Source organism: Canis aureus, chromosome 35 (genome assembly GCF_053574225.1).
Source record: "Canis aureus isolate CA01 chromosome 35, VMU_Caureus_v.1.0, whole genome shotgun sequence".
Classification (NCBI taxonomy): domain Eukaryota; kingdom Metazoa; phylum Chordata; class Mammalia; order Carnivora; family Canidae; genus Canis; species Canis aureus.
In genome coordinates, this window is record NC_135645.1 from 1,424,145 (window position 1) to 1,690,846 (window position 266,702).

Sequence of the window (266,702 nt, forward strand, 5' to 3'; positions counted from 1 at the left end):
TAACGCTGACGTCGCAGAAAGACCCACTCCTGTGTATGCCTCCACGAGTGCCCAAGACAAGACAGCTTCCTCAAAAGGTAAAAACGCCGTACAACCAAGGCCTCCTACCCACTTCCAGGTATTTTACCCAAGAGAAATGGAAACACAGGTCCACAGAAAGACTTTTTTAAAAAATATTTATTTATTTATCTATTTAAGAATGAGAGAGAGAGAGAACACAAGCAGGGAGGAGGGGCTGAGGGAGAGGGAAAAGCAGATTCTACCCACTGAGCCCGATGCAGGCCTCGATCCCAGGACACTGAGCCAAAAGCAGAGGCTTAGCCAGTGGAGCCACTCAGGTACCCCAAAGACTTTTTAAAAGGGATTTATCTGTTTGAGAGAGAGAGAGCACGCATGAGCAGGAAGAGGGGCAGAGGGAGAGGCAGAGAAGCTGAGTCCCCAGGGGCCAAGCCCAATGCGGGCCGATCTCACAACCCTAAGATCATGACCCTGAGATCATGAGCTGATCTGAAATCGAGAGTCGGATGCCCAACTGTGCCACCAGGTGCCCCCACACAAAGACTTTTATAGGAATATTCAAGGCAGTTTTATTCACTAAATCTCAAAACCAGAAACAGCTCAGATGTCCCACAAGAACCCAAGTGTCCTTTGGGATCCTCGGAGGATACCTCCCACCGGCCAGCTGGGCCTCCCAACCTACCCACCAGTGTCCAAGAGGATAAACAGCTTATGGTGTATGGGTACAAACTTATACTACTCCTCAATGGGAGGAGGCAACCACTGGTACACGCAGCCACGGGGAGGACTCTCAAAAGCAGTGTGCAAAGCGGAAAGACGCCGGGCACGAAAGACCACGACCTGTATGGTTTTATTTATGTGAAATTCCTGGTAAAACAAAGAACCGTGATAGAAATCAGATGAGTGGCTACCTGAGCCCAGGGAAGAAAGGGTAAAGGATCGCCTGCGAGGGGCTGGAGGGAACTTTCTGGGTTCTTGGAGCCGTGCTGTAGCTTGAGCTGGGACAGGGGCAGCCTGGGGTTTTCATCATGTCAACAGCTGTAGAACCGTATGCAGTATGTGAAGTTTCTGGTATTTACTGTATGTGCATCAAATCCCAATCAAGCAGGGGTTTTGTTCTGTTTTGTGTTTAATGCGAGGGCTGCTGTGGGCCTGAAGGAGACCCCAGGTGAGGGGCCTCCGCTAGAGGCCTTTCCCGCGGGCACCGGCTTTGGAAAAGGAGGGAGGGTCTCCTGCTCTCCTGGGCGCCAGGGCAGCCCTGACCCCGGGCTGAGGGGAGCCTCCTCCCCAACCCGGGCAGCGCCGCAGCCACCGCGCCCCCCACCGGGCCCACCGCGGAGGCCACCAGGGCAGCCCGCGGTGGGGCGCGCTCCCCGGTGGCCGGCAGGTGGTGCTCGCGCTCCCGCACCGGCTCCTGCACGCGCACCGGCTCCTGCACGTGCACCGGTTCCTGCACGCGCACCGGCTCCTGCACACGCACCCGCTCCTGCACATGCACCCACTGCTGCACGCGCACCCGCTCCTGCACGCGCTCCCGCACCCACTGCTGCACACGCACCCGCTCCTGCACATGCACCCACTCCTGCACGCGCTCCCGCACCCGTTCCTGCACATGCACCCACTGCTGCACGCGCACCCGCTCCTGCACGCGCTCCCGCACCCACTGCTGCACGCGCACCCGCTCCTGCACATGCACCCACTCCTGCACGCGCACCCGCTCCTGCACGCGCTCCCGCACCCACTGCTGCACGCGCACCCGCTCCTGCACATGCACCCGCTCCTGCACGCGCTCCCGCACCCGTTCCTGCACATGCACCCACTGCTGCACGCGCACCCGCTCCTGCACATGCACCCACTCCTGCACGCGCACCCGCTCCTGCACATGCACCCACTCCTGCACGCGCACCCGCTCCTGCACGCGCTCCCGCACCCACTGCTGCACGCGCACCCGCTCCTGCACATGCACCCGCTCCTGCACGCGCTCCCGCACCCACTGCTGCACGCGCACCCGCTCCTGCACGCGCTCCCGCACCCGCTCTGCACATGCACCCGCCCCCGCCGCCGCCCCCACCGAGGACCCGGTGTCCCAGCAGGCTCCCGGGCCCAAGATGCCCTCGGCCGGGGCGGCGGAACGCGGGAGGTGAGCGGCGCCCGCCGCGGAGTGCGTGCAGGGGGCGGGGGCGGGGGCGGCTGCGCCCGGGTTGGGGGGGTCCCGGCCTCCGCTCGCTGCTGCGGCAGGGCCGGCGGAGAGACGCGCGGCGCCCCTTCCTGCGAGCCGGCCTCGGGCTCAGCCGCTCCCCGCCCGCAGGGACCCGAGGGCTCGCTGTGAAGGACGCAGCGGGCCGGCCTGGAGCGACCTCCGCGCAGCGCGGCGCCGGGCGGGGCTGCCGTGCCAAGGCCCGGGGGCCCCCGCCGCCGCAGCCCCCGCGGGGACCCAGGGCGCGCCCCGGCCCGCCCTCCCCGCCCGGCGCCCTGCGCGGAGCCGAGGCCCGGCCCCCAGAGCGGCTGCGCGGAGGGCCCGCCGCACCCCTGCCCCCCCGGGTCCGCCGGCCGGGCGCACCCCAAGCGCGGGCCTCGCGGGGGCGACGCCGTCAGCGCCGCAGGTGCAGCCCGAGGCCGCCGCCGGTGAGTGGGTCCGGGCGGCTCGGGGGGCCTGGCGGGGGGCGGGGCGCGGGCTGCCGAGGCGGCGGGACCTCCGGAGGGGAGAGGCTGGGGGGCTGGGCGCCCGGATGCAGGCCCGGGCCTCCCGCGGGCCTCCTGGGCTCCTGGGCCTCGGCCCGGCCCCCTCCGCTCCGCTCCCGAACGACGGAATCAAATGCCGCGGCCCCGGCCCCGGCCCCAGCGCGGAGCAGGGCGTCCGGGGGGGCGCGGCCGGCGGTGGACTCCGCGCACAGTGCTCGCCGGGGCCGCTGCTGCGGGGGGGGGGGGGGCAGGGACGAGGCTGCCGGTGCGGGAGGGCGGGGCGCGGACGCCGACCGCGGGGCGGGGGGACTGCAGGCGGCCCCGGCCCGAAGGAGGGGAGGCGCCGCCGCCGCGGCAGGTGCGCTCAGGGGAGCCCCCGGGCCGGGGCCGGGGTTCGCGGCGGGACGTGGCCCGAGAGGAGAGCGCCCCGCGTCCTAGCGGAGATGCCTCCGGCCCCTGCCCCTGCCCCTGCCCCTGCCCCTGCCCCTGCCCCTGGCCCTGGCCCTGCCCCTGCGCGGCTCCGCTCCAGCAGCCCCCGCCCTGCGCCCTCGGCACCTGCTCCATCCCCGGAGGCGGAGGCGCAGAAGGGCCAACCCTGGGGCCGCCTCCCTCCCCGTCAGGACGGAGTTTAAGTTTGAAGGGACAGACATTCCTTGGAGGAAGCCCCCGCACCAGGCGCCCCGGCCGTGACCCCAGGCCCACCCCACCCCCATCTCCGCCATCTCCCCATGCTCCCATCTCCCCATCACCCATCTACCCATCCCTCCATCTACTCTATCCCCCATCTACCCCATCCCCCACCCCCATCTACCCAATCTCCCCACCCCCATCTCCCCACCCCCATCTACCCCATCCACCATCTACCCCATCCACCATCTACCCATCACCCCATCCCCCATCTCCCCATCCCCCATCTCCCCATCCCACATCTACCCCATCCCCCACCCCCATCCCCCATCTACCCATCACCCCATCCCCGTCTCCCCCATCCCCATCTCCCATCTTCCCCATCCCCCATCTCCCCCATCACCCCATCCCACATCTACCCCATCCCCCACCCCCATCTCCCCATCCCCCATCCCCACCCTGGGGCGGGCTGCCCAGCCGTGGCCGTGGGGCTGGGCCTCCACGCAGGTGGCCCCTCCCCCTCACACACCTGGACTGGAGGTCCAGCCCTGCGCCGGCCTGCCCTTGGGTCTTTCTTGAGAACCTCCTGTGAGGTCCAATGCCCTGTTAGGTTGTCACCTCCTCTGGGGAACCTCCGACTCTGTCGTTGACCCTGGACTCAGAGTAGCCCCAACAGGTGACCTAGAGGGGCTGAGATAGATAGGAACGGATCCCAGACAGAGTTGGGGTGGGGGTGCGGGTGCGGATCTCAACGGGACCAGGCTGAGAAGCTCTCAGGAGGCGCCAGGGGTGGGTGCGCACGAAGCCCAGGGTTCTGTAGAAGTGAGACTGCTGAGGACTTCTAGGGGCTCTCAGCGGCTGAAGCACAAAAAATAACGAGAGAAGCCGTTAGGTTTGTTTTTCACGTTGTCTTCACAACAGCTAACTTCATCTTACAGATCGAGTACTCTTTTGCCACGAGCAAGTGACAGCAAGGATTTGAAGCGGCCTACGGCGGCGCCAGAGAGGGTTTCAACCCTTATGCGAGAAGCATATCCAGCAAAGGAAGCAGCATGAGCAAAGACGCTGTGGTGAGAAGAGGGTGAGAAAAGAGTAATGTGTCTGCAGGCCAAGTTCTACAGGCACAGAGGTGAGGGTGGGGCAGGGGAGGACCGGCGGGCCTCAGGGTGGACGTGGTCCTCAGGGTGGGAGGGTGGGAGAGGGGCTGACCCCCACCCCCACCCCAGAGAAATGAATGCTGGGCTCTGGCTGCAGCAGGAGGGCGGATGCAGTTAGGGGAGGGAAAGGACAGCTGGGTGCCATCTACTCTAGATCTTGTCTCCATATTTTCCTTATTATGCATTCACAGAAAATGATTCCTTTCTGTATGACACATGGGGGTAAAATGGGAAGAGGCTGTTTGTAGCTAAAGGCAACCAACCCTGGGGTTCCAGCCACCTGCGGTCCCTGCACAGCCACCCCTGGGGCCGAGGAATCTCAGGTAGCATATACCCCAGTCACAACGGACCCAGCTTGGGACAGGAGAGGACCAAGCACAAGAGGTGGATTTAAGAAATGCTTAGAGGGGTACCTGACTGGCTCCTTTGGCTCAGCATGCGACTCTTCATTGTGGGCTCATGGATTTAGTGAGTTCAAGCCCCACCTTGGGTGTAGAGATTACTTTTTTTTAAAAAAAAGGGAAAGAAAGAAAAAAAATGATTAGAAAGCAAAGTTAGTATCATTTAGTGAAGGGGTGAAGAAGGAAGATGACTCCTAGATTTCTGGACCGAATAATCAGACAAACCGTCATTCGCCCACTGCTGCAGGGGATGTGGGGGGCAGGGCTGGTTCATGGGAAAGTGAGGAGTTCTGTTTGGCTGCCCTGTGTTTGAGGTGGGTGCAAAAGCCCCCACAGACAGTGGCTCAGGGCTCTGGAGTCAAACAGACTGGGTCCGACTCCTACATTCATCAACCTACTAGTTCTATCACCTTGGGCAAAAAGCTTGACCTCTTTAAACCTGTTAGTTCATCTATCAAGTAGGAATAGGAATAGAATTTTAGGGTTGTTATAAAATGAGACAATGTGCAGTGTCTGGAACACAATAAGTCTCTAAAAATGGCAACCCTATTATTGTTGTTATTATCTATTATCAGTAAATCTGCAGCTCAGAGAAAAAGCAATGTCAGAAAGTCACCAAATGGAAACTGAATCCATGAGAATAAATGAGATGACCCAGGAAGAGTGTAGATGCTGAGCAGGGTGAAAGTTGAAGACCAGGAGCACCGACATTTCAGAAGTAGGCAGCGGAAGAGGTACCTAAAAGTAAATGGTTAGAGAAGAAGGAAGGAAGCCACCAGAAGCTGGTGTCATGGAAGCCACAAGCAGGAGCCACACAGCTCACCCTGTCTTACTTCCTCCTTCCTAGCAGAACCTCATGTTGTTAGGGGTAAACAGCCTCTGGATTCTGTGCATCTCATAGGAGGCAGCCCGCAGCCCCAGCCCCAAACCAGGAGGTCAGTGGCCACTGATAATCCCAGTGCCCTTGCCAGTGACTGCGGGTGTATGAAGGCGTATTTGATCCCTTTCTGGCCAACAGGACTTGATGGAAAGTCTATTGAGGGACTTCTGGAAAAGATTTCTTTGATTAAAAAAAAGAAAAAAGATGCCCGTGAAAATCAAAGCCACAGTGGGATACCACTTCACACTCACTAGGATGACTAGAATCAAAAAGCCAGATAACATCAAAGGTCGGCCAGGATGTGGAGAATTCAGAACCCTTATACACTGCTAGTGGGATCGTAAAAAGGAACAGCTACTTGGGAAACAATCTTGCAGTTCCTCAAACGATTAAATGTAGAGTTACAATATGACCCAGCAATTCTACTCCTAGGTCTACGCCCAGGAAAATGAAAAAATTATGTCCCACAGAAACTTAGACACAAATGTTTGTGGTAGCACTATGCGAAATAGCCAAAAGGAGGAAACATCTCGAATGTTCATCAGCAGATGAATGGATACACAAAATGTGGTACATCCATGCAATGGACTTGTATTTGGCCATAATAACTAATAAGAACTGATACAGTCTATAACATGAATGAACTTTGAAAACTTTTTTTTTAAGATTTTATTTATTTTATTCATGAGACACACAGAGAGAGGCAGAGACATAGGCAGGGGGAGAAGCAGGCTCCATGCAGGGAGCCTGATGCGGGACTCGATCCCTGGACTCCAAGGTCATGCCCGGAGCCGAAGGCAGGCGCTCAACCCACTGAGCCACCCAGGTGCCCCAGAAAACATTATTTTAAGCAATATAAGCTAACTACAAAAGGCCTCATGCTGGATGATTCTATTCATATGAAAGTCCGCAACAGAAAAATCTACACAGAGAAAGTAGACTAGTGGTTGCTTAGGGCTGCGATGGTGGCAGGAGGATGGGAGATGATGAAGTAAGGGGTATGTGTTTCGTTCTTGAGGGATCAAAATGATCTAGAATTGACAGGGGTGATGGTTGCATATATCTGCGAATATACTAAAAACTATTGAACACTTTTCTTTTTAAGATTTTATTTATTTGAGAGAGAGAGAGAGGAGAGAGACAAGCAGACTCTGTGCTGAGCAGATGCGGGGCGCGATCCCATGACCCTAAGATCATGACCTGAGTCAAAGGCTTAACTGACCGAGCCACCCAGGCAGCCCCGAATTGAATACTGTAAATGAATGAGTTCTTTGTTAATTATGTCTCATTAAAACTGTTTAAAAAGGAACAACCAAAAAGGTGAGTGACCTAGAAATAAACTCTTCCATCCCCAGAGGACTGCAAGGAATCCTGAAGCTGATGGAATCTGGGTGCTGGTGAGGGAATCTCCCCTGAGAATGTATAACCACGGGCCTGCCCTCGTAGAGATTTTCAGCCTGAATTCACATGGCGACGCACCACCTCCCCTAAAAACAAAAACACGAGCCCCAGACTTTTGATGCCCCCAGGCCCCTGACAGAAGCAAGTGTGAATCCCTGTCAGTGGAATTCAGAAAGTTGCCTTCATCACTGGCCCCAAATCATTCACACAGGTTATGTCCAAGGAATACATAAAATAATTTGGTAAATATAGAAGTAAACAAGGCACCATGAGTGAGAACCAGCAGAAGCAAGACAGCAGATTCAAACCTAAAAACACTTTAGATGTTGGAATGACCAGATCTCCAATACCAAATAAGTGTGCTTAATGTAATATAATGAAAGGGGCTTGAGAATATGACACAAGAGCAACAACTGTGGAAAAATCGAACAACTCATAGGAAAGAAAAACATAAAATTGAAATGTAAAATTCAATAGAAAGGTTTAAAAAAGAACAAAAAGATTTTGGGACGTCTGGGGGGGCTCAGTGGTTGGGCATCTACCTTTGGCTCAGGTTGTGATCCTGGAGACCCGGGATCGAGTCCCGCATCGGCCTCCCCACAGGGAGCCCACTTCTCCCTCTGCCTGTGTCTCTGCTTCTCTTTCCCTCTCTCTCTCTCTCTCTGTCTCTCATGGATAAATGAATAAAACCCTTAAAAAAGAGAGAAGAGATAATATTTGGAAAAAATGATGGAAGATTATTTTCTAGTTGGAAAAGGACCGTTGTCCACGTAGTCAGGAAGCCAAAAAAGTTTCCAAATGGGCTAAAAAGAAATGCCACCCAGAATCCTAACATAATGAAACCACAGAACATAGCGTATTAAATATTATGGTAGTGGCCCCTGCTGGCAGCCCTGGGGTGCCCCAGCCCCAGAGGAGCTGCTATGGAAAGGCAACGCCAAGGAGACTGAGAAGGAGCGAGAGAAGGAAGATGACAAGGAGCTGGATGAGGCCATCAGAGAGACTGTGGGGACCTACAGATGTTCTCAGAGAGGGGCCCGTCTACAGCTGGAGCCACTTTTAATCTGTCATCGTGGCCCAACGATTGTACAGATTTTCTAGGGTAGCCTTGTGGGTTGGGACCACTTCCTGCACGATCCCAGTTCTCCCTGTTGTCCTGGAGCCTGAGAAGTCTCAAGTGGAGTAGCAGCAGCTACAGCAGTGGCCGATACTTTGTAGTCCTGACCTAGGGTTCCCAGGAGGCAGGCCGGGGCCTCTACCTTCACTTCCTGGAAAGATCTAGATTGTTACTGCTCTATGACTTGTCTTGGTGGGACAAGTCTGAAAATTCAACAGCATTTGAACTTCTCATTATTTGGATTTTTTTTCAACTTCGGCACGTTGATCTATCTATACCTGGGGGGGATAATTCTCCCCAGTGTCCCACAGAGCCCCCCCGACTTGCAGCTGTGCCCTCCATGCTGTCCCGTTTCTTCTGTCCTCACTTTGATACCAGAGTGCAGCAATGCAGACGGTTACTCCACCGCTGGCCATCCCGCCTCCTTCCCTAAGTAACTCGGTGACGGGAAGATCTAACTATCCCAGGGTGGCACAGGAACTGATGCCATTGGGAAGGGTGTCCCTCTGGCCACTTTTGTTTTTAGGCATGGAGACGTTGGGAAGGGACACGCACACAATATGAAATATGTAATGTGGGCAGCCCGGGTGGCTCGGCGGTTTGGCGTGGCCTTCGGCCCAGGGCCTGATCCTGGGGTCCCGGGATCGAGTCCCACGTCGGGCTCCCCGCATGGAGCCTGCTTCTCCCTCTGCCTGTGTCTCTGCCTCTCTCTCTGTGTCTCTCATGAATAAATAAAAAAAAGTCTTTTTTAAAAATAAATTTTAAAAATAAAAATTTTAAAAAATAAAAATGTATAACCTTAAATATTTCTCATAGAAAATGGGCTCAAAAAATTAATGAGCTCAAAAATAAAGGCTCAAAATTAATGAACTAAGTGTCCATATGAAAAAGTTTGAAATAAAACAGCAAAATAATTTTTCCAAGAAAATAAACAGAAGGAAAAAAAATAAAGGTAAGAAAAATTAATTAAAAGGAGATGAAACAGAAAAAAGATGAACAAAGCCAGAAGTCAATTTTTCAATATAGATTCATAAAATTGACAAAATGCTGGTGGAAAGGATCAAGAAACAAAAAGAAAGCATAAGAAACCAACATTATAGGAATAGAAATGAGTTGAGAATGCAAACCACAAGTTGGAAAAGGATTTTGCCATGTAGGAATATAGAAAGAATTCCTACACAGAGTAAGAAAAAATGATCAGAAGAAGTTCCACAGAAGAAACAAAACTGTTCCACCAACATCTGCAAAGGTGTTCGGCTACATCAGTGATCAGAGAAACACATGTAAAAAACCCACAAGATTCACAAAATCAAAATGGTAGAGTGTCCCAAGCATAAACGAGTGCATGGAGCCGTGGGCACTGAGCCATCTGCTGGCTGCCAGGACCTTTGCAGAACAGCTGGACATTGTGTAATGAGGTTAGAGGGATGCACACCCAAGACCCAGGGATTCCATTTCTAGGAATGTACTTCAGGGACCTGTTGTGTAAGAATGTTTGTAGCAGCATTCGCAGGAAAGGAAGGATTTGTCGACACCTGGAGATGCCCTGGCAGATAAACAACAGTAAGAAGGACGCCTAGATTGCGGTGTAGTCATCCAGTGCCGACCACAGAGCACCGAAGAGGGCCTGCAGCTACGGGACCAGCAGGAAAGCCATTAACAGACTCTTGAGTAAAAGAAACAAGCCACGGGTAAGTTACATGAAGAATCATCCCATCGAGCTAAAATTCAAACACAGAGGGGCGCCTGGGTGGCACAGGCGGTTAAGTGTCCGACTCTTGGTTGAAGCTCAGGTCCTGATCTCGGGTCTTGAGATCAAGCCCCGAGTCGGGCTCCACACTCAGCGTGGAAGTCTGCTTGAGACTCCCTCTCCCTCTGCCCCTCCCCGTACTCTCTCTCCCTCTCTCAAATAAATCTTTTTTTTTTTTAAGATTTTATTTATTTATTCATGAGAGAGACAGAGGCAGAGACACAGGCAGAGGGAGAAGCAGGCTCCATGCAGGGAGCCTGACATGGGACTCGATCCCAGGACCCCAGGATCACACCCTGGGCCGAAGGCAGGCTCCAAACCACTGAGCCACCCAGGGATCCCCTCAAATAAATCTTTCTAAAGTGTACATTTAATTTTTTTAAAGATTTTATTCTTAAATAAATAAATACAGATTTTATTCTTAAGTAATCTCTACACCCAGTGTAGGGCTCAAACTCACAACCCTGAGATCAAGAGTCACATGCTCTATCAACTGAGCCAGCCAGGAGCCCCTCGAAATCTCTTTTAAAAAAATCATAAATAAAATTGAAATACAGCCATAAACCCTGAATTATTTAGGGCATGTTGGTCAGTTTTGTTTTTTTTTTAATTTTTATTTATTTATGATAGTCACAGAGAGAGAGAGAGAGAGAGGCAGAGACACAGGCAGAGGGAGAAGCAGGCTCCATGCACCGGGAGCCCGATGTGGGATTCGATCCCGGGTCTCCAGGATCGCGCCCTAGGCCGAAGGCAGGCGCCAAACCGCTGCGCCACCCAGGGATCCCTGTTGGTCAGTTTTTTTGTGTCAACTTGCCTAAGCGATGATCCCCAGCTGATCAAACACTAAGCTGAATGTTGCCGTGAAGGTATTTTGTAGAAAGTGCACAATCAGGTGACTTTAAATACAGGAGGTTATTCCAGATAATCTATGTAGGCCTGATGGGATCGGTTGAAGGGACTTTAGAATGAACCAAGGTGTTCCTGAATTAGAAACTGCCCTCTGTGGAGGCCGCCTCCCATCCTGCCCCAGCCCTTCCTAAATGCCCTTTAGGTTTCAGATTTGCCTAGCCAGCCCCCCAAATGCATAAGCCAATTCTTTTTTTTTTTTAATTTTTTATTTATTTATGATAGTCATACAGAGAGAAAGAGAGAGAGGCAGAGACACAGGCAGAGGGAGAAGCAGGCTCCATGCACCGGGAGCGCGACGTGGGATTCGATCCCGGGTCTCCAGGATCGCGCCCTGGGCCAAAGGCAGGCGCCAAACCGCTGCGCCACCCAGGGATCCCCATAAGCCAATTCTTAACAAATCTTAGTGCATATCTCCTACTGGTTCTCTTCCTCTGGCTGAACCCTGACTCATACAGATTTTGTTCCTGCAAATGGTTCTAGAGGAACAGGATCTCATGGGTTTTCTGAATAGGGGTTCTGGGTTTTATGGAACTGGTTCCCTAGACGGATTAGATCTGAAGGCACTAATGACTATTTCAAGTGGGAAGGGGGGCACTGGGAGTGCATGGTGTGCTGTGGCATTAGAGGGCCCCCAGGCAAGGCTCTGGGTGACCATGTACATGGTACCTTTGCTGGGCTTCAAATCCCCAGCTCAAGGTCCTCATAAAATGACCTCTGTGTGCCCTCAAAGAGACCCTTATCTCCTCTTACTTGCAGGGCTGAAATTGCTGAAAACCAAACCCACACTCTCATCCTGTGAACTGCTAAATTACAATGCACTTTGAATTCCAGCCTGGAAGGAAAATTAAAGTGAGGGCATGTAACCAGGCTGAGGGGTGCAAGCGCCCCTGGCTCCAGGGCTCCCAACAGACCGGTTCAGCCACTCACTGCTGACAAAATCCAAAGAATCCAAAGACAGAGAGACAATTGGTGGTGAAACAGGAAAGGAATTTATTTCACGGAGGCCAGCAGCGGGAAGACACTGGACTGACGCTGTGGGTACGTGCAGGTGGGCAGGAAAAGTCAGGTCGATCATTGTTTCGGGGACAGTCACTAAGGGTCTTGCTGGCTCAGGGCAGTCCTTATTGCTTGAAGGGGTAGGAAGGTTTGATTCCCATTAAGGGACGCTTTGCCCACAGGGCCTTTTGCCTGAGTTAAGAGATAAGCTGGAAAGAAGAATTAATTAGTTATGGAGTACAGACTAAGGTCAAAATGGAGGAGATTGAAGTTCTCTTTTAGGCATTGCTTGGGAAGGAACGGGTCCTTGTTTGACCTCATCTTACCTCGATTTTTTTTCTAAAGATTTTATTTATTTATTCATGAGGGACAGAGAGGGAAGCAGAGACCCAGGCAGTGGGAGAAGCAGGCTCCCTGCAGGGAACTTGATGGGGGACTCGATCCCAGGACCCCAGGGTCAAGCCCTGAGCCCAAGGCAGACGCTCAACTGCTGAGCCACCCGGGTGTCCCAAACTCATCTTACATCTAAAAGTCAGGATATTCATTCACTGGCTCTGGAAAAAGAATCTGTACAATTCAGTCCGAAAGCTCAAGCAGAGACTGCAAAAGCTATCTTCAAACTCCTTGATGTGTTTAGTTTTTTGTTTGTTTTTGTTTAACAGATTATTTATTCATGAGAGACACAGGGAGAGAGAGAGGCAGAGGCACAGGCAGAGGGAGAAGTAGGCTCCATGCAGGGAGCCCGACATGGGACTCGATCCCGGGACCCAGGGGTCACCCCTGAGCCCAAGGCAGGCACTCATCCGCTGAGGACCCCCCACTCCTGACCCGGCGTCCCTCGAGGTGTTTACTAAGTATCAGGAGGCTCCTTGTCCGCATCTGCTGGAATCCTATTCTGTTGCTTTACGCTCTCATCCCCTCGGCTACGATCTATTCCACTGGAGGACAATAGCTGTTAAGATCAGGTTTTAAGGGCCGCCGGGGGCAGGGGAGCTCAGTGGTTTAGCGCCTGCCTTCGGCCCAGGGCATGATCCTGGAGTCCCAGGATCGAGTCCCACGAGTCCCATGTCGGGCTCCCTGCATGGAGCCTGCTTCTCCCTCTGCCTGGGTCTCTGCCTCTCTCTCTCTCTCTCTATTTCTCTCATGAATAAATAAATAAAATCTTGATATCAGGCTTTAAAATAGCAAAGTCAGGAGCAAACAGTCACCGTCTGTGTTCTTGGGGGAGAGTCGGACTGTTCCTGTTCACCGGAGATGATAGGGAAGTCCTGATGTCTGGCACCTAGGTCCTCTTGGGCAGCGGGCTCTGATTCCTACAGATCTTAGGTCGGGGGCGTAAGAATCCCCACCAGGGGAAAGTATCTCGTGTGCTCAGGCTTCTATAACAAAATACCACAGACTGGGGGAGGGAGGGCTCATAAACAAGAGACATTGATTTCTCACAGTTCTGAAGGCTGAGAAGTCCAAAGTCAAGGTGCCGGCATGGTGAGGGCCCTCTTCCTCCTACTGTGTCCTCACGTGGTGGAAGGGGTGAGGGACTTCTATGGGGTCTCTTTTATAAAAGCACTAATCCCATTCAGAGGGCTCCACCCATGAGGACTCCCTCCCAGAAGCCTCCCCTTTCTGACTCCATCACATTGGTCATTAGTATTTCAGCCGATGAATGGGGTAGGGCACAAACCTTCCGACCATAGCACTCAGTTCTCAGGACCTTCCAAAGGGAAATTTCAGGGTGTGTGAAGGTTGGAGGGAGCGACTGGCGACAATGGGGTCAAACATAGTTTATTTTTGCAGGGAAGTGGGTGGAATGCGTTGAGGATCCAAAGTTCTCAGAAGGGCAAGAGACAGGCTACTGTGCTTGCCCGTGGGCAGGAACTGGTGAGCAGGATGGGGCTGTGAGACCCGTATTTCGAGGCCACCCTAAACCCTATGTGCAGATGTCATATTTAGACACTTAGCAAATATGGTTAGCAGTAACCAGGTCACTCAACAGAGGCCTCAGTTTCCCTATATGTAAAATGGAGATAGGAAGACCCACTGCCCCAGACTGTAGAAAGGATGAAATGAGATATGCACGGGACGCTCCTGCTGCCTCGTGGGCCCATTTTGTGTTTGTATAGACAACTGGACATATTATAATTTACCTATAACAACTAACCGGGATGCCTGGGTGGCTCAGTAGATGAGCATCTGGCTTTGGCTCAGGGTCCTGGGATCGAGTTCTGCATTGGGCTCCCTGCAGGGAGCCTGCTTCTTCCTCTGCCTGTGTTTCTGCTTCTCTCTCTGTGTTTCTCGTGAATAAGTAAATAAAATCTTAAAAAAGCAAAAACAAACGCAACTAAGCAATGCTATTCTCAGCAGATGCAGGTCTGTGGAACCAGAACAGCATCTGAGGCGACCGAGAAGCCATTGGAGGCGCCTGGCACAGGGTCTTGGCCACAGCTGGATCTGAAGATGGCCCTCAGGGTGCTGTGGGGCAGCCTGGGCCTGCTCCGCCTGGTGTGGTGTCTCCTTCCACAGACGGGCTACGTGCACCCGGATGAGTTCTTCCAGTCACCTGAGGTCATGGCAGGTAAGGCCCCTGTGTGCCGTTGGGATAAGTTGCAGCAAAGTCTGGGTGGTTGCCGTTTGGAGAGTCAGTGGGAAGCGGGGAACCACGCCTGTGTGGCTGAGCAGTAAATCCGTGAGCCTCTCCGGAATGAGAACTCGCCCGTGGGGATTTCACATCTCCTTCCTGACCCTGTGACATTGACCCTCTGGATGGGACGAATGAAATGCCGGCCTCTTTGGTGTTTTGCTGCTTGGACCAACAGTGCTGGCTGTTCAGAGTGGATGCTGTTTTGTACTTCTCAGCAAAGAGATTTTAGAGTCGGGCCTCCTGAGTGCTTGGGGACACATACACACGGCTGTGGCCTGAGGTACTGAAATTTGTCTTCTCTAGGTTTGTCTGAGAGCTGAGGGCATCCAGGCCTGGAATGCTCACTGGTTAGAATTTATCTGCCGAAGGGCGTAGGATACAGCCTGAGGGTGGTTGCCAGGGACTGTGAGGCTTTTCAGATGCTGTGGGCACTTGGCTTCCTCCTCATGGTTCAAGATGGCTGCGTTAGCTCCAGCCATCAAGTGTAAAACCAAGTCTTTCCAGCCACTGGAGAGGTGATGGGCGTGAGCCCTACACCCAGCACAGGGCTCAAACTTACAACCCCAAGATCAAGAGTCACATGCTCCTCCAACTGAGCCAGCCGGATGCCCCTTTAAGGGCATATTTTGAATGTCATATACTTTTTGCTCGTTTCCATCCAGTTGGTCAGAATGTATTACATGGACACACCAGCTGCAAAGGAAGCTGAGAAATAGTCTTTATGGCTGACCAAAGGCCCAACTAAATAAATGAAGGAAGGAAGGAAGTGATGGATACTGGGGAGACAGACACGCAGCTGTCTCTGCCATAGGGCTCACAGCTGGGTTTGTTTCTTCAGGTGAAAGTTTGTTTTTTTTTTAAAGATTTATTTTTATTTATTTATGATAGACATAGAGAGAGAGAGAGAGGCAGAGACACAGGCAGAGGGAGAAGCAGGCTCCATGCAGGGAGCCCGACACGGAACTCGATCCCGGGACTCCAGGATCACGCCCTGGGCCAAAGGCAGGCACGAAACCGCTGAGCCACCCAGGGATCCCCCTGCCCTTTTTTTTTTTTTTTTTTAGGTGAAAGGTTTTTAACCTGAGCCAGTAAAAAAAAAAAAAAAAAGCAGCCAGATTGATCTGACCTTGATTTTGTTTCCCTTTCACCTTATTTTTTTAGATTTATTTATTTATTTATTCATTCAATCAATCAATCAGTTATTCATTCATTTCAGAGATAGAGGGTTGAGGGGGAGGGGCAGAGGGAGAGGGAGCCCCAATCTCAAGCAGACTCCCCACTGAAGGCAGAGCCAGAGCTGGGCTCCATCCCAGGACCCTGAGATCATGACCTGAGCCGAAGTCAAGAGTCGGGTGCTTAACTGACTGAGCCACCAGGCGTCCCTCCCTTTCACCTTCTGACATAGAGAAAATGGCCAAGAGGGCGTGGGGATACACAGGAGAAGTAAAGAGCCCCAGGCAGCGGGCAGGGCTCCAAGCCTGAGGTGTGGGGCCTGGAGCTGAGATGCAGATGCCCGATGTCCGCCCCCTGCACACCCTGCCCCCGCCTGCCCCTCAGAGCTCTGAGACACCGCAGCACGCAGGCACAGGCCGGCCCCAGGCTTTTCATTGCGTGACTACCGCCTGAATGCATCCTTCTAAACATCCCACGTGCCACAGACGACACCACAGCCGCTTCTGATCGTAACCGCCATCGCTCGTTCCCTTCCCTGGTCTCACATGCGTGTCCTGGACGACAGCCACCGTCACAGGGATGGGTTTTCGACCCTGACTGTGACTCTGCCTCTGCTCTTGCACCCCAAGGAGAGGACTGGAGCCTCCCCCTGCCGCTCCCCACACCTGGCCCAGGGCACACTGTCCCCTGACTTCCCGGGCGCCGTCCCTCCTGGCCTTGGAAGGCCTGAGCTTCCCTACACTCGCCCATCGCTGCCTAACCAAGCACGTCCGTAATCCAGAAGGCAGGTCCGGGCGCTCGCTCAGGCCACATCTCAGGCTCGAACTCGAGGCCTGGGCGGCGCCAAGCACCCGTCGGGAGGCCACGGGGACTGTGCCGCAGAGCCCGGCCTTCCCTGCTGCTGGGGGCCTGGGGGCCACCCGCGTCCCGCCCGGGCCCCTCGCTCTCCGAGCCAGCAGCACGCTCAGGCCCTCGGGGTTGGGGTCCCGGGTGTCCTCCCTGCCACCAGCTGGGCTCGGGCGGCGGCATCGGGCCCTGGGTCCCTCCCGAGGCGCAGCTCACCGAGCAGGAGGGCCCATCGCCCTCGGGCCCAGGGACCGCCGGGCAGGCCGGGGGGACGCGGCCGCTGCGGCCCGGCTCACTGCGCTTCTCCGTCCACAGAGGACATCCTGGGTGTGGAGGCGGCGCGGCCCTGGGAGTTCCAGGCCGCCAGCTCCTGCCGCTCGCCGCTGCTCCCGCTGCTGACCTCGGGCTGCGCCTTCTGGCTGCTCCGGCTCTGGGGCCGCTGGGGGCTGGGGCCCGGCGCGGCCAGCGGCTACGCGCTGCTGGTGGGCCCGCGGCTCCTGCTCACCGGCCTCTCCTTCGGCCTGGACCTGGCCGTGTACCACCTGGCCCCGCGCTGGGGGGCGGAGCGCTGGCGCGCCCTGGTCCTGCTGGCCGGGTCCTACGTCACCCTGGTCTTCTACACAAGGACCTTCTCCAACGCCATCGAGGGACTGCTCTTTGCGGGGCTGCTGGTCCTGGTGTCCCCCCGCGTGGCTTGGAGCCCCGCACCCCGGAAGCCTGCCCCGGGCCCGCGGTGGTGCAGCTGGCTTCTCGGGGGTGTCGTGGCTGCTGGCTTCTTCAACCGGCCCACGTTTCTGGCCTTTGCTCTGGTCCCGCTCTTCCTCTGGAGCATTTGTACCGCCACCAGGCCTGGCTTCAAGTCGCCGATGAAGGAAGCCCTGGTGCTGCTCCCAGGGGCCACCCTCGTGGCAGCCGTGTTTGTGGCCGTGGACAGCTGGTACTTCTCCAGTCCATCCAGAGCCAGCGCCCTCGTTCTTACACCTGCCAACTTCCTGTACTACAACCTGGATCCTCAAAACCTGGCGAGGCATGGCACACACATGCGGCTCACTCACCTGGCAGTCAATGGTTTCCTGCTCTTCGGGATGCTGCACGCCTGGGCCCTGCAGGCGGCGTGGCAGCAGCTGCAAGCCGGCCTCCAGGCCTTTGCACAGGCGGGCTTCCTGAGGGCTCCGGGGGGCTGGAGCCTGCTGTCTAGCCCCAGGCCCTGCCTCCTGCTCCTCTACTTCACGCCTCTGGCCCTGCTGTCTGCCTTTAGCCACCAGGAGGCCCGGTTCCTGATCCCCCTCCTGGTCCCCCTGGTCCTACTTTGTAGTCCACAGACCCAACCTGTGCCCTGCAAGGGCACTCTGGTCCTCTTCAATGTCCTGGGTGCCCTTCTCTTTGGCTGCCTGCACCAGGGGGGCCTAGTGCCTGGCCTAGGGCACCTGGAGCAGGTGGTCCATGCACCTGCACTCCCAAGCAGGCCCACCCACTACACACTGCTCTTCACGCACACCTACATGCCCCCCCGGCACCTTCTCCACCTCCCAGGCCTGGGCTCGTCCGTGGAGGTGGTGGACATGGGTGGGACCGAGGACTGGGTCCTGTGCCGTGCCCTGAACAACCTCACCAGACAGCCAGCCTGCCAGGTGGCCGGTGGGCCGTGGCTCTGCCGCCTTTTTGTGGTGACCCCTGGCACCACCAGGCCTGCCACAGAGAAGTGTCACTTCCCTCTCAAGAGTGAGACACTCCTGTTTCCCCACCTGACCCTGGAAGACCCTCCAGCCCTGTCCTCTCTGCTGAGTGGGGCTTGGAGGGACCATCTCAGCCTTCACATCTTGGAACTGGGGGCGAAGCCTGACAATGTGACAGAAAAGCCACTGGCCAAGATTCAGCCGTAGGGGAAGGCGCCACTCCACCGCTGTGGGTAGCTGGGCTGGGACACAGCCCTGACTCTCTTCCTTTCCTTTCCCTTCCAGAATTCCCACTACTGCCTCTCCTGTGCATAGGCTTTGGCTGCTCTGCCTTCTGGGTAAGCTGTCACCCTTTCCCCCTAAAGACCAAAGATCTGAGCAGTCACAACCCTGATGAACCCGTGGCCCATGCCCGGTGGCCATGCCCGGTGGCCAGTCCGTGCCTGCCCCGCCCTTTCCAGCCTCCGTGATGTTCCGAGGTGTAACAGCAGCTGTCATGGAGGCAGATCGCTACTGGCGGTCCCGAATGACCTCCCTCAGTCCCCAGGAGGCCTTACCTCTTGCCGCCCGACAACCCTCTGGCGTTCTGGGTGGCCGGGAGGGCGCGGCCGGCGAGGTGCGGTGAGGAGGCTCCGAGGCCTGGGCCCGGGAGCGGAGGAAGGCCCTTCCCCTCCCGAGCCTCAGTGCCTAAGAGCAGCGGCGAGGGCCCGGCGGCTAGCGCTTGGTCGCCTGTGTCGCCGTGCGGCCGTTACCCGGCCCTCCTGCTCCTGGCCTGGGCGCGGGCCGGTTCTGCACCTCGCCGCTGACCTCGGCCTCCGGGCTCAGGGGCCGCTGGGGCCGGGAGCCCGCCCGGGCCCGGGAGGAGGCAGGAGGCGCTGCGGCGTAGTGGGCGGCCTGGGCCCCGACACCTGCTCCCCCCTCGGGGCGCACGGCCGGTCGCCAGCCTCCCTCCACGGGCTGAGAGCGAACCCGCGCTGCCCCCGGTGGGCACCGGCTCCGGACGGGCTGTGGCCTGACGCTGCCCGCGCTCCTCAGCTTCAAGTGCCCCCGCTCCAGAGATTAAGGGGCCCCCAGGCACTGCAGTCCTGAGCTGGGGACCACAGTCCTGCTCCTGCTGCTTGGGTGGGCCCAGCTCCAAGGCTGGCCCTGCCGCTCCTGCCGCTGCAGCCACGCTCAGCTCGCTGCCTCCTCGCGACTCCAACCCCGAGCAACAGGACAATCAGCAATATGTTGGTAAACGGTTAGCACCCCGCTCTCTGGGGGCAGAAACCCCCATCTGTAGCACTGGCTGATTGCCGCGGCCTAAATGCTCCCGCCCTGGCTGATGTCAAGCGGCCAACATGACGTCACTGACCTCCAAGTTGGGAAGAAATGCCAAGAGCTGCTCCCAGGAGCCAGCAGGGGTTGGCCCAGGGCGCCGGGGAGCTCAGCTGGTTAAGCGCCTGCCTTTGGCTCCGGTCATGATCTCCAGGTCCTGGGATCGAGCCCCACATCAGGCTCTCCGCTCAGCGGGGAGTCTGCTGCTCCTTCTCCCTCTGTCCTTACCCGTGCTTGTGCACGCGCTCTAATTAATAAATAAAATCTTTTAAAAAATTCTATAGCACTCACGTCAATTCATTTCTCTCGTGCTTTGTTTCTATGAACGCTCTAATTTGTCTTCCTGTCCCTAGTGCTTAGCATCATCTCTGGCGTACAGTAAGCACTTACTGTTTTCTGCCGCCAAGTGCCATCTTGCAGATGACACCCCAGACTCTAGAGTTCCGAACTCATTGGGGCCTCTTGCCTCTTCCCTCCTCCGGTTGGATCCACACTCTCAGAATTCCCTGGAGGAACTGTTAGTGTTGCAGTCCATGTAGATTGTTGATGGTCTGACCTCTAATAAACGTGTCTATGGAGTATGTAGGTCTATGTAGGGTCAAGGGGTGAATCCGAATTGCCCTGCAAGACAGCAAGATGAGTTGCTCCCCTGCTTTGCTCTCTGGCAGAACTCAAAAGCTTGACAGGCGTGCTGGCAGATTGCCACTGGGGGTGGTGGGAAGACTTTGATGTTTCTTTAGTGACAGGGTGACTGGTGGGACGGCAAGCCCGTGAGGACAATCCCCGGAGGCGTCTCCAATGAAGCAGGAGGCATGCGCGTCACCTGTAGCTGGAGCACAAAGGACCCAGTCTTCTCTCTGCTCTGAGTCCCTCTGCAAAAATGGAGGGAGCTTAGTTCTTGCACACTTCTTCCACGAGACATGAACAACTGCCCCCTTTTCTTGCTTTCTCTCCTTTCTTACCAAAATGACCAGTTTAGGGACGCCCAGGGGGCTCAGTGGTTGAGCGTCTGCCTGCAGCCCAGGGCGTGACCTTGGAGACCCGGGATCAAGTCCCACGTCGGGCTCCCTGCATGGAGCCTGCTTCTCCCTCTGCCTGTGTCTCTGCCTCTTTCATGAATAAATAAAATATTAAAAAAAAAAAAAAAAAAAAAAACGACCAGGTTGTCCAGGAGCTTCATTGCTCCCTATGCCGCTTCCCTTCTTGCCCCTGCCAGTCTGGAAAAAGACCTACAGGTAAGCGTGCTTCCCTGTGTGGAGGGTGGGGAGTCAAGCTGGGGACTGCTGACGCTCTGCAGCTCTGAGCCCCCGAGACCAGCGGGTGGGATGGAGACCAGGGCGGCAGGAAGGCCGGGATGGGCCAGGGGCCTCTGGCTCCTCACTGGCTGCCCCCAAGGAGAATCCAGAGTTGCCTCTGGTCTGGGAGGAGTGTCTGGCCTTTGCCAGAGCAGGGAGGGGGCAGGATGCCAAACCCGGCCTTTGGTCATTAGAAACGGTGGGGCTTCCGGCCTTGCAGGCTGATGCGGCATCAGAGCATAAGAATGAACGTTAGGAAGGTTTTTTTTTGTTTTGTTTTGTTTTGAAGGCTTTATTTATTTATGCATGAGAGACACAGGCAGAGGGAGGAGCAGGCTCCATGCAGGGGGCCCGACGTGGGGCTTGATCCTGGGTCTCCAAGGTCACGCGCTGGGCTGCAGGGGACGCTGAACCGCTGAGCCACCCGGGCTGTCATTTTCTTTCATTTTTTAAGATTGTATTGATCTGCTCATGAGACACAGAGAGGGGCAGCGACGCAGGCCAGGGGGAAGCGGGCTGCACGCAGGGCCCCGACGCGGGGCTCGATCCCGGGTCCCGGATGCACGAGCCGAGCGAAGGCGGGCGTCCGGGTCCGCGGGCTCCACGGTGTCCTCGACGGTGCCCTCGACGATGCCCTCGACGGTGCACGCAGGCGGGGGTCGGAGGCCTCGCGGGCGGTCCTGGCGGGGTCGGAGCCTAGGCCGGGGCCGGGGCCGGGGCGCAGGCGCAGCGCTGTCCGCGGAGGGCGCACGTGCCGCGGCCGGGCAGGTGCGCGGCGTCCTTCGCGCGAGCCCCGGGGGCGGCTCAGGGCGGGGCGCCCGGGCCCCTGCGGCTCCGCGGCGGCGACCCCGGGCGCTCCCGCAGGCCGCGGCGCAGCTCCTGGGTGAAGGCGTCTCGGAAGCGGGCGGCGCGGCGGCCGAGGGAGCCCGCGGGCCCGGCCGCCAGGGCTCGGAGGCGCCGGGCCGCGTCCTGGCCGCGCAGCTGGGCCCGCAGGAGCGCGAAGGCCGTGAGCTGCGCCGCGCGCCGGATGGGCCTCGACTCCGACAGGCGCTCCACCAGCCGCGGGCTGTGCAGCAGGGCGGCCAGCAGCCGCCGCAGGACCATGGCGGGGCGGCCCGGACCCCGCAGCGCGCCGCTCTCGCTTCCGGCCGGCGACGCACGCCGCCGGACCGCGCCCCCCGCGTGACGGCGCTGCTGCTCCGGGATTGGGCCGCGCGGGCCGCCCGCCCTCCGCGCTCCCGCCGCTTCCGCTTCCGGCCTCCGCGCGCTTCCGCTTCCGCCACGGCCGCGGCGGCCTCGGCGTTCCGGGAGCGGCGGCGTCTGCGGGCGGCCCTCCGCACGATGTCCGGCGGCCTTCTGAAGGCGCTGCGCAGCGACTCCTACGTGGAGCTGAGCCAGTACCGGGACCAGCACTTCCGGGTGAGGGAGGCCGAGCGTCGGCTTCTCTGGTCTCGTTCTCCGGCCTCAGGAGACGCGAGGCGGGGCCGCGGCTGACGGGGCGTCGGGCTTGGGGGGGCGGCCCGACGGACGGCGGCCAGGCCTGGCTGCTGGGGCCCCGCGGACGGCCTGCGCCTGCGGCGTGTGGGCGGCGGCGAGGACGCCTGGGAGATGCTTGCACTGGGAAAGGAGGCGCGCGCGGACGGTGGCTGTGAGGGGCGTTCGCGGCCGGCGGGGCGGGCGAAAGGACGTGGGGACGCCGCACTGAGGCCTACAATTTATGGGGCTGACTAGGGGCCCCGCGGTTAGCGCCGCCTGCAGCCCGGGGCGTGACCCCGGGGTCACGGATCTAGTCCCACGTCGGGCCCCCCCGCAGGGAGCCTGCTTCTCCCTCTGCCTGGGGCTCTGCCTCTCTGTCTCTCAGGAATAAGTAAATAAATCTTTAAAAATATATATACGTAGTTTATTAAGGTAGCTTTTTTTTTTTAACTTATTTATGATAGAGAGAGAGCGAGGCAGAGACACAGGCAGAGGGAGAAGCAGGCTCCATGCAGGGAGCCCGATGTGGGATTCGATCCCGGGTCCCCAGGATCGCGCCCTGGGCCAAAGGCAGGCGCCAAACCGCTGCGCCACCCAGGGATCCCTTAAGGTAGCTTTTTTGTGAAGATTTTGTTTATTTGGGAAACAGAGCACAAGAGGGGGAGGGTAGAGGGAGAGCGAGAAGCAGGCTCCCCGCTGAGCAGGGGCCCCAAGAGACCCCGGATTGTGACCTGAGGGCGCCCCGTCCCCCAAGGCCGCCGTTTTCCAAACGCGTACGTATGCCCAGCGGGGGTTTCACTTGGATCACTTTTTGCAGTTGTCACCACTTTAGGAAGTTACACATCACGACCATGTTGAGTTTCAGGCATCTTAGCAGAGTGAAACCGAAGGGTTTCAGCTTTCTGTTATTCACCTGCGCAGTCCAAGGCCCGTAGCGGTATTTAGATGGGAGTAAACCACCCCCCAGAGGGACGCCGAGTTCCCGGGAGACGCCCCCAGGCACCTGGGCCACAGTTGTCTTCAGCGATGGGCTGTCTGTCTGGATTACTCACATGTGTGGGAAAAGTGGAAGGAAAGAGAAGAGGCCTCCTGGTAACTCTAGTAAATCGTTAGCAGCAGTGAGAGAAATAAGGTGAATCTACTTTATGCGTTGTCTCATTGCAAAGTCGTGAAAACTTGTTTTTAATGTAGAGTGACTCTTGCCCGTGGACCTGTTAAGGAACTACGGGATTGAGCATAAGGCTGGCTTGGGGGTGGAGGGGTGGGGTGAGACCGAGTTGGGCTTCCAGCTGCAACAACTGAGTAGCTGTATGACCTTGAACAAGCTGCTTAATTGTCCTAGGTGTAAAATAAGGTCAGTAAATTAGGACCCACCTCATTCACTTTTTTTTTTTTTTTTTAAGATTTTATCTATTTATTCATGAGAGACACACAGGCAGAGGGAGAAGCAGGCTTTCCTGCAGGGAGCCCGATATGGGACGTGATCCCAGGACTCCAGGATCATGCCCTGGGCGGAAGACAGGAGCTAAACCGCTGAGCCCCCCAGGGATCTCCAAATGCAATTTCATACATGGAATGTGGCTCCTTGATTCTCCTTAGAGGAAGACCTGTCTATTTCTTGTGTATGAGATCTTTTATACTCATACTTTTAAACATATTGAGAAGCAGGCTCCCCACTGAGCAGGGAGCCTGACATGGGGCCGTATCCCAGAACCCTGAGATCACAACCTGAGTCAGAGGCAGACGCTTAACCATCTGAGCCACCCAGGCGCCCGTGTATACATACTTTAAAAAAATAACTTGGAGCATACCTTTCACGTTGTTCTGTACCTTTTTTACTACGCTATCTCAGAGATGTTCCTTAGCACGTGAATGTACACTTTTCTTGGTGCTGCATAGTTTTGTATTTATTGACATACTATAATTTATTTCATCATTTTCCTTTTGATGTGAGTTTAGATGGTTTTCTCTATCCCTCCATTCTGCCGCTGAATGAGATCCATTAATCTGAGCCGTGTGCAACAAAGCTTTCAGAGACGAGTAATGCAAAGTCTTGTTCTAAGAATGAAGATTATATACAGAGCAGTAAATGAAGAAGCGAGGCCTCTTGGGAAAGTGCTCTAGGGGCCTGCGTGGATCTATTCAGCTACTTTCCAAACTGGAATATACTGTATGGTTGATGTTAGAGCCTTAACCTGAGAGCATGTCAGTGGGTAGGCCTTCTATTTAGTTAGCATCTGTTCTCCCAATGTGGAGGCTAGAAGTGAAGGTCTGAGGATTACCAACTGGTTTCTGTGCATGTGTGTAAAATACCATACCTAGCCCATGATGAGCCCCGGGGGATTGTCAGTTGTATTCCTGTCTGTAGCTTCATCTTGTCTTCCAAATTAGGAAGCCTGTCAATGTAAGCTCTAGTTTTTAGTGATCACTACATTTTCTCCTAAATTCACAAAAATATATGAGCATCTAAACCATCTAAGCAGTTATTGTGAACATCCTCTATGAAAATATTATAAGGGATACTGTATCTCTGAAAATACATTTATTTTTCACTTTAAAAAAAGTCCTTTCTTAGTATATTGGTTCAAGGTTCAGAAGTTAAACTCGAGCACAAGAGGAGGTTCTGGTGCTGAGGATACCGAATGTGCGGAGAAAAGGCATGCCCTTTTGCATGGCAGTATGGCACGGGAGGGGACCTACACGCAACATGACTCTTAAGCAGTGGCTTTCTCCTGAAAGCAGTCTGGACATGCATCTGGACATGCAGAAGTGCTTCATAGAATGTGACTACCTTTTTCTTTTTGGTAAAGGATTTGCGGTAGATTGGGATGATGAGAGAAGCTGATTCCCAAATCAGAATTAATTATACTTTTAGTCATCCTTGGGAATACTATTTAAGCAGGATTCTTCTTAGATTGTGTTGCTTAATTTTTTCTCTATTTGACATTCCAGGGTGACAATGAAGAACAGGAAAAATTACTGAAGAAGAGCTGTACATTGTATGTTGGAAATCTTTCCTTTTACACAACTGAGGAACAAATCTATGAACTCTTCAGCAAAAGTGGTGACATAAAGAAAATTATTATGGGCTTGGATAAGATGAAGAAAACAGCATGTGGGTTCTGCTTTGTGGAGTATCCTTCCTGTGTGTCTGGCTTAGCCATTGTATGAGGGTGGGGCCAGAAGTGGCTAGTCACCTGTTTAAAAAAATGAGTGAGGCCATCTAATCAGTGTCCCTATCCTCTCCCTCTCCTTCCTTCATCTGTCTCTTACCTTCTGCCCCATGTGTCTACACTCTTGTGTTGTGAAAGCTAATATTTATATTCTGTTCTGAACTCCATGCTTGGTTTATTATTGATTCTTTAAGAAACGGTGTTTTGAAAATGTATGTTCATGATATTTATAGAAGTACAAAAGGGTTTAGTGAAAACAAAATCTCTGTACCTTTCTAAACCTAGATAGTTACCAGTCTCGGTATCTTTCCAGAAGTGATCCTATGGATGCGTGGTGGCATAGTACATGCACGGTTTTTTCCCCCATCTTGGAGATTGTTTTATGTTAGCATGTGTAGGTCTACCTATTTTTTTAAATGGCTGTATGGTATTTCATTACGTAGATGTATACAGCTTGATTTTTTTTTTTTTTTTTTTTACAGCTTGATTTTATATAAGGTCAAAACCAAACTATTCTCTTCCTGGAAATTCTGTAAATATTAGACCTGGATTTTTTGTTTGGGGCTTTTTTCTCCTGATATTTTTTTTGGCCATATTGTTTTATATTTTGAGAGATTTCCCAGACCTCATCTGACATGTTTAAAAATTGGGGGGGGTGCCCAAATTACCTGGATATTTGGGGGGGAGAAGGTTGTATTTGTGCTGTAAATTTTCCTTTAATGTCTGGATTTCCTATCGTAGTTAGGGAAAAGAAAACTAATTTGAGGGCCCTGGGCAGATCTCTCAAGTTGCTGCCTTGCCTTTGGGATATGTGGTTTTCCCAGATGCCAGAATGAAAAAGAGATTCTATTTTGACTTATTAACATTGAAGACACTGCTATATGGGGTTCCTCTAGACTTCTCAAAACTCTGTCATTTATTTTTATTTGCTTGGGTCTAAGTGCATTTTTGCTAGCAGGTTGTCTTCCCACATACAGACCTTTAATTTAACCCTATTTGCTGGGACGCCTGGTGGCTCAGCGGCTGTCTGCCTTCGGCTCAGGGTGTGACCCCGGGGTCCCAGGATCGAGTCCCACATCAGACTCCCTGCATGCAGCCTGCTTCTCCCTCTGCCTGTGTCTCTGCCTCTCTCTGTTTCTCATGAATAAATAAATAAGGTCTTTAAACAAAAACAAACAAATCCTATTTGCTGTCTCACACCTTCGTCATCAATTTTGAATTAAAAGCCTCATCTCATGCACTTGCTTTCTTCTTCTTTAAGCACCTTGAAGAATATTTCAAACTGACTTTGTGTTATAAAACGGTTGACACTCTGACATGGCGTTTCTTGAATCTCTAGTTTGCTGATGGCCTCTTTTATTCTTTGGGTATTTGTACCTATTCTGTCATTTTACTGGGGTCTGGAAAAGGAAACCAGAAATGTGTTTGCTCTGTCAGCTTGAACTGGAAGCCCTACTTTCGAACCTATTCCAGACTTTGGATTTTGATGTGTGATTTCTGGGCTCTGCAAGCTTCTTCCATTTTCCCTTCAGACACAGGGAACAAGAGTGCCCAGATTTTACCTTTGCCTCAGGTGGCAATAAGATAAACTTTCACAGGGTACAGAGAGAACGGTGAGAATACAAAAAGCAAAGGAAATCTGCCTTTTAGGTAATAGTCTCTGAGAACTGGAATGCTTGCTTTTGCATTTGTCTTGTGTGTCAGAGATCCACAATCATAATAGCAAATGGTTGCCAAAAGAAAGGCTGCCATTGCTAGTGTTTTTTTCTTTGCCTTTTTATCGTGTCATTCATCCAGCAAAAAATTATTAAATGCCTACTGCGTGCTACGTATTGTGTAGGTGTTGGGGCACTGGAATTTCAGCAAGTGCTTCCCTACCTGTGTAATTGAAGACATAGGGGAAAAAATCTAGATCCGCATTTCCCTGAACCCAGCTAATGATCACAATTGCTTATGGAGTTTTTTTTTTCTTAATATCACCCCAAAGAAAGATGGAGCGGATCTAGTTAAATGGGTTTGAGAACAATTAACCTGAGTGACATGATACTGAGTCTTTCCTTTTAATGAACTGCAATGGCAATTCCATATGCACTGTAACTTTCTTTTTTTATTAAGGTTATTGAATATACAGTTCAAATTTGGATGCTTTTGTTTCCTTGGATAAGAAGTTTGCAGTTTGTGCTCTAAACATATTTATATTTTACAAGATTGCTGAGGAAAATCACAGTCAGCAGCCATGGATAAATCATAGTTGACTCCGTCAGTGCCTCCAGACCAACCTCAAACAGGCTTGTGCAAACCCGAGTTACTGTCCTTGAAATCCATCTGGTTGGGTTCTTTTTTGTACTCTTTCTTATTGCAGCTTCATTGAGATGTTGCTTCCTGTATTTCCAACAATGTTTGGAGAAATGCTATATAGTGTTCCTTAATACCTACACTTAAGATACTACTCGAGAGCAGATGCAGAAAATGCCATGAGGTACATAAATGGAACTCGTCTGGATGACCGGATCATTCGCACAGACTGGGACGCAGGCTTTAAGGAGGGCAGGCAGTATGGCCGTGGGCGATCTGGGGGCCAGGTATGCAGGAAGGTTCTCTTGGCTCAGTCTTTGCCTGGTGTTTCAGTCCTAGTGACTAGGACTTTGTCAATGTGTGTTTGCTCTTTTAGAAAATAATTTTGTGCCTGTAACCCTGGCTTGAGGTGAATCTGAAAACTACCCATTAGGATTGGTAAATTATAGATTCTGTACATTTTCATAAGCAACCATTATTGGACTTCTGCTAGAGGCTTTGCACCTGCAAGTGCCTAAAACTAAAGGAAAATGCACTGAAATTGAAATAAGTTTTAAGTTTCTATTTTAAAATAGCCCAACTTAAGTACTTATTTTTTGGAATATGCTACTTTTGAATGCTGGTATGAGCATGATGTATGGTAAAAACAAACAAAAAACCCCACTAGTAGGGGCACCTGGCTGCCTCAGGTGGTAGACCATGTGACTCTTGACCTCAGGGGTCACGAGTTCAAACCCCATGTAGTTTTATTATTAAGTAAGCAAAAGCATTAGGTCGTCTTAGATAATTCTGTAAAGTAGTTGAGCTTTATGTCCATTGCTCAAAAAAATGTTATGTCCTGCTTGCATGTTTTCATTATGACATCTGAAAAGGCTAAACAGTTTGCCTGCTGGTGTGTTTGTGGGAGGCATGTCCATTACACCAGTCATCTCTATAATGTAACTTATGTTCTTTTCAATTAAGGTACGAGATGAGTATCGGCAGGACTATGACGCTGGGAGAGGCGGCTATGGAAAACTGGCCCAAAACCAGTGAGTGGTGAGAGCCCCATCATGAAAACTCACTTCTTTGGCCTGTTGAATTTGCCATGCATTACCCAAGGTCTGCGAGCCTGCCCATTTCTGCCACGCTTTGATCAAGGTCTCTATTGAGCTGGAAGCCTTTTCATGGTTTTCCTTTGAAAACTATTAAAGGACAGAATTCAAAAGAATGCCTTTATTCTGTAGTCTTAGAATCTTGGCTGTAGGTCAGATTACTAGAATGATTTTATGTTACCAGGTCAGAATTTGTGCATCATGGCAACAGATTCGATCTATTGGCCCAAAACCCTATGCTTCTTTTAGGAAGATAGGAAATTTTAAAAATTGATAGTTGGTTCATGGTCTTAATTGGGACCTTAAAATTTGTGTTTGCAGGAGATAAAATATAAGTGAGGTTTTGCTATGTTGTATAGCTTTGCTCTAAATTAGATGTTTGACAACTATTTGTTTTCTGTGTTGAGTTCTAATCTCTGATGGCAAACTTATGAGTCAAGGGAACTTCCTAAATTGTTGGTGCAAAAGTAAGCCTTAGACTGTGCCAGGAGGTACCACCAGTTTATGTGTTTTATGTATTAGGACTTGGATTTACTCTATACATTTTTCAAAAGATGTGTTGTACCTAAAAATTCATTGTCGGAGTGATCTTAGGAATGGACTAGGTTTAAAAAGAGCTTGAAGATCAGAATACTTAACGAGAACAATCAGAATTGCTTCCCGCAGGAAAGGTGTCTTAGCCAATTCTCATCTGAACTCTGTCTTGTTTTTTCCCTATTTGTGCTGAGTTTTGGAGCCTGGATAGTGAGCTACTTGTCTTTTCAGAGAAGGTGGTCTACCAAATTTATTATGCATTTGTAAGCAAAAGGTGATTTTTCTAATACTAAACTAATTTAGTCTAATGTAATTTTCTCTTACATAAGTGAGATTTTTTTTCATCTAGCAACAGATTATCTCCTAACTTCCACTAGAATCTCAGTGTGAACATCTTTCACGTTACAGTAAGTATAGGTTCCCTCATTAAGTTCAAGCTGATTATTTGGATTATTAAGAGCTATAACTAGTTTTAAGTGCTTAGGAAAGAACCATTTGCAGATGTTTAATGAGGACAATCATTGTGACATAAAAATTCTTTTACACTAGTTTGAATTAATTTATTTTATAATTTTGTAGTAAAATAGAACTCCAATTTCTGCAGGCCTTAAAACTACAGACAGTGGTTCCTGTTTGAATTGTCAGACCAAATTATTGTCTCTCCTCATTATCTCAACCTATAAGAGACATTAGAACTCTTAATTATTTATTAGTAATAAGGTACAGATTTTGATATGAATGTGGTAGCTACTAGCAGTGCTCAGAAAATTGAGCCATCATTGCAGAAAATGCTGTTGGGTAGTGTTATTTAAGAGTAGGCTGCTTAGCATCCATCTGAGAAACTACTCAACCAAACAGTACATGTTATTCAAGAGAACACACAAGTTTATAAAGGCATTTAGTTTATTTTTCAAAAAAATATTTTTGCTAGAAGGTTTGAGTTATTTTACATGATCACAATCTTTAAATAAATTCTTTTTCTGACCAAAAGGTACCATTTAAGTGAACAGCTTATCTAGGCCTGCCATTGTAACACTCGAATACAATTAGCATTTCTCTGATGGTGTATTCCCTAGGTCTTAAGGCAGAGCCTCGTATATAATAAAAGCAGGTGCTTTACAACTGCTGATTAGTTCGGTTTCTTAAACATAATTAAGCAGAGCAGGTAGTCAGTATATTACCACGCCTGAAGGTTCTGATTCGCCCAGAGCTCTCCCAGTCAGCCCTTCTGACCCAGGGAAGCAGTGAACCAAGACTGCAGAGAAAAAGGGCAGCTCCTAGACTAGTGCTGCTGTGTCCCAGTTAGGGCTGTAGTTTTGTTCCAACTATGAATCCAAGATGACTGGTCTCACGCATATTCCGTAAGTAGAAAATACAATGCAAAACCAAAAAGTGACTTGGGGATTTGGGGCAGTAACTGCTGCTTTTTCCCTTCCTTAAGGGACCTCAACTAAAAGTTGAATTAAATCCACATTGCTATATATGTAACATAAGGACAAATCACTGGAAAGAAGTTTGTTGATGGACAGGACTGGGCACAGCTTGAAGGCACATCATAAGCAGCTTTTAGTTTGTACAAGGCCTGCACTTAACCCCAAAAGCCTAAGGCCTGCCCATCTTGTGGGCACCCAAACAATTCAGTGCCAAGCTAGTGACAAAACAATGCCCACCCTCTTCCACCAGCAGCCCAGACTACATTTCAAAAATGTCTTTGCTGCAAGGAAGCAGATGTTGCAAACATTAGGATAAAGGCCCTTCTGATGTAGGACTTGGGCTAAATAGAAGTTTACACCTAATCACAAGAGTAGGGGGGAAAGCGACTGTGTGCTAAAACCAAGTTTCATGAACAGAAGAAACATTTGAACCAGATGTCTTCAAATATTTGACATGTAGGGAAAAGCATACTAGACAACGCACCTCAAGGTGCCCTATCAAACCAGAAGTGAAAAGGGAAGCTGGACAGTTTAGTTACCTCTGTGCACCCCTGCTTGACTCAGCACTGAGAGGGCGACCATTTCTATTTCTCAGACTGGCGGAAACAGCAAGTCAAGTTTTGGGCATGAAAATTCAGAACACAGTTCTGGTCTTTCCTCCATGCCTGGTTCTGTCAGTGAGGAAGGGAGATGGACCTCTAAAATTAAGACATTGTGAATCCACAGTCTAGTTATACTAGCCACTTGGTGTAACTACTTGCCTCCCCACAAAAGTTAGGCAAATGTCTTACATGTAGATCTGAAAAAAAAAAAAAAATTCATTTGCGTAATCATGTCGGAAAACCTCAAGAATATCTCCCCACTTAAACTGTCATCTTTGCTCATAATGCTGACACAACCCTAACTGTAGCAGCATACAGTGCCTCTGATCTCAGGCCTTTTAGTGACTTGAAGCACAGTAGGAAATACTGACCTGGCTTTACAGTAAGTCCAGAAGACTCTGGAGAGTGCTGGGGCTTTCTACATGTAAACACTGGTATGGGTGCTTGGAATGTCTGGGGATGGGAACCCTGCGTGTAAACATGTTCTGACTCTACCCTCAACCACTGGCAACCTTACCTTATGGCCAAATTAAACTGCACGTTTAGCTTTTTATTTTCAATACCCCACACCTAACCAGGCATACGTCTAAGTATGTTGTCATTTACTGGGTATTCTGTGTAAGCGTCGTGAGATTCTTACATACACCTTTGTACTTTTTTCTACCTCGGTTCAGAAAAGATAATTGGGTAATTTAATATGCATCCTTCCTCATTTCCTTTCTTTTCAAATATCACAAAAGGCTAGAATAAAGATGCAAGGTCCATTACTTCAGTCCTAATGCAGCTAAAAGCATCAGGACAGGGTCACTTCTGCTTTACCCCAGAAGATGAGGTTGATAGAAGTGAAAAAAGGACTCCAGCACTGGAGTCTGAGGGCTGGGCAGGAGAGGCCAAATGAGGAGCCCCACATGCTGCCGAGATCACTAGAGGTAAGAGCAAAAAACCTCGAATAACATCTGCTGTGCGCTCCTATGCTGTCAAGTCTTGTTACTCTTCCTCTTCTCTCCTCCCCCACCCATCTGCAAAAGACCTGGTCAGTCTTCAGGTTTGAAAATTTATATTTTAAACACCCTTGGGGGGAAAATAGGTGTTTGGCAAATCTTAATTTCTTCCAAGGGGAGGCCACACGACGGTAGTGACAACCTGTAAATTATTCTTAGGAAGGCTGAATTCTCAGATGTTCGACCACTAGCTTGATGGATATTAATGTTTTTAATGGGCCAAAGCCAAAAAATCCAGAGAATTCAGTGTTCCAGCAAAAGCCTTTTGTAAGATGATCAAAGTTTCTCATGTGTTCATATAACTAGCCCCAAAGTTGTCTTTTTCTCACACCTTAACTCCTCTCAAAGTAGGCACTGCGCTTATAAGTGTGCCCTCTATAAATGGAACACAGTAGTCAAGTTTTGACCACTATCTTCTCACCCCTCAAAAGGAATGCAACTCATTCTGCAAGACTCACTTGGAGAGGGAAGTCAGTGAAAGGTGCAGCAGGTAAAACAGGACTGGCTTTGTCAAAACCACCACTCCTAGCTACCCTTTATGCCCCAGGGAACAACTATCATTCTCAGAGTTATATTGTATTGAAAACATTCTGCACTTTTAGGTTCTGGGATTAAATTTTAAACCTGTATTCAGTTCATGTCTAACTAAGTTTCAAAAGCCGCACCAAATCTACTAGGCTTTTTTTTGTTTTTTTGTTTTTGTTTTTTAATACTCTGCACTGCATGCTCTGTCTATATGCATGCGTTTGGATAATAAATATTAAATATGGGGGGAAACACAGAATCCATAAAATTAAAAATGAAACCAAACTGAACATTAAAAAATAGTACACGGTAGCTAGAGAAATGAATAGGGCAAAAAAACAAATTTGAGGTAACAATAGTGGCCCAACACCACTGATCTGAAATATCTGTAAAAATTCAAATAAGTGTTTGGAGATTCAAGTAACAAACCATCTGCTTCAACTTGGTCAGACCTCCCAGAGTCCCTGCTGAGTTTCAGTCCATGAGCCGGCACTCACACAGCTCCTTGTAAATCCTCTTCCGCACTCGGGGCATGTCCTCTTGGGAAAACTGGAAAGGCTGCTCTAAGGCGAGGCACTTGCAGTACTGTAAAAGTCCCAGAAACGCTTAAGTGGCATGTGGAGCTATGAAGCAGCCCAGTGTATTTTCCCAGATGCAAACCTAATAGAACAGGCTCTAAGGTAAAGTTTTAAAGTTCGGTTGTAAGACACGTTGCTTTAAAACATTTACCTCCAAATCATAGTCCCCTTTCCAGGTAAGTATACGGCTTGGGGTCTCCCCTCTTTCCCAACACAATACTGAGAAGCAGAAACTGATGAAGAGGCTCCAATTCTAAAGCTGTAACGGCAGCTAGACCTAAGGTCTTTAGGGGAGAACCTCTGTTTGCAAACCCCAGGCATTCCTGAGTCAGAGGAATGAGCCCATCTTTCATGATCTGCAAATCTCTAAGCTCGTGGGTTATATACAATTTCCTTCATAAATATAATGTCTAATAAAATTTTTCACATTAGCCCTTTTTTTGGACCATTAAGAGAACGCACAGCAAGAGCAGTTTTTGAATGTGGCCCTTATTTAAAATGTAATTAGTTTTTACTCTGTAGTTAAAGACCACCTGCCACTTTAAGAAAATATAGTTAGTTCTGCAGTACCAAAGGTCTTCAGTACACAGAGGTTCAGGTCAGTCTCTGGTGTGCCTTACTAACAACCTTTGATAAGACGTGGATACCAGTTGTTCATTGTTGGCTTTAGAATAAAGTACAAAAGCTACAGCTCCCCAGCAGCAAAGGAAGGGAAATAGACTTAATCTGTTTCTAGTGCCAGGTACATACACCACAGGGGGTCCCATCTGTCTAAGCCCACCAAACCTAATCCACACATTCTAAAGTCTGGGAAAACAGGTTTCTCTTTACCTGGAGCACAAAGACTCCACAGTCACTGTCATTTTTCTGTTGTGGAATACACTAAGGAGAAAAACAAAAGGACTGTTAAAATAAGACCCAAGTACTTGTCTTCATGTAATCTGTTTTTATGGAAATATGAGCAAGAGACCAGAAGTCTGTCTCTGTCCACGACAGCTGGTGTACTGGTATATACCTCTGGTACTTAAAGTGGGATTTTATGGAGGCATCTAGCCACATCAAAAGAGCAAGCAACCAACTGTAATTGATAGAACATTTTGCCTAAATGGCAGAAAATAGGCAATCAAAATCCTAATTTAAAACTTCCATTTGGATAACTAGTTTTGATGTCAGATTATAGACCAGAATCAAAATGGAATTGTGAATCAGAAAGCATATGCCTGGACTCTGATTACTTACTAACAATCCTGCTTAGCAGTCTGCTTTTCCTCTCCTACTACACAACTCTTACTCTTTGAAAGAAATCCTAAAGATAAGCAGTATTTTCCAAAAGAACTGGTTATGTATCCTGCCTAAAGTGGGAATATGAATGCTGACTAAATTTAGAATATCTGGGTATTCTAGTTGAGTAAATTTAGAAAATTTACAAGTTCAATTCTGGTTTGAACTAAAAGACAACTGTAGCATTTGGTGTAGTTCAAGGATGAACAGATCTGGTCCTTTTGGGTTTGGGTTAAAGTTTGTTTCAAGACTGCCTCTTTAAGATTTGTGTTCAGTGGTCCAAAAAGACCTGAGTTCAAGGACCTGATTCTAGCAATAGTTTTGGTAGCCTTGGGAGGTCACACCTAGGCTTTGGTTTTCTCATCTATAGAATAAAGATGATGCTCATCCCTAAATGACCTGCCTACCTCACAGATTCTAAGGATGAGATGAGATCACACTTAGAAGCACACTTTGAAAACAATAAAGCAGTGACCATAAAATAGGACCCTGGTAATCTGTGACAGCAGTGAGAAAATGTGCCTGGGCACTCCCCCCCCACATACAGCCTAAGTGTCTACAGGGCAAACATGGTGCTGCTTTCAGACTGAAACACTCGCCCAGTACACTTGCTCCCTTAGTGGATCCAAATGGTCATTTCAGCATTTCTCTGGGTCTTTGTGGTTCATCTGGAAATAAGAGGCAAGAGGCAGGTGCCACCAAAAGAAAAAAAAGTTACATATCTTTTTTCCCCACTGTAACAACCATATCATTAGCAGCTGCCCCAAGGATGAAATGAGTGAATTGGTTTTCCACAAGCACTAGGAAACTAAACAGATGATCGATAACTAAATGGAGGTTTATTCTAAGCCTGCCTGCGGCCTCCAGACACTCACCGGTATCTCCATAACCAGTCTTTGAAGCTTTGAAGCATACTTCTAAATGCTTCTATACACCCACCCCTGAAGTGATTCCATCCCCTTGACATGCCTGAGTTTTCATTTTTATCACATACTTACTTACCTTTGTAACAGCAGTCTGCCAACCCTGAAGAAATTCAGGTCTATTTTTTTCTCTGGCTTCAGTCAGCAAATACTTTCTTATATTCTGGTTAAAAAGAAACCACAACACAGATGCTGTGTTCCATCAGTTGGTGAAAAATGGAACCTGCCCACAGCAGATAGAAGCAAAGGAGGAGGCTGTGGTCCCACCATTGGGCAAAGTCTGCATTAAAGAGTTTAAAGCTGGAACTTTATTTCTGACCTTTTGCTTCATAGTGTTAAGGACTCAGACCTTCTATACTCAGGTATGCACTCAGGCTATGGACAATCCATGTTTTAATTAGAACTTTTTATAAGATGGTCAGGCTTTTCCAGCAGTAAGCCAACTTGCTGAATTTGAAATTTAAATAAATATTGGCAAGACAAAAAGAAAATCTTGATTACTGTCAATGCTCAATACAAAGGAGGAACCCAGATCAGAAATCGGTAACTGGAACTAAATAAAAAACATTCCAGCCTTAGATATACTCTGTATTTTGAGGGCTGTAGGTAAAGGTATCATGCAGTTTCTAGAGAGTTCTACCACGACCCATTCTGGATACTAAATGCAGTCAAGTCCCCTGCTGAAATTTACCGGGATGAAGCCTATCAGACTTTAAGATTTTCCTTTATGCCCTCTACTTCTTTGCCTATCTCTGCATCTCTTCCAAGGGTGAAGTCAGAGGTGATAGGACTTAAACTAACCCCCACTGAAGATGGAGTAGAAGTATGTTTATATATACAACTGTGTGTTTATACACACACCCACACATATTACACTGCATCATTCTGCAACTTGCCTTTTAAAATCCAATGTCTTTGAGATCTTCCATTTTAGGACATGGAAATCTACATCCTTTTTAACTGCTATGGTCAGTTTAATAGTATGAGTATACTATAGTATACTTAGCTATTCTGTTGGTAGAGCTAAATTTAGGTGGTTTTGATTTTTTCCTATCAGGAATACTGCAGCGAGCATCCTGGTGCATGCCCTATCACTTTGCACATACACTTAAAAGTATTTTTATGGAATATATGCCAAGAAATAGAACTGGCATGCAATTTTCTTTTTTTCTTTCTTTTTTTTTTTTTTTTTGAGTAGGCTCCAACATGGGGCTTGAACTCGTGACCCTGAGATTAAGAGTGCATACTCCACCGACTGAGCCAGCCAGGCACACCTAGGACGTACATCTTTTATAAACTTGTAAACTGACCAGAATTAGAACTGACCAGAATTTTAACCACCCCCCCCAATTTACTAACTCCCCCAAGTTACTATGTCACTTCATAAGCTCCATCAGAAAATACAAAAGCTGGTTTCCTTATACCCACATAAACGTGAATACCATACAAAAATGGAGTCCTGATAGTTTCAAATTGCATTTCCCATATTTTTGGTAAGACTGAGCATCTCTCCACATGTTGGAAGGTCACTTGCATTTTCCCTAAAACTTAGTTTAACTTTTATCCATTTCTATTAAATCATTTTTATTCATTGGTAGGAGTTCTTTATATATTCTGGATAGTGATTATTATATGTCACAAACATGTTCTTCAAGTCTACCCTTATCTTTGAACTTTATGGCATACAGAAGTTTTAAATCATGATACGGTCCAATTCAGTCTGTTCCTTTAGGTCTTTTTTTGCCCTTATGGTTCTGTGTAATTAGTCCTTCCCTAATCTAAGAACTTAACATTTTCTGTACTTTATATTTAAGTCATTATTTTATGTGGCATTTGTTCTTATAAACAGTATGAAGGAGCTGTATTTTACTTTTCCAAATGACAGCTGCTTTTCACAATGGCACATATTGAATAGCCTATCTTTTCCCAACTTTATCTTGTATCAGGTTCCCTCATATACATGAGTTATTTCTACATTCTCTGTGCTGTTCCTCCACTCTACTTGTCTATGCTAATAAGTGTACAGTTTTAATTATTAAAACTGTGTGTTACAGTTTGATATCTAGTAGACCCTAAGGATTCCTTCCTTCACTGTTCAACCCGTGAATACTGCAATAGGGATTCTAGGATGAGCTTATCAAGTTTCATTCAAAATCCTCTTGGGAGATTGATTAGGACAAATTGGTATGTATTAGTTTGAGAACTGATCTCTTTCCAATACTGAGTCTATCTTTCCATCTGCTCAGCGTTCCATTTTTAATTAATTAATTAATTTACTTTCAGAGTTCCTTTAAATATAGAGCTTTCATCTTAACTCCACAATTTTTGCTAGGGTATACTCCTGAGCAATTTACATTTTACATCTTTGTTGCTTTTGAAAAGTGAATCCTTTGTTTTCAGTTAAATTTTCTAACTGGTCCTTGCTAGTGAAAGTTGGGAAACCTATTGATAGTTCTTGCTTTGCTTCCCACCATATTGAACTCCCGTTAGTTGAGCTCTCATATCTTGCCAGCTGATTCTCTTGATTAGAATTCATTCTATGTAAGTTATTTTGAAGATACAAGCCAATTTTAGCTCTAAGAAAAACCAAAGACCATGATTTCTATCCACATTCAAACTGTAGCTTTATAGGAAGGCAAGAAAATCTGTGACAAAATCTAAACAGGGCATGTATCTCAGAGGGGGGATCCAGATCACAGAGGGCTGCCTCCCTAACCTGGGGATTCCTCTTCTCTGCCAGCATCTCGGGACATTTTCACGACAGAAACTGATCCTCTAGGAGACTGGCTTCTGCTGTTCTGAGCTAAGATACTGCGTGATCACAAGAGAAGTGAAAAAATACAGGCAGGCTAGTAACTTACCTCTACACAAAACTTAAAATGAATGCCTTGGGAATCATAGAATGAAATAATTCGATTAGAGAGCGTCACAGTAATGAGAGACCAGTGGACTTCCAGGTGAATAGGAATCAACAGAAGACTCTTTTTAAACAAATCCACCTGATCAAAAAAAAAAAAAAAAAAAAAGAGAAAGAAATGCAGCCATCACCATAGACTGTCCAAAACAATGGCAGCAGCTTCCACTTACTGACCTTTGATCTGCCCGTGGTCATAAAAGCAGAAAGTGGTGAAGCCAAAATTTGAACCCAGGTCTGAGTCTAAAGCCCATGCTTGTAACTACTAAGCAATAATAAACAGGAAGAAAGCGGAAGATCTAGGAAGCACCATTTTGCACTTAACCTGACACACCTCTGCATACATCTTTGCAAGTACTTAATGTGACCTGGCCTCATTTTTTTTATTTTGGCCTCTTATTTTTATGCTTAATTATCTTGTGTACAAATTTGACCTTGACTCAATTCTTATTTAGGAAGGAATCATGGGATTAGAAAACATCACAGGTTATAAGCCTTGTATCTTTCTATAGACTCAGTATTATAGTTAAGATCATGGGTTCTGGAAGGGAGTCTGGTCAAGTTCAAATTGTGCTTCTTCCACTTACTAGCAAGAGGACTTTGGCTATTTTGTAGCTTGTTTGTACCTTGATTTCCTCAACTATAAACTATAGATAACAACAGTACCTACCTTATGAAGTTGAGAGTGATAATACATGTAAGATGTGTAAAATTGCTTTCACACATTATATGCAGCCAGTGAATCTTAAACTATAACCATTATTACTACATCAGGTCTCCCAGATGTTGAAATTGAGAATTAAAGATATTTATCTTTAATAATTCTTTACACATGCTTTACAATCTAGAAATAGTACTCTTCCACTCAAAACCCCAGTGTGGATTGGATGACAAAGTAGTAGGTGCTCAACAAACGTCTAAAAATACGAATGAATGAACTTTTTTTAGGTTTTTTTTTTTTTTTTTTAAGTCTTACAGTTTTATTTATCCACGAGAGACACGGAGAAAGACACAGGCAGAGGGAGAAGCAGGCTCCATGCAGGGAGCCCGATATGGGACTTGATCCCAGGTCTCCAGGATCACACCCTGGGCCAAAGGCAGGAGCTAAACCGCTGAGCCACTCAGGGATCCCTTTTCAGGTATTTTTTTGAGGTTTTCTTTTTTTAGTGATTCCTTGGGTTCAAATAATCACAAGGCTGTTTTGAACTACGTCAGATTCTTAGAAGGTATTTTTCAAGCCTTCCTTGCGTTCTGATATTCAGATAATGTCCTGCTCTAGATGTATCTTCCACTGGTCAACATGATCTTGGAGCAGAGCACTTTAGCACTTCTACTTTTCTAGTTTCTACATTCATAAACCGGAGAGGTAGGGTAGATAAAAGAAAATATAAGGACAGTTGGTCCTTTCCAATGCATTAATTCTGAGCATCTAAAACAAGGAACCACACCTAAAATGTGGTATTGAGAGGCGTCTGGGCGGCGCAGGTGGTTAAGCACCTGCCTTCGGCTCAAGTCATGATCCCAGGGTTCTGGGATCAAGCCCTGCATTAAGCTCCCTGCTCAGGAGGAAGTCTGCTTCTCCTCCCTCTGCCTACTGCCCCCCCCACTCCACCCCAGGCTCATTCGAGTGCTCTCTCTCTCTCTCACTGGGTATCTGTCTCAAATGAATAAATAAAATCTTAATTATAAAAAGGTGGCGAGATCCCTGAGTGACGCAGAAGTTTAGCGCCTGCCTTTGGCCCAGGGCGCGATCCTGGAGACCCGGGATCGAATCCCACATCGGGCTCCTGGTGCATGGAGCCTGCTTCTCCCTCTGCCTGTGTCTCTGCCTCTCTCTCTCTCTCTCTGTGACTATCATAAATAAATAAAAATATATTATAAAATAAAATAAAAAATAAAATTAAAAAAGGTGGTATTGAGACCAAATTTATATTCTTTTCAAAAAGAAACTTTCTTAAGAATTTTTAAATAAAAATTAAAACATACAAGGCAGCCCGGGTGGCTCAGTGGTTTGGGGCCGCCTTCGGTCTAGGGTGTGACCCTGAAGACCCGGGATCGAGTCCTGCGTCGGGCTCCCTGCATGGAGCCTGCTTCTCCCTCTGCCTGTGTCTCTGCCCGCACCCCCCCCCCCCCCCATAAATAAATAAAATCTTTAGGGCAGCCTGGGTGGCTCAGCAGTTTAGCACCACCTTCAGCCCAGGGCATGATACTGGAGACCCGGGAGACTGTTGGCCCTGAGACAGGATCGGGTCCCACGTCAGGCTCCCTGCCTGGAGCCTGCTTCTCCCTCTGCCTCTCTCTGTGTGTCTGTCTCTCATGAACGAATAAATAAAATCTTAAAAAAAAAAAAAAGATCAATTTGTAGCAAACATTTAAAAAATTCTGTTTATAGCAGTTTCAGAAATGAAATCCTTAGGGTTATATTTTTTTAAATATGTGCAAGACCTGTATACTAAGAATTATAAAATTTTGCTGAGAAAAATTAAAGCCTCTAAATTAAGGAAACATAAGCCATGTACATGGATTGGAAGACTTAGTATTGCTAAGAGGTCTGTTTTCCCCAAATGAACATACAGACAATCCCAATCATAATCCAGCAGATTTTCTTTAAAAAACATAAACAAGCTAATTCTAAAATTTATATGAAAATGCAAAGGACCTAGAATTCCCAAAACATTCTGGAAAAAGAATAAAGCTGGCCAACTTAACGCTGACTTCAAGACCTAGTATAAAGATTCAGTAATCAAGACAGTGTGGTATTAAGAACAGAGATCAATGGAAGAGAACATAAAGTGCAGAAATATATATAAAGGAAATTAGTTCTGTGACATTAACGGCAATTTTTTTCACCACTGTGTCTTTTTATAGTACCCCTTTTTATGTGTTTTGGTGGGTTTTTTTGAGAGTGTGTGTGTGCATGAACCTGAGCTCAGGGTGGGTGGAGGGGGAGGCGGGACAGAGGGAGAGAGAATCTTAAGCAGGCTCCAAACCCAGTGTAGAGCGTGCACATGGGACTTGATCTCACAACCCTTAGATCATGACCTGAGCCAAAGTCAAGACTGAGATGCTTAACCAACTGAGCTACCCAGGCCCCCTACACTGCTCCTATTATAAATGCAGTTATTCTTCTTTTTATGTAACCAAATTAATTCATTTTTCTTTTATAAACTTTTAAGTTGTATACACAATGGACTTAGCTATCCTGAGATTATTTTTTAAAAGTTCTTTCATGGATTTCCTTAGTACTTTAATTACTTATTTTTGTTACATTCAAAACCTTGATCATTCTGTAATTTATCCTGATGTAATCTGATTTAGTGAGTACTTAATTCTTCTATTTTTCATTTTTTTCTTTAATGATAAAGGCATTTATAGCCATTAACTTTCTTCTCAAACCAGGTTTCATTATGTTCCACAGTGCCTGGTAAGATGTGTTCCCCTTTCTATCCCTTTTTAGATAGTTTGTATATAATTCCTTTTTTTATTTTAGATTCAGGTGTGATATATCCAGTAATATGCATATCTGTAAAATTTTAAGATTGTTAAGGTTTTTTTGGCCTTTTATTTATTTTTTACTGAATTGTGATCAGAGTATAACATAGATAATAATTTTCTATGTGGCCAAATGCATAATCACTTTTTACAAATTCTAGTATATAGCTACTAAACCAAATGTATTATTTTTTATGACTTTATGTCAACCTGATCTGTCCAACTATGAGAGGCCTCCTGCTATCACTATTTTTTCAAGATCTCTTTGCTTCTGCAATTTTGTTACATCTTCTATATACTGGAATTTTATCACATAGTTTACTTTTTACCTTAATATCTATCTCATCTGCTCCTAACACTGCCATTTCTTACCACTCTTTTTTTTTTGGTTTACATTTGCCTAGTACTTCCTTAACTGTCACTTTATTTTAAACCTTTTTTGTTCACTTTGTTTGTTATATGGAGCATATAAAGGCATACCTCAGGGATACTGTGGGTTCAGTTCCAGACCACTGAAATTAAGGGAGTCAAATGAGTTTTTTTGTTCCCCAGTGCATATAAAGCTTGTTTTCACAAACTGTAGTCTATTAAGTGTGCAGCATTAGATCTAAAAAAATATACATACCTTAGTTAAAAAATACTTTACTGCTAAAAATGCCCACCATCATCAGTGCTAACTTGCTTTCATGAGCTGTAATCTTTGCTGGTGGAGGGGTCTTGCCTCAATGTTGATGGCTCCTGACTGATCAAGATGGTAGTGTACTGACGGTTGGGTGGCTGTGGTAATTTCTTAAAATTGGAAAACATTGAAGTTTACGGCATCGATAGCATCTTCCTTTCACAAACAATTCCTCTGTAGCAGGTGATGCTATTTGATAGCATTTACCAACAGACTTTCAGAATTGGAGTCAATTCCCTCAAATCCTGCTGCTTTATCAACTAAGTTTATGTAATAGTCTAAATCCTCTGTTGTCATTTCAGCAGTTTTCACAGCATCCTCACCAAGAGTAGATTCCATCTTAAGAAACCACTTTCTTTGTCCATCCATAAGAATCAACCCCTGGGGGTGCCTGCAAGGCTCAGTCAGTGAAGCGTCTGCCTTTGGCTCAGGTCACGATCTTAGGCCTTTGGGATTGAGCCCTACCTTGGGCTCCCTGTTGAGCAGGAAGTGTGCTGCTCCCTCTGACCCTCCCCCTGCATGTGTGCTCTTCTCTCACTAATAAATAAATACATAAAATCTTTTAAAAATTAAAAAGAAAGCAACTCATCTGTTCCAGTATTATCATGGGATTGGAGCAATTCAGTCATGTCTTCATGCTCTACTTTTTAAAAAGATTGTATTTATTTGAGAGAGAGTAGGGGGTGTGTGTGTGTGCAGAAGCCTCTCAAGCAGACTCTGCACAGAGCCGGATATGGGGCTCCATCAATAGATCATGACCTGGGCTGAAACCAAGAGCTGGATGCTTAACCAACTGCACTGCACCACCCAGGTGCCCCCTTCAGGCTCGACTTCTAAATTCTAGTTCTCTTGCTATTTCCCCCACATCTCTAGTTAGTTCTTCCACTAAAGTCTTGTTTTTGTTCCTATTTTGACCTTCTCCCATGAATCACAAATATTCTTAATGGCATCTAGAATGGTGTTTCCAGAAGATTTCCAATTTACTTTGCCCAGATCCATCTGAAGAGTCTATCTATGGCTGCTACAGCCTTATGAGATGTATTTCTTAAATAATACAACTTGAAAGTTGAAATTTAAAAAATAAAAAATTAAAAAAAAAGAAAGTTGAAATTACTCCTTGATCCAATGGAGGTTATGCAGGCATGAAAACAACAATCTTGCTGGACATCTCCATCAGAGCTTTTAGGTAACCAGGTGTGTTATCACTGAGCAGTCTTATTTTAAAGGAATCTTTCTGAGCAGTAGGTCTCAAGAGTGAGCTTAAAATATTTATAGTAAACCATGTTGTAAACAGATGTGCTGTCACCCAGACTTTGTTGTTCCATTTACAGACACAGGAAGTAGATTTAGCATAATTCTTAAGGGGCCTAGGATTTTCAGAAGGTAAATGAGCACTGGCTTCAACTTAAGTCACCAGCTGCATTAGCCTCTAACAAGAGAGCCAGCCTATCCTTTGAAGCCAAGTATTTCTGACTTCTCTCCTTTTACCATGAAGGTCCTAGAGGGCATCTTCTGCCAATAGATGGCTGTTTCATCTGCATTGAAAGTCTGCTGCTGAGCATAGCCACCTTCATGAATTATCTGAGCTGGGTCTTCTGGATAACCTGCTGCGCCTTCTGTCACAGCACCTGCCGCTTCCCCTTGCACTTTCATGTTACAGAGATGACTTCTTTCCTTAAACCTCATAAACCAACCTCTGCTTGCTTCTAACTTTTCTTCTGCAGCTTCCTCACCTGTCAGCCTTCATAAAATTGCAGAGTTAGGGTCTTGCACTAGATTAGGCTTCGGCTTAAAGGAGTGGTGTTTCTGGTTTGATCTTCTATCCAGACCACTAAAGCTTTTGTTAAAGCAACAATAAGGCTATTTTCACCTTCTTGTCATTCATGGGTTCACTGGAGGAGCACTTTTCATTTCCTTCAAGAACTTTTCTTCTTTCTTCACGCTTGGCTATTTGGCACAAGCAGCCTAGCTTTCAGCCTATCTTGGGTTTTGACAAGCTTTCTTCACTAAGCTTAATCATTTGTAGCTTTTGATTTGAAGTGAGATATCTGACTCTTCCTTTCACTTGAACACTTAGAGGGTTAATTTCACTTGAACACACTGTGGTGTTACTGGCTTAATTTCAATATTGCTGTGTCTAGGGAATAGGGAGGCCCAAGGAGAGGGGAGACGGAGGAAAAGCCGCTGAGTATGACAGTCCGAACAGACATAATATTTATTAAGTTCACCATCCTACATGGGTACAGTTCATGGCACCCGAAGACAATTATAACAGGAACAAAGATCCCTGATCACAGATCACACTATAAGGAATAAAAAAGTTTGAAATACTGCAATTACCAAAATGTGACAGAAAGACGCGTGTGAATGAATGCTGTTGGAAACACAGCGCCAACATACTTGATACGGGGTTGCCACAAACCAATTTGTAAAAAAATGTATCTGTGAACTGAAGTGCAATAAAAGAAGGTATGCCTGTATGTGGCTTGTACCACTGGACAGGCTGTGCTGGTGTTTATACAAGAAAAATTAAGGATAACTATTAAGGGATTGGTCAAATTAAAAATAGGTACCCATATAGTGGGATCCTACTTAACCAAAGAAGAGTGATGTAGATGAGGAAAGAAGATGATCATATCCTGTACTTGAAAGTCCTTTCACATTTCCTTCTCCATCCCCATAATCAATCTGTCACCCAAGTTAATTTCCTAGATCATATTCATACTTATGTACATATCCCATCTGTCCTACCATTCTAATCTAAAGTACCATCAACGGTACAACGGCCTCCTATATATCCACATCAGCTCTGCTCCCATACTCACCCATCATCTTCACAGTGCTGCTACATCAAAGACTACAAACTGGATGATGAAACCCTTCAATGGATTACTATACATTTAGGGTAAAATTCAAAACCCAAACCTCTAGATCAGGTCTACTTCATGCCACGCTCTTCTTTGCTCTCTGGCTTCCAGCTACACTAGCTGCCTCACATGCTTCTACCATCATAATGATTATCACTGTGTGTTTACCATGCACTTAAGGGTTTATAAGCATTATTTCATTTAATCCTCTCAATAAGGTAAGTAGTCATGATACTACCATTTGACAGACGAGGAACTGAAGCTTAGAAGAATTCAGCAATCTGCCCAAGGTCCTACTACTAGTTAAGTGGCTGGACTAGTTAAGTGGATAGACTAGGATCTGAATCCAGCTCTGAGTCCTGAATTCATTCTGACTATTCCCCTAGATTTGCACTGTTCAACGACATTTCATTTATTTGGACATTACTGATGATGCTTTGCACATATTACTTAAATAGCAATGTTCAATCAGGTGTTTCTATGTAGCAAAAAATTACTCAGCTACTCAAGACAAGACTTACTTTTAATTTCTATAACCCACCCAGTATAAAAAAGTGAAATGCTACAGTATTTCTAGAATTATGACTGTGGAATTTGAACTCACTGGCAATTTTGTTAAAATATCAGAAATAGAATGTAAACAGGCTTTTAAAATAATATTTCTGGCATCAGTCAATGACTAGAGAGAGAAATTAAGGTCGGAAGGAGACTTCGGAATTATTGACTTAGCATTTTGTTTTATAAATAGCATTCTAAAGCCCAAATCATCTTGTCCAAGCTGTACAGCAAGCTAACAGCAATGCTGGAACCATAAACTTTCAGCTTAGTGTTTTCAGTTAGAGAATATTTCAATCAACTGGATAGACTGAGAATTGTACTAGTATCCTATGTTTCAAACAATAAGATGTAAAAAACAGGTAATATTAAAGAGGTTTTTTTTTTAAGAGTCTGTTTCTAATTAATACGCTATTGACTTTAAAGTTATCCTTCTATTTGCATTTGACTTATTTGCATTTAAAATTTAGAATAAAAAGAAATAAAGGAATACCTTTTTAGTCCATCTTTTTACTCCATTATATCCTTTGGTTACCAGCTGTCTGTGAAAAAAGCTGTTGAAGAAGTGAACCTAGAAGAGACATTAAATACAAGCACCCAGATTATATTAAGCTATCCCCAGATTTAACTTCAAAAAGAAAATGGAAATTTAAAATCCCTTGTATGTAAGGCAGACCAAAAGGTGAGGAAAAATTTCTTCTATAGAAAATGCATTACATGATTCACAAGATTCTGTCCCAAATTTTCTTAGAATAGCACTGTGGTCTATAGCCAGAACTGGAATGGGACAGTAAGGAAATAGATCACCTGAATTCAATCAAGTAGAGAAGCAACCTGACAAATCTCTCCAAATTAGGTGATAAAACTGAAAAAGGCTGAGAAAGAATAAGGTAACAGTACCTTGAACTCAAGGGGTATGGATTACAAAACTAACCTCCTCTGAAGGATGTGGATTTGCAGACTCTTTTTATATAAAAACTGTAATAAGGCCTTAACATGATCACTTCTAGCACTGAAAGAATTACCCAGTCACATGGAACTTCATGTCCTGGCTTCGAATTTCTGGCTTATAAATTACGATCAGCTCATCTGAAATAGTAAACATCTTGGGTCTTAAACTGTTCACTCAGTAACTCTGATCTTCTTGAGATGAAAAAACATTCCTAGTGCTGAGATTATCAGGGTGTGGTTACCAGATCAGCAGTTTCAGCATCACTTGGAAACTTGCTAAAATGCAAATTTTCAGGCCCCACCCCAGACCTCCTAATGCAGAAACTAAGGGTGGAGCCCTGGAGCCTGGTATGATAAACCTTCCAGAAGATCTGAATGCATATTTGTTTTTAGAGCTCTGCAGCTTTGGGGTGCCTAGGTGGCTCAGTAAGTTGACCTCTGCCTTCAGCTCAAATCATGATCCAAGAGTCCTGGAATCCAGCCCCAAGTTAAGGCTCTCTACTCAGTGGAGTCTGCTTCTCCCTCTCCCCACTGCTCATGCTCTCTCTCTCAAATGATATCTCTAATTAAAAAAAAAAAAAAACTGCAGCTTAAGATATCAATAAAAAGAGCTTGTAGTAGCTATTTCTAGAGCAGTGATTCTCAAACTTTGTGTGCATCAGAAACCTAAGGGCTGGGCAGCCCCAGTGGCTCAGCAGTTTAGCATCACCTTCAGCCCAGGCCTGATCCTGGGGTCCCGGGATCCAGTCCCACATCGGGCTCCCACGTCAGGCTCCCTGCATGGAGCCTGCTTCTCACTCTCCCTGTGTCTCTGCCTCTCTCTCTCTTTCTCTCTCTCATGAATAAATAAATAAAATCTTAAAAAAAAAAAAAAAAAGAATCCTGAGGGCTTGTTAAAACAGATTGCTAGCTTTTGATTCAGTATAGGTGGGCTAGAGTTCAAAATTTTGCATCTCTAGTAAATTTCTAGGTAACACTGATGCTGCTGGTCTGGGGACTACACTTTGAGGACCACTGCCTTAGTAAGTGTCCTTTTAATCCAGTTAAAGGTTCAGAATTAAATGTAGAAGTAATGAAGGTAAATTATACCCTTGAAATTAATACTTTTATGTTAAAAATCATGTGTGTTTAGGTTTAAACTTTCTGGTGATTAAGAGAATTTCACATAAGTGAGAAGTTATAAGACATTTTGTATATTCATAAAGTGTTGAAATCTCAGCTGCATTTTATTTACCTGTTTAAATGATTAGATTTATAAAAGTTTATAAAGTACTTGGAAAGGTTTTGTATGTTGAAATCAAAGGCTGCCCATCAGGCAATCTGGATACTCTGAAAAATTAACACATTAAATTAAAAAAATATTTTTAATAGTAAGTAAGCTCTTATGGGAATTGAGAGGCTAAGGGAGGGTTGGTTTGTATCTGAACACAGTATCAAAGATTAATCCACAAAAAAAGTGATATTTACTACATCTTTAAAGAGAATTAAGACTAAGTTAAATTTAAAAGCCTGACACAGGGCAGCCCCGGTGGCCCAGCGGTTTAGCGCCGCCTTCAGCCCAGGGTGTGATCCTGGAGACCCGGGATCGAGTCCCACGTCGGGCTCCCTGCATGGAGCCTGCTTCTCCCTCTGCCTGTGTCTCTGCCCCTCTCTCTCCCTCTGTGTCTCTCATGAATAAATAGATGGAATCTTAAAAAAAAAATAAAATAAAAAAATAAAAATAAATAAAAGCCTGACACAAGTAATACATCCCTTTTGTGCATCTCCCCACTATTAAAAAAGAGAAAACAAGCTCAAAATGGAATCTTAGTGGACTTACGCTTAGCCCATGTCACCAAACCCAAAATACCTAACCTAATTACAACTTCAGCCTCTCCCAGAAACATAGTCTTAATAGAATTACCTGATCAGACTAAAGAGATAATCTGCCCATCAGACCCCCCGTCTTCCCCTAAAGGAAGGTAACTTTGCTGCAATCTACTCTTTGCTAGTAACTTCTTGTCCTGCTCCCTTCTTCCGTACAAGTCTTGCACTTCATACAGCTCTTCAAAGCTCCATTTTACTTGTTAGTGAGATGCTGTCCAATTCATGAATCATTTTAATAAAGCCAGTAAGGTTTTTAAATATACTCAATTGACTTTTGTTTCATAAGACCATTTATTTAGAAAAATGGGGCGCCTGGCTAGCTCAGTCAGTGGAGCATACAACTCTTGATCTTGGGGTTGTGAGTTTGAGCCCCATGCTAGGTACAGAAATTACTTAATGCTGGCATCTGACGTTCTTATGCAGAAATATTTTGTAGAACTTCTGCCCAGCCCTAGCACCTGAACAAGACAAAATCGAACCCTTTTAAAAATCTAAGGAATACCAAATAATTACATAAAGTTAAAAAAAAAAAAAAACATTTCAATACACAAGGAAGGATTCCCTCTCCTGAAGAAGAGTAACTTTTCACTTACTTTGTCTGGGACTGCATCCATTATCAGCTCACCATACATATTAATGACCTATAAAAAGTCAACATAAAACCAGCTTACTACAATTCTGAACATCCCACACAGAGTGAACAACACTGACAACATTAACATTTGGATACTGGGGTTGGTGAATGAGTCACTTTACTAAAGGGTAAAGAATCCTACATTCCAAAAGATAACTGTGAGGCCAACCCAAAGGTTAATTATATTTTATTGTCCAACATCCTCCACAACTTTTCCACACCGAGAACCTACAATATACTAACCTGGTCATTCAACCAATTCTGACCATCCAGAGTTGCCAGATCATCCATATCCAGCATGTGCTTGTTGTAGAAGATGCGGAAGTTGCATTTTTGATGTCTGGCCCGATAGTTTGTTATTTCTCTATTGATAAATGGTTTTCTGAAAAAGATTTTGAAAGAAAAGAAACATGAGTTCCACTTCATTTATTGCTAAGTATCTTATTTTTTTAATTAAGAGTAAAGTCATATATGCCAACAATTTTATTTTCAAGAGCTTAACTTAAACGTCATTGACAAACCTATTAGAAAAGTCTTCGTTAAAGACATCTTTTAGTCTTCCAAGGACATCTTTTTCACTGAGTGGGACCAAACTGCCATACTTCTTCATAACCTCATCTAGGAATCCTTAAACAAAGGAAGAAAATTTACAATGGAAAAACCATTTTCAGAAAAAGTCATTCTCCCAATACTTAACCTATATATTATGCTACAAAGAAATCTTTTATTTTTTTATTTGTTTAAAATATTTTCATTTATTTATTCATGAGAGACACACAGAGAGAGAGAGAGAGAGAGAGGCAGAGACACAGGCAGAAGGAGAAGCAGGCTCCATGCAGGGAGCCCGACGCAGGACTCGATCCCGGGTCTCCAGGATCACACCCTGGGCTGCAGGCGGCGCCAAACAGCTGCGCCACCGGGGCTGTCCCAAAGAAATCTTTTAAAAGTTATGTCTTATAGAGGATAAAATAAATCAGGCCCTTACCATTCCAATCTAAAGAGAAGTTCCCTAAGGTATCATTTTACATTGGCTTTTTTTTTAAGACTTTATTTATTCAGGGAACCCTGGGTGGCGCAGCAGTTTAGTGCCTGCCTTTGGCCCAGGGTGCAATCCTGGAGACTCGGGATCAAATCCCACGTCAGGCTCCCGGTGCATGGAGCCTGCTTCTCCCTCTGCCTATGTCTCTGCGCCGCCCCCCCCCCCCCGCCTCTCTCTCTCTGTGACTATCATAAATAAATAAAAAATTAAAAAAAAAAGAACTTCCTTTAAAAAAAAAAGACTTTATTTATTCATCAGAGACACAGAGAGAGAGAGAGAGAGAGAGAGAGAGAGAGAGGCAGAGACACAGGCAGAGGGAGAAGCAGGCTCCATGCAGGGAGCCCAACGTGGGACTCGATCCAGGGACTACAGGATCACACCCTGGGCCGCCGAAGGCAGGCACCAAACTGCTGAGCCACCCAGGGGTCCCTTCACATTGGCTTTTTAAGCTACTGATGCACTGTTAGAGAAGGAATGGCTAGCTCAAATGAAAGACTGACATCTTTCAATAGCTTAACCTTGAATGAAAACAAATCTTACCTCCTGAAGAGTGCAATCTAAAGAGTTTAATCACTTGGTTAAATGTGTATCACATTTGGTAAGTGAAGGAGTTATCTTTTTAAAAATCATAATTGTTGAGATTGCTGTCACTGTATTATTTGTTAAATGTGTGTAAATTTCACATTTCATAGCAAGGGATAAATTCTAAGGTATTTCTAGTATCATATTATTTGGTGGATTATAGTTCTGATACTTAATAACCCCATCAGGTGAACTGAGTAACATCTGGTTAGGCACATTTTAAGAGGGGAAACAAAGGGTGTGACCTCTTGGCCAGAACATAGGATAGTCTTCAGGTGGCTTCCAAGAGGATCCACTGAAGAAACATACCTAAAAAGGTCCTAGGAAATAAAACCAATACAAAAGAAACGGAGGAAAGGCTGAGAGGCTCACAAAAGTGCTGACTTAGGGTACCGATGATGCTGAATGGGGAGAGCAACAACTTAGTTAACCATCAGTCTGACAAGTCTCCAGAATTCAGATGGGAAGAATGAAGAGTTAGCCACTTATTTTACCCGGCTCCCTTTCTAACTTCGAGAATGGCCTCTGGTACACATGGATACAAAATGGACAGAAAAGAGAACAAAGTGATTGTCCCGGGAACGGAGTGGTGTATTCTGCTGTTATTTTGAGGCGGGGGGGGGGGGGGGGGGGGGGGGGGCAGAAAAAGGGTGTGAAAAACCTATCTTCCTTCTGTTAGTCTCCCAATTTGAAAGACTTAAGAGCAAAGGTCAAGGGCAGCCCCAGTGGCACAGGGGTTTAGCGCCGCCTGCAGCCTATGGTGTGATCCTGGAGACCCGGGATGGACTTCCACGTCAGGCTCCCTGCATGGAGCCTGCTTCTCCCTCTGCCTGTGTCTCTGCCTCTCTCTCTCTGCATCTCTATGAATAAATAAAATCTTTAAAAAAAAAAAAAAAAAAAAAGAGCAAAGGTCAGGATATAGTGGACAGAAAGGGACCCTTGTTGTAGCTTGATAAGAGTAGGAATAAAAGATTTAGGGCTTCTAAACTAGAAACAGAGCATGTATTTGCCAAGAGTGTTTATAAGATACTGTAGTTCCCTAAGAACAGCCATGTGTCTACTGGGGAGAACTGAACAAAGATATGGAATCCCAACATCTGAGATACTGCGTTTGAGGAAATTTCATAGAAAATACTGCCACTAATAACAAAAGATTAAACTGTAGGCCCAGCAACCTTAACTGAGATTCCTCAAGTAAGAAAGCAGTCTCTATCAAAGGGATACGGACCCCAATTCTAAACCAGTAAAATGGAAAAGAGGTGTTAACAACAGTATTTTTATCTATGGATATTAGTGTTTGGGGATATTATTGTTTTCTTCCTCTTATCTGCATTTTTGTTTTCACCTTCAGATGACAAACATGGACTTCTAATGCAGTAGAAAGGCCCTACCTGGATCTTCAAGAACCCTTCACAGAGATACACATCTTCACTGGGACCAGAAGTAAAATGGCAGTCAAATAGTACGATCATAAACCAAGCATTAATACATCTCATTTCCCCCTTTTATCTACCCTGTGTTAGAATAGCATCCCTGTTTTCCAAATGGAGATAGGAAGCTTAGGGAGGTTAAGGAACTTTCCCAAGGACCCTTAACTAGAATATGGCAGAGTGAAGATTCTGATTGTGGTTATGTGGGTTTTTTTTTTTTTTTTTAAGATTTTATTTATTTATTCATGATAGAGAGAGAGAGAGAGGCGCAGAGACACAGGCAGAGAGGGAGAAGCAGGCTCCACGCCGGGAGCCCGACACGGGACTCGATCCTGGGACTCCAGGACCGCGCCCTGGGCCAAAGGCAGGCGCCAAACCACTGAGCCACCCAGGGATCCCCTGGTTATGTGGTTTTAACCACGGAAAGTGAACCATTAACTATTATGCTGTACTATATCCAAAGCAGGAAAGACGTATTAGCTTTTCTCTATAAAAGCAGCTTGTTCTTTATCTTTCCCTTTAACACCTATTGGCCAAGAAGTACCCAGAAAACTTCGTAAAATGAGAATTAAATCCATTATTCTTTACCCACTTGCATTCACCAAATAAGCCAAAAAGGAAAAATGCATCTGGAATACATAATTTCTCTTACTCTCAAAGTGCTAAAACTTCAATGTGACCAAGAACCAAAGGACAAAATGTTAGCGGGGGGGGGGGAACTAGAATTCAAATTAGAGTCCATCCTGCAAGTACAAAAGGTAATGATATTGCTCTTTTCTTCACTGGCTGATTGAAGCTTGGCCTTGGCCGCCATCATGAATGATACAGTAACTACTGGGACCAGAAAGTTCATAACCAATGGACTACTTCAGCTGAAACAAAATGGTCACTGATGTTCTTCATCCCAGAAAGGCAAGAGTACCTTAGACAGAAATTTGGTAAACACTAGCCAAAATGTACAAGACCACAACAGAGGTCATTTTGCATTTGAATTCACAACCCATTTTGCTGGTGGCAAGACAACTTTTGGTAAGATTTATGATGCCTTAGATTATGCAAAGAAAAGTGAACCCAAACAGACTTACAAGAAATGACCTATAGGAGAAGGAAAAAAACCACTCAAGCAGACAGCAAAAGGAACACAAGAACAGAATGAAGAAAGTCAGGGGGACTGCAAAAGCAAATGCTGGTGCTGGCAAAACGGAGTAAAGATTCTGCAGTGACTTTATCTGTGCTGACTGTGCAGATTTTTCATGAGAGGATTAATAAACTAAGAACTTAAAAACAAAACAAAAAACCCCCACAAAAGGTAATAATATGAAAAACAAAACCTAAAGTGTCATTTCAGAAGTTAAATTGTTCATGTTTGGGAACCCTGGATGGCTCAGTCGTAGACAGTCTGCCTTCGGCCCAGGGCATGATTCTGGAATCCCGGGATCGAGTCCCGCATCAGGTTCCCTGCATGGAGCCTGCTTCTCCCTCTGCCTGTGTCTCTGCCTCTCTCTCTCTCTCTGTGTCTCTCGTGAATAAATAAAATCTTTAAAAAATAAAAATAAAAAAAATTGTTCATGTTAAACCAACTGTATCGGACAGTTTTTTGTTGAGGCAAATGCCAGATCACATCCCACCATGAATGTGGAATGGGATTCACTGTGTTGTGCATACAAGAAATGTCCTATCAAAAACAAGGAAGGTGGGGGGTGCCTGGCTGGCTCAGTTGGTAGAGCTTGCAACTCTTCATCTTGAGGTTATAGGTTCAAGCCCCACATTGGGTGTAGCGAGAGATTACTTAAAAACAAAATCTTAAAGTAAAATAAAAAAGGCATGAAATATCTAAGACTAAACTTAAGGAACATGCAAACCTAAATGAAAAGCACAAAATTCTAGTAAAGGACATTGGTCAAAAATGCAGTAATTCTTTGTTTTCAGACCAGAAAACTCAGTATTGTAATGACTGCAATTTTCCCTAAATTAGCCTATAAATGTAATGCAATACCAATCAAAAGCCATTATTTTTGTTTATTTAATTGAAAAAACAAATCTTGGGGGGACCTGGGTGGCTCAATAGGTTAAAAGCACCTGCCTTCGGCTCAGGTCATGATCCCAGAGTCCTGGGATCAAGTCTCACATGGAGCTCCCTGCTTGGGGCGGGGGGGGGGGGGGGGGGGGGGGGGGGGATGCTTACCCTTCTCTTTCTGCCCCTCCTCCCTGCTTATGCTCCCTTCCTCTCTCTTGCTCTCAAAATAAGTAAATCTTTTTTAAAAATGTGAAAGGAGGGATCCCTGGGTGGCGCAGCGGTTTGGCGCCTGCCTTTGGCCCAGGGCACGATCCTGGAGACCCGGGATCGAATCCCATGTCAGGCTCCCGGTGCATGGAGCCTGCTTCTCCCTCTGCCTGTGTCTCTGCCTCTCTCTCTCTGTGTGACTATCATAAATAAATAAAAATTAAAAAAAAAAATGTGAAAGGATTTAAAAAAAATGAAAAAACAAATCTTGGGACCAAAATGTGAGAAATTCCTAGAAATTTTTGAAAAGGATCATTAGAAGAGATGAATAAGGGAGGACAAGAGAGAAGGAGAGCCTAGTCCCATCAAATTATAAACCTAACTACTGTAATTAAGGCAGACTAGTGGTAGCACAGAAATAGAAAAACCAAGTCAGAAAGAGACCCAACAACAGGTAACTATTCATAACCACAAGGAAAAGATGAATTATTCAACTATTAACTAAATCTCTTATTTACAATTGGAATTCATTTTGATGTGAAGAATGTGGTAGGGATCCATCTTTACCTTTTTCCATATGGCAAAATGTAAAAATTACACATTAATAGTCTAGAAGAAAACAGGATTGAACATTTTTATAAACTTAAAATAGGAGCAAGCTTTCATTTTAAAATTAAATTTTAAATTTTATGACTTGTTATATGTCCAAGATTTTAAAGTTTATGGAGTCAAACTGGTATACTGCTTCTGAGTTTCCTATCTATACTTTAACATATATTATCAATGTAAGATTATAAAATGGTCTTATATTTCTTTTTAATAGCTTTATTGAGTTGTGATTTACATCCACAAAATCACTCCTAAAGTGCACAGTTGTGTCCCCCCCCTTTTTTTTGTATATTCAGAGCTGTGCAACGGTTACTACCACCTAATTAAAGAACATCTGCATTACTCCACAAAGAAAATGTGTACCCGTTAGTCACTCCTCATTGCTCCCTCTCTCCAGCCCCTGGCAACTATTAACCTACTTTCTCTATCTCTATTTGCCTGGACATTCCATATCAATAGAATCATATAATATGTAGCCTTTTGTGCCTGATTTTTTTCACTTAGCATTTTTTCCCCAAGGTTCATCCACACTGAAACATATAGCAGTACTTCATTTCTTTTTATGTCAGAATATTCCATGTAAAAATGCCGAATTTTACTTATCAGTTGATGGGACATTAAGGTTGTTTCTACTTTTTGGCCTTGATGAACAATGATACTATGAACATCTGTGCACAAGTGTGGCTGTATTTGTTTCTAACTAAATTTTTAATACATCAGGAATATATTGACAGAGGAATCTATTTCTTTTCCTTCCAAAACCAATTCTATGCAAGATTTCATACAATTATAGAAACAATAAGTAAACTGTAGTAAGTATAACTGGCTCATGAGAAATGTATCCATCTACTGCAGTGAGCCTAACTTGCAGTTGTATTAGAGAAGAGCCAGCATTCAGCATACCGTGGACTTACTATTAGCCAACGCTATAGAAGTCCGTTAAAGGAGCATCTACTATACTGCTGGTCCCATATTGATTTCCATTCTAATTGCTCTCTTAATCCTGATTACTCAGGTCCTTTTATTTGTTGAATTAGTCCTTTTCATTGTGCTGCGTTTCCTCAGATGTTTGGTGACAGACTGTGGACTTATCTCTACTTGGATAATTTGCTGATGTGGGGATGGCTGTGATGGACAGTAGCTTATTGCTCTGCCTTTAACTCTTTCCAGCAGGCATGGAAATGCTAATAAGCAAACCCCCAAAATGGTGCTTCTGGTTCTTCTTTTTCTCCTTTAACCTAATAAAATAATGAATTACTTTACAGATCATCATGTGTGCATTCTGTAAAAATTCCTATTTCCTCATGTCATCCTATAGTTTCACGGATGCCACAGCCAATGTATCAATTGGAAGTGCTACATCTCTATAGGTTAACTGTTAATTGGTGTCTGTGCATAAATGCTCACTTTTCCAGGTTCATGTATAACATCATAGTTCTGCTAACTTTATAGTAGGGAAATTTGTCTTTCCCTATTCTAGTACAGTATAAACACCAGAAAGTTTTGTTTTTAAAAGATTTACTAGGACTCTTTTGTGGAGAAAAAATTTTTATACACATTTAAGGGTTAGGAAAACAAAATGTTCAGAAATGTTTAAACTACCAAGAATTAATTATCCTAACTCTCCAGAAAAAGCCCTTTATAACAATTTGATAGGGCCGCCTGGGTGGCTCAGTCAGTTGGGCACCTGACTCTGGGTTTCCACTTAGGTTGTGGGATCAAGCCCCATGTTAGGCTCCAAGCTCAATGGGGGAGAGTCTGGTTCCCCTCTCCCTCTGCCCTTCTGCAGCTCTAAAATAAACAAATCTTTTTAAACATTTAAAAAAGGGGATCCCTGGGTGGCGCAGCGGTTTGGCGCCTGCCTTTGGCCCAGGGTGCGATCCTGGAGACCCGGGATCGAATCCCACATCAGGTTCCCGGTGCATGGAGCCTGCTTCTCCCTCTGCCTATGTCTCTGCCTCTCTTTCTCTCTGTGACTATGATAAATAAATAACAAAAATTTTTAAAAAATAAACATTAAAAAAAAACTTGATATCTTTCCAGCTATGACACATACAAATGCACATGCACACATATACTTATCCTACATGTATGCATCTATCTCTTAACAAAATGGCATCATTCTGTTTTGCAACTTGCTTTTTTCCCCTTTATATAGACAGCTTTCAGTTTCAAAATATAGCCTGAAGTTTTTTCTTTAACAGCTTTGTAGTGTTCTATAGCCTGGATGTGCTCTAACTTATACTTCCAGAGAAACTTTTCTTTTTTGGTTGTCTCCAGTTTTTTACTACCAGGAGAATACTCTAAGCCATACTGTCTTCCAAAAATGTTTACATCAGCTTACTCATGGGGCAGATTTTGACAAGAAAATGTTTTTAAAGTATGATGTAAAAGCTAGAAGCCATAAAGACAGATAAATTTCACAATGAAGAACTGATTTCCTTTAAGCAAAATTCCTCTATACAAAGTCCAGGTACTTTTACCTTTGGGAAAGGAAAAACTTAAAATTCTTATGATATTCATTATAATTAAATTTTAACATTTCAGAATGATGCCAAGATCCAGGAAGGTAGGAATCAGTGCTCACTGCTTAGGACTAGCATTACAATGCCTGGCATATTAAAAATTCCCATAATCAAATAAAATATAAATAACCCAAAAGAAAAACAGGCAAAGGAATTTTATATACAAACAAAAAACGAAAACAAAAACAAAAAATGGCCAATAACACAGAAAAGGATGTTCAAATTTTAAACTTAAAAATGCAAATCAACAAAAACAAAACGCAAATCAAAACAACTCTTGGGGCACACCTGGGTGGCTCAGTCAGTTAAGCATCTGACTCTTGATTTTGGCTCAGGTCATGATCTCAGTGTTGTGAGATGGAGCCCCACATCAGGCCGGAGTCCATGCTCATAGAGGAGTTTGCTTGAGGTACTCGCTCTCACTGTCTTTCTGCCTCTCCCCCGCCCCCCACCTAGCAAATACAGCTCTCGCAAATAAATAAAATCTTTAAAAAACAAACTCTCATGATCTAGAAGATTAATAAAGTTTAACAAGTGTAAACTGGTTCCAACTTTTTGGAGGGCAAGGTCACAATTTTCTTTAAGTGTGTTCTTTCACCATCAATTCCCCTACTACAAATTTACATTAAAAAGTATGCGGAAATAATTTCATTGCACCATCATTTATAGAAGGAAACAAATGGAAGCAACACAAATGTCTATCAACCGGTACTTAAATTATGGAACATCTACATCATACAGCAATATAGAAGGCTTCAGAGAAAGTCTAACTGCTTTAAGGGATATCCATGTGTGGAAGGAAAAAACAGGACTCTTCTAGAAAAGATAATGGACAGCAATTGTGGGCTGGAGGTTGGGGGAGAATAAAGGAAGAGTGCATACCAGAAAGGCAGATTGATAGCTGCTCATCATCCACTGGAGAGGCTTTCTGACTGTTCTTCCCACTTCCTGCTTGATTTTCTAGTTTGAGTCCACTGCATGTCAGAGGAGCCTCCAGTGGACTTTTACAGTAAGGGTGGTCCAGCAACTTAGAACTAAGAATGTTCTGCTTGAGAGATCCATCCTCATCCATCTGGCATGAGCTCTCATTCTGAACAGTCTTTTCAGACACAGGCCCATCTACACTACTCACAGATTGATCTGCCCCACACACTGACAGTTTTACTCTGTCATCACTGACAGTACTTGTCCGATTTTCCTGACCCAGAGTCATGACTTCTCTTTCGGTTTCCGAGATAAACACGTTACTAGAATGATGTTCTGGTAAGGGGATGTCATGAATCAGCTCTGTACACTCCCACTTAGGAGAGGAACAGGGGGAGTGGTCCCAGGTATATGTGGCACTGCCATTCTGTTGGTCAGGGAAGGTTTCATCTAAACTAAGCTCCTTGCCCAAGAAAGGGCTTCCTTTAGTGTGGCCATCAGGCAAATGAGAGTTCTTTCCCTTCACCACAGCATTGCTGTCCATATCTGGAAAGTACGGTTGATGCTGACAAGAAGGGTCTTTAGGTTCTGGGGAAGGGAATGGGCTGCAATTGCCACCCTCACCGTTTTCCCTAAGGGTCTCTTGATGGTCCCCAGTGACCTGCACCCAGCTTCGCTGGGCTTTTTTTAGCTTGCAAACTTTGCTTTTTGTTCTGAAGTGCTGGGATCTGAGAATCCTGTACCGAAATCTAATCATGGATAATTTCTCATACATCATAAAAGGAGATACTTTTATTCTTCTATGTTGGTTAAGTTGAAACTTTTTTGGAATTAGGGGTCCCCCATTCCTGTGGTGCTCCAGACCTTGGTAGCAGCCATAACAAAAGCGCTTTCTCTTATGGTTGCTCAAGGTGACCACAATTGTGCCACTCTCACCTGGACTTTGGCTCTCCCCATTGAACTTCATAGGAAAGTCAGAAGCTTGTGGCTCCGTCCCAGGTCGGTGACCATTGGCCTGACCTAAAACATTATTTGCTGGTAAGTCAGCAACAGCCTTCAAGATACTTTTCTCTCCACAGTATTCATGGTCAGAGTTCTTTGCTGATGGCAGCAGCCTCTCTGCTTGGAGTCTCAGGAGGGTCCTTGAGGACGAAATGAAGTGTTTAGAGTTTTTCCTTTTCACTTTAGTGGACAAAGTACTAACATTTTGAGCAGCCACACTGGACTTTGTCTTAGCAAAAAAAGGTGCATCCTGGATCCACGTGTTCTGGATTTGAAGGGCCTTCTTTCTGCACTGAAAATGCCTCAACTGTCTGCTGCAAGTAATTGGCCTTCCCAATTTGGCTTTCAGAATGCACAAATGTTGGTGAAAGCAGAACTTCTTAAAACCTCCAAACCCTGTATTCCATTTCTCAGAAAAGGCTAAATGGATTCCTTTCCTCCATAGAATTTTCTTCTGCTTTCTCATTTTTCTGATGCATAATGAGATCTTGATGCAGCTGTGAAGAAGAGAAAGAAAAGTTACACTTCTACCCTAATAATACGGTCATAAGGATATAATCATAGCAACAGAAGATGCAGAATTCAAAGAAAAAAAAGGGCATATGAAGTTCAATTTGGACTACCAGACATAATGAAATCCTTATCTGATCAAGGTTTTCCCCATAGTAAAAACTGGAAACATGAATACTCTCACAAGACCCCATTTGGTATAGCTGCCTCTGACAGAAATAAATTTCAAGAATCATTTCCATCAACTTTTGATGGAGTAAATAAAGCAAGGTAGGGAAAGCAGAAGAGAATCTTTAATTATTGGCAGTACTTCTCATTAGCTAAATGACTTTAACTAAGTCACCCAAATTCTGTGTTCTCATTTATAAACTGAAGGATGGGGAAGGGAGGGGGAACCACAAAGCATTTAAGACTGATTCCATATCAAAACACTTTGTTCCATACATCAAATTTTAGAAAGGGCAGGTACTTTTTGCTGTGAATAGACATCCAGAAGCAGATATTCCATAAATGCATGCAGTATCAGTATTTCAAGAGAAGATCAGCCTCCTCTTTGTCAGTTAGTCAAAAACTTTGAGTGACTATGCAGGGATGAGTGTCTATTAGGTGCTTTCACATGGTTAGGGTTCTGGCTCTCAAGTGAATAGAAGTAAAAAAGCACACCTGTGTGTGCGTGCATACACAAACCCTGGGAACACAGTTATTAGGAATGGTAGCTGAAAATGACAATCAAAACCAAACAGAATTTCCCCTACAATTTAATAAGATCTAGTATTACTGGGCAGCCCTGGTGGCCCCAGCGGTTTAGCGCCACCTTCAGCCCAGGGCCTGATCCTGGAGACCCGAGATCGAGTCCCACGTTGGGCTCCCTGCATGGAGTCTGCTCCTTCCTCTGCCGGTGTCTCTGCCTCTCTCCCTCTGTGTTTCTCATAAATAAATAAATAAAATCTTAAAAAAAAAAAAAAAAACATCTAGTATTACTGAAGTCTCTTCAGCATAGAAAGAAAAAATGCCAGCTGCTAAAGGTAGGACAGAAGAAAAACTAGACTATGAATCAAAGAAACAGTACTCTACTTTCAGCTTGCTAATAAGTTATTAAGAAAAGTTGTACTACCTTTCTGTGCATCAGTTTTCTCGGGGGTGGGGGGGGGGGGAGAACTGAGCAACATTTATCCCAGTTCCCTCTCCAAATCTCATTAAGATGACAGAAATGGAATTTTAAGAAAGGCAAAAACTCTCAAAGAATTAAAAAGGAAAAGAAAAAAGAATTAAAAAGGAGACAAGAACAATACAATTTTGAAAGAAAACCTATAACTGAATGATCACAGACTTAGCAGGCCAAGAGAGTGAAAACTCTAAAGCAGCAGGAGGAGAGGCCCAGAAGCAAGTCACAGGACCTCAGAAAAGCTCAGGAACTGAAAGCAACAATACCCATGAAGGGCAAGATTAGAAGGAGCTCAAGAAGGGAAGGAGGGTTTAAAGTTTGGATAAGAAGCAGTTAGGGCATCCCTGGGTGTCTCAGCAGTTTAGCCTTCGGCCCAGGGCATGATCCTGGAGTCCCGGGATCAAGTCCCATGTCAGGCTCCCTGTGTGAAGCCTGATTCTCCCTCTGCCTGTCTCTGAATAAATTCTGAGTCTCTGAATAAATAAATAAAATCTTAAAAAAAAAAAAAAAAAAAAGAAGAAGAAGAAGAAGTTAGACCCCACCATGCACACTCTCTTTATCCTGACAGTTTTACTTTCTGGGGAGGACAAACCAGGATAGTCAGGCACATCATGTACTACGGGGGGCAGGGTTACAACAGGATATAGGACTTTATACAGTGAATTCCTTCCCCAGCCCCTTTCCCCATTTAGCTCCCAGAACAGAGGTTATAAGCCCCAAGGAGATTAACCCTGAGGCACAGATACTGATATTTGGGGATGCTTCAACTAAACAGGCCTCAACAATTACAGTGTACCCCAAAGTTTAAGAAGCAGTGAGACTGCCAAATCCCTCCCCCAACTCCATACAGCAGGAATTTGCCCCTCCACTCCCCAAGTCTGTAAGTTTATTCTTCAAAAAGGGTAAAACTGAAGCTCTGCAGCCACAGGGATCCCAGGCATAATATCAACATAGAATAATACACTGAATATAAGAACCCCAACACTTTCCCACTCATATCTCAGAACCCTGGTAGTTTGCCTTGTGCATTCAAGTAGAAGATTAGAAGATTCTTTTCTGGAGAATGTGATTAGTCCACCAAACAATACATAAATACAGATATCCCCCCTGACTGGCCCACAATGGGCCACAGTACACCACAAAGTTGTGCACCACAGGTCCCATCACATGCTCAGAATTTCCAAGCAACCTCTTAGTGGTTATTCTTTAAAATAATAGGATAACAAAGATTCACCAGACTTCTAAGGCTTGAAAAGTAGACCAGAACAAACAGATTGTAGAAGTTTTAGCATTTTTTAGAGAAGTCATTTTGAAAAAACGAAGGGGAAAGGGGAAGGGGAGTTATTGGTTAATGGCTACTGAGTTTCAGTTTAAGAAGATGAGAAAGGTTCTGAAGATGGATTATGGCCATGGTTGCACAACAATGTAAATGTATTAATGCAACTGTACACAAAAATGATTAAAATGGTAAAAGTTATGCTACGGATATTTTACCACACACACACACACAAAAAAAAAAAAAAAAAAAAAACACAGAGGAAAAAAAAAAGAAACTAACACTATCTACAAAGAAAAATAAACATCAGGATCCCTGGATGGCTCAGTGGTTTAGCTCCTGCCTTCTGCCCAGGGCGTGATCCTGGTATCCCAGGATCGAGTCCTACATTGGGCTCCCTGCATGGAGCCTGCTTCTCCCTCTGCCTGGGTCTCTGCCACTCTCTCTCTCTCTCTGTCTCTTGTGAATAAATAAATAAGATCTTGAAACAAAAACAAAACATCCACTGGGGGAGAGACAAAGAATAAGCTGATATATTTTTTAAGGCACAATCAAAAACAACAAAGTGACCTTGGAAATTTAAAACAGAATTGAGGGGGATCCCTGGGTGGCTCAGCAGTTTAGTGCCTGCCTTCAGCCCAGGGCATGATCTTGGAGCCCCAGGAATGCGTCCCACATCGGGCTCCCTGCATGGAGCCTGCTTCTCTCTCTGCCTCTCTCTCTGTGTCTCTCATGAATAAATAAATAAAATAGAACGGAAAAACTCAATAGAAAGTAAACGGCTGGGACACCTGGATGGCTCAGTCAGCTAAGTGTCCTTTTCAGCTCAGGTCTTTGGATCAAGTCCTGAATCAGGTTTGTCTCTCCCTCTCCCTCTGCTCCTTTCTCTCTCTCTCTCTCTCTCTCTCTCTCTCTCACACACACACACAAACACACAAATAAATAAATACATCGTTAGATAAATAATTTTTTCTTTTTTCTTTTTTTTGGAAAAGGCAGAGGGGTATGCCCAGGTGACCATCAGTTGAGCAACCGACTTGATTTCATCTTAGGTCACAATCTCACAGTGGTGAGATCGAGCCCCACATCAAGCTCTATGCTCAGTGGGGAGTCTGCTTGATTCTTTCTTTCCCTCTCCCTCTGCCCCTGCCCACACCCCTGCTGCATGTGCTCTCTCTAAATCAATCAATCTTAAAAACAAAACCAAAAAAAAAGCCTGATGGAAAAATGGGAAAAAGGCATAAGGAGACAATTCACAAAGATTTTTAAGTAGCCCTTAAACATAAGATGTTAACTTTACTCAAAAAAAAAAAAAAAAAAAAAAAAAGGATCCCTGGGTGGTGCAGCGGTTTGGCGCCTGCCTTTGGGCCAGGGCGCGATCCTGGAGACCTGGGATCGAATCCCATGTCGGGCTCCTGGTGCATGGAGCCTGCTTCTCCTTCTGCCTGTATCTCTGCCTCTCTCTCTCTGTGTATGACTATCATAAATAAATAAAAATTTTAAAAAAATAAATAAAAAAATAAAATTTTTAAAAATTTAAAAAATTTTTAAAAAGGGCAGGAGTGGGGGTGGGGAGATGTACAAAATGGGTAGAGGAGGTCAAAAGGTACAAACTTCCAGTTATAAAGTAAGTCATGGAGATGTACAGCCGGGTAATACTTTGTAATGCTGTACTGTATATTTTAAAGTTGCTAAGAAAGTAAATCTTAAAAATCCTCATCACAAGAAAAAAAACTTTACTACCATGTATGGTGGTGGATATTAACTAGACTTATTACAGTGATGATTTTGCAATGTATATAAATAGCAAATCATGTTTTACAAGTGAAACGGACATAATGCTAGATGTTAGTTATACCTCAATAAAAACACATGCAAAAATTATGCCCATACATTCTGTTGGTGGGAGGAAAGAAACTTCCATACTTTGCTGGTAGGAATACAAACTAATAAAATCCTTTTGGAAGGGAATTTGGTATTACCTAACAAAACCAGATAAGTATTTGCCTTTTATTTTATTTTATTTTTAAAGATTTTTGTTTTATTTATTCATGAGAGACACAGAGAGAGAGAGAGGCAGAGACACAGGCAGAGGGAGAAGCAGATTCCATGCAGGGAGCCCGACGTGGGACTCTATCCAGGGTCTCCAGGATCACGCCCTGGGCTGAAGCTGGCACTAAACGGCTGAGCCACCGGGCTGCCCAAGTATTTGCCTTTTTTTTTTTTTTAATTTTTATTTATTTATGATAGTCACAGAGAGAGACAGAGAGAGAGAGAGAGGCAGAGACACAGGCAGAGGGAGAAGCAGGCTCCATGCACCGGGAGCCCGACGTGGGATTCGATCCCGGGTCTCCAGGATCGCGCCCTGGGCCAAAGGCAGGCGCTAAACCGCTGCGCCACCCAGGGATCCCAGTATTTGCCTTTTAATCCAGCAACCCCACTTTTAGTAATTTATCAAGCTACACCTCCAATAATAGTGAAAAGACATAATACAAGGTTATTCACTGCAACACTGTAATTGCAAAATACTGAAAACCCACAAGAACAGAAGTTCAATAAAGTATGGTTCTTCCACACAATGAGTGAAGCTATAAAAGAGTAAAGATAGGGGCATCTGGCTGGCTCAGTTGGTAGACATGCAACTCTTGATCTTGGGGTTGTGAGTTCAAGCCTCACGTGGGGTGTAAAGATTACTTTAAAAAAAAGAATAAAGATGAACTCTATGAACTAACATGGAATGATTTCCAGGTTAGGTGAAAAAAGTAAAGTTCAAATAAGTACTGATAGTATGCCACCATGATAGTGGCACACAGATACCAACTGCAAGCTCAGAGAGTTCACAAAACCACCCTCAGGTTTGGTAATTTGCCAGGACTCACAGAACTCATCACTATTATATTCACAGTTATGGTTTATTAAAGTTAAAGAACATGGATTAAAATCAGCCAAGTGGAGAACCACACAGGGCAGAGTCCAAGGGAAGTAACAAATGTGGAGCTTCCACTTGTCCTCTCACCATGGAGTCAGGACAGCTTTACCCTCATGACAATAGTGTGTGACAATACTGCCAATCAGGAAGGCTCACCTGAACCTTGGTATCCAGAGTTTTTATTGGAGTTTTTAGGCATAACTGATGGCCCACATGACTGAGCTCAGTCTTTTAGCTACTCTAGAAATCCATTGATACCAAAGTCATTTCCCTAAATCATATCATTGGTCTCTCCAGCATGGACAACCCCCAAACTCAATCATGCTGTCCATTAGACTATTGGTGATCCAGGGCTCCCCGGCAAAATCTGTTAGACTGCTGGTGATCCAAGGCCCTCAAGCAAATATGGACATTCTAATCAGACATGACATTCCAAGGGCTTAGAGACTACCTCCCAGAAGCCAAGGATAAAGGCTTTCTTTTGGGGCAAGGTTAAATTCTTTATCAAGCAACCACCTTTCATAAAGAAAAAATAAGAAAACATTTATCTGCCCTTTTGTGCACCCCCCAAAGACAAAACAAAATAGAAATACAAACATGAAGAGGATAAACCAGAAACTAATAAGACTAGTAACAGAAGGCATGATTGATGTGAATGAGATGAAAAGAATGAGGAAAAGGAAAATGGTAGAGGTATGAGAGAGGAATGGTACTTCTCTATGCCTTTTTGTAAAGTTCTGACTTTAACAACCACATTAATGCTTCATATACTTAAAAAATATACAAATAAGATCAACCAGAAGGCAAAAGGGAATCTAAATTGAAATACAAACAAATTAACCTAACTATATGACAAATACATAACTACATTGAAAAAACAGGAAAAAATTAGCCAAATTTTAGAAATATTTTGACTGTACAGGACCAGAATCAAAAGAACTGTATACAAACACTGTCCTTTAGTCAGCAATTTATCTTCACAGAGCAATGAGTTAATTTTGAAACTACTTTGTTGGGATCCCTGGGTGCCTGCCTTCAGCTCAGGCTGTGGTCCTGGAGTCCCGGGATCAAGTCCCGCATTGGGCCCCCTGTATGGGGCCTGCTTCTTCCTCTGCTGGTCTCTGCCTCTCTCTCCCCCCGCCCCTCCCTGTGTCTCTCATAAATGAATAAATAAAATCTTCAGAAGGGAAGGAAGGGAAAGAAGGGAAAGAAAGAAAAGAAGGAAAGAAAGACTACTTTGTAAATACTCTATTTTTTAAAATTTATTTTTAATTAAGTAGGCTCCATACCCTATGGGGCTTGAATTCATAACCCTGAGATCAAGGGTCGCACAGTTTACCACCTGAGCCAACCAGGTGCCCCAACTTTGTAACTATCCTAAAGTTGAGTAAATAGGTAAATACGTTATAGATAATTAGAGTTTGATTTCTCTCCATTGGGCAGCCTAGGTGGCTCAACGGTTTATGGCCCGCCTTCAGCCCAGGGCATGATCCTGGAGACCTGGGATTGAGTCCCGTGGTGGGCTCCCTGAATGGAGACTGCTTCTCCCTCTGCCTGTTGTCTCTCTCTGCCTCTCTCTGTGTCTCTCATGAATAAATACATAAAAAACCTTTAAAAAAAAAAAAAAAAAGATTTCTCACCATTGATGAAAGGTGTTACAAATAATGAACAGAGTGAGACAGGTTTGAATCTATAATGACAGAATGAAATCAGAAGTATCGTACAGAAAAATAAAGTATCGTACGGACTCAAGGTTTTATATACACATATACACATGTGTATTTATTTCCTAGCTCTGTCCACTTAGCCTAGAAGCAATAACATCCCAGTAGGAATGGGCACCCCTAGCACTCAGATCTTGCTTTCTAAATATTATTCTCCACTTTAAAGAATGGCTAGTTCCAGAGCTGGGACAGAGAAAATAGATGAGCCTGGAGTATCATTATAATGCCAGAAAGTAAAAAAAGTGTTAAAGAAATAATGACGTATCAAAAGGACATAGGAGCCAACTTGAAGAGACTCATAATGGCCAAAAACTGAGCAACTGTATCTATAAGAACAGTAAAAGACTATAACTCAAGAATAAAAGAAATAGGGATCCCTGGGTGGCGCAGCGGTTTAGCGCCTGCCTTTGGCCCAGGGCGCAATCCTGGAGACCCGGGATCGAATCCCACGTCGGGCTCCCGGTGCATGGAGCCTGCTTCTTCCTCTGCCTGTGTCTCTGCCTCTCTCTCTCTCTCTCTCTCTGTGTGTGACTATCATAAATAAATAAAAATTTTTTAAAAAATTTAAAAAAAAGAATAAAAGAAATACCCTAAGTTTGTAATAATATAACTGACTAAATAAATGAGAAGGGACAGCTCTTCCTTACACAGAATTTCAACTTAATAAAGGAAGAATGGAATCAGAAAAGTTACAATGTTAAAATTTGCAGCTCAGAAACAACTGACTCAGGCAAAAAATCAGATGCAAAAATACAGTGACAAGATACACACACAGTCTCAAAATATCTTCCACAAGATACTTAAAATAACAAAGGAAAAATTGCATCTTTCAATGGAAAGGCCTGGCAAACATCACCTTAACCCAGTGATTGAAGTTAACATCACTACTAATAATAAGACAGGACATCCATATGCCTCCTGATGTGCACAATGTCACTGGTAGGACATATAAACTGTAAGATATAATAAATGTATAACCTGAATTTAATTATAAGGAAACAGATAAACCTACGTTTTAGGGGTGGATACTCTTTAGGATAATTGGCCAATACTCTTCAAATGTGTCAAATAAGGTCACGAAAGACAAAAAGACTGAGGACCTATACCATATCAAAGACCTAAGACTAAGAAGACTGGGCAACTAAGGCCTGAATTGGATTCTAGGCCAGAAAAAGGAGCTTTGTAGGACAACTGACAATCTGAGTAAAGCTTTTAATTAAGTTATAATTAACAATATTATTATCCAATGTTAATTTCCCAGTTTTAATCCACTGAAATTACATAGTAACACCGGGAAAAAGCTGGGTGAAGTGTATATAAATTTTTTTTAATTTTTTGAAAATTTAAAGTTATTTCAAAGTGAAAGTTAAATTTTTTTCTTAAACATTTAAAATTGTGAGGAAATCTCCCAGAAAGCACAAAATGAGAGATAAAATAACAGAGAAAGGAAAAATTAAAGGATCAGGCCAGGAGATCAAAATACAAATGAAAGTTCCAGAAAGATAAACTAAGAAAGCACAGAAGGAGGGAGGTGTCAACTACCTAATTCAAAATAATTCTCATAATTAAAGGACATGATTTCATACATGGAAATAACCTATTAATAAATGAAACAGACCTATACCAAGGCATATCAACTATGAAATTTCAGAACACTGGAGGCAAAAATAACCTCCTACAAGCTTTTGTGGGGGATGGGGAGTGATGAGTTGGAAGTAATGACATATATATGTGTACACTGTGTACACATACACTATATATAAAATAGAAATATATAGATTCTGGTCCAAGATGGTGACCAAGTAAGATCCTGAACTCACCTTCTCCAGAGACAAACGAAATCTGCACTGATTTATAGAGCAACATCTCCTCAATAAGAACTAAAGGCTGACTGAGGAGCTTTTGCACAACAAAAGGAGAACGTAAGACAAATGGAGACCAGGTAACAAGGAGAACCCCCTACTCCAACAGGGTGGGAAGAGATAGTATGAGAGACCAGGAGCAGATTCAGCTGCCCAGGGGCAGGGGGAAAAAAAAAGAAAAAAAAAGAAAAAAAAAAAACAACACCACCACAGTTTAAAAGAGAAACCAATAAATAAAAGATCAAGCCCTAGAACCGTGGCAAACATTGGGGAAGCTGCTGGAACTCTCGGAGGCTAGCAAGTCCCATGGTTTACACTTCCCCCCTCCACCTTGATTGCACAGACAGGAGCAGGGTCTGGGTGCACAGCCAGCCTGCTGTCTCAGCGAGCCTAAGCCCTTAGCCCACACCAACCCCAGATGCCCTGAGGCACAAACTCTGTTTAAAAGAGCAACTATAAAAAAAGAGCAACTATAATATAAAAGGAACTAGCCCAGAACACTGTGAAAGGTGGGGGAGCTGCTGGGACTCTGAGATGAGGGGACTAGCTCCTGCCAGTTTACAATCCCCCCGCCCCCGTGACAGCATGGATGGGGTCAGGGTCTGGGTGTCCAAAAATATTCTACCTGGCAAGATTACAATTCAGAATTGAAAGAGAAAGTTTCCCAAACAAAAGTTAAAGGAGGGGCAGCCCCGGTGGCACAGCAGTTTAGCGCCGCCTGCGGCCCGGGATCGAGTCCCACTTGGGCTCCCTGCATGGAGCCTGCTTCTCCCTCTGCCTGTGTCTCTGCCTCTCTCTCTGTCTCTGTCTCTATGAATAAATAAATAAAATCTTAAAAAAAAAAAAAAGTTAAAGGAGTTCGCCACCTGGCCTCACAAGAAACGTTAAAGAGACTTAAGTGGAAAGGAAAAGCAATCATTAAATATAAGAATGAATTAAAAGATGTAAAATATAAAAACATGTACATCAAATGTGGAAGGGGAATACACTTAATCTTAGCCAAAAGGCCAAGAAGTGATGTGGAGGGGGAATAAATCAAGTTCTTTTAGAATGTGTCTCAACTTAAATGACCATACTAATATATGTTGACTGCTATATACTCATGATATACTTATATATAATCTCATGGTAATTACATACTCAAAATCTTTAAGAGACATACAAAAACATAAAGAGAAAGAAAGCCAAATATAACACCACAGAAGTCATCAATCAAAAAGAGCAAGAAACAGTACAAAAATAATCAGAAAACAATTTTTAAAATGGCAATAAACACATACTTACCAATAATAATTTTAAATGTAAATGGTCTAAAATGCTCTGAACAAGACACAAAATGGCAGAATCAAAAAAAAAGACCCATCTATATGCTGCCTACAGCAGACTCATTTCTGACCGAAAGACACATACAGGAGCACCTGGGTGACTCAGTTGGTTAGGTGTCCAACTCTTGATTTCAGCTCCGGTCATGATCTTGGGGTTGAGGGATCAAGACCCAGGTAGGGCTCAGCACTCAGTGAGGAATCTGGTTGAGATTCTTTCCCCCTCACTCTGCTCCTCCCCCCATTCTGTCTCTCAAATAAATAATAAAATCTTCTATTTAAAAAAAATACAGGGCACTTGGGTGGTTCCCTGGGAACGAGTCCCGAGTCCCACGTCAGGCTACCTGCTTGGTGGGGAGTCTGCTTCTCCCTCTGCCCCTCCCCCCACTCTTGCTTTCTAAAATAAATAAAATCTTAAAAAAAAAAAAAAAAGACATATACAGGGGTGCCTGGGTGGCTCAGTGAGTTAAGCAACTGACTCTTGATTTCAGTACAAGTCATAATCTCAGGGTTGACAGATCAAGCCCCACATCGGGCTCTGTGCTCAGAGCAGAGTCTGCTTGAGATTCTCTCTCTCTTCCTCTCTTTCACCTTCTGCTGCTCCTATTCATGCTTTCTCTCAAATAAATTTTTTTTTTTTTTTTTTTTTTTTTTATTTATGATAGTCACACAGAGAGAGAGAGGCAGAGACACAGGCAGAGGGAGAAGCAGGCTCCATGCACCAGGAGCCCGACGTGGGATTCGATCCCGGGTCTCCAGGATCGCGCCCTGGGCCAAAGGCAGTTGCCAAACCACTGCGCCACCCAGGGATCCCTAAAAATTTCTTAAAAAATAAAATAAGACATATACAGAGTGAGGGATCCCTGGGTGGTGCAGAGGTTTGGCGCCTGCCTTTGGCCCAGGGTGCGATCCTGGAGACCCGGGATCGAATCCCACATCGGGCTCCCGGTGCATGGAGCCTGCTTCTCCCTGTGTCTCTGCCTCTCTCTCTCTCTGTAACTATCATAAATAAATAAAAAAAAAAATTAAAAAAAAAAAAAGACATATACAGAGTGAAAGTGAAGGGATGGAAAAAGATATTCAATGCAAATAAAGTGGGAAGAGAAAAAAAAAAAACAGGGTAGCAACACTTATATCAGACAAAATAGATGTTAAAACAGACTGTAGAGGCGCCTGGGTGGCTTAGTCAGTTAAGCATTTGCCTTTGGCTCAGGTTATGATCCCAGGGTCCTGGGATGGAGCCCTGCATTGGGCTCCCTGCTCAGTGGGGAGCCTGCTTCTGCTCTCTCTGCTGCTCCCCCTGCCTGTGCTCTCTCTCAAATAAATATCTTATAAAAAAAAAAAAAAAAAAACCCTAAAAACAAAGACTGTAACAAGAGACAAAGAAGGGCATCACATAATGATAACCATCAGTTGAAACGAGAATAAAACAATTGTAATTATATGTATCCAATACTGAATGCCCCTAAATACAAAAAGCAAATATTAACAGACATAAAAGGAGAAATGGACAGAAATGTAATAACAGGAGACTTTAATACTCCCTCTTAAAGTTTTTTTTAATTTTTTTTTTATTTATTTATGATAGTCACAGAGAGAGAGAGAGAGAGGCAGAGACACAGGCAGAGGGAGAAGCAGGCTCCATGCACCGGGAGCCCGATGTGGGATTTGATCCCGGGTCTCCAGGATCGCGCCCTGGGCCAAAGGCAGGCGCCAAACCGCTGCGCCACCCAGGGATCCCTAATACTCCCTCTTAACATTAATGGATAGATCATCATTACCCTGATACCAAAACCAGACAAAGACACCTCAAAAAGAAAACTACAGGCCAATAGCCCTGATGATCATAGATGCAAAAATCCTCAACAAAATATTAGCACACTGACTTCAAGAATATGATAAAAGGGGGGTGCCTGGGTGGTTCAGTTGATTAAGTGAATATCCTGAGCTGAAATTAGGTCCTGGTCTCATGGGTTGTGAGATGGAGCCCTGTTCATGGACAGGCTCCATCAGGTTCCTGGACCAGGCTCCATGTTCAGCAGGAATCTGCTGGATATTCTCTCCCTCTGTGCCCTTTCCCCCACTGTGTGCATGTGCACTCTCTCTCAAATAAATAAATAAATAAATAAATAAATAAATATTATTAAAAAATAAGAATATGATAAAAATGTCATTAAGCATGATCAACCAGAACAGGTTCTGGGGAGGCAAGGACGGTTCCCATATTTGTAAATCAATCAATATGCTATACCTCTTTAGCAAAATGAAGGATAAAAATATGATCATCTCAATAAAGAAAGAGTATCTGACAAAATTTAACATCTCTTCATGATAAAAAAAAACTCTACAAAGTGGGTTTAGAGAGACCATACCAGAACACAGTAATAGCCATACATGAAAAACTCAAAGCTAACATCATATTCAATGGTGAAAAACCAAGAGCTTTTCTTCTGACCAGGAACAAGACAAGAATGTCCACTCTCACCACTTTCACTCAACATAGTACTGTTAATTCCCAGTCACAGCAATTACACAAGAGGTAAAAGACATCCTCATTTGTAATGAAGAATTTAAACTGTCACTATTTGCAAGTGACATGATACTACACACAGAAAGTCCTAAGGACTCCACCAAAAAGTTTTCAGAATAAATTAATTCAGTAAAGTAGCAGAATACAAAATTAACACACAGAAGTCAGCTGTATTTCTATTCACTAATAACAAAGTATCAGAAAGATAAATTAAAACATTTACAATTCCACCAAAAAAAGAATACCTTAGAAATAAACTTAACCAAGGAGGTAAAAGACCTTACTGTGAAAACTGTAAGACACTGATGAAAGAAACCAAAGATGACACAAACAGAAAGATATGCCATGCTCATGAATTGAAAGAATATTGTTAAAAACAAAAACAAAAACAAAAAAAAGAAAGAATATTGTTAAAATGTCCATACTACCCAAAGTAAACTACAGATTCAATGCAATCCCTATCAAAATACTAAAAGCATTTTTCACAGACCTAGAACAAATAGTTAAATTTGCGTGTTACTACAAAAAACCTTAAATAGTCAAAGCAATCCTGAAAAAGAAGAACAAAGATGAAGACATCATAATTCCAGATTTCAGGATATACTACAAAGCTACAGTAATCAAAACAGTATGACACCAGCACAAAAATAGATCAATGGGACAGAATCAAAAGCCCAGAAATAAATCTAAGCTTATACGGTCAATTAACCAACAACAAAGGAGATGAGAATATACAAGGGGGTGGGGTCTCTTCAATAAATAGTGTTGGGAAAACTTGACAGCCACATGTAAAATGAAACTGGACTACTTTTTATACCATACACAAAAATACATTCAAAATGGATTAAAGACCTAAATGTGATATCTGAAACCAGAAAACTCCTAGAAGAAAACATAGACAGTAGTTTCTTTGACATCAGCCATAGCAACATTTTTCTAGATGTCTCCTAAGGTAAGGGAAACAAAAGCAAAAATAAACTACTAGAAGTACACCAAAATAAAAAGCCTTTGCACAACAAAGGAAGCCATAAACAAAACATAAAAGCAATCTACTGAATTGGATAAGTATTTACAAATGAAATATCTAAAAAAGCCCAAGATCACTAATCAGCAGGGAGATAGAAATCAAAACCACAAGACCTATCACCTTACACTTGTCAGACTAGCTAGGAAAAAACAAACAAGAAATTACAAGTGTTGGTAAGAATGTGGAGAAAAAGGAACCATAATGCGCACTGTTGGTGGGAATGTAAATTCGTATTGCCACGGTAGAAAATGTATTAAAATTCCTCAAAAAATTAAAAACAGAACCACCATAAGATCCAGTAATTCCATTACTGGATATTTAACCAAAGAAAGTAAAAACACTATATGGAAAGACACAGACATCCCTTTTTACTGTAGCATTATTTACAATAACCAAGATAGGAAGCAACCCAAGTGTCCCACTGGTAGATGGGCAAAGAAGACAGAGTCAGTATACATGTGTACAGACACACAAGAATAGTAATCAGTCATAAAAAGAATGAAGTTTTGCCATTTGTGGCCAGCCCCGGGTGGCTCAGCGGTTTAGCGCCGCCTTAGCCCAGGGCCTGATCCTGGAAACCCAGGATCAATCCCACGTCGGGCTCCCTGCGTGGAGCCTGCTTCTCCCTCTGCCTGTGTCTCTGCCAATCTATCTCTCTCTGTGACTCTCATGAATAAATAAATAAAATATTAAAAAAAAAAAAGTTTTGCCATTTGTGATGATGTGGATGGACCTAGTAGGTATTATGCTACATGAAATAAGTCAAAGAAAGATAAATACCACATGATTTCACTTATATGTGGAACCTAAAAAAAAAACAAAGAACAGAAACAGACCCATAAAAACAGCAAACTGACGGATGCCAGAGGAGAGGAGTCAGGTAATAAGTAGGAGATAGAGGCTTCCAGTTACACAAAGAATCACTCAGGGGAATAAAAATCACAGCATAGGGAGTAGTTCATGGTATTATAATATTATGGGGATAAATGTTAGCTACACTGCTAAGCATAGCATAATATATAAACTTGTTTTATCAGTGTTGTATACTACCTGAAACTAACATTATGTGTCAACTATACTTCAATTAAATTTAAAAATATAAAAATATATATTTATATACATATATAATTTATGCATAAATTAACTTACTCATTAATGTTTATATAACTATTATTATACTATAATTCATATATATTTATGTATTGCATAAACTTATGTAAATTTTTTATTTGTATATAAAATCAAAAATAAGAATGGCAATGAACTTAATAGATTATAAACTAGAAGATAGGGACACCTGGGTGGCTCAGTGGTTCAGTGTCTGCCTTTGGCTCAGGGCATGATCCCGGGGTCCTAGGATCAAGTCTTGCATCGGGCACCTTGTGGGGGAGCCTGCTTCTCCCTCTGCCTATGTCTCTGCCTCTCTGTGTCTCTCATGAATAAATAAAATCTTTTTTAAAATGAATAAACTAGAAGATAAGGTATTAATGCTTTCAAAGGTCTGAGGGAAAATTAGTTTCAACACAAAACTTGCAACTCAAATCATTGATCAAAACAGGGTAAAAGGGGATCCCTGGGTGGCTCAGCGGTTTAGCACCTGCCTTCGGCCTAGGGAGAGATCCTGAGGCCCCAGGATCAAGTCCCACATCGGGCTCCTTGCATGGAGCCTTTCTCCCTCTGCTTGCATCTCTCTCTCTGTGTATCTCTTATGAATAAATAAAATCTTAAAAAAAAAAAAAAAACGGATAAAAAAAATAAGGTTTTAAGAGGTAAATTATCAAAATACAGAACTACCATCCACCTTTTTCTCAGGGAACCACAGAAGAAAGTACTCTGACAAAATGAGTAAATCAAGAAAGACCTGAAACTCAGGAAATGAGATCCAAAACAATATGCAAGCAAGAAAAATACTAAAGAAAATAGTCAAAGATCACGGAGTGACAACTGTGTCTCAGTCCTAGAGAGCCACCAATCCAGAAGAGGTCAAAAGGATTTGGGAGAGAGGTCTCCAAATATGTGAAATTCATAGAATTTCTAAATTATCTGAATGAGGAGCACCTGAGTGACTCAGTGGTTGAGCCTCTGTCTTTGACTCAGGTTGTGATCCCCTGGGTCCTGGGATTGAGCTCTGCATCAGGCTCCCTCTGACTGTGTCTCTGCCTCTGTGTGTCTTTCATGAATAAATCCTTAAAAATTTTTTTAATTTAAAAATTTTTAATTTTTAATTTAAAAAAAATTTAAAGACAAAAATAAAGTAAGGTAATTAGAGACATGCTAGTTATACTAAAAGAACAGCCCAAAGACTTGAAAGAGGCTGCCTCTGGGAAACAGAAAATGGTGGAAAGGGGCAGGATTCGGGGAACTAAGTCAGGAAAGAAGGCCACAGGTCCTCTTTCAGAATGTATTTTTCTACTTAGTCCCTTTATATAGTACTCTATACCTCATTCTCAACTAGGCATGGTTCTCCCAGTCCAGAGACTGTTTTACCCTCTCCACACAACTAATCTTCAGTTATCCTGTTTTTTTGTACAGGGAGAAGAAAATGTCAGATCTGAAAGTATTTTTTTTCTTTTTTTTGGAAGTACTTTTCTTAAAAAGACTTTCAGGGGTGTCAATGTGGCATAGTCTGTTAAGCATCTAACTCTTGGTTTCAGCTCAGGTTGTGACCTCCAGATAGTAAGATTGAGCCCTTCAACAGGCTCCATCGTGTGCACACTCTCACTCTCTAAAATAAATAAATCTTTGGGGGGGCGGGGGACGATGACTTTCAATCCCGTATTTTTTTGTGTCACCTTCACCTCCACTTCCACAGTGTAAGACACAACTAATCCTGAAACTTTTAAAAGGTTCTGAAAACAAACATGACTACTTATTGGCTTTCTCCACTTGTTGCTGTAGGATTCAGCTTTCTCAAGTCGGCTAACCAGTAACCTCCAGTCTTTTCTGCTTTCTAGCTTCCAGAATGTTGTTATTCTCACTGTTCCCATTCTTTGTCATTTGGGTTTAAAATAAAAAAAAAAAAACACTACATTTTTTTAAGTAAGCTCTATACTCAACAAGAAACTTGAACTCACCACCCCAAGAGCAAGTCCCATGTTGCACCAACTGACCCAGCCAGTCACCTCTCACTTTTCCACAACTTTAATGGAGTTTTCAGGCTGGTGAGGAATTAAATGTGTACATTCAACCCAACTTATCATAATATACTGTTGAATGAAAAAAAAAAAGTTGCCAAACAATATATGAGCCCATTTTTTTAAAAGAAAAATAATGTATGTATAATTTAGATATTTACAGAGGGAAAAAATGTCTAAAGAATTTACACCAGGGATACCTGGTGGCTCAGTTAAGCATCTGAATCTTGGTCTCAGCTCAGGTCATAATCTCAGGGTCATGAGATGAAGCCTCATAAGTCTCCTTGAGAGTCTATCCCTCCCATTTGCTATCACCCAAATAAATAAATTAAAAAAATAAAAAGGAATTTACACCAAACTATTAATACTTCAGGCCCACAATTCCTTTTTTTTTTTTTTTTTAAGATTTATTTATTCATGAGAGATACAGAGAGAGGCAGAGACATAGGCAGGGGGAGAAGCAGGCTCCTTGCAGGGAGCGCGATGCAGGACTCGATCCCAGGATCACGCCCCAAGCCAAAGGCAGACGACCAACCACCGAGCCATCCAGGCATCCCAGGCCCACGATTCCTAAACAGTGTGCCAAGGTAACCTGAGGTTCTGCAGTAACTTCACGGGGATGTTATAGGCATTTCTAAATCAAAGGGAAAAAACGATATTCTTTATCTATCATACCTGTCAAGAACCCTACAAATTACCAGTTTAATATAGTTCAGTTTCAAATTAGATCCTGGTATATTCATCTTTGTGACATCATATCTTTGCAAAGCTGAGGTTTTGTTGGTTGCTGTAATGACTAAAAAAAAAAAGTACTATGCAAAAATCTATTTAGAACAGGAAATGTGGGTGGGTAGTGTCTAATGATTCCAAGGTTTGAAGTTCTGTAGTGCCCAACGAGTACATTAATTGTGGTTAAGAATGAACTAAAAACCCAAATTGCCTTTTAATTTATGTGTATTTTTTTAAAGATTTTATTTATTTATTCATAGACACAGAGAGAGAGAGAGAGAGAGAGAGAGAGGCAGAGACACAGGCAGAGGGAGAAGCAGTCTCCTCACAGGGAGCCCGATGTGGGACGGATCCCAGTACCCGGGATCACGTCCTGAGCCAAAGGCAGATGTTCAACCACATAGCCACCCAGAGTCCCCAAATTTATGTGTATTTTTTTAAACAACTATTATTTTGCTAAACATACTAAGTTATTTAGATCTAATTACCTAATGCATTACTTTACTACGCCTAAGGACACCATGAAAAAGACATTAAGGGGACCATGCACAAAAAAAGTTTGGCAACCTCTGGTTTAGGGTACTCTATTTTACTTCTTTATCAATGGAAAAAGAAATTTAAAATAAACTTCTCAATATGAAAGTCAAATACATTCTGTGTACTACCAACATAAAAGGAGATTTGGAATTTATTCTTCATAATACTTAAAGGTAATATAATCACTGGAAAAATCTTATCAGTAAGATATTTATTCTATAAACATAAGCACACAGCACCTGGGTGGCTCAGGTGGTTAAGTACCTGACTTCTGCTCAGGTCATGAGCTCAGGGTCCTGGGATGGAGTCATAGTTGACTCTGAGCTCAGCAAGGAGTCTGTTTCTCTTCTGCCCCTGCCCTGCTCGCTCTCTTTCAAATTAATAAATAAAATCTTTAAAACACACACATAGCTGCATAATTATTAGTCCATAATAAATCTTTTTTTTTTAAGATTTTATTTATTTATTAGAGACAGAGAGAGAGGGGAGGGGGGCAGAGGGAGAAGCAGGCTCCATGCAGGGAGCCCGATGCGGGACTCGATCCCGGGTCTCCACTATCACGCCCTGGGCTGAAGGCAGCGCTAAACTGCTAAGCCACCAGGGCTGCCCCAGTCCATAATAAATCTTGATTGAAGAAAGGGGAAGAGAGCATATAATTAAGATTTTAAAAATCCTACCAAATTTGAGAAACCATCTGGATTGTACCTTAAAAAGTTAACCGCTCTAACTTACTTTTTTTTTTTCTAACTTACTTCTGATGTGGTTACATCACCAATAATGCTGAAATTGTAAAAATGTACACACACCTTTTAAATTTCAATTCAATAAATGAATTTTTATAAACATGATAACATCTGAGCATCCAAAAAAATATTATAGTCTAATGGAAAAGTCATTTGAACAGGTATTCACAAACGTGATGAAGAGAAGGTAACATTCAGAGTTTTTTTTTTTTTTTTTTAAAGATTTATTTATTTATTTATTCATGATAGACATAGAGAGAGAGAGGCAGAGACACAGGAGGAGGGAGAAGCAGGCTCCATGCTGGGAGCCCGACACAGGACTTGATCTGGGGACTCCAGGATCATGCCCTGGGCCAAAGGCAGGCACTAAACCGCTGAGCCATCCAGGGATCCCAACATTCAGAGTATTACGGGAGTATATGGCAAAAGGGTCAAGAAAGACCTTTCTAAAGAATGAGCCAAAGGATGAGAGTTCTTAGTTGAAGAGAACAGATCAACAAAAGCCCAGGAGACGGAATGCAATAGTCAAAGGAACTGAAAGAAACTTAGTATCACTTAAAGGAGAACCTAGAGAGGAACAGAAAAGCTAAATTAATGATACTGCTACTTAATAGAAAGGTAGTGTCAAACTACTAAAAGACAAAAAGGGATACAAGACCAGATTTATATAGGTTCATTCTACTTGCCCTGTACAGAATGGCTAGCAGAAAACCAAAGCAAAGGAAATCTGTTAGGAGGCTGTTACAGGTAAACGTGGGCAAGGTGCAATAGCCACTTAGATTAAGGGAAAATGGAGAGAAACAGCGAGTCAATCTTCAGACTATTTAGAAGACTGTACATGGAAAGTAAGTTTTGCTATGAGCTACTAGGCAGATGGCAGTAAAATTTATATGGAACAAATGGAGAAAGATTAGAGGAAGGTTATACTGGCTGTGCCTTTAGTCTTAGACATGTTAGACTTGAGGGGACTGTAGGAAATCCAAGTGGACACATATGGGTCAGGAAGTCTAAGAGGATACCATAGGAATTCCAGCTTAAGCCATCAGTTTATAGTAACTAAAGCTAAGAAACTGATAAACTCCCTTAGGGAGAATCTGTAAGAGGTAGGAGCAAATGCACCGTAAGGCAGTATTCTGAGGAACTCTAGGATATAAGAGTGAGGTAAAGGAAGAATACTGCTTAGCAAAGGGAAGTGAGAAGAAATGAACAGAGAAAGAGGCAGAAAACTAGGTTAGTGTGGTGTCAGGAAAACTCGAAGTTTCTAGAAGGAGGGAAATGGTCAAAGGCTACTGAGAAGTCAATCAAAATAAGGATTGGGTTCCTGGCTGGATCAGTCAGTGGAGCATGTGACTCTTGATCTCAGAGTTCTGAGTTCGAGCCCAGTGATGAGCAAGGAGATCACTTAAAAAAAAGGCAAAAAAAAAAAAAAAAAAGGCAAGATAAAGATTTAAAAGTCTTCATATGAAAAAATAAAATAAAATAAAAGTCTTCATATGATTCTCATTGACATTTGTAAGAGAAATTTTAATACAATGGAGAGGACAAAACCAAGATGGAGTGAGAGAGACAATATATAAAACTGCTCAAAAAAAAAAAAAAAAAACTGCTCAAGAAGCCTAAGTAAATACGAGATCAGAGTGTTTTTAAAGGGAGACAGTTGTACATATTTAAATGCCGATAGCGTACTTTACTTATGGAAAAAAGATGGCAGACTGAACACATTTTACTCTTCCTCCCTCCTAAATCCCATTAAGATGAAAATAAAGCATCATTTTAACATCATTTTTTAAGATATAATTTATATATAATGAGATGTACAGAACAAAGGGTTTGGGTTTTTTTAAGCTTATGTATATAAAACGAAACAGAAGACAACAAAACCTTTTGGAAGTTGGAATGGGAATTGACTTAAAGACTGAAGAAAGTTAATCTTAAGCTTACAATAAGGAAAGTAATCCATTTTATACAACAGTGCCTCAAAACAGGTCAAAAATTGGCAGCAGCAGGTTCTATAAAAGGGATGTGAACACAGTGCTAAAAACAAGATTGGTGGGATCCCTGGGTGGCGCAGCGGTTTGGCGCCTGCCTTTGGCTCAGGGCGCGATCCTGGAGACCCGGGATCGAATCCCACATCGGGCTCCCGGTGCATGGAGCCTGCTTCTCCCTCTGCCTGTGTCTCTGCCTCTCTCTCTCTCTGTGACTATCATAAATAAATAAAAATTAAAAAAAAAAAAAAAACAAGATTGGTCAAATCATTTACATACCCTCCTACTCCCCACAAAAACCAGCCAACTACCCCTACTCCACCGTTGCAGAAGCATGGAACACTATCTTCTAACTAGAACAGTACTGTCCAATAAAACTTCTGCAATGATAGAAATATTTTATATCTAACCTGTTCGATATGGTAGCCTCTGGACAGATACACATACACATACACATTGACCATTTGAAACGTGTCTAATGCAAATGAGGAACTTATACTTTAATTTCAATTATTAAATTTAAGTTGGTACATGTGGCTACTAGCTACCATATTGGACACTGCAGCTCTAGAGGGTACAGCAATGGACTATAAAACAATCCTGGATTTGGAAAACACCTGGTCCAGTTGAGAATGAAAATATCATATTGAAAATAGTTGAGTTAAATGAACGTAAGGGAGTTTACACACTAAGGGCTAAGACTTCTCTCTCAGACTGCTGGAAGCCAGGTTATAAATAAGCTCCCAGCAGGAGATCTGAAGATTCTTTTTTGAGGAATCAACTCACTTAAGAGAAAAGCCAAAGATACCACTACCAAAGGTTCTCCAATAAGAGTCCATCTAGTATGCCCTAAAATCAACAAACCCCAAGATACATCAGAGCACATATAATTAAAATTAAAAGCAATCTCGGCAGGGGGGCCCTCTACATTTCTACCCCAGTATTCTTGGCACTGCTGTTCTGTGTTCATGTTCACTAAATACCAACATTTGTTCAAATATAAAACACAACAGGAAAAAAAATAAATAAATAAATAAAATAAAATAAAATAAAATAAAATAAAATAAAATAATAAAATAATAAAATAAAATAAATAATAAAATAAAATAAAATAAAATAAAATAAAATAAAATAAAATAAAATAACACAACAGGGGCAGCCCCGGTGGCTCAGCGGTTTAGCATCGCCTTCAGCCCAGGGCCTGATCCCGGAGACCCGGGATCGAGTCCCACGTCAGGCTCCCTGCAATGGAGCCTGCTTCTCTCTCTCTCTCTCAATCTCTCTCTCTCTCTCTCAAATAAAATCTTTAAAAAAGAAAAAACACAACACACAAGGAAAACAAAAACGAGCTTTCAACATTTACGAGATACTAACTCCAAGACAGCCCTAAGTCTGAACAATCCTGAAGGGGTCCAATATTTGGGTAAAACTGCAGTGCAAACACTGTACAGATTAACGCAAGCAGCACTCTGAAAAAGTTCTTTTTAGCAGTTAGTAAGACAGTAATAGCTGTTCTATAGCAAATAAACAGGGGTGGGGTCACTCACCCCAGAAAAATGAGAAAATGAACAGCTTATAGTAGAAAACAAGATTAAAAACAAAATAAAAACAAATAATGCCCACTGGCATCAGGGAATATGAATGAACTATAAAAAAGATCAAGATTGAGAACTAGAGGGCAGCCCCGGTGGCACAGCGGTTTAGCGCCGCCTGCAGCCCGGGGTGTGATCCTGGAGACCCAGGATCGAGTCCCACGTCGGGCTCCCTGCATGGGGCCTGCTTCTCCCTCTGCCTGTGTCTCTGACTCTCTCTCTCTCTCCCCGAATAAATAAGTAAATAAATCTTTAAAAAAAAAAAAAAAAAAAGATTGAGAACTAGAGACTTACACATTTATGGTACCTACTGGTGATATTTTCATCACAGCCACCAGATAAAAAGTAGATTAAGTATCCAGTTTTGGTCTCAAGTCCTCAGACATATAGAAGACTGCCTCAAGGTCCAGCAAATGACTTTCACTGGGTCTTCAAATTGTTACCCTCATCCTGCATCTTTTTCTATGTTACATCTGTAATATCAGTTTAGATTGAATTTGGAACCCTGGGTCCACATTTATCCTTTTTAAGTACCTCCTCTTGAAAAGATCGCTCTATCAGAATCTGAAACACAACAATTTGTAAAACCTCAGAATTAAGGTATTTCAGAAACAAAAATAAATAAAAAGTTTAGAGACTTGGGGTACCTGGGTGGCTCAGCAGTGGAGCGTCTGCCTTTGGCTCAGGTCGTGATCCCTGAGTCCTGGGATCAAGTCCCGCAATTAGGCTCCCTGCATGGAGCCTGCTTCTCCCTCTGCCTGTGTCTCTGCCTGTGTCTCTCATGAATAAATAAATAAAATCTTAAAAAAAAAAAAAAGTTTAGAGACTCAGTGACCTGGCCTTTCATTTCAGACACATACCATAGGTCTCTAGACTCAGATTTATGGACTACGTATTTGTTAACATGGTTTGTCTCATTTATTTATCTAAGTAATTTCTGCACTCAATGTGGGGCTCAAACTCACGACCCCAATTATCACGAGTCACATGCTCTACCAATTAAGCCAGTCAGGCACCCTGTTAACACTTTTTTTTTTTTTAATTTTTTATTTATTTATGATAGTCACACAGAGAGAGAGAGGCAGAGACATAGGCAGAGGGAGAAGCAGGCTCCATGCACTGGGAGCCCGATGTGGGACTCGATCCCGGGTCTCCAGGATCGCGCCCTGGGCCAAAGGCAGACGCTCCACCGCTGAGCCACCCAGGGACCCCCACACGTTTTTTTTTTTTTAATCAGCAAGTTTAGAATACCCTTTGTCATCTGGTTGTAGATAGTTAACATGCTATAAACAGGGTCACTTTTAGAAAATAATTCAGCATCCTCCTCGGGAGGATTTGTGATGTAGGGTCCATTTCTGGCTCTAGTAATAACACAAAATAGGAATACTAAAGCAGTAAGGAGGTTACTGAAGAATAATTTGAGAATAAGTGTATCTCCGTAAAAGAGAATGTCCAACACTTCCTGAATGGCCTAATACCTTAGTCATTCTGAAAATATTACAAAAAAACAAAACAAAACAAAACCCAGTCATGAGGCTTTTCCACTATAAGAAAAATACACATGAAACACTGTTACCACCTAATCAGTTGATCCTTTCCAAGCATCTATCAAATACTTTTTTTTTTTTAAGATTTTATTTATTTATTCATGAGAGACCCAGAGAGAGAGGCAGAGACACAGGCAGAGGAAGAAGCAGGCTCCATGCAGGAAGCCTGATGCGGGACTCCATCCTAGGCCCCCAGGATATGACCTGAGCCAAATGCAGACTCTCAACTGCTGAGCCACCCAGGCGTCACTCTATCAAATTCTTTAAATCAGTGGCACATTATAACTAAACCAAGAAAAGAAAAAGAGACTAAAAATTCAAGGACTAGCTTAAACTGAAAGCCTCCAGTTACATTAAGTGTTTACAGGCAGTTAGAGACCTTCACAGAGCCCAGCTCTCAAACTGCATTCCACTGGAAGCTGACTAGTGATACAAAGTGATCATGCATACCAAGATGGAAGAAAGCGTTTAAAAAAAAAAAAAAAAAAGGGAAAGAAAGGGAGAAAGAAAAAAGCAGCCTGTGTAGAGTGCACTGGGTTTCTGATAAGCCAAAACAATAGCAAATTTTTCTTAAATTGGAATTTTTCCATGGCTTATGAAAGCATGGCATAAAAGCTGATTTACAAAGTGATATAACTTTTATATAATTATGCCAAAAAACATCCAGAGCAACATTTGGTAGGAAATTTTACTGTAAAATCTAATACTTTCATCAAAAAGCTTTAAGAAATTTTAATGCATAGGAAGCCACAAAAACAAAATTATATTGAGCTATGTATGACTTACCGGATTTACCTTCTGGGCTCAAGGCGGTACAAAACCTGAAAGTATTTATTACCTACTGATTCAAGTAAAGTTACTCGTTAAGGGCATTACGCTTCACCTTGGAGCCTGTTCATAAATATGTGAAACCTGCTGTATATCTGGGTCTCCAAAACATGAGTATCACCTGAGAAGCTATTTAAAAAAAAAAAAAAAATACACACAAACACCCAGGTCCTACTTTAGATCTACCGAAGCAGTGCCCAGGCACCTAGAGTTCTGTATTAATTCCACCCCCTCAAATGATTCCGATGCCCAGCCAGGTTTTGGAACCACTAGATTAGAAGGCCCTCGAGTTCCCTTTAGTATCCATGAGTTAAAACTCCCAATTGATAATTCTGTATCAAAGGAACTGGAGAGGGCAGCCTGGGTGGCGCAGCGGCTTAGCGCCGCCTTCAGCCCAGGTCGTGATCCTGGAGACCCAGGATCGAGTCCCACGGCGGCTCCCTGCATGGAGCCTGCTACTCCCTCTGCCTATGTCTTTGCCTCTCTCTCTCAATCCTCTCTGTGTGTTCTCATGAATAAATAAATAAATAAAATCTAAAAAAACAAAAAAACAAAGGAACTGGAGATTGTACTTGGCTAGGATGCGAAACAGCCACCATCATCATGTTCCACTGAGGAAAGGAAAGCATCCTTGGTTTGGCTGACCAAGCATTTGTGAGAACAGGTACTACTCACTCAGATTACTTGACTGCATAACCCCCCCCCATCTTCCCCAACACCCCACTAACTAGGGTCTATTAAACTTCAGAGCGCGGTATGGTTTACTCTCTCCAATGTAGAGAAAGGCAACTCCACAGGTTAACTCAGAACTGTGATGTCCAGCCACCCGGAGTCAAGCTCTTGTATTTACTCTCTGCGCACTTTCAACGAACATGAAGTGTTCATTGAACACCGTTAGAAGCAGAGGGCAGGGGTTCTATAAATATATGCAGGGGATCCCTGGGTGTGGCTCAGCGGTTTGGCGCCTGCCTTAGGCCCAGGGCCTGATTCTGGGGTCCTGGGATCGAGTCCCACATCGGGCTCCCTGCATGGAGCCTGCCTCTCTCTCTCTCTCTCTGTGTCTATCACGAATAAATAAAATCTTTAAATATATATGTGTATATATATATGTGTGTGTATGTGTGCGCGCGCGCGCAAAGAAGCCCTTCTAAAGTGGGCCAAGGGGCAAATGAGGCCCCTCCAGCTTTATTTATTTATTTATTTTTCTTTCTAGATGTGGCCCACTGGACAAAATGATCTTGGGGAAGAAGCAAAACTGATTCAGGTTATTGCTCAGATACCAATAATGTTTTATCAATCAGCACGAGACAGGGGGGGCGGCTAGCAGACCCTGACCTCTCCCTAACGCCGCGCAACCCAAAGCGGGCCCTGCAGTTAGGCTCCAACCACACTCCTCCTTGCCGAGCTTGGTTATTCTCAGTTAAAGACGTAATTAGGGACCTACCATCAGGTGTCCAGGATGTTCTTAAATCCAAAACCTTTAGTGGCGGACGTTCTGCTTTCTTCACTCCCCTTCGTTCTCCCAACTGAAAGGGGCACGAAAAAGCCCCGCTTTACGAGCGGCTAAAAAGGTGGACGGCTCTCGCTCGCGAGGAAAGCCGCTGCGGGCGGGCGGCTAGGATCTCAGCTCCGCTCCGGAGCCTCCGGCGCGGAACCGCATCGCCCCCCCCGTCCGAGGCCTCCCCCGGCGCGGCGGTCCGGCGGAACCGGCTGGCGCGGCCTCGGCGAGACGCAGGCAGAGACCTGCTAGGAGACGAGCCCCCGTTACGGGCGCCGCAGCCGTGCGCCGCGACAGGCCCCAGGAGCGGGGCCCAAGAGGCCGAGGGCAGGAAGGAAGCGCCACGTTCCGAGCGGACCAGCCCCGGCTTCCAGAGCGGCGGGCGCACCTCCGCAGCCTCCGGAAGGGCGGCCAGCTCAGGCCGCAGAGGGAGCGGGAGGACGGCGGGGCCCCGGGCCGAGCGCCCCGCCCGCCCCCGGGAGAGCGCCGCGGGCTCGGGCGTGGGGGGGGGGGGCAGCGCTCGAGGCCTCCAGGCCCGGCTGCTGAGCTGGCGCGCAGGGCGCGGGAACGGCCAGCCCGCCGGGTCCCGACCCGACACCCGGACCCCTGCTCACCTGGGTCCCCGGCTGCCGGCACCTGCCGCACCGCGGGTCCAGACACTGCGGCAGCTCAGCCCGCGGCCCCGCCTCCGCCCGTTCTGGGGAGCCCCGTCAGCGAGGAGGCGCCCGGCCTGCTCCCAGCGGCCACGGCCAGCGAGCCTCCGCGGGGCCGCGACGCCGGCGCCCACTGATCGCGTCACCGCGCCCCGGGCCCTTCCGCCTCGGCCCAGCCCGAGCGGAAGAGCGAGCCTGCGCCGGCGCCGGGGCGTGGCTCCGCCCCCTCCGCCCGCTTCCGCCCCCGCTTCCGCCCCCGCCCCCGCCCGGAGCGTGGAGGCGGTGGGAGCAGAGCCCTCGGCCTCGCGGAGGCTGACAGGACGCGTAGGAGGCCGGGCCGCCGCCCTCTCAGTCTTAAACCCGGAAGGCCGGCGCCGCCCCGAGGCGCTTCCCCCGAGGGCGCAGCCCGCTCTTCCCGGCGGCCCGAGAACTCGCCTCGTGAGACGGGAAGGGGCCTCAGCCTGGCGTGCGGAAGCGGCCGCCCCTCGCGCGGCGTCTCTGAGCGCGGCCGTGAGGCGCCCCTTGTGTCGCGAGGCCTCGGTCCGTGGGCGGGCGGAGCGCGGCGCTGTGGGACCGCGGCTGGACGGAAGCAGCGCCTCCCGGAAGAGGACGCATCCGGTGGGGACGGCCGGGCCGTGAGTGCGGCGGCGCGTGCACCTCGCGCCCCGGGGGGCGGCCCCGGCCCTGGTCTCGTCACGTAGACTTTTTAAAAAGTATATTTTATCGATTCATGAGAGACACACAGAGAGGCGGAGCAGCAGCCTCCACGCAGGGAGCCCGACGCGGGGCTCGATCCCGGGACCCGGGGTCACGCCCTGGGCCGCAGGCGCTAACCGCTGAGCCCCCCGGGCCGCCCGCGTCGACTGTACTTTCGGCTTCATCCTCTCGCCCCTTCCTCCGGGACTCCAGCCACACGTGTGACACCCCTTGACCTTGTTCTTCGTGTGTTTTGATATTTTGTACCGTCTTTGTCTCTTATTCACTGGATGCTTCATTCAGTTCGATGGTTTTCTCTTGGCCTGTCTCTGAACGTCCTGATTGCTCGCTTCCGGGGTCCTCCGCCATCTGTCAGATGTATACACGGAGTTCTTAATTTTTAACTCTGTATGATCAGGTTTTTTATTTTTAAATGAATTTTATTTTTTTTAGTGAATTTCATTTTTTTGTTAAAGATTTTATTTATTCATGAGAGACACAGGGACCCCGAGAGAGGCAGAGGGCACAGGCCGAGGGAGAAGCAGGCTCCACGCAGGGAGCCCGACGAGCCCGCCGCGGGACTCGATCCCAGGACCCGGGGTCACGCCCTGTGCCGAAGGCAGGGATCCCCTTAAATAAATCTTAGATTCCAGTTACCTGTTGAAAGTCTCCATCTGTTCATTTTGTTAATCAATCTTGTTTTCTTTTGTTTCATCACACCTTCACACACACACACACACACACCCCGTCCTTGTTTGCTAGGACATGTGGTCATCTGTTGGTCTGGGTCAGTGGTTCATTAATCTCTCTTGATTATCTGCCACATTTTCCTGCCACTTCACCTGTTCGGTAAGGTTTTCTTAGGAGCGGGACACCGTGAATGAAAGAATTGCAACATTATCCTCCGCCAGTGGGGATTCCCCCTCTTCTGTTAGGTTGTCGCAGGGGCTGATCACTACAGGTCAAGCAGGGATTGACCTCCGTCTTGGCAAGCTTGCCTTCTTTATTTCTTTTTAATTTATGATAGTTCATCACAGATGAGAGGCAGAGGGAGAAGCAGGCTCCATGCAACGGGAGCCCGACGTGGGATTCGATCCCGCGTCTCCAGGATCGCGCTCTGGGCCAAAGGCAGGCGCTAAACGGCTGCGCCACTCAGGGATCCCGCAAGCTTGCGCTTCTTAGACTCGTTCTTCTTGTTCTTCCCTCGGGGACAGCCCAAGCTTTTGGTTTAAAAATCTGCCTCCTGAGCCCTGAGAGACTACAGTGCTTCCAGTTCATTCCTCTGGGGCTTTGGGCCTCTCTTAAGCTTAACTAATTCTGCTTCAAAATAGCAGTCCTGTCGGGGCACCTGGGTGGCTCAGTCAGTCAAGCAACCGACTCTTGATTTCGGCTCAAGTCAGGATCTCAGGGTTAGGGAATGAAGCTCCCTGCTGGACTGGAGCCTGCTTAAGACCCCCCCCCACCCCCACTCATGCGTGCATGCTCGCTCACGCACTCTCTCTCAATAAATCTTGTGAAAAAGATAAATGTCTTTATGGTTTCTGAAGGTTTGTTTTATTTGAGAGAGGGAGAAGCCGACTCGCTGCTGAGCGGAGAGCCTGATGAGGGGCTCTATCCCAGGACCCTGAGTTCATGACCTGAGCTGAAGGCAGAGCTTAGCTGATGGAGCCACCCAGGCACCCCAAGAGATGAGAAATGTCTTGAGGCAGAGATTAGCCATGCGATTGAGGGCCATGTCCCTCTAATGGGGTATAATTTCCTAAGCACTGTGACTTTTTTAAAATTGTGGCCCAGGAGCACCTGGGTAGCCCAGTCGGTGGGCATCCGATTCTTGGTTTCAGCTTTAGTCATGATCTCCGGCTGGTGGGATCAGGCTCTGTGTTGGGCTCCATCCTCAGCATGGAGTCAGCTTGGGATTCTCTCCCTCTCCTCCCCCGCTACCTCTCTCCAGACTTGTGCTCCTCTAAATAAATAAATAAATAAGTAAGTAAATAAATAAATAAATAAATAAATAAATAAAGTTTTGGCTCAGTTCCATAGCTTCCAAGCAGGTCTCAAACTCAGAAAATACCCCACATGGAAAACCAGCCATGCACTGGAGATCATCTGCTTTCCAGTCAGGCCCAGTAGCCGATTAAAAGTTCCTCAGGGGGGATCCTTGGGTGGCACAGTGGTTTAGCGCCTGCCTTTGGCCTGGGGCACGATCCTGGAGACCCAGGATCGAATCCCACGTCAGGCTCCTGGTGCATGGAGCCTGCTTCTCCCTCTGCCTATGTCTCTGCCTCTCTCTCTCTCTGTGTGTGACTATCATAAATTAAAAAAAAAAAAAAAGTTCCTCTGGGTTTTCTTTGCCTGCATAGACTCCCTCCAACTAGGTTGAGACAGATTCCCAGCCTGCCTGGACCTAAAATTAGCAAATGTTTCCAGAAAAATAAAACAACCAACTAGTGATTTTTTTAAATTTTTTATTTATTTATGATAGTCACACAGAGAGAGAGAGGCAGACACAGGCAGAGGGAGAAGCAGGCTCCATGCACCGGGAGCCCGACGTGGGATTTGATCCCGGGTCTCCAGGATCATGCCCCGGGCTAAAGGCAGGTGCTAAACCACTGAGCCACCCAGGGATCCCCCAACTAGTGATTATTAATCCACTTTAGAAGGGCTTTCCCCTCTCTGGAATTTCGTTTACCTAAAATTCAATAAACAAGTCCTCACTTCACAGCTCTCTAATATATTTTAACCTATGATATTTTTAACTCCTGCATTTTTTAGGTTGTAGGAGCAGGAACGTTGTCTTCCTACTACATCCTATTCAGAAGTAAAAGTCCCTTGTAAAACTCCATTATATCATGTCTATAATGCCCAAGGGTATAAATGATACCTTCTGTTTATAACCATAGTTCTCAGATTTCTTTAAGACTTAGACATTTATTTAAATTCATTCCTCACTATAAAAGCTTTTCTCCATAATTTTACTATCCATGGTTTCGTTGACTTAAATTTGTCCTCTAGATTTTTTTAGAGGGTCTAAAAATTTTTTTAATTTAAATTCAATTTAGTTAACATATACTGTATTATTAGTTTCAGGGGTAGAATTTAGTGATTCATCAGTTGTGTATAATGCCCAATACATCAAGTGCCCTCCTTAATGCCCATCACCCAATTATCCCTTCCACCCACCCACTTCCCCTCCAGCAAACCTGTTTGTTTCCTATAGTTAGGAGTCTCTTATGGTTTGCCTCCCTGTTTTCATCTTATTTCGTTTTTTCCTTCCCTTCCCCTATATTCATCTGTTTTGTTTCTTAAATTCCACATATGAGGGGATCCCTGGGTGGCTCAGCGGTTTAGCTCCTGCCTTTGGCCCAGGGCGCGATCCTAGAGACCTGGGATCGAATCCCACGTCGGGCTCCCGGTGCATGGAGCCTGCTTCTCCCTCCTTCTGTGTCTCTGCCTCTCTCTCTCGCTCTCTGACTGTCATAAATAAATAAAAAAATTTTTAAAGTTAAAGTTTAAAAAAATAAATCTTAAAAAAAATTCCACATATGAGTGAAATCATATGGTATTTGTCTTTCTCTGACAGGATTCTTTTAAATAAATAATCATGAGGGGATCCCTGGCTGGCTCAGTGGTTTAGCGCCTGCCTTCAGCCCAGGGCATGATCCTGGAGTCCCGGGATTCAGTCCCACATCCGGCTCCCTGCATGGAGCCTGCTTCTCCCTCTGCCTGTGTCTCTGCCTCTCTATGTGTGTCTGTCATGAATAAATAATTTTTCTTAAATATAAAAAATAAATAACCATTATTGGTGTACCTGGGTGGCTCTGTTGATTAGGCATCTGACTTCGGCTCAGATCATGATCTCAGGGTCCTGGGTTGGAGCCCTGGGTTGGGCTCCTTGCTTAGCAGGAAGTCGGCTTCAACCTCTCTCTGTGCCCTCCCCACTACTTGTGCTCTCTCTCTCTCTCTGATAAATAAATCATTTAAACAAAAAATAAGAAAACATTTTATTGTTTTATGTCTTACATGTCTGTCTATTATCCGCTTGTAATAAATATTTGAATATGGTGTAATGGTGGGGTTCATCTTCATCCTTTCACATGTGGGTACTCCATTGTTTCAGTGCCATATGTTGAAAAGACTATTCTTTCTCTTACTGAATTGTCTTGGCACCTTTGTCAAAAATCAATTGAGCACAAATGTGAAGATTGATTTATGGCCTATATTTTATCCTATTGATCTTATGTCTATTTTTACGCCATTACCACACTTCATTGATTACTGTTCCTTTTTGTATATTGTTCTTGCATCCTGAAACTTTGCTGAACTCTTTTATTCTAATATTTTTCTATTTGTGTGAATTCCTTAGGATTTTCTTTCCTTTTTCAGATTTTATTTATTCATGAGAGACACAGAGAGAGAGGCAGAGACACAGGCAGAGGGAAAAGCAGGCTACCTGCGTGGAGCCTGATGCAGAACTCGATCCCAAGACCTTGGGATCATGACCTGAGCCGAAGGCAGACACTCAACCACTGAGCCACCCAGGTGCCCCTCCTTAGGACTTTCTTCTTATAAGATCATATTATCTGAGAATGGATATAATTTTACTTTCTTCGATAGATGCATTCTGGGATAACTTGGGGGCTCAGTGATTGAGCATCTGCCTTTGGCTCAGGTCATGATCCTGGAATCCTGGGATGAAGTCCCGCATTGGGCTCCTTACAGGGAGCCTGCTTCTTACTCTTCCTATGTCTCTGCCTCTCTCTCAGTGTCTCTCATGAATAAATAAATAAAATCTTTTTAAAAAAATAGATGCATTCTATTTCTTTTTCTTGCATAATAACCCTGGCTAGAACATCTAGTACAAAGTTGAATGGAAGTGGCAAGAATGGACATCTTTGCCTTGGAAAACTTTCAGTGTTTCACCATTAAGTATTGATGTAAGTTGTGGGTTATGTAAATGGTTTTATCAGGTTGAGGAAGTTCCTTTTTCTGTTCCTAGTTTTTTTAGTGTTTTTGTCATGAAGGAATGTTGAATTTTGTCAAACACTTTTTCTGCATCTACTGCAATGATAATCTGGTTTTGTTACTTTGTTCTATTAATATTTACAGACTTGATTTTTATGTTAGACCAACCTGATGTCTTTCTAGGAATTTACCTATTTCACCTAGGTTATCCAATTTGTTGGCATACAATTGTTCATGATATTCCCTTATAATTCTTTTTATTTCTGTAAGGACAGTAGTAGTGTCCCTTCTTTAATTTCTGATTCTATTAATTTGATCTTTTTATTTGTTACTCTACAATAAGATTTGTTTAAATGATTTATTTATCAGAGAGAGAGAGAGCACAAGTAGTGGGGAGGGCACAGAGAGAGGTTGAAGCCGACTTCCTGCTGAGCAGGGAGCCCAACCCAGGGCTCCAACCCAGGACCCTGAGATCATGGGGGGCTCAGCGGTTGCGCATCTGCCTTTGGCTCAGAGCGTGATCCTGGAGTCCTGGGATCGAGTCCTGCATCGGGCTCCCTGCATGGAAACTGCTTCTCCCTCTGCCAGTGTCTCTGCCTCTCTCTCTGTGTGTCTCTCATGAGTAGATAAAATCTTTAAAACCCAAAAAACAAAAGTCGAGAACCTACTTAATCACAAAATATCCTCGTTATGGAAGACCATGGTACTCTGTAATCTGAGCAAGGTCAGTCTTCAAAACTGCCTTTTCCTCTATCTTCCCCTACCCACTAATCCATCCTAATCCAATGCTAACTAGGGTATATTGCAACAGACCCTCAACACATTTAGAGCTACATTATTGAAAATCCTTTTAACTAGAAATAGATTTTTAATATTTATTCATGAGAGACACACAGAGAGGCAGAGACACAGGCAGAGGGAGAAGCAGACTTCCTGCGGGGAGCCTGATGTGGGACTCGATCCCAGGACCCCAGGATCATGACCTGAGCCAAAGGTAGAAGTTCAACCATTGAGTCACTCAGGTGTCTCTGAACTAGAAATATTAAAGCTTTCACTAAATCATCTTGAAAGGCAGAGGGTAGGAGTAAATTACAACATCCTTTCATTTCTACTGGACTCTTCTTTTTCTCTTCCTTTCAGCAATAGCCCGAAATCTCAATTAGAATAGGCTGAAATTGGGCAGCCCGGCTAGCTCAGCAGTTTAGCGCCTGCTTTCGGCCCAGGGTGTGATCCCAGAAACCTAGGATCGAGTCCCACATCAGGCTCCCTGCATAGGAGCCTGCTTCTTCTCCCTCTGCCTCTCTCTCTCTCTGTCTCTCATAAATAAAAATCTGAAAAAAAAAAAAAAAGGCTGAAATTTACAACCTTACAAAGTTGAAAAAAAACTGTTGACATCAAGCCAAGACCCTACCTACCTACTTTGTCAAGTTTGAGAAGACAAAATTTGTCAATGCCCTATCATCTCTTTCAAGAATATTGCTCAATGTTCATCTTCTAATTTACACGCAGTACTGTCAAGGTCCTCCTTATCTTGATGACCTTCATACTCCAAAATTCCTTTCATCCATTCTCTGAGAGATTAATGAAGGCTCAACTAGGATTTAGGTTAATGGATTAATGAAAAGTGGAGAGGGGGAACCCCTGGGTGCCTCAGCAGTTGAACCTCTGCCTTTGGCCCAAGGCGTGATCCTGGAGTCCTGGGATCCAGTCTCGCATCGGGCTCCCTGCATGGAACCTGCTTCTCCCTCTGCCTGTGTCTCTGCCTCTCTCTGTGTCTCTCATGAATAAATAAATAAAATCTTTAAAAAAAAAAGTGGAGGGATCCCTGGGTGGCGCAGCGGGTTAGCGCCTGCCTTTGGCCCAGGGCGCGATCCTGGAGACCCGGGATCGAATCCCACATCGGGCTCTCAGTGCATGGAGCCTGCTTCTCCCTCTGCCTGTGTCTCTGCCTCTCTCTCTCTCTCTCTCTGTGACTATCATAAATTAAAAAAAAAAAAAAAGAAAAGAAAAAATTTAAATTCTATAAAAAAAAAAAAGTGGAGAGGGGAGGTGTCTAAATCCTTTAGGAGATATTTGCAACAAAGAGAAGCTCATAATCCAAATATCTTTTTAAATATTTATTTTAGAGAGAGAGTGTGTGAAATGGGAAGGAGGGGCAGGGGTAGATGGAGAGGAAGAGTCTTAAGCAGACACTGTACTGAGCAGGGAGCCCAAGGTGGGGCTCAATTTTAGGATCCAGAGATCACGACCTGGCCAGAAACCAAGAGTGGGAGGCTTACAGACTGTACTGGGACATAATTTCAACACTCATACACCAGAGGAAAATACCTGAAGTTATTTTTTTATCATTAATCATTACTTCATCTCTTTTTAGCAAAAGACCTCAGAGCCTCCAATAACAAGTGAGAAGAGGCTTCCAGAGTTTAATCAAGTTTCTTGACTGGTGGGATGTTTAGCAGCCAACAAGGTGTGGCTCCGTGGAAATCAGTTTCCCCAAAGAACTGGGGCTGGCAAATGGGTGGGTACATTCCTTTTTTTTTTTTTTAATTTTTATTTATGATAGTCACACACACACACACACACAGAGAAAGAGACAGGCAGAGACACAGGCAGAGGGAGAAGCAGGCTCCATGCACCGGGAGCCCGACGTGGGACTCGATCCCGGGTCTCCAGGATCGCGCCCTGGGCCAAAGGCAGGCACCAAACCGCTGCACCACCCAGCATCCCCGGGTGGGTACATTCCTTTGGCTGAATGGCACATAGAAACCAAAACTACTGTCCAAAGGGGTCAGAGTAGTATACAAGCCATGACTTGGCTTCTAGGAAGTGTCATCTTATACCAAAATTCAGGGGAATATACAGTTCTAACTTTGAATCAATGTTTGATTAATTTGGGTTAAAATGAATCAAATTGTTTCACACTTTTTTCTTTTCAATGGGCACAGTTGAAACTATCTCATCTATAAAGCAATTCCCAATCCCAATTTAAAATCTTTCAATAAAATCTTCACATTCCCTTTATAAAGTTTTTTTTGGGGGGGTATTGCTTATTTCTAGGTACTTTATATCTTTGATCTATTATAAACGGTAGATTTTTAAGATAACTTCAAGAGCTTCTTTCATATAGTATATTCAATGATAAAAATAGAATCCTACTAAAAGCTTACCAAATCTTTATCATATTTTAGACCTTAACCGAAAATAAATGTCATAGCATTTATTATTTTTTTTTTTTTTGGAAATTTTATTCATTTGATAGAAAGGGAGGGAAGGCGCACGCAGAAGCAGGCAGAGCAGCAGGCAGAGGGAGAAGCAGCTGAGCAGGGAGTGGAACGTAGAACTTGATCCCAGGACCCTGGATCATGACCTGAGCTGAAGGCAGATGCTTAACTGACTGTGCCGCCCAGAAGCCCATGATCATAGCTATGACCCTCCCTCAGCCCTCCCCCCCAAGCTCTGTAATAAATAAAATCTTAAAAAAAAAAAAAAAAAAAAAAGCTAGGAATGAAAGTTCTCTATTCTGCAGGAAGACATCTGAGAAGGGTAGAACCTTAGGAATTCTGAAAACCCCCCAGGAAGCACAGTAAGCACCAGCCGAGGGAGTCGTCTTTCTTGATGTTCTTGAGAACTGCCTGGACATTCCGTGTCAGTGGTCATGTTGGTAAGAGTAGTTTCAGTGATGTGCTGAGGGCAGATGCAATATGATAATGAAGAGAAAAACAGTCGCAAAGATAAAAAACTACAACATTCCAGCAGTGGAGCAGAAGAAAGTGTTGGAACGATAGATAAAGGAGTTGAGGGTCATCAGAGTTTAGAGAAAAAAGAAAAAAGATCTAGGACCAAAATGAATAATTGGTGAATGACACCAAAAGCCCAGCTAAGAATTGAGAAAAATCAATGTGTACCTGAGTATGTGTTGGGTGCAGTGCCAGACAGTGCGACACTGGCGGTGTTAGAGACAGCGTTAATCTGCAAGTATGTACCCGACGTGTAAAAAGTCTAAGTGAAAGACGAAATCAAAAGCAAAAAAGAACCCAGAAAAAACACACAATCCAGAGGTAATATGGCGTGAATGTTTTGTGCCCATCCCACCCCCCACCCCCCAATTAGTATGTCGAAATCCTAACTCCCACTGTATTGGTATTTTCAAGACGGAGGCTTTGGGAGGTAATTAGGGTTAAACATTGTGAAGGTGGGGCCTCAGACGTGATTAGTGTCCTTCTAGAAAGAGACACCTGGGACGCCTGGGGGGCTCAGCGGTTGAACGGCTGCCTTCAGTTCAGGTTGTGATCCTGGGATCCTGGGATCGAGTCCTGCATCGGGCTCCCTGCGTGGAGCCTGCTTCTCCCACTTCCTGTGTCTCTGCCTCTCTCTCTCTCTCTGTGTCTCTCATGAATAAATAAAATCTTCACAAAAAAATAAAAGAGACACCAGAAATTGCTCTCTCCTCATGTGCACAAAGGGTTCTGTGAAAACAGCAAGATGATAGCTGCTTATACGCCAAGGCCGCAGAATGAAATCCACTTTGACTAACAACTCAATTTTAAACTTCGGAGCCTCCAGAACTGTGAAAAATAAATTTTTGTTGTTTAAATCGTTCAGACTACTGTATTTTGTTATAGCCCGGACCAAGAAAAAACTCACAATTAATACTTCAGGAAAGATATTAACTTTATTTATTTTTCTTAAAGGTTTTATTTATTCATGAGAGACAGAGAGGCAGAGACACAGGCAGAGGGAGAAGCAGGCTCCATGCCGGGAGCCCGACGTGGGACTTGATCCCAGGACCCAGGGGTCACGCCCTGGGCCAAAGGCAGGCGCTCAACCACTGAGCCACCCAGGAGTCCCAAAGATATTAAATCTGTGAAACAAGGGCAGAAGAGTATAAAAATGAAGATCAGAAAACAAGAATAAGCTTTTGGAGATTAAAAATCTGGTAGTTGAAGGATGCCTAGTGGTACGTATGGTTGTGTCTGACTCTTGGTTTCAGCTCAGGTCATGATCCTTGGTTTCAGCTCAGGTCCTGACACTGAGCCCCTCATCAGGCTCTGCATTTAGCATGGAGTCGGCCTGAGATTCTCTCCTTGCCCTCTGCCCCTCCCACTCCTGCTCTCTCAAATAAATACATAAATATATATATATTTTAAAGATCTTATTTATTTTTTCATGAGAGACACAGAGAGGGGGAGAGAGGCAGAGACACAGGCAGAGGGAGAAGCAGGCTCCATGCAGGGAGCCTGATGTGGGACTCGATCCCGGGTCTCCAGGATCAGGCCCTGGGCTGAAGGCAGCGCTAAACCGCTGAGCCACCCGGGCTGCCCCAATAAATAAATCTTTAAAAAAATCTGATAGTGGGCATATGTTCGAAAAACGGTCAGAGATCAAATCAAGGCAATTCTCCCAGAAAGTTAAAAACAAAAGGCAAAGAGGGGCATCTGGTCAGCTCAGATGGTTTGGTGTCAGACTCTTGATTTCGGCTTGGGTCACGGTCTTGGGGTTGTGGTTCCGTGCTGGGTGTGGAGCCTGCTTAAGATACTGCCCTCCTTCCCTTTCTCTCTCTCTAAAAACAAAACAAAACAACAAAAAGGCAAAGAGATGAAAAAGCAGAAGAGAAAGGTAAGAAAAATAATGATTAATGCTGGAATTCTAGAAAGAAATAATGGGGGGGGAAAGTGGCAATTTTTAAGAAAATACAAGAATTTCCCAGAACCAAAGAAAAAGGAGTCTGTTACCAAGATGGCTTGCCATATATGCCCAAAGTTAATGAAAACATACACACCCTCACCAAGGCACTTACTGATAAAATTCCAGAAGCTGAAAAATGGCTACATATAAACATCAGAAATGGCAGTTCTAAGAAAATGAAGTAGTGACTTTAAAATCCTCAAGATGATTTCCAACCTAATATCCTGTATTAGTAATTAAATGTGAGCGTTTTCAGACACGCAAGTTCTTAAAAACCTTACCTCTGTGTACTCTCTCAGGAAGTTAGTGGAAGAGGTACTTCTTGGAGATGAGGAAGTCAAGCAAGAAGATATGGTGTCCAAGAAACGAAGGATCTAACTCAGAAGAAGAATGAGGTTGACTTTCGGATGCCAGAGGGGCCTGCAGAGCCACAGTCGACAACTGCAGCCCCAGTCAAGTTCCAGGAAAGAAAAAGGAACTGTCATTGTCTGAGACATTTAATTGTACAGAACACAGTCTCCAGAGGGCTTCTGCAATTTTGTGGCGAGTCGGGGATAACTCAGTTAGTGGGGACATAGGAAACTGCCAGAGGAATCAATATGACAAGAAAACTCACAATCGGAGAAGCAGAGTTGTACAAGAAATACGTAATGTAGTAGGCTACTTAGTGAACATTTGCACAGTCCTAAGAGCTGACTACTGGGGCGCTTGGGTGGCTCAGACAAGCCTCTGCCTCGTTTCCGCTCTGGTCACGATCTCAGGGTGGTGGGATCAAATCCAGCGCCCCCGCCGAGGGTTTTGGTCTCAGCACGAGTCTACTTGACTCTCTTTCTCTCCCCCTCTAACCGCCCCGTCCCACCTCTCTCTCTAAAATAAATAAGTCTTAAAAAGAAATAAAAACTGCTACTTGAATGAAAGATTGCTACCGCTTATTCTTTTTAAAGTAGACTCCACGCCCAGTGCAGAGCCCAGGGCAGAGCTGAGATCGAGACCCAAGCGGAGATCAAGAGTCAGGCACTCAACAGAGCCACCCAGGTGCTTCCAAAAATCGTTGCTTCACTTAATGGGAGACCAGACAGAATGAAATGGGGAAATGGGATGCTAGGACAGCATGCAAATTCCCAATGGCCGTAACAAGAAATTACTGAAGTGAAAGATCGAAATGTCAAGAAATACTTAAGTATAGAATTTAGAAATTTGAAGATTAATGCTGCTAAGAACAGCCCAGAGTTAAAAGGAGCATCCTCTGTGGAGTTGGACTTGGCAGTGGGAAGTTTAAAACTGGGGACTGACACTGTTAAACTACTTGAAGATTATTTGAATTTTTAGTCTATGTACATTGCCTTGTTAAAAACTAAAATAACTAGGCCTAAAAAGACATTTCCCTTCATTGTTCTCCTTTTTAGAAAGATAAAACTTAAGTGACTGAGCATAGAAAATAACTCCCTAAAAAAAAAAAAAAGCCACAGGGACCTCTGGGTGGCTCAGCAGTTGAGCGTCTGCCTTCAGCCCCAAAGTGTGATCCTGGAGTTCTGGGATCGAGTCCTGCATTGGGCTCTGTGTGGAGCCTGCTTCTCCCTCTGCCTCTTTGTCTCTCATGAATAAATAAAAAATCATTTTTTAAAAAAAGAGCCACAAATACCAAAGTATTAAAGTAGTAGTAAAGCATGAAGCTCCTAAAAATATCCCAGAAGACTCTAAATATTTGAAGACAACCCCCCCCAAAACCTCCTACTAATAGTGCTTTTCAAGTCATTAAAGCCTTTCAGTGGTTTAGCGCCACCTTTGGCCCAGGGTGCGATCCTGGGGTCCTGGGATCAAGTCCCCATCGGGCTTCCTGCAGGGAGCCTGATTCTCCCTCTGCCTGTGTCTCTGCCTCTCTTTGCAGGTCTCTCATGAATAAATAAAATCTTAAAAAAAAAAAAAAAAGTTCTGAACTTTTCTTGGGCAAATGTTTTAGATGTTTGCTGTAATTAAAAATATACAAATGTCAGAATAGCACAAACAACTTTATAGTTTAATATACTTCAAGTAGTCATTACATATATTCCACTCCTTGCTAAAAAATATGTAATTTTAGGTTTTGCTTTAAAATTTTATCTATTCATGAGAGACACACACACACACAGAGGCAGAGACCCAGGCAGAGGGAGAAGAGGGCTCCATGCAGGGAGCCCAACGTGGGACTCGATTCTGGGACCTCGGGGTCACACCCTGGGCTGCAGGCAGCACTAAACCGCTGAGCCACCAGGGCTGCCTTAAAACTAATTTTAGTTTTTGATAGTAAACTCTTAATGCAGCTGTTCTCCACGTTAGGGTATCCAACATTCCATATGAAATGCATATAATGGGGCGCCTGGGTGGTGCAGTTGGTTAAATGTAGGACTCTTGGTTTTGGCTCAGGTCATGCTCTCAGGGTTGTGAGATGGAGCTCCACATCGGGCTCCGTGCTGGGCATGGAGCCTGCTGTGGATTCCTGCTTTCCCTCTGGGCCGTCCCCTGCTTGTGTGCTCACTCTAAAATAAATAAATCTTTTTTTTTTAAATTTTATTTATTTATTCATGAGAGACACAGAGAGAGGCAGAGACACAGGCAGAAGGAGAAGCAGGCTCCATGCAGGGAGCCCAACTCGGGACTCGATTCTGGGACCCCATTCTGGGACCCCAGTATCACACCCTGGGCTGAAGGCAGGTGCTAAACCGCTGAGCCACCCAGGGATCCCCTAAAATAAATAAATCTTAAAAAAAAAAAAAAAAGGGATCCCTGGGTGGCGCAGCGGTTTGGCGCCTGCCTTTGGCCCAGGGCGCAATCCTGGAGACCCGGGATCGAATCCCACGTCGGGCTCCCAGTGCATGGAGCCTGCTTCTCCCTCTGCCTGTGTCTCTGCCTCTCTCTCTCTCTGTGATTGTCATAAATAAAAAAAAAAAAAAAAAAAAAGAAATGCAAATAATGACATGATGCATTAAAGTGCTTACACTTTTAAAGATCTCTTGGTGTATTTAACACAGAAATGCTGGTAAGATTCTTATCTCAGTGAGGTAAGCATTAGAATTTCAGGCCAAGTTATTGGAGGTATGCAAACAGATCAGAAGTGTTTCCCTGGGTCTGACAGTCAAAACATTTGTAAGAAATGTACCCTAAACCTGACTTAGAAGAGGGAAGGCTCATGCTTACTAGTCATACATTTCTGGAAACTTCTAATTCGGAGCTCTGAAATACATTCAAAATGGTGCCATATTTAACAAATGTTCATCCTTAAAAATACTAGAATGCTTTTTAAGATCCTATAATATTTATTCTTTTTAAAAAATATTCTGATCTAAAGAAAGAACTGAAGTTTAGGAAAAGGAAAAATGAACATTAAAAAAAGTTTATTTCTAGCCCTGAAAGAACAAAATTATTGAACAAAGTCATCAAATACAGCAGTTAATGTCAATGTAACAATTAAATAATTGAATGGGATTAAATTAAAAGTCAATATAAAATTTGAAGACAAAACAGAAAAGACAAACTACTTTCACTTAATTCCACTTCTATCTATCAAAATAAGGGGGACAAAAAAGTAACACATTCCTACCAAAGATGTCCAATTCCAAATATAATTCTTTGCTTTTCTTAATACAGAATGAAAATTTGACAGAATTATACATTTCTTTCTCCCTTTCATTTGGCAACATTCTAGAATGTGAGTGAAAAGGACTTCAGCTCTCTCAAGGCCCGGCCAGTGCTTGATTCCCCCTTGTAATTCCCACAATACCTACCACAGTGTCTTTGCCAAAGTGGTCAATAAATGTGCTGAGTGATTAGAAAAATGTATGTGTATTTTTTCCCCCTTTTTTATACACACACATATACACACACTGTGGAAAAACGATTTTAATTGTTTTCCTCATCTACTGTGGAAGCAATGGAAATAAGGAAGACAATCTTCATTTTATGTAACTACGAAATTCTACTATACAAAACCCAAAAGGAGTATGAATCTGGATTTTTAGCTATAATTCTACAATGATTTTTTTTTGACATTTCACTAGATATGGATCTCATTATATTTAAAATTTTTAGATTAAAACACTGATGCAAATTCTTTAAGCACCCATTTTTTTCTAACTATACCTACAGCCCAATTAGATTTAAAATTGTTCTGGCTAGAATACAGTATATATAAACAGACATGTATTTATGTGAACCCTATAAAGAAATACTCATAGGTAGTTTTAAATTGCTTATTAAAGGCACAGGTTCATTTAGGACTGGTGGTATCTAGATACACTTTAAGCAGCGTAATATTTATGTGTGGAAGGGAAGAGAATTTTACTATGTGCCAGGCACTCAACACATGAAGACAGAGTTGTGTTAGCTTTTGTTTCTTACACTATCACAACTACTCACTTATTTACTATTCTCAGGTAGGACAAAATACTCAATAATTTCATGGTTTCCCAGTTTTAACTGTCCGTAAAAGCAGCAAAAGGAACAAGAGGAAAAGGAAACTTTAAGACCACCAGAGAGTCTGAAATATAATAAATAAGTACTACAGTAATATTATTCTAATAACACAAGAGGACTAAGGTAACTTTTAGATTTAAATGGAAATTTTCATTCTAAAGTGATGACAAAAAGGGTGAATACAAAAGGTAGTTATTAAAAAACATGAATCTTGATTCAGATATAATTTTTCTTTCAACAAGATCTGAACATTTTAATTTAAAATTAACTAATAAATCACAATTCCATATTGCTTTTAGGATTTTGTTTAAAAATGACACATTTCAGAATTAACCAAAGTATACTTCTATTACAAGTTAGTTTATCCAAGTAAGTAAAGAATAAACCACAGTGTAGCTCCCTTAACCTAGGAGTCAGGTTTTAATGACAAAGTCCGTTGCCAGCAATGGACGTGCAGGTAACTCTCAAAGAAGTTTTAAATACAAATCCCAAACTGCTTCTATAAACTGAAAAGACCTCTGTTGAGTCACAGGCATAAAAGTGGGGCATTGGCACTGTATTCAATGAATATGGTCTTTATGACATATGTATGGAAGGGCCTTCTAGAGTGGTCATGATGATCACAGTCTTAACATCTAGTTGTTTTCTATTTCACTGGTAGCATCTTCTTTATCATAATCCATCCAAACTATTTACACAGAATGTTCAAATCTGAAACTCAAGATGCACTGTAGATTTTCATCAGAAATAAACCAGCTTGTTTCTGTAATTTAGTAATACCTGTAGGTGGTTAATATAATCCAGAGAAAAATGAAATCAAGAATAGAACTGGAAACAGAGATCATTAAGTGCTCTAGATACAAGTTTCACTAATTATTTTTCTCAGTTTTGTGAAAACCTTCTTGCATTATCAATTAAAAACATGAAAATGATAGGAAAACTCTATTAGTTCCTCTAAACTAGTCCAATATATCAAAATTATTTTTATTCATTATCTGTACTACTGTAGGATGGCCAGTAGGTATGAAGTTAAATAGGAGTGGTGGTGGGAAACAAAATCCCTAAACCAAATCAATTTTTTTTCTTTTATGTGGCTTGTGGCATGTCAGAAGGGATGACACTACTTCCACAAGCAAAATAATAAAAAATAAGGAGAGACAAGAGAACAGAAGGGGGGTTCGGAGAAGAGAGGGCACTCTCATAATTAATGCTACAGGTCACAGACCTTCTTCAAATTTTTAAAATAAGAAAAAAGTATTCCTATCAATAAGCACATTTCATTTTTCTTCTCCAGTATTTTTTTTTACACGATTCTATTTTTGAAAAACAAACAAAACTAATGTAACTCAACATCTCAAATCATGAATTTACCAAGTACTTTGTCACTTAAGTTTTCAGAGAGTAAAATATTGGTAATGGGTTGGAAACAATGTTTATAACAAATCTCTACAGTTTACTGGTCAGAAGCTGCATCTCTATGTAACCATCATTTCTCTTTCAAGAAAATAATCTAATTATTTAAGAGCTCACCAAAGTTCTAGTCTCTCACTTTGTTTCTGCTAGCTCCAAGTATTTTTCTCCTTTAAATGAAAAAAAAAAATTAACTTCTAAATTCTGAAAATTCAATGGTTATTATATTATTTACCGAAGGGGGAGGGGTAGAGTAAGGTGAGGGAAGGTTAATTAAAAAACAAACTAAGTAAAATTACAACATATACAGAAACTTATTTCCAAAATGAAGGTAAAAGAAGGAGGGGCAAAGTAGCAGTACCAACCAGTCACAAAGCCCAAGTTGGAACAAGAAAGAACTAATCACTTTGGTTCCTGAAGCCCAATCTGAAGAGGATAGAGTCAGAAAAGAAACAAAATTGTAAGGATGTATAACCAAGGGATTCTTTTTCTGTCTCAATGATTTAGTTATAAATATAGATTATTAGTCTCTCTATACATGTAATAAATGCCAAACAACTCACTACTGTGAAATTTCTAAAATTGACTCTTTCACATTTGTTAAAAAAGGTAAAAATCACATATTTTTCTTCCCTTCCTTCAGTTCAAATTATGAACTGAAATACTACATGTAATAATAGCTGGTCCTAACTTCTATACAAAGCTGAGTTTGAGCTCCTCTGCCAATATAAGGAGCTACAAAATTTTTATTACATTTGCCTTGATTAGGCTCAAGAAGAATCTTTCACTTAGCAACTCAAAAGGAGCAAGGCAAGGAAAAAGAAGGCTATGAAGAAGAGAGAAAAGACGACCAGCAGATGAAACAAATAATCTGAAAAACTCGAATCTGCCATTCAAGTATTGAAAATACTCTCCAAAAGGGACAATGAATGGGATTTATTACGATGAAGTCAGCAAAATAAAATGCAAATCTCAAGCATGATAAATGGCCCTGATGGGCTATCTGCTGAAAGAAGTAAGGCTATTGATTCAGTCCACAATTCCTTTTGGACCCTATAAAGAAGGGAGTCAATAGAAAGTTGTCATTCTGTTTTGCAATTTTCTCTTGGTTGTCTTCAGGAAGTAGTAGCTTGCTTTTCCCTCCATGTTATGCAGACCATTTCTTTAAACCCCAAAAGAGTAATAATTTTCATATATTAAAAGATTTCTTTTAGAAAATGGAAGAAAGAATATGAGGCCATGGCAATGATGCTAACGGTTACTCTTCATTGCTTCTTTAGCTGCCATGATCAGTGGTGTCAAGCTGGACAAAGGTTTGGCCAGTTTCAGGAAGGGATGCTGCCAGAGAGAGGGGAAAATATGTATCAATGTCACCAGTTCAGAAGCTAAATACTTCCTTTCAGTTAAGTCCCAAAGACTATTTTATGGATTATAATTTAACAAATACATATTTCAGTATGTGTGTAAATTCAACATAATCAATATATCACTTTTACAGTTGAAAGCAGTCCTTTTAGTTCATCTAAGAATATTATAAAATCTCACCTAAATTGCAGACATACCCACGCCAGCAAATGAACTTGTCTGAGAACTGACAATACGCATAAGCCTCATATACTTGATTTTAGTATTATAGCTACTTTACTCCCAGCAGATAAAATCCTAAACTCTAGCAACTGCGATGCTGCTAGTGATAAATGAAGAGTGAAATGTTATTAACCCAATGTAAACTTTTTGTTGGTTACTCAAAGAATCAACTTTATCCAAAAATAGTACTATTTCTAAATTCACCTGTAATAATTCTTTGGCCGAACCCCTTTTCTCCACATCCATCTCCAAACAACGGTTTAAGAAATCCCGAAATATTGGGGAAAGCTTCTCTGGATTCTGAAGTTCTGGAGTTCCATTAGTTGCTATCAGGTACAAGGCCTAAAAACAGAAGAGTATCTTTGTCATACTTAAGGTAGCACAACAAAATGAGACAGCACTTTATAAACTTTATGGATGTTTCACTTCTTTTTTTTTTTAAACATTTTTTTTAAAAAAGTAATCTCTACATTTAACATTGCGCTAGAACTCACATCCCTAAGATCAAGATTTGCATACTCCACTGCCTGAGCCAGCCAGGTGCCCCTGGATCTTTTACTTCTTTAAAGACAATCACCAGAAAAAATAAATTGAGGTTTAGTATTATTTCTGCCCATTTGTATCAGGTATTTTCCCTTTACTTTTAGATGTTAAATTCCCCTAATTTCTTTTTCAGATATTAGCCTCACCTTTCAGGGAGGGCTTATAAATATAATACATATATAAGGGTATAAAGAAAAATAAGCACAATCCCACTCTCGACCTATAGAATCCATTTACCTTTCTCAAGTTTTCCCAAGTCACATCAGATTTCAAAACAATGGGATTTGTTGGAAACTTTTATTTCGGGCAGCCCACGTGTCTCAGCGGTTTAGCGCCTTCAGCCCAGGGCCTGATCCTGGAGACCTAGGATCGAGTCCCACGTCAGGCTCCCTGCATGGGGCCTGCTTCTCCCTCTGCCTGTGTCTCTGTCTCTCTCTCTCTGTCTCTCATGAATAAATAAATAAATAAAATCTTAAAAAAAAAAAAGAAACTTTTATTTCCCCCCAAGTTTTTGTTTACATTCTAGTTAGTTAACATATACTGTAATATTGGTTTCAGGAGTAGGATTTCGTGATTCAGAACCCCCTCCCCCTGGCCTTTTTGTAAACTAACTATATCTATACAGCTATAGATGAAACAGGCAGCATGAGGATTTTCAGGCCAGTGAAAACACTGTCATAATGGACATATGTTATTCATTATACATTTGACTAAACCCATAGAATCGTACAATACCAGGAGGGAACCCTAATGTAAACCACAGACTCAGTGATAATGATGTACCAATCCAGGTTTTTTTTTTTTTTTTTTTTTAAAGATTTTATTTATTCACGAGAGACACAGAGAGAGAGAGAGAGGCAGAGACACAGGCAGAGGGAGAAGCAGGCTCCATTTAGAGAGCCTGACGTGGAACTCAATCTCAGGTCTCCAGGATATGCCCTGGGCTGAAGGCAGCGCTAAACCGCTGAGCCACCCGGGCTGCCCCAGGTTCTTGAGCTGTAAGAAATGTACCCTTTGGTGAGGGAGGTTGATAATGGGGGAGGCTTCTTAACATTAATATGGTACACTTGCTACAAGGATGAGCCACTACTGATACACTTTTAATTTTTTTTTCGTTTCAAGCTTTTATTTAAATTCTATTTAATTAACATATCATGTACTTCATGATATGGCTTCAGGGACAGAATTTAGTGATTCATCACCTACATATACTATCCGGTGCTCATCCTTAATATCCATCACTCATTTAATCCATCCCCACACCCAAATGACTCCCCTCCAGCAACCCTCAGTTTCTTCTCTATCATTCAGGGTCTCTGATACTCTTTTCTTTTCTTTTCTTTTCTTTTCTTTTCTTTTCTTTTCTTTCTTTTCTTTTCTTTTCTTTTCTTTTCTTTTCTTTTCTTTCTTTCTTTCTTTCCTCTCTCGCTCTCTTTCTTTCCTTTCTTTCTCTTTCTCTCTTTCTTCTTTCTCTTTCTTTTCTTTCTTTCTTTCTTTCTTTCTTTCTTTCTTTCTTTCTCTCTCTCTCTCTCTCTCTTCTTTCTTTTTTTTTTAAAAGATTTTATTTATTTATTCATGAGAGACACACAGAGAGAGAGGCAGAGACACAGGCAGAGGGAGAAGCAGGCTTCATGCAGGGAGCCCGACGTGGGGCTCGATCCAGGGACCCCAGGACCATGCCTTGGGCTGAAGGCAGGCACTAAACCACTGAGCCATCCAGGGATTCCCTCCTTTTTTTTAAAAAAAAGACTTTATTTATTTATTCATGAAAGACACTGAGAGAGAGGCAGAGACATATGCAGAAGGAGAAGCAGGCTCCCTCTGGGGAGCCTATAGGGGACTCAATCCCGGAACCCCAGGATCACGCCCTGAGCCAAAGGCAGACGCTCAACCGCTGAGTCACACAGGCGTCCCTTCACATTCTCTATCAGTTATTATTATCCATCTTTTTTATTACAGTCATTCTTGAAGGTATGAAGCAGTAGCTCGTTGGGGTTTTGATTTGCATTTCTTTAATAACTAATGATCCTGAGTCATATAGTAGACACAGGGGACACCTGGGTGGCTCAGTGGTTGAGCATCTGCCTTCAGCTCAGGGCGTGATCCTAGAATCCCTGATCGAGTTCCACATCAAGCTCCCCGCAGGGAGCCTGCTTCTCCCTCTGCCTATGTCTCTGCCTTTCTCTCTGTATCTCTCATGAATAAATAAATCTTAAAAAATAAATAAATAAAATAAAAGTAGACATAGAAGGGAAAAAGCAAGCAAGCAAGCAAGCAAAAGACAGACAGGGGACACCTGGGTGGCTCAGTTAGTTAGGCATCTGCCTTCGGCTCAAGTCATGATCCCAGGGTTTTGGGATAGAGCCTTGCATTGGGGCTTCTCCCTCTAGCTCTCCCCTCCCCTACTCGTGCTCTCTCTCTCTTAAAAATATCTTAAGAAAAAAAAGACAAAGAAAAAGAAAAGAACAAACTCCTAATCTCTCTACCTCCATTGATGAAATATTTAATTTTGTAGTCTACTAACCCCATCTGTATGTAACTCAGGGCCCTGACTCTTTTGTTTGAATGTGAGCTTTAACATTGCCTTCTACACAGCTTTCTCATAGATGTGATCTTCTTTTCCTCTTCTGTATACCTGACAGTATAGAGGCCAAGGTTCAAAGCTGACAATCTGAAGAATACACTTAGAGATTCTTTGTAGAAAAGTGAGCAAATTCTTGCTTAAGTCTAAAATTTAAAACCATACAGCTTACTAAGATTCTACAAACTTTTTACCTAACACATTCAACTCAATAACCCAGAAGCAAATAATTTTTAGATGTAGAGACCAGGTTATATCAAATTTGTATCCTAAATTTTTGCCCAGTGTCTGGCACAATCAGATTCTAAATAAATGTTCTGGGGCAGCCCTGGTGGCCCAGCGGTTTACCGCCGCCTCCAGCCAGGGGTGTGATCCTGGAGGTCCGGGACTGAGTCCCACGTCAGGCTCCCTGCATGGAGCCTGCTTCTCCCTCTGCCTGTTTCTCTGCCTCTCTCTCTCTGTGTCTATCATGAATAAATACATAAAATCTTTTAAAAAATAGATAAATCAATAAATGTTCTAAAGAAATGAATTTTTCCAAAAATAAGGCTGGTGGTGTTTAATTGGTCTTACCCTCAAGGGATTTTCATTGAGGTATGGCGGCTCTCCTTCTATCATCTCAATAGCCATGATACCCAGAGACCATATGTCCACTTTAGGGCCATAAGCTTTCCGTGTAACCACCTCTGGTGCCATCCAGTATGGCGTTCCAACCATGGTACTTCTCTTGCTCTGCTCAGGGGTGATCTGGGCACAGAACCCAAAGTCAGCTATAAAACAAAACAAAACAAAACAAAACATATCTAGGGTCAATGATGTTCATGGACAGTTTCATTTAAGAATTAATTACATTTGACTACTCAGCCTCTTCTTTTTTAAGATTGTATTAAAAAAGTAAAATAGGGGCACCTGGCTATTGAAGATTCCACAGAGCATGTGACTCTTGATCTCGGGGTTGTGAGTTCAAGCCTCACAACAGGCTTAGAGCTTACATTAAAAAAAAAAAAGTAAACCAGAATGGGTTCACAAATATTTTGATGATGTTACCTACTGACTTATTTACTTTTATTTCCCACAAGCAAAGGACAAATTATGAGAAGGTCTTTTATTCTAAACAATTATCCTAAAAATTTTAATAAAGTTGAAAAGATCTAGAAGAGAAAGTTACCAAAAGGTGAACACCAAAACTAATTTTTGTAAGATAGGTAAAAAGGCCAGGAAGTGGGAACTATTTTTGAAGAAAATAAAAGCTAGAATTACTAAGTATCTGACTTCTTAGAAAAAGAACAGCTTTAACTGCAACTGTAACTGACAAGGTCCTCCGCAACATTACTCTACTCCAACCACCTCATTTTATAACAGGAGCAGAAAGCCTATGTTAGCACTCATTGTTAACCTACCTAGTGGAAATGCTGGGATGAAAATCTTGAATTTTTTCCTCCCTTCTACAGACCCATTCTATTTCAAATGTAACCACTGTTAACATTTAGGTTTTTAAGCTTTGAACTTTTCGTTGTAAATTTATATAGGTACAAATATTACCTGTGAACTGCATGGTTTATTTAACCTAGTTAGGATACTTTGTAAACTGTTTTTTTTTTTTTTTTTTTCCTTAAAGTAAACTCTACTCTCAACCTGGGGCTTGAACTCACCACTGAGATCAAGAGTCACATGCTCAACCAACTGAGCCAGCCAGGTGCTCTAGTAAATTGTCTCTTAAAATTAATTTTTAGAGATTTTTCCACCTTTGTACATTGATCTACCTCATTACTATAACTACACAATATTACAAAATAACAAAATTATAGTTTACCATTCCCATACTGCTAGACATTTAAAGTATTTTTTGTTGTTTACAATATTGAAGAGAACAACTTTGTATTTATTATTGTGCATGTGTTCATTAATTCTACCCCAGAGAATACTAAAAGAACAACTGTTTAGTCAAATCATAATATTTATGGCTAAAATGAGTACTTGTAACAAACCAGGTACTGTTTCAAGTACCTTGTAGGAAGTAAGATAACTAACCCTCACGATGACTCCAACAGGTACATTTATTAGTATTGCTCTCATTTTACAAATTGGGAAACCAAGGCACACACATTGTTAGATAACTTACCCGAGACCATTCATCTAGTATGTATCCTTGCAAGAGCAAGGATAAAATATTATCCAAAGAAGTCTAATTCAGCTTACAGGTGTATCCACCAAAAAGTACGAGAACGTCCATTTCTATTTTGCCTGATTAACATCAGTGATCCTGTGTTTTTGACCATCTAGTAGAGAGCCCCTTCCTGTGGTTGAATAATCCCTGAAGCAAAGATCTTAAAAAAGAGATACTGAAAAAGGAGCCGAACACTTTAGCCAAACAGAAGGAAAAAATTTTGGTCTCTTGTTCCAAGACATGCCTTGAATTTTGCATCGTTGAAGGACTCTCAACAGAAGTTCTTGACTCCCCTAGGGGCCTGGTTTAAACCGACAGATTAGAGCCAGCAGAGGAAAAGAAGTCTAGGACTTTGCCCTCCATGACTCTATCATGTCTGATACAGAAGATAATTAGGAAAAGAGGTTTTGTTCCTTGTCATCTCTTGGTCAGGGCTGTGGAGCCCTCCCCCAATGAGGCCATGCTCTACCAAACCCAAAGAAAGCTGAACAGATCTACCCTAACAGCACAGACAAATTCAAGTTTATCTTTGGAAGACAGCACCAACATTATGACAGTCCCAGGCACTGTTCCTCAGTGCTTTTTACATTTTTAACTCTCAGAAGAGTTCTCTAAGACAGTAACTATTACTTTCCTTATCATCTACTTGAGAAAATAAACACAAAGAGATTAAGTAACTCACCACAAATTATTCAGCAAGTAGCACAGCTGATCTATTCAAACGTAAACTGTCCAATTGACAGTCTATAATCTTTACCATTTTTCTCCCTCTCCCTCCAAATATTGTCATAAACATATTAATAGGTTTCTTTTTACTTAAACAAAAGGCAGAATTATAATAACAAATAAATCTCATTTGTTACTCACTAAGTTTAACTGATCCTTCCATCCCCAAAAGCACGTTGTCACTTTTGATGTCTCTGTGGATCACTTGATTAGCATGTAAAAACTCCAATGCCTGTAAACACTAAACAAGAAAAACACCTATCAATGAAACAGTCCCTGAGAAGTCTAAGGGAAGTTCACATATAGTACTTTTGGCCTGGTAATGCTTCGAAAGTCTAAATTAGCCACTGAAAAGTGGTAAGATCCTGGGAGGTTAGTTCCATCCAGCTGTTCACGGATGTGATGTTAAGATGTTTTCTTCATTTCTTTTACAGTGGATTTTACATAAAGCTTACATCCACAATCTAGACACCACAGATAAAAGAGTAACTTTCCTCTTAGGCCATGTTTCAGAAAGCACAGAGTCAGAAGTGAGGAAAAACAATCCCCCTTCCTTAAACACAAGAACAAGATTAGAGTCTTAAGATCTGCTTGCCCCTATGTTTTTTTAATATAAACTGAGTATAAATTGTAAACTTAGAAAAAAATCTGTATTTTTATTTATTTATTTTTTAAAGATCTTATTTATTTATTCATGAGAGACACAGAGAGAGGCAGAGACATAGGCAGAGGGAGAAGCAGGCTCCTCACAGGGAGCCTGATCTGGGACTCGATCCCCCAACTGGGATCACACCCTGAGCCAAAGGCAGATGCTCAACCACTGAGCCACCCAGGTGTCCCTGTATTTTTTTTACTTCTTAATCCCCAGTAGAAGAGAACAACAAAATTAAGGCTGTACATTATGAATAACAACTAAAAATTTCATTTAAAATATTCTACTATTGGGTGCCTGGGTGGTTCAGCAGTTGAGCGTCTGTCTTTGGCTCAGGGCGTGATCCTGGACTTCCAGGATCGAGTCCCACACTGGGCTCCTTGCGTGAAGGGAGCCTGCTTCTCCCTCTGCCTGTCTCTGCCTCTCTCTCTCTCTCTCATGAATAAATAAATAAAATCTTAAAAAAAAAAATTCTACTATTCATTCAAGGAAAACAGATACACTGTGTATTACTGTACTACATTTACCAAGCATTTAGGCAGATTGTTGAGAAGAACAAATCCTTCCCAAAACACTTGTACAACAGAAACAAATTTATCACAATTTGAGAAACTTCTAAAATAATTTTTAAAAGTTATGAAAATTATGAGAAACAAAATAAGTTATAAACAAATTCTTAAGTTTTTTTTTTTTTTTATGATAGTCACAGAGAGAGAGAGAGAGAGAGAGAGAGAGAGGCAGAGACACAGGCAGAGGGAGAAGCAGGCTCCATGCACTGGGAGCCTGATGTGGGATTCGATCCCGGGTCTCCAGGATCGCGCCCTGGGCCAAAGGCAGGCGCCAAACCGCTGCGCCACCCAGGGATCCCCAAATTCTTAAGTTTTTGTCAGCTCTTAAGTGATCACTCTTTGTTAGAGATATTATTAAAATACCATATTCATAACTATTAAGGAGTTATTTCCTCCCCTCCTAAAATAGCCAAAGGAGAGCAAATTAACCTAGAATTTCATTTTTCAGTTTCAGCTTAAACTTAGGCAATTTGGCAGAATTCTATTGGCTTAAGCAACAGTATGTCTAAAAATTCATTAATGAATATCAAGAAACAACCAGTTTTGATGAGATTAATAAAGCCAGAAGCAGACTTTAATACTTAAGGTGAACAAGTGTCTGGTTTCACCTGAGACACTCCTTGTGTCCACTGTTGAGTGACACTCCTGTTAACTCTTAAAAGTACCCTGTTGGGATGATAAATTTCAATGATCACCTCACTGAAATTTACCTCTGAGTTGGGCTCTTCAAAAATTCATGCTTTATTCAGAAATTATCTTACACATGAAGGAAACGGTTTAAATTCTCATACAGGATAAAACGGTATGGAGACAACTTGAAGAGAATATGTATAGACAAAGTATCTCATGTTGTAAAAATCACCTGTGTACCCATCCGCCCTCCCCTTTTATTTTATTTTATTTCCCGCCCCCCCTTTTAATCTCCTGGTAACTACACATTGCTATAACTTATTGGAAAGGGACTCAACTGACCTCTCTGCATACAGCAGCAATCTGTGCTTCATCCATGCAGGTTTCTGTTACAACATCAGTAAGTGATCCCCCGGCAAGGTACTCCATTACTACAAACAATTCGTCTCCCATCAGGTAACTAAAAACACATTAAAAACACAAAAAATACACTCACATTTTTACTCTCACCTACCCTCTGTGCTGAAGAATTCAAATGTCAGACACTCTAATCAGACACTAGGAAGCTGGCAGCTGTGACGGCCAGGAAGAAAACTGGCAAGCTGTAGTCCAACTGTGCAGAAAAGTAACTGAGGGTCATTAGGATTTTCCTGAGTGACTTCAAAGTTGGCCCACAATGGTAACTTGATTGTTTCAATTAAAATAATACTGTCAGGTAGGAATCCTTTGTCCTGTCTTACAGATCAAGTGATTGAGGCTGGGGGTGACTTATCCAGGTTCACCTAGCTAGTAAGTGACAGAATCAGAATGAGAAGTCAAGTGTAACTGATCCCAAAGCTTTGGCTTATTTTACCCATCATGTGATACTAACTTGACATAGTATTTTCAGAAGTAGGGAAATATACCTGGAAAGTTGATTTTTATGAACATGGCCCCCATTACTAGGGTTAAAATCTAAAAATGTATTATCTTTTCCCCATTCTAAACACATTAAATGTAGAAATAAGAAAGTCACCTATAATCTCTATCTCCAATATAATCACTATTTTAATTTTTCTATTCTTCATTTGCATATATGTAATTGCTTAAAAATCCCCACATAATAGTACAATATATAATTTTCCATTCTGTTCTTTATTTTTATTAAACATCAATTTCTAAATTAAATGAGGTTTTGACATATACACTATTTGCCCATGAAAGACAGCATTTGAAATAAAAACTGATCTAAAAGTTTAAAAACCATGTGGCCAGGCACTGCTGCCAGTCAACACATGAATCACAGCTTGTTTCCTTAATGTTTCTGTTACTAATCATTTATAATTAATATAAGCATCAGCAGCAATGTCCTTCATTTAACTGCTTTCCCTCACTTGGCAGGTGATATATATGCAGAAAAAGGCCTGCTAAACTACAATGTGTTATTTTTTTGGGGGGTGGGGTGTAAAGATTTATTTGAGAGAGCACACGCTAGGGCAGGGGGGTGGGGGGAGAGTGAGTGGGCGAGGCAAGGAGGGAGGAGCAGAAGGAGAGGGAGGAGGAGAGAATACCAAGCAGACACCTGCACTGAGAATGGAGCCCAAGGCTGGGCTTCGCTTGGGCTTGATTCCATGACCCTGAGATCATGACCTCAACCGAAACCAAGAAAGAGTAGGGCCTTTAAACTGACTGGACCACTCAGCTGCCCCTGCAATGTGCTATTTTTATTTTTACCTCTCCTCCTTCAAGCTTACTTTTCAACACTGACATCCTACTCTAGCCTAACTCAAGTGCTTGAGCTAGCCCACAAAACCATGAGACTTAAAATTTCCACATTTTTGCCCACTGTTTAAGAAATATTCACATTTACCTGTCCAAGAAGTTAACTATGTTGGGATTCTTTAATTCTTTCATCACCAGAATCTCATTAATGATTAATTCCTTCTTTGGCTGTTTCTGTAAATTAATCTGCTTGATAGCAACCTATGATGGAAACAGAAAAAAAAAAAATCAGAACAAGTTTCCTAATTCTCTTAGAAAATTACAAACACCAATCAGGTAATAATTTAATTTATTGTGTATCTATTGTATTATATAATGAGATTGTAACTTACTCACAGGTAGTATTCTTATTTCTACACTGCCTATGCACAATGCTTTGTAATAATACATGAAGCCTAATTACTTTTAGATTTCGCCTGAAGCTGATCAACCGACCCAAGGTCATCCCAATGCCAGGAAATAATCCTGTTTGCATTCCAAGCTGAGAAAATAATTTTTTAAATATATGCTTATTTATGAAACTCAATGCATAATTCCTTCTTTTTTTCTCATTAAGAAAGGTATTATAAAATACATAAGAGTATTTCAACAAATTCAACTGAAAAAGAAAAAAAAAAGATTCCTATTGATTATTCACAGGTTTATCTAGTTTCCTCCTATACTAAAAGCTAATGGTAACACCCAGAAGTATGAAAAAGTAGCTACCTCCTGTCCCAATGCCACATCAGTAGCAGTGAAAACTGTACCAGAAGCCCTAGGGGAAAAAAGACATAACCAGATTTAAGGTTTCTAAATCACTATCATTTATATATCTGAAAACTTTATACCTAGAACAACTGGAAAAGAATTAAAGAACATGTAAGACTTAAAGAAAAAGGCAATCCTTGTGGCCAAAGTTTATGTTAGAAATTTGTCATAAATATCATACCTACAGAACTGTAGAAAAAAGATAAAGGGAAGAAAAATGTTATACTCCTGGATCCATTTCCCTGCTTAAGAAACAAAGAGCAACAAATAAATTTGAAGTCCTTGTATGTGCTTTCCCAAGGTATCCATCCCTCTTCTCAAAAGTAACCTGTATTTGGTGTTTATTTTGTAGATGATACATATCCTTTCCATGAATTTGTCTACACTTTAACTATTAAGGACATAGGTGTATATCACTATAAAATATATTCAACATAACTTTTAAACTTCTTATAAACAGTTTCATTTTATGTATTTTTCTGCGATTTGCTTTCTAATTATTTATTTTATTTTATTTTTTGCTATTTGTTTTTTAAATTCAACATTAGATTTGGAATAGGTCTTATGCTTGTTTACTCATAATTATTATTTGTATTATTCAATATATTATAATTTATCCATTATCATGCTCAAGAATATTGATTTTCAATTTTTGTTATTAAACCAGTGATGCAACTAAATTTAGTTTTCTTTTTTTTTAAAGAGAGGTAGAAGTGGGAGGAGGGGCAGAGAGAGAGGGAGATCTTTTTTTAAGGTTTTATTTATTTATTTGAGAGAGAGTGAAAGAGAGCACAATCAGGGTGAGGGGCAGGGGAAGAAGCAGACTTCCTGCTGAGCAGGGAGCCCAACGTGGAGCTCAAGCTGGATCCTAGGACTCCGGGATCATGACCTGAACTGAAGGCAGATACTCAACCGAGCCATTCAGCTGCCCAGAGAAAGACAATCTTGCTTTTTTTTTTTTTTTTTTTTTTAAGATTTATGTATTTATTCATTCAGAGAGAGCAAAGAGAGAGGCAGAGACACAGGCAGAGGGAGAAGCACGCTCCCTGCAGGAAGCCTGACATGGGACTCGATCCTGGGTCTCCAGGATCACATCCCGGGCTGCAGGCGGCGCTAAACCGCTGCGCCACTGGGGCTGCCCGAAAGACAATCTTTTAAGTAGGCTGCATATCCAGCAAGGAGCCTGATGAGGGGCTGATCTCACAACCCTGAGATCATGACCTGAGCGGAAATCAAGAGTCAGATGCTTAAGTGACTGAGTTATCCAGGAGACCCATTAAATTTAGTTTTTAGAAAGAAATTCTTAAGGAGGTGTTCAAAAAAGACTCAAGCTCTCCTTCTAAATGCAGAGAATACTTTCCAGAGATTAATAACATTAAAAATTCAATATGTTCATTTGCTCCCAGGCAACAGAAAGAAAGTGTAGTTTAAAAATACAAATTACTGGATAAAATTAGAAGATCAGTAGACTCAAAAATCAATACTCAATGATGTGATTAAATACATGCTTTTATTACCTATCATCTTGTAGTAAATGTTCTTATTGTCTTTTAAATATATTTGATGGGCAATTTTCCCATCTAATCTCTTAACCACCAATGGGAAATAACATTTAAGAAAGAACAAGAACTGCTCATCAGTAGTTTTTTTTTTTTATAGTATGTAGAAAGGCATCATGTATTTATATAGATCCAAGAATACCACTCATAGAATGCCATAACTGCTCAATGTCAACAGGCAGAAGAGACATCATACTATACTGTACACCCAGGGATTATTATATACTGTGTAGTATAGTCACAAATACTTACCCTTGCCCAATTTTTTCGTATCTTGTGTATTTTTTCTTAGGGTCACCTATGCTCACAATAGTTCCTATTTTAAACAAAAAACAACAAAAAGTTGGAAGCACAGCCAAGCATTTTAAAGCTGTAAACTAATTCTATCATTATTCCTTTTATTTTATTTTTATTTTTTTAAAAAGATTTTATTTATTCATGACAGACACAGAGAGAGAGAGAGGAGAGAAGGAGAGAGAGAGAGAGAGACAGACACAAAGGCAGAGGGAGAAGCAGGCTCCATGCAGGGAGCCCCACGCGGCATTGATCCTGGGTCTCCAGGATCACACCCTGGGCCGAAGGCGGCGCTAAACCACTGGGCCACCAGGGCTGCCCTTATTTTATTGTTTTATTTTTATTATTTTTAAAAGATTTTATATATTTATTCATGAGAGACAAAGAGAGAGAGAGAGAGATTGAGAGAGAGAGGCAAAGACACAGGCAGAGGGAGAAGCAGGCTCCATGCAGGGAGTCCGACATGGGACTCGATCCCGGAACTCCAGGATCATGCCCTGGAGCTGAAGGCGGTGCTAAACCACTGAGCCACTTGGGCTAAGCTCATTCTTCCCTTTTTTTTTTTTTTTTTTTAAGATTTTTATTTATTTATTCATAGAGACACACACACAGAGAGAGAGAGAGAGAGAGAGAGAGAGAGAGGCAGAGACACAGGCAGAGGGAGAAGCAGGCTCCACGCTGGGAGCCCGACGTGGGTCTCGATCCCAGGCCTCCAGGATCACACCCCAGGCTGCAGGCAGCGCTAAACTACTGCGCCACAGGGGCTGCCCTAATTATTCCTTTTTAATAAACTCTACTGATCTTAGAACATTGGTTTTCAAAACCAATGTTAAGTTTCAAAAATCATGTATGTTTCAAACAGAACACTAATGAAACTTAATAAGAAAATATCAGAAGCAAGAAGACATATTATTTCCATGAGGTTAGACCTCCTAACTAATGTCTTAATTATCCTCTCACCTTTTCAAAATAAACACACTTTAAAAATGACCAACTGTAAGTGTGCCTGAGAATAAAGGATGTGGGATGTTTAGTCTTAATTGGGACATTTCTGGGGAAGGATAGATTGGTCATTCTACTTTTCATACTACACTGATTTCAGTATTAAATTAATGGTAAGTTAGGAAACTACTTACTATCAGAAATAATAAATAAATGATATCCAAATGAATAACCCTAAATGGCCTGACTCTTCCCATATACCTTCTATCTTCCAATATATTTTGGAAATCACTTATTTCTATAAAGATTACTTTAGTATGAACTAATCAAACATCTGTTTTAGGAAAGTTCACAGTCATAACTAAGAAGCTGTTTTATAATTAGGATTTGGAATATAAAACTGTAACTTAATATGTTTTTATTACCAGTAAGCCAAAACATGAGAAAACCTCACTAAGTTGTTACTTACTCAAGGTAAAAGGAGATATGATTATATCAAGGAAACTCATACAAATATTCCAATTTTATATAGGTACCCAATTTCTGGCCTACAGCCACTCTAACTGTAATATTTTTCCTTGATCCCTCTATGTCAGTGTTCTTTACAGTTGCTGTAGATTTATAATCAGATATTATTGCTACCCTCTCTCTGGTACCATGTGTTCGTTATTTCCAATGGTTGATTCAGGCCAATGAGAGTTGATGGATGAGAAGAGGGAAAAAAAAAAACACATCATATATCTATACAGGAAGGCCATATTGTTTAGTTATTTGGGGACTTTTTGTATTCTCATATTGAGAAGCTATAAGTATAGTTAAATATATACCAACTTCCTTTGATAAGGTTTCTAACCATGACCCTTAGATTTGGCCGTTTGGAAAAAAGTATTGCTCCAGATGGTACTGACCACTGCAAAAACATTACTCAAGAGTTAAAAATGATGAACAAGCAAATCAGAATATAATCACATAAACAAAGTAAGGAAGACAAGTCAAATATAATAACATATTAAAATAGAACTCTTTTTTAATATACTTAAAAACACGTATTTCTTTAATAGCTTGTTTCAAAATGATAAAATCTCACTGGTTCTAATCTAATCACAACATTAACCAGATTTTAATTGAACCAATTGTTCCTAAAAGGAAACCAGTTATTATTTATGTCTTAAGTCAAAACATAAGGTATAAATTAAAATCCATCTGAGCTAAATGTTTCAAGAGCTATTAACAATTAAGAATAATGTAAATGTAGGCAACATACTTAATTTTTCCATAATCTCTTCATCTGTCATTTTGGTCTTCTTTTTCTGTTTGTCAGAAGACTTGGCACCGCTATCAACATTAGAATCACCAACTGGTGCAGGAATAGGGTCAATTACAGACCGTGTATAAATCTGCAGAGAGATAGTTAATTATTGAGATCTGAGGAAAAATATTTTTAGACATTCTTACTGGCATACTATTCAGTTCTTTGATTTTTAACCAAAACTACTTTTCTCCAATGTTCTAAAGAATGAGCATATTTTCAGACTTCTCTTATAAAAGCCTTGTAACTAAGAAGAATAAGTAAGAAAAGTGTGAAACACTTTTCTTTAACACATGATATATAGATTTTAAAAGTCTGTCTAGCAAAATAGCAGATCTGTGAATGAAATTTAAGTTTAACCAATGATATGCTAGCAATGAAGCAAAAAGTACAAAAAGTAAAAATCATGTTCTTACTACAAAAGAGAAATGAACAAAATTATGGAAACCATAATGTTCATATACAAAAAAAATTGCATATTTTTCAGACCACAATGCTATGAAACTTGAAATCAATCATAAGAACAATTTTGGAAGACCACAAATACATGGAGGTTAAAGAACATCCTACTAAAGAATGAACAGATTAACCAAGAAATGAAAAAAGAAAATAAAAAACACATGGAAACAATGGAAAATGGAAACAGGGCCATCAAAAACCTTTTGGATGCATCAAAAGTGGCCATAAGAAGAAAATGCATAGCAACACAGGCCTACCTCAGGAAGCAAAAAAAAGTCTTAAAAAAAAATCTAAACTTACACCTAAAGGAGTTGAAAAAGGAACATCAAGTAAAGTCTACAACCAGCAGAAGGGAAATAATGAAATTAGAACAAAAATAAATCACATTGATGTGGAAAAAAGCTCAGCAGAACAAACCCATGAAACTAGAAGCTGAATCTCAGACAAAATTAATAAAATTGATAAGCCTCTAGACAGATATATCAGAAAGAAAAGAAAAATATCCAAATAAATAAAATCATGAAAGAGAGAGGATAGACCACAGCCAACATGACAGAAATAAAAGAATTCTAAGAGAAAATTATGAAAAATTCTATGCCAACAAATTGTTCAATCTGGAAAAAATGGATAAAGTCCTAGAACCCTATAAACTATCAAAACTGAGATAGAAAAAAATATTGAAACAAGAAAAATTCAAAATTTGAACAAATACAAAAGCAGCAAAGAAACTGAATCAGTAATAAAAAAAATCTCCCAACAAACAAAAGTTCAGGACCAGATGGCTTCCCAGGGGAATTTTATCAGCTATTTAAAGAAGAGTTAAAACCTATTCTTCTCAAACTATTCCAAAGAATAGAAATGGAAGGAGAACTTACAAACTCATTCTGCAAGAATTAACTATTAATTCCCATAGAAACTTATACGCAAAGATGATTTCTACCATTTCATTGTAAACAGCCACTTCTAGGAGGTAAAAGAGGAAAACAGCCCTTCTCTCTCATTAGATCACGACCTAGCGGCAGGCCTCAGAGCCCTTCCTGCTTACTGTGCCAGCATTCTACCACACAGAACCTTCTCCCCCTTTCCTTGTATTGGCACAGGGTAAGAGACAAGACTCTTCCTGTCTCTATCTAAGGTTATTATATTTTTTAAATTCTCCCCTAGCCAGTTGGGAATTTCACTCTCAGAAGCCTCTTGAATGACACCAGGGCTTTAAGAGAAATGTAATCTGGGAGATTATATACACAATTTGGGTGAGAAGTAAGATTTAAGTTTTATTTTATATTATTTTTTTAAAAAGATTTATTTATTTATTTATGATACACACACACAGAGAGAGAGAGAGAGAGAGAGGGGCAGAGACTCAGGCAGAGGGAGAAGCAGGCTCCATGCAGGGAGCCCAATGTGGGACTCAATCCCGGGACTGCAGGATCGCGCCCTGGGCCAGAGGCAGGTGCCAAACTGCCGAGCCACCCAGGAATCCCAGATTTAAGTTTTAGATATAGTAGTTATCTGCATTGAGATAAACAGAGAAAGCCAAATAGATGAATTCTCTGGAAGAGAAGGTGTAATATAGAAAGAAAAAACAATGAGGTAACCATTTTAACTTTTAAGGAGGTCATTTAACTTTAATTTTCAAAAAAACTAGTTTTTTGATGAATGATTTTTAGGTAAAGATCTTCTCGTCAAATTTCCCCACACTGAAGGATTTTGAAAATTAACTACTGGAAGTTAAATACAGATTGCTGTTTTTAAAAAACTCACGTGCCCAGATACCCACAGCCCAATTACTAAGATACCCACAGCCCAATTACTAATCAGTCACGCACTGATTTTGTATGATCCGGTCGTGGGGCAATAACAGGAGGAGCAGCCTCTTCATCATCATCATCTTCCTCTGCTACTACTGCTGCTGTTTCTGAACCCTTGGCACTCAGCTACATTCATCACATGAACAAAGTAAGGAAGACAAGTCAAATATAATGATACATTAAAATAGGATTCTCTCTTTTTTAACATACTTGAAAAAATGTATTTCTTTAGTAGCTCATTTTAAAACAATAAAATCTCTTTGGTTCTAATCTAATCTTTTAAAAATAAAGGTAATTCTATAACTTATAGAAAAGTTTATAAAATAAATGTTTACAGTAAATATCAATTTTTTAAAAGATTTTATTTATTCATGAGAGACACACAAAGAGAGAGAGGGGCAGAGACACAGGCAGAGGGAGAAGCAGGCTCCATGCAGGGAGCCCAATATGGGACTCGACCCGGGGTCTCCAGGATCACACCCTGGGCTGCAGGCGGCGCTAAACTGCTGTGCCACTGGGGCTGTACAAATATCAAATTTTCTTAAGAGAAAATTTATAACTTTTTTTTTAAAGATTTTATTTATTTATTAGAGACACACAGTGAGAGAGAGAGAGAGGCAGAGACACAGGGAGAGGGAGAAGCAGCCTCCATGCAGGGAGCCTGGGTCTCCAGGATCATGCCCTGGGCTGTAGAAGGCGCTAAACCGCTGAGCTAGCAGGGCTGCCCAATTTATAACTTTTTAAAAAAATTTTTTTAAAATTTTTATTTATTTATTTATTTTAATTTATTTATGATAGTCACACAGAGAGAGAGAGAGAGAGAGGCAGAGACATAGACAGAGGGAGAAGCAGGCTCCATGCACCGGGAGCCTAACGTGGGATCGATCCCGGGTCTCCAGGATCGCGCCCTGGGCCAAACGCAGGCGCCAAACCGCTGCGCCACCCAGGGATCCCCAATTTATAACTTTTATATGAGAATTTTATGCTCCTTAAACAAGCCCTAAAAGGAAGCAATTATTTTATTTGTTAAGACTAAAAACTCAGGATGCCTGGGTGGCTCAGCAGTTGAGTGTCTGCCTTTGGCTCAGGGCGTGATCCTGGAATCCCGGGATCGAGTCCCACGTTGGGCTTCCTGCATGGAGCCTGCTTCTCTCTCTGCCTGTGTCTCTGCCTCTCTCTGTGTCTCTCATGAATGAATGAATGAATGAATGAATGAATAACTAACTAACTAAATAAATAAATAAAATCTTTAAAAAAATTAAATTAAAATAAAAGAAGATGTTAACTTTTACACAGAGCTTATTATATACCAGATGTGTGCTAGGTGGGTACTTTACATATTACCACATTTTGTCTTCATATAACTCAAGGAGATTGTTTCTTCCTAATTGAGGAAATTCTGTTTACTTAACATGGCTTCTCTTATCCGCTTAATCAGGTGGCTAGCTTATAAGCATGACTTATAAGATGACTATAATTAATTTTAGAAAGCAAAATAAAAACTGAGATCTGAGGATGCCTAGGTGGCTCAGCGGTTGAGCATCTGCCTTCAGCTCAGGGCGTGACCCCGGGGTTCCGGGATGAGTCCCACATCAGGCTCCACGCATGGAGCCTGCTTCTCCCTCTGCCTATGTTTCTGCCTCTCTATGTGTCTCTCATGAATAAATAGATAAAATCTTTAAAAAAAGCAAAAGTGAGATTCGTTTTGGGTAACTTAAGTTAGAACAAGAGCTATAAGAAGTAATATATTAACTTACTGCGGGTGTTCCAGAAGGGAAGCCATCTTTCTCTGAATATGAAACAGAAAATAATGCTAAGTCAACAACTCAAAAAATAAAAACAACTTCTATATATTAAGGGGAAGAAAATACAATGCAGAGCAAGTAAATGTTCTTTGCTTTCATTTTAGGATGAAGCAAATCTTGAGAAAAATGATAATATCAGTATTCAAATAAGAATTTATTCAAGATTGTGCTACCAAATCTCAAATCTTAATGGAACTCTAGATTTACCAAAAATCATTGACTTGTATACTTCAAATGAATGAATTTTATAGCATGTGAACTATATTTCAAGGCAACTATTCAGACAATGGTAATTGTGCAAAGGAAAATTCTTAACATAAATTTTGATCAGTAAAAAAGCATATTCCTAAAGGCAAAACATAGTTCATAAAGACTAAATATCAAAATATTCATTCTGGAGTTTAGAAGAGCAAGTTTTGTTTTTTTTTTTACTTTTCAAAAGGCCCAGAGACTTTTACATTTTTATACATATATAATATATGTTAAATAATATTAATATAACTATAACTTATGGCTATATTAATATTATTTAACATGTATATTAAAACAACATAAAACATTACTTATATAATATAAATATATAGGTATTTACACAAATAATATATAGTTTTATTAAAGGTACATATTTAATATAACTAACATATATATTAAGTATGCAATATTTAAATAGGGTGAAAAGAATATACCATTTTCTGGGTCAAACATTGACTTAAAAAAATACTAATTTACACAGACTTACTAACAAACACAAAGGCTTTAGGGATGAGTCTGATCTTTTGCTAAGGATGTAAAGGTCAAGATCTAAGTTAAAAAGTCAAGATCATTTGGCCAAGTGGTCTTTATTTCTTCCTTGAGCAAAGACCTTATTTCTGTGAAAATGCAATCAAATTACGTACAATTTTTTTTTTATTTTTATTTATTTATGATAGTCACACAGAGAGAGAGAGAGAGAGGCAGAGACACAGGCAGAGGGAGAAGCAGGCTCCATGCACCGGGAGCCCGACGTGGGATTTGATCCTGGGCCTCCAGGATCGCGCCCTGGGCCAAAGGCAGGCGCTAAACCGCTGCGCCACCCAGGGATCCCAAATTATGTACAATTAATTAAAACTACACGTATGATTTTAGGGGTCAAAGAAACATATTAAAAGATACCCTGGGGGGATGCCTGGGTGGCTCAGCAGTTGAGTGTCTGCCTTTGGCTCAGGCCGTAGTCCCAGGATCCCAGGATCAAGTCCCACATCGGGCTCCCTGCACGCAGCCTGCTTCTCCCTCTGCCTGTGTCTCTGCCTCTCTCTCTTTCTGTGTCTCTCATGAATAAATACATAAAATCTTTAAAGGATCTGTGTGAGGGAGCCTGAGCATCAAAAGAGATTCAAGAGTACAGCAGTCAACTATCATGTACGGACTTTATTCTGATCCTGATTTGAACACATAAATTATTTTTAAAAAACTACTATACTTCAATTCTTATCTAATGATACCCTAATTCAAAGGTATAAAATCTTTTAGTTCTAATGCTTATTTTATGTTTATATATTTGATAAGTTTCAAGTTTTGAGTGGACTTAAGCATTTTTTTACTTTTAAAGTCTGTGTATTTAATATAGCAAACAATCCTCCTGTCCTACTAAAAATAAATGTATTTCTAATTTGAACATGCCTAAAAATCATGATGTGCCTTTCTCTTCCATTGTTGGGAGTCATTCCAAAGCAGTGACACACACACACACACACAAACCAAACAGAAGGCGAAAACACCCACTTTTGGCAAAACTAAGAGATTAATATACTCCCCAGACTCTGAATTCTACCCCAGTTTACAAAAGGCAGATCTACAAAGGGGCAAGAATAAAGACAAAGACCATAGCTTAGCTTTTTATTTTTCCAGAGACATTCTTTTTATGACAATACTGCAATTCCATTTGAATCAGCCTTTTACCATTGTATGACGTCTTACCAGTAGGAGTAAAGCTCAGGTATTTCTGCTTCACTGTGTTGGAGTCATAGAACTTTAAGACATCCAGCACAGCCTGAGGATTCTTCTTTTGCTCTAGTTTGGTGATATTGGAGGTCTGTAATAATCGAGCCCACTGTTCTGGCATGCCCTAACAAAAAGACAGTCAGAAATTAGTTGTTTTGAGTCGCTCCAATAAAATCAACTTCCAGAGGTAAATGACAAAATACATAAAAATACAAGCCAATCAATTATAGGCTTGACTACATTGTAAAAGGTCTTCTTTTTCTAATGGTCTATTTTGCTAAATCTGTTTTGCATTATTTTAACTAATGGGCTCATCTCCCTAAGACAAAGATATAGCAAACCACAACCCCTTTGTAAGAGAAAAGCACTAAGAATTCACAGTTAACATGTAGACAGAAAAGTTAACTTGAAACAATATTGCAAGGGAAGTTTTGAGTGCTAATACATAAAGGAGTCCCAACTGGGTAAACTTACAGTAAATTCTCCCGTAACCGCATCAAAGCCAACATGGATGGTATGCTCAAAATCAGATGGAGGAGAAATTTCTGGCCGTTCCTTTTCTTTCTTCTTACTTCCTAAAGGGCATGAAAAAAAAAAATCATTCTATTTAAACAAGATTAATAATAAAGTTACTCATAATCATGTTTCTCCAAAATTAATTAGGAAAAAATTATTCTAGAAGAGATTTCCCCGTAAAAGACACTGGCTTATAGGAAACCGATAAAAGTAAAGTAACCTATTCTGTCTTCAAGCAGGGGTGGGGACAACCACAACTGTGTCCTGATTAAAGAGGTACCTGGACTGACCCTGCACCAGGACTGAATAAAAGAGCACAGGACAGAAGAGATAGCCCTTTAGAACACTGGTTCTCATAAACAGAGGCCTATACTTTCCATACTGAGCAATCTGGAAAACAAGGTCTATCAGATTCTATTTCCATTTGGCTATATTCATCCCAAAAGAACAACTTACATTACTATGACCATGTAGATAATATAGACTGTATAGACAAAGTTTACAATGAGCATGCCATCTTTCTTGAACAACTCTAGTCCTTCCTCTTTATATTAAAAATAACTGCTACATCTTAAGCCTTGTTTTTCCATGGTTCTACCAATTATTTTTGCTACATTTCTGACACACATCAATAATATTCTCTGTAATTCAAAAACATTTGTTCCTCTCTGCCCCACTAGATGCTTCAAGTCCCCTGGCCATACCCTCCCACACCTCCGCCTTGCTCTCAGATCCTCCTTGCTCTCAGATCCTCCTGTTCTAATCTGCAGTAGTTTATGCCTAGGCTTCACAGTTGTTCTAGGACATTCCTTCTACCCTTGCTAGAATCTATTTTCTGGATATTTTGTTTTCTTCTTTCTGGTTTACCCCTTGATACTTCTTGACCATATATATACATATTTAGGTTGAAAATGTTTCCCCACCTCAGAACTTCTAACTTCCAGTGCTGCTATTCAGGTCAATGCCATTTTGAACTACTGCTGAAAATCAAAATCAATTGTCCATCTATGCCTGTGTCTATTTCTAGATGCATAACCTTGTTGCAATAATTTATCTTTATGCCAAATACGAGCCTGCCTTGACAGTTGTAGTTTAAAAATAAGCATTGAAACCACATAATATAAGCCTTATAATTTTTTCCTTTTTCAAAGCTGTTTGACTACCCTAGGTCCTTTGCTGAGATTTTGATTGGAATTATATTGAATCTATAGATCAATTTAGGGAGAACTGATTTTTTAACAATAGTGAGCTTTCAGGACTCCTGGGTGGCTCAGTGGTTTAGCACCTGCCTTTGGCCTAGGACGTGATCCTAGAGTCCCAAGATTGAGTCTCATATTGGGCTTCCTGTGTGGAGCCTGCTTCTCCCTCTGCCTGTCTTTGCCCCCTCCCCACTCCTCTCTGTCTCTCATGAATAAATAAATAATAAAAATCTTTTAAAAAATACTGAGCTTTCTAATCCATGAACACAGTGAATGTCTCCATTTATTCAGGTCTTTTAAAACTTCTATCAGCAATATTTTATAGTTACCACTCTACAGATCTGTCACTGCTTTTGTCAAATTTCTGCCTCGGTATTTCAAAATTTCTGTTGCAATTGGTTTTGCATTTGCTTCTTTATTTATTATACAACTTTAGGTATTGGTGGCTTTAATGTCAAAACAGGTAGGGAGTGTTCTAGTTTTTAGAATGCAAAGTACTAGCAATTATTGAACTTTGGAAAGGTTTTCCGGTTAAATATGATATGTTTTACCAGTTAAAAATATTCTATGTAAAAGCACTTGGTCTGGGGGGGGGGGGTCACTTTTTTTTTTTTTTTAAATAAACTCTACCTAAAAGGAGGCTCAAACTCATGACCCCAAAGAGTAATATGCTCTACTGACTGAGCCAGCCAGGTCCCCTGCAAATGGTACCGCTTTTTAAATTTGGTTTTCAACTTTTTCTTTTTTAAGATTTTATTTATTTATTTGACAGAGGGAGAGCACAAGCAGGAGTAGCAACAGACTGAAGGAGTGGGAGAAGCAGGCTCTCTGCTAGGCAGAGAGCCTGATATGGGGCTTGATCCCAGGACCCTGAGATCATGATCTGAGACAAAGGCAGACACTTAACTCACTAGGCCACTCATGTGCCCTGGTTCTCAACTGCCCATTGATGGTATAGAGAAACACAACTGATTCCTGATACCGATATACTGAAATCTTACTTTATCTTTTTTAGCTCCAGCAGCTTCTTTGTAGCTATCACAAGATTTCATATAAAAATTCAATCATATTTTTTTGTGAATAAAGGTTTACTTCTATCTCATTCTGAATTCCCTTCATATCTTTTTCTTGCCTTACTTCACTGGCTACAACCTCTAGCACACTACTGAATAAAAGCAGTGAGAAGAAAAATCTTTGCATTTTTTTGGATCTTAAAGGGAAAAGCCTTTTTTTTTTTTTTTTTTTTTTTACTATTAAATTTGATGCTAGTGGTAAGTTTTTCAAAGATGTTCTTTATCAGGTTAAAGGCTCTTCTTTGTATTTCACGTTTGCTGAATGTTTTTATCAGAAAGGAATACAGATTTTGTTAAATGCTTTTTCTACAACTAATGAGGTGAACATACATTTTATCTTTCTTATATTGTTAATATAATAAATTATACTGATTAACTTCCAAATGTTACACCAACCTTGCATTCCTGAAATGAAAACCACTTGGTCACTGTGTACTATTCCCCCTTTCATATACAGTGAGATTCTAATTGCTAAAATCTTTTTTTTTTTTAATTTCTATTTATTTATGATAGTCACACAGAGAGAGAGAGAGAGAGAGAGGCAGAGACACAGGCAGAGGGAGAAGCAGGCTCCATGCACCGGGAGCCCGACGTGGGACTCGATCCCGGGTCTCCAGGATCGCGCCCTGGGCCAAAGGCAGGCGCCAAACCGCTGCGCCACCCAGGGATCCCTAATTGCTAAAATCTTGCTAAGATTTTACATCTATATTGATGAGAAATATTGGTATCTAGCTTTCTTTTTTGTAATGTCTTTGGTTGTGGTATCAGGGTAACACTGATCTCATAAAGTAAATTGGAAAGTATTCCTTTCCATTCAATTTTCTGGAAGATTATGTAGAACCGTTGATAGTTCTTCCTTAAATGTTTGGTACAACTCACCAATGGAGCTGTATGGGTCTGTTTCTTTGTGGAAGGTTGTTAACTACAAACTAAATTTTCCTAGAGATGTAGTGTTTTTAGGTTATTTCTTCTTGAATGAATTTTGAAAACTTGTCTTTCAAGAAATTTTCCTACTTTATCTAATGTGTTGAATTTGTTACCTTATCATTTTTAATATCTGTAAAAATGCCACTTTTCTTTTCTTTTTTCTTTCTTTGATATAAAGAGAGCATAAGCAGGCAGAGTGGCAGGCAGAGGGAGAGGGAGAAGCAGGATCCCCGCTGAGCAGAGCAACTGATGTGGGGCTTGATCTCAGGACTTCAGGATCATGACCTGAGCTGGAGGCAGATGCTTAATCAACTGAGGCACCCAGGCGCCTTTCATTCTTTTTTTAAAGATTTTAGTTATTTATTTATTCATGAGAGAGAGAGAGAGAGAGAGAGAGAAGCAGAGACACAAGCAGAGGGAGAAGCAGGCTCCATGCAGGGAGCCCGACGCGGGACTCGATCCCAGGACTCCAGGATCACACCCTGGGCCAAAGGCAGGCGCTAAACCGCTGAGCCACCCATGGATTCCCCCCTCTTTCATTCTTAATACTGATAATTTGTGGATTCTCCCCGCCCCCCCCATTTCACTTTGCCTAGGTTTATCCATTTTACTGATATTCTCAATAAATCAGCTTGTGGTTTCACTGATTTTTCTTTTTATTGTATTGATCTTCACTTTGAATTTTGTTCTTTTCTTCCATACATTCAATCTCATTTGCTCTTCCTTTCTAGATTATTAAGATGGCTTTGCTTAAGTCGTTGACTTAAAATCTTTTTCTCTTCTCATACTATAAATTTTCTTCTAAGTACTGCCTTAGCAGCATCATACAGATATTGATGCTGTGAATTTTCATTTTCATTCCATTTAATATACTTCCTAATATCTTTTTGATTTCTTCATTTATTTGGAAGTGTGTTTTTTCCCCTGAATATTTCCAGAGATTTTTCTGTTAATTTTTAATTTAATTACATTGTGGTCATACAATATACTTTGTGTGATTTGAATTCTTCTAAATTTATTAGACTTTTAAAAATCTCCCTAGAATGTGATCTCAGTTAAGTGTTCCATGTTCACTTAAAAAAGTATATTCTCAAGGTGGAATGTGCTATAATGTCAACTGGTCAGAGTTGATTGATAGTTTCAGCAATTTTCTGTCTACTGGCTCTACCAATTACTGAGAGAAGTATACTGGAATCTCCAACTATAATGGGATTTATCTATTTCTCCTTAAAACTGTATCTGTTTTTATTTCATGTATTTTAAAGCTCTAGTATTAAGTGTACAAATGTTTACTTCTATTATTTCCTCTTCATGAACTGACCTTATTACCATTATAAAATAACCTATTCCTTACCTTTATCCCTTAAATATTTAGAGTAATATTTTTTGCTCCAAAATCTATTTTATCTGATTTTAGCCAGTCCAGGTTTCTTTTCACTGTTAGTATGCTTAACAAAAATCCTGTTATTTGACCTATTTCTTGGTTTTATGTTTTTAAAGTGGATTTTTATAAATAGCATATGATTAGTAATCTAATAACCTCTGCTTTTTAATTGGGGTGCCTAGATCAGTTACATTTAATGTGATTATTGACATAGCTGGACTTACTTTTTCTTTTTCCTTCCTTCCTCCTCCCTCCCTCCCTCTCTCTCTCTTTCCTCTCTTTCAGTAGGCTCCACCCTCAGTGTAGAGCCCAATTCAGGGCTTGAACTCACAACCCTGAGATCAAGACCTGAGCTGAGATCAAGAGTCGGACACTCAACCAATTGAGCCACCCAGGAGCCCCTGATGTAGCTGGGTTTAAACTAGCCATTCCATTGTTTTCTAATGGTCTCTATTCTTTGTTTACATTTTCCTCTTTTTTTCCTTTGGATTAAAAGTATTTTTTATAATTCCCCTTTTATCTCCTTTGTCGTTTAAGCAATAATTCTTTATATACCATAAAGTTCATCTGAGTTTTAATATACAGAGAGAGTTGTGTAACCATTACCACAACCTAACTGTGGACATTTTCATCATCCCTAAAAGCAACCTTGTACTCATTAGCAATCGCTCCTCATTGTTTCCTCTCCCCTCCCAAGCTCTGCGTAACCACTAATCTTCCTTCACCACACATTTGTCTATTCTGGCCATTTCATATAAATAGGGCCACACAACACGCAGTCTTTTGTAAATGGCTTAAAAAAAGATTTTATTTATTTATTCATGAGAGACACACAGAGAGGGGCAGAGACACAGGCAGAGGGAGAAGCAGGCTCCATGCAGGGAGCCCAATGTGGGACTGGATCCCGGGACTCCAGGGTCACACCCTGGGCCAAAGGCAGGCACTAAACTGCTGAGCCACCCAGGTATCCCTTTACTTATTTTTGAGGTTCATCTATGTGATAGAACATATCACAGGACTTCACTTCTTAAATAGGGACTTCATTTCTTAAAAACTGGATGTTTTTTAGAGATTTAGATTGGGAAAAACATTTTACCATTTTTAGTGATTTTCATTTCTTTCTTTTTTTTTTTTTAATTTTTATTTATTTATGATAGTTACACACACACAGAGAGAGAGAGAGAGAGGCGCAGAGACACAGGCAGAGGGAGAAGCAGGCTCCACGCACCGGGAGCCTGACGCGGGACCCGATCCCGGGTCTCCAGGATCGCGCCCTGGGCCAAAGGCAGGCGCCAAACCGCTGCGCCACCCAGGGATCCCTGATTTTCATTTCTTTATGCAGATCTACATTTTCCTCTGACAACATTTTCCTTCTGCCTGAAATATTTGGTTTAATATTTCTTATAGGGCAGGTCTGCTGCTGAAAAATTCTTTCAGCCTTTATACATTTAAAAATCTTTGTTTCCCCTTCATTTTTGAGATATGTTCACAAGATACAGAATTCTAAGTTGATAAGAGTCTTCCTTTCAATACTTTAAAAAATTTTTTAAAAGATTTTATTTGTTTATTTGGGAGAGTGAGAGCACAAGCAGGGGGAGGAGCAGAGGGAGGGGGAGGAGCAGACTCCCTGCTGAGCAGGGAGCCCTCCAGCCCAGGGGCTTGAGAGGGGCTCTATCCCAGGACTCTGGGATCATGACCTGAGTGGAAAACAGATGCTTAACTGACCAAGCCATCCAGGTGCCCCTCTTTTAGTACTTTAAAGATATTCCTTCTTCTATGATGCACTGTTACTTCCATGAAGTCCACTGTCATACTTTGTTCCTTTTAGGTAATGTGTCTTTTCTTTCTGGCAGCTTATTTTTGGGCTTACAAAAATAAGCTTTTTTGTTTTTTAATCGATTTTTTAGAGCAGTTTTAGGTTCAAGAAAATTGAGCCAAAGGTCTGAAAGCTTTTAAAATTTTCTCTTTATCGGGATCCCTGGGTGGCGCAGCAGTTTGGCACCTGCCTTTGACCCAGGGCGCAATCCTGGAGACCCGGGATCGAATCTCACATCGGGCTCCCGGTGCATGGAGCCTGCTTCTCCCTCTGCCTATGTCTCTGCCTCTCTCTGTGTGACTATCATAAATAAATAAAAATTTTAAAAAATTTTTTTCTCTTTATCACCTGTTTTAAACAATTTGATTATGTGCTGTGGTTGTAGTTTTCATCACGTTTCTTGTGCTTGGAATTCACTGAACTTCTTGAATCTATGGTTTTACAGCTTTCATTAAATTTGTAAAGTTTTCAGCTTTTTAAAAAAAAAGTTTTTTTTTTAAACATTTCCCCTTCCCATTTTTTGGAAACTTCAATTACAGTTTTATTACGTCTGCATGCAATTTGTCCCATAGCCATTCATTTTTGTTTCTGTTTTTTTCTTCTAAGTTTCATTTTACATGGTTTCTATGGTCTTCAAATTCACTTATCTTTTCTTCTAAAATGCCTAATTTACTGTTAATCTTGTCCATTGTATTTTCGAAATCTAGAATTTTGATTAGTTCTTTTTTCTATCTTCCAGCATTACTTCTAAATATGCTGAATCGTTCCTTTGGGTTCTTCATATGGAATACAATCATTTCACCATTTTAATGTCCTTGCCTACTAATTCTATCAACTGTATCACTTCTGGATTGATTCCAATTGACTGATTTTACTCATTATGGGTCTTTGCATGCCTGGAAAATACTGAATGGATGCCAGACACTGAAAACTGTTCCTTGGTAATTGCTAGATATTTTTGTATTCCTATAAACATTGGTGAGCTTTGTTCTGAGACACAGATAGGTGATTCTTAGCTGTTTACTCATAGAGGGGAGAAACAAATTTAGAAACAGTTGGCGCGTTAGGTATTAAAGTTTTGTTAGGCAATATTGGAGCAACATTTAATCTAGAGCTAATTCTGCCCCAATTCGGAGGAAAGGTCTCTATTCTATGATTCTTATTCTGAATGGTGGGAATAGGAAATATCCTGTGCCCTGTGTGAGCATTGCAGATAGTTTCCTCTCATCATTCCCAGTGGTTCCTTTTCCAGTCTGGGTAGTTATTCTCACATACATGTGCTACTGAACACTCAAGGGAGACCTCTACAGATTTTTCTCTCTGTGTGTATACAAACTAGCTGCCTTGACGTCACCCAAATTCCAGCTCTCTTTCTTAGCTCTAGGAGACGACCTAATTGTCCCTCCCTGTGCTGCAACCTGGCAACTCATTCCAAGCAGTAAGCTAGGTCAATTGTAGGACTCCCCTCAATTGTTTTCCATCTCTTGGGATGGATTTCCTTTATTTCTGATATACAACATCATGAAAACCATTGCTTTATTTTTCCCCAGTGTTTTAGTTCTTTCAATTGGAAGGGCAAAATCTAGTCCCTGTTACTCCATCTTTTTTCTTTTTTTTTTTTTTAAAGATTCTATTTATTTATTCATGAGAGGAGAGAGAGAGAGAGAGAGAGAGAGGCAGGCAGAGACACAGGCAGAGGGAGAAGCAGGCTCCATGCAGGGAGTCTGACGTGTGACTTGATTCCGGGTCTCCAGGATCAGGCCCTGGGCTGAAGGCGGTGCTAAACCGCTGAGCCACCCGGGGTGCCCTCCTGTTACTCCATCTTGACTGGAAATATAATAGGTTTTGCTGTCATATCTGTGGTATTATGAAATTTCAGGATGATATGATTTGATGTGGTCTTTACTCTTTCATTGTGATGAAGATTCAGTGAATCCCTTCCATTTGGAAATCATATTCTTCAGATATGGGAAATTTGTTCTATCATTTCTTAGATTATTTTATTCGTTCATTAAGTTTTATCAGCATATCATATATTTCCTCTCATATTTTCCATCTTTGTAGTTTTGTTTAATAATCTGGGAGAATTTTCTTGATTGTCTTCCAATCTTCCACCTATTGATATCTTTTGTTTTGGTAATATTAAATGTTGACTTCCTAAGAATTATTTCTCATTGCTTCTGATCGTTCTGACAATACTTTCCTTGTTTCATGGATGCCAGTGATCTTCTCTTTGAAGATTACACAGTTTGTGTGTATAGATTGGTTTTCTTCACCCTACATTGTCTGTTCTAATTCCTTTTTTATCCTCTGTTGTTTTGTACTCTCTTCTATTACAGCAAGGGTTTTCTCAAATGTCTGGTAATTCTTTGCTATATATTCATACAGAGGAATATTTGTTTTTTTAAAGATTTTATTTATTTATTTATTCATGACAGAGAGAGAGAGAGGCAGAGATGCAGGCAGAGGGAGAAGCAGGATCCATGCAAGGAGCCCGACGTGGGACTTGATCCCAGGTCTCCAGGATCACGCCCCGGGCCAAAGGCAGCACTAAGTCGCTGAGCCACCTGGGCATCCCCATACAGAGGAATATTAAAAAGTTAACTGAGAGATATATCAGCCTTTTCATTAAAGATGGGTGGGGGGTGGGGTACCTAAAGTATTTTTTTTCAGAGCATTCTGTTTATCCAGAGAAAAATCTTCCAATCTCTAGTCTGAGGGCTTTGAGTCAAGCTACAAGTATTCTGAAAGCAGGTTAGAGGAAACAAATTTAATGTTAACTTGCATTGAATCTGCCCTTCTTTTCTTTTTTCAGTTTCAGAATTCAGTGATTCATTAACCATCCACCACATATAATACTCAGTGCTCATTATATCAAGTGTCCTCCTTAATGTCCATCAACCAGTTATCCCATCCCCCACCTACCTCCCTTCAAATAACCCTCAGTTTGTTTCCTACAGTTAAGGAATCTGCCTTATTCTGGTGACTCCTCTGACAAGAATGAGGGGCTTCTTGGTTTAATTTCTCCTTGAATACAAATAAACATCAGTTTGTTCTTTTTTTCTACCTGAGGATGGGACTTAAAAACATTTTCATTGGCTACATGGGGTAAAGAAGGGGTCCTAAGGGGCTTCTGATTCCTCCTACACAGATTTTCAACTAATTCCTCCCCCTTTTCAGCCTGTGTATTATATATCTCCCCCACTCCACCACACACACACGTGATGTTGTATGTCTCTAAACCCTAAGCCTCTGAGATTTTTACAAGGAAAATTGTTCACTTCTCACAGACATTCCCATTTGCATATGCAAGTGGATAGGTCCTCATCTGTTCAGTCAGTTGCCACTTTTCCACCCTTCTATCTTTCAAGTATGTACTGAAATCTCTTGTATACTATGTCCCTTCTATTTTCTTTGCTCTTATGATATTAAAAGAAAATTTGTTATTTTACTTGGGTCTGAGGAGGGATAGGGATAGCAAATAGAGGCATGTGGTCAGTTTGCTATGCTGTCAATCTGCTTAAATTCTCCTAATATAAAAGCTAAAAGTCATGTTCTTTGATAGGTCTGCATATCTACAGTTGGAATGTTACTGTACACCGCACCACTCTCTGTTTACGAGATGCTACTGACCTAGCACTAGTGGGAAGCATACTATTTTTTTTGACTAGTGAGGATAAATTTGTGACTAATGTCCATCTCCTTTCTAGGTTTCTTCGATACATATTTATTTACAAGAGATCTGACTATGGTAAGTGGGCAGGGTGCATTAGGTGTGGCAAGGAGCAGAGGGAAATGCAACTGTTAAACCTAGTATAAATTTTGCCATCTCTACTGAAATGCACAATTCCATCTATCAAAAATAACTGCTCATTTTCAACTACACTGTGAGTGTTCTGATATCATGCTCTCTACTTCTCTTTTAGAAGATTCTTTAGAAGTCCCTAGACTCATAACTCAGTATCCTGCATAGAGGAAATATTTATTAACCAACTATAAACTAATAGTTTACTTTTTATATGGCTCTGAACTGATGACAGAAAAACAACTTCATGCATTATAAAAGTACTCATTTCCTCTTCTTTAAAAAAAAAAAAAAAAAAAAACCTGCTCAGTATTCCACTTCTGATATACATATGGTTGGCAAAGATACTATTTTATTAAATGACCTTGATTATAGATGACTGGTCCAAGGTAGGCATGAAATTCAAGCCAGGTCAGCCATTGTTCCAATTCCCAGGCAATTAGATTGGTTTAGGAGTGAATACCTAAACTAAGCCAGAATTAACGTCTTGAGAATCAGTCTTTCACTAGTGAATGGAGTTATAAGATATAAACCCCAAGAAGTGAAGTGTTGAGGGTTGTTTCCTAACATACAGAGAAAAAAAAGTCTGAAATTAAAAAAAATAATAATAATAAAGGTAACACAGAAACAGACAAGATATACAGCAAGAGAATTCCTGGTTCCATCTGTGTCTAAGGCCCAGCCACATTTTCAACCTAGGAATGCTGAGTTTAGAAACGTATATTGGGGGATGCCTGGGTAGCTCAGCAGTTGAGCATCTATCTGCCTTTGGCTCAGGGTGTGATCCCAGTCTGAGGATTGAATCCCACATCAGGCTCCTGATGAGGAGCCTGTTTCTCCCTCTGCCTGTATGTCTCTGCCTCTCTCTGTGCCTCTCATGAATAAATAAATAAAATCTTAAAAAAAAAAAAAGATGTATTGAAGAAAGTTTCACATATATTAAGAGTACAGAATAAAAAGTAAAAGAAGTAAAAATGATTAAGCAGAACTTGATACACATTGATATACAACAGTTCACTATAAAGGAAATGACCCAGTATCTGAAAATCTATGTAATCCCATTTGTTTTTATGTAACACACACAGATACATACAAATATTCCTTGTATGTTAGTTGTCTTAGGAAAGGAAAGGGATATTAAAAAAAATACCTAAAACAAAAAGATGGTGAAACATGTCTCAAATCAAACAATGTGCGAGAAGGGAGAAAAAAAGATTCTTGGAACCACTTTCCAACTTCATCAGACAACAAAACAAGCAGGCAGGCAGCAACTTTCAGCTAAGAGGTGAGGCCCTTAAGTCATGTGCTTAAAAAGAATCGTTAGGTATGACACTGCCACATTCTTTAAGGCCACCATCTTTTTGGCTACATTTCAGCTAGAATCTAAGGCTAAAAAACCCCCATCTCTTTAAAAGGAAGACTCTTCTATTTCTACTCTAACAGAATCAGTGATTACTGATTACTCCCTTGTTATTTTGACCCAAAACAGCTTCAAATTAATGAAACTTTTTGTTTCATCACAAAGAAGGGTATTCTCTAAAAAGTAGGAAAAATAGGTATGGGCCACTCTTATTAATCTCAGAATTTGATATTTAGATCAGAAGGGATATTTTCAGTTCTGTCATCTTCATCACTAACCAGAAGTGAAGGTGCGTAACATACTTGGTTAACAAGTACTATACCATTCAATGCTGACTAAATAGAGCTTTTAAAAAATAAGCCAAGACAGTGGCTCACTGCCATTTTTACTGACAAACCTACTGGACTTGTTAAGCCATTTCTCACCTGGACTACTGCAAAATCCTAACTAGTTTCCATTTTTAGTCTTAGGCCTCCAACAATACCTACTTTCTATATAGCTGCTAGTTTCTCTTATTTAAGACAGAAATGTGTCCAGGTCTTTCCCCAATTTAAAGTTCTGAAATGGTTCCCTAGGAAACAGGATAAAATCTGAGCCCTGTAGCATGGAATACAAGGCCCATTATGACCTACTCCCTTCCCTACCTACCTATTTAGCTTCTTCTCCTGTCTGTGGTTTCCTCCACACGCTACACTATTATTCTTTCCCCTTCCCTGCTTTCAAGTCACACTGGACTGTACTCAGCTCCATAAATGTGCTATGATCCCTCCTGGAGCTGGGCCACCGAAACTCTTTTCTAGGCACAGAACACATATTTTTAACTATTAAAATCCTCCTAACTATTTTCATTTATTTATTCTTTAGTCTCCAGCTCTACTGTCACTTCTTTAGGAAGCCTTCCCAGATAGGACAGATGTCTTACACTATCCATATTACCACTTTACATAGTTCGTAATTTTATTGGTTAGTGTCCTGAGAGCAGGGACACCATCTGCTTTGTTTATCCCTATCTTTGATCACTCACAGGGTACAGATGATACATATATATCAAAATGTGAAAAGATTTGCTCAATCAACTTGTCATAAAAAGTATAATTTCTAATTTTCTTTTATTTTTTATTATTTTTTATTATTTTTTTAATTTCTAATTTTCTTAACTCTTCCAGTAACATTGATAAACCAATAATGAATAACTGAAGATGGTCTTTTTTTTTTTTTTTAATGAAAACATTCGCTGTCTGTTAGTAAGGACAGGAATAGGGATGTATATTTCAGTACAATAAAATGAGTATCTCTAGATCAGGTTTTATATTAGAGATGGCAAAAATCTTAGGGTAATTTTTATTTCTTAAAATAAAAATACAATTTTTTCCCTTCTAGACTCATTTTTGAAGATGATAGACTAACCACATACTGTATAGCCCTTTCCTTTTAGGACAAATCTATTTATCATAGAACAGAATCAGTGAGAAATGTCTAAAGATGAAAAGCAATTCAGTTAAGACTAAGGAGAGGAACAGCTGCTCAGGATGGAGGCAGGAGAATGCCAGTTCAGAAATGTTGAGGGTGGTTAAGCAGGTAGATCTCTGTGTTCATTTAAGCATGAATGTGCATACCCACACACAGGGGACCCCTCTCCTACTTCTCAAAGCTTCAGGTTACAGTTACCTCAGAGATGTCAGCTTGCAGGAAGGAACAGTAAGTGTGGGAGGCTGGGTTGGGAAGGGAGGGAAGAGCCCCAGGGAATGAGAGGAATTAAGGAGCACCCATTCCTCCAAACATTCCAGCTCTCTTTCTCTTTCTCTCCCTCCATCTAGGCTATACAAAGTGACTCTGCAGGTGTTCTCTCAACTACAAGGCTGTATATAATTCTAACCAAAATATCAACAGGTTTTTTTTTTTTTTTTAAGATTTTTATTTATTTAGGCAGAGAGAGAGAGAGGTGGGGGGGAGAGGGAGAGACACAGGCAGAGGGAGAAGCAGGCTCCATGCAGGGAGCCCGACATGGGACTTGATCCTGGGTCTCCAGGATCACGCCCTGGGCTGCAGGCAGCGCTAAACCACTGAGCCACCGGGGCTGCCTCATCAACAGGTTTTTTAAAAAAAAAGTACATGAAAAAAAAAAAAAAAGTACATGATAAATTCTCAAATGTATAGAGAAGAGCAAAGGGCCAAAGATCATAAAGAAAAACTTCACAGATTTTCTCTCTTAGGTATTAAGAATTACAGGCTATAGTAATTAAGGCAGTACAGTATTAGCTCAGGGACAAGTCAGCCAATGCAATAAAGTAGAGAACACATAAGTAGATCCTGGCTTATGAGGAAACCTGATAGATAATAGCTAGTATTGCAGGTCAGTGGGGAAATGATCAAAGTTTCAATGAAAGGTATGGGACACTGGTTTTTTGAAAAAAGTGAATATGGATCTCTCTTTACAGAAACATAAAAACCAAATCTAGATAGTTCAAAGATTTAAACTAAACTTTTAGTAAAACATATGAAAGTATCTTTGACCTCTAGTTTGGCAAAGATTTCTTTTCTTCTTTTTTTTTCCCCCTTAAGATTTATTTATTTATTAGAGAGAGGGGAAGAGAAATCTTTTTTTTTTTAATTTTTAAAATTTATTTATGATAGTCACACAGAGAGAGAGAGAGAGAGAGAGAGGCAGAGACACAGGCAGAGGGAGAAGCAGGCTCCATGCACCGGGAGCCCGATGTGGGATTCGATCCCGGGTCTCCAGGATCGCGCCCTGGGCTAAAGGCAGGCGCCAAACCGCTGCACCACCCAGGGATCCCGGGGAAGAGAAATCTTATGCAGACTCTGCACTGAGCGCAGAGTTGAGCCCAGGGCTGGATCTCAAAAGCTCGAGATCACCACCTGAGCAGAAACTAAGGGTCCAATGTTTAATCGACTGCACCACCTAGCTGCTGCCACTATAACAGAATTTTTTTTAAGACAGAAGAAAAAAGGAACTAAGTAAGAAAGGCAAAGTTGTTGTGTCTTTTAAAGAGCCTGTAGGGGTGCCTGGGTGGCTCAGTTGGTTAAGCCTTGGACTCCGGGTTTTGGCTGAGATCATGATCTCAGGATCATGGGGTTGAGCCCCACACGTGGCTCAGTGCTCCCTGCTCAGTGTGGAGTCTGCTTGGGGTTCTCTCCCTCTCAAATAAATAAATATTTTTTTATATAAATAAATATTTAAAAAATAAAGAGCCTGGAAAGTTTTAAGATCAGCTCTGAAAAATTATTAGATCTTGAATGTGATAAACACAAGAAAACAAAAGATTTCGGAAATTACAAAAACAAAATTTAATGGATGTTAAATACAGATCTCAAGGGCTGATAAACTTAAATGCCATCAGAGTTATCCTAAGTACCCTCACCCTCTCTTTGTGAGGGGGGACCTTGAGTTAGTAATAGCTGATGAGTGAGTTAAGAAGCTAAAACTGGAAGAGTCTCAAAATGATCAGAGATGGGTATGCTCTTTTGAATTTATGTAAATGTATATTCAATTTGCTCACAAACCCTACTACCATTACCCATTTCATTTTGTTTGCTTTTTGCCTCTACAAAGCTGTCCCTAAGTACATTTTATCCCAGCTTGAGCATTACCCTACTCTACTTTTTTTTTTTTTTAAGATTTTATTGTTTTAAGTAATCTCTATACCCCATATGGGGCTCCAACTTACAACCTCAAGATCAAGAGTCAACATCCTCTTCCCTTACCCCACTTTGCATTTTGCTCTCCATTGGCAAGTCATTTCAATCCTGTCAGCAATTTCTTCTGGTACTAACCTTCATAAATTTGTTTTCTATCCCCCATAATTATAAATACTGTGTCTACACTTTTAGGTTTTCCTACTTTACATACACCAATTTACTACTATGGAAGATGAGCATTCAGTGCTCTCCAATACACACACTTCCCTGCCCTCTTCCCATATATACTTAAAAAACATACTTCCATGAGGGTTTTCAGTTACAATCACACATGAAATCTTAAAAGCAAAACTATAGTAAGAGATACACAATAAAAGGAACAGGTTTTTATCTGTCTCATGATTACATACTATTAAATTCTCAAAGACTTGATTCTTTATTAATATTAAACATATTACCTCATTCAAATTATCACTGATTATGTATTCTTAAGTTAAATGTGTATTTATTATATACAAAGCACTATTCTCCCATTTGGGTTTACTTCTCAATGTTAACCTACTACGTAAGTGGAAATATATCTTTATCTTCACATAGATCTATTACTATCTATCAGAGACATATTGCCATGCCTAATGTAATTAAATACATTAATTTAATTCTTATTCTGAAATCCATTACCAGTCCATAATCTAATTCTAAAAAACTGTGAAAACCGTAAGTTCTTTCTTTAGGTTTGACACCAAAACAAATTCAGTGACTTCAACTTAGATGACCATTTAGAGTCTTTATCCCACTTTGTGTGATTAGGCTGGTGGTTCTTACCTGGAGGTGATTCTCCCCACAGAGGATATCTGGTAATGTCTAGAGACATTTTTAGTTGTCATAGCTGGGTGGATGGTGCTACTGACACCTAGTGGGTAAAAGCTAAAAAATGGCTTATAGGATGTTCTATAATGCACAAGACAGATCCCTGCACCAAAGCGTTATTTGGCCCCCAAATGTCATTCTTACTGAGGTTGAGAAACTCTGGACTAGATTAATGTTTGTAGAAGACACATTAATATACTGATTAATCAGTGCTGCCACAGAGGCTTCTAAGGGCACAACAGAATACATGACAAAAAGTACTAAGTATTACTACTACTGAAAAATCAGAAACTCTATTAGGCCTTTCTCAAATATCCAAATCTCATTGATGCTGAGAAGCAATAAACTATGGCCCAAGTCTTAGAAAATGAAGATGGTTACAGAAATTCATTGGTTATAACAAGTATATGAGCAATAAATTTAGTTTTATCCTTTTTTATAACAGGTTAAGAGACAATAGCCTTTCTAATAGTGCCTATGTACCACCATCAATAGTTTTCTAGGATCTATACTGTTTTCACCATAAAAATCTCAAATTACTACATACTTCAATTAAAAAGACATAAAAATTGGTAACATAAAATAATAACTGAGACTCTTGAAATGACAGTACCTACTTACCTTTCTCTGTGCCGGAGAATATAGAGATGATTTTATTCCTGGGCTTTTTTTCCTCTGGAACGGAGGGCAAAGGTTTCAAACTGTGATTGGCTGACAAAGGATCTTTGCCTCCAGTGCTAAAAATGGTACTGCTCATTCGCACAGGAGGTGCTGGAGGCTTGTCTTCCAGTTCTCCGTTATCGGACATGATTCAGAATTATGATACTGCCTGAAATAGATAGGCAAAATCATACAGTTAATAACAAGGTAAAAAAATAGTAGAGATAAGCACAAACAGTAATAATTATCCTCTTTCCAGCTCTGAATTAGAAAATATTATCTATTTAGAGTGCTTTGTAAAATTTGTAAAACTCCATGAGTTAAGAGATGAAAGTGGTTATTAATTTAGGTAATCTCCCCTATTAAAGTTGGTAAATAGTTAGCTGAGGGAATGTTTGAAAAGTGAATTCCAGTTAAGTTTTGAGGAAACATGCAGATACTAATATATCATAAGATATTTACCTAATCAATTGATTCTAAGAGGATATATTCCAATGAAAAGACAGACAACATGGAGTCTTTTAAAAAAGAGAATTCTGGGATCCCTGGGTGGCGCAGCGGTTTGACGCCTGCCTTTGGCCCAGGGCGCGATCCTGGAGTCCTGGGATCGAGTCCCACGTCGGGCTCCCGGCATGGAGCCTTGCTTCTCCCTCTGCCTGTGACACACTCTGCCTCTCTCTCTCTCTGTGTGTGTCTATCATGAATAAATAAATAAATCTTTAAAAAAAAAAAAAAGAGAGAATTCTGGGGGATCCCTGGGTGGCTCAGCGGTTTAGCGCCTGCCTTTGGCCCAGGGCGCGATCCTGGAGACCCGGGATCGAGTCCTGCCTCAGGCTCCCGGCATGGATCCTGCTTCTCCCTCTGCCTATGTCTCTGCCTCTCTCTCTCTATGTCTGTCACAAATAAATAAAATCTTTAAAAAAAAAAAAAAAAAAGAATTCTGCAGAGGAAGATAATTGTTCTGACGAATCAATCAAAAGGTCTCTGACAGTCACTTCTCTTTTCTTTCTTTCTTCTTTCTTTCTTTCTTTCTTTCTTTCTTTCTTTCTTTCTTTCTTTCTTTCTTTCTTTCTTTCCTTCCTTCCTTCCTTCCTTCCTTCCTTTCTTTTCTTTCTCCCTTCCTTCCTTCCTTCCTTTTCTTTCTTTTCTTCCTTCCTTCTTTCTTTCCTTTCTTTCTTCTCTCTTTCTTTTTTTTTTAAAGATTTTATTTATTTATTTGACAAAGACAGAGAACAAGCAGGGGAAGCAGCAGGCAGAGGGAGAGGGAGAAGCAGGCTTCCCTCAGAGCAAGGTACCCAAAGCGGAGCTTGATCCTAGGATCCCAGGATCAGGGCCTGAGCTGAAGACAGACGCCCAACCAACTGAGCCACCGAGGTGCCCCTCCGATAGGTCCATTTCTATAGCAGAGATAGAATGTTTGCTATTAAAGACATTAACCAACACCACTCCCCACAAAGCATCTGACTCCATGTTCACTAGCCCTGTGATTACAACTTAGCCTTCATATAAACTTGCCTAACAGATGAGAATGTGCCACCGTTGCAATATTTGGTTTCTCTGAAAATCTGACATTCTAACTACATTTGCTAGTCCCTTGAAAGCTTTGCAGTCTCACAGAACTTGATCTATCCGGGAACACTGACAAAAGTAAATCCAGGGTTTGGCTGAAAACCAGGGTATGGCCAAATCCCAAGACTCTGTCATCCTGTGATGCCCTGACTAGGCAGGTTAAGAAACCCCTTAATCCACATGACTAATTCAGTGGAAACTTCAACTCTGTTTACATATATATTAATGTTATATAAAATATATATATATATATAGTTTTTATTTTATTTTATTTATTTATGATAGGCACACAGTGAGAGAGAGAGAGGCAGAGACACAGGCAGAGGGAGAAGCAGGCTCCATGTACTGGGAGACTGACGTGGGATTCGATCCTGGGTCTCCAGGATCGCACCCTGGGCCAAAGGCAGGCGCTAAACCGCTGCGCCACCCAGGGATCCCATATATATATATATATATAGTTCTGATGCAAAAATATACATTGGAAAACAACACATTTCCTCAGTAAATAAAATTTTGATTAGTAATTAGATGCTGATTACAGTCATTTAATGTAGGTGAACGAAACTTCATATATGTAAAATGAAAAGAATGCCAATTGTATTTAGATAAAATTAAAAAGAAATTTTTTTAATTTAGTTTGAATGTTAGCACCTGAAGAAAAGTAGGTATAATTTGAGAAGAATGGAGGAATGAAGAGATTATTGTACTTAATTCCACTTCAAATCTTACAGCTTCGGTTTTTCCTGATAAAAATATGCGTCACTAGAACCACTGTGTATTTTATCTGCCACAATGAGAATTATTTTAGCCTTCAAATGAGCAAGCAGGAGAGAAGGTTAAGGAGGAAAATAAACTTTTCTGGGGATAACTAGCTGGAGGGGGGCTGGGACAAGAGAGTAAAAGAAAAAAAAAAGATCTCTTATCTGTGTGTGAGAAAGACTGCCTGAAGTGAAATTACTATTGGTGGTCAAAGGAAGAAATGAGGGCAGCCCGGGTGGCTCAGCGGTTTAGCGCCTGCCTTCGGCCCAGGGTGTGATCCTGGAGACCCGGGATCGAGTCCCATTGTCGGGCTCCCTGCATGGAGCTTGCTTCTCCCTCTGTGTCTCTGCCTCTCTCTCTGTCTCTCATTTTTTTTTTTTTTTTAAAGATTTTTTTTTTTTTTATTAATGATAGTCACAGAGAGAGAGAGAGAGAGAGAGAGAGGCAGAGACATAGGCAGAGGGAGAAGCAGGCTCCATGCACCGGGAGCCTGACGTGGGATTCGATCCCGGGTCTCCAGGATCGCGCCCTGGGCCAAAGGCAGGCGCCAAACCGCTGCGCCACCCAGGGATCCCTCTCTCTGTCTCTCATGAATAAATAAATAAAATGAAGAAAGAAGAAGAAAGAAGAAAGAAGAAAGAAGAAGAAGAAGAAGAAATAATAATGAGGTTGGAATCTAGGAATGTGATGCAGATGATATAGTCTGATGATTCTTCCAAACCAAATGGTCACAACATGTGGGGTTTGTTTTGCTTTGGATTGAGAAGCAACTGGTTCTTCTGAAGTGTGGGCTGTCTGGTGTACATCACCAGAGAAGACTTATCTACTGCTACAAATGGAAGAAGGATAAGGTTAATAACAGTATTTGGAGGATTACTTGAGAACTTGATAAATCAAGGCAGATGTTTACTTCTTATGTGACCATAACATCAAGGCAAAACAGATTAACCTTAGAGCAACTCACTTTCATCTTAATCACCAGGTACAACAGACACAGCATGTTCAGATTTTGGTTACACTATGAATGCTCCACATTTATGCATATTAAATTTAAAGATCAGGGTAATATGGGATGTCTGGGTGGCACAGTTAAGCAGCTGGCTTGGGTGGTAATCTCAGGGTCGTGAGATCAAGCCCTGCATCTGGCTCTGCGTTCAGCACGGAGTCTGCTTCAGATTCTGTCTCTTTCTCCCTCCACTCCTCCCATTTGTGCTCATGCACTTACACATGTGCGTGCTCTCTCTCTCTCAAATAAATACATCTTTTAAAAAAATCAGGGTAATATAACAAAATTTCAAAATACATTTGCATGCATTCAAAGAAAGAAATACACCAAAATATTAGCAGTGATTATCTGTGGCTAAAAGTAATTTTAGCTTGATAAGCATCAGACCTGTGGTTAAAATAAAAATCGATATAAAACAGGGCACAATAAGGGCACCTGGGTGGCACAGTCAGTTGAGTATCTGATTTTTGATTTTGGCTCAGGTCATGGGGTCCTTGAAGTCCAGCTGCATGTCTGGCTCCACACTCAGCATGGAGTCTGCTTGGGATTCTCTCTCCCTCCCTCTCCCACTCCTTCCCACTCGTGCTCACACTCTCAGAGCACAATAATTACTTAATGTAAACTGACTACAAATTCTATCCTTAAGGCTGGTTCATAGATGGAACATGACTAGAAACTGCCAGTACACCTTCAGCTGCATGCAGTCCAATGTTGTGATTAAGAGCATGGGTTGTGAAATCAGATTCCCTTGGTTGGAATCCTGGTTCCACCATTTACTTCAATGTGTGACCCTGGGTGAATTACTTAATTGCCCCAAGGGCTCCTTGAATAGCTGGTTCCATCCAGGCCTGGGACAAGAAAAATACAAAATGAGCCTAGAGTATCTTACATTGTCAGAAGATAGGAAGTACTTAAAAAGAATGAGGAACACAGGGAAAAGTTTTCAAAAGCCAATGCTAGAATGATTAGAGCAACAAAATTAATAAAGTAGCATTATATTTAGCCCAATGTATAAAATATATACATTTCATATCAAGACAAGTAAATGAAGGGGCGCCTGCCTGGGTGGCTTAGTCAGTTAAGCATCCGACTCTTGATTTCAGCTCAGGTGATGATCTCAGGGTCATCAGATCAAGCCTCACACTGGGCTCTGCATTGGGCTCTGCATGGGGTTCTGCATGGGGCATGGAGATTCTCTCTTGCACTTTCGCTCTGCATTCCTCAATCAATCAATCAATCAATCAATAAAATGATGGGATGCCAAATCATTTTTACAAAAGAATTCCAAATAATAAATGTAGATAAATCTTCTAGGAGTTGGAATTTAACTTCCCTCCTCACTTGAATATAGGCCAGACCTGGAGACTCATTTCCGAAGAGTAAAGTATGGAAAGGGAAAAATAACTTCATGGCAGGAAAATCTGGCAAATACTGCCTTAACCAATGATCAAGGTTATCATCTCCAGTAGTTATGTTGACACTGACATCACTTACCACCTGCTCTAATGAATAAGAAATATACTTCACCTCTATGGTATTCTTTCCCAAAATCCATAACCACAGTCTAATCATGGTAAAAACATCAGACAAATCCAAATTGAAGGACATTCTACAAAAATTCCTGACTAGGGATCCCTGGGTGGCGCAGCGGTTTGGCGCCTGCCTTTGGCCCAGGGCGCGATCCTGGAGACCCAGGATCGAATCCCACGTCGGGCTCCCGGTGCATGGAGCCTGCTTCTCCCTCTGCCTGTGTCTCTGCCTCTCTCTCTCTGTGTGACTATCATAAAAAAAAAAAAAAAAAAAAAAAAATTCCTGACTAATATGCCTTAAAACTATCAAGGACATGAAAAACAAAGACTGAGAAATTGTCATAGAGCAGAGAGGTCTAAGAAAACATGACAGCGTTATACTCTCGAACAAGAAAAGAACATTAATGGAAAAACTGGTAAAATCAAATACAATCTAGAATTTAGTTAACAGTAATGTACTAAGGTTGGCTTCTTGGATTTGACAGACATTTTAGAGTTTATGTTAATATTAGGTATATGGGAAATCTATGATCTCTGCAACTTCTCTGTAAATACAAAATTATTCCATGATAAAGCCTATTTAAAATGCAATTATGGGGGTGCCCTGGGTGGCTCAGCAGTTGAGTGAATCTGCCTTTGGCTCAGGGCATCATCCAGGAGTTCTGGGACTGAGTCCCACACATCAAGCTCCCTGCATGGAGCCTGCTTCTTTCTCTGCCTCTCTCTGTGTCTCCCCTGAATAAATAAATAAAATCTTAAGAAAAAAAAATTATGTAATAAAATAAGATGAAATCAGAGAGGGATACAAACCATAACAGACTCATAACAGACTCTTATAGTTAAAAACTGAAGAGGGGAGGTAGTGGGGGATGGGGTAACTGGTGATGGGCATTAAGGAGGGCACATGATGTAATGAGTACCAAGTGTTACATATAACTGATGAATCGCTAAACTCTACGTCTGAAACTAAAAAATATAAATAAATAAATAAATAAATAGGAATTGTATAATAAATTCCTCAAAAAACTAATTATAGAATTATCAGGGTGCCTGGGTCTGCCTGTGGCTCAGGTCGTGATCCCAGAGTCCTGGGATTGAGTCCTGCATGAGGCTCCCTGCAGGAAGCCTGCTTCTCCCTCTGCCTATGTCTCTGCCTCTCTCTCTGTGTCTCTCATGAATAAATACTTTAAAAAAAATTATAGAATTAAAAAATTATAGAATTATCTATTATATGACCTAACAAACAATTCCACTCCCAGAATACACCTAAGAGAACTGAAAACATATGTCCAAGGGTGCTTGTGTGGTTCAGATGGTTAGGGGTCTGTGTTTGGCTCAGGTCATGACCCTGGGACCCTCGGACTGAACCCTGCATTGGGCTCTGCTCAGTGGAGAGCATGCTTCTCCCTCTCCCTCTATTACTCCCCCTACTTATGTTCTCTCACTATCAAATAAATAAAATCTTTTTTTAAAAAGATTTTATTTATTTATTCATGGGGGGCGGGGGCAGAGACATAGGCAGAGGAAGAAGCAGGCTCCATGCAGGGAGCCCGACGTGGGACTCGATCCTAGGTCTCCAGGATCATGCCCTGAGCTAAAGGCGGTGCTAAACCACTGAGCCACCCAGGCTGCCCAAAAATAAAATCTTAAAAAAAAAAAAAAAAAAAGAAAACATATGTCCACAAATAAACTGCATATAAATGTTCACAGCAGTATTCATAATAGCCAAAATACAAAAGAACCAAAATATCAACAAAGATATGCAAAATGTGGCATATCCACACAATGGGATATTTGGCCACAAAAAGGAGTAAAGCACTAATAAAGGCTACAATGTGGACGGACCTTGAAAACATAAATGGAAAAAGAAAGACAAAAAGGCCACATACTATAGGATTCCATTTATATGAAATGTCTCAAACATGTAAATCCACAAGGACAGAAGGTAGATTTAGTGGTTGCTAAGAGGGGAGGGGAACGGGATGTAACTAATAATGGGTATGGAGTTTCTTTTTAGGGAATTAAAATGATTGGCATTAGACATTGGTAATGGTTGCACAATCTTTTTAATATCTTAAGACCACTGATACACTTTAAAGTAGTAAGTTTCAGCTATGTAAATTATATCTCAATTTTTAAGAAGGAATAAAGGGGCGCTTGGGTGGTTCAGTCGGTTGAGCAACTGCCATAGGCTCAGGTCATGATCCTGGGGTCCTGGGATTGAGCCCTGCTCTGCATCAGGCTCCCTACTCAGTGGGGAGTCTGCTCCTCTCTCTCCCTCTGCCTCCCTCGCCCGCTCATGCTCACTGTATCTCAAATGAATAAATACAATCTTAAATTTTTTAAAGGTATTAATATTTACTTCATAAAGACTAAGTGAGCTAATAAAGACTGAATACTGCCACTACTATCATGATCCTTAATGTTTATAAAACACTATGCTGTAAGTTTGAGAAGATATAGGAGGATCTAGTTCTTCTCCAAGAGTTCATAAGTTACTGGGAAAGATCAACACAATTAAGGTCATGCATGCCCTTTATCAACAACTCAACACATGCATATTAAAAGTCATTTACCTTTTTTTTTTAAAAAGATTATTTATTTATTCAGAGAGAGAGAGAGGACGAGAGAGGCAGAAACACAGGCAAAGAGAGACGCAGGCTCCACGCAGGGAGCCTGACGCCAGACTCGGTCCCAGGTCTCCAGGATCACACCCCGGGCTGCAGGCGGCGCTAAACTGCTGCGCCACTGGGGCTGCCCACTTACATTCTTCAAAAGGTAGCAGTTCTTAAAACATTTTGACTTCACCCTTTACACTCCTAAAAATTAGGATCCCAAATAATTTTTGTTTATATGTCTATATTTTCTATATGAGAAATTAAAGCAAGTTATTCAAATACTTATTTCATCAAAAAAATACTGAATACAGTTACTATAAATATATATATATATTTAAATGTTTTTAAGACTTTATTTATTCATGAGTGACAGAGAGAGAGACACACACAGAGAGAGGCAGAGACACAGGCAGGGGGAGAAGCAGACTCCATGCAGGGAGCCCCACGTAGGACTCGATCCTGGGACTCCAGGATCACACCCTGGGCCAAAGGTAGCGCTAAACGACTGAGCCACCTGGATGTCCCTATATATATACATACATATATAATTTTTTAATATTTTATTTATTTATTCATGAGAGATACACAGAGAGAAGTGAAGACATAAGCAGAGGGAGAAGCAGGCGCCTCGCAGGGAGCCCGATGTGGGACTCGATCACCAGACCCAGGATTGCACCTTAGCTGAAGGCAAACACTCAACTGCTGAGCCATCCAGGCATCCCAAATATAAATATTTTTATGGAAGATAGTATTTTCCAAACAAAGTATTTAGTGACAGAGTGGCATTATTTTACAGTTCTGATAAATTTTTAAAATGTCTGGGTTAGTAGACATGTAGCTGAAAAAAGGTGTATTTTAACAGCTAAATGTGGATATTCTTTCTTTGATATTACACTAAACTCAACCTTCCTAAAGATTAGTTGTGTAATCTGAAACCCAGCAATAAAGTTTCTACTCTATTAAACTCACTGCATCTCTTATACTTTGAATGGATCTTTTTATCCATGCATGAATTTTATCATGTTATGAATTGATTATTTGGAAAATGTTGGTTCACTGAATCATGAAGATAATCCAAATGTTGATACATTTTATTACACAATAAAAATCAAATTCATTAATATCTGATCTCATCAGAAAACTATTGGGAAATTGTCAAATTCAAGAAAAGTAGATAGAAGTTTTCTAAAATTACTTTCTTTATTTTTTAAGTAGGCTCCACACTCAAGCATGTAGCCCAATGCAGGGCTTAAACTCATGACCCTGAGATCAAGACCTGAGCTGAGATCAAAAGTGGGACACTTAATCGACTGAGTCACCTACGCACCTCTAAGTTTTCTAAAATTCTAACTTTCACTTGAAAGCTTATATTTTATCAATTAATAGCGGGTGTCTGAGTGGCTCAGTTGGTGAAGTGGCCAACTCTTGATTTCAGTTCAGGTCATGATCTCAGAGTCCTGGGATTAAGCCCTGCATCAGCCTCCTTGCTCAGCAGGAAGTCTGCTTGAGGATTCTCTCTCTCTATTCTCCCCTCTGTCCCTCCCCTTGCTCTCTCTAGAGAAATAAATCTTTGAAAAAAAAGTTTTAAAAAAATCAATTACAACAAATCCTATTACTCCATTTTCAAGGAAGGTCTACTAAATACCTAGTCTGAACAACCAGAGTTTGTGGGCCAGTTGTTCTTTCAAATAAAAATGGTATTCCATGGAGCTCAAGTGTAAAACAAGTCAGTTAGAGAAAGACAAATACGGTATGATCTCATTCATATGTGGAATTTTAGAAACAAAACAGATGAACGTAGGGGAAGGAAGGGAAGACAGAGAGGCAAACTATAAGAGACTCTTAACTATAGAGAACTCAGGGTTGCTGGAGAAATGGGAATGGGATGGGCTAAAATGGGTGACGGGTATTTAAGGAGAGTGCTTGTTATGATAAGCACGGGATGTTATATGTAAGTGATGAGTCACTAAATTCTATTCCTGAAACAATATTACACTCTATGTTAATTAAAATTTAAATAAAAACTTGAGACAAAAGTTCTTACATGGTGTTCCATATAAAAGGGGCTAGTTTATTAGCTCAATCACCTAAGTGGTTTTCTGCAACAATTCATATTTTGTAAGTGCTTTATGAATACTTCCCATTTTGCTACAAAAAAATGCCTTAAAAGTGAACTCAGGGTTCTGGGATGCAGCCCCGTGTTGGGCTCCCTGCTCAGTGGGGAGTCTGCTTCTCTCTTTCCCTCTGCCCCTCCCCCTGCTCATTCTAATTCTCTCTCTCTCTCTCTCTCTCTCTCATAAATAAAATCTTTTATTTTTTATTTTTTTTAAATTTTTTAAAAATTTATTTATGATAGTCACAGAGAGAGAGAGAGGCAGAGACATAGGCAGAGGGAGAAGCAGACTCCATGCACCGGGAGCCCGATGTGGGATTCGATCCCGGGTCTCCAGGATCGCTCCCTGGGCCAAAGGCAGGCGCTAAACCGCTGCGCCACCCAGGGATCCCCTAAATAAAATCTTTTAAAAAAACCCAAAACCTGTAAGTGGGGGTGCCTGGGTGGCTCTGTCAGTTAAGTGGGACTCCTGGTATCAGCTCAGGTCATGATCACAGGGTTCTGAGATGGACCTCACATGGGCTCTGCAGTAGACATGGAGCCTGCTTAAGAGTGTCTCTTTCCTACATGGCAATTCTGCTCCTCCGCCCCCAAACAAAGAAACCCCATACAGCAGCACAGCCACTAACTTAATTTCTGTTAAAACACAGTTTTACCTACCACTACTTTTGTACCAACAATGCAAATTTCAGCAGTATGAAGAGCAAAGAATATCTTAGTATTATCATAAAAATAGATTTGATCTCGTAGACCCCAAAAGTACCACAGAGCGCACTTTGGGAACTGCTCCCTTAGAGCATATCCCAGCTCCATACTTCACCCTCATACCCCTGAGTTTAATGTATTATTTGGATGGCAGAAGACCATATTTATTCATCCTATACTCTCCACATTTTAAATATAGGAAATGGTAATAAATGGCTAGATTTCAAGTTAGGGCATATAAACCTAATCAAACCTTTAACTTGGTTAAACAAGGTTGAAAATCTATATACATGAAATGGTATTTACTATATTGTTTTTTTTACAACAAAAATCAGAAAGATCAGTAGGCTATCCTGGGTTAGCCAGAGAGACTAATTGCCATTTGTATGTAAAACAACACAAAATCTAAGCAAAGAACACTACGTGGCAACTTTCAGAACACAGCCTTTCCTTATACTTTGGTTATCCAAAAATTTTCTTTCCTGTTCTATTTTAATATACTGCACAGCAGCTTTTTAATTTGCTCAACAAATTCAGTCCAGTAGAACTAAAGGGGAACACATTTATTTGTTTCAGAACATCCTTCTTGGTGATTGTACACTATAGATAAAGCTAAATTAGCAGTCTCAAGGAAATCCCAATTAACATGATGTACCCTGTAGGCAACACATGTCTATATAAACCCAATTTAACATTAAACATATGGGCCAAAGACATCCTTAATGAAATTACTCAAGATAACAAATATGATAGTGATGATTTTAAGTAATAGGCCTCATAAATTATAGATCTTAGTAATTATAAGCATGATCCTTGATACTCTGACACCAGCTTAGCTGAAGACAACTTCACTTCATCTCAGGATTTCTCTAACTAGCATCTCTATCTTCAGCTGCTGCTCAGAGGAAGAAGACAAAAGTTCTAACTAGCTTCCTAAAGAATTTCATTCCATTCAGGTTTTGCTAGAGCTACCTATGACCAACAGACTGCGGATTACACTCTGATATTTAAGGATATTTATTACTGAATCAATCTGACATATGAATGCACCACATAAATCATATGCCTCATGTTGCCCAAATACACCAAGGAGTTTCCTGGCCGAAATCATCTTTGTGTATGTATTTCTCCATTTTTAAATATTTTTCATCCTTTTCTCTAACCAAATCTTCAATGCTCAGCAATAATTATTTCCTATGTAAGGTCATTCCTGTCTCTCTTCAATATGATCCTTCACTTCCTCTGAAGAAGAATTACCCTTCCAAAAAAAAAAAAAAAAAAAAAATCTGACAACAAATTACACAGGAAAATAAATTCAGGAGGCAGTAACGTTGGATTAGAATTTATCTACTCTATTTTCCTTATTTTATATGAGAAGGACCTGACACTCCAAAGAATAAGCAGTTTGCCTAAAGTCACACAATTCTAATTACTAACAAAACTAAGATCAGAATTCAAGGTCACTTACAACTCTTAATCTCATGCTGTTTTTTTCCTAATCATGTTAATATACTGGCCCACTCTTGGGGGCATCTGGCTGGCTCAGTCAGTAGAGCATGTGACTCTTGATCTCAAAGTTGCAAGTTAAAGCCCTATGTTGGGTATACAGATTACTTAAATATCAAATCTTAAAACAAAACAAAACAAAATCCTCCCCCCTTTTATATATATACACACACATATACATAAGGGACTACTCTGGCAATGAATTTTAACTGTGGATCATTTAATACTTTAGGTGTCTTGCCTACTCAAGATTTCAAGCAAGTGAAAGGTAGGGATTATACCACCACCACCACTATTATTATTATATATTGTACTATCTCCTTTAATGTTTAAACAGAGCCTAGCATCTATTAAGACACTAAGATTTCCTGAATTATGAATTATACACTGTTGCCAGATGAAATATTATTCTTCCTAATTTATTAGTTCTCTGTCAAACATTTCATTAGACAATATATAAACTACACAATATTAACAAAAGTATCTTTGGAAAGATTTATGCTTTTCCTCTAACGTGGATTCATGGCCTTAGTCTTTGATCCTTTGATCCTTTTCCATAAGACAGTTTTTTTGTGTGTGTGTATTGCTTCTACAGATGGTGTCAAATACCTAAAAAGTGCTAAATGAGGATATAAGATTCTTTACATCTTATATTTTAGTCAGAAACAAAGATTATAAAAACAATTGATGATAAAAATCTGATTTAACAGTGTTTTGCTCCATCATTATCCAAAAATGTTTTATTAAATAATGATAAGTAGTGCCTCTCTCTAAATCTGTTGAAACACTTTTGCTACTTTTCAGTGAAAAACAAGTAGGCGAAACAAAAAGCAAGCCCAAAACACGCTGTACTCTTCTAACAGGCCCATTGTTTAATTGTGACACGACTCAAAGACAAACAATTCCTCAATTGTCTACTGAAGGAGACTAGGGGAAGCTAAATATACAACAGAAATGAAAAAAAGAGTGGTGTCTGGAACCAGTCAAACTAGTAAAAATTACTAAATTTTTAATAATCTAACTTGGATCAACTATGGTACTTCAACTACACATCAGTATTACTGAAAAACATGAGGATTTGAAAAAGCAGTTTGCTTTACGTTTTACTTACATTTCATATAAATAACAAATGAACCTTAATTTTTCAGTACCTTATGAATGTAATACAACACTCTTTAAGACTTCTAGCAATCTTTCAAAAAGTTACAAGAGCTCCCAAACCACTGGCCTCTCTTCCCCTCCATTCCAAAAAAGCCTCAAATGCCTTTGAGAGTGAAAGTGTCAATTAAAAATATCCCAAATGGGGTGCCGGAGTGGCTAGGCTGGTTGAATGCCCCACTCTTGGTTTTGGCTCAGGTTATGATCTTGTGGTTGTGGGATCAAGCCCCGTGTAGGGCTCCATGCTCAGTGCAGTCAGCTTCAGATTCTCTCTCCATTTTCTTCTCATTCATTCACTTTCTCTCTCAAATAAATAAAATCTTAAAACAAACAACTTAAATCACCTCAAATGGACAATACACACTATGAAAGGCAAGTTCACAAATTAGAAGTAAAGGATTGTTTATATTTGGTGGCAAAGGCCGTAACATCAGGCCTATTTAATAGTGGCAAAGCCAATAAGGAAAGAAGAAAGAAGGAAAGAAATGTAGAAAACACAACCAGGGCACTGGAAAAGAATAAAGAAGGAAAGTGGAAAAAAACTGCTTCAAACTCAAATAAATAAAGGAGCGGATAACATATCAAATCTATAAAAATGCAAGGATAGGCCAGTTAAGATGAAAAGGACATTTCCATGGAGCCCAGGGCAAAATGAAACCAAGAACAAGATAGTAAGCAATTTACTAATCCAGTTATTCTTTTTTTTTTTTTTAAAGATTTTTATTTATTTATTCAACACACACACACACACACACACAGAGGCAGAGGCAGAGGCAGAGGCAGAGGCAGAGGGAGAAGCAGGTTCCATGCAGGGAGCCTAATGTGGGACTCAATCCCTGATCTCCAGGATCAGGCCCTGGGCTGAAGGCGGTGCTAAACCGCTGAGCCACCCCGGCTGCCCTAATCCAGTTATTCTTTAGAGATTTTTGACTAACCCCTGGAGACCTTAAACTTCCACTATGATGACTGTTAGAGGCGGCAGGTGATAACAAAGTCTGCCTAAATTGAAAAATCTAACAGAAGTCCTTCCACATAAGACCAAGACCTAAAAAGTATAATCTGTGTAAGAGTAAATCAGGGATAAATTCCTCTGGGCCAAAGAGATCAAGAAAACCTTAAATATTTGGAGTCCAGTGATACTGTGGGGGGTGAGGGTGAGGATCTCTGACAAATCCTAACAACAAGATGCGTGTTTTTTGGTCTGAATTCATCCCAACTCAGAGGTCTCCAAAATTTCCAAATATGTTTAACTGAATATAATCACACTGGGGAATGGCAAAATCAAATGAAAAGAACTGTAAAACAGATCTCCAAATAATACTCAAAGATAGGGAATCCCTGGGTGGTGCAGCGGTTTGGCGCCTGCCTTTGGCCCAGGGTGCGATCCTGGAGACCCGGGATCGAGTCCCACGTCGGGCTCCCGGTGCATGGAGCCTGCTTCTCCCTCTGCCTGTGTCTCTGCCTCTCTCTCTCTCTCTGTGTGTGTGACTATCATAAACAAATAAAAATTAAAAAAAAAAAAAAATACTCAAAGATAAAATTCTGAGGAAAAGGAATATCTCATAATGAAAATTCAGAAAACAAAACAAGGCACCAGGATTAAGGCCTAGCCAAAACAGCCTAGTGAAATAGATGTGGAATGATTTAATATAGAATATTTATAAGAAGCTTGAAAAAAGGCAGAAATCCCTGGGTGGCTCAGCGGTTTAGCACCTGCCTTCGGTCCAGGGCATGACCCTGGGGTCCTGGGATCAAGTCCCACATCAGGCGCCCTGCGTGGGGCCTGCTTCTCCCTCTGCCTGCATCTCTGCCTATCTCTGTGTTTCTCATGAATAAATAAATTTTAAAAATTTAAAAACATAATACCTAAAATTGGAACTTGACATTTGAAGTAAAAAGGAGTATAGATGAAGCAGAAGAATTAGAACTGGGAGATGTATGTACCTTTAAAAAGTCACTTTAGAAAGCAGCATAGAGGGGGCACCTGGGTGGCTCAGTGGTTGAGTGTCTGCCTTCCGCCCAGGGAGTGATCCTGGGTACTGGATTGAGTCCCACATCAGGCTCCTCACAGGGAGCCTAGCCTGCTTCTCCCTCTGCCTCTGTCTCTGCCCCTCTTTCTCTGTCTCTCATGAATAAATCTTAAAAACGAAACAAAACAAAACAAAACACAAAAACCCCAGCAGCACAGAGAGGGGTGCCTGGGTGTCTCAGTTGGTTAAGCATCTGCCTTTGGCTCAGGTCATGATCTTGGAATCCTGGGATTGACCCAAGTCAGGCCCCTGCTGGGCGAGGAGTCTGCTTCTCCCTCTCCTTCTGCCTCCTCCCCCCGACTCATGCTCTGTCTCTGTCTTAAATAAATAAATAAATAAATAAATAAATAAACAAACAAACAAACAAATAAATAAAAGGGCAGCACAGAGACAAAGAGAAAATATGAAAGAAAAGGAAGATGAATATGTTGGATGGACTAGGATAGAACTATTTGTGGAGTTTCAGAAGGAGAGGACAGAATGAATTAGGGACTGGTTTACCAGATAAATCAATAGCTGAGAAATTTCTACAACTGATAAAGGACACAAATCCATAAGAAGAAATCTAATAAATCAAAAGCAGGACAAAAAAGTAATCAAAGTAAAGATACATCATAGTGAAATTAAGGTCAAAAGCAAAGAGTTCTTAAAATCAGCCAAAACAGGAAAAAGGGCAACTGGACATTAAGCTGACTCCTTGATACCAACAATGACTGCCAGAAGACATTGGAACATTCTCAATGTTCTGAGAGAAGGTGCCAACATACTACAGATTGAACAAAACTCTCTTTCAATAACAAGGACAAAATAAAAAATACAAGAAAATTGTCAAAAGATTAGAATTACTCTATACTCTTAACCAAAGTCAATCAACTTGGAAATCAATAACAAAAAGATAACTAGAAAAATACTCCTTAAGTTTGGAAATTTTAAAACACCTCTAAAAAACTTACGGTTAAGAAAAGAGATAGTAATGGGATGCCTGGGAGGCTCAGCAGTTGAGCATCTGCGTTTGGCTCAGGGCATGATCCGAGAGTCCTGGGATTGAGTCCCACATCGGGCTCTCTGTGTGGAACCTGCTTCTGTCTCTGCCCCTCTCTCTCTGTGAGCCTCTCTCTCTCACAGAGCCTCTCTGTGTCTCTCATGAATAAATAAACAAAATCTTAAAAAAAGAAAGAAAGAAAAGAGATAGTAATGACAATTAGAAGATACTTAGAATTGAATAAGAATGAAAAAGCTATGTATCAAAACTTACAGAATTGGATAAACAAATACCACTGTAGAGCATATTCATCTTTAAAAAGAAATTAAATTTGATATGTGCTCTAAAAAGAATGAACTTTGAAAACATTAAGCAGAATGAACCAGACATAAAAGGGCAAATACTATATATTTGCACTTCCATGAGGCATCCAAAAAAGTGGTCAAATTCATAGAGATAGAAAGAATAGAGATAACCCAGGCCTGGCGGATAAGTGAAGTGGGGACTTGTTTAATGGGTACAGAGTTTCTGTTTGGGAAAATAAAACAAGTTTTGAAAATGGCAAATTTTATGTTATATATATTTTAACACACACACACACACACACACACACACACACACACACACATTGTAGGATGTGATTAAAACACTTCTAGTTCTAAAGTTTTACTTTAAAAAAAGAACGAGGGATCCCTGGGTGGCGCAGCGGTTTGGCGCCTGCCTTTTGGCCCAGGGCGCGATCCTGGAGACCCGGGATCGAATCCCACGTCGGGCTCCCGGTGCATGGAGCCTGCTTCTCCCTCTACCTATGTCTCTGCCTCTCTCTCTCTCTGACTATCATAAATAAAATATAAAAAAATAAATAAAAAAAAAATAAGGGAGCAAATGTGAATTCTCCCCCACAAATTAAAAAAAAAAAAAAAAAAAGAACTAAAAATGAGTTAAACATTTAGCCTAAGAAGCAAAACAAGGGGATCCCTCGGTGGCTCAGTGGTTTGCTGCCTGCCTTTGGGCCAGGGCACAATCCTGGAGTCGCGGGATCGAGTCCCACGTGGGGCTCCTGGCATGGAGCCTGCTTCTCCCTCTGCTTGTGTCTCTGCCTCTCTCTCTCTATCATAAATCAATCAATCAATCAATCAATCAATCTTAAAAAAAAAAAAAGTAAAACAAAAGCAAAGTAAACCCAAAGAAATAGGAAGAAAATAATTCAGATAAAAACTTGAAATTGCTAAACAGAAGACTATTGTACATACAGTGGAGATCAATAAAGCTGAAAGTTGGATTTCAGACAAAACTAGTACCTCTGACAAATTTAATCAAGAAAACAGAGAAAGGGGATCCCTGGGTGGCGCAGCGGTTTAGCGCCTGCCTTTGGCCCAGGGCGCGATCCTGGAGACCCGGGATCGAATCCCACGTCGGGCTCCCGGTGCATGGAGCCTGCTTCTCCCTCTGCCTATGTCTCTGCCTCTCTCTCTCTCTGTGTGTGACTATCACAAATAAAAAAATAAAAAATAAAATAAAATAAAATAAAAAATCAAAAAAAAAAAAAAAAAAAAAAAGAAAACAGAGAAAGCACAAATAAATACCCAGACGATGAAAAGGGGTTCTAAGGGCACCTGGGTGGTCAGTTAGGTGTCAGCTCTTGATTTTGGCTCAGGTCATGATCTCACAGTAGTGAGATCAGGTTCCTGGGGAGTCTGTTTGGGATTCTCTCTCTCCCTCTGCCTCTGCCCCTGCTTGTGAGCGCTCTCTAAAATAAGTAAATATTTTTAAAGAAGGCTCTACCAGGAGCACCTGGGTGGCTCAGCGGTTGAGCATCTGCCTTTGGCTCAGGGCGTGATCCTGAGGTCCTGGGATCGAGTCTCCCTCTGCCTGTGTCTCTGCCTCTCTCTGTGTCTCTCATGAATACATAAAATCTTAGGGAAAAAAAAAAGAAGAGGGCTCTCTACTGGTATTTAGTGAGCAGATGACATAGATACCATCATTCTGTCATGTGCCAGCTAGTCTTCACAACTCTTTCTATAATTATTTTTATTTATTTTTTAAGTAGGCTCCATACCCAGTGTGGAGCCTAGTGGAGGGCTTGAACTTACAACCGTGAAATCAAGACCTAAGATAAAAAAATCAGATGTTTAATCAACTAAGCCACCCAGGCACCCCATGTCCTCACAACTCTTGAATGTCCCACCATGTACTGATTTATAGTTAAAATATATATATACATAAAATCTGAATATAGAACATAGTTCTAATTTGCATACAATAAAAGATATTTTTTAGTTTCACATTGAATTTTCCAGCTATGCAACTACAATGAAACCAAGAGCTTGGACTTTGTCTTGCTCAGTTCACTTTTACTGAGAAGTTTATTTACCATTTTGAGTATCACATCACTTAAAGCAACATGCTCATGCTGGTGGAGTTATCAATGGCAGTACGTTTGCATGAGACTGTATTAAAGCCAAGCCTATGAATACAGGCACTTCATACTGATTGTTAGAGGATTTATTATCAAAGATTTACATAGAAATACATATTTTATTAAAGTTTTCCCTTTATTTTTTGTTATATGAATTTCCCCCTCAAAACTAAAAAACAAAAAAAAATAAACATATATAAATAACAGGCTATTATGTATAACAGCAAAAGACTAGAAACATCTCAAATGGCAATAGGAGGCTGATTGAATTAGCTGTGATGTATCACCCACTCAAGTACTATGAAAGTGTAAAAAGAAATGAGGAAGTCAATCTACACTATGGAGTGATCTCAAGATATATTACTAATGAAAATGCAAGATAGGAGAAAAATATACGTATGGTATGCTACCAAGGGGAAAGGAAAGGCATGTCAACACACAGACATGCACACATACACACACACAAGTTTATTAGTATTTTTTAATAGAAGGATAAACCATAATTTTTTCAATGGTTACTGAGGGGAAGGGAGGGAACAAAATGGATGGAACTGAATTAAAAGACTTCTCTGGATATATCTTGCTTCATATATTTGATTTTAGAACTTTGGAAGTTATATTTAATCAACAGCAAAAGTAGAATGACTACTACTAGTTGAAATAAATATCACAGATGCCCAATCTAATAATACATGGGCCACTAAAAATATGCTTACACTGGGGTGTCTAGATGGCTTAGCTGGTTGAACACCAACTCTTGGTTTCTGCTCAGATCATTATCTCCAAGTTGGGAGCCTGAGCTCCATGTCCAGACTCAGCAGGAGTCTGCTTCTCCTTTTCCTCCCCTCCCGACTCACTCTCTCTTTGATATAAATCTTAAAAAAAAAAAACAAAAACCTTGCATTTTTCATTTCATAGACAATACATGAACCTTACTTAGTTTAACTATTAAATGAAATGAAGACCACTAAAGAGAACTAAATGTAAATTGGCAATGGTTGAAAATTCCCATTTTCTTTTGCTGTTACATCTTTAGGGACAACAAAATCTACAACGGGAACTTCCTACATTATTGTATGTATCACACATTTATCAAATCTTCATTAATCAGATTATGACACTGCTTCATAATAGCTAAAAAGCTATTATGATGTATCGTATTTCCTCTACTGAACTGTCTTTGTGAGAAGATACTAATTTTTATCTCTATTCCCCAATAGCATCTAGCAAAGTGTTATTTATATATATAAACACACACATATATACACATCAACAGGGTAGAATTTCAAAATGTTTTTCACCTAAACAACGTTTACTGGATTAGGTAAATACACTACTGAACTAATCAAGTTGTATACTGAAAGCCAATTCATTTGTCTTTCTAGTCCCTCAATTCAATGAGCTAGAAAAGGTAGTGATACTTGAACTACTATTTCCACAGCAAGTGGGGATAGGAGAATGCAGGATGTGAAACATGCTTTGAAAAATTTTATCTGGTGGGCAGCCCGGGTGGCTCAGCGGTTTAGCGCCGCCTTCAGCCCAGGGCCTGATCCTGGGGTCCTGGGATCGAGTTCCACGTTGGGCTCCCAGCATGGAGTCTGCTTCTTCCTCTGCCTGTGTCTCTGCCTCTCTCTCTCCTTGTGTCTCTCATGAATAAATAGATAAAATCTTTAAAAAAAATTTATCTGGATTTGTCATTTTTTCCTTTTTCTCCAATGTTTTTGCTATACTAGAAAAAACAAGTATCATTTACTGCAAATAATAAGATTGTTTACAAAATGCAAACAAAACTATGATAATTTTTTTTTTAATTTATTTAATTCTGGTTAACAGTATAATATTGGTTTCAGGAGTAGGATTCAGCAGTTCATCACTTACATACAACACCCAATGTTCATCAAATTAGGTGCCCTCCTTAATCCCCAACATTCATCTAGCCCATCCCCCTCCCCATCAATCCTCAGTTCCTTCTCTATCCTTAAGTCTTAAGTTTGTTGCCTGCCCTTTTTTCCCCTCTTCAATATGTTCACCTGTTTTGTTTCTTAAATTCCACATGTAAGTGAAATCATACAGTATTTGTCTTTCTCTAACTTATTTCAATTAGCATAATACAGTCCAGCTCCATCCACACATCACTGCAAATTGCAAATTTCACTTAAAAAAATATTTTATTTATTCATGAAAGACACAGAGAAGCAGAGACACAGGCAGAGGGAGGAGCAGGCCCATGCATGAGCCCAATGTGGGACTCGATCCCGGGACCGCGAGATCACCCCACCCCCCAGCCAATGGCCGATGCTCAACCACTGAGCCACACAGGCGACCCGCAAAATTTCATTTTTTGATGGCTGAGCAATAATTTGCAGTGTGTGTGTGTGCCCCCCCCACGTGCCCAACGCAGTGGGCTCTTTCCATACTTTGGCTATTGTGGACATTGTTGCTATAAACATTGGGGTCCATGTGCCCCTTCAGATCACTATGTTTCTATTCTTTGGGTAAATACATAGTAGTGTAATTGCTGGATTGTAGGGTAGTTCTATTTTTAACTTTTTGAGGAACCCCCACACTGTTTTCCAGAGTGGCTGCACCGAGTTTGCATTCCTACCAACAGTTCAAGAAGGTTCCCCTTTCTCTGTATCCTCACCAACACCTGTTGTTTTTGTGTTGTTAATTTTAGCCATTCTGACAGGTGTGAGGTGGTAGCTAAAAAACTATGATAAATTATTAAGATAAACGCAAATTTAGCAAATTTTACAAGATAAAGAGAAATATACAAAGCTCAGCTGCATTTTTTTTTAAAGATTTTATTTATTTATTCATGAGAGAGACAGAGAGAGAGAGAGGCAGAGACACAGGCAGAGGGAGAAGCAGGCTCCATGCAGGGAGCCCAATGCGGGACTCGATCCCAGATCCTTGGATCATGCCCTGGGCCAAAGGCAGACGCTCAACCGCTAAGCCACCCAAGTGTCCCAACTGCATTTTTGTATACTAAACAAAATGAAATGGGATGGGGAAAAGATACCATTTACATAATGTAATTTTTTAAAAATGAAGTTCCTAGAAGTTCCCAAACCTCAATTCATGATACCCTTGCTATTCTCAGTAATTGTTCACAATGCCAAAAGAAATTTCTAAGTTTCATTTATTTAGTAGTTAGGCTGAAACAACTTTATTAGTATTTATATCCTAAAAACTTAGTATTTAAAAAAAGCAATACAAATAAACTGAACATTTTTTTCATTTTTAAAAAATATTTTATTTAAATTCAATTTGCCTGAAAATTTTTTTTAAATTTCTTTCTCAATCACCTACGAACTGGAAACATGCACCTGATGGGCACTGTACAATAGAAGACCTCAGACACTGCCCACCCTTATTTCCTGTTTCACACTGATTTCTATACTTTTAATTACAGCAAAGCTCCATCAAAGACAGACATTATCAAATGTATCACAACTTAATGTTGAAACTGTGGAATTCCCTAGAGCTAGAAGTCCACGTGGTGTTCAACAGATGTCAACTATGGATTCCCTCTAAAATGTAAAATCCCACTGTGTCTCTGAGCTTAGTGAAGTATTGCAGGGTGTGTTGGTACAGTATGGGATCCATGGAACTAGAATTTTTACAGGAAGAATATACATTCAAAGATATTAAGGAGGGGACACCTGGGTGGCTCAATGGTTGAGTGTCTGCCTTTAGGTTGTTGTGCTCCTAGAGTCCTGGGATGGAGTCCTGTATCGTCTTCCTGCAGGGAGCCTGCTTCTCCCTCTGCCTGTGTCTCCACCTCTCTCTGTGTCTCTCATGGAAAAAAATAAAAATAAAAAGATATCAAGGAGAACTAATAAATGGAGAGATACTTATGTTCAGGAATTTAAGACTTTTATATAGGAGGATATCTTTATGTAGAAGAAGAATATATAAAGAATTCCTATAAATAAATAAAAGACAAACAATCTAATCAATAATAAGCAAATGACACGAATGGGCACTTCACATAAGATGATAAAGTGAGTAAGTACATGAGAACATGCTCAATCTCATAAAAAATCATGGAACTATAAGGTAAGGCCATTAGCAGATGCCATTTTACACCTTCTTGATTGGCAAAAATTAAGAAAGGCCTCATAAAGGCCTTACACCTTCTTGATTGGTAAATTTTGATTACCAAAACCAAATGTTACCAAGGATGCAGAGCAAAGAGAACTTTCATAACTGCTAACAGGAGTGCAAAGTAGCAAAATTATTTTAGAAAAGAATTTGGTAATAGCTTGTAAAGTAGATGTTCTATCCTTAACATTCTGCAACTCAGCAATTTTACTCCTCGATATAAATCCAAAAAACTCTTGCACATGTGCAAATTATGAGAATATATAGTATCACTGTCATACCAGTAAAAAATCAGAAACAACCCTTTGTCGGGCCAGGCTATGCACTGGTAACAAACATATCCCAAAATCTCAATGTTTTAAAACCATGAAGGTTTATTTCTAGTGGACACTAAATCTGAGAAAGTTAGTTCTTCTCTTTAAGATGATTTATGGACCTAGGCTGCTGTGATCCTAATGTTCCCCTATCCTAACAAGTTGCCACCAAAATGGAAGACAGAGACTGAGGGGGCATGTCTCAGTCTACAAGTGACATAAGTTCACTTCCCACCTCATGGTTCAACAGAACCTGCCATAATATACAAGGCAATCCATAAATATGTGCTGGATGAATGCATGAGTATGGAGGAGTAAGAGATCACTTCTATCACTTTAAAATGATTTGTGAGGGATCCCTGGGTGGCTCAGAGCCTGCCTTAGGCTCAGGGCGTGGTCCAGGAGTCCTGCGATCTTCGATCTTCGGGCTCCCTGCATGGAGCCTGCTTCTCCCGCTGCCTGTGTCTCTCTCGCTCTCTCTCTCTCTGCCTCTCATGAACAAATAAAATATTTTTTTTTTTTATTTTATTTTTTTTTAATAATTTTTATTTATTTATGATAGTCACACAGAGAGAGAGAGAGAGAGAGAGAGAGGCAGAGACATAGGCAGAGGGAGAAGCAGGCTCCATGCACCGAGAGCCCGATATGGGATTCGATCCCGGGTCTCCAGGATCGCGCCCTGGGCCAAAGGCAGGCGCCAAACCGCTGCGCCACCCAGGGATCCCCATAAAATATTTTTTAATTAAAAAAAAATAAAATGAAATGATTTGTGAAACAGCATGACATTGACTTGAAAAATGATGTAAAGGATAGTTTCCACAGATTAAAAAATGGAGGAAGGATATTCCAGGTACTACTATAGATCCCAAATAGCCAGCAAGCTTCACTTCACAGAGCTACTCTGAGTGATCCTGAGTGGCTAGCTGCCACATCTTCCTATACACTGGGATGAGAATTCTGAGGCTGCATTTCACTTATGGCAGAGTGTGAAATAAAATAATCCAGCAAAGACAGAGGAGATGCATAAAATCCCTCCTTGCTTTAAGAAAAATGTTTTTTGAAAAATGAGGTAAATTAAAAAATATATATTCCTAAACTATATCAAATGGTGTCTAGAGGTTTATTTTTTTATTTTTTTTTTTTTTTTAAGATTTTTTATTTATTTATTCATAGACACAGAGAGAGAGAGCGAGAGAGAGGCAGAGACACAGGCAGAGGGAGAAGCAGGCTCCATGCAGGGAGCCCGACGTGGGACTCGATCCCGGGTCTCCAGGATCACACCTCAGGCTGCAGGCGGCGCCGAACCGCTGCGCCACCGGGGCTGCCCTGTCTAGAGGTTTAAAAAAACCTTTAAGGGCATCTGGCTTGCTCAGTTGGTAGAGCATGCAACTCTTACTAATCTCAGGGTCCGAGGTTCAAGCCCCACATCAGACTTGGAGCCTATCTAAAAACAACAAAAAGCTGAACACTAAAAAGTTTTCCTTTAACCCCACTTCTCTCTCTCTTAATCCCAGCTAGACTAAATGGCTAATGACAATTATGCCTTATTAGTATTTGTACTGCTAGAACATACATAATAGAGTTTGGCAAACAATGTGCTCAATAAATGCATACTAAAATGAATCACGATTAGGTATGCAAGTAAGGTTATAAAAACAGACATTACTGAGGAATATGGATTTTTATTTTAAAATTTTTTAGTTATCTCTGCCCAACACAGGGCTCAAGCTCATGATCCCCAGATTAAGAGTCACACGCTCCAACAACTGAGCTAGCTTTGGGATATGGTTTTTTAAGATACCTTGAAAGAAGAAATGGATCTTTATCAAATTTTACTAATTACATTAGTGATATGAAAAAAATTTTCAAAATACATCAAATTAAGATATTTGGGGAATATGGAATACCATCATGTAGAGAGGTTGACCCTCAATGCGAAGTTGTTTCTAAAATCACCTTCAAATTACTTGTTTTCTTTAAAACTTGTTTCCTTACATTCTGTAAACTGTGCCAGCCAATATGGGTAGACATACTGGCCATAGATGGCTATTTAAATTTAATAAAAATGCAATAACATTCATTTACTTAGTCACATTAGCCATCTATCAAGTGCTCAGTAGTCACATGTGGCTTAAAGGTTTAAATTGTGGCTTAAAGGTTTTAAAAACTAAACTTACATTAAAGTTTTAATATTTGTTCTTAAATGTGTAAAAATGAAAAGCAAACAATTCACTTCTGTACCAACTTGGTTAAAAGGCTGGTAATTCAATAGGAACTAGTCTGGATTTAGTAGGAGAAGTAATTTCTCTGAAAATGGGCCTACTATCATGTATCCTGTCCATTTATATGATCCCAGTTGTGGGTTAACACCCAAGAACTTTGTTTTCATTCTCTAGAATTACTGTCCAACTTTTAAAGTAGTAATGCCAATAATCAATGATGTGGTATTACAAAGTCTTTCTCTTTCATGAGCATTCTTTAGTCTTTGATATTCAGGGGAGGATTAATCCCTACACCTCAACAAGGGCAAGATTTAGTTTTCAATTTGTTTTCCCAAATTAAGTCTGCTAGAACCCTGTTCCTGAGAGGAACATTCATATGACAATATTTGAGCAAAGAGAACAAAAGCATGATGACTTCTAAGATACAACATTCTATCAATGTGATTATATTGTGATCACCTTCCTAATGGTCACTTAAAGGGCCCCAAAGTGATGTCTAGTGATTGCCTACTTGACAAAATTCTTAAAGTTACATACATAGTACATCAAAACAAACAAACAAACAAAAAGGTTCCATACAGCAAATGAAAACAAACAACAAAACTAAAAGACAACATACTGAATGGAAGAAGATATTTGCAAATAATATAGATGATAAAGAGTTAGTATCCAAAATATATAAAGAACTTATACAGCTCAACACCCAAAAAACAATCCAATTTAAAAATGAGCAGAAGGGATCCCTGGGTGGCGCAGCGGTTTGGCGCCTGCCTTTGGCCCAGGGCGTGATCCTGGAGACCCGGGATCGAATCCCACATCGGGCTCCCGGCATGGAGTCTGCTTCTCCCTCTGCCTGTGTCTCTGCCTCTCTCTCTCTGTGTGACTATCATAAATAAATAAAAATAAAATAAATAAAAATAAAAAAAATAAAAATAAAAATAAAAATGAGCAGAAGACGTGAACAGAGATTTCTCTAAATACCTACAAATGGCCAACGGACACATGAAAAGATGCTCAACATCACTGGTAGATGCAAATCAAAACCATGAGATCCCATCATCTCACACCTGTCAGAAGGAGAAAATAAAAAACACAAGAAACAAATGTTGGCAAGGATGCAGAGACAAAGGAGCCCTCATGCACTGTTGATGGGAGGGAATGCAAACTGGCGCAGCCACTGTGGAAAAGACTATGGAAATTCCTCAAAAAATTAGAAAAAAAATTACCATATGATCCAGCAATTCTATTGGGTACTTACCCAAAGAAATTAAAAAGCACTAATTCAAAAAGATATATGCACCCCTAGGTTTACTGCAGCATTATTTACAATAGCCAAATTATGGAAGCAATCCAAGTGTCCATCAATAGATGAATGGATAAAGATGTGGTATATAAATACAATGGAATATTACCATAAAAAAGAATGAAAGTCACAAAAAAAGAATGAAATATTGCCATTTGCAACAACTCGGATGAATCTAGAGGATAGAAAGCTATGGGAAATGAATCAGACAAATATCATGACTGCACTCCTACGGGGAATTTAAGAAAAAGACAAAGAACAACACGAGATTTTTTTAAAAAACCCAACAGACTCTTAAATACAGAGAAAAAAACTGATGGTTACCAGAGAGGAGGTTGGTGGGGGGAATGGGTGAAATGAAATAGGTGAGGAAGACTGAGTACCCTTACTGTGATGAGCACTGAGTAGTGCACAGAACTGTTGAATCAGTATACTATACACCTGAACTAATACAACACTGTATATTAATTATACTGGAATTTTAAAAATAATACAATTCAAACAAAAAAATAAAACACAAAAAAGTTTTAGAAGAACTTACATAAATTTCATATAAACACTAAAGACAAAGTTCCTCAAAATGCTAGTATATATCATTTAGTTATTTATTTTTAAAGATTTTATTTATTCATGAAAGAAACACAGAGAGAGAGAGAGAGAGGCAGAGACAGGCAGAGGGAGAAGCAGGCTCCATGCAGGGAGCCTGACGTGGGACTCGATCCCGGTTCTCCAGGATCACATCCTGGGCGGAAGGTGGCGCTATACCACTGAGCCATCCGGGCTGCCCTAATATATATCATTTAGCATTCTTATATTTCAAAGCCAGTTTTTTCTGTAAGCAAATAAACAAAAGCAGCAGCAAGCACCATCACAGAAAGCTTTCCCTCCCTACTATCTCCTCTACCTAGTCATAGTTTATCAAATCATTAACACTGGTTCTCTTTATGGGTAGTAGAGCTGATTGCCTTTTCCATCTTTCTATAATATACACAAGTACAAAAATATTTGTCTATGATTTTTATAAAATGAACATGTGCTGTTTTTGTAATGAGGAAGAACGTTGTCATCTTCAATTAAAAAAAAAACAAAGGGATCCCTGGGTGGCGCAGCGGTTTGGCGCCTGCCTTTGGCCCAGGGCGCGATCCTGGAGACCTGGGATCGAATCCCACCTCGGGCTCCCGGTGCATGGAGCCTGCTTCTCCCCTCTGCCTATGTCTCTGCCTCTCTCTCTCTCTCTCTCTCTCTCTCTCTGTGACTATCATAAATAAATAAAAAATTAAAAAATAAAAATAAAAAATAAAAAATAAAAAGAACCTTGGGCAAAAAAAAAGGTGAAGGTGAAAGGGATTAAGAGGTACAAACTTTAAACACCTGGGTGGCTCAGTGGTTGAGTGCCTGCCTCTGGCCCAGGGTGTGATCCTGGGGACCTGGGATTGGGTCCCACGTCGGGCTCCCTGAGTGGAGCTTGCTTCCCTCTCAGCCTATGTCTCTTCCTCTCTCTCTCTCTCTCTCTCTCTCTGTCTCTCATGAATAAATAAATAAAATCTTTAAAAAAAAAAAAAAAGAGGTACAAACTTAGGATGCTTGGGTGGCTCAGCATGAGCGTCTGCCTTTGGCTCAGGGCATGATCCCAGGTCCCGGGATCAAGTCCCGCATCAGGGTTCTCTCATGGTGCCTGATTCTCCCTCTGTCTATGCCTCGGTCTCTCTGTGTCTCTCATGAAAAGTCACAGGAATGAAAAGTATGCCACAAGGACTATAGTCAATAATACCGTAATAACATTGTATGGTGACAGATGGTACCACACTTAATGTGGTGGGCATTTCATAATGTATAGAAGTATCAAATCACTATGTTGTACACCTGAAAGTAATATAACATTATATGTCGACCACAGTTGAATTAAAAAAAAAAAAAAAGCCCTACTGATCTTATAAAAAAGCTCCTTCTTATACTACTTCTTCAACTATCATAATCTCACAGGAGCTCTACACCTATGAGCTCTGACAGGATTACTTACCATTTTCATGCTGGTTACTAATTTAGTGTCTCTCAATTACACGTTCAATCTTTTTGTCTACTCTGAAAATGGATCTGGGACCTTAAAGTGTTTTTCCTTGGCCAACTGGCACGATATTAAGCTTTATCAGTAGAGGGCGCAGGAGAGACAACATAGGAGAAAAGTTTCGCTTCCTGGTTCTGGTACGCTTGGCTCCCCAGATTCCTACAGCACCAGACATCTTTATGGCCAGGTGATCGCCGGGGAGCATACCCAGTAGCTTCTCCTCACTCTCTTTTTGGGAGCTTTTGTAGTGGAGTTAACACCTCCCCGTCAACAGATGCTCTGGTACCCTAGAGAGCAGAAATGTCCAGCAAGTTCCATCCACAGAGAACCTCTGCCATTCAGGGATCCACAGCCATGCTGTCTCCAACAAGGTCTAGATCTCAACTCTGGGGGAAGGAGGGCTCCTTCCAAGGTGCTGAGATATGAGCCCTAGGGATAGCAGTTGCTCCTTATCTATTCCCATATTCTTTAGAGTTCTATTTACTTCTTACTAGCTCAGCCCTCATTATCCCACTCTTGTTATAGTCAATAATTCTTTCCATGTTCAAGTTACTGTGTGGTTTCTCTCCTGATTGGACCCAGAATGATACAGTGCCATCCTCAGGTTTTATACTTACACACTTCTTTGAACGTCCATCACTGGCATCTAACTTTTCTTCTCTCTTTCTACAAGATTTTAAATTCCTGCCTGGCAAAGAACACTTTCCTTAATTTGCTGTATCAATCTGAAAATAATCCATTTAACACAGAAAGACTAACAAATGTTTAAACTCACTTCAAATGATTCATAAATATATATCCTCATTAGTTTTGGTCCACTATAAACAAATAAGACACTTTCTAATGACCCACAATTGTTTCAGAATTTCACCACCAAAAACAAATCATCAGGAGAGCCTAAGAATGTATTCCTTGGTGTCCCTAGTCTATATGGTTTCAGAGACCGGAATAGCCTGAATACTTAGAACCCCTGGACCTTATAAGACAGGAAATAATGAACTACTCATGCTCACAAACTGTTCATGGCTACAGGGTCAGAAAGAGGCTGAGGACATATAATGTTTATTTTTCTATTAACTACAAACAACGAGGTAAGAAATTATGCTCAGAACAAGGACATTACAGCCAAGTGATAAATTATTTATTTATAAACAAATCAGGTAATTTGGAATTTCAGGGTTACATGGTTGAAGTATACCAGGCTTTATGGAAAATCTGCCTTCTGGGCTTCTGAAAACCCAGAGTAACCCCCTTTTCACAAGCACAGTGTCATCAACATTGACAGTATCTCCTAGGAAGAAAACTGGGAATGGGTCAGAAGGTTGCCTTCACTGGCTGCAAACCTCATGTGCCTTATCTTCTGCGGAAACTGAACCCTCAAGCTTATCCCAATAAAACATAACTTGCTTGAGTAAAATCTGTATGAAATGCTTGATGATTTCATCAAGCATTTCATCAAGTCCTCTGTGGGATTACCTCAACAGCAAGTTAGAATTGGGAATCAGAGTTGGAAGTACAGAAAATACAAGAAACAAGTAATTGCCTTGCGTTCCAACACAAGAAAAGCTGCACTATTTTTCAAATGCCTTTTAGTAATTTAAAGCAGTACCACTCAGAGTGTTAAATGGACTGGCTTTTTTTTTTTTTTTTTTTTTTAATTAGTACTCAGTGAACAGAAATTGAGAAAAAAGACTTCAGCAACTTTCAGAGCATTTGACACAGTAATCTGCTGTTGACCCTAACAACAACAAAAGGGGCTTGTATTTTGTATGTCTGGTTTCTCTTTCATTTCCATTTTATAGTATTTTACAAAAGTTACTAGTCCATCACCAAAAGATACTGAGAGAGGCACTGTTCTAAACTGCTCAACTCTGAACATAAAATACTTTCCCAAAGGATCTGAATACATATTTCTAAAAAAATGTACAAATGGCCAATTAGCCCGTTAGAAGATACTTGACATCCTTGGCCTTTAGGAAAATGCAAGTTACAACCACAATGAGATACCATTTCACACTCAGGAGGATGGCTACAATCAAAAAGACAGAAAGTAACAGGTGTTAGTGAGGACAGAGAGAAATTAGAATCCTCCTCACACACTGCTGGCAGGACTGCAACATGGTACAGCCTTTGGATAACAGCCTGGTAGCTCCTCAAAAGGTTAAACGTGGAGTTACCCTATGACTCAGCAATTCCATTCCTATGCATACACTTAAAAGAAATAAAATATGTCCACACAAAAACCTATACACAAACGTTCAGAGGCACTCTTCATCTAACAGTTAAAAAGTGAAAGCAATCCTATTTCCATTAACTGATAAATGGACAAATTATGGTATACCCATACAATGGAATATTATTTAGCCATAAAAAGAAACGAGGTATTCATACATGCTACAATATACATCAACCTTTTTTTTTTTTTTCAGTCTTTCTAATAGCCACCTTGGGCCTTCATACATGACCTTCTGGGAAGATTTTCTGTTCGCTAATCGTTTTACTTCCCCCAGACACCAGACTTTCAACATTAAATGCAGGAAAGCCCTCAGCAAACTAGCATTGAGTTGGTCACCCTACTCTCTGTCCACCGCCTCCACCTGTCAAACGTCCATTTCAAGTATTGGCCTGAAGGTCACTTTCTCAGAAAACCTTCTCTGACATCTCCTCATTCCCATCCCCTGCATATTACTTTATTTCCTTTGTCATAACATTCATCACACTGGATTTGCTTTTTTGATGTCTATCTTCCCTAATACGTTCTAAACTCCACAAGCATGGACCCAGTGAGTATTTTGTTGACCACTACTTCATTAACACCGAGCATTGTATCCAGTTCATCTGTCTATGTGAGTAATTGCTGAATGAATAAATCAACCGATGGTTTATCCGTGATGGCATCAGAGTCAAGTGGAGGTTTTTTGTTTTTTTTTTTTTTCTTTTCTAGGCTGGAGGGGATCCAGCAAAATTTGAAGAAAGTCACTATTTTGTCTTAAGATCACTATTCTAGAGAGCTATGACAACTAAATGCTCTATTTACAACTGATAAAAACTGATCCAGGAACCTCACCTTAACCACCTTATATTCAATATAACACCAACTGGACACTAAATAGTCTAAATTCTCACTACTCAATCCCTATCACAATCCGCAATTTACAACACATCACATTCCCAACCAGGAGATGGGATTTTAGACAATGGGAACAAGTAGGAACAAGTAAGTGTGATCTAATCCATGAGACAGCAAGGAGATAAGAGGGTATATGGCAGAAAGTAGAGAAAAATCAGACAGTGGAGTGGGGCAAAAAAGTCACAGGTGCTAGGCAAGAGGAAGCACCTGGAAGTTTGAGAGGTTTATTTTTTATTATCATTTCTTGTTCTCAAAAATAATGCCTGATCATTACAAAAAATGAAAAAACCCAGACCAGAAAACCTAAACAACAAAAAAATTATAACTCCAATTCCAGAAAGACCTGGGTTTTTTGTTTGTTTGTTTGTTTGTTTTTTTGTATTTCATATTAGAAGTAGGAAAATGACACAGTTGAAGGGAAAAAAAACCTTACTCTATCCTAAGTCATTCAAATATTTATTTTGTGCCTACACTGTGTCAGATGCTAGAGATCAAAGATAACCATGATTCAGACGCAGTGTTCCCTCTGAGCTGGCCCTCAGTGGGAAAATAACAGATGACTACTCTGAAATAAGGTAAGAACTGATAGGGATGAGTGGAATGCAATGGAAAAGAAGACCCACAGCTCCCATTTCTAGGAGTAATTAGGCCAAGAAATTAGACTTGGCCTTTGAAGGATGAGAAGGAATTTGCCAGGCAAGGAAAGAGAGGAAGGTCTCTATATACAGAGGAAGCAGTGTGTGTAAAGAAATGTTGTAATCTAAATGTGATCTTTTTTTTTTCTTCTTCCTCTTGGCTTTCACCCAATCACCATACTGGAAAAGTGAAACAATGACCAAGCATGAAAGGGGCAAGACTCAGAAAATACTTCAAAATGCCTGTAACACAGGGAATGGGGAAATAAAGAATAAAGTTTACAAAGAAAAATAAAAGCTTTCATCACAAACCCCAAATGGTGATTCAAAATGAAAAAAAGCAGCTGAACATATGAAATATGTTCAACTTCAAGAGAAATGCAAATTGAAACAAGATACCACTGTGATAATAAAACAAGACCTTTTACTGAAAAATGACTAACAGCAGATAGATTACTTGATTCCTTCAGTGGTTATCTAAGTTAAACAAAACTAGAGCTGGCTTATTTTACTCCCCCTCCTCCAAAAGTTATCAAATCAGAAGCCACTTGTATAGACTATCCCAAATTTCCATAAAAACAATTTATATTAGATCTTTGAAGGATTTCCACTAGCTATAAAGATTTCCATTCATTCTTAACTGAAAACATTCATGACCCAGCCATGCTCTGCTTCATGAAACAAAATTCAACATCCGCCTAAGATATGAAGACACCTTGTTCCTCTCTGCTAGCCATCCTTTATTAAGAGACCCAAAGTCGGCCTCAGAGAAACAAAGGAGTCAGCCACCCTTGTTAAGCCGTTTCTTGCTATGGAGAGACGGGTTTTGTGGCAGCCAGAGCTCCTTATTTTCCCCTCTGATCTTTCTACAGACATTGAGTCTACCATGCAAGTTCCAGAAAAAAGCAAGTGTCTATGTGCCTGGGTGTATGCAAAGTTCAGATGGAGCTGTACAAGCACAGAGAAACACGGACTGGCGCACAGCTTCCTCAGAGGAGTCGTCATATAAGCAAAGTGTTGTTATCAGTATAAACTTGAATCAGGAAGAGTGCTAACAGCACATGTTAGAAACCAGGGTAGGATAAGATCCCACCAGAACTACCATATTAGATGAATGTCTATTAATCACTGGAACTCGGGCTAAGAGCTATGTATCCTTCAGCAATACACCTAAAAAGAGGTTTCAACCAGAATCCCAGCCAACTGTAGCAAGGATAATCCACAAACACAAATGTGCATCAGAAAATATATAACAGTTATAATTCAAAGATGAAGATGCAGAAAAAACATTCAACAATTTTTGCTGATCCCAACAAAAAATAACGTAGTACAAGAAGAGATAATTACCCGTCACACGAAGCAGAGCCTGACCTAGATGATGAATCACCTCAAGACACAAGCTGGACTTCCAAACAGTCTGACAAACTCTATGAAACTGGCATATATGGAGAGGAAAGACCAAGATAAAATGAGAGTCATTTAAGAAGAAAAGGGAGTGGCATAAATTTTTAAATTTATGAGTGGTAAGGACAAACATCTGAGAAGCTCACACAAAGGACAGAAACAACAAGCCAACCTAATTATTACAAGTATCTTTAAGAAAGAAAACAGAACTAAAACAACCAAAAATATTTCTGGAAATGAAAAAAGAAATACAAGGGTTGTAAGGAGCTACCGTATCAGACATTAATGAACATGTATAAAAGACATCATCTGTCAAAATATTTCAATAAAAAGAAAAAAAAAGGGTGCCTGGGTGGCACAGTTAAGCATCTGCCTCTGGCTCAGGTCCTGATCTCAGGGTCCAGAGATCCAGTTCCACCTCAGGCTCCTTGCTCAGTGGGGAGCCTGCATCTCCTTCTCCCTCTCCCTCTGCCCCATTCTCCTTGCTCATGCTTTCTCTCTCAAATAAATACATCTTTAAAAAAATTAGCTGAAAATACTAGTTGACAAACATGATGAATAACCTTAAATGTAAGACTGAGAAAAATGGCAATGAGCACCAACTCCATCTAAATAAAGTTTAATGAGTAAAAAATATACTAACAATATGAAGTTCCAAAGTTCACCATGGAGAGGAAAAGCAGATAAAGTGAGGGTGGATTATGAGGAGAAGCTAGTCTTCTAATATAGGGGGAGTCAAAGTATACTTTTCTCTTTCAGACCGACAAACCAGAAAAATTTATTTTTTAAAATTTAGATTTACGTTTGTATTCATTTAAACTATAAATTAGTAGACTTAAAAACAAGATGCATAAATTCTAACTAAATGAGATAAAAGCAACAAATATGTTACAAAGTAAAACCTAGAAAACACCAACAGATAACTGGATAAACAAAATGTGATATACAGGGGCAGCTCCGGTGGCGCAGAGGTTTGGTGCTGCCTGCAGCCTGGGGTGTGATCCTGGAGACCAGGGATTGAGTCCCACATCGGACTCCCTGCATGGAGCCTGCTTCTCCCTCTGCCTGTGTCTCTGCCCCTCTCTCTCTGTGTCTATGAATAAATAAATAAAATCTTTAAAAAAACATGTGATATACAGCTGTTTCTTGACAACACAGATTAGAAACTGCATTGTATGCCAGTTTTTTTTTTTTAAAGATTTTATTTATTTATTCATGAGAATACACAGAGAGGAGAGAGAGAGAGAGAGGCAGAGACACAGGCAGAGGGAGAAGCAGGCTCCATCCAGGGAGCCCCACGTGGGACTCCATCCCGGGTCTCCAGGATCACACCCTGAGCCGTAGGCAGAGCTAAACCGCTGAGCCACCAGGGCTGCCCGTATGCAGTTTTTTGATACAGCACAGTATTTTCCTTATGATTTTCTTGGTAACATTTTATCATAAGAATACAATCTATAACATATATAACATGTAATTATGAGTTAACTATTGTTTATATTATTGATAAGGCTTCTGGTCAACAGTAAGCTATTAATTAAATTCTGGGGCGAAAGAGTCAAAAGTAAACACAGATTTTTGTGTGTGCAGGGGTTGACACCCCTAAACCCTGCATTGTTCAAGAGTCAAGTGTATATATACAATGGAGTATTATTTATTCAGCCTTAAAAATAATGAAGTACTAATACATGCTATATAGCAAGGATGGAAACATTATATACTATGTGAAAGAAGCTAAACACAAAAAGACAAATATTTTATGATTTCCCTTACATGAATCATCTAAATAAAATAGGCAAACTCATAAGAGACACAAAGAGGTTACTAGGGGTTGGGAGTAAGGAGGAAGGGAGAGTTAGTTTTTAATGAGTATAGAGGTTCAGTTGGGGACAATGAAAAAATGGTGGGGATGGGTGTACAGCAATGTACATGTACTTAATGCTAAAGAATTGTATACTTAAAACTGCTTAAGATGGTAATTTTATCTATTTTACAATTAAAGCAGCAGCAATTAATCATTCAAAAACAGAAAACATTATATAAAATGATAGAAACACACCCTACAGAATTTATTATGACAATAAATAAATGTTTAAAGCATTCACTTGGGGATCCCTGGGTGGCGCAGCGGTTTAGCGCCTGCCTTTGGCCCAGGGCGCGATCCTGGAGACCCGGGATCGAATCCCACGTCGGGCTCCCGGTGCATGGAGCCTGCTTCTCCCTCTGTGTCTCTGCCTCTCTCTCTCTCTCTCACTGTGTGCCTATCATAAATAAATAAAAAATAAAAAAAAATAAAGCATTCACTTGAAATAGAACAAAAATAAACTATAGGGACACTTGGGTGGCTCAGTTAGTTAAGCATCTGACTCTTGGTTTTGGCTCGGGTCATGATCTCGGGGTCGTGGTATCAAGCCCAGCATTGGGCTCCAGGCTCACTGAGTCTGCTAGGGACTCTCTGCTTCTTCCTCTGCCCTTCCCCCTGCTTGTGTGTGTGTGCGCGCGCGCACACACACACACACACACACACTCTCATTCTCTCAAATAAATAAAGTCTTAAAAAAACCCATGTAACTAAAAAAAGACAAAATGGCATGGACAAAGTTGGATAATTCATTGAAAAAAGAAATTCAGTACAGACAGGAATTTAAGTAAAATACAAGACTCAGTAAAGTATGATGATTACTGGAGTCCCTGGATGGCTCAGTTCGTTAAGCGTCCACCTTCAGCTCAGGTCACGATCCCAAGGTCTGGGGTCAAGCCCTGCATCCAACTCCCTGCTCAGCGAGGAGCCTGTCTGTCTCCCTCTACACCTTCCCCCCACTCATGCTCCCTCTCTAATAAATAAATAAAATCTTTTAAAAAGTATGATTTTTATTAAGTATAATCAATAATGAAGATCTTTAGTAGCAGTAGAGAACTTATACATGCATCAAATAATACTGCATCAGAATATATGATAAAAATCATTAGAGTTGAGAGAATGAGAGACAAGCCACAGACTGGGAAAAATACCTGCAAAAGAAATATCCCAAAATATACAAAGAACTCTTAAAACTCAGCAGTATAAACATTAAGAACCCAACTGAAAAATGTGCATAACTTTTAAAATGATACCTCTCCAAAGATGATACACAGATGGAAAAGATGCTCAACATCAATCATTAGAGCACTACAAATCAAAACAATGAGATACCACTACATACTTATCAGAATAGCTAAAATCCAGAACACTAACATCAAATGCTCACGATAACGTTGAGCAACAGGAACTCTCACCCACAGGTGATGGGAAAGCAAAATGGTATAGTCACTTTGAAAGACATTTTAGAGGTTTCTTATAAAAAAACTAAATATACTCTTACCATAATCCAGCAATTGTGCTCCTTGGTGAGTAACTTATATCCATACAAAAACAAAACACAAATGTTTATAGTAATTTTATTTATACTTGACAAAAGTGAAAGCTACCAAGATGTCCTTCAGCAAGTGAATGAATAAACAAACTGCAGTACATCTAGTCAATGGAATATATTATTCATTGCCATCAAAAGATACGTAAGAAAATGCATATTGCAAGTTGAAAAGATTACATGCTTTATAATTCCAATTATAGAACATTCTGGAAAAGACAATACTGTGGAGACAGTAAAAGCACTAGTGGCTGCCATGAATTAGGGAGAAGGGAGGGATGAATATGTGGAACACAGGGGATATTTAGGGCTGAGAAACTTCTGTATGATACTGTAATGATGGATACATGTCAATATCCACCATTGTCCACACCCATTGAATGTGCAATATCAAGAGTGAACCCTAAACTATGGACTTTGGTTGATAATGATGTGTTAGTGTTGGCTTATCAATTAAAACAAATTACCACATATGAAGAGATGCTGATGGTGGGGGAAGGGATACAGAGGTATGGGGGAGCTTGGGTAATTAGAGACTCTGTACTTTTTACTCAATTTTGCTGTGAACATAAAATTGCTGTATGAAGTCTATTAATTAAAAAGTTAAAAATCACCAGACATAAAAGAAACTGACACTCAACCAGCATATACTTACTGCATACCCATAAGCAAAGAGAGAAACAAGAAAATGAAAGGAATCAAATAACTTCAGATGAAAGTGCTATGAAGACAGACACAAGCAGACAGACACACACAGAAAGGCAAGAAGTCAGATACCGGAGGTAGGTGGAGGCTATTTTAGATGACTGATCAGGGAAGACCCCTTCAAAACAATGATGTATGATGACAATATTCAGGCAGAAGAAACAAAAATGTAAAGGTCCCAATGTGAGAACAAGCTCTTAGAAACAATGCTACCTTCTTAATATTTGACAAATTAAGATTTAAAAATTAATGAAGACTGGGATCCCTGGGTGGCACAGCGGTTTGGCGCCTGCCTGCCTTTGGCCCAGGGCGCGGTCCTGGATATCCGGGATCGAATCCCACGTCAGGCTCCCGGTGCATGGAGCCTGCTTCTCCCTCTGCCTGTGTCTCTGCCTCTCTCTTTCTCACTGTGTGCCTATCATAAATAAATAAAAGTTAAAAAAAAAATTTTTTTTAATTAATGAAGACTGGGTCCCTGGGTGGCTCAGTCAGTAAAGCCTCTTGACTCTTGATTTCAGCTCAGGGTTATTAGATCTAGTCCTGAGTGGGGCTCCATGCTGAGTGTGGAGTATACTTGAGACTCTCGCTCTCTTCTCCCTCTACCCCATCCCCTGCTCACAAGTGTGCTCTCTCTCTAAAATAGATAAAATCTTAAAAAAAAAAAAAAAAACAGTAAATTTGAAAGATAGTTTAAAAGACTATAGTCATTGACAACAATGGAAAAAAATAGAGCAAAGAGAATTGTCCTAAATACCTCGAGTCAAAGAGGAAATCAAACTAGAACTACCAACTATTTGGAAAGTAATTAATATAAGAACATGATTCATGTAAATTATAGAATGCAGCCAAAACTGTAATCAGAGGCAAATTAAGAGTATTAATGTTTTGAGATGCCTGGGAGGCTCAAAGGTTGAGTGTCTGCCTTTGGCTTGGGGCATGATCCTGGAGTCCTGGGATTGAGTCCCACGTTGGGCTCCCTGCATGGAGCCTGCTTCTCCCTCTGCCTATGTCTCTGCCTCTCTCTCTGCGTCTCTCATGAATAAATAAATAAAATCTTTAAAAAAAATAATGAGTATTAATGTTTTCGTTACTAAAAAAAAAGAAAAAAAAGGAACTAAGAATTTGAGTTAGAAAAAAATTAACAGGGGAGCCCGGGTGGCTCAGTAGGTTAAATGTTTGACTCTTTTTTTTTTTTTTTAATTTTTTTATTTATTTATGATAGTCACAGAGAGAGAGAGAGGCAGAGACACAGGCAGAGGGAGAAGCAGGCTCCATGCACCGGGAGCCCGACGTGGGATTCGATCCCGGGTCTCCAGGATCGCGCCCCGGGCCAAAGGCAGGCGCCAAACCGCTGCGCCACCCAGGGATCCCAAATGTTTGACTCTTGATTTTGGCTAAGGTCATGATTTCAGGCTTGTGAGATTAAGCCCTACATCAGGCTCCACACTGTGTATGGAAACTGCTTAAAATTCTCTCCCTCTCCCACCTCACCCCCAGTGCTCCCCCCAAAAAATAACTAACTAAATAAATAAATCAAGCAAGCAAGCCAGCCAGCCAGCCTAATCCCCCTCCCAAAAGAAAAGATGAAGAAAAGCAAAATAAAGCACAAAGTAGAAATCAGGGAATCAGAAAACCAACAAAATAAATCTAAAAGTGGGTTTGAAAACAACTATGCAGATGAACATTTGGCAAATCAAATCAAGAAAAATAACAAAATCACTAATAAAAGGTGGAAATAAACACCACAGATTTTAATGATATAATATTTTAAATAAGATTTTTATTTATTTATTTATTTATTTGAGAGAGAGCATATGCGAGAGAGAGCATGAGAGAGCACAAGCAGGGGGCAGTGGCAGAGAGGGAGAAGCAGGCTCCCCGCTGAGCAGGGAGACCAATGCTAGACTTGATCCCAGGACGCTGGGATCATGACCTAAACCCATGGCAGACGCTTAACCAACTGAGCCACATGGGTGCCCTTAATAATAAAATATTACATACATTCATGTAACAAATTTGAAAATATTTTTAAAAATTTCTGGAAAGGGTCGCCTGGATGGCTCAGCAGGTAAGCATCTGCCTTCGGCTCAGGTCCTGACCCCAAGATCCGAGATCAAGTTCCACACCAGGCTCCTTGCAGGGAACCTGCTTCTCCCTCTGCTTGTGTCTCTGCCTCCTTCTTTCTCTCTCTGTGTCTCTCATGAATAAATAAATAAAATCTTTAAGTGTAAATTATCAAAACTGATACATAAAATAGTAAGGATTCCTCAAGTTTCTACAGAAGTAACCACAGAAGTTACCATATGGCCTGTACACTCCTATTAAACTAAATTTCTGAGATTTTTTTTTCCTACTCTTTAAATAAATTCTGTATACTTGAGTGATGTGAGTGGGGTTTTGGTTCCTGCTAATATGTGCCTTAAGGTAACTTTGGCTATTAGAAAATTTATTAATATATACCCTTAGTAGTAGTTAAAAGAAGAAAAACCTTATCACTTAAAGGAGTGTTATAAAAACATTTCATAAAATTCTGAAGCCATTCTTATTTTTTGTAAAGTCAGAAGAGAATTTCTCTCTAAAAAATGTCTAAAACCAACAGCTGCCATCATCCTTACTTGTAAAAATATCAGAGATATTCTAAGATAATTATCACCTCTCTTACTGAACCATGTCTTAGAAATTCTGGCCAATGTAATAAAGTCCTAAAATAGAAATAAATATTGTGACTATTGGAAAGGAAGGAAAGGTTCCTATATTTGCAGACAAGACAATGAACCCGGAAAACAAAAGTAAATAAAATTTTATTGAAGACCGGTAAAATAATAAAAATATTGAACACAAATATCTAGTTACGTCTGTGTAATTATCAGAAATAAATCAAATTAACTAAAACAAAATTATCATTTAAACAAGAAATGCAACTTAAATTATATTTTTTACTTGCCTAACAATAAGGAAATTTTATTAATCTCATTAAAAGTGACGGCTGTTTCATTGAGGATAGTAATAAAATGGGATACACACTGCTGGTGATGATACACAGCAAACTTTTCTGAAGGATAATTTAAGACTGTTAAATGCTTCTATCTTTTCATTCAGCAATTCCACATCTATGAAAATATTCTAAGATAACAATCAGGGATGAATAGAAAACTATTCATTATAGCATTATTTTTATATGAAATATTGGAAATAGTTGCACATTCAGCAATAGGAAAAGAGCAAATATGACACAGCTGTACAATGGAATGTTAGGCAAATATTAAAAAATTATTTTAAGAGAATTTTTAGGAACAAGGGAAACTTTCAAGATTTACCAAGATAACAAATTATATAGAACATGATTCCAATTTTATAAAAGTAAACTATGTACACACACATACATATAAAGAAGAAAAAGTACTGGCAGGAAGCATACCAAAATATCAACAGTTATCCATACATAATGGATTATGGGTTAAAAAAAAAAAAGGCAACTTTATTCTTTTCAAGTACTTAATCAGGAAGGTGAAAAAAGTTCAGGAAGAAGTTACAATAGAGATACTTTATCAAACATCTAGCTCTACTTCCACTATTTTTTGTGCCAATGTAACTTGTCTTCCTTTAATAATTTGCTCTTTAGAGCACCTGAAATTTTGTTTAAATGCTTTACCCACACCTCTTCTCGCTCAGTGTTTATTATATAACAATTTTATTTCATTTATAAGCTTATAAATCACTAAATAATCTCAAAATTAGGAACAGTAATTAAAAGTTTAGAAGTTGAAAATATACCTTAAAATACACCTTATTCTCCCTCTCCCAACCCTGTGTGGAGCCCAAAGCGGCTCTTGAACTCAAGACCCTGATATCGAGACCTGAACCAAGATCAAGAGCTGGATGCTTAACCAAATAAGTCACCCAGGTGTCCCAAAATATACCTTTTCTTATGAAATCAATACAAGGCCAAAATAAAACCTTCTAGCTTTCCAGAACCTATTAAACATTCACATGGAAAAATATCATTAATATAATAGCTTGACCAGAAAGATGTGAGGAAGAACTCACTAATGTGAGTTAAAAGTGCTCTGCATGCATGTATATGTATGTGTATCACTTTTAACCAACATTAGTGAGTTTCCTTGCACCTCCCTCTTTGATTAGTTTGAACTGGCAAAAATTGAGAAACAACTCTCATTTCCAGATTCATAACTCTTATTTTCAGCACACTGCAAATAAGGATCATGGATTAACATGGTAAGAAAATATAAAAGAAGAATATCTATATTATAGTGGAGATCAAAAAAGACTCCCAAAGAGAGCTACACTCAAAGGCAGAAATTTGAAGGATGAGGATAAAATCAGTAGATGACAAGAGATAGGAGTTAAGGCGGGGGCTCCTTTTTCCTTTTCAGATGTGATGCTGACAATAAAGCCATTATAATATTACTCCCTGAATCTCTAAAATCGACTTTTTTCACAGCAACCGAAGCCTCCAAAAATTTTTTCTATACCCATATTTTTTTTTTTAAGATTTTATTTATGAGAGACACAGAGAGAGAGGCAGAGACATAGGAAGAGGGAGGAGAGAAGCAGGCTCCATGCAGGGAGCTCGATATGGGACTCGATCACCCGATGACTCCCAGGATCACACACCTTGAGCCAAAGGCAGATGTTCAACCGCTGAGCCACCCAGGGATCCCTCTATACCCATATTTCATTTTGGTAGCCAAGCTACATTGTTAAAACTCATATCTGCACCCACCATGCACACACACAAATCTCAGAAGGATTAAGGTTAAAATACAATAATTATTATTTTTTAAGTTTTATTTAAGTAACCTCTACACCCAACATGGGGCTTGAACTCACAATCCTGAGATCAAGAGTCACATGCTCCTCCTACTGAGACAGCGAGGTGCCCCAATACAGTAATTATTAAGACTGTTTTTTGATAAAGGTGAAATGGAAAGATCTTCTTAAAGAGAAGGCTCTCATGTATGAAGAGCTTCTACAATTTGATAAGGAAGTACAGATTGATAGAGACAGCTGGACAGCAATTTGGTATATATCGAAACAAAATGCACATTTCAGAATCCTTTTTATAGAAATACTTGTATACGTATACATGTGCACAAAGATATAAGGAAGTTCAGTAAGGCTTCAGTTTTACTTGCTCAAAATTGAGAATACAGACTGTCTCTGACTTATGGTTTGACTTAGTTTTTTGACTTTACGAAGGTGTGAAAGTGAAGTTTCTGCATTCAGTGGGAACCGTAGTTTGAATTTTGCTCTTTTCTAGAGCTAGCAATATGCAGTACCAGACTGTCTTGTGACACAAAGCAGTGGCAGTAAGCCCAACAGCTCCCAGTCACGTGATCAAGACGGTAAACAACTGATACACTTAAATCCACTCTACTTTTCACTCTCAGTACATTATTCAATAAAGTACATGAGATATTCAACACTTTAATATAATATAGGCATTGTTAGAGGGTTCTGCTGAACTGGAGGCTAACCTAAGTATTCTGAGCACTTTTAAGGTAGGCTAGGTAAGTGGTAATGCTTCGACTTAATGCCATTTCAACTTAATAATGGATTTGTCAGGACAAAACTCCCTTATAAGTTGGTGAAGATCTGTACATTAGTCCCGTCTTCCCATGGTTTCTCTTTCTGTAGTTTCAGTTACCAGCAGTCAACTGCCATCCTGGATTCCACTTCTGAGGTATCATCAGAAGGTCAATAGTAAGCTACTGATATATCACACTGCCTCCATCATTCACCTCACTTCATCTCATCATGTAGGCATTTTATCATCTCACATAATCACAAGAAATGTGAGTACAGTCTAATGAGATATTTTGAGATCAACCACATTCATATAACTTTAATTATAGCATATTGTTATAATTGTTCTATTTTATTATCACTTATTGTGGTTAATCTCTTACTGTGCCTAATTTATAAACTAAACCTTACCACAGGTATGTACATGTAGGAAAAAATACAGTATATATGGGCTTCAGTCTATCTGAGGCATCAAGCATTCACTGGAGGTCTTGGAACATATTCCCTGTGAACAAGGGGGGATTACTCTAACATAAATAACCATGAATAATTAAAGTACAATAGGCTATATCATAATGGTTAAAAAGATGAAGTGCAACTATATGTATTGAAATAGAAAAGAATATGTAATAATCAGATCTTTTATTTTTAAAAATTGGTTAAAACCACACACACAGTGCTTATTTTGAATTGCATTAAGACAACAAAATTGTTTACAGAGGGAACCTCTAAGGAATGGTTCTAGAAAGTGAGGAAAGAGCAATTTTCACTTTTTTGTTCTAAATAATTGAGTTGCTTGAACCTTTTATAAGCATGTGCTACCTTGGGATTTAAAAATAAGGAAAAAAATTTTAGTCTGTTACCTCTTAGAGCTGAGGCAAAAGTGATTTTCATCCTGTTTCTTAATAATCTTCGCTACTTTCCAATTTTTCTATGAGAGATATGCATACTTTTTTTTTTTTAAGATTTTATTTATTTATTCATGAGACACAGAGAGAGAGGCAGGGACACAGACAGAGGGAGAAGCAGGCTCCCTGCAGGAGCCCGCTGCGGGACTTGATCCCAGGATCCTGGGATCACAACCTGACCCAAAGGCAGACGCTCAATCACTGAGCCGCCCAGGTGTCCCTGCATATTTTTTAAAATTTGAAAAACTTGTGTTTTATATCAGGGGCAAAACTTTTTTCCCCCTGAAAAATAATTTTTAATTTAACAGTTATGGTCTCAGAAAATTGGTCCTGAGATTCCAACCTCTCCAGAAAGCATTGTTTTTTTCTTATATACATTTTTATTGAAGCTCAATTTGCCAACATATAACATCCAGTGCTCATTCCAGAAAGCATTCTTAAATCTAAGTTTGGGGGCACAATATTTGCTACAGAAGCAATGAAGGGGCACCTGGGTGGTTTAGTGGTTGAGTGTCTACCTTCAGCTCTCTTGGTGATCACGGGGTCCTGGGATCAAGTCCCACATCCGGCTCCTCACAGGAAGCCTGCTTCTCCCTCTGCCTGTGTCTCTGCCCCTCTATGTGTCTCTCATGAATAAATAAAGCAAGCTTGGGGGGTGAAAAAAAAGGAGCAATTAAGTATAAAACCTACTTTAGAATGGAATAGTAACTAAGCACTGCATTTGCAAAAAAAATTTACCTGCATTATCTCATTTGCTTTTAAATAGCCCCATGAAATGTGTATTATTATTATTATTATTATTATTATCATCATCAATCCCCCTTTAACAGAAGAAAACCAAGTCTTGAAAAGAGTACATGTCTTACCCAGGGTAAAGTAGAGAGTAATGATTCAAACCCAGGTCCCCAGCACCTAACCATTTGAGACACATGGAATGGTAAGTACTATTGTACCTCGGAGATAATAATAGGCTAGAACTCTGAAATCCTACATGAATGTTCAGAAGGACTATCCTTAAGTAGGTTAGTGATCCTAAAATGAAGAACTAGTGAAAATTCTGATCACAGAAGGAAACAATCAGTATTTTCTTCAGGGCAAGGGGGGCTATTTTTCCTTCTCTTTCGGTTTCTACCCAGGTACAAGGATACAAGTGACAACTCAGATTCGTAAGTAACTTACCCACCTTCTGACTAGTCTGGAATTAGCCCTCTAACTAACTGGAAGGGCCTTTGAAAACAAACTGATCAGAATCCTGAAGCCTTAAAGCACTGAACAGGGCTTAGTTTCAAGCTTAAATGAAAAGGAGAAATTTCAATAAGTCAAAGAAACATTATACTCGAATAGCAGAATAATCGATATTGACAGAAGAAACATAGGGAGGATTTTAAAGTGCCTACTTACTTTATTTGAACAAGTTCTCTTTATTAAAAAGTATAATCGAAAGTTTATCCTTAGCTACCTGAGCCAGTTCTACTTTTTTTTTTTTAAGTATATATAATTAAGAAGAAATACACACCACTGTTAACCATGCCTATTTGGAAAACTGCCTATCATAAAGATCAGAGAACCACAGGAACCCCCCTATTCATTTGTTTAGCAGATACACCCCCAGTACAAACTTATTGTTCCTTTATGATTTGGGGTTTGCAAGGTTACTATTAAGTGTCACAAAGTCCAAAAGAATAACTCTTTTTGAATAATGGTAAACCACGAATCAAATCCCTATGTGAAGAGGAATATCCAGTAACTCTTCCTTGGTAAAAGTACCCCCTTGTTGAAGAACCGGCAGAGAAACCGACATCAACAGACCGAATTTCACACTCCCAACATTTCCATACCTTAGCCCCTGTGGCACACAACACCTCTCAAGTTAAGGAGAAATGACACCGTCAAATGCTAACAGTATTACATACAGCTCAGTACTCAGTCACTTAGGGAAAGTTGGGAGGATCCAGTGAAAACAAAATTCCCTGAATGTAGATCAACCTCTTTACCAAACCCTGCAGTGGGCTTAGGGTCTACATATATCACAGCTCAAAAACATTTTAACATTCATTTTTCATACGGGAAGTCAGTATTCTTGGCTAAGCGATAGCTAGAAAGGCCTAAAAGCCAAGGATGAAAGAGCTGCCTTAAATCAAGACCCCATATTAACAGAACACGAACAAAGCTTTCAAATTCATAGGTCTACGCCTATATAGATTTTCCGCATATACATAAAAGTCATTTAGAAGTTACGGGACGCCTGGGTGGCTCAGCGGTTGAGCGTCACCAGCCTTTGGCTCGGGGCGTGATCCCGGGGTCCTGGGATCGAGTCCCATATGGGGCTCTTTGCGTGGAGGCTGCTTCTCCTTCTGCCTCTCTCTCTGTCATGAATAAATAAAAATCTTTAATTAAAAAAAAAAAAAGAAAGAAAGAAAGAAAGAAAAAGTTAAGTGTGTGTTTTAGAAATGCCACAGAGCTTCTGGCAAAGTCGACAAGTTCTAACCTGCTTTAAGAATCACTACTCAGGGCAGCCCGGGGTGGCTCGGCGGTTTAGCGCCGCCTTCAGCCCAGGGCGTGACCCCGGGGTCCTGGGATCGGGTCTCACGTCGGGCTCCCTTCTCCCTCAGCGTTGGTCTCTGCCCCTCTCTGTGGGTCTCTCATGAATAAATAAGTAAAATCTTAAAAAAAAAAAAAAAAAAAGACTACTCACTGTCTTCACCCCAATCTAATTTCATTGAACGTAATTCTCCCGGGTGACCCCACGAAAACAAAACCCCCGAGCAGATCCTCGCACACCTCCACATCCTGCCTCCTTCTAAGGGCGGAAGAGCCCGACAGAGCAGGGGAAGAAACGTGACGCGCACAACCTCGGTCCAAAACACCGCTCGCCGTGGTCTAATTTTAGGCCTAACCGTTCCGATGCGTTTTCGCCAAAGAGGCTAAAAAGAAAACGAGTGCAGGTAACGCGCGGAGGGGAACCCGAGCAGCCACACCGACGGGAGCGGGCAGGACCCGCCGAGGCGGAAAGCGACGGCGCGGCGGGCGGCGGGGAGCGGCGGGCTGAGGCCAAGGCGCGAGGAGGGCGCAGCCCCGCGCCGCCCGCCCGCCCGCCCGCCCGCCGCGGAGGCGACTGCAGCTGAGGGACGCGGTCAGAAGGTCGCGCCCGCCGACGGCCCCGCGGCCACGTCGCGGGCGTGCGGTGGTGTTTTGGAGGCAGCCACGCGCGGGGAAGGGCCAACCTTGACCCAGATCCCCGGGAGCCGCTGAGGATCCGGGGGCTCGGGAGGCCGGCGAGGCCCGCACGCGCTCCGACACCGAGGCGTCCGCACCGACGCGCACTCGCCGAGGCCTGAGGGGGACGCGGAGGTGCGCGGCGGCGGGAGGGCGCCCGCGAGCGGGCAGGGCCGGCGCCAGAGGAGCCGGGCCGCGCCTGCCCAGCGAGCTTCCCCCGCCGGCTGCCGCCGAGCGAAACCGCCCTCGGGAGCGGACAATGAGCCGCCGCCCCAGGCCCGCGGCTCCGGGCGCGCAGGTGGCGGCCGCCGGCAGGCCGCGGAGGACGGGGAGCGCGCCCCGGCCGCCCTGCACTTACCCGGGCGCCGAGAGGTCCCCGCCCCAGCGAGGCGCCGCGTCCCAACTCCCGGCGGGCTCCGGAGCCGCCCCGGGCAAGCGCCGGCGCGGGGCGGGCGGGGAGGCCAGGCGGCGCAGGAGCGCGGCCGCGGCGAGCGTAGGCCGGGCGGCAGCCGAGCCCCCGGGCGCCGGGCGGGGAGGCAGAGAGCCTTCGGCAATGGCGACGGGCCGGGCCGGAGGGGAAGCGGAACAGCCGCCGCCGCCGCGCGTGGCCAGGCCTGGGGGAGGGCGCCGGCGGGGCGGGGGCGGGGCCAGGACACCGCCCCTCGCCGGCCGGGCCCTGAGCTCCAGGGGCGGAGCCCCGCCCCCCGCGGCCGGGGGCTCGCGCGGGGGCTGCCGGGAGTTGTAGTTCGGACGCGCAGCCCGCTCGCCTCGCTTTCCCTCGCGCTCTTTTTTTCTTCTTGGCGGCGGAGGGCGTGGCGGGGGGGGGGGGGCGGTGTTCTTTGAATTGAAAAAGAGAATCATGCCCCTCGTTTAATTTAGCGTTGTCTCCATTCTAGTCTGCGCCAAAGACGCTGACCCACACACTGCTATGTGAATCTGTTTCAGGACTCTTATTTCTGGAAATTCATCCCTTATCCATTTTGCATTTTATTTACAAGCTCTTACTATGTTTTGCTGCTAAAATCCCACCTCCTTGAAAATTAAGGCCTTCATTTTTTTTTTTTAAGAATTTATTTATTCATGACAGACACAAAGAGAGGCAGAGACACAAGCAGAGGGAGAAGCAGGCTCCATGCAGGGAGCCCGACGTGGGACTCGATCCCGGGACTCCAGGACCACGCCCTGGGCCGAAAGCAGCGCCAAACCAGCTGAGCCACCCGGGCTGCCCGGCCTTCATGTTTTATCGAAGGAGGAGTTCATTAATGTATTCACTAATTCTACAAACACTTGAGCATCTAAAACGTATGATATTAAGGCATCAAGGATACAGGGTGAACATGAGTCACTTTGCCTTTGTAGAGCTTAGAAATATGCAAGCACAATAATTAAACTAATGATACCTGGTATGAGAAGATAACTAGGGAGATTATTTTGGATTGGGCGGCCAGAGAAATAATCTTCAGGGAGGCAACATTTAAGCTGAGAACAGGAGAGAGACAGGAGACATTCCTAGGAGATAGCATTACAGACAGAAGGAAGAAGAAAAGGGCTTGCTTGCTATGATCAGTTAAGACAAACTGTGAAGCTTGAGCTCGGTGCAAGAGTAGTGTACTGTGAAAAAACACTAGAGTAGACAAGATTCAGGTCAAGGAGGATCTTGAATGCCATGCTAACGAGTTTGGACTATTACAGCGTTTCAAGCAGGAAAGTGAAGTTATCTGACTTATACTTTAAGATCAATAGATTGCTTGGTGGAAAATGTAGTATACAGATGCAAGAATAGAAGGGAAATGAACTAGAAAGGCAGTAGTCATGACTGATACTAAGGAGATAGTGGACATGGAGAAAGGTAGCTAGATTGTGCTTATCTATAGATGTAGAATAAAAACCCAATTGATGCAGAGAGAAAGGAATCAAAGACTAATATGGCACATTACTAATTAGATAACCTGAAAAGCAGTCCCATTACTAAACACACTGAAATACTGGATAAAATAGAACATCCTTTCAAAAGTCATAACTATAAGCTCTCAAGAAAGAAAGAGAGAAAGAAGAGAACGAAGAGGAAGGAAGGAAGGAAGAGGAAGGAAGGAAGGAAGGAAGGAAGGAAGGAAGGAAGGAAGGAAGGAAGGAAAAGGAAAGGAAAGGAAAAAAGAAAAGAAAAGAAAGACCGACCTCTGATAGTCTTCCAAATTTCACTCAACCCAAAGAGGCAGCATGAAACCTGAGTGGTAAGCAGGATACTGAAGCTATGGTTGTGCTGAGGGTATGTACCTATCTTAGAAATTTCTGTGATTTTACTGGCTGCACGGAAGACAAGGCCTTGGGCCTATTCAAGGCTGGGAAACCCATAGGGCTATACCCTCCTAGATGGGGGATAAAGAAAAAATCCCCTGTACTAGCCCAAACATTAGTCTGTTTTAGTCTAGACTTGGCATGGAGAGGGAAACAATGTCCCTTTAGAATTCATAACCACAAGCTTTCACCCACATGGGTTTTAAAGTTCAAATTTATAGTACCTACACTGTCCAGGAAACCTCAAGTCAAGAACGTGGTCTTAGGCTGGTAGTACTTGGTGGCCTGGAGGAAACAAATACAAATCCTCCCTGCACAGGTTCACTCAACCCAGGACTAAAAGGATTTCCAAAAGTAAACAGGATTTCAAAATCTAAATATAAGCACTCAAAATGTAATTATAGTATACCTGAGGAAATAAGTCACCATGAATGAATCAATACAAATCACAACCAAATTAATGAAGTTTGTGAACTTTAGATAATGGAATTATCAGCTATAGAATATAAAATAGGTTGATTAAATGATTAAACAAAATACAGGAGTAAGAAACAAGATACTTCTTTTGAAAAATGACCACGCAGCTTTCAGAAGTAACCAAGTAGAACTTTTACAAAGAATTTAATCATTGCAAGCAAAGCCAATGTTTGAGTTATACACACATTGAAGAGAGAATTAGTAAACTGGATGACATATGTAAAGAAATTACTGAGAGCAGCCCAGAGACCAAAGAAACATGAAAGAAAGATCAAGAGACATGGGGATAGATTGTGAAGGTCTACCCATATACCTAGCAAAAACACAGAAAAGAGAGAAAACAAGAGAGACAGTATATGATAAGATGATGGCATGAATTTTCCAGAATTGAATAAAGACAAGAACCTTCAGATTCAGGAAGCAAAGTGAAGCTCAACCAGGATATGTAAAAGTAATCTTTTCAAACACAATAATGTGAAACTGCAAAATACCATAGATAAAGCAACTAGAAAGAAAAGATATACCCTACAAAGAAACAACAGATTTCCAAAGATTTCTTAACTGCAACAGTGGGTGCCAGCTGACAATGGAAAACTATTTTCAAAGTACCAAGATTAAAAAAAAGAGACCTACTAAAGGAACTCATTAAAAAGATATACTTCAGGAGGAGACTGAGTCCAGAATTAAGGTCTGAGATGTAAGAAATCAGATAAATAGCTAAACCTACCCATACTATCACTGGTTAGGACAATCCTGAAGAGCATACCTAATCCATATTATCTCAGTCTCTCACAGCCTACCAAACCCTGTATTTAACTACCTGCCAGTAGCATATTTTGTAAGTCTGGAGGATAATGGAGATAGGTGTTGGTCAATTCACCCAAATTTATCTCCATATTTTAAGCACCAATTATCAAAATACAGATGAGTACCTGAAACAGAGTATCTCATATAGACAGTCCTTAAATTCATTATATTCTGAAATCATTAGAGCCACAATAGATCCTTCCAGTTCCCAAGCTATATATGTACCATATTCCATAAGATCTACCTAAATAATCTAAATTCCTGGTATAATGGCTTAGATACACACACACACACACACACTGCTCCAACATCACCCTTAATTGAGGTAACCTATATCTCTGTTATGTTTATAAAAAAAAAAAAACATAACCTAATACTTTAAGAAAAATACACCATAAAAATTCAATAAATACTGGAACAAAATGACCAAGAAGACAGTATCCATTTTCTTGGCTTTAAACAAAAAAAGCAAAAAAAAAAGAAAAAAAAATTAAATTAAATTATAAATAAATAAATAAACAAAAAAAGCCATACACAGAATTACAAAACTGATTTTAAAAACACAGTGCTTGGGGTGCCTGGGTGGCTCATTCATAAAGTGTCTGCCTTCAGCTCAGTTCATGATCCTGGGGTTCTGGACTTAAGCCCTGGGTTGGGCTCCCTGCTCAAATGGGGGAGCCTGCTTCTTCTCCCTCTACCCCTCCCCCTCACTCATGCACACATGCTCTCTCTCAAATACATAAATAAAATCTTTTTAAAAAATTAAAAATACAGTGCTTAGGGGTGCCTGGCTGGCTCAGTTGGTAGAGCAGGCAACTCTTGATGTTGGGGTCATGAGTTCAATCTCACATTGGGCACAGAGCTTACTTAAAAAAAAAAATAAAGTGCTTACTCATTTTTTAAGTATCCAAAGAAGATAATAATAGAGTTCAAAACCAGAAATGTTCTATCAAATGTGATGTCAAAAAACAAGTGATGTCATCTGCAACCACTTATTAGTACTCTTCATTCACTTTTCACATTTTTATTACACTTCTGAATACCTGTATAAATGAGTAAATGGCTGAATCATGTTCCAAGCCACCATCTCAAGTATTAACTTGAAAACTTGTTTAAATACTGATGAAACTTGGTTCCAATATGCAAAAGAAAAAAATATATATACATATATATATATACTCTGCCCTCTCCCCACAATATACTCTTAGGAGGTACCATGTTCCCGTCTATTCATACTTTAATATGCTGCCTATTGATGTTACTGAATTTTATTACTTTTTTAAAGATTTATTTATTTATTCATGAGAGACATGCAGACAGGCAGAGACAGAGGCAGAGAGAGAAGCAGGCTCCCTGCAGGAACCAGACGTTGAACTCGATCCCAGAACTCCAGGTTCAAGCCCTGAGCCCAAGGCAGCCACTCAACCTCCACCCAGACGTCCCATGATGTTATTGAATTGTAACTGACATATAATTTCATTTCAGTGCCACTAATATTAATCCCATTGTGAAAGAAATGCTTGTAAAAAAAAAAAACACCATAGAATTCTTCCTTATAAGAAAATATTAAACAAGTATAAAATTAGACTGGGCTTGAAATTTTAGTCATCTCTAATATTTGTTTTATGGCATTTGATTGCCTTTTTCAATTTTTAACTTCTTTTTTTTTTTAATTTTTTTTTTTATTTATGATAGTCACACAGAGAGAGAGAGAGAGAGAGAGAGGCAGAGACATAGGCAGAGGGAGAAGCAGGCTTCATGCACCGGGAGCCCGACGTGGGACTCGATCCCGGGTCTCCAGGATCGCGCCCTGGGCCAAAGGCAGGCGCTAAACCGCTGCGCCACCCAGGGATCCCTCAATTTTTAACTTCTTAAACACACCTTCAAAATGAACTGTTATGACTAGTCAGGTCATACATGTCAAATTATAAATGATTTATTCTCATAAAAATACCAGAACGTTTTAGAAAATTAAGCAGTACTACCATATATAAATGTGTATCATTCTATTACTCTATGAAACAAACATTGTCAATATGCCCTGGTTAATGGCTTCTATTTTAGAACATGCTTGTCCTGAATGCATTGCTCTAAATAAGCAGGACATACTTGCCTTTTTATTTTTTTCAAGATTTTATTTTTATTTTTTTTAAGATTTTATTTATTTATTCATAGACACAGAGAGAGAGGGGCAGAGACACAGGCAGAGGGAGAAGCAGGCTCCATGCAGGGAGCCCGACGTGGGACTCGATCCGGGGTCTCCAGGATCACACTCCAGGCTGCAGGCGGCGCCAAACCGCTGCACCACCGGGACTGCCCTCAAGATTTTATTTTTAGGTAATTTCTACACCCAGTGTGGGGTTCAAACTCACAATCCCGGGGATCCCTGGGTGGCGCAGCGGTTTGGCGCCTGCATTTGGCCCAGGGCGCGATCCCGGAGACCCGGGATCGAATCCCACATCGGGCTCCCGGTGCATGGAGCCTGCTTCTCCCTCCGCCTGTGTCTCTGCCTCTCTCTCTCTCTGTGACTATCATAAATAAAAAGAAAAAAAAAAAAAAAAAAAACTTAAAAAAAAAACTTAAAAACAAACAAAAAAAAAAACTCACAATCCCAAGATCAAGAGTCACATACTCCATTGACTCAGCCAGCCAAGTGTCTCTTGCCTTTTTATTTTTTAATTAGCTAAGGGCACTTTTCCCCCTAGTTTCCGCCCCCCCCCCAAAAAAAATAGTAGAACAAGAGCTTTTGTTTAAAAAAAAAAATCACTGAAAATACAAAAAAGAGGGGTGTCTGCCTGTCTCAATTGGTAAAGCATAGGACTCCTGATCTCAGGGTCATGAGTTTAAGCCCCACATTTGGCATGGAACAAAAGATACAAAAAAGATATTTTTTGTAAATGTACAACTTAAACCATCTTCTAAAATGACAATCTCAATGGTCTTCCTGGCAAATTCAGTATTATTTTTTTTTTAAAGGATTTTATTTATTTATTCATGAGAGACACAAAGAGGGAGAGAGGCAGAGACACAGGCAGAGGGAGAAGCAGGCTCCATGCACCGGGAGCCCGACGTGGGATTCGATCCCGGGTCTTCAGGATCACGCCCTGGGCCAAAGGCAGGCGCCAAACCGCTGCGCCACCCAGGGATCCCGCAAATTCAGTATTAAATCAAAACTCTTCGTACTTGGTTTCATCTAGCCCTTTGCCAATTCATATATTCAAAAGAGTATAATAAAATACAAAAGGAGAGGGACATCTGAGTAGCTTAGCGGTTGGTTAAGTGTCTGCCTTTGATTCAGACCGTGATCCCAGGGGCCAGGATCGAGTCCTTCATCGGGCTCCCTGCATGGAACCTGCTTCTCCCTCTGCCTGTGTCTCTGCCTCTCTCTCTCTCTGTCTCTCATGAATAAATAAAATCTTAAAAAAAAAAAAAAAGGAATAACCAAACTTGATATTAATAATTTAACTTTTCTTTTTTTTTTTTTAAAGATTTTTATTTATTTATTCATAGAGACACAGCTAGAGAGAGAGGCAGAGACACAGGCAGAGGGAGCAGCAGGCACCATGCAGGGAGCCTGATGTGGGACTCGATCCCGGGTCTCCAGGATCGCGCCCTGGGCTGCAGGCGGCGCTAAACCGCTGCGCCACCGGGGCTGCTCCAGTAATTTCTTAGCTTTTCTACTTTACTTTCTTTACACTCTGGATGATAAACTTTAATATTCTCATACAATTAATGTTTAAATAAACTGATTCATCCAAAATATTTTATTTATTTATAATGATTTTCTCAATTTTTAGTTGAAATTAAAATGTTTTTATTCATAAAATGAGAGTAATTTGTCTCTAATACATACTCATTTTCGTAACCGAAATTAAGATAAAATCACTTCTCACAAAATAAATATTTATTTAACAAAATTAAGTTTCCTCTATTGGCACTTGCTTGAAGATTATTAAAGGTCTCTACCATAGAGGACTAACTTTTGGAATTGGTTTAAAATCGGTCCAAAATTTCCTCTAGGAGACAGAATTTTAGCCATAGATAAAGACAAAAATAATGACATAAATCTAAAAGAACACTTCTAATCACAAGTAAACAGGTCTTATTTAGATTTATGGAAAGTAAAAAAAAAAAAAAGAAAAAAAGGATTTATGGAAAGCATTTAACTCCATAAAACTATAAAACTTATAGGGAAAAATGGCCATATTTGAAAATAGCCAAAAGGATCAAAGTAGAACACAGGATGGTAATAAGCAGAGTCACAGAACATACTAAAGAGGTATGTATAGTCAGTCCCACTGGAACCTGTAGAGTCACATTCTTAAATACCTAGAGAAAAAGAGAGAGAGGGAGATGTTAGAGACATTTAAAATGCATGCCCTGAGGTGAGACCACTATTTCTTTGATTTTTAATTTTTTTCTTTTACTATCTTTCACCCAATGCTACACCAGACCCAAGGCTACACCACATGTAACATTATTGTTTGAGTGATTCTTTTAGATTTTTTTTATTCTTTTAGATTCAATATTTCATTTAATGTAACAATCAGACTTAATTCCCACAATAATCCTTAAATTCTCATTAGTTTAGACTTTTTTTTTTTTTTTTACTTTCTACCAGATGCTGGCTATCTCCCATTGTCACCTCTGTAATCAATATGAACATTTACTTCCTTTTACTATATTTCATATTAGAATACAGAGTTCTCTCTCAGTTAAAGCTCTAAAGGAAGAACATTAAAACAACAACAAAGCTAAGGTATCCATTCACTCCTGTTTTGCTGTTTCTCTCTCCAAAATAGCTTTTAAAAGTCTGTTATTCACAAATTACAGAACTGAATGTGTCTTTTACTGTTAAAACATCAAAGTTGTTGTCGGCCTGCCCAGCAATACAAGTTCTCCTATGTTCAACTTAGTCTCTATTTTCCCTTGGTTTTGAAAATAAAGGGGTCAATTAGAAACTCTAGAAAATTTTATGGTTTAAAATAGGTTTTTAAAAACATTAAAATTTAGGTAACTTAGGAATGCTTTTATTTTTGGTTCCTTTTTATAAATATCTGGAGTATAATTTCACATCCAAAACAAATTTTATCAACATAATCTGAAATTATGTTGATTGTTAATCTGAAATTCATCTTTTAAAAAAATAGTGTCTTAAACCAACAAGCCTTAGTGTAGATCACTACTTTAGTAATGGTCACGTAGTTTTCTGGTATATATATATAAACAAGAAATGTTAACACACACACATACTTCAAAGGGCTTAATTATGACCTCTTATTTCAAGTTACATAGTCTAAAAGACAAATGAATTCAGAATGTTTTAATAAGGTAATTACTTATTTTGTCATAATGCACACTACCAGTATATTAATAAATCGTAAATACTAATTATACTCTTCACTCAAATAAGAAAATCACATGTTAATCTCCAGATGTATTTTAGAGTTTGAAAAAAGATTTGGGTTCCATTTGGTAATGGAAATCTACTCAAAAACAACTTTACATTGCAAAAGATATTAGCACAGTCATACGTCATACCAATTGTCATTTCTCAGAGTTCCCCACTGCAAAATAGCAGTGGTTTGTAGTGAGCCTTTAGCTTAAGTAGTTGTTTTCTAAGCTAGCTGGTAGACAGACTTCAAAACAACGCCAAGAAAAATATTATATCCCCAATAGCACGTATGAGCAAATCTGCTTTATGTTTATCTGACAGGCTGTCTGTTGGTTTCATTAACATTTTAAATGTATTTTACTTTTGTTGCAGACTCAATTTGATTCCTTATAAAAGTAAATTGTAAAAATGATGACACTGATTATGCTATTCAATCAAAGAAAGGAGGCCTTAGAATTAGGGACAAAGAGAAACAGACATTAAAACTATCAGTTAAAATGCAGCTCAAAAAAGAGGAAGGAAAGGACAGATAAAGGAGAGAAAGAAAAGAGATGGCTGTGTAAGATTTGCCACTCTGAAGAGAGCAAAGACAACCATGTTAACTAAAGAAGGTAAACAGAAAACTGTACACTCCTTAGACAAAGCCACTGTTAATGAAGTAAGAATACTTACCTAATTTATTAACTGAAAACAGGGCTGGAGATCAAAAGTATAAAAATGGCCAGCCACAACCTGGATTTAGATATATAAATAGCAATACAACTATGTAGAAACTTTATCACAGTTGTATTACTACTACTTGGGAGTCTTTATTTTCCTTTTCTCACTTGTTCTGTTCAATATAATGAAGTCAACTAATTTATTTTGTTTTAAAATTAATAAATAGTTCTAAATAAAGTTGTATTAATGAAGTAGAACCAAGAATGAAATTGGACCACTTTCTTACACTACACATAAAAATGAACCCAAAATGGATTAAAGACCTAAATGTGAGACATGAAACCATCAAACTCCTGGAAGAAAACATAGGCAGTAATTTATTTGACATCAACCATCAAAACATTTTTCTAGATAATGTAAAACCTGGACAAACCAGTGTTTTTCATTGCCACCCCTTTAAAAAGCGTAATATAGTATTAGCTATACTAAGACTCTAGACCAATGAGGCATGAATTAACCCTAAAGCTCCAGTCCCCAAATTAAATGACTCTATGATTCTCTAGAAATGAGGAACCACTGTTGCCATTAGTAGCAAAGGAACAACATTAAAAACAAATAGAACACAACTTTCAAAGGTAGAATATAAAATGCTAATCCCTTAAATGTGGAAGAAACATTGAGTTTTAAATAATGCAGTATGATCGAAAAACAACATAAAATATTAACTTACAGATTTATATTTCATATTGTTCCACTGGCAGATATCCTTATTCTTCAAAGTACAAGGAGCTGCTACTTGTGACTGAGCCCAGCATTTCAAAATTGGCAATTCTGAGAAAAAGTGGTAGATCATCATATCAGAAAACCTGTATCTGGACTAGATGCTGGGTGAGTCTTTCATGTTGAGATATAAGTAATCACTTTGCTACACAATGTACGTGACCTGAATCCATCCATCACGTTCTGTTTTATTTCAGCAGCCTGTTATAAGTGGATGCCTAAGAAATTACAAACTACCAAGATTGTGCAGAAGTTAAGCATGACATCTTAACAAATCCCATTTAGTAGGAGCTACTTTTTAAAAATGTTAACTTAAACTTTTTTTAAAGTTTAACATATATTCAGAAAAATGAACATATCCTAAGCACACAAATAAAAAATTTCCAGACTAAACAGACCCATATAAAGAACATTCAGACCAAAACAAATAAACAATATCAGAACCCCAGAGGCTCTCTCAAGAGAGAACACTTTTTTTTTTAAAGATTTTATTTATTTATTCATGAGACACAGAGAGAGGCAAAGACATAGGCAGAGGGAGAAGCAGGCTCCACGCAGGGAGCCTGATGTAGGACTCGATCCCAGGACCCCAGGGATCACACCCTGAGCGGAAGGCAGATGCTCAATCTGCTGAGACACCCAGGCGTCCCAAGAAGGCACTTTTTCAAACTTTAAAGTAATTAAAAGAAAGAAAACTAGGTTGGATGAACGAATCTAACAAAATTGAACATTTTACATTTTTTCATCATGAAATGTATGATGGCAGCAAAGTATGATTAAAAACTTCCTATCTCCCAGTCTTTAATGCTACTGATTTGTGAATATTCTAATCAACCCAAATTTGGAGATACAAAGAACCGAAATCTGAAAGGGGCTTCTTAAAGTCTTGATTCCAGGAGGAGTGAAAATGGGGAAGCATAGTTGTTTTTTTTTTTTTAATTTACTCAAATGCACACATAAAAACAGAACAATTACACCTGAAACCAAAAACTCATGGCCAACATTTATAACCAAATTAGGTGTTAAAGTATCCCCTCAGGGCAGCCCCGGTGGCACAGCGGTTTAGCACCACCTTCAGCCCAGGGTGTGATCCTGGAGACCCAGGATCCAGTCCCACATCGGGCTCCCTGTGTGGAGCCTGCTTCTCCCTCTGCCTGTGTCTCTGCTTCTCTCTCTCTCTCTTTCTCTCTGTCATGAATAAATAAATAAAATATTTTTAAAAAAGATAAGGGATCCCTGGGTGGCACAGCGGTTTAGCGCCTGCCTTTGGCCCAGGGCGCGATCCTGGAGACCGGGGATCGAATCCCACATCAGGCTCCCGGTGCATAGAGCCTGCTTCTCCCTCTGCCTATGTCTCTGCCTCTCTCTCTCTCTCTCAATCCCTCTCTGTGTGACTATCATAAATTAATTAATTAATTAATTAAAATAAAATAAAATAAAATAAAATAAATAAAATATCCCCTCAAACACAAAAATCTATGCAAGTGGAGACAAAAGCATCATCAGCTGCAAGTCCTGCAATTCAGCATGAAGAGAAAAAGCAGCACAGGGGCAGAGGATCAATGGTCAAACAAAAAGAAACACACCATTGTATGTGTGGTCATAAAAGAACACAGCACCACCTAGTTTTGTCAAAAAGATCAAAGCTGAATCCGATCACACCTCTGGAGCCAGCAGCCAATTTCCAGGAAATATAGATGAACAGCACAAGTACAATCACCAAAACTCGAACTATGAGAAACTAGATAGGTCAAATGACCCAGGTTTCTAGACAGGTGAATTTAAAAAAACAAAGGGTAAGAGGAGGAAACCTATAAATTAACAAACAATGGAAATACACTTCTTTAAATGGGGAAGACGAAGCTTTACTAAGAATGCCCACTTGGGTGAAAAAAGTATAAAGAAACATAAATAAGTGATTAAAAGTCAGGATGTGGGTTAGTCTTAAAGAAAAGGAAGAGGTTATGATTTAGACAGGACACACAGAACTGCAACTAGGGTGAATGGCAAAGTTCTATTTCTTTACCTGGGTGGGAGTTACAAGGGTATTTACCTTATGATAATTTACTAAACTATATGTGAAGTTTTTTCTTTATCTATGGTTTATTTTACAATCAAAAAGTTAAAAAAGAAAGAAAAAAGAAACTTGCATTTGTCATCCCTGTCCTGGACTTCAGACTTGCCACCATACCTATATTTTTATTTTCAACTCTCAGAAAAGACTTGCAACCCTCACCTTGGTCACAATACATCAATAAATCAGGGTTATTGACCACAATAAAGGTTTCCCCATCTTTACTATGTGGCCGATGATAGCGGTAGTGCACAGGCAAAAAAGCTTGGAAACAGTCAATGCACTGTGAATCTTGTCTGGCGTAAATTAGAACTTCAGATTCCTTGGACAAATAATTGGGAGCTTCTATATTAAAATCTTCCGAAACCATCACAGCCTGTCAAAAAGAAAAGAGATATTAATCCAGAAGAAGAAATGAATGGGGAAGATTAATAAATAAAAGAAGACTGCTATACAAATGAACAGAAATGTCAAATTGACTATCCTCACAAATAATTTGTTTCATTCTATCCTCAATTTTAAATAGAAAACACAAGATGTGATCTGTGTTTATTAAAAGTTTGTTTACTGGGATCCCTGGGTGGCGCAGCAGTTTGGCGCCTGCCTTTGGCCCAGGGCGCGATCCTGGAGACCCGGGATCGAATCCCACATCGGGCTCCCTGCATGGAGCCTGCTTCTCCCTCTGCCTGTGTCTCTGCCTCTCTCTCTCTCTCTCTGTGACTATCATAAATAAATAAAAATTTTAAAAACAAATAAAAAATTTAAAAATTTAAAAAATAAATAAAAGTTTGTTTACTAAAAGTAAACTGAGAAAATCGTACTCTAGAGTATGAAATTTCTCCATAACAAAAATTATGTATTTGTAATATTCTTATCAATTTTTGTTTAGGTAACAAAACAGGTACTATGAAAAGAAATTCTGTGAATATAGAGCATTATTTAATAAATATGAAAACTATGACAAAAACAGTTAACCTAGTATTAGTTTGCAATGATTGGTATCATTCTGGTAATTTCCTGTTCTTCAGAGAAGCAGGCAAGATGGCAGTGAGTAAGACAGAGCACTGTGGTCAGGAAGTCAAAGCAAAGGTCAGCACTCTTCCTCTATTAGGTATAAAAAGTTTATAGAAAAATAGTAAATGGTTCTTTGCAAAATTAATATGGTCAAAGACCATTTTAAAATAGGTATTCTATGGGGTGCCTGGGTGGCTCAGTTGGTTGGTTAAGCATCTGCCTTCGTTTTTTTTTGTTTGTTTGTTTTGTTTTGTTTTTTAAAGATTTTATATATTTATTCATGATAGACATAGGGGGAGAGAGAGGCAGAGACACAGGCAGAGGGAAAAGCCGGCTCCATGCAGGGAGCCTGATGTGGGACTTGATGCTGGAACTCCAGGATCGCACCCTGGGCCAAAGGCAGGTGCTGAACCGCTGAGCCACCCAAGGATCCCCAAGCATCTGCCTTTGGCTTAGGTCATGATCCCAGGGTCCTGGGATTCAACCTCACATGGGGTTCCCTGCTCAGTGGGGAGCCTGCTTCCCCATCTCCCCTCTCCTCTGCCACTCTCTCTCAATAAAAATAAATAAAATAAATACAACAAATAAAATAAAATAAAAAAGGTATTCTACAGGCACCTGGGTAGCTCAGTTGGTTAAGTAACTAGCTGCTTTTGGCTCAAAGTCATGATCCCAAAGTCCTGGGATTGAGCCCTGTGTTGGGCTCCTTGCTCAACAGGGAGTCTGCTTCTCCTTCTCCCTCTGTCCCTCCCTGCTGCTTGCTTTTGCTCATGCATGCTCTCTCTCAAATGAATAAAAAAATCTTTTTTAAAAAATGGGTATTCTACACTAAAAGTAAAAAATGCATATACAGCAGAAATTAGTCCTAAATTATAATGTGTGTATATATTATATTTATATATCATTCACACATATTTATGTATAAACACACAGACACAGGCACACTTATATGTATTTACACACACATATATAGGCACTATATCATCTATGAGTGTGTGTACGTGTGTGTGTACAGAGGTATAAATATACAATCTGTCTCTAGATTCTCTATGTGAAACCCGACATATCTCCAAGAAAAAATAAGAATTAACTTCTTCCCATAAGGCCAAACATTTCAATTCTCCTGTGATACCAAGTGATGTATTTTTTCACATGTTTTTCCTTCTCTATTAATCAAAGGAATAAAAATATTCATTGGCAAGGGCCATAAAAAATTCATTGGCAAAGGCCAAGGAGTTATATAACCTTATGAGTCATAATAAACTAAAGGTGATCAAATTAAACCACTGTCCCAATGAGGGCATTGTTTAAGGATCCAGTCACTGCTAGAATACTGTCAATGACTAAGAGGGAGGTTATTACTTTGAGTCATATCATTTTATCTACTGTTAAAAGGTTATTCCTTTTTCCTTTATTTAAGATTTATTTATCTGAGAGAAAGAACAAGAATGGTGGGGGAGGGGCAGAGGGAAAGGAATAAAGTCCCAAACATTCCTGGTGCTGAATATAATCCCACATCCTGGAGCTTATAACCTAAGTGGACACCAAGAGTCAAAGGCTCAACCAAATGCACCACCCAGGCATTCCCCTATTCCTTTTTTATAAGTAGAAATCTAATGTTCTGGCCTACAATATTCATAACTGTCCTTATTTACAGTATCTACAATAAATCTGTTCCTTCTTTCACTAAGGGACACTCAAACATCTCCACTAAATTTTCTTGCCCTTAGAGAAATAGTCCTGGTTCTCTTGGGGTTTTTGTGTTTGTGTGTGTGTGTGTGTGTGTGTGTGTGTGTGTGTGTGTATATATATATATATATAGTATATTTTTTATATTTGAATTATTGGGAGTTCGATTTTGTATATATTATATTTTTATATTATTGGAGTTCGATTTGCCAACGTATAGTGTAACACCCAGTGCTCATCCCTGTCTCTTGGGTTTCTTATGACATAGTTTCCAAATCATTTATCATATTAGTTACATTTGGAAACACTCAAGGAACACAGTAGTAATATTCTTCTTTTTTTTTTTTAATTTTTTTTTTAAAAGATTTTATTTATTTATTTATGAGAGAGACAGAGAGAGAGGCAGAGACACAGGCAGAGGGAGAAGCAGGCTCCATGCAGGGAGCCCGACGTGGGACTCGATCCCGGGTCTCCAGGATCACACCCCACGCTGCAGGCGGCGCTAAACCACTGCACCACTTCTTTAGCCAAAAATTGCATTAGCTTTTTAGCAGTCTTTTTTTTAAAGCTTTTTAGCAGTCTTATTTCTATGAGATATTTATCTATATATAGAAGATAAATATATATACTTTTTAAAAAATATTTTATTTATTTATTCATGAGAGACACAGAGAGAGAGAGAGAGAGAGGGAGACAGAGACAGAGACATAGGGAGAAGCAGGCTCTATGCAGGGAGCCCAACGTGGGACTCGATCCCATGTCTCCAGGATCACTCCCCGGGCTGAAGGCGGCGCTAGACTGCTGAGCCACTGGGGCTGCCCCAATATATATACTTTTTTAAAAATTAAGACTTAGGGCAGCCCCGGTGGCTTAGCAGTTTAGTGCCACCTTCAGCCCAGGGCGTGGTCCTGGGGACCCGAGATCGAGTTCCACATCGGGCTCCCTGGATGGGGCCTGCTTCACCCTCTGCCTGTGTCTTTGCCTCTCTATCTGTGTCTTTCATAAATAAATAAATAAAATCTTAAAAAAAAAAATTACACGTAAATTAAAGAAAACAAACAGCCCAAATTTTTCTAAATCTTGCGAACATCTAATTTTCTACCTTATGTATATATGACTTGATAATAATAAAGATATCTTTCTTTGAGTACTTCTTATATTGATAAGTATTTCATTAAATGGTTTATATACATTATATACATTATCTCTTTTCACAAGGACCCCATTTGGTAGGAACTATTAGCCCTATTATATAAATGAGCAAACAAAGTATCAGAGTAAACAATCTAGTAAGTAGAGGAGCCAAAATTCAAAGCCAGGTCAAATGGACTCCCTTATTCAACTAGGTTAAACAAAACAAAATAGCCTAGTTTGGCTACAGGCATACCTTAGAGATATTATGGGTTTGGTTCTAGACCACCAAAATAAAGTGAGGCAGATGAATCTTTTGGCTTCCCAATACAAATAAAAGTTACATTTATACTATATTGTAGTCTATTAACTGTGCATTATGTCAAAAAAACAAACAAACAATGCACATACCTTAACTTAAAGATAGTTAAATATCTTTAAGAAATTCTAACTAGGATCTAAACTTTCAGTAAGTTATAATCACTGATCACAAATCACCATAACCGGGGCAGCCCTGATGGCGCAGCGATTTGGTGCTACCTGCAGCCTGGAGTGTGATCCTGGAGACCTGGGATCAAGTCCCACATCGGGCTTCCTGCATGGAGCCTGCTTCTCCCTCTCCCTCTGCCTGTGTCTCTGCCTCTCTCTCTGTGTCTATGAATAAATAAATAAAATCTTAAAAAAAAAATCACCATAACCAATATAATAATGGAAAAGTTTGAAGCATTCCAACTGTTACCAAAATGTGACAGTGGGACATAAAGTGAGCAAATGCTGTTGGAAAACTGACATTGATAGGTTTGCTCAATCACAGTTGGCCACAAATCTTCAATTTGTAAAAAACAAAAAACAAAACCTCCCCCCACCATATCTGCAAAGTGTAATAAAGTGAAGCACAATTAAGGGAGATATGCCTGTAGCTAAAATTAAGCATAATAAGTAGAAATGGCATAATGTATATTCCTGATTGTGGTATTTAGAATTTATGATGGTACTATGATCTTCAATTTCTCTAAATATTGAGGTTTTTTATTTTTTACTTATTGTTTATTTTTTCCATAGAAATAAACATATGGTAACTTCCCAGAAATGGAGAATTTTTTAATGTGAATTGAAACTGGGATATAGGGGATCCCTGGGTGGCTCAGCGGTTTGGCGCCTGGTTTCAGCCCAGGGCATAGTCCAGGAGATTGAGTTCCACTTTGGGCTCCCAGCATGGAACCTGCTTCTCTCTCTGCCTGTGTCTCTGCCTCTCTCTCTCCCTCTCTGTCTTACATGAATAAATAAAACCTTTAAAAAAAAAAAAGGAAACTGGGATATAATGAAAATTAGGCAGACAGAAAGAGTAATTTGGCCTTCAGAGAGGGCTATGCTGGTCAATGAATTATTTGGTGATGGTTCAAATACACTGGGCATCTAAACCTCAAAAATCAGCCCTATATGGGTTTCTTTGCAAGTACTAAAAATATTCTAGAATTAAATAGTTGTGATTGTTGTACAATTTTATGAATATACTGAAAACAACTACATTAGGGGCACCTGGGTGGCTCAGTTGGTTAAGTGCCTGACTCTTGATTTTGGCTCAGATCATGATCTCAGAGTCGTGAGCCCGAGTTGGGCTCTGTACTGGGTATGGGAGCAGGGTGCTTAAGATTCTCTCTCTCGGGCAGCCCCGGTGTCTCAGTGGTTTAGCACCACCTTCGGCCCAGGGTGTGATCCTGAAGACCCTGGATTGAGTCCCAGGTCGGGCTCCCTGCATAGAGCCTGCTTCTCCCTCTGCCTGTGTCTCTACCTCTCTCTCTCTTTCTCTCTCTCTTTCTCTCTCTCGTTCTGTGTCTCTCATGAATAAATTCTTAAAAAAAAAAAAAATTAAAAAAAACAAAGATTCTCTCTCCCTCTGTCCCTCCCCTTCCCCATCTCTAAAAAAAAACACCTACTAAATTGTACATTTCATAAGGGTGAATTTCATGTATGTGACTCGTATCTCATTTTTTAGAATGAGAATCATTTTTTTTACGTGAACTTCAACAAAGACTCAAATCCATTTTAAACAAAGATCAATTAAGAACCCGCACAAGCTAATCCACAAACAATTTGAGTTTTGACTATGAGTTTCTTAAAACCTAGCTACAACAGGAAAAGGGAAAAATTGTACAAGTACGTACATCATTGATATGTGATCAAAAACTCAGAGAGCTGGTGTGTATGTCATTTAGATTTAAAACAACAGAAAAAGGGACACCAGGATGTCTCAAATATCTTACTCTTGATTTAGCTCAGGTCTTGATCTCAGGGTGTTGATATAAAGCCTTGTGGTGGGCTCTGCACTAGGTGTGGAGCCGCTTAAGATTCTCCTCTCTCCCTCTGCCTTCCACACCCAGTCATCTGCACACGTGTTCTAACTAAACTAAACTAAACTAAAATAAATAAATAAATAAATAAATAAATAAATAAATAAATAAAGTAACAGAAAAATATTTTTGGACATCATACTCTGACAATTGAAGGTAAACTGGACAATGTCTGGATGCCAGTAGATTTCCTAAATATATGCCAAAACCACCAGTGCAAGGTTCATGTGTATTGTAGCAAATGGCAGGATTTTCTTCTTTTTTATAGGTGAATAACGTCCCATTATATATATTCACGTACATATTTTCTTATCCACTTATCTGTTGATGGACACTTAGGTTGCTTCCATAGTTTGTCTATTGTGAATAATGCTGCGAGGAACATAGGGGTAGAGATTTCTCTTCAAGATCATTCAATCACAGGTGTAGTAGGCCATTTGAAGTTGTCCCACAACTATTACTTCATTCACTTTTTATGTTACTATTTTTTTGTTTTAGGTAGTTTCTATTGCTGTGTCTTCAAGTCTATTAATCTTTTCTTCTACAATGTTTGAGATGCCATTAATTTTATCCAGAATATTTTCTCTCTCATATACTATAGTCTTAAACTTCACAAGTTTAATGGTATCCTTTATCTTCCACATCTATACTTAATTTTTTGAACATATGGAATACAGTTATAATAACTGTTTTCATGGCTTGTCTGAACATCTGGGTCAGTTCTGGATTGGTTTTGATTGGTTCATTTATCTCCTCTTTACAGGCCAGATTTTCCCCCATCTTTGCATCTAATTTTTTGTTACAATCAAAAAATTGTGATCTTGATCTTGTTGGGGGCTGGATATTTCTACATTCCTATAAGTAGTCTTGATCTTTGCTTGTATGCAGTAAATTTATACTTGCAAACAGCCTGATTTTTTGAAGATCGTGCTTTTACGATTTATCAAACAGGACTGCCATGATCTTCAGCCTAGGGCCAGTACCATTCACTACTGAGTAAAAGTTCTTCTGTTTACCTAATGCCCAAAGAATTATGAGGCTTTTCTTAGCATGACTGCTGGGAACAGACACTACCACCGGCCCCATGTGACTGTCAGACACTGTAACCTCTAATTCTTTCTATTTTTTTTTAAAGATTTTATTTTATTATTTGACACAGAAAGAGAGAGAGAGAGAGAGACAGAGACAGAGACAGAGACAGAGGCAGAGGGAGAAGCAGGCTCCATGCAGGGAGCCTGACATGGGACTCAATCCCGGGTCTCCAGGATCGCACCCTGGGCTAAACCACTGAGTCACCTGGGCTGCCCAGCCTCTAATTTTTTCATATGTTTTTTTCCCCAGCAACAAGTACTTTCTTCACATACATGCACTAATCAATACTCGACTATGTACTTGAGGGGAACCTTTTATGGATCTCTGGAGTTGTCTCTGTACAATTTTCTTCTCTTTACTACACTGCCTTGTGAATTCTAGTGGCCTTGGTCTCCCCAGAATTTCACCTTCATCTTCTCAACTCAGGAAGGTCACCAGGCTCTGCTTGGGTTCCTGTTCCCTGTACTACAGCCTGACACTCTCCAAAGCAATAAGCTGAGACAGTCATAGAGCTCACCTTATTTATTTCCCATTTATTCCAGATATCACTGCCCTCACTGCCTGATATTCAATTATTTTTTTCCATTATTTCATATATTTTGTCTATTTCTTGGTTGTTACAAATGGGATAGTAAATCTGGTCCCTGTCTTCCAACGTGGTCAGGGTATAAGTCCTAATACTACCTATTTTAATTGAGTAAAACAGGATTTCAAAAACATAGCATTTCCATTTTGACTTATAGAACACCAATTTCATATGCTTCAATCTAATATTATGCTGTTTTCAAAGAACGTGAGAGATTTTGAATACAAATATCAAATAGCCCTACCTAAAAATGCAAGGAGATTCATTTGAAGTACCTTACTCATGGTACCTCTGTTTAAGGCTTGTCTTTATTTACAAATTGCTCACAAACCATCACAAACTCCTTACAAAACATTTTATTGCTACCATCACTCCTTTAATTTGAATCCAGTGTTCTATTTGCTGTAGTCAAAAATTTTATCTCATGGAATATTCAAGATCTCAATCTAAATTATAAGTACCAATCATTCCTTACATATACATTTCCTTCTATCCAGTCATACCCATCATTTAATACCACTTGTTGAGACAAAGTTTCTCTGCACAAAGAATTGGACCACGGTCTCAACTCAGCTAGACAGAAATAGCACCGCAAATATCAAGAAATCAAATTCCGATTATCTGTGTATCACAAATGAGACATCAATTTGAAATGAAAAAAGTTAATTCACTTAAGAGGCTTATAATTACAATTAGAAAATTAGGAAATAGATAAAAGCTTGTCAATCAATCCAGAGTGGCATTCTTTGCCCGCCCAGTTTTCTTGTTACAATTAATCTGTACATACCTCAATCTCATCCTACCAAAAGAGTAGGCATGTGATCTCTTTTTGGGTACTCCTATGCCAAAAAATTCCTTTTATTAAATATATATTTGAATTTACAAAACAAAAAATATTTTATTTATTTATTCCTGAGAGACACAGAGAGAGAGGCAGAGACATAGGCAAAGGGAAAAGCAGGCTCCCTGTAGGGAGCCCGATGCAGGACTCCATCCTGGAACTCCAGGATCACGCCCTGAGCTGAAAGCAGACGTTCAACTCCTGAGGCATCTAGGCGTCCCAAAATTCCATTTTCTTAAAACATGGTAGGCAATTTTATCAAAGTTTAAATATGATTCCAATCCATGTCATTCTAGGCAAGAACCGCATTTAAATTTAAAACCTATTATTTGAAATTTTAAAAGCCTCATTCAGAATTTATGACTCAGTGAAGGAAAGAAACATATGAGGAAAAAACCAAAGAGGTCTTTCGACATGTGTACATGTACTGGGACTGCCATATGTGAACATATTTATGTAAACTGCTATATATGTGCAAAAAAATTGAACACAGGAAGAAACTAATAAGTAATTAATTAATTAAAACAGGTGAAGAAATTGACCTAAACCACAATTAGAAATAAACTGATATCATAAATGACTCCAAGTATATTTTGCCTCTTTTATATTTATATATAGGTTATAATCTTACGAACAAAGATGATGTTTCCCAAAATTTAATAGGAATCATCTGAGTTGTTAAAAACAGACTTTTAGGTCCAATCTAGACCTGCTGAAGTAAGCTCTCCCAGGAAGACATAATCTGCACACAAAGTGGCCCAAAGTGATTCTTGCCAAAAGGCAAAGAACCCTATAACTAAGGGATAAAATTGATTTCTGGGAAGAGCAACAACTTTGCAATTAGACAAAACTAGATTTATCTCTTGGCTCTTCCATTTACCTATGTGATCCTGGATAAGTTATCTGGCCTCTCTGTGCCTCAGTTTCCTTATCTATAAAATGGAGAAGTAATACTTCTAGGGTTGTTATGAAGATTGATCTATGCAAAGGGTATGGGACCTAATCTTTCTCTAAGGCTTAATCTTATCTTGCTTCATTAAAAAAAAAAAAAAGATATTTGGCATACAGATATCCGATAAATATCAGCCTCCTTTCTTCCCACAGCCAAATTATATAGATATTAGTGTATATGTCACTCTAACAATACTGTTAAATGCTGCTGAAACAGTATTTATTAATCATAAATCTTCTCAAAGACATATAATTTTCTTAGTCACAAAACTAGGAACCATTCTAACAAAAAGCATTTAACTAGCTCAGTTTAGTCGGCTTATTACTAACAAGTCTGACACATATCAATCACTTTTTAAAGAATACAGCCATCCTACCTAAAAAAAAGTTACTTTATACACTTTAACAAAATTAATAAACAGTAAAATGCTGTCCTATTATTTTTCCTTAATCCAAATTATAGCATTCTTTTTTTTTTAATTTTTATTTATTTATGATAGTCACACACAGAGAGAGAGAGAGAGAGAGGCAGAGACACAGGCAGAGGGAGAAGCAGGCTCCATGCACCGGGAGCCCGACATGGGATTCGATCCCCGGTCTCCAGGATCACGCCCTGGGCCAAAGGCAGGCGCCAAACCGCTGTGCCACCCAGGGATCCTCAAATTATAGCATTCTTAAAATAATTTCTCTCTCAAAAAAAAAAAATCCTCTAATAGTTGTACCTCTGTTATGTTGCTCTCTTGTAATGAAGCCAATTCATACGGATCCACAAGAAGTCCTGTCGGGATGTACTGTTTAATTAAGAGTCGGCAGGTCTGTAAGTCCTCAATGCTCTCTCCAAATTTCACTTTTATTAAAAGGTCTCTGTAAGACAAGTATGTTTAAAATATATATTTTCAATTATTTTTTTCATTCAATTATTAAAAGACACAGCATAACATTACATCCAAATTAGTGCAAACATGATATTTCAAATTCAAAATCTATTTTGCTTAATGTTCACTTAAAAAAAATAAAAATAAATTAAAAAATAAAAATAAAAAAAACAAAACAAAACAAAATCTATTTTGCAAAATGTTATAAAGCCAAATGAAATATTTATATCAGAACCACTCATTAGATCTTTTGTAAATTCTTGTCAAGAGTCACAGTATAGTATTAGTGTGAAAACAGATAATCATCAACAGAAAGAGAGTTCAAAGACAAACACATACACATACATATGGCAATAAAGATACCCACATGATTTGATGGAGAAAGGAGCATCTTTTCAACCAAATGGTACTGAAATAACTAGATATCTATTTGGAAGAAAAATGAACCTCTTTTTTTAAAAGATTTTATTTATTTATTCATGAGACATGGCCGGGGGGGCAGAGACACAGGCAGAGGGAGAAGCAGGCTTCATGCACGTAGCCCGACATGGGGCTAGATCCTGGGTCTCCAGGATCAAGCCCTGGGCTGAAGGCAGCACTAAACTGCTGAGCCACCCAGGCTGCCCGGAAGAAAATGAACCTTGACCTCAACTTCATACCATAGACAAGTATTAATTTGAAATAGATTATAAACTTAAATGTATAATTGTCCCAGCTTTCTGTCTGAAGGCACACCATATGCAGGGAAGGAAATCCAGAGCACCACATGGTGGTTTTGCTTAATTATAACACAGAGACAGAAGTTAAGGGAGTCTTGAAGTAGCTGGAAGTCAAGGTGCTAAATTCCAGAGAAGAGGAAATCTGTTTTGCATTCCCCTTGAGTTTTTGTTGAATACTAAGAAAAGCATAAGTAAAGTATAACTCCAAAAGATTGGGCAAAGAATGACCAGGGCATAAAAAAATGAGAAATTCTAAAGTTTCACACACTGTCGAGAGAAATTTGCATTCCAACCAACCAAAGTATAGAGACCATAGCTTTTGGTAGACATACCAATAGGACAAGGCCTTAGCAGTTAAATTAACCTTGCAGTAAAGGCCACTTTAACTTTAGATCTATACAAAAAAAAAAAAAAGTTAAAAGGATCAAACCGATAAACAAGTAACTGCTAACAGAAAAAATAAGCCAAAAGATTAAAAAATCCTCATATCTAATCTACACATTCACAATGTTCAGTACCCCATCAAAAGTCACTAAACATGTGAAGTGTCTGGGTGGCTCAGTCGGTTGGGCATCCATCTTGGTTTTGGCTTGAGTCATGATCTTGGGGTCATGAGTCTGAGCTCCGCGTTGAGCTCCACATTCAGCATGGAGTATGCTTGAGATCTTCTCTCCTTCCCTCTCTGTTCCCCACTCAAGCTTGCTCTCTCCCTCTCTCTCTCTAAAATAAATAATTAATAAAATCATTTTTTAAAAAGTCACTAGGGGCACCTGTGTGGATCAATCCATTAAGCATCTGCCTTTGGCTCAGCTCATGATCCCAGGGTCCTGGGTTCCCTACTCAGCATGGAGTCTGCTCTTTTCTCTCCTTATGTCCCTCCTCCCCACTTGTGGTCTCTCTGCCTCTCCCTCAAATAAATAAATACATCTTTAAAAAAATTTTTTTTAATTTTAAAGGTCACTAAAGATGCAAAAAATCAGTGAAATGCCACAAATAACCAAGGAAGAAATCATTCAATAGAAACAGACCTAGAAATGACAGAATTGACAAAATTAGCAAAGGACATTAAATTGAATTATGCCCAACATGTTCAAAGGTTTAAAGATCTACATGAACACTGTGAGGGAAAGAGAAGACATTTTATATGCACAAAGAACTGAATGCAACTTTGAAATGAAAAATACAATTTCAAAATAAAAAAAAAAAAACTATCCAGATATGATTAAAAGCATTTACATACTGCAAAAAAGAAAAAAAAGATCAGTAACTGTGACAAAAGCAACAGAAACTATCCAAATTGAAGAACAGAGAAAAAATTGGGGGAAGAAAATAAAGAAACAGTTTCAGTGACCTTTAAACAATATCAGGTGGTCTAATATATGTATCAAATTAGAGTCCTAGAAAAAGAGAAGAGAATGTAGTAGAAAAAAATATTTAAGACCTAATGGCTGAAAATTTTCTGAATTTCATGAACACAATAAGCCCATAAATCCAAGAAACTCAACAAATCCCAAACAAGATAAACACAAAGAAAACCACAGCAAGATATATCATCCAGCCACTGGGAAAAATATCTTAAAAGCCATCAAAGGACAAACATTATGGAGAATAACAAAGAACAAGCCAGAGGACAATGGGACAACGTATTTAAAGTATTAAACAAGAAAAGGCCATCAATATAGAATTATATCCAAAGTGAAAATCCTTCAAAAATAATGGCAAAATATAGACTTAAACAAATATGAACAAAGAGAATTTGTCACTTCAAGAAATGGTAAAGGAAATTCTTTGGGCAAAAAGAAAATGATATCAGATAGAAACAAGAATCTACAAGAAAGACAGAAGAGCACAAGATAAGTATATGAGTAAATATAAGAACTTTTTATTTATTTTTAAATTGCTTTAAAATTTGATTAATAGAGAAATTGGAACCCTGTGCATTGTTGGTGGAAATGTAAACTGGTACAGCCAGTAAGGAAAACAGGATGATGATTCCACAGGAAATTAACATGGATGAATCTTAACCACCTTACATGAAATGAGCCAGTGACAAATAATGTATTACTCTGCTTATATAAAGTATCGAGAGTAGTCAAATTCATAGAAAGTGAAATGGTAGTTGCCAGGGGCTGGGGAAAGAGGAGAATGGGGGGCTTTAATAGGTAGAGCTTCAATTTTGCAAGATGAGAAGAGTTCTGTGGATAGATGGTGGTGATGGTAACACAATAATGCAAATGTCCTCAATGCCAGTCAAGTATACAATTAAAAATGGTTAAGATGGGGGATGCCTGACTGGCTCAGTTGGTAGAGCATGTACCTCTTGATCTCAGAATCATGAGTTCAAGCCCCATTTTGGGAGAAGAGCCTATTTAAAATAATTGTTTTTAAGTGGCAAATTTTGGGGTACCTAGGTGGCTAGTTGGCTAAGAGTCTGCCTTTGGCTTAGGTCATGGAGTCCAGGTCCTGGGATTGAGTCCCTGGTTGAGCTACACACTCAGCTAGGAGTCTGCTTCTCTCTCTCCCTCTGCCCTTACCCCCACTTGTTTGTGCTCTTGCTCTCTCAAATAAACATCTTTTAAATAAATAAATAAAATAAAAAATGGTAAATTTTACATTATGTATTACCATAATTAAATAATAACAAAAAGATATGACTATTTGAAGCAAAGATAACAGTAGTAGGGTTTATAAGTAAAATATAAAGTTGATATATGTATGGCAACAAAAGCACAAAAGAGAAGGGAGGTATGCCTGGGTGGCTCAGCGGTTGAGTGTCTGCCTTCAGCTCAGGGAGTGATCCCGGGGTGCTGGGATCAAGTCCCATGTTGGGCTTCCTGCATGGAGCCTGCTTCTCCCTCTGCCTGTGTCTCTGCCTCTCTCTTAGAATCTCTCATGAATAGATAAAATCTTTAAAAAATAAAAAAGAAAGAAAAGAGCAAGAGGGGAAAGAAATTCCGATATTCTGATAGAAGATTCACACATCATTCACAGTATGGAATAATATTGGAAGGTAGACTATAAGTTAAAACTGCCCACTGTAAATCCTTGAAGTGACCAATTAAAAAGAGAGGTAGGGTTAATAAGCCAAAAACGGAGATAAAGTAGAATGCTTTAAATTATTCAATTTACCTAAATAAGTCGAGAAAAGTTTAGCCAGGACAAGTGGAAAAGCAAATAGCGGGGTGCCTGGGTGGCTCATGTGGTTGAGCCGACTCCTGATTTCATCTCAGGTCATGATCTCAGGGTTATGGGATCATGCCCTGAGTCGGGATCCATGCTGAGTAAGGAATCTGCCTGAGACTCTCCTTCTCCTTGTACCCCTCCTGCCACTCTGCCTCTCTAAAAAAGAATAAAAAAAAAAAAGAAAATCATATGGAAAAAAAGTAGCAAGATGGGTGTATTTAAACCAAACCAACCAAATCAATATTTATAGTAAAAGTAAATACTCTAATCACTCTAATTAGAATGTAGAGATTAACAGACTGGATAAAATAGCAACAATTATATGCTGTCTATAAGACACACATTAATAATAAAAATATGGAATGGCTACATTAACATAAAAAATGCAGACTTCAGAACAAGGAAAATTATCAGGGATAAAGGACATTATACCAAGATAAAAGGATCAATTCATCAAGAAGCTACAATAATCCTAAATGTGCTGTATGCACCTGTATGCTGTATGCTTCAAAATATTCGTGTATTTTCCTTCACAGCAAAAACCTGGGAGAACTTCAAGGATAAATAGACAAATCTGCAATCACAGCCAGAGATTTTAATACCCCTCTCTCAATAATGGATACAATAAGTATAAAAGCAGTAAAGATAATAGAAGGCATGAACAATCTTCAATCATATTTATCTGACATTCATAGAATGGTCTACCAAACAAAAGAACACTATATAAGAAAAACTATATTCTGGGCAATAAAAGAAGTCTCTAGAAGTTTCAAAGGACTGAAATCATGTTGAGTCTAACCACATGGAATTAAGTTAGAAATCAAAAGAAGACGACACTGCCTTCACCAAAGCCACAGCCTCAGGTTCAGTCGTCTTTGACTACTATGCCTGGCATATGCTGCCTGGAAGCTCTGGCTTCATAGGTGCTTGTGTAATCTCAGGTTTCTTAACCCCAGAAAGAAAAAAAATTGGTACCTCACACCCTGAAAATTCATTTAGAAGACTGAAATTAGGGACTTCTTTTAAATTTGGACTTGGCTAACTGAGGAGCAACAAGATCCAACAGGCCAAATGCTGTAAATAAGACATGCCAGTTCAAACTAGTACTTCGGGGAGAGTCTGCTGCTGGCAAATCAGTCCTAGTTGTTTCCTGAATTTCAAGACCGTACCATTGTGGCTACTTCTATAACCCAAAATGTCTATCATGGTAATACAACAGTGAAGTCTGAAGTATGCAATGCAGCTGATTGAGAATGATACTATAGCCTAGCACCAATGTACTACAGGGAAGCACAGGCAGCTAGTTGAATATGAGAGCTCAAGTGAGAAGTCCTTTACAAGAGCAAAAAACAGAGAGAATTTCAGAAGGGGCACCTGGGTGACTCAGTGGTTGAGTGTTTGCCTTTGGCTCCGGTCATGATCCCAGGGTCCTGGGATCAAGTCCCACGTAGAGCTCCCTGCATGGAGCCTGCTTCTCCCTCTGCCTGTGTCTCTGCCTCTCTGTCTCTCTCTGTGTCTCTCATGAATAAATAAATAAAAAATCTTTAAAAACAAAACAAAACAAAGAACTTCAGAGGCAAGCGAGTCCTAACACTGTCACAGCTTTACCAGAAAACAAAGCTGACCTAGAATAAAGGAGCTGTAGATTTCCAGGAAACATAATCCTATGCAGATGACGAGTTTATTTATTTATTTTTTAATTTTTATTTATTTATGATAGTCACAGAGAGAGAGAGAGAGAGAGAGAGAGAGAGAGAGGCAGGCAGAGACACAGGCAGAGAGGGAGAAGCAGGCTCCATGCACCGGGAGCCTGACGTGGGACTCGATCCCGGGTCTCCAGGATCGCGCCCTGGGCCAAAGGCAGGCGCTAAACCGCTGCGCCACCCAGGGATCCCCTAGATGACGAGTTTATTATTCATAAAGACCTCAGCTAAAACATCAATGAATGTAAATGAAATATTTACAGTCATAGCTAAAAAGCTGCCAAATAATGAACCACAGAATCCAGGAGCAAATTCTGCCAGAGAAGAGTAGCAGAACTTACTGAACCCAGACAGCCAACCAGGGGTCAGTGCAATTAAACCACCAGTTTGAGCTAGCTGGAATACTCTCCTGCTTCCTAAATGTTAGTAACAGTGAAATTGGTGCACTTAAACCAGTCCAGTATGACTTCTAAAAAGAGGCAGTCAAGTTTCTAATACAGAATTATTTTTATTTTTATTTTTTAAAAGATTTTATTTATTCATGAGATACAGAGATAGAGAGAGGCAAAGACATAGGCAGAGGGAGAAGCAGGCTCCATGCAGGGAACCCGATGTGGGACTTGATCTCGGGACTCCAGGATCACGCCCTGAGCCAAAGGCAGACACTTAACTGCCAAGCCACCCAGGTGTCCCCAGAATTATTTTAAGTGTTTTGAAATTAATTTTTAATAACATGGATGTGTCCCTCTGCCTATTACAGCAATAGGAGGAGAAAATGAGAGTTGTGTGTCCACTTTATTCAAGGGCTCGGGAAAATCATTTCTTATCACCAGAGATGTAACAAATGACTATCTGGACCCTCAGTTAACCAGACAGTTCTATGAAAAAGTCTGTGAAAAACACTTTAAACTTACTGATTTGGACTTTGCGAAAATATGTTTTAAAAAGGAAGTTCTAGGGCAGCCCCAGTGGCGCAGCGGTTTAGCACTGCCTGCAGCCCAGAGCCTGATCCTGGAGACTGGGGATCGAGTCCCACGTCGGGCTCCCTGCATGGAGCCTGCTTCTCCCTCTGCCTGTGTCTCTGCCTCTCTCTCTCTCTCTCTCTCTCTCTCTATCACAAATAAATAAAAATTAAAAAAATAAATAAATAAATAAAAATAAATAAATAAATAAATAAAACGCAAAATTTTAAAAATCGATATATCAGAATTTGTAAATCAAATATCAGAATCATTTCAAATTAATTACCTTAAAAACTCAAAGTTTGGGAAGTTTTCTTACAGAACAGTTGCTATGACTTTTTATCAGTCCTTTAAATATCTTCAATACTGGCAAATATTCATTATTGAGAATACATTTATTTATTTTTTTAGTGGGCAGCAAAGCAAGGTTTATTGAGTGCTAATAAAGTTTAATGAAAGATAGAGTACAATGCTCCCAGAGAGGGAGGGGACTAGAGAGGGTTGCCTGAGAATAATATCTATTTTGGAAACAGCTTGGTCATTTGGAACTAAGTCTTATAAATCAGAAACAGTGATTTAGGGTGATATAATATCTTAATACGTGAGGTCACGGCTTTGGAGTATGATAGTCATAAATTTGAGTCAGAGCTCTACCCTGATTTCTACTAATTTAAATTCGCTGAACCCTACTTCTCTCATCTGAAAAGCGAAAAAGGCAATCACTTCTTGGCTTTCTGGCTAAGATCAAGTGAAAATCAAGAAAGTTATCATTATAGCCACTGTGAAGATTAAGTGAATCTTCTATATAGTGATGATTCACTATATAGACTTCAAGTGAATCTGGCCATATATAGGAAATAGATAGATAGATAAATAGATAGATAGACAGATAGATAGATAGATAGATAGATAGATAGATAGATAGATAGATAGATAGATATTACACACGGTAAATAACAAACATTTGCTTTCTCTTCTCTACGGTCATTTTAATCATTATTTCAAACTGTGAGCCACATATGATAAATCTGTCACTTATAACACTTGTAAGAAAGAGATTTTCAGTTTATCCATTTCCCAGTTATTGATTTTTGCCCTAAATTATATGAAACAGTATTCTGACATAAGTAAAAGTCAGTGGGCAACTTACCTGTGGAAGCCATCTTTCAAAACTTCTTGCCTCAAAATAATTTCAGAACAAGTGGCCTTTTTGCCTATAAGAACCAGAAGACTTTTTACATTCAAATAAGCACTTAAATGAAAGAATATTTACATAATTAGAAAATAATTGTTTGAATAGGCCTTACTTGCCTGGAAAATCTAACCAACCTATAAACAAAACAAAGGCTTTTAAAACTTAAGCAATCTGAGCTACCTAAAAAGCTATTTCTAATACAGCATAGGCATTAAGAACATTGACTTTGGAGTTAAACTGCCTACTTTCAAATCCCAGTCTGTCACTTAAAGCTATGTGACTTTGGACCATATAGTTTATCTCTCTGCTACTTGTCATGAGAATTTAATACATGTAGAAGCATTGGGAACAGGGTTTATCACACAGTTAAGAGCTCTATATAAGTGTTTGTCATTCATACTATTTTATTCAGATGATCCCAGGACACCAAAAGGAACAGAATGCCTAAAGACAGGAATTTTCAGATTTAATCCTAGCTCACTGAAACTGTGTTTCACATACATATTGCCAACTTCTGTATCCTACCATCCACACCTGTAAAACTGAGAAGATGGAACATTTATACCTTGTGAAGATGTTGGGAATGTTTAAAACAGAGAAACAAAAACTTGAGGCTTTTCAAAGATTCAAAGGATTCCTTTTAAACTTAGAATAACCTAAAATCTCACTGTACTAACATCATGCAGAATTCAGATATTAAAACTATCACCCAATGTCAGCATCATAAAATTAAAAATTCAGAGGCGCTGGGTGGGGCGGGGGGGAGGGGTACTCAGTCAATTAATCATCTGACTCTTCATAGGGTTCAGGTCACGATCTCAGGGTTGTGAGATGAACCCCAAACAGGCTCTGCACTGGGTGTAGAGCCTGTTTAACGTTCTCTTTCTCAAAATAAGTAAATACACGATTCAGCTACTAATGACCATCAATTCTGCTAGGTGTCTTGCTATGGAACTTTACTCCATTTTCAAAAGCCAGAAGGAAGTACATGGAAAAAACATTAAAACAAACAAAGAAAATCATACACTACTGTGTGATGCTAAGTCTATTAGATTTATTCCTGAAAAGTCCCTTGAAATAAAATGATATGAAAATGAAAACACTGCAATATCCAAGGGAAGGTAAAAAGTATGGAAAAATAATGTTTATTAAATGATAACCATGTGACAAATCCTCTACTTGGGGCTTTTATGTGTTTTAACTTTCATAAACTAGCAAAATAGGTAGGCAATATTACTGCCATTTGCACACAGGAGGAAACTCTAATAAATAGTTCTAACTGGCTGTGGGCCATAACACTTACTGATCAGAAGCAAGATTTACCAGAGTTTTAAAGCCTAAGATATTTTCACTTTCCTAGCTATTTAAAAAAAACCCTTATTTGCTTCAGAGAAACATATATAATCATTTCCAAAAAATAACTTTGGGTAGCGCTTGTACAAATCCAGATGTTTCATTATGTTAAATTTTAATAGGGGTGGAGAGTAAGGATTTATATCTAGCTATAGATTAAATTAGGAAAAAAAGGTCAGATTAATAGGCTTAAATTCTATTGGGACATATACTAGAGAATAGTAAATCACATTCATCTTGGGGTGGTAGAAAGACTAAGTTAGAAATAGTAGAGCAAATAGATTACTTATGATTTTTAAAGCCAAAATACCATTATCAAAATTAATTTGTTGCATCTGAATTGACCTTCGAGATTTTTCCACTTAAGGACGCCCGGGTGGCTCAGTGGTTGAGCATCTGCCTTTGGCTCAGGTCGGGATCCTGGGACGGGGTCCCACATCCAGCTCCCCCGCAGGAGCCTGTTCCCCCTATGCCTATGTCTCTGCCTCTCTCTCTCTCAAGAATAAATAAAAATTTTTTAAAAAGATTTTTCCCCTTAAATAGTACTTTATGGTGGCTTGAACTGGCTCTGGAAATGGACCTCTTTCTATTCATAAAATGTCAGTCCTGGGGCAGACCCGGGTGGCTCAGCAGTTTAGAGCCACCTTCAACCCAGGGTGTGATCCTGGGGTCCTGGGATCCAGTCCCACGTCGGGCTCCCTGCATGGGGCCTGCTTCTCCCTCCGCCTGTGTCGTCTCTGCCCCTCTCTCTCTCTCTCTTTCTCTCTGTCTCTCATGCATGAATGAATAAAATCTTAAAAAAAAAAAAAAAATGCCGGGATCCCTGGGTGGCTCAGTGGTTTAGCACCTGCCTTTGACCCAGGGTGTGGTCCTGGAGTCCAGGGATCAAATCCCACATGGGGCTCCCTGCATGGAGCCTGTTTCTGTCTCTGCCTCTCTCTCTGTGTCTCTCATGAATAAATAAATAAAACCTTAAAAAAAGAAAATGCTAGTGCTGGAAGTCTTTCCGTAGCACCAAGTCCAGTTGTCTAAAAATTCACTTTGGCTTCATAATACTTCAAATAAATTTGGAAACCTAAAATGTGAAGACAAAAGCAGGGACTGGCTAGTCTAATATCCTCATTCTACAGATGGAGAAAGTTACCTAATTTGTATGGACTTTCCTGATTGTAACGACTACTGCACGTCCCCACTACTCTGCAAGCTCCACGAGGGCTGGTCCACAGCAGCCAGCACACACTGCGACCCACCAACTCGCTTGCCCGGCCTGTGGCCATAGAACAGCTCCAGCCCAGTCCAACGAAGCACCAAAGAAGTTTGTAAAACAAAACTAGTTGTCCTCCCTGCCCATGCCTTCTCCGTGGCCTTGCGGGGAGCCCCTGGGGACCAGGCTCCACGCATCCGGACACGTGACGGCCGCAGGTCTTCAGGACCGCTCAGGTGGAGGGCGGCCAGTACCACCTCTGAACCCCGAAGCCCGGCTCTCCGGGGGCGGCAAGCACCGGGCCGGCTTGTGACCACCGCGGGCTCACCCCGCAGGCGCCCGGGCCGCGCGGAGGCCGGGAGAAGTACAGCGGGACGATGCGCCTCGGGCGCCCCCCTCCCCGCACCCCCCGGGGCCTCCAGCGCCCCCGCGTGCTCCCCGCGTACTGCCCCCAGCGGGCCCTCCAGCCCCGCCCCCGGACCCTCCGGCCACGCCCCCTCGACCCTCCGGCCACGCCCCCTCGACCCTCCGGCCACGCCCCCGCGGACCCTCCAGCCCCGCACGCGTCCCCCCAACCCCGCGGACCCTCCAGCCCCGCCCCCGGACCTCCGGCCACGCCCCCCGAGGACCCTCCGGCCCCGCCCCCGCGGACCCCCCCCCCAGCCACGCCCCCCGCGGACCCTCCAGCCCGGCACGCGTCCCCCCAACCCCGCGGACCCTCCAGCCCCGCCCCCGGACCCTCCAGCCACGCCCCCCGCGGACCCTCCGGCCACACCCCCGCGGACCCTCCAACCCCGCACGCGTCCCCCCCACCCCGCGGACCCTCCAGCCCCGCCCCCGGACCTCCGGCCACGCCCCCCGAGGACCCTCCGGCCCCGCCCCCGCGGACCCCCCCAGCCACGCCCCCCGCGGACCCTCCAGCCCGGCACGCGTCCCCCCAACCCCGCGGACCCTCCAGCCCCGCCCCCGGACCCTCCAGCCCCGCCCCCGGACCCTCCGGTCACGCCCCCTCGACCCTCCGGCCACGCCCCCGCGGACCCTCCAGCCCCGCCCCCGGACCCTCCGGCCACGCCCCCCGAGGACCCTCCGGCCCCGCCCCCGCGGACCCCCCCAGCCACGCCCCCCGCGGACCCTCCAGCCCGGCACGCGTCCCCCCAACCCCGCGGACCCTCCAGCCCCGCCCCCGGACCCTCCAGCCACGCCCCCCGCGGACCCTCCAGCCACGCCCCCGGACCCTCCGGCCACGCCCCCGCGGACCCTCCGGCCACGCCCCCGCGGACCCTCCAGCCACGCCCACGCGTCCCCCCCACCCCGCGGACCGTCCAGCCCCGCCCCCGGACCCTCCGGCCACGCCCCCTCGACCCTCCAGTCACGCCCATGCGGACCCTCCAGCCCCCCCCCCCCCACGCGGACCCTCCAGCCCCGCCCCCGCCCACGCGGACCCTCCAGCCCCGCGCGGGTCCAGCCCCGCGCGCGTCCCCCCCCGCGGACCCTCCAGCAACCCCCCCCGTCCCCTTCCTTACCGGCTCCGGCGGGGGCGGCCGGTGTGCCGGAGAGCCCCGCCGCCTCGCAGAGGAGCAGCCAGGCCACCGCCTGGACGCCCACGGCCCTGGCAGCCAGGACGCCGCAGAACGCGCTCCCCCACGGAGCACGCGGGGACGAAATGCGGCCGGAGAAGCCTGCGCGCGCCGCCCGCCGCTCCTAGAGCGCGCAGCCGCGTAGCGAGCGACCGGGACGGAAGACGGCGCCGCGCGCCTACGGCCCTGGCGTCCGCGGCTTCCCGCAGCCCCGGAACTTGCGGGGGACCCGGGCTGCGGGGAGCCGGAAGCCCCGCCGCGTTGGCTCGCCGCCCCGCCCCTCGGCTTCCGGCAGGGGGCGGGGCGAGGGCCGGCGCACGCGCTGTGGCGGACGCCTGCGCTGTTGCTGTGGGAACGACCGGCGGGGCGGGGACCCTGACGGTGACCCTGGGCCGCGGTGCGGGCCGCGACCTCCGACGCCGTCCCGCGAGCCGGCCCGGCAGTTTCCCGCCGCCGCCTCCAGGTACTTGGGGTTCGGCCCTTCGGCGCGGGAATTCGCTTTACAGTCACGTCGCCGGGACTACGGCTGCGGCCTCTCCCTGCAGCGCCAGCCTCCGCCGGCCCCGAAGTCGAAGTCCGTGCTGCTCCGTGCGCTGCGCTCGGGTGGGAGCAGCCCCTTCGCGGCGGCCTAAGAGCCTCCCGTGCAGAAGATGCACGTTCCGTATCTTCTCTGAAGGGCAAGGTCAGTCTTGCACCAGCGGGGTCGTGAGTTGGAAGAAGGATCGTCCTTCTGTTGGCAGAAATCCGTACACTTTTCGGTGCTGTGGGTGTTTAGCAGAATCATGGGGTCACCGACGCCCGGGGAGTTGGGGGAAAGGGGTCCCTCCGTCTTAATGAGTTAAACTGAATGTGTAAGTAGACCTAGGTGCAGATTGGAGCTAGGACAGGTGTCTGCAAGAGGAAAGATGTCGGATTAAAAAAAAAAATTTTTATAATAATAAATTAATTAAATTTTTAAAAAGAGGAAAGATGGCGGATAAAAAAATTTTAATAAATAATAAATTAATTGATTTGATTTGATTTAAAAAAAGAGGAAAGATGTCGGATAAAAAATTAGATATTAATAAATAAATAATAAAGAGGAAAGATGTTGGAAGGTGCAATGGAAAACTGAAAATAGCAGTATAAACGTGGCGTTAAGAAATACGGAGATAAATTTTGGGAGAAATACTTAAAAGAACTGAAACTGGTTGCCTCTTAAAAGAGGGAGGGCGGGATCCCTGGGTGCGCAGCGGTTTAGCGCCTGCCTTTGGCCCAGGGCGTGATCCTAGAGACCCAGGATCGAATCCCACGTCGGGCTCCTGGTGCATGGAGCCTGCTTCTGTCTCTGCCTCTCTCTCTCTCTCTCCCTCCGTGTGACTATCGTAAATAAATAAAGATTAAAAAAAAACATTTGAGGTCACCACAATAGCAACAGGAGGTGACTATGAAATTAAAAAAAAAGAGAAGGAGGGCAGGGGACAAGTTTTTTTTTTTTGTTACAATTCTCAGAATTAGTTTACATTTTATATGATATAAACATTAATACAAATAAAAGTTAAATTTTAAAAAGAAAGACTCTGTAGCCAAAAAGACTACATTGTTATCAGTTGCATACATCGAGCCATTTGCTCGAGTCTGTGGAATTTATATTGTGCTCAGTGGGATCTCCTAGAAAGCTTACTAACAGACCAGATTTTAATGATGTGGGAGTAGTAGTTGTGAAGAAGAAGGAAGAGAAGGAAGAAGAGGAGGAGGATCATTTGCATCAGATCAGAGCACAGTAATTTGAAAAAGTAGTTCTTTATAATTAATTTATTTTTTAAAGATTTTATTTATTTATTGAGAGACAGAGAGAGAGAGAGACAGAGACACAGGCAGAGGGAGAGGCAGGCTCCCTGCGGGGGAGCTGGCTGGGGGATTCGATTCCAGGACCCCAAGATCGTGACCTGAGCCAAAGGCAGATGCTCAACCACTGAGCCACCCAGATGCCCCTATAATTAATTTCTTAATAGTAAAAATTCTGACATCTAACAATAAGGAGCGAATGGTATATCCATAGGACAAAACACTTGACAGTCATAGAAATGTCCACATTAGTAAAGCATCTGAGGACAAAATCATGTAAGTCATTAAATTTACAAGGCAATAGATAGATGTATAATATAAAAAGTAGTATACTAAAAAAAAAACTATGTAGAAAAAAACAATCAAGGATCATTTTATATTTGTTTCCTCCTCCTCCTCCTCCCTGACCCTGTCCCCAGTTTTCTCCAATGTACCATGTTCCTTTGGTAATTCTCTAGCAGAATCAAGTTTGTGAAGATATCATCACCCTGTGCTGCTTTACCTCTAGGTTCCTTGACATTTGCAGGTTTTCCTGAGGATATCATAGTCCCATCTAAAGCAGTCCCTATAATTAAGTGTATTTTGGCATTGGGGACCAGGAAGAGGGAATAGAAAGTATTAACTACAAAATAAATAACTGTGTTTCTTGTAACTGAAGAAACATTATGAGACAAATTAAGTTGAAATAAAAACCATGTCAACCTTATTGCCTTGTATATGTAGAGGTTCAATCTGTAATGGGTTTGCATTTTTTTTTATCAGACCTATAAACACCTAAAGGTTATACATGGGCTGTGTCTTATATTAGTACATTAAATTATTTTAAAAGATTGTATTTATTTATTTACTTACTTACTTGAGAGAGCCAGAGCAGTCTTGTGTGAGTGAGGGGAGGGCCGGATGGAGAGGGTTAGAAGCAGACTCCGGCTGAGTACAGGCTTGAACCTAAGCTCATGACCTGAGCTGAAACCAAGAGCTGGCTGCTCAACTGTCTGAGCCACCCAGGCGCCCCAGGACATTAAATTAAACAAGTATGTATGGTATTTTGCTGGGATATTCTGGTGAACAGTGGATATGTTCCCTGCCCACATGTGGCATATAGAATAGAAGGAAAGATAAATCATTTAATAAGTAATCATAAAAAACTTGATGAGTAGGGACACCTGCATGGCTTGGCGGTTGAATGTCTTCCTTCGACTCAGGACGTTGATCCCGGGGTCTTGGGATCGAGTCCCACATCGGGCTCCCTGCATGGAGCCTGCTTCTCCCTCTGCCTGTGTCTCTGCCTCTCTCTCTCTCTCTCTCTCACATGAATAAATAAATAAAATCTTTTTAAAAATTGATGAATAAAATGATTAGGAAAGTACAGAGAAGACCTGGTCTGATAAACTTCTAAAGACATAATGTTTAAGGTTAAATAATCTTAGTATCTTGCCATAGAGGATGCTTGTACATACTCATTTAATTGGTAAATAAAAAAGATCCTAAAAGTTGATTCTTAGGCTGACTCAGGGGCACATGTACAATCTTTGGTTAAGAGGGCAGTACATGGAGAGGTCCAGACTGAACTACATTTCCAGGCTCATGTGTGGACAAAGCTGCATGCCTCACTGAACCAGGGATCCAACAGACTAAGGATAACCCAGGGCTAAACTGAACTTTCAGGTAGCTCTCAAATATTGAAATTTGATACGCTGAGCATGCATCTCTAGAACTGGATGGACTAGAGCCAAATCTGCTGGGGAGGAGGGGTACTGGGGATCGTGATTTATCCAACACTTAAATTTTTTTCCCCTTTAGCAGGAAGTCATTATGTGACTAACACATTTTCATCAGATTTCCTCTGATTTACCCTGAAGTGTATGTGAGAATGATGTGCACTGCCAAGAAATGTGGAATTAGGTTCCAGCCTCCAGCTATTATCTTAATCTATGAGAATGAAATGAAGGAGAAAAGTCGCCAACGCATCATGCCAGTCCGAAACTTTTCAAAGTTTTCAGGTACCTCATGTTTTATCTTGCCTCCTATCTTAAATATTCTCTAAATCACTTAGTACGAATGATTTGTCTCATAATGGAGTAACTTGGCCTTCAGAGTTGTACAGGCCTTGGTTCAAATCATGACCATCAGGGTAAATATGTGAGTTCCAGCTAAATTACTTATTGTCAGTGAGCTTCACTGTAAATGGGAATTGATAATACCACCCTTTCGGAATTGTGATGAGTTAAATGAGATAGCATTATTTAATAATATTGACTCCCTTTTCTCTCTCCAAATGTGTTTTTTATTTGTAGTCTTGATATTTTCTTAGTACCAGTACAAATATCTAAAACTGTAGTACTATCTTTTCATCTCAGATATTTTCTTGAGTTACAAGTGTTTAACATCTCCTCAAAGTGATACTAAGTCAAGGAAATAAAAAATGCATCCCTCCTACCCCCACACACTCAAAGCTCGATATAAAGGAATAATTACAGTTCTGCAAAATAATTCATTCTGAAGAAGTCACTTAGCTGCTTGGCTCTAACAGCAGATAATGCTTTCAGTAGTTTGTGGTGTATGTGTTGCGTGTAGTATATGGTTTTGTTTTCCCTCCTAGATTGCAGCAGAGCTGCTGAACAATTGAAGAATAATCCACGACACAAGAATTACCTGGAACAAGTGCCCCTGAGGCAGCTAGAGAAGTTATTCAGTTTTTTACGAGGTTACTTATGGGGGCAAAGTTTGGCAGAAACAATGGAACAATTTAAACGGGAAACAACAATTGATCCTGAGGAAGACCTGAACAAACTAGATGATAAGGAACTTGCTAAAAGAAAGAGCATCATGGATGAACTTTTTGAGAAAAATCAGAAGAAGAAGGATGATCCGAATTTCGTTTATGACATCGAAGTTGAGTTCCCACAGGATGAACAACTGCAGTCATGTGGCTGGGACACAGAGTCAGCTGACGAGTTCTGATATCAAGAACTCAAAGAATTTATTGAGCTAGCAGAAAATCCATGTTTATACAAAAAAAAATGTATCAACATGGTTCTAGAAAAATATGTAAAGAACACTAAATGTATATGTTGGGTCAAGTTTGGATTGACCATGTTACTTTACAAAACCAGGACATGTAGAGTATCTACTATGTAGATGCATGAGGAATATATGAAACCTAGACTATAGGAACCTTTAAGGAGCTTACAATCTAATTGGAAGATAACTCAAAAACTTGTGAAAAACTAATTTAACAGAATTAGGCAGCAAAAAGAGCCAAATGCTTGATAAAAGTTAAAGAGGGTCAGAACCTAGATTACCATAGGGTAGAACAGTCAAGGAAGACTTTGTCCTAAAGTAGAGAGAGAGGGGACTTTGGCTGGCCCTTGTAATGGTAGTGTTTGGTTAGAAGTTTCTATAGAATTCCAGATGAGAGAAACTGGGAGGAAAAAAAGGGGCGGGGAAATGGGGTGGAGAGGGAGGATAGTGGTAAACAGATAGGGATTAGAACATTTTATTTGAGGAACAGTAAGCAAATTATACTTTGGTGAGATCGGAGGGCATATATGGTTACCAGGCGGTTATCCTCTAGGCTTTATGTCTGTATGTGTATTTAAGTCTGTTTTCCGTGTTCTTAACTTTGGAGGAGAAGAGTAGCCCTACAGAATGCCCTGCAGCTGCAAGGGGATGTCATTTGATAGACAGCAGGGGAATTCTGCTGCTCCAGGATCAGGAAGCCTGTACTAAAAAGCATGCTAAAACCCTGAAAGCTCTTCCCATAAATAAAGAGGTTTGTTTGTAAAAAGGGAAATCTAGCCATGATGAATGAATAATAGGCATTTGCCAGCTTAGGCCTATTCGTGAGTTTCGATCCAGAAAGAGAAGATCTTTGTTGAATCAGGTTATATGCATACAGATACATCTTTCTTCTTATTACAGTATTATGTAATTGGCAGATATTCTTTGTTTTCTGGGAGGAGATTAATACTCATTACAGAAACCTGTAAAAACTGGTCACAATTTTACCTATCCATCCCTTCTCTCTTTACCATTAAAAGCCCCGTTAAAGGGATCATTCATTTTATTTTATTTTATTTTATTGATTGATTCATGAAAGACAGAGAGAGAGGGAGAGGCAGAGACACAGGCAGAGGGAGAAGCAGGCTCCCTGCAGGGAGCCCGAAGTAGGACTCAATCCCTGGTCTCCGGATCAGGCCCTGGGCCGAAGACAGGCGCTAAACCACTGAGCCCCCCGGGCTGCCCTAAAGGGATCATTCTTAACAGTGGTATCAACAGGGGCTTAAGTTGGTCATGTGCCATATGTATATTTGCCAAAGGTAGCAAAAACATTTTTAGAATCAGAGATTCTTCTGTATGTACATAGTATTCCATTGTATAGATGTAGATGATATATTTTAAAAGTTGACCTTAGGTTGTATTTCCTTTCACTATTACAAAAAATGCTGCATAAATAACCATTCTCTATTTTGTGCATTTGTAAAACAGTAAGTAATGCCTAGAGGGGAATTGCTGGGTATGTCTAGTCTAAATTTTGATATTGATAAGTTGTTCTTCAAAAAGGTTCATTCATTCATTCATTCATTCAGTGTATGTACTTAATGAATACCTATTACATGCTGAGCCTGTGCTGTTCTGGAGTCTGGGTATGCAGCAGTACACACAACAAAGTACTTGTCTTTACAATGTTACAGTCTAGTGGGAGAGGAGAGACAATAAACATAAATGCATAGAATAATGTCACATGATAAGTGCTTGGAATTCAAAGCATGGTAAAAAGAGAATGATGGAGGGGTTGGGAGCCACTTTTTTTGATAGTAATCAGAGAATGCCTCACTGTTAGAGGTGACACTTGAGTAAAAACCTGAAGGAGGTGAGGAAAAGTTGATGTGCATTTCATGAATAGTAGAGAAAGGTAGGTGCATAGGCCCCCAGGGCTGAAGTGTGTTGGCTTACTTGAGGAAGAACAAGGACACAAATGTGGCTAATATAGACTGAGCAAGAGAAAAATGGTAAGGAGATGACACTGGAGTGTATTTTACCAATCAATTTTACCAACCTTCTATGAAGGTTGTACCACTTAAACTATCAGCAATACAGGAAGGTACTTGTTTTCCCCACATGCTCATCAACAGATAGTACTATCAAACTTGTTGATCTTTGCCAATTTTATAATTTAAAAAAGGTATCTCATAGTTTTATTTTGCATTTCTTTTATTATGAGTGAGATTCAGCATTTTCATACACTAAAGACAATTTTTTAAGTATATCTACATCATTTGCTCATTTTTCTGTTTGTTACTGGTCTTCTCACTGATTTGTAAAAAGTTCTTTATTAAGGAAAATAGTTCTTGATCTGTGATAGAGTTGTAGATATTTCCACCTTTGTCATTTGTGTTTTGACTTTTCCAGGCAGATTTTTTTTAAGTCAAATTGATCAATATTTTCCTCTGTGCTTCTGCATTTTTGTCATGTTTAGAGAGGCATTCCTCCAAGATTTTATTTTTTTAATCCCGTGATTTTTTCCACACAGGAATTTATTTTGGTATAAGATACAGGATATGAATCCCAACTTTACTTTTTCCCAGATGCCCATCTACCTGTCCTAACACTTGTATATACTGAATTACCTGTCTTCTCTCCAGTGATTTGAAGTGCAGGCTTTATCATATACAAGTTCCCATATGTATCAAAATAGTTCTTTTATGTTAATGTCATCTGTACCACACTTTCCCAATTTATGTTTTTTAATGTTTATTGAGCACATCTTGTGTTCACTAAATTAAATTTGTATCTACAATAAGTAAGATACAAAATGAGCCATAACTTGTGCGTTTGGGATATTAACATAGTTTAGCCAAAACAAGAAAATGAGCCTATATGAGCTAGAGGTACCAACTAACTAAAGCAGGAGGGAAAGATCATGTGAGCTGAGCAGGTGTGGATATTTTTTTTTATTATATATCTTATCCAAAGCTAATGTTGCTGAGCTTTTTTAAAATGTTTCCAGTATAAAATGAATACATAGTCAATACCCATTATTTTAAAAATTTAGACAGATACCAGAGTGTAAAAGCAAAATGGGAAAATTCTCTCCTCAACTTCACTGAATTCCAACTCTGCAGAGAATTTGGCTTCCCTCCAGGGCTCTGGATCCTATCTTCTCCTGTGACCTTGCTTCACCAATATTCTCTCTTTCTCTCTCTCTGCCTCTGTCTTTCTCATTTTCAGCTTCATTCCCTTCTGGCTCATTCTCTACAGTCTAAACATGCAGAAGACCTTGCCGTATTGGGACTACTTGGTGGCTTAGTTACAAATCTGCCTTCAGCTCAGGTCATGCTCTTAGGGTCCTGGGATGGAGCCCCATGTCAGGCTCCCCACTCAGCAGGGAGTCTGCTCCATCGCCCTCTGCCTGAAGCTCCCCCTGCTTGTGTTCTCTCTCCCACCCCCATCAAATAAATTTTAAAATCTTAAAAAAAAAAAAATGACCTGCCATATTAAAGCAAGAAAACATGGCCTTGTTTTCTTTACCTAATACCATATCTAAACAAATTATAGCTCATCTAGTTGTTAGATTAAATCTAACCCTTCTCCAACTACTGGCCCCTTTAGCAGATCTGGCTGCAGTCTGATTCAAGAGTAGACTGAGGGGCGGGGGGAGCGGGGGGTGGGGTCCTCATCGGTTTAGCGCCACCTTCAGCCCAGGACCTGATCCTAGAAACCCGGGGTCGAGTCCCACGTCGGGTTCCCTGCATGGAGCCTGCTTCTCCCTCTGCCTGTGTCTCTGCCTCTCTCTCTCATGAATAAATAAAATCTTAAAAAAAAAAAAAAAAAAGAGTAGACTAGACATGCTCTGCCTGTGAAACTCCTACTTTGAGAGCTGCCCTGAAAGTTCAGTTTGGTCCTGGGTTATTATCAGTGTGTTGGACCCCTAAGAATCTCCAGTTCGTTGAGAGCAATGGGTTTGTTTGTGACTGATATAACAAAATACCATTAACTGGGTAACAACAGAAATTTAGTTCTCATAGTTCTCATGACTGGAAGTCTGAGATGGGGATGCCAGCCTGGCCAATTTCTAGTAAGAACCTCTTCCATGTTGCAAGCTACCCGCTTGCAGAGCATAGTAAGCCAGCTCTTTTGTGACTCATTTTAAGGGCACTAATCCCATTCATGAGAGCTCCACCCTTCTGACGCCATCTAATTCTAATTACCTCCCAAAGGACCTACCTTATTAATATCATCACTTAGGGCTTCAACATGAATTTTGGGAGGACATAAACATTCAGTGCTTAACACTAGGTCTAGGCAAAGAGGTCTTAGAATTGACACCAAAAGCTTGATTTATAAAATAATATATATATATATATATATATATTCATCAAATTTTAAAATTTTGTACTCTAAAGACAAAGTTGAGAACATAAAATATTCATGGATCATATGTCTGAAAAAGCACCTGTGTCCAGCATATGAAGAGAACTCTTACAATTCAGGGTACCTGGCTGGCTCAGTGAGTAGAACATTCAACTCTTGATCTCGGGGTTGTGATTTCAAGCCCCACATTGGGTATAGAGATTACTTAAAAATAAAATCTTACCAAAAGAAGAAGAAGAAGAAGAAGGAGGAGGAGGGAGGAGGAGGAGGAAGGAGGAGGAAGGAGGAGGAGGAGGAAGGAGGAGGAGGAGGAGGACTCTAACAACTCAATAATAAAAGAGAGAACCCAATTTAAAAATGGGCCAAAAGACTGGGATGCCCAGGTGGCCCAGTTGCTTAAGTGTCTGACTTCTGATTTCTACTTAGGTCATGATTCTGGGGTCATGAGATTGAGCCCCAAGTCAGGTTCTGCGCCTGGCTCAGAGTCTGCTTGGGATTCTCTCTCTCCCTCTGCCCTCCACCCTCATGCATGTACTCTTTCTAAAGAAATAAAATGTTTTTAAAAATGAACAGGGGCACCTGGGTGGCTCAGCGGTTAAGCATCTGCCTTTGGCTCAGGGCGTGATCCCAGGGTCCCGGGATCGAGTTCCGCATCGAGCTCCCGGCAGGGAGCCTGCTTCCCCCTCTGCCTGTGTCTCTGCCTCTCTCTGTGTCTCTCATAAATAAATAAACATTTATAAAATCTTTTTAAAAATCCCTTTAAAAAATAAAAAAGGAACAAAAGACTTACATAGACATTTCACCAAAGAAGGTATGAAAAAATGATTAATAAGCACTTCAAAAGATGTTCAATATCATCGACCATTAAAGAAATGCAATTAACGGGCAACTGGCTGGCTCAGTCGGTAAAGCATAGGACTCTTGATCTCAGGGCTAGGAGTTCAAGTTCATGGAGCCTACTCAAAAAAAAAAAAGGCAAAACTATAATGAGATGCTACTTCACACCCACTAGAATGTCTATAATAAAGATAGATGATTACAAGTGTTTTGAGGATATAGAGAAATTGGAACACTGTTGGTGGGAATATAAAGTGGTACAGCCATTTCAGAAAACAGTTTGGCAGTTTCATAAATGTTCCGCATAAACTGGGATGCCAGGGTGGCTCAGTCAGTCAAGCGTCTGCCTTCAGCTCAGGTCATGACGCTGGCGTCCTGGGATCAGGTCTGTGTCTGGAATCCCTGCTTGACAGGGAGTCTGCTTTTCCCTCTCCCTCTGCCCAGTCCCCTGCCTGTCTGTGCTCTCTCTCTCAAATGGATGAGCGAAAAAAAAAAAAAAAAAAAAAGTTACATATAAACTTCCTATACTACCCAGCAGTTCCACCCTTGGAATCTATGCAACAGAAATAAAGACATCGGTCCATAGCAGCCTAAAAAGGTAAAGATTCTAATTGCCCATCAGTTGGCAAGTGGAGAAACAAAAATGTAATGTGTACATGATAGAATGCTGTCCAGTAATAAAACATTACGCTAAATGAAAGAAGCCAGACATGAAAGACTACATATCATATGATTAATTTATATGAAAAAGCCAAAAAGACAACTATATGCATAGAGACGGAAAGCAGACTAGTGGTTACCTAGAACTGGGGCTGAGGAATGGAATTGACTGCACATGGGTCAGTGGAGGATGGGGGTGTTGGAAACACTCTAAAACTGGATTTTGTGATGTTTGCACAACTGTGTAAATCCACTAAAAATTCTTGATTTGTGCACTTAAAAACAGGTGAATTTTATGGTGTTTATATATTTAAGTATGTACATTTTGCCTCAATAAAGCTATTACAAAATAGGGAGGCACCTGGGTGGCTCGGTTAAGCACCTGACTCTTGGTTTCAGCTCAAGTCCTGATCTCAGGGTCGTAAGATGGAGCCCCCACCTTGGGCTCCATGGTCAGCATGGAGTCTACAGAAGATTCTTTCCCTCTCATTCCCCTTCTACTCCCCAACCTTGTGCATTCTCTCTAAAATAAATACAGAAATAAAATCTTTTTTTATTTTTATTTTTTATTTTTATTTTTATTTATGATAGTCACACAGAGAGAGAGAGAGAGAGGCAGAGACACAGGCAGAGGGAAAAGCAGGCTCCATGCACCAGGAGCCCGACGTGGGATTCGATCCCGGGTCTCCAGGATCGTGCCCTGGGCCAAAGGCAGGCGCTAAACCGCTGCACCACCCAGGGTTCCCTAAAATCTTTTTTTTTTAAAAAGAAAGCAACAGAACTAATGTCAACGGAGCATTTGTTCTAAAAATGAACAAGAGGGTTAAAGATGTGTGTAAAACCTCTATAAACACACATAAGAGATGGGAATTGAAAAAGATTAGAGAGGAATGGAATAAATGCATTCATTTAATAGACACTTCTTGAGTATATTTACTCTGTGGAAGTTTCCCAGGGGGTCTGAAAAGGACACCTGGGTTTAAAAGAAATGGAAGAGTCAGAAGACTGATAGGGACCGGTTAGGATGGCAAGAGCAGGCTGCAGTTTATGATTTCAGTCTTCTCCTTAATGAACCTGGCAGAGCCGTCTGATTATAGTGAGGAGGAGCTAGAGGAGAGAGTGAGGGAGTGGGGTAAAAATGAGAGGTGAGCAGAAGAACTTTTGTTCAGATTTGGAAGGGTAGTATTGGATGTTCAACATAGAGAAAGTAGAATGTGGGGGTTGAATGAAAATCTACAATCTAGGAGTTACAAACTAAAAAGGATGCTCCACATCATTAACCTCTTCTCCCCTAAAAACAAAATTACTTCTGGTGGTTGAGTTTATAAGAGTGTTGATGACGGAATTAACATCAAACCTCAAGCTCAAAAATTTTAGCTTCTCTCAATGGTTCACCATATCACACTATAGCAGATACTGTGGATTACCTTACCCAATATCCTTCTCCCCTTCATGGCCTGCAGAGGCCCAATATTATTTGTTCAGATATAATTCCTCCTGCATAAGTCACAGATCCAGAGGTAAATTTTGATTGGTCTCAATAAATCCCAGGGGTCCCATTTCTTTGTCTATGATTGGTTTAGAGATGGGCATGTTACTCAGTAATAGCCAATAACATGTACAGAGGATCCACAAGGACTCATGGAAAAGACGTTCTGTATTTGTTGGAGAAAAGTCCCCTCTAGTTCTCTGGACACGATTATATCTGGATGTGACACCTGGAAATACTATAGCCAGCCTGAGGATAACACTAATCATTTAATGAGAGCAGAACAAAGAGAATCACGGAAAGATGGAGCCAGAGCCCTGGCATATGACACCTAGAGTAATGGACTCTTGTGAAATTGTGGAGTCTGGAGGAGCAAGCAACAGCTCAGATGTTAAAAAGTCCTGGGAACACCGATGAGGGGCAGAAGGCAAAAGAAAATCAGCTAGATCCTAAAATCATTGAGTAGGTACAAAATGTTTACTATGCTTTGGGACAACAGCATCAATAATTTTTTTTAATAAATTTTATTTATTTATTCGAGAGAGACACACAGAGAGAGGGGCAGACACACAGGCAGAGGGAGAAACAGGCTCCATGCAGGGAGCCAACATGGGACTGGATCCCAGGTCTCCAGGATCATGCCCTGGGCTGAAGGCGGCGCTAAACCGCTGAGCCACCGGGGCTGCCCCAGCATCAATAATTTAAAGAAGAAAATGCAAAAGGACAGAATTAATAGTGGATGTGTGGGTGGCTCAGTTGGTTAAGTGTCTGCCTTCAGGTCAGGTCATGATCCCAGAGTCCTGGGATGGAGCCCCGTGTTGGGCTCTCTGCTCAGTGGGAAGTCTGTTTCTCCCTCCACCTTTCTGGCCCTACTCCTGCTCTCCCTCTCTCCTCTCTCTCAAAAATAAATAAATAAATAAATATTTTTAAAAAATTTCTCTCTGGGGGCACCTAGGTGGCTCAGTGGTTGAGCATCTTCTTCAGCTCAGGGCATGATCCCGAGATCACGGGATGGAGTTCTGCATCAGGGTCCCAGTAGGGAGCCTGCTTCTCCCTCTGCCTGTGTCTCTGCCTCTCTGTGTGTGTCTCTCATGAATAAATAAATTTTCAAAGAGAAAAAAAATTGTTTAAAGAATTTTTTTTTCTAAACTATACTTTGACACCTGATAGCCCATATGATAAAAGAATTAACATCTTTTTGGTCTTTGGGGACATATTTTGATGTAATGAGCTGACATATTTTAAACTTTAAACTCTTGACATTTCCACCTAGGAGAGAAGCTGGGAACAGGAAACAGGCAAAAGATGAAGAGGCCAAGTTGAGAAGTCAGACAAATAAAGGACAGCTGCCATATGAGGGGTCACCCCCTTTGGGTTCCAGCTGGCCCTAGCAAGCAAGTGCTGTCACTCTCTTCCTGACTTGGTCTCTGGGCAGGCTTACCCTAGTACAGCCAACTTAACCTGTGGGACTCCAGAATAAGAGTGCTGGGGGCAGCAATCTGGTGGGAAAGGTTGGGAAAAGGATAGTAGCCAGGAGAATTGTCTTGAACATATGTAGCAAGTGTATTGTACATCTTATAGTCCTTCCCTGGCAACTCCTTGGCTCTGCCATTATGACCCTCAGCCCTAGTTCCATCTTAAGGGAACTAAGATACTCAACTATTACTGCTAAAGTAAAAAACAAAAAGCCCCCACGACCATTAGAGGGCAGTGTGAGAGTGAGAGTGTGTGTGTGTGTGTGTGTGTGTGTGTGTGTTTAATCTATCAAAAGGCAGCTTTGTCTTGGCCCTGGAAGGATGTTAGTAATATTTTCTTAAAATTTAAGCAATGTCCCTACACTCACATCCAAAGTGAATCCCGGGGTGAACCTTGCTCAGTCTTTACATTGTTTTTAAATAATTGTTTTTAAATGCTAGGTTTTCTGTTGTATACTTAGATTCATTCATTTTAAGCACCTAATATGTCCTTAATGCAGAGGAGAACATGGCTGATAGGAATCCACATTCCAGGAGCTCACATTTCAGTGGGGAGAAATAAGTAAATAAGAAAAACATCATATGACCATAAATGCTGTGCAGACACATTAAAGTAGGGCTGTATGGGGTTATCCTTCCCTTAATCATCCTTCCCTCCTACAGAACATAGAAAGGAAAGCAAGGAAAGAAGACTCTGTGAGCCTGATAAAGCCACGAATGCAAATTCCAAGATCATGTAACTAAAACACCTGTAGGACGAAGTGACATTTTATAACATTTTATGCCCAATAAACTTTGCTTTTAAAGTCCAACTTCAGGGGCGCCTCGGTGGCTCAGTGGTTGAGCATCTGCCTTTGGCTCAGGCCATGATCCCAGGGTTCTGAGATCAGATCCTACAACTGGCTTCTCACAGGGAGCCTGCTTCTCCCTCTGCCTGGGTCTCTGCCTCTCTCTCATGAATAAATAATTAAAATATTTAAATAAATAAATAAATAAACAAACAAACAAATAAAATCCAACTTCATCTTTTCCTAGCTGTTTCTAATCTTTGTCCTTCCTACCCCCAACTTCTTGTCCTTCAAAGGGCTAACGAGGTGCCAGGTGCCGGGGTCGTTTTTCTGCTCTGCCTCCCAGTCACCTGAGCTCTTCAGCCACAGCTGAACCAAAGGCTCTCTTTGGGGGAGGCTGCTGAGGCCTGCGTGCCCTGGAGAGCCTGCGTGCTCAGTTGTCTCGCAGACCACTGACAGACCAGAAAGACCCCTAGGAGAGCAGACGGCCTTCATCTTGGCCCTTCCTCTCCATTTCCTCATATGTAAAATGGGGTGTTAGAGCTGTTTGCACTGGGACAGCGAAGGTGAAATAAGGCAGTGTGTGCGCAGTGCCGTATCTGGCAACGAGTATTCAATAAATGGAAGTTTAAAAAATTGTCTCTTGCCCTCCTGCACCGTTGGTGGGAATGTACACTGGTGCAGCCACGGTGGAAAACAGTGTAGAGGATCCTCAACAACTTACAAATAGAAATACCATATGGTCCGGTAATTCCACTACTGCGTATTTACCCAAAGAAAATGAAGACATACTTTGAAGGGATACATGCACCCCTCTGTTCACTGCAGCATGGTTCACGATAGCCAAGATTTGGAAGCAGCCCAGTGTCCAGTGATAGGTGGAAGGACAAAGAAGGTGTGGAATATTAGCTTTAATGTACAATGGAATACTAGCCATAAAGAAGAAGGATCTTGCCATTTGCAACAACATGGATAGATCTAGAGTGTATTATGCTAAGTGAAATAAGTGAGACAAAAACAAATATCATATGATTTCACTTACACATGGAACCTAAAAAACAAAAGGAATAAACCAAAATATAAACTAAAAGCAGAAATAGACCCATAAGGGATGCCTGGGAGGCTCAGTGGTTGAGTATCTGCCCTCGGCCCAGGGTGTGATTCTGGGGATCCAGGATCGAGTCCCCCATCGGGCTCCCTGCATGGAGCCTGCTTCTCCCTCTGCCTATGTCTCTGCCTCTGTGTGTGTGTGTGTCTCATGAGTAAATAAAATCTTAAAAAAAAAAAAAAAGACATAGACCCATAAATAATATAGAAGAGAGGCTGATGGTTACTAGAGGTGAGGGGTATGGGGGGATTTATTAAAATGAGTGATGAGTGGGAGATACAGGCTTCTGGTTAATGGAATGAGTAAGTTACAGGAAAAGGCACAGCGTAGGGAATATAGTCAATGATTCTGTATTAGAGTATTAGAGCTGTATGGTGACAGGCGGCAGCTACACTTGTGAGTGGAGCAGAACACATGGACGTGTCACATCACCATGTTGTACACCTGAAACTAATTCAACATCGTGTGTCAACTATACTTCAATTAAAAAAAATTTTTTTTAACTCGGAAAAAAAAAAGGCTCTTGCCTCTAGTGCTCTCCTGAGCTCCAGACATAAGTCAGTGGGGTACATCTACTTCCAGATGCATAGAAGGAACACTAAAATTCAAGGCAACTGAGGTTGGGCAGTAATAGCTCACTGAAGAACAGAATCAAGATTTTATAATATTTTGAATGACTGCACTAAAACCAACAGGATGAAATATTATGGGTGTCCAAGTAACCAGAGCTTATATTAAGAAATATGAACTGCAGGAGCACAGGCTGGGAAAAAATTCACTTAACGGCAATCAGCGTGAGACAGAGGGGGTTTAATTGACAGTAGATTCAGTATGAAGAGGCTGCAGAGCGGCTGCCAGGGAAGCTAATGGAAGCCCATGCCACACTAATTGAGGTTTAATGTCCAGACCAAGGGAGAAGGAATGGCCCATTGTGTGCTGCCCTGGCCAGACCCTGGCTGGAGCCGCTTCTCTTTCAGGAACCTCATTTTAAGAGGGACATTGACAAACTAGACCATGTAACAGGAGAGTCTATGGGGAGACAGGATGAGTTTTTGCCTGGAAAAGAGAAGATTGCTCTTAATGCATAGTATTTAAAGACTAATTTTGTATAGAAGAATGTCACAGTACTTCCAGAAAGCAACTCTAGGCACAGTGGATGGACATTTTAGGAGCAGATCTCACCTCAATAAAAAGAACTTTCTGAGGATCAAAGTTTCCAGCAAAAGGAAGGATGACTTTGGTTAAGTAAGTATCTGACTGTCCCCAAAAGCAATCTAGGAAGGCGTTTGGTTGGGAGGTTAACTAGATGAGTGTTTTTCTTTCCTTCTTCTTCTTTTTTTTTTTTTTTAAGATTTTATTTATTTACTCATGAGAGACACAGAGAGGCATAGACGTAGGCAAAAGGAGAGGCAGGCTCCATGCAGGGAGCCCGATGTGGAACTCAATCCCTGGACCCCAGGGTCACGACCTGGGCCGAAGGCAGACACTCAACTGCTGAGCCACCCAGGTGCCCAGATCAGTGTTTTTCAAAATGCTTTCTATGGAGTGGCATCCTAGGGAGCCAGGGTGGGCGAGGGGAATGGTAACTGTCCAGAGTGCTGGGAAAGAAGGACACTAAGGAGGTGGAAATGAGGCCCCGACTTTAACCACAGCAGCTCAGTTCTAATGTATTAAGTCTTCCCCATTTCTGAGTTCTCCTTGAGATATTTGTCAAGGGCTCTGCTATTAAATCAAATATTGAAAATCACTGGAGATGATAGTTTTCTCACCAATTCAGGGCTCTTAGGCCCACGACTGGTCAGAGAGCCTCAGGAACAGAGTCTTCATAAGTCTTAGTTTTGTCTGAAATTCAGTCACTTCTGGAGCTTTCTAAATGGTCCCTCCCTTCCTTTAAAACAAAACAAAACAAAACAAAACAAAACAAAACAAAAAACAATGCAGTCTTAGTTTATTGGTTAGCGGCCCTTGAGTCCTTAAGGGCCTGACTGTGCTGGATGTGAAAACACTAACCTTTAAGCTTTTGCCCACATGCCCCCTTCTGCTTGCTTCCTCCTGTCCAGCCTCCCCCATCAATCTATACCTCAGGCAGACAAGGCTTGCCCCCCTCTCCCCCCCATCCAAAGGGGAGAGCACTCCTGGGGCCGAACCGCAATCAGAGCTCTAGTTCTGGACATCTGTGCTTGTCCTGTCCCGGAGGCCTCCAGGGGCCATGGCCCGACCAGCACAGCCCCTGGATAGGGGCTCGCCAGGCAGGAGGGTTCCTTTCTGCTCCCTGGGGTTTCCCAGCGGCTGCAGGCTGGAGCTCTCTCCTCCCTGCTCAGAACCCCCTCCTTACTATTATTTATACCAGGACTTCCCAAAGCAGGCTTTGACAAAGTTGAGCAGCTTTGGGACACCTGGGTGGCTCAGTGGTTGAGCATCTGCCTTTGGCTCAGGGCATAATCCTGGAGTCCTGGGATCAAGTCCCACATTGGGCTCCCTGCATGGAGCCTGCTTCTCCCTCTGCCTGTGTCTCTGCCTCTCTCTCTGTGTGTCTCTTGTGAATAAATAAATAAAATCTTAAAAAAAAAAAGAAAAGTTGAGCAGCTTTTTAGAAGTATAGACCCAATAACTCCACAAATGTGCTGAATCAGAATCTTGCAGGGTGGTGATGTGGGAAACAAAGGCAGAAAGGAAATTATTGAATTTCCTTTCTGCCCACAGCCCATTGACAAGTCCTTGAAACAGGCAGAGTGGCCTTCCCCTAGGGACTCTTCTGTCTCGATGTTAATACTTTGCTAAGGACAAAAGGCAATTTTAGCCTGATCCCCAGGAGCCTGTAAGTCTACCATAAACCCAAAATTTCCTTTAGAAATTTCCTTTATCTCTAAACCCTCCAACATACATCTTGGCATGTCCCCCAAGCACATAACCCGATATACATCTGAAGGGTCTCATGACTCAGGTTTGATTAGATGGCAATAAATGACCTTTTCCACACAATAGCTACCCCCTCAAGGTCCCAGAAATCTTGCTTCCAAATTCCTTAGAGACTTATGCTATCCCCTAACCCCTCCGAACTTGAGAGTATATAATGGGCCTCCCCTCATGACCCTGGTAAGCTCTTCCTGCCCACAGCTCCTGTCCCCACGCTTTAATAAAATCACCTTTTTGCACTAAAGATGTCTCAAGAATTCTTTCTTGACCATCGGCTTCGAACCTTAATGTCTTTTCCTACATTAGCTGGAATCTAGGAACCTATGTTTTTTGTTTTGTTTAGTCTTTTAGATGTTATTTATTTATTCATGAGAGACACAGAGAGAGGGAGAGGCAGAGACACAGGCAGAGGGAGAAGCAGGCTCCCTGCGGGGACCTCAATGTGGGACCTGATCCCAGGACCCCGGGGTCACGATCAAAGGCAGATGCTCCACCACTGAGCCACACAAGTACCCCGGAACCTGTGTTTGCAATAAGCTGCTCCCAAGGGATCCCATTTGGGAACCAGTGGAATCTATCACCCTCCTTAGCACGGAGCGCATCTGACCCTGCGTGACGATTGCTACCCTGTTCTGCATCGTGTCTTCCCTTAACATGAAGGACCCTGTGTCACTTGGATTTATTCCCCCACGTCCCCCACCAGGTCCCGAATGCAGCTGCTGGCGGCCGCGGGGAGCGCAGGTAACATCTGTTCACTGGCTTTAGACTCACAGGACCCTGGATCGAAGTCTCTTTTTGGCCACAAGGCTCCTCAAACTGCCAGGTGCATCAGACTTACCTGGAGAGTTTGCTAAAACACCGATTGCTGGGCCCGTTCTATTGTTTCTGATTCACTGGGTCGGGGTAGGCCTGAGAATTCGCGTTTCTAACCAATCCCCCGGATGGCTCCTGGAGAGACTTCTTGAGACTTGCTTTCCTTCTTTTTCGTCGTGGATGTTCCTGTGTCTAATCTCTGATTCCCTGTGGCTCAGATTAACTCCAGTATATTCCAAAGTGTCTCTCTGCCTGTTGGCCTCTCCTCGTGCAGGAACACAACCTCTCTGGGGTTCACGTGCCCTGTGGCCTTCTCTCCGGAGCCCTCCCACAATCCCTGGTTCAGCAGCCAGGGGCTCCCCTTCACAAGGGGCTGTGCGCTTAGGTCTTCTTGATGAAGAGATTCAGAGAAGGGGAGGATTAGCCGGAGCACCTGGGAAAGCTCAGAGTTCAGGTCATCCTCAAAGGGAGATTCGTCCGTTTAGAGTGGGTTGGAGGAGGGACGCCTGGGGCTCAGCGGTTGGGCGTCTGCCTTGGGCCCAGGTCATGACCCCGGAGCCCCAGGATCGAGTCCCACATCAGGCTCCCTGCAGGGAGCCTGCTTCTCCCTCCACCTGTGTCTCTCATGAATAAACAAATCAAATCTTAAAAAATAAAAATAAAAATAGAGTGGATTGGATGGGAGGCTGAAGGGGAGGCTGGGTGGCTCAGTTGGTTAAGCGTCTGCTTTCGGCTACAGGCCATGATCCCGGGGCCCTGGGGTGGACCCCCAGTCGGGCTCCCTGCTCAGGGGGAGTCTGCTTCTCCCTCTCCCTCTGCCCCCTGCCCCTACCCCCACCCACTCGAGTGCCCATGCTCTCTCCTCTCTCAAGAAAACCCCCATAAAACCAAACTAGAGTGGATTGGAAAGATGATTCCCGACAAGTGAAGCAATAGCTAATGACCCCTGAAAACAGACACCTTTGTTGGGATGACCCTGACAGACAGGCCGACCCTGGACAGAGCGGTGAGGTATCCCTATGGGAGGGTACAGGCCCGCGGCTTGAGCTGTTAGAGCTTAGGAAGTGCAGTCACCTGCACCGAGGCCAGGTGAGGTTGATTTTGTTGAATCACGTTGCTGAGCCGTTGAGGAGCCTCAGGGGCAGGGGTGCTGTGAGGCCAGGCGTCAGTGAGCCTGTTTACTCCTGAGGCCCAGGAGAGAGAACTGCACTTCTCCTTTCCGTGGAAAAGCCCCCACCCCTGCAGGGTGTGGCAAGAGCGGACCTGAGGAAGAAGGTTTGCTCAATAGGAAATGAGCTCCTGTGTTGAAATGCGGAAGCCCTGCTGGGCTTCAGCTGGACGGTGTTGAATTACAAAAAGAAAAGAATGAGTAAAAAGTGAACCTGAGAGTGGAAAAATGCAAGTGACCCAAGCATCCATCAGGAAGACATTGGTTGGGGATCCCTGGGTGGCTCAGCGGTTGCGCTTAGGCCCAGGGTGTGACCCTGGAGTCCAGGGATCGAGTCCCACGTTGGCTCCCGGCATGGAGCCTGCCTCTCCCTCTCTCTGTGTCTCTCATGAATAAATCTTTACCAAAAAAAAGGAAGACATTGTCTATTTATGTCTCTGTTCAGGGTGCCAAACAACAACAATGTTGGTTAAGTAAATTGTAGAGTTGTCCATGCTGTGGCATATTGTGACGTGCATAGGATAAAGGACGTAGAGCTGGATGCAGTGACCTGGAAAAATCTCCTACTTACACAGTTGAGTGAGAACAACAAGCCGGCAAAGGGAGTTTACTATGATCCCATGATTTGAAAAATATATACTATAATCCCATGGTGCCCTGTGAAGGATGATCACAGGGGAACGTTAACGGTTGCCTGTGAAGAGGGGAGGGAGGTTCACATGGGAGGTGAGGAGCTTGGGAGTTGAGGTGGGATTTTTAATTTTTAAAATTGAGTTTCTGAATGGTTTGAATTTTTTTACATGTAAGTTGAATAGATACTAGCTAATGCTTACTAAGGGACAGGCACTGTTTTAGACCTATGAATTTATTTAATCTTTCCCATAAATCTATGGAGGGAGGTATTATTAATTTCCCCCTTGTTACAGATGAAGCGTTTCAATGGCTACCAAGGCCACACTGGTAATAAATGGAAGAAGTGGGATGAGAACCGAGGTCAGCTGGCTGCAGGATTTGTGCGCTAAACCTGCTCACCAGTACATTTCTCATCGGACCACTAGCTATACCTGCAGGGGGCCTGGTGGCTCAGTCAGCTAAGCGGCACCTTCAGTTCAGGTCAGGATCCCAGGGCTCCCTGCTCCGCGGGGAGTCAGCTTCTCCCTCTGCCCCTCTCCCCTGCTCATGCACATGCACGGTTTTTCTCTCAAATAAATAAATAAAATCCTTAAAACAAAAACAAAAACCCTATGTGTAATAGGATACTAACTAAAAAACAAACTATACATATAGAAAAAAAATGGAATTTAGGTTCTCCAAAGCTGTCCTTTTAAAATACTGATCCAAAGATTCATTCTGAATTCCGGCTTAGATAGGATAATCCAGGCATAAAATAAGAGATTTCAGAGCATGGGAAAGCCTTGCTTCTCTTCCCTACCACAAACTATTGGTTAACATTTATTGAATAAGGGCCAAATACTTTTACTACTCAAATAGAGATAAGGTTTAATATGCAAATATTTCTCGGCAAGATGTAACCATTTCAAATTTAATTGTATAAATCTCAGATTTAATACTACTTAGGTGTGTATAGCAATTATATATAAAGAGCAGGTAGTGATAAGGTAAGGGTTTGAAAGACAGGAAGACGAATCTGAGAGCACTGTAGGTTGATATAGGGAGGCTAGAGGCAGCAGATTATCTGTACTATTTTTTTGTTGTTTTTTTTTAAGATTTTCTTTATTTGAGAGAGAGAGAGTATGAGAGAGGGAGAGCACAAGTCAGGGCAGGGGTAGAGGGAGAAGCAGACTCCCCGACGAGCAGGGAGCCTGATGCAGGCCTCCATCCCAGAACCCTGGGGTCATGACCTGAGCCAAAGGCAGACGCTTAACCAACTGAGCCACCCAGGCACCCATATACTATTTTTAATGCCACTACTTTACAGTGATAAGAGCCTTGCTTTTTATAAGTACTTGCCCATGTACTTTACACATTTGATCTTTACAGCTTCCTATGCACTAGAGACAAAAGATCTACCCATTTTACAGATAAAGAAATCAAGGCTCCAGGAGGTTGTGGCTTGGCAAATTATCAAATTGGTGCTGGAGTCCCAAACTCCTAATTGTCCTTCAAGGACTCTTGAATCACACCCAGATGCCTCAGCCACATCACAGTCGTATCCAAGGCTAGGCCCGAGTCAGCATTAGTGGAAGACAGTCTAGTCCATAAAAGCTCTAGATGTTTAGGTCGTGATAGGGTCCCAACCAGGACCTGCCGGGGGGTTTCCAGGTGCGGTGACGGAACAGGAGCCCTGGTCAACCAAGAGGTGAGGGTGCCAAGGTCTTTGCTCTCACCCCTTCCAGCACAGCACCCCCATTTCTGAGATTTTCCTCCTACTCCTTTCCCTTCTGCCTTTGCTTCCTGTCCTTCCTCAACCCCAAATTCACATACACAGTCGTGAAAAGCAGGAAAATACATATTTTTAAGAAAGGAATTTGTTCTACCAATGGGGTTGGATTTGTAATCCTATTTCCTTGATCCCAGTTAAAAGCCCTAATAATTCTTTGAACTTCTTTCCACTTAGTCACCTAATTAGGATGGGTAAAGTTCCATAACTCAATTGCTTCACTTTTTGATTAAATTCAATTAACCGATTTACTGCTTTGTTCAATCTTGAATTTTTCTCATAGTCTCTCTACCTGCTAGTGCTACCAGAGCTTTATATATTTAAATGAGCTCCAGATGGATTCTATCTCCCAGGGTTCTGTTGGACTCTTGGCCACACCTCCTACAAAGGCCATGCTAATGACCCAAAGACAGGGCTCTGTTCCACCAAGGCCTGCGAGCTGGAGGAGAAGGAAACACCCAAACCCAAGGAATGTACTCAGCTCCAGTGGGGTAGGGCCCGGCTCCCCAGCTTCCCTGCAGTGTGTGGACTTCGAGCAGTAGGAGGGAAAAAGCACCGAGGAGCAAGAAAATTAACAATCAAAAAGCTAATGTGCATTACAAGGGAGGCTGCTCGGGTTTTCACGGTTTCCACGTTTTATTTGGGCCTTTGCCACAACCGGCATGGTTCCAGAACGACCACCAGGGGGCAGGAGTGTGCCAACGCCGGCTGCTTCAGTCTGGGGGATTAGATTTCAGAGAGGTTCCTCACAGAGGAGTTTCTGTTCAGATTTTGCAGATTAAGGGACCAAGGCCGAGTGAGGCCTACAGTAGGCAACCTAGCCTCGGGGTGGCAGCGGCGGGATTTGAACACTGGTCTCAGTGATCCACCCAAGAGGCTCTTTTAGAACTCACCTGACCTTGTAGCTATGATTTCTGCATTTCCCCCTTTACAAAGCAGACTTTAAAAAAATTTTTTTTTAATATTTTATTTATTTATTCATGAGAGACACACAGAGAGAGGCAGAGACCCAGGCAGAGGGAGAAGCAGGCTCCCTGCAGGGAGCCCGACGTGGGACTCGATCCCAGGACCCCGGGGTCACGCCCTGGGCCCAAGGCAGATGCTCAACTGATCAGCCACCCAGGCATACCGAGTCAATGTTTTTTTTAAAGAAAAATCTTTAATTTTAAGTAATCTCTACACCCAATGTGGTGCTAGAACTCACAACCCTGAGATCAAGAGTTGCATCCAGCCCAGCATATACCCCAAGTACATCAACTTTATTTTATTTTTTTAGATTTTATTTATTTATTTGGCACAGAGAGAGAGAGAGAGAGAGAGAGAACACAAGCAGAAGGAGCAGCAGGCCGAGTGAGGGAGAGAAGCAGACTCCCCACTGAGCAGCAGCCCAATGCAAGGCTTGATCCCACCAACTGAGCCACCCAGGCGCTCAAGTGCATCTATTTTATTTATTTTATTTTATTTTATTCATGAGAGACACAGAGAGAGGCAGAGACACAGGCAGAGGGAGAAGCAGGCTCCATGCAGGGAGCCTGACGTGGGACTTGATCCCGGGTCTCCAGGATCACACCCTGGGCTGAAGGCAGGTGCCAAACCACTGAGCTATGCAGGGATCCCCTCAATAGTGTTTCTTTGAAGACCAGTCTTAATTTTAATCAATCTAAAGTATCAATTTTCTGGACACCTGGCTGGCTCAGCAGTTGAGCGTCTGACTTTTTTGGCTCAGGTTGTGATCCCGGAGTCCTGAGATGGAGTCCCTCATCAGGCTCCCGGCATGGAGCCGGCTTCTCCCTCTGCCTGTGTCTCTGCCTCTCTCTCTGTGTCTCTCATGAATAAATAAAGTCTTAAAAAAAATAAAGTATCAATTTTCTTCTTTTGTGTATTACCATGTATGTCTGCATAAAAAAATCTCTGCCTACCCCCAAATCATAATGACATGCTCTCCTTTCTTTTAGAAATTTTATTGTTTTAGTTTTAGTTTTAATGTTCAGGTCTATGATCTATTTCAAGTGAAATGCAGATGATATGAGTTAGAGGATCGATTTTTTTTTCTGTGAGAATATCCAATTGCTCTAGCCCCATTTATTGAAAAGACCATCCTTTCCCCATTGAATTTCAGTAGTGTCCTTGTTATACATCAAGTGACAGTATGTGTTAAGTTTATTTCTGAATTTTCTGTCCTCTTCTATGGATGTATTTGCTTGTGTTTACCCCCATAAAATGCAGTCTTAATTAACTGTAGCTTTATACTAAGTCTTAAAATCTGGTAGTGTAGTTCCTCCAGCTTTGTTCTTCTTGAATATATATATATATATATATATTCATATATATATTCATATATATATTCAATATATATAATAAAGATTTTATTTATTTATTCATGACAGACACACAGAGAGAGGCAGAGACACAGACAGAGGGAGAAGCAGGCTCTCCAAAGGGAGCCCCATGCAGGACTCGATCCCAGATCCCGGGATCACGCCCTGAGCTGAAGGCAAATGAGCCAAATGAGGCGTCCCTCTTTTTGAATATATCTAGAGTCTTCTAGTTCCTTTGGATTTCTGTATGAATTTTGGAATCTTTCCATCAATTTCTACCAAAAAATTCTTGCTAGGATTTTGATTGGGATTGCATTGAATCTATAGATCAATTTGGTAAGATGCAATATCATAGCAGTATGAGCTTTCCAATCCATGAACATGGTATATTTCTCCATTGATATGGGTCTTTAATTTCTCTTAGCAGTTTTGTAGGTTTTAGTATAGGGCTCTTGTGCATCCTTCATTATATTCATTTCTATATTTGGTGTTTTTATATTATTATAAGTTCCATCTTTAAGATTTTCACTTTCTATTGTAAAGCATATAAGAATACAGTTAATTTTTGCATATTGAGCTTCTATCTAGCAATTTTAATCTATTTATGAATTCTAATAGTTCATTTGCAGATTCTTTTTTATTTTCTACATATATTATCATATCATCTGTGAATAATGACACTTTTAGTTCTTTATTTCTCATTTTATTCCTCTGTTCTTATGCTGTATAGTAATTGCTAGAACCTCTGGTACAATATTAAATATTGGTGGTGACAACACCACCAATTAGTCATGTTTCTTTTTTTAAATCTTTTTTTTAAAGATTTTATTTATTTATTCATGAGAGAAGCAGAGACACAGGCAGAGGGTGAAGTAGGCTCCATGCAGGGAGCCCGACTTGGGACTTGATCCGGGAACTTCAGGCTCTGGTCCTGAGCTGAAGGCAGATGCTCAGCAGCTGAGCCACGCAGGCATCCCTAATTTTTCTTTTTTGATATCAGGGCATCGTAAAACAGATTGGAAAGAATTCTCTTTTACTCTTTGAAAGTATTTGAGCAATATTTATATTGTATCTTTCTTAAATATTTTGAGTAACTCACCAATGAAGCCATCTAGACTGGGAATTTTCTTTGTGAGAAGATTTTATTTTTAATTTTATCCTTAAAGATTTTATTTATTTATATGAGATAGAGAACGAGTAGTGGGGAGGGGCAGAGGGAAAGAGAGAGAGAGAGAGAAGATTCCACACTGAGCAGGAAGCCCGATGCTGGGATAGATCCCAGGACCCAGGGATCATGACCTGAGCCAAAGGCAGACGCTTAACTGACTGAGCCACCCAAGCACCCCCTGTGGGAAGATTTTAATTACAGAATTAATTTATATGACTATTCAGATTTTTTTCTTTCTGCTGTACCAGTTTCATTTATTTGTATTTTTTAAGGACTTTGCTAATTTCAGCTAAATTATTAAATCTATTGTACAAAGATAGTTATCATCTTACTATCTTTTGAATGTTGTAGGATCTGTAGCAATATTTTTTGTTGTTTTAGATTTTATTTATTTATTTGTGAGAGACACAGAGAGAGAAGCAGAGACACAGGCAGAGGGAGACGCAGGCTCCATGCAGGGAGCCCGACGTGGGACTCCATCCCGGGACCCCGGAGTCACACCCTGGGCGGAAGGCAGATGCTCAACCGCTGAGCCACCCGTGCTGCCCCTGTAGCAATATTCTTATTTATATTCCTGATATTGATAATTTGTGGGTTTTCTCCTAATGAGTCTTGCTAAAAAACTTCTTACATGAAATTTTTGTTTTAGAATAATTTTAGATTTATAGAAAAGTTGTGGAGACAGCACAGAAAGTTCTTATACCCTTCCCAATTTGTCAAAACTAAGAAACTGACAGTGGCATATTACTATTAGCTAAACTCTAAACACTCATATTTCACCAGATTCTGTCATTAATGACCTTTGTCTTTTTTGGAAATCAAACCAGGGAAATATGTTGTGTTTAATTATTAGTTTCTTAGTCTTTCTTTGTTTTTCATGACCAGGAGGTCTTGAGGAGTATTTATAGAATGTCCCTCAAGTTGGGTTTGTCTTCTGTTTTTCTCATGATTAGACTAAAGTTATGGGCTTTTGGAAAGAACACCATGGAGACGAAGTGCCCATCTCATCACATCATATCAGCGGGTGCATAATATCCACATGACACGCCTGGTGATGTTAGTCTTGATCACTTGGTTAAAGCAATACCCGCTATATCTCTCCACTGTAAAGCTGCTACTTTTCCCTCTCCATATTAAAAAAAAAAAAAAAAACAAGTGGGGATGGGAGGAGGCTGAGTTTTGCCTGTTAGAGTGGGAGATATCCACATACATTATTTAGAATCCTTCTGTAGGGAATATTTGTCTCTTCTTCTTCATTTATTTATTTACTCAATCATTTCCTTATGTTAGCGTAGATGGATCCAGAGCAAAGCAGGTAAAAGTCAAGGGATTTCCAAGTAGTGTAGACAGGCAGCTGACTGGCACCAAGGCTCAAGCCAGTATTACTTGTTTCCTAGTTTCTTTGAGATTCTGAGGCTCAGAGCCGGGACTAAAGTATCTTTTGGATGACTGGACCTGTGAGGGACTGAGATAAGCTGATGTCGGTGTCACCCAGCTTCAGGATCAAGAATGGAAACAGGCCACTGTGAAGATTTGTATTATGTGGCAAATGCATGGTTGACACAGGAACAGAAACTCTTTCATCTTTCAGGAGTACAGTGAGAAAAATGAAGACACAGAAAAGAGCATATGTTATACTTGTGACACACTCTTTTTGTAACCCCCCAAATATGGGAAGGAGCACCTCAGCCCTGTACTCACCAGAGTTGTTCAGGACTCAGGTCTCCGGGATATTGAGGAGAATCAAGAACAGTGGAAGGGGGCACCTGGTGGCTCAGTGCTTCAGCATCTCCCTTCAGCTCAGGGCGTGATCCCTGGGTCCTGGGATCGAGTCCCACATCCGGCTCCCTGCAGGGAGCCTGCTTCTTCCTCTGCCTGTGTCTCTGCCTCTGTCTTTGTGTCTCTCATAAGTAAATAAGTAAATAAAATCTTTGAGAAAAAAAAAAAAAGAGCAGTGGAAGGCTGAGGAGAGGGAAGTGAAGACAAGTAATTATAAACGGCAACCAATAAGAAGAAAAATAACTGTATGTATCCCCAGAGCCACGTACTGCCTGGCACATAGCAGAGCTCACTAAATACCTACTGAATAAATGAATGTCTCAGGATCCGTGCGCATTTCCTCATTGTACAGCAGTGAGGGGCATGGAACAAAGAGTTAGGTGTTTCTGGGCATTTGAACTTGGTACGAGCCCCAAGCAAATGAATGACTATTATGAAAATTTAAACGAAACTAAAATGTCTATGTTGTTGAAATCATAGGGAAGACACTGAGCTAATTCCCTGATTAGGACATCAGATTTGAGGATGTGACAGTGGGTGATGAAGCTCGCTTGCTTGCTTGCTTGCTTTCCCTCTTTCTTTCTTTTTTTTTTTTTTTTTAAGCTCCAGTTGACTGATACCAAGAAACTGTGGGCAGTCCTCCAGCAGAGCACCCCTTGTCATGCTTGGTAACTTCTAACCTTCCTCTTGCCCTGTTCTCTTCAGTTGCTGTCAGTTGGTTTGTGGCAGAGGGGAATTCCAACCCATTTTAGGGGCATTAAGAGAGAGGTTTCTGGTCACTATCCATTAGGTAAATCCTGGGATTATGAAAAGAATGGTAGAGCTCAGACACACCAGTCTAAGGGTTACTGGGCCAAAATTGGCTAAAAGCTTCACAGACAACAAACAAAAAATCCATATAAGTGTTCTCAAAAACCCAGAAACTCACAGTTATACACAAGATAAAGCGTGTAGCAGAAGCTAAAGCTGCTTCATGATCATCTTTGGGTTATCAGCAAACCAGCACCTTTATACCACTTCACTTCTTACCTAAGCTGACCCTTCAAATCTTCCTTATTTTGTTTTTTAAATTAATATTTTAGGGGCGCCTGGGTGGCTCAGCGGTGGAGTGTCTGCCTTTCGGCCCAGGACGTGATCCAGGTCCTGGGATCGAGTCCCGCTGCTTCTACCTCTGCGTGTGTCTCTGCCTCTCTCTGTGTCTCTCATGAATAAATAAACTCTTTCTTAAAAATAAAATTAAATTAGTATTTTATTTATAAATAGTTATAATAGTTGCTTGCTTCATTCACAAGGTCAGAACCATGGAAGGTTGGACTTGCAGAGCACTACCCGGCAGAGCAGAGTACCTCCTGCTTTTGTTTTTTTTTGTTGTTGTTGTTGTTGTTATTTGTGATAGGCACACAGTGAGAGAGAGAGAGAGAGAGAGAGAGAGAGAGGCAGAGACACAGGCAGAGGGAGAAGCAGGCTCCATGCACCGGGAGCCTGACGTGGGATTCGATCCTGGGTCTCCAGGATCGTGCCCTGGGCCAAAGGCAGGCGCTAAACCGCTGCGCCACCCAGGGATCCCACCTCCTGCTTTTGTAGGTGAGGAAGGCGAAGTCCAGGAGAGCGATGTATGGATTCAAGGGGACACATGAGTTAGAAGCCACACTGGGACTACAGCCTCAGCTATATCTCCCTGTCTAAAACTCTTGCCCTGCTGCTGCTCCTCTGCCATGAGTAACCTCGGAATAGATTCAACAGCCAGACCCGAGACTGTCCTGCTTTCCTACTATCAGTGCTCAGGAACTGAGGTGGAAAACTTTATCATTAAAAGGTTAAGTTAAAAAAAAAAAAAAAAAAGGTTAAGTTAAAAAAAAAAAAGTCATTTGTGTAGAAAAGAATAGCTTGGGCTTGGGAAGAAGACTATGTCCCATGAAAGGTAGAAATTGTTAGTCATTGAGGACTCAAGGGAGCAGGATCATCCAAACAGCAACCCTCCCTCATTTGATACAAGCCCCCAGAAGAGACCATACTCAGTCATCTCACAGGAGGTGATGAGCAAGCATCATCATTCACCACCAGAAACTAAGCAGGATCTAGAATTTAATATTGAAACCCAGTAATATGAGTACCTAGTAGTTTCAGCTAGCAACTCAAACTTAAGTTGTCCTCTAAAAATGAGCAAACCTTACGGAGATGAAAGTTCAGGCATCAGTTAAGTCTTAACAAACGAGCCATGACAGTCACCATCTTGGTTACCAAGCAACAGAAATACATCTCCCTAAATGACTCAGTGATTAAAACTACGAACAAAATACAAAAATAAACAGTAAGAAGTCCAACATTTTGCAAGGGTACAGAGACTTACATTTATGGGACAAATAAATCAATGGAGAGCTAAGCCCCCCAAAAGAAGCAAAATTTGATCTTGAGCTCACAAAAATACACCCAAGGAGAGCACCTAAAAATGTAAGAAAAGGGAGGTGAGTGGGTTCAGACTGGTGGGGAAAGATTAAATAAATCAGGAAGGGAAAAGATGATAAATTCTGAAAAAACCCAACAGAATTCAATGCCAGCCAGCAGAGGCTGAGCTCAAATAAAGTATCAGCAATATTCTTCCTTTGGGGACTGAGAAACTGTACCTGTCTACAGGGTCTTAAATGCCAAAAAAGGGGAGAGTACTCAAGTTAATAGTCATCCGAAGAAAATAAAATTGAGTCGTTAAGAGATTTCACCATTTGTCTGAATTAACTTAGAAAGTACTAAGTGGTACCTCTTAGGGGAGGGCGGTGGGGTGTAGGAACCCCCACAATTCAGAGAAAGCTGAACAGTTGCAGGAAATCCTCTCCCCTTGAGAACCTGAATAAAAGTACCAGCAGCCAAAAGTAGACAAAGTATATTTTATTTTATTTTTTATAATGTGAGCATTTTTTAAAAAAAGATTTTATTTATTTATTTGACACAGAGAGAGAGAGCACAAGCGGGGGGAGCGGCAGGTGGAAGGAGAGGGAGAAGCAGGGAGCCCAGTGCGGGGCTCCATCCCAGGACCCTGGGATCATGACCTGAGTGAAGGCAGGTGCTTATCTGGCTAAGCCACCACCCAGGTGCCCCCAGACAAAGTATATTTTAAAGAATCTGTGCCTTCATTCCTTTCATGTACATGATTCTATTCCAGGAGTGACTTCACAAATAACCAGTCTCTCCGTTGTGAACACACTATGCAAACAGTCCTTTTTATTATTTTTATTATTATTATTTTTTTATGATAGTCACAGAGAGAGAGAGAGAGAGAGGGAGAGACACAGGCAGAGGGAGAAGCAGGCTCCATGCACCGGGAGCCCGACATGGGATTCGATCCCGGGTCTCCAGGATCACGCCCTGGGCCAAAGGCAGGCGATAAACCACTGCGCCACCCAGGGATCCCAGTCCTTTTGTTTTTTAAAGCAACTATCTTTATGAAATCCAAGATCTTTATTTTCTTCCCCTTCTAAGTTTTTTTTAGTTATCAGTTTGTCCTATTAATATCTCCACTGCACTATTTCCTATTACTGTGCCTTTTGTATTTCTACTGTTCTGTTAAACTTTTATCCTTTAATATTTATAAAATGGTGATATACCTTCTTTTCTTTCTTTTTTTTTTTTTTAAGATTTTATTTATTTATTTATTCATGAGAGACACAAAGAGAGAGAGAGAGGCAGAGACCCAGGCAGAGGGAGAAGCAGGCTCCATGGGACTCGATCCCGGGATATCCTGGGACTCCAGGATCACGACCTGGGCCAAAGCAGATGCTCACCCGCTGAGTCACCCACGCGTCCCAAGTGCATTCTTTTTTCCATTTTTGGACCCTCTTTTGTCTCCCCTTCACATATAATTTCTTCATCAGTCTAACCTCATACAATATCCAATTGGCATTATAATCCATATGAAATTGGAACTTAGGTAAAGGTCTCTGTGTCCACCTTATCTCGGGCAACTGCTTTGCCTAGATCCGTTAGACACATTGATCTTGCTCAACAATTTGTCACACGAGCTGCAGTGTGTTTTCATTTCTACCCAATCCACACAACCTTAAACCTTTTTTTTTTTTAACATCATAATCATTTAAGCTTTCAATCCCTGGACTATATCTATATAGTATTTCTTTCTTTTTTTTAAGATTTTATTTATTTATTCATGAGAGACACAGAGAGAGAGAGAGAGGCAGAGACACAGGCAGAGGGAGAAGCAGGTTCCGTGAAGGGAGCCTGATGTGGGACTCGATCCCGGGTCTCCAGGGTTACACCCTGGGCCGAAGGCAGCCTTAAACCGTTGAGCCACCTGGGCTGCCCTATATAGCATCTCTCTCTCTCTCTCTCTCTCTCTCTCTCTTTTTTTCCCTATATAGTATTTCTCTTTTTTCTCTCTCTCTCTCTCTCTTTATTTCTTTCTTTCTTCAGTAGTCTCCACGCTCAGCGCGGAGCCCAGTGTGGGACTTGAACCCTGAGATCGAGACCTGAGTTGAGGGCAGACCTGGTGGCTCAGCAGGTTAGCACCTGCCTTTGGTCTAGTGCGTGATCCTGGAGACCCGGAATCGAGTCCCACATCAGGCTCCCTGCACGGAGCCTGCTTCTCCCTCTGCCTGTGTCTCTGCCTCTCTCTATCTCTCATGAATAAATAAATAAAATCTTGGAAAAAAAAAAAAAAAAAAAGGCCTGAGCTGAGAGCAGAGTCAGATGCTTAACCTACTGGGCCACTCAAGTACCCCTAGGTTTTCCTTTCTTTTTAAAAGATTTTTTATTTATTTATTCATAGAGACACAGCTAGAGAGAGAGGCAGAGACCCAGGCAGAGGGAGCAGCAGGCACCATGCAAGGGCAGGGAGCCTGATGTGGGACTCGATCCCGGGTCTCCAGGATCACGCCCTGGGCTGCAGGCGGTGCTAAACCGCTGCACCACCGGGACTGCCCTAGGTTTTCCTTTCTTAATGAACTACTTGCATTGTATTTGTTTCAATTAATGCGTTAGTAGAATTTGTAGCCATTTTTGCAATTAATGACAGTTTTTTGTTTCAATAGCAAAAAAGGGAAAGAAAACTTAACTTGGTCTTTGTCACAGTGCTGCTCACTCCCAAGGAGAGCGGGCTGAGAGAGCCGGGCGCCTCCCTCTGCAGACCTTCTGCACTTCAGGTTGTCCCTTGATAGGAACATCAGGCCTTTTCTCTGGAATATGATACATATTGCACAACAGCCGATAATCTTTCGGAACCGTCAGCCCAGAAGATAATTTAAATACTGTTGGAGTTTCTGGTAAAGAAGAGTAGAGTAAGGTAGAAAAACATTCTCTTTAGAAACCAAGTTGCATGTAACAAAAAAAGAAAGCAAAATGATGCTGGCAGTCAGGATGTCTGTGTCTCTGCCTCCATCATCACATCCCAGGCAGCCAATACTTGGCCTGTTAGGAAAACTGCAGGACATGCAGTTGGGGGATTACAAACTTAGTCATATTTCAAGGGGAAAGTATGACAATTTTGAAAAGTTAGAAAGTCAGAGGGAGTTTCCTTTTCTAATCGACTGTTATGATCATGGTGGAATTTTTGTTGTTTTTATCTCTTTCGGAGGAAGGATGTTCTGTGATGTGAAGCACAGGCAGTAGAGGAAGATAATGTTTAAAAAATCTAGTTCAGGAAAGTCAGGGTTGGCTTGAACATTTAAGAGAAGCTTCTCACATCATCTCTCAAAGTCTTAGGGGAGGTGGTATTAGCAGACCCCAGTTTGAGAAAAGCCTTTCCCTCAGATCTCCAAAAAACATGATCTAAGAGGAGGGCTTGGAAGGTACGTGGCCAAAGCAGATTTTAATGGGAATAAAACTGGACTGGCTTTGTGAAGAATTGAACCAAAAAGCTGACCAGTGAAAAAGCCAGGTGAGGATAGGCTATTTTGCTAAGTGATAAGTTATCTGATGATACAAATAAAAAAATAAATGTATGTGTATGGCCACCTGCTGGCACCACCTCTTTTTACCTCCAGGGCCAGGCTGTTATTTCAGCTAAATCTCATCAAGTATCTCATAGTTGGCTAAGATGCTCACGGCAGCAAAACAAAACAGAATCCGATCCTTTCCAACATTGCAAAACACTGGGGATGAAGTCTGACAAACATGAGGGCACTAAGGCACGGGGTAGGTGTAGGTCTTTGGCAGCATCTCCCCACACACATTTCTTTATTCTTCTTTTTAAGATCTTCTTTGTTGGCTACTCTGTTGGTTTTCAAAAAGGTCCTTTTCATAGAGAGAGATTATTTTCTGGGTCCTGGTTGATGTGAGATGCAGCTGACATCTGGGATGTGCCTTTTCCTTTACGTCTCCAGGAAAAGGTGAGCGGTGTTTCCTCCTGGGGACTGGTAGCCCCGACCTAGCCAGAGGAGCTTCCTATTTCTTCCTCTTTTCCCCATTTTTAAAAATTTCTAACTTGCATTTTGCAGCATTGGTAAGACAACAGGAAGCTTGGGGCTTCCTCTCCAGGGCATTCAGCTGAAGGGATGTGCTTACCGCATCGATAACAGTAGCCCAGTAGCCGGAAAAGAAAGAAACACACCCACCCTCCAGAAAGCATGACCCTCCTGCTCACTCTCTGTGCCCTCCCCAAGTTTGGCCCTACTTCTCCCTTGGAGGCCCAGAGGCCCCTTTGGGGTTGCACTTTTCAGGCCAGTCCAGTGTTCAAGCCAATTTTACCTCCACTTAAATTTGGCTTGGCCAAGTACCTTCCCCAAGCCCTCCTCTTAGATCATGTTTTTTGGAGATCTGTGGGAAAGGCATTAGCAGATCCGAACTGTGATCTGGATTTGGATCTGTGATCAGTTTGGATCTGCTAATGCCCCTTCCCCTAAGGCTTTGAGATGATATGAGAAGCTTCTTTCAGTCTCAGCGACATGGGGCGGGGGGGGGGGGGGCCTCAAGTAAGTAGTGGTTAATCATTGTGACACAGACTCAGCTGGCATCAATGCTGCAGTGCGGGGTCTTGTACGTACAATGGTTGGCGTTGCCCTTTATCAGCTACACACTCTTGAAATAAGCAAAGAGAGAGACTGTCATGTCCCGGGATAAGAGTTTTATTTTTTATTTTATTTTTTAAAGATTTTATTTATTCATGAGAGACAGAGAAAAGGAGGCAGAGGCAGGGAGAAGCCGGCTCCCCATGGAGCAGGGAGCCGGAAGCAGGGCTCGACCCCCGGACCCTGGGATCACGACCTGAGCTCAAGGCAGCTGCTTAACCGACTGAGCCACCCAGGGGCCCTCATAAGAGTTTTAAATATGACAGGGGTTTGGGATCTAGTTTTCCATATTTCCCACATTAAGAGATCTGAGGGCGGCCGGGGTGAGGCCGAGCCCTGAGAAATGTCCACCGACCGAGGGCGGTGGGAGGCTGCTGAGGACATCATCGCACTGACAGGGAGATGGGACGATTGGCAAAGTGGGAAAGCCCCACGCAGCTCTTGGGACCAGGCGCTAAGGAGAGTTTGAGGAGCCCTGAAAAGTACAGGGCGAGCCTCCAGCAGGAGGTGAAGGACTGCGTGTGGCAGTTCCCCTCTGCATGTTCTTTATTTTTTTAAAGATTTTACTTATTTGGGGGGGGAGGAGGGGCAGAGAGAGAGGGAGAAGCAAGGCGCCCCCTGAGCAGGGAGCCCTATTCGGGGCTCCATCCCAGGGCCCCGGGATCATGATCTGGGCCAGAGGCAGATGCGAGACCCACTGGGCCACCCAGGACCCCTGCCCCCCGTTGGTCTTTTCTGGGGTTTGGTGGCCCTTGTCACCACGCTTGGTAGCGCTGGGATCAAGAGCTGCGTGAGCTCCCAGAGACCTCCAGGAGGGAGGACGCGCTCCCCTGGGCCCCCTGCAAGCCCCTAGCCGCTGGCCTGGTCCTGCGGGGCCGCCTGTGGGGGTGCTGTCCACGGACGGTGTGTGGACTTGACAATCAACCTGCCAGAGCTCTTCTCTCCCCCTGATGACTTGGGCCAATCTGAAGGCTCTCAGCCTGAGCTTTTCCCAAATTAAGTGAAATTCTCCATATAAAAGCTTAGTCCAAAACTAAGTGCTTAGTAATTGATGATAAGGATGGAGTGAAAAATAACCTAGTTAGTGAGTAGTATTTTCCTTTTTCTTTTCTTTACAACACTTTTTGGGGACGCCTGGGTGGCTCAGCGGTTGAGCGTCTGCCTTCAGCCCAGGGTGTGATCCTGGAGTCCCAGGATCGAGTCCCACGTCGGGCTTCCTGCATGGAGCCTGCTCCTCCCTCTGCCTGTGTCTCTGCCTCTCTCTGTGTCTCTCATGAATAAATAAATAAACCTTTAAAAACAAAAACAAAACAGCCACCGTTTTCCCTAGCCCTATTGCCTGTTTTCGTTGGTGCCATGCCATCACAATACCCATACTTTTAACATATCCTATTTATGTATTTATTTAGTGCAAGCAGGAGGATTTGGGGAAGGGGCAGAGGGAGAAGGAGAGAGAGAACCTCAAGCAGACTCCACACTCAGCACAGACCAGAGAGCTCAAGATCATGACCTGAGCCGAAATCAAGAGTCAGACCTTAACAGACTGAGCCACCCAGGTGCCCCACGATACCCACACTTTTTAAAAGAGGGTCACCACGCCTGAGAACATCTCCCTCTCCAATTTGGGTCACATCTGAATATATCTGTAATATGATGAGGGGTGCCATCTTCCTCATGCCCATTCACAATGGACCGCAGAGACAACCATGTCCTGGGCACTTGCCTCTGTACCTCTGGCTGGATCCTTAGCCTTCTGTGGTTTTCCGACACAAGTACCGAGACTTCTCTGGTTCAGAATTACTAAACAAGTAGCCAACTGCCTTGCTCAGGGTCCCAACAGGAAACAGATGGTGAATGTGGGAATCATATTAACCCAAGGATGGCTCGAGGAGGATTTAGAAGGAGACTGTGTATAAAGGGATGGGCAGGGAAATGCAAACCACAGGCCTGATGCAATGACCTGGGGCTGGTAATGACGGAGCTGTTACCCATCTTTAGGCTCCTGGAACCTCGAGGCAGAGGTTTGTGTAGAAAGGGGCACCTTAAGGGGAGTGTGAACTTTGGTTGTAAGTGCTGCCAGTTTGAGACAAATCTAGAGGGAGCAGTGGGAGAAAAATACACCCTGACCTCACCACCCTTCTTCCCTCTGGTCTGCCAAGGGCCCTTCTTAGCCAGTTACAATTGGAAACCAGAGAGTAAGGGGGGCCCATTGAGGTCAGCCTCCTGGAGCAGGACAGAGAAGCGTGGAGAGTGGATCTGCGGGGGTAAATGGAAGATACTTGGTACTTGGAACAAAAGTGGGCCCTGTATGGATCTGTGAAGACAAAAGATGACCGGTAATATGAAACAAGGATTATAGTTTATCCTTTTTTTTTTAAGATTTTATTTATTTATTCATGAGAGGCACAGAGAGAGACAGAGGCAGAGACACAGGCAGAGGGAGAAGCAGGCTCCATGTAAGGAGCCTGACGTGGGACTTGATCCTGGGTCTCCAGGATCAGGCCCTGGGCTGAAGGCGGCATTAAACCGCTGAGCCACCTGGGCTGCCCTATCGTTTTTTGTTTTTTGTTTTTTTTTCAACAGGGGCCTTAAAAAAAAATCAGTTGACCCTAGTAACCTATTTTGGACCTCCAGGAAAATCTTAACTCTTGTTTTAGGACTGGATTTTCAAAATCTGGATTATTATCACTCAGGTTAACAGTTCAATTGCTGACATTATTTTTGATTCTGAATATCCTGGCATGTGGCAAGTGGAGGTGGACTCCACTTCCCACCCACTGAGGAAGAACTACTTGCTGCCCAATCTGGCTGTCTGGGAGGCCTTAGGCAGACACCATCTGGTCCTGCCAGGGAACCTGAAACAGGCTGTGTGGGTCCTTGTGCCTGTGGCCTGCTCAGAGTGGATGGTAGAATGCACTCTTCTCCTGTAGGCGGAGGGAGGGGTGGGCAAAGGAGGACAAAGGTACAGAATTTGCTGGTGAACCGTAGCTCAGGACTGGATGCAGAAATCCACCTGCTGCTCTCATTCTTCTCACCATACTGAAAGAAACCTAGGCAATCACCTTTGGACTCTCGTGACAGACGATCAATTTAGGAAAGGCCACAGCCTTCCACAGTCACTACCACGGGCAAGAGTCGGGCTCTGTCCCAACATCTTTGCAATTTGCCACTCTGCAAGGGTAGGCCCTAAGCACAGGTGGAGTGGGTGGTGAGCTACACGCTGTGACCTGAGTGGTTCTGAAAGGCCTGCCGACCCCAGACTAGGTGTGAGGGTGTGTCTCAAGTTCCCATCACTAGAGTCACTCCTCTAGGCTAAGAATGTGCTTCAAGGAGTCCTCTGCTCATGCACATGCTGCCTGAAAGGGTGTGCTGCACATTTGTCTTTCTTTTTGCCTTCTCAACATTGAACTTCCCTTCCTGTTTTAAGAACTCCACCCCTTGTAAGTATTTATAGGAAGCAGAACCCATTTTCTACTGCCAGGGCAGGGGCACATGACCTAGGGTCAACCGACCGGGTCCACTTGCCCCAGACTGTGTCAGGAGCTAGTGATACAAGACGGCAGAATTTGGGAGGCCATTTATTTTGGCAGTGGGTGGCAGCAGCGGCAGTGGCCCTGTCCAGAGCTGTCCACGGCACAGGGCAAACCGTGGTGTCCAGCAGGAAGGGGGTGGCTGCAGTCACGTCCTCATGATTATCGTCTATGGGATGATTTGGGCTGCGGTCCCAACTGCTGGGTAGCATCCTGGCTCCTGCCCGTTTCCCAGCTCTCTTCCTCAGCCTTCCTGGAGAGTCTGGAGCTTCTCACTAGCCTCTTACTAAAGCCTCACGCTGCCTAAGAGTCATCCTCGTTGCAAGAACCTAAGACTGTTACCTCTACGAGGGGGGGGGGGGGAGAGAGGCACAAATGAACTCAAGGAAAGCCATAAATGTACAAACCACACATAGATTTGTTTGTCGAATTAGCTGGTTGTTACCTCGGGAAACAGCAGGACCCCAGAAAAGTGTGTTTGTATTGATGGGGACAGAGGTTCAGGGGAGTCTGGTCTTATGGGCACGGGCTGACGGGGTCTCCCAGAGCGACACTGGACAGAGGCTCCAAGGGAACCCGAGGGACGTGCAAGGCCTGGGGCCAGGGCAGCGCTGGCCGGGGAGAGCCGCGCCGGCAGGAGGGGTGGAGGGTGGGCCTCGCCGAGTGGCCCTTCTGCCCTTGCAGGGCAGCCCAGGGAAGTTTCTGCTTTGTCAAATTAAGACCACTGTTCATATCTCTCTGATTTGCCTAAACATTTCTGCTGACATCTAGTCTCCATGGTAATGTGGGCTTCCCGTCCCCACCCTCCCCTCCCCCCACGCTCCCCCTGCAATCGGCCCCTCTCTGGGTTGAGAAACAAGGATAGAAAGTGCAAGGCCAGCAGAGATTGAGCTAAGGAAAGGGCAAGGCCTGTGTCTTTGTCGCCTTTCCCCGAGGAGCCCAGCAATTGCTCTCTACTCACCGTGGAAGGAGAAGGAAGGCAGGGATGTCCTGGGGGTGGCTGCTCAGCCTCGGGGGAGTTGTGGTTTTGGGGAAGAGTGGGGGTACACAGGTTAGCAGAAGCCACTCCTTCCTCCATTGCTCTTTCCTTTCCCTCAGAACAACGACTGTGCCTGGTGCTCGGTTCCTTGCATGAATAATCTCGGTCGGGTTATCTTAACTTTTCCATGCAGGGGGGTGAGGGGGTGAGACTGCAGGTGTGAGTGCAGGGCACTCCGAGAGGGCGGTGCCCGAGGCCACTCAGGCTGCACTTGGCAACACGGGCAGTGACAGGAGGCCACTGGAGGCCAGGAGGACTCTCATCTCGGTGCTCCTGCCCTGCTCTGCATTTGCCATCCTTGGTGACCCCTCAGGGCACTGTCTCTCGCCTCCACAGGACATGCTCTTGGAGTGGTTCTTGCCCTAGGATGGCTCCAAACTGCCCCCCTTGAAGGAAGAAAGGAAGGAAGGAAGGAAGGAAGGAATGGAGGAAGGGAGGGAAGGAAGGGAAGGGAAGGG

General features: G+C 41.7%; 7 protein-coding genes and 2 long non-coding RNA genes across 45 annotated transcripts; 4 read left to right on the top strand and 5 right to left on the bottom strand.

Annotated features, from left to right (window-relative positions):
• The first annotated feature begins 2,018 nt into the window (after window positions 1–2,018).
• PIGZ (phosphatidylinositol glycan anchor biosynthesis class Z (Gwada blood group)) lies at window positions 2,019–19,867 on the top strand. Of its 15 annotated transcripts, XM_077883941.1 has the most exons (6): window positions 2,626–2,643; window positions 4,266–4,456; window positions 5,461–9,974; window positions 11,699–11,980; window positions 14,300–14,510; window positions 16,911–19,867. In XM_077883941.1, exons 5-6 carry the CDS (start codon window positions 14,300–14,302, stop codon window positions 18,476–18,478), a joined length of 1,779 nt encoding a protein of 592 aa, XP_077740067.1. In that variant the 5' UTR covers window positions 2,626–2,643; window positions 4,266–4,456; window positions 5,461–9,974; window positions 11,699–11,980; the 3' UTR covers window positions 18,479–19,867. The 15 variants fall into 15 exon arrangements, 14 of the variants coding, with proteins under 14 accessions (XP_077740059.1, XP_077740058.1, XP_077740061.1 ...); XR_013372293.1 differs by lacking the exons at window positions 5,461–9,974; window positions 11,699–11,980 and having other exon boundaries at window positions 2,529–2,643; window positions 4,266–4,397; window positions 14,297–14,510; window positions 16,911–18,609; window positions 19,307–19,867; XM_077883943.1 differs by lacking the exon at window positions 11,699–11,980 and having other exon boundaries at window positions 14,297–14,510.
• Window positions 19,868–19,884: 17 nt separating this feature from the next.
• Window positions 19,885–22,341, bottom strand: NCBP2AS2 (NCBP2 antisense 2 (head to head)). The gene has a single exon (XM_077883952.1). The coding sequence runs from the start codon at window positions 21,985–21,987 to the stop codon at window positions 21,688–21,690; it is 300 nt and encodes a 99-aa protein (XP_077740078.1). The 5' UTR covers window positions 21,988–22,341; the 3' UTR covers window positions 19,885–21,687.
• NCBP2 (nuclear cap binding protein subunit 2) lies at window positions 22,143–54,383 on the top strand. Of its 9 annotated transcripts, XR_013372294.1 has the most exons (7): window positions 22,143–22,302; window positions 25,312–25,493; window positions 27,976–28,114; window positions 28,791–28,858; window positions 29,805–29,862; window positions 52,729–52,839; window positions 53,604–54,383. XR_013372294.1 is itself a non-coding variant. In XM_077883947.1 (6 exons), the coding sequence occupies exons 1-5, from the start codon at window positions 22,225–22,227 to the stop codon at window positions 29,830–29,832; spliced, it is 495 nt and encodes a 164-aa protein (XP_077740073.1). In that variant the 5' UTR covers window positions 22,143–22,224; the 3' UTR covers window positions 29,833–29,862; window positions 52,729–54,383. The 9 variants fall into 9 exon arrangements, 6 of the variants coding, with proteins under 6 accessions (XP_077740073.1, XP_077740076.1, XP_077740077.1 ...); XR_013372296.1 differs by lacking the exon at window positions 29,805–29,862 and having other exon boundaries at window positions 28,791–28,865; XR_013372295.1 differs by lacking the exon at window positions 29,805–29,862.
• On the bottom strand, window positions 29,693–88,270 carry SENP5 (SUMO specific peptidase 5). Of its 9 annotated transcripts, XM_077883926.1 has the most exons (12): window positions 87,644–87,816; window positions 86,976–87,057; window positions 59,048–60,588; window positions 50,278–50,383; window positions 50,000–50,138; window positions 49,716–49,763; window positions 46,799–46,876; window positions 38,660–38,797; window positions 35,878–35,961; window positions 34,426–34,476; window positions 33,514–33,601; window positions 29,693–31,687 (listed from the first exon to the last, which is right to left on the bottom strand). In XM_077883926.1, the coding sequence occupies exons 3-12, from the start codon at window positions 60,555–60,557 to the stop codon at window positions 31,620–31,622; spliced, it is 2,310 nt and encodes a 769-aa protein (XP_077740052.1). In that variant the 5' UTR covers window positions 60,558–60,588; window positions 86,976–87,057; window positions 87,644–87,816; the 3' UTR covers window positions 29,693–31,619. The 9 variants fall into 9 exon arrangements, 8 of the variants coding, with proteins under 8 accessions (XP_077740052.1, XP_077740053.1, XP_077740057.1 ...); XM_077883927.1 differs by lacking the exons at window positions 86,976–87,057; window positions 87,644–87,816 and adding an exon at window positions 88,118–88,270; XM_077883931.1 differs by lacking the exon at window positions 86,976–87,057 and having other exon boundaries at window positions 60,026–60,588; window positions 87,644–87,818.
• On the top strand, window positions 87,920–101,653 carry LOC144305244 (uncharacterized). Of its 2 annotated transcripts, none has more exons than XR_013372297.1 (3): window positions 87,920–88,317; window positions 95,715–95,858; window positions 99,325–101,653. It is a non-coding gene; the product is annotated as an uncharacterized LOC144305244 (long non-coding RNA). The 2 variants fall into 2 exon arrangements; XR_013372298.1 differs by having other exon boundaries at window positions 87,920–88,300.
• Window positions 101,654–102,379: 726 nt separating this feature from the next.
• On the bottom strand, window positions 102,380–192,145 carry PAK2 (p21 (RAC1) activated kinase 2). Of its 3 annotated transcripts, XR_013372380.1 has the most exons (16): window positions 191,989–192,145; window positions 144,235–144,442; window positions 127,481–127,581; window positions 126,983–127,130; window positions 124,979–125,010; window positions 123,240–123,347; window positions 120,907–121,039; window positions 118,659–118,722; window positions 116,806–116,854; window positions 116,189–116,301; window positions 114,682–114,799; window positions 112,630–112,729; window positions 110,169–110,365; window positions 106,676–106,813; window positions 105,005–106,222; window positions 102,380–104,254 (listed from the first exon to the last, which is right to left on the bottom strand). XR_013372380.1 is itself a non-coding variant. In XM_077884114.1 (15 exons), exons 2-15 carry the CDS (start codon window positions 144,419–144,421, stop codon window positions 106,136–106,138), a joined length of 1,575 nt encoding a protein of 524 aa, XP_077740240.1. In that variant the 5' UTR covers window positions 144,422–144,442; window positions 191,989–192,145; the 3' UTR covers window positions 102,380–106,135. The 3 variants fall into 3 exon arrangements, 2 of the variants coding, with proteins under 2 accessions (XP_077740240.1, XP_077740241.1); XM_077884114.1 differs by having other exon boundaries at window positions 102,380–106,222; XM_077884115.1 differs by lacking the exons at window positions 144,235–144,442; window positions 191,989–192,145 and adding an exon at window positions 143,569–143,632 and having other exon boundaries at window positions 102,380–106,222.
• Window positions 175,539–178,874, bottom strand: LOC144305265 (uncharacterized). The gene is made up of 2 exons (XR_013372324.1): window positions 175,741–178,874; window positions 175,539–175,681 (listed from the first exon to the last, which is right to left on the bottom strand). It is a non-coding gene; the product is annotated as an uncharacterized LOC144305265 (long non-coding RNA).
• Window positions 192,146–198,958: 6,813 nt separating the features above from the next.
• Window positions 198,959–228,916, bottom strand: PIGX (phosphatidylinositol glycan anchor biosynthesis class X). The gene is made up of 8 exons (XM_077883768.1): window positions 228,874–228,916; window positions 226,767–227,305; window positions 226,491–226,668; window positions 222,366–222,429; window positions 214,496–214,637; window positions 204,281–204,494; window positions 201,995–202,095; window positions 198,959–199,538 (listed from the first exon to the last, which is right to left on the bottom strand). The coding sequence occupies exons 1-8, from the start codon at window positions 228,914–228,916 to the stop codon at window positions 199,395–199,397; spliced, it is 1,425 nt and encodes a 474-aa protein (XP_077739894.1). The 3' UTR covers window positions 198,959–199,394.
• CEP19 (centrosomal protein 19) lies at window positions 226,876–233,109 on the top strand. 4 transcript variants are annotated; one of them, XM_077883886.1, is made up of 3 exons: window positions 226,876–227,226; window positions 230,231–230,371; window positions 230,971–233,109. In XM_077883886.1, exons 2-3 carry the CDS (start codon window positions 230,242–230,244, stop codon window positions 231,330–231,332), a joined length of 492 nt encoding a protein of 163 aa, XP_077740012.1. In that variant the 5' UTR covers window positions 226,876–227,226; window positions 230,231–230,241; the 3' UTR covers window positions 231,333–233,109. The 4 variants fall into 4 exon arrangements, with proteins under 4 accessions (XP_077740012.1, XP_077740011.1, XP_077740009.1 ...); XM_077883885.1 differs by having other exon boundaries at window positions 226,919–227,007; window positions 230,172–230,371; XM_077883883.1 differs by having other exon boundaries at window positions 227,086–227,226; window positions 230,172–230,371.
• The last annotated feature ends 33,593 nt before the right edge of the window (window positions 233,110–266,702 follow it).

Coding starts and splice junctions, on each gene's coding strand:
- PIGZ (XM_077883933.1), top strand. Junction 14,511..16,910: donor GTCACCTGAGGTCATGGCAG/GTAAGGCCCCTG, acceptor CTCCGTCCACAG/AGGACATCCTGGGTGTGGAG.
- NCBP2AS2 (XM_077883952.1), bottom strand. CDS start 21,987: ATGGTCCTGCGGCGGCTGCTGGCCGCCCTGCTGCACAGCCCGCGGCTG.
- NCBP2 (XM_077883946.1), top strand. CDS start 22,225: ATGTCCGGCGGCCTTCTGAAGGCGCTGCGCAGCGACTCCTACGTGGAG. Junction 28,115..28,790: donor GTGGGCGATCTGGGGGCCAG/GTATGCAGGAAG, acceptor TTTTCAATTAAG/GTACGAGATGAGTATCGGCA. Junction 28,859..53,603: donor GGAAAACTGGCCCAAAACCA/GTGAGTGGTGAG, acceptor GGCTGATTGAAG/CTTGGCCTTGGCCGCCATCA.
- SENP5 (XM_077883927.1), bottom strand. CDS start 60,557: ATGAGAAAGCAGAAGAAAATTCTATGGAGGAAAGGAATCCATTTAGCC. Junction 49,764..49,999: donor AGAATTGGTTGAATGACCAG/GTTAGTATATTG, acceptor GACTTTTTATAG/GTCATTAATATGTATGGTGA. Junction 34,477..35,877: donor GGCAGACTGCTGTTACAAAG/GTAAGTAAGTAT, acceptor TTTTCTCCTTAG/TGTATTCCACAACAGAAAAA.
- PAK2 (XM_077884114.1), bottom strand. CDS start 144,421: ATGTCCGATAACGGAGAACTGGAAGACAAGCCTCCAGCACCTCCTGTG. Junction 123,348..124,978: donor TCCCTTCTGGAACACCCGCA/GTAAGTTAATAT, acceptor TGATGAATGTAG/CTGAGTGCCAAGGGTTCAGA. Junction 121,040..123,239: donor GACCGGATCATACAAAATCA/GTGCGTGACTGA, acceptor ATCTCTCTGCAG/ATTTATACACGGTCTGTAAT.
- PIGX (XM_077883768.1), bottom strand. CDS start 228,916: ATGATATCCTCAGGAAAACCTGCAAATGTCAAGGAACCTAGAG. Junction 204,495..214,495: donor AAGAGAGCAACATAACAGAG/GTACAACTATTA, acceptor TCTTTTTGACAG/GCTGTGATGGTTTCGGAAGA. Junction 199,539..201,994: donor ACAATATGAAATATAAATCT/GTAAGTTAATAT, acceptor CTTTTTCTCTAG/GTATTTAAGAATGTGACTCT.
- CEP19 (XM_077883886.1), top strand. CDS start 230,242: ATGATGTGCACTGCCAAGAAATGTGGAATTAGGTTCCAGCCTCCAGCT. Junction 230,372..230,970: donor AAACTTTTCAAAGTTTTCAG/GTACCTCATGTT, acceptor TTTCCCTCCTAG/ATTGCAGCAGAGCTGCTGAA.